This window comes from Acartia tonsa, chromosome 3 (assembly GCF_053477335.1).
Source record: "Acartia tonsa isolate MP-2025a chromosome 3, ASM5347733v1, whole genome shotgun sequence".
Taxonomy (NCBI): Eukaryota; Metazoa; Arthropoda; class Copepoda; order Calanoida; family Acartiidae; genus Acartia; species Acartia tonsa.
In genome coordinates, this window is record NC_137262.1 from 24,743,707 (window position 1) to 25,004,037 (window position 260,331).

At 32.3% G+C, this 260,331-nt stretch overlaps 14 protein-coding genes and 1 long non-coding RNA gene across 23 annotated transcripts; 5 read left to right on the plus strand and 10 right to left on the minus strand.

The window, feature by feature from the left end:
- Nucleotides 1–255: 255 nt before the first annotated feature.
- LOC145313713 (uncharacterized) lies at nucleotides 256–24,432 on the minus strand. Its single transcript, XM_080153262.1, has 26 exons — nucleotides 24,218–24,432; nucleotides 23,628–23,741; nucleotides 21,950–22,033; nucleotides 21,597–21,668; nucleotides 20,753–20,880; nucleotides 20,086–20,199; nucleotides 18,368–18,445; nucleotides 16,783–16,870; nucleotides 16,043–16,142; nucleotides 15,333–15,448; nucleotides 14,170–14,265; nucleotides 13,051–13,133; nucleotides 12,526–12,647; nucleotides 9,820–9,901; nucleotides 9,439–9,562; nucleotides 8,374–8,502; nucleotides 7,832–7,947; nucleotides 6,829–6,913; nucleotides 5,705–5,835; nucleotides 3,759–3,837; nucleotides 3,389–3,487; nucleotides 3,045–3,127; nucleotides 2,459–2,594; nucleotides 1,945–2,088; nucleotides 1,580–1,644; nucleotides 256–1,080 (listed from the first exon to the last, which is right to left on the minus strand). Exons 1-26 carry the CDS (start codon nucleotides 24,386–24,388, stop codon nucleotides 918–920), a joined length of 2,802 nt encoding a protein of 933 aa, XP_080009388.1. The 5' UTR covers nucleotides 24,389–24,432; the 3' UTR covers nucleotides 256–917.
- LOC145313715 (fidgetin-like protein 1) lies at nucleotides 24,402–37,069 on the minus strand. Of its 3 annotated transcripts, none has more exons than XM_080153268.1 (18): nucleotides 36,983–37,069; nucleotides 36,235–36,377; nucleotides 35,909–36,027; nucleotides 35,182–35,257; nucleotides 34,519–34,641; nucleotides 30,834–31,024; nucleotides 30,443–30,533; nucleotides 29,912–30,007; nucleotides 29,556–29,612; nucleotides 28,310–28,602; nucleotides 27,661–27,773; nucleotides 27,177–27,337; nucleotides 26,692–26,876; nucleotides 26,443–26,498; nucleotides 25,994–26,114; nucleotides 25,402–25,520; nucleotides 24,977–25,115; nucleotides 24,402–24,728 (listed from the first exon to the last, which is right to left on the minus strand). In XM_080153268.1, exons 1-18 carry the CDS (start codon nucleotides 37,057–37,059, stop codon nucleotides 24,609–24,611), a joined length of 2,280 nt encoding a protein of 759 aa, XP_080009394.1. In that variant the 5' UTR covers nucleotides 37,060–37,069; the 3' UTR covers nucleotides 24,402–24,608. The 3 variants fall into 3 exon arrangements, with proteins under 3 accessions (XP_080009394.1, XP_080009393.1, XP_080009392.1); XM_080153267.1 differs by having other exon boundaries at nucleotides 29,556–29,636; XM_080153266.1 differs by having other exon boundaries at nucleotides 29,556–29,639.
- Nucleotides 37,062–40,044, minus strand: LOC145313718 (peroxisome biogenesis factor 10-like). 2 transcript variants are annotated; one of them, XM_080153271.1, is made up of 8 exons: nucleotides 39,846–40,044; nucleotides 39,485–39,608; nucleotides 39,079–39,216; nucleotides 38,694–38,786; nucleotides 38,535–38,623; nucleotides 38,219–38,320; nucleotides 37,741–37,826; nucleotides 37,062–37,602 (listed from the first exon to the last, which is right to left on the minus strand). In XM_080153271.1, exons 1-8 carry the CDS (start codon nucleotides 39,917–39,919, stop codon nucleotides 37,466–37,468), a joined length of 843 nt encoding a protein of 280 aa, XP_080009397.1. In that variant the 5' UTR covers nucleotides 39,920–40,044; the 3' UTR covers nucleotides 37,062–37,465. The 2 variants fall into 2 exon arrangements, 1 of the variants encoding a protein (XP_080009397.1); XR_013877474.1 differs by having other exon boundaries at nucleotides 37,065–37,602; nucleotides 37,741–37,923; nucleotides 39,846–39,997.
- A 478-nt stretch (nucleotides 40,045–40,522) lies between these two features.
- On the minus strand, nucleotides 40,523–48,067 carry LOC145313719 (serine/arginine-rich splicing factor 1-like). Of its 2 annotated transcripts, XR_013877475.1 has the most exons (9): nucleotides 47,960–48,067; nucleotides 45,141–45,241; nucleotides 44,245–44,379; nucleotides 43,390–43,527; nucleotides 42,991–43,051; nucleotides 42,534–42,664; nucleotides 42,335–42,408; nucleotides 41,981–42,069; nucleotides 41,392–41,502 (listed from the first exon to the last, which is right to left on the minus strand). XR_013877475.1 is itself a non-coding variant. In XM_080153273.1 (8 exons), the coding sequence occupies exons 1-8, from the start codon at nucleotides 48,026–48,028 to the stop codon at nucleotides 42,062–42,064; spliced, it is 717 nt and encodes a 238-aa protein (XP_080009399.1). In that variant the 5' UTR covers nucleotides 48,029–48,067; the 3' UTR covers nucleotides 40,523–42,061. The 2 variants fall into 2 exon arrangements, 1 of the variants encoding a protein (XP_080009399.1); XM_080153273.1 differs by having other exon boundaries at nucleotides 40,523–42,069.
- On the minus strand, nucleotides 48,028–53,182 carry LOC145313716 (uncharacterized). The gene is made up of 8 exons (XM_080153269.1): nucleotides 52,974–53,182; nucleotides 52,114–52,246; nucleotides 51,540–51,942; nucleotides 50,722–51,017; nucleotides 50,250–50,348; nucleotides 49,707–49,763; nucleotides 49,286–49,344; nucleotides 48,028–48,967 (listed from the first exon to the last, which is right to left on the minus strand). Exons 1-8 carry the CDS (start codon nucleotides 53,102–53,104, stop codon nucleotides 48,895–48,897), a joined length of 1,251 nt encoding a protein of 416 aa, XP_080009395.1. The 5' UTR covers nucleotides 53,105–53,182; the 3' UTR covers nucleotides 48,028–48,894.
- LOC145313712 (nonsense-mediated mRNA decay factor SMG8) lies at nucleotides 53,143–68,342 on the minus strand. The gene is made up of 26 exons (XM_080153261.1): nucleotides 68,210–68,342; nucleotides 66,774–66,919; nucleotides 66,278–66,346; nucleotides 65,717–65,809; nucleotides 65,117–65,209; nucleotides 64,252–64,394; nucleotides 63,751–63,849; nucleotides 62,676–62,749; nucleotides 62,070–62,182; nucleotides 61,744–61,822; nucleotides 60,140–60,219; nucleotides 59,584–59,708; nucleotides 59,110–59,227; nucleotides 58,869–58,948; nucleotides 58,621–58,696; nucleotides 57,747–57,856; nucleotides 57,381–57,492; nucleotides 56,839–57,032; nucleotides 56,420–56,624; nucleotides 55,983–56,125; nucleotides 55,543–55,726; nucleotides 55,244–55,398; nucleotides 54,740–54,852; nucleotides 54,373–54,511; nucleotides 53,716–53,837; nucleotides 53,143–53,558 (listed from the first exon to the last, which is right to left on the minus strand). Exons 1-26 carry the CDS (start codon nucleotides 68,289–68,291, stop codon nucleotides 53,521–53,523), a joined length of 2,985 nt encoding a protein of 994 aa, XP_080009387.1. The 5' UTR covers nucleotides 68,292–68,342; the 3' UTR covers nucleotides 53,143–53,520.
- On the minus strand, nucleotides 68,297–105,460 carry THADA (Thyroid adenoma-associated protein homolog). The gene is made up of 37 exons (XM_080153260.1): nucleotides 105,324–105,460; nucleotides 104,758–104,861; nucleotides 104,438–104,534; nucleotides 103,952–104,021; nucleotides 103,408–103,558; nucleotides 100,555–100,654; nucleotides 100,143–100,239; nucleotides 99,797–99,960; nucleotides 92,586–92,672; nucleotides 91,762–91,919; nucleotides 91,196–91,343; nucleotides 89,903–90,278; nucleotides 89,273–89,396; nucleotides 89,062–89,144; nucleotides 88,606–88,964; nucleotides 88,153–88,497; nucleotides 87,915–88,045; nucleotides 87,406–87,608; nucleotides 86,917–87,061; nucleotides 86,452–86,571; nucleotides 86,015–86,133; nucleotides 85,566–85,634; nucleotides 85,259–85,328; nucleotides 83,048–83,143; nucleotides 82,834–82,906; nucleotides 82,400–82,564; nucleotides 81,954–82,098; nucleotides 81,510–81,661; nucleotides 81,055–81,362; nucleotides 80,703–80,804; nucleotides 78,632–78,758; nucleotides 78,190–78,359; nucleotides 77,428–77,716; nucleotides 77,213–77,278; nucleotides 76,764–76,942; nucleotides 76,138–76,344; nucleotides 68,297–68,664 (listed from the first exon to the last, which is right to left on the minus strand). The coding sequence occupies exons 1-37, from the start codon at nucleotides 105,421–105,423 to the stop codon at nucleotides 68,584–68,586; spliced, it is 5,580 nt and encodes a 1,859-aa protein (XP_080009386.1). The 5' UTR covers nucleotides 105,424–105,460; the 3' UTR covers nucleotides 68,297–68,583.
- Nucleotides 105,461–105,974: 514 nt separating this feature from the next.
- LOC145313714 (uncharacterized) lies at nucleotides 105,975–113,323 on the minus strand. 2 transcript variants are annotated; one of them, XM_080153265.1, is made up of 16 exons: nucleotides 113,260–113,323; nucleotides 112,735–112,846; nucleotides 111,894–112,198; nucleotides 111,273–111,465; nucleotides 110,942–111,114; nucleotides 110,433–110,549; nucleotides 109,858–110,021; nucleotides 109,635–109,708; nucleotides 109,359–109,425; nucleotides 108,944–109,056; nucleotides 108,421–108,581; nucleotides 107,944–108,035; nucleotides 107,588–107,910; nucleotides 107,136–107,300; nucleotides 106,422–106,491; nucleotides 105,975–106,210 (listed from the first exon to the last, which is right to left on the minus strand). In XM_080153265.1, exons 1-16 carry the CDS (start codon nucleotides 113,289–113,291, stop codon nucleotides 106,047–106,049), a joined length of 2,325 nt encoding a protein of 774 aa, XP_080009391.1. In that variant the 5' UTR covers nucleotides 113,292–113,323; the 3' UTR covers nucleotides 105,975–106,046. The 2 variants fall into 2 exon arrangements, with proteins under 2 accessions (XP_080009391.1, XP_080009389.1); XM_080153263.1 differs by having other exon boundaries at nucleotides 107,588–108,035.
- On the minus strand, nucleotides 113,310–126,908 carry LOC145313717 (phosphoribosyl pyrophosphate synthase-associated protein 1). Of its 3 annotated transcripts, XR_013877473.1 has the most exons (14): nucleotides 126,816–126,908; nucleotides 126,128–126,189; nucleotides 125,006–125,095; nucleotides 124,405–124,460; nucleotides 123,302–123,439; nucleotides 122,867–122,976; nucleotides 122,395–122,532; nucleotides 121,648–121,710; nucleotides 117,109–117,210; nucleotides 116,499–116,585; nucleotides 115,530–115,645; nucleotides 114,979–115,409; nucleotides 113,975–114,612; nucleotides 113,310–113,687 (listed from the first exon to the last, which is right to left on the minus strand). XR_013877473.1 is itself a non-coding variant. In XM_080153270.1 (12 exons), the coding sequence occupies exons 1-12, from the start codon at nucleotides 126,876–126,878 to the stop codon at nucleotides 115,349–115,351; spliced, it is 1,086 nt and encodes a 361-aa protein (XP_080009396.1). In that variant the 5' UTR covers nucleotides 126,879–126,908; the 3' UTR covers nucleotides 113,310–115,348. The 3 variants fall into 3 exon arrangements, 1 of the variants encoding a protein (XP_080009396.1); XR_013877472.1 differs by having other exon boundaries at nucleotides 113,310–114,612; XM_080153270.1 differs by having other exon boundaries at nucleotides 113,310–115,409.
- Nucleotides 126,909–131,786: 4,878 nt separating this feature from the next.
- LOC145313721 (tubulin beta-4A chain) lies at nucleotides 131,787–136,627 on the plus strand. Its single transcript, XM_080153275.1, has 7 exons — nucleotides 131,787–132,105; nucleotides 132,620–132,714; nucleotides 133,127–133,591; nucleotides 133,750–133,865; nucleotides 134,974–135,511; nucleotides 135,724–135,825; nucleotides 136,213–136,627. Exons 2-7 carry the CDS (start codon nucleotides 132,658–132,660, stop codon nucleotides 136,279–136,281), a joined length of 1,347 nt encoding a protein of 448 aa, XP_080009401.1. The 5' UTR covers nucleotides 131,787–132,105; nucleotides 132,620–132,657; the 3' UTR covers nucleotides 136,282–136,627.
- Nucleotides 136,628–138,443: 1,816 nt separating this feature from the next.
- On the plus strand, nucleotides 138,444–156,455 carry Usp15-31 (Ubiquitin specific protease 15/31). Its single transcript, XM_080153274.1, has 17 exons — nucleotides 138,444–138,683; nucleotides 139,316–139,991; nucleotides 140,552–140,669; nucleotides 142,598–142,758; nucleotides 143,189–143,289; nucleotides 143,546–143,649; nucleotides 143,827–143,914; nucleotides 144,245–144,449; nucleotides 145,486–145,595; nucleotides 151,137–151,400; nucleotides 152,512–152,580; nucleotides 153,146–153,249; nucleotides 153,602–153,989; nucleotides 154,225–154,339; nucleotides 154,495–154,598; nucleotides 155,046–155,230; nucleotides 155,475–156,455. Exons 1-17 carry the CDS (start codon nucleotides 138,627–138,629, stop codon nucleotides 155,794–155,796), a joined length of 3,171 nt encoding a protein of 1,056 aa, XP_080009400.1. The 5' UTR covers nucleotides 138,444–138,626; the 3' UTR covers nucleotides 155,797–156,455.
- Nucleotides 156,456–167,224: 10,769 nt separating this feature from the next.
- LOC145313722 (dipeptidyl peptidase 3-like) lies at nucleotides 167,225–182,072 on the plus strand. Of its 2 annotated transcripts, XR_013877476.1 has the most exons (21): nucleotides 167,225–167,361; nucleotides 167,736–167,830; nucleotides 168,138–168,247; nucleotides 168,670–168,787; nucleotides 169,105–169,161; nucleotides 169,542–169,654; nucleotides 169,980–170,101; nucleotides 173,552–173,665; nucleotides 173,775–173,957; nucleotides 174,740–174,838; nucleotides 175,192–175,302; nucleotides 176,132–176,289; nucleotides 176,632–176,732; nucleotides 176,965–177,105; nucleotides 177,237–177,303; nucleotides 177,864–177,968; nucleotides 178,141–178,258; nucleotides 178,682–178,765; nucleotides 179,038–179,123; nucleotides 179,793–180,487; nucleotides 181,608–182,072. XR_013877476.1 is itself a non-coding variant. In XM_080153276.1 (20 exons), exons 1-20 carry the CDS (start codon nucleotides 167,254–167,256, stop codon nucleotides 179,860–179,862), a joined length of 2,160 nt encoding a protein of 719 aa, XP_080009402.1. In that variant the 5' UTR covers nucleotides 167,225–167,253; the 3' UTR covers nucleotides 179,863–180,590. The 2 variants fall into 2 exon arrangements, 1 of the variants encoding a protein (XP_080009402.1); XM_080153276.1 differs by lacking the exon at nucleotides 181,608–182,072 and having other exon boundaries at nucleotides 179,793–180,590.
- A 2,737-nt stretch (nucleotides 182,073–184,809) lies between these two features.
- Nucleotides 184,810–186,114, plus strand: LOC145313723 (uncharacterized). Its single transcript, XR_013877477.1, has 3 exons — nucleotides 184,810–184,924; nucleotides 185,624–185,667; nucleotides 185,954–186,114. It is a non-coding gene; the product is annotated as an uncharacterized LOC145313723 (long non-coding RNA).
- Nucleotides 186,115–188,073: 1,959 nt separating this feature from the next.
- LOC145313724 (uncharacterized) lies at nucleotides 188,074–191,771 on the plus strand. Its single transcript, XM_080153277.1, has 9 exons — nucleotides 188,074–188,121; nucleotides 188,196–188,246; nucleotides 188,577–188,654; nucleotides 189,099–189,223; nucleotides 189,481–189,549; nucleotides 189,711–189,774; nucleotides 190,623–190,794; nucleotides 191,073–191,141; nucleotides 191,599–191,771. Exons 3-9 carry the CDS (start codon nucleotides 188,591–188,593, stop codon nucleotides 191,753–191,755), a joined length of 720 nt encoding a protein of 239 aa, XP_080009403.1. The 5' UTR covers nucleotides 188,074–188,121; nucleotides 188,196–188,246; nucleotides 188,577–188,590; the 3' UTR covers nucleotides 191,756–191,771.
- A 3,095-nt stretch (nucleotides 191,772–194,866) lies between these two features.
- LOC145313726 (protein-lysine N-methyltransferase SMYD4-like) lies at nucleotides 194,867–235,176 on the minus strand. Its single transcript, XM_080153278.1, has 25 exons — nucleotides 235,004–235,176; nucleotides 234,239–234,335; nucleotides 232,716–232,779; nucleotides 232,400–232,471; nucleotides 231,852–231,967; nucleotides 222,666–222,750; nucleotides 222,201–222,300; nucleotides 221,677–221,751; nucleotides 221,303–221,386; nucleotides 220,810–220,939; nucleotides 220,357–220,426; nucleotides 218,311–218,381; nucleotides 217,973–218,053; nucleotides 212,646–212,704; nucleotides 211,025–211,061; nucleotides 207,448–207,515; nucleotides 206,110–206,243; nucleotides 204,159–204,206; nucleotides 202,201–202,352; nucleotides 200,872–200,924; nucleotides 200,384–200,434; nucleotides 199,748–199,854; nucleotides 199,346–199,391; nucleotides 196,259–196,353; nucleotides 194,867–195,657 (listed from the first exon to the last, which is right to left on the minus strand). The coding sequence occupies exons 1-25, from the start codon at nucleotides 235,142–235,144 to the stop codon at nucleotides 195,576–195,578; spliced, it is 2,118 nt and encodes a 705-aa protein (XP_080009404.1). The 5' UTR covers nucleotides 235,145–235,176; the 3' UTR covers nucleotides 194,867–195,575.
- Nucleotides 235,177–260,331: the final 25,155 nt, after the last annotated feature.

A 260,331-nucleotide genomic window follows, 5' to 3' on the forward strand; every position in this document is an offset into this window, starting at 1 on the left:
TATAACTATTTTGGGGGAGGGTACCACCACCCTCCCAAGAGAAATCACAATTTTTAAAAAATATTTGAGAGTCTTGATTCCTTGAACGCAACATATGTAGATAGGTATCGTATTATTTAAAAAAAAACATTTAAAGTGCCACTAGAGGCCTCTAGGGGCGTAGCCGCTAGTAACAGATATAGAAGTATTGTGGTTCGCAGAATGATACACCCAAGTTATCAAATAGCTATGCTGCTAAAAAATACTGGTATCTAAATGTGTGTAAAAAATTTATTTATTTCCATAACTACAGTTTTTATACAATACAATACAACTGTTATGGAATAAATAATGTACTAGGAGGGTGGAAGGGACATTTTTAACACTCATTGTCTATTTTATGCATGTGATTAAATGACACAGCAAGGGGACAGAACCCGTTGGTAGAAGAAGGCACGTGTTCTATTTAGTTTTGGTAAACCGCGAAACCTTTACAACACAAGATTCGTTTGTATCTCTTTATTCCAAGTTTCATTTATTTACATTGTAAAAAGATGATAGCCCGGCCCCCCCTCTCCACCTCCGTTTAAAATGACTTACAAATGGTTAGAATAAATAATCAAAATTTTTGAAATCACAGCCATTAAATATTCATATTTATAAAACAGTAAATATAAGAAACTAGTTTTTAAATATACAAAAATATTAGTAAAAATTTTAAACTGATCAGTGAATTCCAAAAATCTTCCCCACCCGAATAATTTAAATTTTTCATAAAATGTGTTAAGAGTCTCTGGGAGGAGCTTTAACCCTAAAAGGCATTAGTTCTATAGCACTCACCTATTCATACATAACCTAACCTAATAATCAAAAAATAAATAAGTTAGATCAATAGAAATTTTGCAGTCCACTTTCTGTTTGAAGAAAATAAACAAATATTAATTGCTGCTTACAGCCTTAACAGATTCTTGCAGGTAAAGAACCCTGGCATCACTGTCAGCCAAGAACATGCTGTTCCACGAAAAAGGGTTGATGTTCAGGACCTGCCAGCCTTGCAGGGACAGCTGCAGGTTGTTTAGCTCCTGTTTACCTCGAAGTCTCCTTAAAAATAAAGAGAATCAAAAAAAGTCCCCGTAGAGCACACAACCACCCCCCATACTTTTTTTTATCAATCACAGATCTATATTCTTCCTAATTTTAGACTAAGAAGATCTTTATGGACAAGATGATGACCCTAATAATGCATCTACTGATGACAATAAGTCGTAAGAGCTTAGATTTATCAAGACTAAAGCCAGCTGTCATTATTAATGTTACTGCAATGTTGTCAGCTTAATGTTTTATTGATGATGACTGGATCTAATTGGATGATCAAGTCTGCTATACCGTAAAGGTGAGCAACTTTTTTATGCATGAACAACAACCTACAGATCCGAAACAATAAATATTTGTATTTCATGTAATTGATTTCTTTTTGAAAACTGGTATATAGACTAAATAAAGAGTTTTACATCTAATTTTTGTCCATTGAACAAAGCCAAATGAATAATGACGACTGCCAGAAGTATTAAATAAGTAAAGGAATTAACAATTTACTTACTTTGTGTCTCTGAAATAGTTGAATTCATCATATGTTTGAACAGCAACTCGTCTCACAATATTTTTCTTAAATAAAATATTTTTAACAAGGTCATACATGAATTTTAAAAATTGAAAAAAATATTTCTAAGAGGAGAACGCCTCGGATTCTAAGGCTAAAATTAGTTTTTCTTTCAACCCCTCTTTGAAGGCAAAGATCACCCCCCCCCCCCCCATTCGGTCCAAAAATTAGACAGTTGCCAACCCTAATTTATTTATACATTTTTTTTTTTGGGGGGGGGGGGAGTTAAACAGTAAAAGTAAACGCCCCCTTGGACGTCCTTGATTCCCATTTAAACTTGTACTCTAGGGAAAGGGTAGGTGTACCTGATCGTGTTCATTATGTAGGTCAACCAGCCGGCCATCAGCGTCAAGTCCTAGCTCCATGTGCACAGGATTGAAATATTTAGAGTAGGAATCCAGGCGGACATAGCGCCAGCTTCCTACAGCATTACACAATTCATTGTACACCTAAAATATAACATAATAAATAATGGAAAGTAGTCCAGTATAGAGAGATAGGTAGAGATCATAACTTAAACTTCCTTAGTTTAGGTCATATGTCCTTTAAGTAGTTTTTTACCCCATGAGGTCTTTTGTCTTTTACTCTTTTGTCCTATTAGGTCTTTTAATTCTAGATCTAATATATTTTAGTCCTTTGTTTACCTCCAAAATCGCTTGGTAAAAATTAATATCATGATGGAACTTATTGTTGTTGTTGATCATTTAACTCTATTGACATCTCCAAAAATATATACAATATAACTGCTGGAAGATGCTTAACATCACTTGCTCTCATTCATGAATAGTCCACTTTTGTACTATGTAATTTTGTTATTACCTCTTTCTTAAGTGAATGATCCTTAGTGGAAGCAATTGTCTTGATATGTTGTTGGCAGAATGAATTGTGGAACCAGGGAACTTTGTACTCCGGATACTGAAGCACAGCACATCTGTTCAACTCCATCAACATTTCTCTATAATACAACAACAATTATGTCCATACGTCGTGCAGTAAAAAATAAAAGTAATCATCGTATTATTGTAAAATTGTCTCTTAATTTGTAGGGATAACAGATATGAGGTATAACCAACAAGCGAAATAAATCTAAAATATTATTTGGGGGTCAAATGGAGAGGTCGTCAATTTTACGATGTGTTGCCCCCCCCCCCCCCCCCAACGACAGCTGAAATAAAATATAGATTTCGTGAGTTTTTCGTTGTTAATATTTTTTGTAGGGATAAAAGCAAAAGAAGGTGAAAACGGTTAATCCACGAAAGAATGGACAAAAAGGGAATAGGATAAGAAACTAGTCAGAGTACTTTTAAAATCTATAGTATGTACTTTTACCTAGATGGTGACAGAATGACCTACGGAAATTCTTTAAATATAGTTCACATTTTTTTAAAAATTAGAATTTACGTACCTGACATTCCAAGTATATGAGCTGTTTGTATTGTTTTGAATATCATTGTCCAACTTGTTCATAAATTCACTCGAAAATATTTCCTACAAATAAAATGAATATTAGTTGAAATTGTTTTGAGAGCGTAAAACTTGATATTCTTTGTAGGTGGGAGGGGTGGTAATAACCTTCTAAAATTTTTATGATTGGAAAGGGGTAAAAACTTAGGGGGGAATATCACCCCTTTAGCCCCTACCCACCTCCATTGGATGTGAAAGGTAAAAATGGTGGATCTTATTGAAGAGAAGCCAAAAGTCGGATTAAAATTTATTTTTTAGAGCATAAACCAATTTCAAAAGTTATACCTTGGATAGAAATTCAGGTAGTGCCTGATTAGCGGCCAGATTGTAGCATAATTCCAGGGTAGCTTGACCTCCCAGCATGTCCATCTCGCGACATAAATTCTAACAAAATTAAATAATATATAATATAATAATTAAGAATAAATCCATATGGCAAGGATAGTTTTATCAATAAATCTAACATCATAGTTTTCCAATTTGTAATTAGAGACATGTAAACACACTATATAGATCTTTTTTATTTGTTTTAGAGTGTAAGGCATAACCTACACATTTTTGCTGGCACAAGGCTGACAAAAAAGTTTTAAATAAATCAGACAATTATAGATTAGCTTTGACAAAAAAAATGCTGTGTAAAAATATAAAAAAAAACCTGGGAAATGATTTCAACAAGTTTTGGATTCATTGGTTTATTTCTGAAGTAACAGAGTGCAGCAAATACATTCAAATTCCTACAAAATATTAAAGCTGACAATAAAATTAAGACTGGATTAATTTAATGATATTCTTTTCCCATATTATTCTAATTTCAGTATTACTAGTTGCTTCGGTACTTACATAGGAGATCAGGAAAATAGCCTAAAGTCGCCACAAGACATTTATAGATCTTTAATTGAAAGTACAACCATAGAATAAGGAGGAATAGAAATGAAAACCCTAAATATTTCTGGGAAATTTGAAGGAATCTTTGACTTGCGCAGTAAAGACAATAATGATAAAGTACAAATCACAATGACTAGTTGGACAAAACTAGAAAAGTTTAATTTGTATCAACATCTAATATAAGAAACATAAGAGCGCAACCTAGTTTTATAATATAAATACTGAGACCAATATTTTTTTGTAAAGAAGGTGTATCAACTATTTTTTTTATAGCTAGCCGGTTCTTTTAGTAAGTAGTAGATGTAAAATTTTTCATAGAATTCAGATATGCAATCGGTTTTTTTGTAGACCTCTTATTTTTTAAGTAATTTAAGTTTTAAAAAAAAAAATTAAGTCGATTTTAAGGTACTAAAATGCAACAAAAAAAAGAAAGAAAATGGTCATTATGAACAAAAATAGTAAGATCTTTAATTTGACACCTTACTTTTTCAATTCTGTCAGGTAATTATTGAAAAAATCGATTTTTTTAAACCCACGAGAATAAAAACTTTGAACTTAATTTTATTATTTCACAAATAAAAAAATATGGGTTCATATATACCATTAGAATCAGAAAAATATTACGAATCCATTGTAAGCAAAATTGAAAAAAAAAGTTTACAATATAGTATATAAACTACAATAAAAGGAATTATATGAAAATATCATATTATGTTGTACAGGCAACGTCTTAATTCTTCAATTGAGTATAAAAATGGGAAGGGGGTAAAGAGGGGGTAAAGAGGGGGTAAAAAAGGGAAAACAATAGTGTTGTCTGAACAAAAAAAATAATTGGCCATTTCTGTAATTTTTTAATTTTTTAATTTTTTTCAATTTTGCTTACAATGGATTCGTAATATTTTTCTGATTCTAATGGTATATATGAACCCATGTTTTTTATGTCTGTTTGAGAAAATATTTAGGTCTAAAGTTTTTATTATACCGAGGTTAAAAAAATAGATTTTTTCAATAATTACTCAACAGAATTTTAAAAGTAAGGTGTCAAATTAAAGATCTTACTATTTTTGTTCTTACTGACCATTTTCTTCTTTTATTTTGTTGCGTTTTAGTACCTTAAAACCGACTTAATTATTTTTTTAAAAAACTTAAATTACTTAAAAAATAAGAGGTCTACAAAAAAACCGATTGCATATTTGAATTCTATGAAAAATTTTACATCTACTACTTACTAAAAGAACCGGCTAGCTATAAAAAAAAAAGTTGATACAACTTCTTTTCTTACATAATTATTTTTTTAAGGCTTAATATGCACATTAAATTCATTTTTAATCCATTGTGAATAGGGAAGAGGAAGCTGGATTCTTGGCTACATGGCTTTTAGTAAATCATTGGAAAAGAAATTTATTTTGAATATTTTTTCTGAATAATTACTGAAATCATGTTATTTACTAACAGCCTTGTAGCCGTTTTGGTCTTTCAAAAGTTCCAATTTTACTTCAGGCTAGCCAGGCAGAATCTTCTACCTGGATTCTATTCTATACTTTATCTTCTTTGAGTACAACACATCCAGACCAGCAATTTATGATATCTTTAGCTTCAAACAAAAAAACTAACTATTTTAAATAAAAGGGCTATTTGCTTCACCCCTAGTCTTGAAGTCACTACCACCAAATGATTGAATGTAAGTAATTTTAATAAAGAAGTAGCATGGTTTACCTGACACTTGCGTCTTTTATTTGATCAAGATTGTCGACATAAAATTGCTCCAATATGTCGACAACTTGGGGAAATTCTACAAAAGGAGAAACTAATCTCAAGTTTCCAGCCAAAAAAGTTGCACTGTTTACCTAAAAATTTACAACAACAAAAATTAATAAAGCAATAAATGAAACAATTAACAATCTCATGATCTACATTTTTGAACTAATGCTTTTAGTGGATATGAAAAAAAACAATTAATTATAAACAATGGTTATTTATCTTATCGTATTATAGGCAGTTTTCCAACTAAACTGAATTTAATCCTATATAATTTTTATTATTATTTGTGGAAAATTCCCTGTAATATGATAAATGGTTTTTCAATATTGCTAATTAATTTATTTTACGAAATGACAGCGAAGAGCAAACATGATGGTAATAAGCAGTGTCATATGGAACAAAATTAAAACATATGTTGTGTTGACTCGTTGAGTCCACCTTTTATATACAATACTTATCTTTAAAGGAACCCTACATGAAATACACGCTGAAATACTGCCACAAGAAGACCCAATACCCCAAATTTGAAGCTTTCAGTTTCAATAACATAAAGGCTTTAAAGAACGTGTCCTAACTTTTGTATTTTTTTAAATAGCTAGTCGATGCTTTTAGTAAGTAGTAGATGATCCATAGAATTTAGATACCTATGCAATCGTGTTTTTTTTTGTAGACTTTTTATTTTTGAAGTAATTTAGGTTTTAAAATAAAATTAAGTTGGTTTTAAGGTACGAAAACGCAAAAACAAAAAAAGAAGAAAATTGAACAACAATAGTAAGATCTTAAATTTGACACCTCACTTTTTGAATTATTTTGAGTAATTATTGAAAAAATCTTTAATTGAACCCCGGTGAATCAAAACTTTTAACTTTGGAAGCTCGTCACGAATGGGTTAAAAAAAACACAAAAGTTAGGACACGTTCTTTGAGGCATTGGGTCTACTTATTGCAGTCTTTCAGCAGTTAGATCGGTGTATTTCTTGCAGGGTTCCCTTAAGAAAATAATTTTACTGATTGACTTGCGAACTGGCGGACGTCCGGACATACTCCAGTATTAGAGCAGCTACTCTTATAACTTCTTACATTTAGTTTATCCTTCATTTTGCATATTTTGTCATTGATAAGATCATAATGACTCTCCTCGTAAAACACATTTCTTTCAAATAACCTAGATATGTCAAACAAGATTAGATAAATTTTTTTCGATTTAAAAGACTTTAGCACAAGACGTGTGATGAGTTTATGCAAAAATAAGTTTATTTTGACGACATGTAAACTTATAGAAGTGAAGGGATATATAAATAAATGAGAAAATAACTACCTACTTTTTGTTAATGGAAAATATTTTTTTTGGTTTTTAAAATGAAATGTATATTATGTATTATGAGTTGTGTCTAACGGTCAACAAGTTTATTTACTTGAAACCATTTTAGCTTTTTCCAAGTTCAATGTTAATCCTTTCAAACATGAAAAGTTAAATTCATCAGACACAATAGATTCCCATATATGGTCACATCCTGATTTTTCAGTATCAAAATAAGTGCAGAGTAAGTAAACCAGAGAGAGTCGACAATGGACTGTTTATTACACTAGTCCTTAAAGTTTTATAATAACGTTTTCTTATTCGTTGACTTAACAACTTTGGGGACTTGGGCAGGGGCGTCCAAGATTTTTATTTTGGGGGGGGTAAAAATTTTTTAGGGGGGGGGGGGGGTAATTCGTGTTTGGGGGGGGTAAAATGGCACGCGAAGCGCGCCGCAATTTATTTTTACCCCCCCCAAAATTTTTACCCCGGGGGTAAAATTTGCTTGGGGGGGGGGTAATTACCCCCCCTGAAATCTGTTGGCAGGGGTAAATTTAGTTTACCCCCCCCCCAAAATTTACCACCGGGGTAAAATTTTTGGGGGGGGTAATTTAAATTTTATTAAATATATAGTATTAAAAATGGTTGGAACATTAAGCTGTGTGTTCAAACGTTTCATCCACAAATTTTAATCTACTGAAGGGGTAATTTTGTGTATAAAAATTTATCGGCCATTGTCTTATCCCTTTAGACCCCTGAATTAAAATACTAGCTGGGGCTTACCTGATAAATCTAATGACATCAATTATATTAATTCTTTGGCAAGGATCCATAAGATATGCCTGGCTTGCTCGACTCACTCCCACAAATATTTCATTTAACATATCATAATCACCATCCTAACAAAAATAATAATGAATGTATCTGCAAAATTTAAAGATAGAGCTGACTTTTTATACAAGAGAGATCTTTATGTACAAGTAGTAGCTTCGCCCCTAGCCTCTATGGATGAGAAAAAATAGGTTTCTTTTTTTCGGAGCAGGGGGCAAGTTTTTAAAACGGGGGTGGGGGGGAATTGGTGTACCACACCCCTAAGAAGATATCTAAAATCCTTTACATGACAAAGAGGTATATGAAAAGCAGAGGACCGTTGTCAAAGATAGAAAAATCTTTAGCTTAGAAAAAAAAACATGGAAGAAATGGATTGACTGACTTTGTTCTACTTTATATAGTGGATTGTAGCAATTTATCTCAAAAATATATTGCCTATAATTTGCATAATCATATGGTCTTATTTTGCTGGGATAGAATATACTAATTTCTACCTGGTGCTTCCTATTGAGAACAGGCTTGTAAGATCTGTTTTTCAGTCTAGTTCTTAATCCTATGTGTATTTGCGCAAACGCAAAACTGTTAAACTGTCCCAGATTTTTGAAAAGTTTTTCAAGATGCTCCTGCAAAAAGAATATACCTACATAAGTTTTAAAAAGTGTAAAAGGGGGCTAAATCAACCCACCTGAAAAATTTAAAAGTATCAACCCCCCTTTACCATAAAACAGCTAAGAGATGGGTCAAGATAAAAAGTCACAACTCCCTTAAATCTAAGCCTTGCTAATTTTGATTTAAGAGGGGTGTCAAAATCATAAGGGTGCTGTCAAAATTTTAAGGTGTGGTTTGCTAACCCCCCTGGCAAACCATTGTTCACGATATTGCAGAAGTCTAACCCTAAAAAGGAATGTAATACCTAGATATTACTTTACACTTTTTATTTCGCAGTTAAAATCTAATTTCGTGCTTTTGGGACAAAAATATTACTTTAGATATTGGTGTTTAAAATGCACTATGAGAACATTATAGGGTTATGAAAATGTGATATTTTTTTTCTTTAAATGACAGTGAAGGAGGTATTTGTATTATTCGATCCACCCAATTTTATGTAATAGATCCCAAGCATTGTATAAAATCATAGGTATTAATCAGCGATGCGGAGCCGTTTGATTTTGGTGCGGCTCCGGCTCTGCAGAGCCGCCTGAGAATTTACGGCTCTGGCTCCATCCTAAAATCAAGAAAAACTCAACATATTTTTTTTTCGGCCAGGTCTATTTTTGACTTTTGAAGGTTTTAAAAGTTCAATTTTAGATAAAAATGGACTTTGAAAACTTAAAAGGGGCATTTGCACACGGCACAACAGTTACCAAATTATAATCAATAAAAAATCTCTTTTTTTAGCTAACCCGGAGCCGTGTTTTAATGAAAATAACGGCTCCAAGCTCCTCGGCTCTGCAACGCTGGTTTTAATTTAAGATGAAATGGGGAGAAGAAATAATAAAAGTGAATTAAATTAAATCCTTTAGTCCAATTAAACAGCTTTAGAATGCGCTAAATCTTACCTCTTTAATTTTTGCATCAAAAGAAAGAAGAATAGACATGTGATTAGCTATATCACTAGGAGAGTAACAGGATTGCAGGGTCTTGTCCAGGTATTCAACTATATCTTTCTCCAGATTTCGATTCCTAAATATTTAATAATAAGATGAAAATAGACCTTTATATTCATAACATAATTAAATTGTACATGAAAGCTTCTATATTCGTGATTCACTGTTGTTTAGAAATTTGAATATTTTTTTACCGAAAATGTTTTGTATTCAAGACATTTTTTCAGAGTATAACATACACAACATAATGCCCAGTCGCCCTAGAAATCACTCTTTTATTTAGCAATTCATTTTGATTATTTTAAAAACTTTCAGTAACTTATTAGTACTAACCTATAGCCATTACTTTTGGACTTTTTTGAAATGATTTGATACTTCTGGGCTAAATTGCAAACTTCTCTTGTGTCACCTTTTACTAAAATAATATTTGAATTTAAACAAAGATCCTTAAACATGAACTATAATATTTCAAACATCACAAAAACAGCTAGTTAAAAATAGATAGAAATTAGATTATAAAACACTACCTGCTCTAACTTAATTTCATTTAGAAACAAACAACTTATTAGTGTTTTTTTATATTAATTTTAAAGTGTTGCTCAATTAACCCAATTTACCCTGAAATATATTAACGAGTAATATCTTATTTTCTTTATTGGCTTGTGGAGATTAATATAAAAAAATGTCTTTGATTTCGACAAATTATGACTTAAAAACCTGTTTTCCAATGCACTTGATTTATGTAATATCAATGGATTAGGGCCAAATCAAAGAGTTCAATGAATGATTTGTTTAGGCCTTTTTAATGCTGGTTTTAATGGTCCGTGGTTAGGGTTGTAGGTCAGACATCTAATGTTTAATCGTATAACTTATGTCAGGGCGTAGAGCTCCTATCAAAGTATTCCTTTATATCCTAGATATGGATGGCCATCCGATGAATTTTTAGGCCGTCAAAAAAGCGGATTAATCCGCGGATTGCGGATTCTAACAATATTCTTAAAGGCCTTTTTCAAATAAAAAAAAAATCTAGCCCCTACAGCGAATATTTTCTAACCCTTACTTAACCCAACCTAACCTAAAATACAGTGTGGCCACAACCAAAAAAATACTGATACTGAAGAAAAAAAAGGAAATACTGAAATTACTGAATCCTAAAATAAGAAAAAATACTGAAATACTGAACAAAAAAAATACAAATACTGAATAAGTATTTTTTTATATGATTCCTCATTTCAAAATTTCATATATCATAGCTTTATTATTAGGGGGATATCTTAAAGATCTTTTAATTTTGCCTCTTAGATTTTCTTAAATTAAGCAGAAAATGACTGATAAATATTTTAAATGATTACAAAACTTAAATACTTTTTAGTTGAGTTAAGAGCATAGACGTCCAACCTTTTTTTTTTGGGGGGGGGGGGGAAATTACCCCCCATGAAATCTGTTGACAGGGGTAAATTTTGTTTACCCCCCCCAAAATTTACCCCCGGGGTAAAATTTTTTTGGGGGGGGAATTTCAATTTTAATAAATATTTAGTATCAAAAATGCGCGCGAAGCGCGCAAAATTTTTTTTTGTTAGAGATTTTTATTTCGGGGGGGTTAATACTAGGGCGGGTTCATATCGGAATTAGACAAAGAGGGGATATCTATGCAACAGATAAAATTAACATTTAAAACATTTCTGACCGAAAAAGAATTTTAAAAAATTGAGTTATAGAACGCGACCACTAAAAAATATATTTGATTACTTATTAATATCCAAAGACGACATTCAAATTTTTTTTTGAATCAGAACTATGGCTTCATGGTGCTCCCTGGAAAGGCCTTGAGGAGCTGAATCAGGAACTTTTGTCCGTTTCAAAATATCTCGTTCCTAGCCTTAGAAATCACTAAAAAACCACATTTTTAAAAAGTTTATTGGGAATTGTACAATTTGTAGAGGTTTTTTAGATTTTCTCAGGCTAGGAACGAGATTTTTTGAAACGGTCAAAAGTTCCTGATTCTACTCCTCAATGCCTTTCCCGGGAGCACCATGAAGCCATAGTTCTGATTCAATAAATTTTTGACTCCCATTTACAAATAGCTATACAATTGAATGTCTGGTCGTCAGCGGTTTTAAGACTTAGGATAAATTTTAAATCATCCAGAGGTGTATTATACTCATACAAATCATTTGCAGATCCCCGCTTTGGACTCAGAAAAAAAATGTCCAAAATCAACCCACCCTAGTTAATACCCTAGTTATTACCCCCAGGGTAGGGGTAAATTTTGAATGGGGGGGGGGGGTAATGTATATTACCATAAAAAAAGCAAAATTAATGTAGGGTAATTTAAAGGAAAGTAAAGTGAGGCGCGAAGCGCCGAAAAAAATCTGACATCAACTACTTGAAAAAACATCTTATTTATGCAAAAATTTTTCAAATTTAAGAAATAATGAAAATACTGAATCATGAAAATTTCCAAAAACTGAAAAATACTGAATAAAATTTTCAAATACTGAATATTCAGTATTTACTGAAAATACTGAACCCCCAATTTTCAAATACTGAAGAATACTGAATATTTTCAGTATACTGAAAAATGTGGCCACGCTGAAAATAAGAATAAAAATTGAAAATGTGAAAATAAACTGCAAAAAACTTTGGATATTTCTCACCATTTTACTTTACCTGCCACATTATTGAAAAAAAAATTAAGAACTACAAAAGTAATAAAACTTAACTATCCGAATCCACGATTTAAATTGCAGGTTGCGGTTACGGATTCTGGGTCCAAAATTGGTCGTATTTCGTATTGCGGATTGCCATCCCTAACCCTATGGTTGTGTCGCATCTCTCTACATGATGTATATAGCCAACTAGGGTTGGGCCGGATATCCGGTAAATTGCCGGATATCGAACGTTGGCCAGATATCCAGCCGAAACCGGATATCCGGCATTACAAATCAGCCGGATATCCGGTATCCGGCCAAAAAAGTATCCGGCCCAACCCTATAGCCAACACAACATAAGTAAAAAGTAACTTGATAATATTAGTACCTGATTCAAAGCATTTGCTCAAGAATTCATCTAGCATGTCGTGATCATAAATATGGGCAGAAATAAAGATATCAATTATTTCTCGAATATTACTTGTCATATTCTTCGTACCAATAAATTTTCTAAAAGAAAAAAAGGTCAGTTTTCATGAAAATTGGTGCATATTGAAACTTTTAAAAAGTTTACTATCCTTTTAAGTACAGGCCCCATAGTGCACCGCGGAAAGCTGTTTATAATACTATGCGAGATATAAATATTCTGAAACCTACAATCTAGAATGGTAATGATTGTTAGTCTGTATGTGGTACAGCTGAACCAATATGGTTCTTCTTAACAATGTAGCTCCTCATGGGAAGGTTCATGTTCAATTGGGGGAGGGTACCACTACCACTAACCCCTAAGATGAAATTGGCCCCAGAAAAAAAGATTAAGCCCTCCAAACAGAAACTATTTGTTTAATTTTTCATTTAATAAAAATAATATAAATAGAAAGTACAATTTAATAGAAAATGATCTAATCAGTACCTAAGTTGTTCCTTGACAGTTTTCTGTGGCAGAGCCATGTATTTGATTGATAAAAGAATGTCCAGTTGTTCTACATACGATAATCCTACAGTAACGCCAGTTTTAATTACCTGCAAGAGGGAGGGGGCGGAGGAACCACAAAACGTTATAAGACTGAAAAGGAAGATGAAAAAGTCGATTTTTTATATATAAAGTGGGTTTCTTCGTATTTTCACAGTAGATTTTATCCTATTTCTAGCCCCTGCGGGGGGGCTCTAACCCTGCAGGGCCAATTGCTTAACCCTGCGGGGCAATCACCTAAACTAAAAAACTTTCAAAAGGTACTGTGAAAATACAACGAAACGCCCCTTAAAAGGCATTGTCACGAAAGGGATTATAACCGATTTTTTTTATTGAAAGTCTATTCTTATTAAAACTTATTTTGCTGAGAGAAATCATTATTTGAACCCAAGAAAAAAATACTGTAAATCAACCCCACCATAGAAATTTTTGACATTATGCTAGAATATTAGGGTCATAGAAAGAAATCGAAGTAGCGGGTTTAGTCGTATTTCTAAAGTAGCTTTTCTCCCATGTCTAGTTCCTGCGGGGGGCTCTTACCCTGTGTGGCCAATTTCCTAACCCTGCGGGGCAGTCATTAACATTTACCCAGGGTTTCGGATCCGGATCCGCAAGGATCCGTATATTTTCGAGTCCAAGGATCCGGATCCGGATCCTTGGACTCAAAAAAATTCGGAAAAAATCTACCTAAATTTATATAAAATGAGAGCCAATCTTTAAGGTTTAGGGTCAGACTTGAAAATTAAAAGTATTTTTGACATCGAATTAAAGAATAAATATTTTTGAAAAGTTTGGTGATTTTATTTTTATTGTCAAGGATCCGGAACCGGATCCGGATCCGCACTGACCAAAGTTGGAGGATCTGGATCCGCAAAAAATCAATGCGGATCCAAAACCCTGCATTTACCTAACCTAACCTTAAATAACCTATCAAAAGCTACTGTGTAAATACGACGAAACATGCTACTTCGTTTTCCTTCCATGATCCGAATATTATTTTTATATTCCTTTTCGCGGATGTTCTTTTAAGGTAAATTTGAATTAATTGAATGAGGCGTTTCCTTTGTCTGGGTTGTCTCTTGCCATGTGATCACGGAGCCTTTCATAACAATCTTCATAAAGCTGCAGGTTAGTACAAAAATTTTGCCTCATCAACTAAAATAAACAATCATGATTTCAATCATGATACACTGAGAACCAAAAAATATTCAAATCTAAATTTTCAGAATAGCAGCTTCATTATTCATTTGGGATTATTTTACAATAAATATGAAATGTAGATGCATATTTTGGTTACAAGTTTCCACTGTTAATTTTTTGTTAATCAGCACCAATGAAGCACAAGATCTCAAAAACAGCATTTGGGAAAATACTGGTGAACCCAAAAGATATGCTGCAAATCAAAAACAAATTAATGGAAAAATGATTTTTTTGCACTTTTCTCTTCTTTTAAAGATTATTTCTGTTAATTAACAATTTTTTAAGGATTATGCATTAAGGGAGGGGGGGGGGGGGTGGAATTTTGTACACTTATATATATATATTATACATTTGGTCATAATTAAGAACAGTTTGACTTAATAAACGTATTTGACTAATCGGTAACACACAACTTTATAGAAAATACGCAAAAAAAATAACCACTTGTGTATCGCATTATTGTAATATTCCATATGCGGACATAGGTTTCCAAATTATTCTGTCAATAAATAGATCACATGAAAAAATTGTAATTTCTACTTCTTGGTCTGAAAAAGGGAGATAAAAATTTCAAGTTTTACCATGTGATCAAACCTTGGCGGACAATCTTTAATATTTATTCCAGCATGATCCGATAATAGTTATTTCTCGCATCGTATTAAAAACAGCTTTCCGCGGCTAAAAAAAACTGGTTTTAATCTTATGATTGTACATTTTCATATTCGTAGAAAGCTGGATATAATACGATGCTAGACATAGTTTTTACGTATGGATGAGAACCGGTTCTTATCAACCGGATTCGAATGAATACGATAAATAACTATTCTAATGCTTTTAGCAAAAAAAATGTAAATGGGATTAAAATCGATTGAGATTTGCCAAATTTAAAAATGTATGACCAACTGCCATCAGACAAACTTTTCAGGGCCACACAGATAACGAGAAAGTACTACATTTTTTTTTAATTGGTTAAAAGAGTTAAAGTCTTATCTTCTAATAAATGCATAGAAAAAAAAACTTACCGCGACTAGATAAAAAAGGCCAGATGGCCTTAACACATGAGTTTTTCCAAGATGTATGTTTATGAGAAGAGACAAATAATCTGGGTTGCTGTGATGCCAGTCATGTTTATAAAGGCCTGAAAGTAAAATTTCATTAAATAGATACCTAGATGTGCAATATTTAGCCTGATTTAATATGTTGATAATTAGCACAAATTGGACAAAGTGCAAAATATACAACCCGGAATAATGATTGTGGACTCTTTAGCATGTGATAAAGAACTTGGAGAATAGAGACCCAATATTTTCTGATGGAACTTTCGGCCATTGTAAGTATAATAAGAATAGTTTCATGAAACTCCTTTCGAAATGAAAAAAAAAAACGTTACTGTTTTTTTTTAAAGATATACGATTAACATATACCAATTAAATCACCTCAATATTAATAAAAACTAACAAAAAAAGAACCATTCTTCTAGCCATATTATAACTAATGTTAGAGTTTATTTTGTTAACTTACTTATATGGACAGACAGACATACAAATGACAGAATGCGGATGTTAGACTGATTAGGATCGGTAATATTCAAAGCCATAGAAAGCATTGATTTTTTTTCTAAATTGGTGTAACAAAGGCATTTAAAACCTAATAGATCTTCTGATTAAATGGAACATTTTTCCTCCCTACTTTCCAAACTAGTAAACATGTCCCTCAGAAACAGTAACAGTACCTAAAGCTAAAAGTCTCTTGAGGTGGTAAATACTTTCTGTGGTTGTATACATCCCAGCTTCAACCATACTTTTAAACTTATCGCTAAACTTTGTCATCAACTAAAATATAAAATAATCAATTATGTCAAATATGAAAATTGAAATATATATTATTAAAATCAATGTTTCCACTATTATAGTAAAACGCTATAGGTTAAATAACAGTATTTCCTTATCACAACGACTTGTGCCGACTCTCAATTGGGTCTTTGAAAATAAATCAATGGTGACGGGAATATTAAAACAGCCAAGTGGTAGAAAACAATTTGCTAGCAGACGAAAAAGGTAATTGACAGAGAGGGGGGGATAGTTATCTGTATTCTGTATATACATCTGATTTTCCACTACTATCAAATCCAAGGGCAAAAAATCCCATACACGTGAGTAGTTATGGGCAATGGTTTCATTTCAGGACAATCTAATTTTCAACTTTGCATTATGATCATATTACTTTTTAAAGTTTCCATGGTCACTACAAAAGCAAAATAGGAACAAATTATAGTCAACAAGCAAAAACTAAAATAATACTTGGGGGGGGGGGGGGGCAGATGGAAAGGTCGTCAGTTCTACTATGTGTTGCCCCTAACGACAGCTGAAAATCACGGATAGGTTTGTGCTTTTTTCGTTGTTAGTGTAAGCTTACAACACATGCCTGCCTAATATATGTTTATCAATACAAAAATAATACAAATCTGATTACCTTATCAGAAACAAGGATGTTAACATTTGTAAGTGTTATAGCAATTTTGGACAGATCCTCAGGCGTTGAACACATATCCAAAAGTTCCCTTTACAATTAACATATTTGTAAATAATGGTGTGTGTATTTCTTGCAAATCAAGGGGGAGGGGGAGTTTTGACACTTTTGCGTAAACTGGAGTATAGGCTTTGTTTTAGGAGTGAGAAGAGAGGTTATTTGGCAAAAAGTTTTGTGATGTAGTATCCTTATATTTAAAACATTTTGGATTTTGCCTCCAGGTTTAGGTGTTGCAGGCCTCCAGGTGGTCTCTTATTTTAGTTTTACCTTTCCAGATACCACCTGAAGGCCTGCAGCACCTAGACCTACAGGCGCGGCCAAATCCAAAACCTTTTTAATATACGTATACTACATCCCAAAATGAAATTTTTGCCAAATAACCTATCCTCTAACTCTTTAACAAAACAATGCTATACTCCCTGTTTACGCAAAAGTGTCAGAACCCCCCCTCCCCCTTACTATTACAAAGTACAGACATATTGTTTTCTTTTGGCTAATGGGAAAGGCTTGAAGTTAAGAAACTATAAAATAGAATACATTTTTAACAGTCTGATGTACATACACAATTTAAGGAAGCATTGAGGCTTTTTAACGTTGTTCTGTCTGATTATAGGCTATTGCAATAGTCAATATACTCCTTCATTCGATAACTCTTTAAATAATGAGCCTTAATCTAGGAGAACGCAATCTTAATCAGGGATAGGACAATGGACAATAAATAAATAATTAAATATACATCGCCAGGGTTTGCCCCACTGTAGATTAATTTAATTAGACCCAGTATAAATTAAAATTAATGGTTGAAATGTTTTAAACTACAAGCTTTGAACTAAGGGGGGGGGGGGTTTAATGCAACCATCTCGTAATCAATGTATAAATGGCACTTAGAATTCGAATTTCAATCTGAAATTTTGCATGAGGAACCCTTGGTAGGTCTATTTTCCCTAAATCGAATAAAAAGTTAGAAAAAGTAACGGCTGGCAGCTTAGCCGTTAAGCCGGTTTTTGGCTATTTTCAGGGCATATTCATCATTAATTACGGAGGAATCAACTTTTTGAATGATTGTTTTAAATCATTCGGTCTAAAAATGATACTCTTGGTATTTATAACTTCTACCAGCCTTTTTTAGTCGATTCTAGTGTTAAACAGCTGGTACTAGAAATTTCTAAAAAGTTTATTGGTGTTTTTATCGAAAATTTTGCCCTAAAAATAGCCCCAAAACAGCTAAACGTCTGAGCCGGCAGCCGATAGCCGTTACTTTTCCAACTTTTTAATCGATTTAGGGAAAATAGACCTACCAAGGGTTCCTCATGCAAAATTTCAGATCGAAATTCGAATTCTAAGTGCCATTTATACATTGATTACGAGATGGTTGCATTAAACCCCCCCCCCCCTTAATTTAAATTTAGCAAAAGTACCCAAAGTTTCTGCGCCAACGAATTAGATAAAATGGTTATAAAACTTTGGGTTTTTAACAGCCCAATGCCCAATCCCTCCCTAACTTAAATTGAGATTAATAGGTACTTACTCTATTCTTGGAACTATGGGTAGTAGTCCATACTTCCATGCATTTGATGGGGTTTCATTATCAACTGTATTTCTGGGCCTACAATAGGTTCATAATATTTCTAATCAAATTTACAACAAAAATAAATGTCACTGTCGCAGTAAAATAGAGAAATTCTTGTGATACATTTAGTAAATGTAATGTTAAAACAAGAACGTCTGTACATCCAGTGCAAAATTTAGTTTTCTACATCGTAAATAATCCCCCCTCCCCTTAATTTTAGATGACTCTCATATTAGAGGGGGAAGGGGTATAATAACCAGGGTTGTCATTTTGGGCGGGCGCTTTTGGGCAGGCGGTTTTGGGCCGCCCAGTATAAGGTCCTTTTGGGCAGTTTTGGGCACCCTCCTTTTAGGGGGAGAGAAAAAGGGGAGGGGGTTAAAAAAAGAAGGGGGGGGGGCGGGCCTATTTTTTAAGTGATATATATACTATAATACAAAGTATAACGATGTCAGTTTGTCTGTCTGTTTGTAGCGAAGGATCTCGCTAACCGCTGAACCGATCGGGTTCTCCTTTACAGGGTAGCTTCTCATAGGTACCGAAAAGGTTTATAACTATTTTCTTGGGGGGTTGGACACCCCAAACCCTCCCAAAAAATGAAAAATACCCCCCCCCAAAAAAAAAATTTCTTTTTAAAACTGAAATTAAAATAGTGGGGTCGACTACACCCCCCCCCCAAAAAAAAATTCCCCCCCATAATAATTTTTTTGTTTTTAATTTTTCTTTTTAATCTACAATACGAAAAATTGGTTTGATTAAACCTCTTGGGCAAAGCCCCTAGAGGCTAGGGGCGAAGCCGCAAGTTTATACAGGATGTGTGTCTGTTTGTTTGTGTGTCTATGTGTTTGTACCGAAGGATCTCGCTAACCGCTGAACCGATCGGGTTCTCCTTAACAGGGTAGCTTCTCATAGTTTCTGGGAAGGTTTATAACTATTTTGGAGGAGGGTATCACCACGCTCCTAAGAGAAATCGCCCCTAGAAAAAAATTACACTCCCCCAAAACTATTTTTTAAACTAAAAATAAAAATGAGGGAAGGAAACCCACCCCGCCCCCCCCCCCAAAAAAAAAAAATTTATTCCCCCCCCCCCAAAATTTTTTTTATACTTTTTCTTTTCAAATCTAATATACCTAATAATTGGATTATCAAATTTGACTCTCCCCTCCTAAAGTGCCCCTAGAGGCCTCTAGGGCCGTAGCCGCTAGTTAACTATATAAATTAGTACCTAAGCTTTTTTGTATCTAGAGAAGGATTTCGCTAACTGCTGAAACGATATGGTTCTCCTTTCCAGTGGAGCTTTTATAGGTCCTGAGATGGTTTTAGGCTATTTTGTATTCTTTTTATATGATTTTTACGACATTTGCCCAAAAAGGGTGCCCAAAACCACTTTTGGGCGCCCAAAACCCGCCCAAAACCCTTTTGGGCAATTGGGCTGCCCAATATCAAAAAAAGTGCCCAATTCGACAACCCTGATAATAACAGTATGTCTCCATCCCAAGGACCTTGTGCCGACTCTCAATTGGGTCTTTGAAATTAAATCATTAGTATCGGGAATATTAACACAGCTGAGTAGCAGAAAACAATTTGCAAGCAGACGAAAAAGGCCCTTGGAAAAGGGGGGCAGGTATATACATCTATACTATAGATCTGTTACTCTCATAGTTTTAAAAAAAGATTACCTTAACGCATTGGAGAGATATGAAATACTTGTAAAATCCATTTTGTCTGCATTGTGTTTCAGTTTTAGATAAAGCTTCACTTGTACGTCATCTGATAATGGAACTCCAAATTTCCTGGAAAATATTATACATTGCATACGGGCATAACACACAAAGATGAAATCTAAGAACCATATAATTAAAGGCCATAGACGCCCGAGGGGAGTTTAACCCCCTGAAACTTTGCAAATGCAATCCGTTTATCACCCTTTTAGATTTCTGATATCTCCAGAGAGAGAGAGGGAACAAGCCACTGTTTATTACACTAGTCTTCAAAGTTTTATAATAAAGTATTCTTATTTGTTGGCCAAACAACTTTGGGGACCTTTATTGGATTTTGATTGGTTGGTTTATTAAGTTGAGTGTCCAAACGTTTAACAACTTATTTTAATCTACAGAGGGGGGAATTTTGTGTATTAACATTGAGGATGTACATCAATTTATAGTCTATTGTCTTATCCCTTTAGATCCCTGGATATCTCTCCTGTTAATTCAGCTTCCATGCTCATGACAACTCTTCATTTTTTATGTATTTATGTGCATCATAATAAATTGATTACGTTGAAGTAGACCTAAATATCCCTAATCAAGTTTGACGTAATGAAGTACAGAGACCAAACAAACTTACCTAAGCATGAGAAGGCTGAAAGAGGCTTCTTCTAGAGTCATGTTGTCAATTGCTAGCTGAATATTTTCCACAAGGATAGGAAACTTGTCATGGTTCAGTAAATTTTTATTGTATTCCAATATTATTTCCTAAATACAAATAAGCATTTATAAAATGGTTTCAACTTCAGTATGACTGTTTTGATGCTAACATAAATGAGTTGATTAGCCATCCCATATTTCATTAAATAAAACGTTCCATTTAAAAATCAGCTCGATATCTTTAAAAATAAGCTCATAACTTAAAATTTTAGTGTTTGGGGGTGGGGGTCTTCTGCCCCACTAGCCCCTAGAGGGAAAGTCCCAAAATTAAATTTTCAAAATTTTACAAGTAGATCCAATCATATAAGAAAGCTTACAAAAAGAATTAGGTTGATAACTATAAAAACAGGCTCAAACGGCCAGGGCCAAAATTTGATACTGAATTTTCATTTCCTATAACTGTACAAACTCCCCCCCCCCCCCCTGTATCTTCCCAAAAACAGAATTTAAGCGAAATGGGATAACCTAATTAAATAAATCTTAGACAAAATTGTAAAAAAAATATTACAAAATTGTAAAAATCTACCAACCGTATTTGTAAAATCCACGAAATTCTAAACAACCTTTTTCTTAAGTAAACATCCTGAGGCTATTTTGTCCTGAGGCTATTTTGACCAAGATCCAATTAAATCACTTGTTGGTTACCTTTACCTTATTTCTGAATGTTTATTAGCAAAGAGAAACAGCGATGTAAGTCAAATTTCTACTGACAAAAAAACATACGAGATGAAGAGTAGTATTGCTTATAAAAAAAATAAACTTACCATGTTTTGAGAATGAAAATCAGTGGGCACATTAACAGAAATTTTCTGAATGGTATGAAATGTGGCCAGACTCTGAAATTAAAATGATCAATCTGTAAAACAAATTAAAACAATGCAGTGTCTGTCCGTCCATATATATCTTAAGATCTCAGAAACCGCTGAACTGATTGGGCTCTACTCTTCAGTGAAATATAGCTACTGGTCCTGTGATAGTTTTAAGCTATTTTCTTGTTGGTGGGACACCCAATCCTTCCCCTCCAAAAAAAAATCAATCGGATAATTCTATTATGTCCAAATATGGGAAATGTCTGCGCTATACAAAAATAAGTGTAAAAATACCTAGTAAAACAAACCTGAGCTAAATGTTGTGGTCTTGACTGTGGAACTTTGTCCAAAATATCAAATACTTCGTCAACAGTATTTGCCTCGGATATTTCCTAAAGTTAAATACAAATGAAACATTAGGGTAGCGTGGGGTATTTCCGGTAATTCAACTTTTTTTTTTTTTGGGGGGGGGGGGTACAGGTACAGTGTACACCCCCTTAAACTAATGAATATTAACATATATGTATATATAAATGCAAAATTTAGGTCATAGGCTTTCTAACGGTACAAGTCGCACACCGATAGGACAATTTTTGACTATTTTTTCCCAATTTGAAAAAATGTCGAATCGCAAAACAACTTTTTTTTCTTGCAAATTTTTTTTTTTAAATCATACTTTTTATTATATGATTATGTATTTTTAAGCTTTATACATATATTAGAGGCAATTGCCGATTTGCAGATCTTGGAAATTTTTGAAAAAAAAGTGATTATTTCCTAAAAAAATAATTTCAAAAATCCTGCCAGTTTTTGCAGCAGTTCTCAATACATTTTTTCTTGTGTTAAATTGGCTAGGATTGACCTAAAAGGGTGGTTAGTTAATGAGTCTAAAGATGCAGAATTACATGCCTGACAATAAACTCTAAATGATATAAGGTCTAACTCTAATATTTCAACACATTTTATGCAACAGGAATTTAGAAAAATACAAAGTCTTGAATATGTACTTTAAATCTTGGAGATAGAACCCATATCCTGTATTTTGTTTTTAAGGTTCTGCGAGATAAAAAATAATGAAGTGTTTCATCACTTCTGCAAGTAAACCCGTAAATAACAGATTTATAAGTCATAATAGTCAAGATGTCAGAAAATATAACATGGCTAAAATTTGCAATTTCTACCCTCTTCGTCCACAAAGGGGAGAGAAATTTTAAGTGATCACACATTGCAAGAATATTTGGAATACCCATTTCAGAAACATGAATATTAAGAAAATATGATATATAAGAATTAGTGATGAGAATCCGGATCCGGAATCCGGATCCGGAATCCGGATCCGGAATCCGCCCAATTTTCGGCCAATTTTGGAATCCGTATCCGGAATCCGTTTTTTATAGCGGATTCCGGATTCTAAATTGGTAGGCTAAAATTACCGTCTTGAGTTTTTTCTTACAACTCCCTCTTTTTGAAGGCAAAGATCACCCCCCCCCCCCCAACACACCACCTCCCCCCCCCCCATTTCTTCCCACATAAACCACTAAGTTGTTATACCAGCTGATAACACAGAGCTCTCATTGTCAGGCCAGCGATCACGTGATGAGCAATTCAATTTCTACATAACAAATTTTAATAATTACTAATGAGATGTAAATGTTTTAGTTATGCTGGAAGTCAACACTTTAAACAAATCAAGGCTTCAACCAAGTAACATAGTGATAAATTAACGAAAAAAGCTATCCCTCTGTGACGGACGGCCTTTTAAAATACTGCTAGAATCCGGAATCCGAATCCGGAATCCGCCAAAAATAAGAATCCGGAATCCGCAAGAATCCGTCACTTTTTTTGACGGATTCCTTAAGAATCCGGAATCCGAATCCGGCCCAAAAATTCGACGGATTCCCATCCCTAATAAGAATACTAAAGACCAACAGAACGCCATATTTGCAGAGTAGCTTTGTAACGGCAAAATAGCCTATTTATTGTCACCTGAATGATTGTATCTGTTGTATCTGGATACAGATAAGTTCTCAGGGATAATTCTTCGCTTTCAGAATCAAAAATTTCTTCAATATAAACCTCAGCAGCAGTGTTGTCTTTTACCTGAAAAAAAGGATGATAATATCCATAAAACTCACTGTTAGAGGGAAAATAAGGGGATCATGGAAAGAAGACAAAGTTGCGGGTTTCGTCGTATTTTCACAGTAACTTTAGATGGGTTATTTTATGTTAGATTAGGTTAAGAAAATGTTTATGATTGCCCTGCAGGGTTAGAGCAACCCGCAGGGGTTAAAAATAGGAGAAAACCTAATGTGAAAATATGACGAAATCCGCAACTTCGTTTTCTTACCATGATCCAAATAAGGCATGTAAAAGCAAAGTAAGAAGGTTGAGAATCGTTAGGCTGAAAACACAGAAAATTAAATGGGACATGTCATGTATTCAGAAAGACTTTGAAAATAAGAGGAGGATAGTTCAATTTAAGTAGTGACAGACTGGAACAGACATATGCTAAGAGATGCTGTACTACCTTCTTTAAAAAAATATAAAACATGTATGTAAGAATACTGGTCACATACCTTGCTGAAACCTCTAACAGACGTAACATTGAACATATTTGGTTTGGCAGAAACAGAGGAGGACAAAGACAAATCTCTGCTAGCCAATATTCTAGCCGCTGACATGTGGACATAGTTTTGGCGCGAAAATTTTGGAATCAACCGGAACAGGTTTGCACTGGACGACGACATTTTACTTAGTTCATTCTGAAATTCAATGCATATATCACTATTTCAATTTTAAAAATTGATTTTTACATATTAATAATGATGTTAATAATACTTAAATATAAAAGCGTAAACGGTTTTTTATCACAGAAATTTTGGTTTGTCAAATATTACAAGAACATATATTTTACACATATATGTTAATTTTTAGATAAAGAAATATTATAGCAAAGTTAAAAAGCCATTATTTTCCTGCACCAAATTTTTCATTCCAATCTTCATACATCTGAAGGTCTTTGTCTGAAACGGATGCCTTGACTTGTCTCAGGGCATCCAGCAGATCCTGCTTGTTGATTGGCCGTACCTGGAATTAGGGTCTAGATGTTGAAAGTTCTGGAAACATAATTAAGTGAAAATTAAATAATCTCTTTTAAATTACATGGTGGTTTATGATTGGCTGAATAGTTAGAGGAAAGTTTTCTCTATGAATATGTTACTATTGGTTACCTTAAATAACTTGATCATAAATAAAAACGGAAAATCATCTTAGCCTGTTTTCAACTAGTAAAACAAATGTTTTATTCTGTTCCAGACGCATTTCTATTTCTATACCTGTTCAACATCCATATTCTCAATGAGGCTGAGGTCCATGGACCTGATAGGACCCATAGCAGCTTCCCTGCAAAGGTTGGCCATATCTGCGCCGGAATACCCATCAGATTTGCTCACTATTTCCGTGACGTCTTCTTTGCTAAATAAAGATAAAAACTACAAATTTATATCATCAAAATAATCTTAGTGTACTTTATAAAATATTAGCCGCTGCTAGAGGCCTCTAGCATATTGTTTTTGGAAGGGGAAGGGGTATTTTTCCAGGGCGATTTCAAAGGAACAAATTTTTGGAGACCATTGTTTGTTTAGATTCTGAGTGCCATGCAAATAACGAGAAAGCAATATTTTTTTTTTAATTGGCGGGAGAAGTGTAAACTAAACACCTTTCGTCAAAAAAAGGTATTGTAAAAAATTGTCTATGTGACCTGAGATCATTCTTTTCTTTGCCAAGTAGATTTTGTATAATCTGAAGTCTAGCCTCTGCCTCTGGCAGGGGAATTAGAAGCCTCTTTACTAATCTTCTCCTAGCTGCTTCATCCAATTCCTAAAAAATATCTACTATAAATGACAAAGTCTAAACAATTCGTCAATCGTACTAAATTGAATTATGTGTAACATAAAAAGACTGATTGAATATTATTGTACATCTAGGTTTATAACTCTATTATTATTTGTTCTTTAATACTGGAGCCACCCAACAATAGTAAAATATCCAAAGGTATAGTTGCATGAAGTGCATTTCAGAAAACTGATTTCAAGAAAATTTACGAATAAACCATTAAACATATATAATTTTTTATTACAAGAAATAACTAAAAATAAGACATGATATTTTTAAAACTACATGGTAGAAAATTGAAACTCTTTCAAATAAATGCCCTACAAATGTAATTTAAACCGTTGGACAGGAAAAAATATGCAGCTCACTATATTCAAGATTAAATTCATTTCATGCAACTACTTCTTTACAAGTAATGTACAATTAGCAATTACAAAACACATGTACAAAGTGTCTACCTGTGGCCTATTTGTAGCTCCAACAATGAGAATTCTCTCCGCGCCATCAGTTCCGGCTCCATCCAGCTGCACCAGAAATTCTGTTTTCATCCGTCTGCTCGATTCATGCTCACTTTCAGATCTACATAGTAAAAAATATTTTTTTCTTCAAATTGAAGCTTTAATAGTGTCCGTCCGACCAACACGCATACCTGTGATCGTTTGTTTAGGCATGTAAATTTATTCCTATAATTTTAAAACCTAGCATGAGGACTCCTGTAACATAACGGTACAATTTTGAAAGCCTAGCAACTATATAATAAAGTAAGCCTGGGATCCATTTCAACTTAAATCTTTTTTTTTTTTTTTTTTTAAGTGGTAGGTAAAACTAGAACGAATTGACAAAATATCTTAAGTGAAGCATCTCTAGGTATATATTTTACCTACTTTCAATTATCAATTAATTTTACCTTGCACTCAAAAGTGAATCTATCTCGTCAATGAATATAACCGAAGGTTGATGGACCTAAAAACAATTAAGTATTATTCGGATCTAATATTTTCCTATGTATTTCACGATTTTAAAACCAATAAAAAAATTGTAGATAACTTGTCCACACTTACAAATGCATTCAGGATACATTTTTGTTGGCAGGTGCCTTAATTTTGCATTTTCATATCAACACGGAAATATACCAGACTCAATTAGAATGATTTACCTTAGCTACAGCAAACAAGGCCCTGACCATCTTTTCTCCCTCGCCTACCCACTTGCTGGTCAGACTGCTGGCGGAGATGGAGAAGAAGGTGGACTTGCTCTGGCATGCGATACACTTGCCAATCAGTGTCTTGCCTGTGCCTGGCGGTCCAAACAACAGCAGGCCCTTTGGTGGACCTCGTAGGCCTAACAAGTTGATTTATTAAGTAATTTCTTAACAACATTTCATTTCAATTCAATTAAATATTCTAATCATTAAATTAGGATGGGGAGGGGATGGGAAAGAGTGACAGATAGAGAGACAAAAAGAGAGTTAGAAAGTCAGAGAGATAGATAGAGAGATAGGGGGTGTTATATAAGGAAGAGTAGAGATGGAGAACTTTCATTAGAGGGGTAGAGAGATATAAAATATTCAAGAGAGAGAAGACACAGAATCAGAAAGTCACTCAAAGAAAAGTCACCTTACCCAAAATTAAAACTGTTTACCTGTAAAGATATCAGGCCGCAGCATGGGTAGGACAACAATCTCCTTGACACATTTCTTCTGGAAGTGAAGGCCAGCTATGTCATTCCAGTCCACTGGGGCTCCGTTGTCCATTATCTCGTTCATTATCAATTCTATCATCTTCTGATCAATATTCTTGTACCTTAACATTTAAGAGATTTTTTACATACTGATATATATTATTTATAATTTAGGGGGAGGGGGGCTGTATTATTTACTAGACTGTTATCAGAGATAGATTTGTAATTAATTCATGCGTGTCTCTTGTTTTTAATCCTATTAGCTAGCGGCTACTTCCCTAGAGGCCACTTAAGGCTATAAACCTTCTCACGATCTATGAGAAGCTACACTAAAAGGAGAATAATTCAATTGCGGTTCAGTGGTTAGATAGATCCTTCGGTACACAGACAAAGACAGCCTGTTACTTATATATGAAGATAAAAATAATACAAATGTTCTATATACCTGGGATCAAGAAGTTCAGGATTTTCCTCGCTATTTGACTGCTGCTGAAAGCTGTTAGGATTTGCTGCGGCTGCCATAACTCTGTTCATATTCACCTGCTCTGGCTGCTCCTCCTAATAAATTTAAATACATTTCCAGTATCGCTTCGGAACCGATTAATATCCTGTGGATTAGAACCGGTTCTCACCAATACGAAAAAAACTATATCTAGCATCGTATTATATCCAGTTTTCTACAAATATAAAGCTAGTTTTAATCTCATAATTGTACATTTTATTACCGCAAAAAGCTGTTTATGATACGATGCGATAAATAACTTTTGTGTATTTTTAATAAGGAAAGAAGGGGGAAGTAATTGGCACCTGAACCACTTTTTGAAACTCAACCTAGAACGACACTCAGCCCAAATCGGATTTGAAATTTTCCAGGTAAAAAAATTACAGACATTTTTTAATTTGACCATTGTAATATCTCCAATTAGCCTAAAAAATTAGTGAATAAGTAGGTACCTATAAGATGGAATAAAACAAGCAAAAAAGGTAGTCTAAACAATTTAAAATGGAATTCTTATGCGCTCTATTCACTTATATCTGGAATTGAATTAAATGCTCTGTGTTGTTCCTTAATGAGAAAGAATGTGTATGTTTACCTGTTTGACAGGAGGTTTGAATCCAGAAGCAGGGCCTGGCCTAGTACCCAAGCACTTCTTAACTCCACCGTAAGATGCAAAATTAATCTCGTTACTACCTCCCCCTCCTTGATAGTTTCTGGACAATCCTCCTCCAACCGCCCTAGGCCCTCCACTCCCCCCACCACGCTTGTTTCTGTTTTGTTGATCTATGAATAGTTGTTCGTGCGCTGTTTTGAACGTGTTCAGATGGCTGGGTTTCGATCCACCATTGTTGCCTCCTCTCTGATTTGTGGAAACATTACTATTGGAACCTTGAAATTAACAAGAAAATGTATTTAATTAACCCCTATTAATAAACGTATAAATAGAATTTAGTATCGAACAAAATTATAAAAACTGCTAGGAAGAGAGACTGAAATATAGGTACCTGTTTATTTACCTTCTAAAATTTGAAATAAGATGATCAAATTTAAATCTATTAATTTGTATAGACATAAAAGGGGGAAGGCGGTTAGTTACAAAAGTATCTGATCCGACTCCCCCATTTTTATAGTACTAGCTGCTACGCCCCTAGTCTCTATGGGCTAGAAAAATAGCTTAAAACCTTATCATGACTTAAATCTGAAAATTAAATGGAGTTGTTTTTGTTGTAGCCATGATTCTCTGAAGTTAGGACTCAGATGCACACGGAGACTGGAAGTGAGAATCCTTTGGCAAATCTTAGATTGGTAAGCTTCGCGCACATCTGATTGTATTCTATGTTACATTACAAGCTGACCCGCAATTCTCGTGGAAGCTACTCAATTATTACATCACCCTGGCCTAGTGTGTTGGCAGGTGTTCCATATTAGGCCACCCTAATTAATGGCACTCTCATACGAGGAGCATGGATGAGGGAAAGCATGGTTAGAGCTGCTTGATTTGTAGAATCCTAACTTCCTACAAATCTCCCCCCTTACAACCCTAGGGCATCTTAGGGAAGGTTGCGTGATCATAATCTGACAAATTGCGAATGTATTTGTCAACCAAGTGCAAAGTCTATGTGGGGACTTGAACTCAGTTCCTTCCAACCATAGCGTAGTGCGTTAACCACTACACTATGGGACACCCCATCGTCACAGGAGTTATGTAAAGCTTACCTAAAAAGGAGAACTCAATCGGTTCAGTAATAATTCAGATCTTAAGATTCAGACTGAAAGCCTTTACTACTTTATAAATTAAGATGGAAGGTGTCTCGCATTTACGCAGTACTAACAAAGTTTACCTGACTGCTGGTTCCAAGTGGAGGAAGGTTTATTTTGTGCACCACCACCACGACCAACTGTGAAAACAGGTTTATTTACACCTGCTATAATCAAGGAAAACTTACTTGTAAGTTTTAATATTATGCCAACATTTTATTCTTTGCTAAATAAAAGTGGTAATTTCAATAAAAACCTGTTTTGTATTAAAACTTTGAAATTATATGAACAAATCAATCAATCTTTGGGACCAAATATCAGCATCTGAAATAGACGTAACCTTGATTTTTTCGGATTAATCTAATATTTTTAAATGCCTTGGATTTTAATCCATGTTTTGTTTAATTTCAAACTCAAAGTTGTAAATATTCCATGAGACCTGAAGGTTCATTTATATTTTGACTCACTGAACCTCTTATCTTGCTGAGAAAACTTGAAGTATTAGGAGGGTTTGCGACAAAACCACCGCCTCTTCCTGAAATGTAAAAAAATACTATACCCCTGTAGTCATCTATGTGGAGGGGGAGGGGGGGGGGGGAAGAAAAGAAAAAAATGTTTTGGGAGAAAAGAAAAAAATGATTTTTTTTGGGGTCACTTTTTTCTTAGGGGCGATTTCTCATGGGAGATATACTTTTCAAGGACCAATGATAAGATACACTGTAAAGGCGAAACATATCAGTTACGCGGTTAGTGAGATCCTTTGGTACAAACAGATATATTCTGTGGGCAAGTGGTAAGGTAGCTAGCTTCCAGTTTTAAGGGTAGGGTGAAAATTGAAATCACATTGATTATTGTTGAGGCAAAATTTCCTTCACATCCTATGGTTATTGGTTGTACCTTATCCTATCAGACCACTATACCTTGTAAACATAAAACTGTCCACGACTCCACATGAGAAAATATTTTTTACCTGTATTACTGTTTGTGAAGGATGACTTGGCACCTCTGCCTGCTGGTTGGCCTCTGGAGCTGTTGGCTGTAAAATCATTCTGGTTAGGCAACTAAACAAAAATAGGTAAGAACACTAATTCTGTATACATGGCCTACATGCACATCTTTATCTGGCATATCAAAACACAAACATATCAAAAATAAGGTACAGGGTTGCCCAGTAGGGCATCGCAGATATAGGCAAAGTAAGTGTAAGGCATGAATAGAAAATACGCTTCCGCCCACATCTTAATTTTTTTCAAAATGAAAGAAGGGGGATTTTTGTTCTCTCTTGGCACTCTGGGGTAAAGCACCAAAAATATTTAATTTCTGTAAAATTAAATTCATTTAGGCCTATAAATAACGTTTACCTGTTTGTTGAAAAGTGGCTTAGAGCTATTATTAACAGCAGCAGAACCATTCTTCATGTCACTAAAATCTTCATCATCCTCAATAATGATATCTTCAGCACACAAATCAAATTCAGGACTCTCTTGGTCAGATGGAACATTAATAACCTTATTCTGGACACTTAGTGATGATGTCCATTTTGAGGCGGACCCTAATAAAATAAAAGAGAAATATCATCATTGCCTTTTAGTTCTCGGCAGAACGTAGGCCATGCACAATGGTTCTCCAATCTTCCTTTTTTTGGGCACGTTTTGAGGCATTGCTGAAAGATGGAATTTTCTTTTCTTTCAGTTCACTTAAGAGTTCCCTCCTCCAGGTTGTTTTTGGTCTACCTGGTTTCCTCTTTCCTACGTGGGGGTTCCAAGTCAAGGCTTGATTGGTTATATCATCATGCCCTTTCCTTAGAGTGTGCCCCAGCCATCTCCATTTTCTCTGTTTTATTGTCAGTTTAATGTCTGACATATCACTGCGCTCTAGAAGCTCAGCATTTGTGATCTTATTTGGCCAAAAGATCTTGTGGATTCTCCTTAGACATTTATTGACATATGTCTGTAGCTTGGAGACCACTGCTGTGTTTAGGAACCAAGTTTCAGCCCCATACAGCAAAACAGAGAGAACATTTGACTTGAACAGTCTTAACTTGGTCTTTATGGAGATGTTGTTGGAATTCCAAATTTTGTTCAGGCTGGCAAAGGCTGTCCTAGATTTGTTAATTCTAGCTTTAACATCTGTTAAAGTGCCTCCAGCTTCATCAATTTTACTTCCAAGATACTCAAAACAATCTACATCCTCAAGAATTTGGTCTCCAATAGTAATTGGTTCTTGGGAATTTGCATTTAATCTGAGTATTTTGGTTTTAGAAACATTTATTTCTAGTCCAACTTTCTTGGAAGTTTCAGCTATCCTGTTAGTCCTTCTTTGCATTTGACTTCTATTGCTTGTTAACAAAGCAATATCATCAGCAAAGTCCAGATCTCCTAAATATTTGGGATTGCCAAATAGCTCCCAACGAATGCCATCATTACTTTCACAGTTCTTCATGATCCAGTCAATGGCAAGGAGGAAAAGGAAGGGAGAAAGAAGGCATCCTTGTCTGACGCCTGTTACAATCTCAAAAAAGGTTGATAGTTTACCTTTATACATTACATTTCCACCTCCTTTATGATAGATAGCTTTAATGATATTGATTATCTTTTCTGGAATGCCATAGTGTCGGCAGATTTTCCAGAGAGATCTTCTGTCTAAAGAATCAAATGCTTTTTTGTAGTCAATGAAGTTTACAAAAAGCTCAGAGTTCCATTCCTTGGATTGCTCTATGATGATTCTTAGAGAGGTTATCTGATCAATAGTGGAACGGTTTGGTCTAAATCCAGCCTGATTAGGTCTTAGCTTTTCATTAACCTTCTTCTTTATTCTATTAAGAAGAATCTTACTTAGGATACGGCCAGGTACTGAAAGGAGCATTATCCCTCTGTAGTTTCCACATTGGGTCAAGTCTCCTTTTTTGGCTAGTATTGAGATATGTCCATTCTTCCAGTCCTCTGGGCATAACTCATCATTCCATATCTTTGTGATCAGAGGTAGGAATGCCTCAGCAGATGTATCTAGGTCTGCTTTTATGACCTCAGCTGGGATGTTATCAGGTCCAGCGGCCTTGTTATTTTTCAAACTTTTAATGGCCTCCTTGATTTCCAATAGATTTGGCGCTCGACAGTCAATGTCAAGTGCATCTGAGGGTGGAATCTCAGTTTCTTCCTCTGGAACTGGAAGATTCAGCAGTTCAGTGAAGTGCTCTGCCCATCTATTTAGAATATCTTCATCAGTTTTAAGGAGTGAACCATCCTTGTCCCTGATGTGTGATCCTGATTTGTGTACTTTACCTGCAATGCTCTTAGTAATCTCATAGACATCTTTCATTCTATTTTGATTAAAAGCATTTTCTGCTTGCATAGCAAGGTTTTCCAAGTGTTCTTTTTTGTCAATTCTGACACTTCTTTGGATTTCCCTGCTGAGCATCTTATACAGGTCTTTATCTTCTGGAGAGTTTCTGGAGAGTGTCTTTTGTCTTACCTCTCTTCTTTGATCCATGAGATCAATGGATCTTTGAGTGATCCACGGCTTTTGGTAAGCCTTTTTAAAACCTAATTTTTCTTGGCTAGTATCATTATAAACTTTTTTAATACCTTGCCAAATATCTTCAACTCCATCATCCTCTTGAAGAGTCAACAACTCAAATCTGTTCTTTAGAGTGAGCTTAAACTCTTGTAGCTTTTCAGAGTTTTGAAGGGTTGTTAAATTATACTTTTTCCTGGGGTTAGGCTTTGTGTCCTGTTTTTTAAATCTAAGCCGAACTTTAGAAGATAGAAGATAATGGTCTGAATTAACATCAGGTCCTCTTTCAACCCTGACATCAAGGAGAGAACCTTTAAAACGTCTAGATATACAGATGTGATCTATCTGATTAAAGGTTCTTTGATCTGGTGATCTCCAGGTGGCAGTATGAATCTTCTTGTGTTTAAAGATGGTTCCACCAATGACAAGTTTGTTTTCAGTACAAAAACTTACAAGTCTATCACCATTGTCATTATCCTTGCCATTACTTAAGCCTAGGCCATATCTGCCCATGACTTCTTCTAGATTCTCATTATTACTCCCCACTTGAGCATTGAAATCACCTAGGAGCATGGTCAGGTCCTTTTCTTTATGACCATTCTTAAATACAGAGTCAAGCTGGTCATAAAATTCGTTTTTGACCTCTGTATCTGCTTGTTCTGTAGGAGCATATGCTACTATTATTCTCAGATTGATGTTTTTATCTGAGGATTTGAAGAAAGCCTCCATGATTCTTGGACCATGGGGTTGCCAACTGATCATGGCCTGCTCTGCTTGCTTGGTCAGCATAAGAGCCACCCCTTGGTTATGTCCTAGATCCTCATTCATATGGCCTGAGTAAAGTATTTTCAAGCCAGAATGATGTTTAAACTCTCCATTATTTGTCCACCTTGATTCGGTGATAGCCAGGATATCAACCTTGGCTTTAAGCATTTCTCGGCAAATGTTTTCTGTCTGGCCTGACTGAAACATTGTCCGAACATTCCAGGTGCAAATTTTTGCTGGTCTGCGGGAATTCAGAATCATCCGCCTGACTGGTCCTTTAGCGGTTTCCCAGCCAAACATCATATTGTTGTTTCCAACCTCTACTTCGTTCCCGAGCCAAAAGTTAAATTGGTCTTTACTTTGTGCAGATTGAACGTGAGCAGGTTTTTTCTAGGGAAGGATTGTTAGCCCCACCCAAACCCCCTGAACTGGGGGAAGTGACCAGAATTCAGTCTGGCATCTACCCTAGGACCTTTCCAGCACAGTAGGACTCTTCTGGTGTAGCTCCTAGGATCATTGATGCACGGTGCAGGATGGACGGCGTGCACGTAACTGGTCTCCCATCCCAAAAGAGAAATATAACTTTCTTGTTTTCATAGAAAAAAAAAATGTCTATAATACGATGAAAAAAAAAAAAAAAAAAAAAAAAAAAAAAAATTCAATACTTTTGTTTTTAAATGCAAATAATAGTAGGAAATATGAGTAAAATCCCAATTCCAGTGTCAAAATTATAGAATTATAATGGATTAGGATCATTATAATAAGAACCTGTTTTCTTAGTTTCTGCACTATTTGTGAATTTCTTTGTATTGGTAGCAACACCCTTGGTTGGTCTTGTCATTGTAGACGTTGTTAGACTTGCGAAGGAAGGCGGTGGCTTAGGCTGAGAACCTTAATTTTTATTTTTATTTTCTTAGGTATACCTGATAACCTGATAATTAGGTTACCAGATTCTTAGGTATAAGATTCATCCTTAAATAAATTGTAACAGTATGTCTGTATGTATGAAGGTCTCGCTACGCACTGAACTCATAAGATTCTCCTTTACAGTAAAGGTTCTTAAGTCTGAGGAAGGTTTGAAACTATTTTGGGGGAGGTTCTTAATCTTCAAATCTCCCACGAGAAATTCTCCCTGGAAAATAAATCCTCCCCAATTTTTTTTTGACTAAAATTGTAAGTTGAGTGTCGAATTACCGCACCCATCCCCTTAATTAAAAGATGTTTGGATTTTTCTCTGCAGATTAATTCATGTAACTTTGGCAATTTGGATCATATGTTTGTGTTTAAATGAACAAGAGGATATTGGTTGAACTTGGTTTATATGAAATATGAAAAAGAGAATACCTACCTAGGTAGGTTAAAAATTATGGAACAATGAATCTTTAGGTAATACAATCCTAACGATTTTATAAATTCTAGGTAGGTACTTACCTGATTTAGATTGAAGTATAGATTTAAGGACCATATCCTTTTGGACTGGAATATTCCGCTTCTTCTTGTACAATTCCTAAAATTAAATAAAGATAGGAAAGAGTCTTAATCATGTAACTACAATATAAAATAATAATGTAAGTAAGTCCGAAATCTAATATCAACGTTGGTTATGTACAGACAAACACAGAGTGATTACCTAGGGGTTATGGAGAATGAGCAAAATGTACAAAGATAACAGACTTGTTAAATGCTGAACATTTTAAGATGGACATCTGCCATAATCCCATTATCTACTCAACAAGTCCTCAGATCCAATCCAGCACTAAATATGGCTAATCTAGAAGGGGCGTCGTAGCTGAGTGATAGTGCACTCAATTACGGCGGTAAGAGTTCGAGTTAAAATCCCAGTGTAATACATTCACGCAACTTGCCCTTGGTTGTGTAAGAAGGAAGACTGTTGAGTAGTTTGGATAAGTCACGCGCATAATATTAGTACATCCCTTTAAACAACGTCAATCTTTACGGTGACTTAATTTTGTACACTTGCCATACTCGGCGAGAGTGAGAAATAAAAAGTAGTTTCCATGAGACAACAATATACTTGAACGTGAAGCTCGAGCTGGTCCTGGTAGCTATACAAAAGTGTCTTCTCTTACTCCATGACTAATTAGGTCTAAACACTAAGAAACTATGGGAAAACAAGTATGGCTAATAGATGAATAACCTTAAACATAAGATGATCAGGTGTTATAGAGGATGTCCACTGTGCAGATTTATTCTTGTACTGAGCATCTGGGTGGATACAAAAATCCGCGTAATTGTTGGCTCCATCTTCAGAATCAACTAAAAGATAAACAACTCATGTATTATCGTCCCTTTAATTAGTAACAGGAATAACTGTCAGACAAACAAACATTGACAAATAAAGAGTAACAATACATTTAAAATTAATTTTTTTAAAGCCTAAAAAATATCTTAGTACGATTTTTTTTGCTTATCTTTAAAATATTTATTAATTTGTCCATCATTGACTTATCACTGATTCCTTACCTAAATTCGCATTCTCTTTGATAATCTTCTGAATCTGAACGTAGCCTAATTGTGCATTCCATTTGTTCTCCTTCATATTTTTGGTAAGCTGGGTGATCAATTGACGGTTGCACTGGATTTCATCCCGTACTTTCTTCTCTTTCCTATATCATTTTTTTTGTTAAACTGAAAGAATTAACTGTTAATAAAAGAAAAAACTGTGTTACATACTTGCGAGTGTGTATGGAATTGTAAAATAGTGCAATTTTCTATTGAAATACTACCGGCAGCGCCACTTACTTTTTTGAGCTCTGTATTTAAATGATAAGTTAAGAAAAAACTAGTTATAAAGTTAGAAATCTTTCTCAATCCAATATAAAAGGAAAAAGTCTACTTTAACATTTCCATAAGGGAAGAAAATAGCTTAAAACCATAACTAGGCATAAATATAAAAATCAAATAGTCTTAAACCATTCCGTAACCAATATGATGCTTTCCAATCGGTTCAGTAGTTTTGGAAATCTTATCAGTCAATATCAGTCATAAAATCATAAATATAAAAAAAAAGTAAACAAAAGTTAATTTTTCATTCTTGTTAAAGTTTTCTCTAATCAAAATAAAAGAGTAAAGAAAATAATTAAAACCCGCCAACCGTCCTCTCTTATATTTCCTAGCTGCTTAAGACAGAAAATCTACAAATCAAATTGCGGAGAATGTATGCTTTATCTCACAAAAACACAAGAACCTACAGTTATAAATCAAATCTTACCTACACTTATCTCTTTTTCTTAATGTTATTTTGTACATCTCCTCTGCAAGATTCTCTTTGTTACTAGAAGATGCCATTTTACATCTGGAAGTACAACAATACCTAGTGATCTACTTTTACAAACAATTATACATATTTATAGTTATTTAAAATAATTATAATTTAACTTTTAAAAATATCATATTTTTCTATAAAATTGAAAGGGCTAATCTTACAATTTAGTACCTATATATATATATATATAAAATGCACAATAAAATGTCTTTTGAAACAGTACAAAAATCACAGTGAGTTCACATAAATAGATAGCACCAATATCATATTAATAAAAGCATCAAATTTGAGCATACTAGTTACAATAATAATTTTATAAATTATTTTTGTTTTATTAAATACATTTTTTTTAAATCTTTGGCTCACTTACAGTTGAAGTGAATTCGCCATAAGAAATTGAGTTTTTGACTTTTTTTTTATTACAATAAATTACAAATTCTGTAAAGGAATTATTTTGTTTGGAATAATTCTAGTTCTACAAAGCGGACAATCTCCAGAAATTGTGGCAGTTTCTAACAGGCAGGTCCAACAGCCAAGATGACCGCAAAATGTAGCGGCTGCGCATCCTTGATAAAATAATTTTAGACCATTAGTAACCACCAACAAATTGCTGACTATATAGTAAATAATAAATTAATTTTATAGTAAGAGGACAAAAAGATTTTTGAATTCGATAGGACTAGTGCTTCAGGACTAAATTTTACCTCTAGTTCCCACGGTTTCTAGGCAGACAGCACAAGTATAACTTGAATTTAATCCACTCTTTTCAACAGACAATGTTGGGTTATCACTAAAGTATTGATTTGATTTAGCATTGAGTTCAGTGGTAAGTTGCTTAAAGATCTGTGGTAAGAAGGTTCTAGTCTATCCACAGGACGTACAAAAATCTGAATAGAATTCCTTGTATGTCTAACTGATAGGTTACATTCATTAAAGCGGATGGAAGTAAGACATCTACCATTCTCAAACAATGATTAGGTAATAAAGAGAAAGGTCCGGTTAGCATTGGTAGGATATTTACTAGTTTAAATAAGTTCTTGGCCTTGTCAACCCTTAGTTTAATCTCATCCTTGTACAACTTATATACGCTAATCAATGCATCACAAACATGACTCATGAGTTTCCTGAAGAGATGTTTTCTCAGTCAAAAATGTTCAAAATAAACAATTAAAAACTATATACCTCTCATTCAGCTGTTGACTAGTTTTTCTGGCTAGATAAAATCTGTATAAATGAATAGCTAGGTTCACAACCAGGTTTATGCTTGCAATGTATCCAAGAACTCTGAAAAATATGAGATTGTGATTGCAAAAAAATTAAGAATAACATAAATAATAAGGGGCGGAGCCTATCTACACCTAATAAACATATATGTAAGTATTAAAATCCTTAATGTATAAGTTAATGTTTCAGTTTACACTGCCAATATGACAAGAATACTAGAAAACTAAAGATTTTTTCGCCCAGAGAACACTATGTAAATGTTGAACATATATACCTAAATGCTTTTCTGTTGGCTGGATCAATGTTGGATGTTTTGACATACTGAATTCCAGTAAGTCTTTTGGTTATTTCAAAATATAATCCCTGAAAAATAATCTTAATTGGGGTATTAAATAAATAAATTAAGATAAAATAACAATAAACTACGATGAACCTGGAAATAGAATATGCAGGTGTGGAGGTTCTCCAGAAGGGTGACAGCTTGTTTCAAAGTTTCTACTTGGCCGCTCGTTTCTGGCTTTGCAGTCTAAATTCAAATATTTTTCAGTTTAGTTGATGGGTTTAAATCAACAATGTTTGAAGCAATTAGGAGTAGTAGGGTTTCATTAAGATCTCACGAAACACTAAACCGATTGAGAAGCTTAAAATGGGTTCAGATTTATGTTAATTTTAGATTTATTTTTAATTCTTAAAATTTAGGTCTTACGTTGTTTTTTTATCGATTTATTCGTACCCACCCTTCCTTATCCTTTAAATACAAAGCCCATTGATGCTAAAGGCGTAGCTAGTAAAAAAATGAATAAATAATAAAAGGATACCTGGAGCTTTTCAAGCCAAAATTTGAAAATATTTGGACCGAATGACTTGAGTAAGATTGTGAAAAATCTAGACAATTTAGATGGAAGTTGAATATTGTTTGTACATTGTATCACGCCAGTATACTCTTCACCTAGCGTCTAAAAAGTTTTTAAAAAAATAAATTCAACAGAAAAACCATTTAAATAATTAAGGTTTCAGGGGTGTCTGTATAATTGTATTTTCCAACCTAGTGTGGAATTTCTTTATTTACTAGGTAAAAATATGGAATATTTTCTTATTTTGAATACACCCATGCAAGGCAAGGGTTTGTTGTCTGCTTGATACAATATATAGATAACTACAATATTTAATTTAATGTTTATACTTATGTAAAATACAAATTTAAAAAAAAACGCTAAATCTAACCTGAAAATCCGATAGTGTAGTGAGCGAATAATAGGTAAACTTGACGATAGAATCAACCCATCTTTCTTTAGCTAACCAGGCGGGGGCTCCAAAGAAGTCTTTGCCAAGATAGGTAACTGAACTTCTAAAACAACATTTTTAATCCTTAAGCGATATTAATGACTGTAATTTTCTAGGTATTATTTTTTCATTATTATTTGTTAATTTGAACCAGTCGCAACTCATTTCCTATAAAAAAAAAGTTAGGTCCTTCTACCAAAGGTTTGGTTGTCATCTTACACATAAAACCCCCAGAGGTAATTTGGGTAAATCTAATATTAAGAAGCCAAAAAACAAGATTAGATTTTAGGCTAGTTAAGACCTTAATCTATCAGAATATTCCTCGTCTTTCTGTGAAGCTCTTAAAATTTCTCCAATAGGTTTCCGTCGGTTCATTATTATGAAAAGCTGAAATCAGAACAATATCAAAACAGAATAGGTATATGACTTATATAGGAATTGAATTTAAAAACATCACAACTTTTGATTATCTAATTTTAGTAATGTTTATGTAATCAGCTGATTGTGTAATAGTGCGCAACAATTTGTGTATGCCGCGCTTAAATTTAAATATGCGATGGTCGTCTTTCTTATCTTTAATTGCATCATATAAGGTTTTAATTCATGCTAGCCAAAAATATAAGGATTTTAAAGAAAAGTATGACAACATTTGTGTTAAGTAACATAGCAAATAAACACGGACAAGAGAATTTGAAGAGCAGATGTCCAGTCAGCAATAAAAAAAGATTTCATAAAACTGATAATCAGGAACCTTTTCCTTACCATTTAATATATTTGTAGCATGTCATACAAAACAACGGTCCAAGTAAATTATAGTATACTTATTAGAGTATGGAATCTTCACACAAAAAAATACAGCCGCTTAATTTGCCTGACAGAAGCGAAAACCTAGCGGGCTGATGGTTATTTTTAAGTATTGAGAAGTGCCGCGCTGCTTCAATGATACTGGAAAATTGAGAAAAATAAGTTCATAGAACAAAATATCAGTACATTTATTTATAATTGAAATATCTTAAATTTTAATACATTTTATAATAAAATACACTGATTATTATAAACTTTCATTAATAGCAAACAATAATTTACAATAAAAACATTAATGCCATAAAAGTATCAATTAATTAATTGTTTGAACAGCCAATATTTTGTATTTAAGTTTGAAAAGTTTATCTGATTGCATTTTAATTTCCATGACAAGTACATTTTTAAGTATTGTAGAAAAAAGTAAAAATGTTTGAAAAATAGTTTAGCTTTTCTTTTTTAAAATCTAAAATTCAAATTCTTTTGAGTATTATGTATTAAGTAATGTAGCCGTAATCTATCAATAACTTCAAAAATTCAAAAAGTACCATAAAAAGATTTGTAAAAAATGTCTTACCTTTCGACGTTTCCGTTCAAAACAGCTTTCTAGAGGCCAAAAAATGTTTTTTTTTTAACTTTAAATATTTTACGACACTGATGGAAGAATAGTTTACAAAATTCAGAACATGATCCTTTTTAATTGTTTTACATTTTATAATGTTAAAACATACTAATGATACCTACATAACAAAATTGGAATTCTTTTAGACTATTTGAGAGAGGTATTAACATTTTTGTAAAATAATTGCTTTAAATACTGACATATTAAATTTTGTCACTTTTAAATTAAAAGTACTAATAACAAAAGTACTGATTAAAACTCAAATACAAATCACAAAATAAAAATAATAAATGCCCATAAAATTAAAAAAACACACAAATTAAAAGCACAATAAAAAGATAAAAATGAGAACAAGATAAAAATCTTCCCTTTTTCGAGAAAATGTTTTGTTTACCCAGGATTCTTAAAACGAAACTTGACAAAAAAAACTAAAAATTATAGGTATCATAATACAGTTTTACAAGAAAATAAGTTTATTATACAGTAATTGAATGAGCTGAAATGAATATGAATATATGAAGATGATTGATTTTTGCTTAAGTTTTGAGTTTGAATAAAAAACGTTGTAATATCAAGATTAAAGTCATAGGAAAGGCAAAATATTGGTCAGATTCAGCAAATTAATTCCATTTGAAATTGATGAAAATTTAGTAATTTTTGTGAGGTAATTTTGGCGTACAGCTTGTTTAGTGTTGTAACTAAAGGGAAGTGGATAAGAAGGATGGAAAAGAATTTTGACTTAGGATTGTTTTTCAGAATTCAGTCTCTTAACCCTGATATTAGTGAAAGGACAAATTTTATAAGCCATTGAATTCCGATTTTGAATACAATGTTATATTATCTTCTGTGGTGATAACATGGCGCATTAACATGCAGAAAGAAACATTAATTTCAGTGTATAAAAAAAGAAATTGGATTTGAGTACTTTAGAAAACTATTTTAGACATATTTTGCGCATTTTCCTATTATTTAATTCTTATATCACAAATCATTATTAATGAAAATGACCAGACCTCGCTAACCAACAAGCTCTATACAAAGCTCCACTGTCTATGTACAATTCTGTTTCAGTTTAGGTTCATTTTTCTTGTCAGTTACTCATCTAAACAAAATTATTTTGAATCAACTTATTAGCAAAATATGATATTAAGATTTTTGAAAGAGAAGCTTTTCTACAATAAGGTTGTAAGCTTTACAGAAACCTCTCCTCGTTGTTAGAATTGTCGTATCGATTTCAAATTTCAAATGGTGATTCCTGTACAAATTGGAAAGTCCATATGTCCATCTTTAGAATTATTGTATCTCATCCCTGGAAACGAGAACACATAAGTTCAACAGAGTAGCATCTCTACAATTCTAATTTGTACCTTTACTTCTACTTCTAGTTCTGCTCCTTGATCTACTTCTTGATCTTGAACGGGAACTGCTCGAGGTAGATGATCTACAAAAATAATTTTTAGGTGAAAACCAAACATACTACATTACAATGTCCTTTCCTTCCAAAATATATTACTGTATATTTAGAACTTTACAACGTTTTAATTATACAAGAAATTTAAAAATTACCTATTTCTTTTGACTGGAGAGTAAGTGGGTGAGCTTCGTCTACGAGATCTTGATCTTGTCCGTGATCTAGACCGCCGCCTAGGAGAACTACCGCCGTAGTCTTCTTTAACTTTTATGTAACTGGTCTCACCCTAAAAATGATACACTATAATTACTAATTTTAAAGTAGCATAATGATTTATTATTATTACTTGGAACTTACACCAGATTATGATGTCCTCCAATAAAGTGAAACTTGTAGTTGGCTAAAACAACGCCTCCTCCCCATTCAACGATTTACCCCATCCCCTCCAACTGGATGAATGAAGTGACCAATAAGTGATGTTACTTATTGTACAGATTCTTCCAAGTTATGAAGTAGCTGCGCTACTAACAATTTTAATTAAAATTGTCCGTGTAAATAAGGGTCTTTAAAAGTTAGACGTAAAATTATTTCAGCGAAAAGAAATATTGTTACCTCGTGTGATTTGAATTTAGTTTCATCTAGCTTTTTTAGTGCATACTTCATGTCTTCATACCTAAAAAGATTTTTTCAACTAAAAACAATAATTTAGTATATTTACCTAGTCTTCTATTATTTTTGGGGCAATTTCACTACAACTGAATGTGGACCCCAATTTCATTTTTAAAACTTGTGTAAGATTAGGTAAGGTTTATTAACTTGTAAGATTATACCAAAACAAATTTCCCACCTTTAAGGTTATCTAGGACCTTACCAGTTTTGAAATGATTTCAATGGCCGTTCGACATATAGTCTTCTGAATATTAGTGAATATGACAAAATATTCTTGTAAAATATAGGAGGCAAAATAGTTTCTTAACTTGAAATGTTTTTTTTTTGGATATAAAATCCTACCTAGTATATTCAACAGCCCCGGAGCCATCTTTGAAAACATCAGAAAAGCAAACATCCCCCGCATCTCTCATGTGGTCCTTCAGGTCTTGCCAACTACCACTTGGTGGCAACCCAGTTATTAATACACGGTATTTGGATCTAAATATATCAATTTTATTGAATTGACAGGAATTGTAAATTTCATTTCAACCGAAAAAGGAAAACAAGAAATGTTTTGAAATAACGTTTGATAATATTTTGTACTTGTTTTAGGGTTGGTTGAGTTTTGTTTATAATGGGTGAGGGGTGGGAGGGCGTTCTTTTTTAACTTGTCTCCTAAAGGGAATTAACAAATAATTATGTAAGATTTAATTAAATAAACAAAATAATAACCTATTCAATTGTCTCACAAAGACTTAAAACAAATAAAAAGATTTCTTCAATAGTGAAGCTTTATTAACAAGTTAATGGTTTCAGACAGTGAACGAAAATAGGCCAAATACAAGAGCCATAAATTCTGACCATGGAGTGAAAGCTTTCAAATTCCAGTAAAAAGAACAGAACTATCCAGAAATGTATTCAGTGTTAGAGCAGCTAAATTCTGGAATGATCTTCCTGTTCATGTGAAAAAGGCCGTGACTTTATCTACATTCAAGAAAAGACTTGATAGTCATATTCAGACTATGGCCTAGATATTCAGACCTCTTACTATGACCCTACTTGGGTTCTTAAGAGTAAAATAACAATAAACAATAAACAGAAGTATTCAATCTTAAACACTCAGACATACCTTTACTTATCTTTATTTTCATGTTTTTTGGCGGCCTTATTTAAATTTTTAGGAGGGAGGGAGGGGAATGGGAAGAGGTGACTAACCTGCGCGCGGGGGGACCTCTGCCGGCACTTCTGCCCCCTCTAAAGCTGGATCCACCTCCCTTGGGAAACTCTACCCTGAGTCTGTAGCCGTCATAATCATACCCATCCCTCGACCTCACTGCGTCTTCTGCATCTCTAAATAAAAGACAATTAAAAACAAGTATCACAAAAGAATACTTGTAGAGTGTAATAACTTAATAAGCAGAATATTAATTTTTAAGTCTAAACAAAGTACTATCTAAAAAATCAAAATAATGACAAAATACTTCAATACAGTATACTGTTTATAGAGGACATAGTTTAAGGACTTGATTATGGATGTGCTTCGGTTATAATGTTGTGCCTTACTGTTCTAAGCATTAATATTCCAAAAATCAGATGAATAGGATAAATATAATATACATAAAAATGTTGTCAAAAGTTTTTAATGGACATAAGGACTTTCTATTAACGATTTCTAGATCTTACCTATCTGTTAAAGGAATCCTCTCATTCAAAGTTTAAAATCGATTGGACAATTTTAACATGCGAAAATTAACAACTAGAGCTAATCTTTATGGACTGACGTACAGATCATAATTACAGAAAAGCTTTTCTTTAAAAAAATGATGATGAAGTAGAACAAAAGGGTAAGCGTACTTTCCAGGAATCTCATAATAATTCTGTTAATAGAAACATTATTGACAGCTATAAATTCATGTATAGCTTTCTATAAACAGGTATAGGTAAGGAGTTCAATTAAAATGAATTTTAATTATTATAATTTAAAATCCACTTATTAACATTACAGTGCAGTTAACGTTCAATTTTTTTCCCCCTATTATCAAATACACGTATTAAAAAGTTTAACACAAACACTATTTAATAAAATGCCTAAATATTGATCACTACATTACCTTTTATCTTCAAATTCTACAAAAGCAAATGGTGGCCCCTTCTTATTTTTGAGATCTATGAATGAGATGTTCCCGTATCTGTGAAATAAATCTTCTATGTCCTGCAAATAATATTTATGTCATTTTTAGTGGCTAAACCTTATGGAATTTTCGTCTGCCAGAATTCTTAAGAACACGGCTATTTAAGATAGAAATCTGAATGTCTAGTAATGGCGACTTCTCTGATTAGTAACTATATTAGTTAGCACTTATCTATCTCAATATGGGGTGAAACGTGAATAGTTATTGATCACGTCTTATTTTACACAATTTCCAACGGAAAATAAAAAAAATCTTTAATACAATATATGATTTTTCAGTGTAGTTCAGAACCTGTCTTAATCCATCAAAAAATTATATGATCAGGAGCGCAACTAGAAATGTATTTATCACATTTAATGTGAGAATGTTGCTATTATAATATTCAAAATAAATGCTGTAATATGCTTTAAAATATTTAAACACTAGTCTCTCATTGGACACAAAATGACGTCCAATAAGAAAAAGGAATAAAAATATTGGAAAGAAAATTATTTTATTTCAAAATTAATTCTTGGCATTTTGGAATAAAAAATATATGGGAAAGAAAATTATTTATTTAAAATTTATTTCTGGTCTTGAAATAATATTCATTATTTTATTTTAATTCGAGTGTCAACCAATAAGAAATAGGCATGCTGTTTTAAAAGTTTGGAATAAAAATTATTATTTTTTGTCAATTCCTTTTTTCAGAGTATAAAATGAGAATAAATTTTCCAACATCATTATTGATTTCTAATTTAACATTTCATACAGTGGGTAATATTTATTTCAACATTTTTTGTCATTCAAAATCAAGTGTCACAAAAATAATAATATTTAACATAAAAAAGAAATTTTTAAAATAATTTTGTTTTCTTTATTTGTTGAAGATTTAAGCCCAAGCTTTTTCTGAGGGGGGAGACCCCCCTCAACCCCCCCTCTCCTGAGGGGGGAAACCCCCCTCAACCCCCCCCCCTGACGCTCTCTTCTTTAAATCTTTCATTATTTCTGTAATTTATTCTAACTATCTTATAAATTTCAAAACATGAGATAAAAAGGAAATAATTTGCTGTACATTATTAAAAAATTTTAAAATTGTAAAAAAAATTCCAACATGATTTTTAATTTTAAATACAAGAATATTTTTTCCTATATGATATGTTAAATTTAAATACAGGAATAATTTTGTACTGTGGAATTGAAGAAATAAATGCTGTACATTAGAGTGGCTTGATTTTCAATGATTTTCTAATTTTAAATGTGCTACATACACTTTCTGTCTGAACATCATATAAGAGACCAAAAAATGAAAAGAAAATATATTGAATAATGGAGAGGCTCGCTGATGCATGTAAACTTTTAGAAAGACACTTGTGGGGAGAATTTTTTTTTTTTTTTTGGGGGGGGGGGCAATTATTTTTCTTTCAAAGTATAGCTTTATGCACCTTCCCAATTTTGTCTTGAAGAGTAGAATAAGAATAAAAAATCTGTTTTTAAAACTATTGATCCTAGCAAGAAAAATCCATAAATAAATTTAAAAACCAAGAGATTTTACATTTAATTTAAGATTTTTCATGCTTGGATGAATATTTTTTAAACCAATTTGATATTCTTATATTAATCAACAAGACAAATTCAAAAAGATGCATAAAGCAATACTTTGAAAGAAAAAAAGTTGCACCTCCAGAATTAACTTCTAAAATTTTTAATGCATGGAAACACCTTCCCCCCATTTCCCCTCAAGGACAAAATCAATTTTTTATATTTAGGTTTCTTATATGACGTTTAAACTGTAGATGTTGATTACAAATTCAATGTCCAAAATTGATCCACTCTACTGTACATTGTTATAATTTAATATTTGATGTGGGTATAAACATTAGACATAGATGGTCAATCTGACCCCATTTTTTTCTTAAAAAGAAACCTTTGTTCACTTTTTGTTGTATATGAAATACAGCCCTATAGGCAATATCATTTGCAACTAAATTTTGCAATGATATAATTTTTAGAAAGATAACTTTATTATAAGAAATTAAATTATTTATAACTAACTTATTATATGTTGTGTCATACGCTTCACATTATATGATGAAAGAAATATTTTCTTCAAATATTTCACCCAATGAAAGCTTTAACCTAAGATATTCAACAATTTATAGCTGATACATAATGTAAACAAAATTCCCTTGTGCTGTCTCTAGGTTATCTCTATTGTGTAAATGAACGTACAAAAGAGGAGGAGAGAGAGAAGGAAATAGACAGAAAAGTGAGGGAGGGGGGAGGGGGAAGAAATATAGAGAAATATAGACAGAGATATTTATTGTTCACCCTTAGATGATGTAAATTTTTTGATAGACTTTTTTGAATTTAAGAAAAAGATAGAGAATGAGACAAAACCAAGTATCATATTTTATTAATATTGCTTATACAAGAAAGGTCATTCAAAATTATTTCACCAATATTAAGGTCAAGTGACAAAAATTTAAATTTCCACCTACTTCGCCCCCAGAGGGGGCAATAGTAGAAGGAAAATTCAAATTTTGATCACATGACCAAAATTGTTGAAATAATTTTAATATCCTTTCTAGCATTCACAATATTACGAAAATATGATAAATAACTATTATTTCGACCGCAAATAGAATTTAATTTCTTTGCTCCCATACGAGATAGACTTTCGAAATTTCTACTAAACGTTCTCCTGATCAATAAGCATCTACTAAATAACCCACTGTCTGTCTGTCCTAAATTTGTACCTTATTTCTTATATCTGGAGGTAGATTGCCAACATATACTCTTCTGTCATTTCCATCTTCTCGAGACATTTTTTATCTGAATAATTTTTTTTGTCAATAAATATATTTTAAAACTGTCTTTATAGGAAGCCTGCAAGTAATACACAACTGTAACTGCAAAAAGACTTTCACAAGTAGACCCAATACCCAAAATTTGAAGCCTTCAGCTTCAATAATAAAAACGTTGTACGCAAATTTTGGGTATTGGGTATACTTGTAGCAGTCTTTCAGCATTTAGAACGTTTTTTTTCTTGCAGGCTTCCTTTAATACAATACTTTGTGTACCATCAATTCCAAAAAAGCAATTTCATTTACGCAAAAAAAATAACAAAAACAAAAGTGGGGTTAATAATGATGATAGGTAATATAAGGTATAAGGAGAAAATGCAGTTTGTGCTGTAGCGATAAATTACGGACTACGGTTAATATGATTTGATGTGATATATTTAGCGGAAGTGATGGAACACTACAACATGTCCGAGTATAAAAGTTTTATTTATAGCAGAATCCAGGGTTAAGTAACTGAAAGATATATACTTTTTTTAAATTGTAGGTTTATTAATAAGGTATTGAAGAAAACTTTCTAACTGTCAAAATCATCATTATTGAACAGAATTTATTTTCTGAAACCAAATCCTTAACATCCATGTTATAAATACTGTTTTTGTCTTTTATTACACAACACAATTGGTTATAAACGTTTCATAAAATTTAATTTGAATGTATTTCAAGATTTAGGTAACTATATACAGTCTTAGTGTAAGGCTTTTTAAAATTCTAATTATTTTTCAAGAGATCAAAAAAGATTTTATCTTTTATTAATGATATGAATTATGTTGTCAATCTTATTGCAATATAATTTTCAGCCATTTAATGTATTACAAAAACAAAACACTTCAGAAGGATTTTAATTTCTTTTTATAGCTTCCATCTTCTATTCGCATTGCTGTATCGTTGAACTTCAATTTCCTAAGAAATATTTTAGATTACACATATAATTGTCATTATCATTAGGTATTATTTTTTATCTTTTTAATCTTCGTTAAGTAGGTACCTACTAAATCAATAAAAACTAATACACATTTAAATTTTCTTTTCAAATTATTTTGAAAGATTTATAATCAACAGAGCAGTTATTTTACAAACATTTTCGGACAAACAGAATGATAAAAATAAAAATCACTTATTTACAGAGTAGCGGCGCTGTTAACAATATATATGAAAATTGAAAACTATGTGTTCAATTATTTTTTTTTGATAAATGCATTAAAAATCAGAAAAAAATACCTTAGTAAAGCTATCAAACCACCAACTGTTGCTTCCCCTGGTTTCCGTTCCATCCATTCCTTATCAATATTTCTGTATAGAAACAACCAGTTGCTTCGACCCTATTCTCTAGAGGCAAGAGGTGAGATGAAGTAGAAAAGTATCCTAAAACCACCCTTAGACATTAAAAGCTTCCATAAAAAGTATATTTCATTTGGACTATAAATTTGAGAGATCCTAAGCGTGAGAAAAACAATCTTACTACGTCATTTTATAGGAAAGAATATGAAGTTTGTTTTGTACAAATCATTCCAGAAAGTCAAAATAACTATTTTAAAGTAAATTTTCAACCCAATAATTCACAAGATTTGATGTAAATTGCAAATAGATTATTTTATCAAATGAAAAATCTCTTCCCATTATAAATCTTAAAATATCTTACCCTTATAAATTCTGAAATATGTTCATCAAAATCTCTTCCCTCATTTCTGATTCTAGCCTAAAATGCAATATCTTTATTAATCATGTAATCTACAAATAAATTACTCATTAGAATAATGTAATTCTACCAATCAACTGTGTATTTGAATAAATATGACATAAACTTTGTTGATACCTATATGATAAGAATTTTTTAGATTTTAAAAAATAACACAGAATGTTTAGTTTCAGAAATATAGAAAAATACTTGCCTATCTTTGTAAGTTTAAAAGACATAGATGCTTCAGGTAAAATATTTAAATGTATCAAAAACAGTGAGGATTAATATCCAAATCACGGTTGAAATAATTCACTAATATTTTGACAAAATATCATATATGAGTTTAAAATCCATATTTATCAGGATATCTTTATTTTGGTTCATCAACAATCACTATCTGTCTTAGATCAACCAATCAACCAATGAAATAACCCATTTACACTTTACATAAATAAAAATACATGGATTTTGAAAAGACGTAAAAAAATAATGGAAAATGTGTACCTGTACAACAGGTACTCTTGCGGAGAGACCAGTTTGGTGAGCCAAGTTCTGCCATTTTTTCATTAATAAACTGTTCCCAGATATATACTCTATCATTTCCTATTAATAATATTTTTAAAAGAGGATGAAAGGAAACCGCCGAACAAAAACTAATCCTTATAATAAAGTAACAGTAACCAATACGGTTCTCCTTTACAGGGTAGCGCATCATAGGTCCTGGTAAGGTTTATAACTACTTTCGGGGTGAGGGTACCACTACTCTCTTAAGAGAAATCACCAAAAAGCCATAAAATTAATTTTTGGTAAACAGGTGATAAACAAAGATTATTAAAAAATATTTAACGTGCCCATAGAGAACCCTATGTGCGTACCCGCTACTATAAAAAAGTACATGTTCAGATGAAAATAAAAATTGAGGTTTCATTTTAAACTTGAGAACTTGGTACTGATAAATATCTAAATTAAAACTGACCTCACTGATTTCATCAGAATCCTGATAACCCCGTTTTGTTCCTCTGGCGCCACCATGTTTGCCAGCCGCAAGGTGATGGTCATGTAACCCATCCAATGGCTGGCAACCATTCTGTGGCTGAATATCTGATAGGTTGCTGCTGGCGGAAAAAATGGACAGGTCGCTGGAATGTAGTGGACTAGAGCCAGGTATACTTCTGCTGGAAGCAGTTCCAGGTACGCTAAGGGTTGATGGTGTTCTGGAGGCTGCTGGCAGGTGGTGATGTGGACTGTTGGTGTCAGGTCGGGGAGGCGTACCTGATTGTAAAATTAAATAAACTCAAAAACTCGTATACAATTCAAAAGTAATCCTTATATAAAATTAACAGGATGCCTGTCTGTCTGTTTGTACCAAAGGATCTCGCTAACAGCTGTACCGATATGGTTTTCCTTTTTGGGAAATTTTATAACTATTTTGGGGGATAATACCACCATCCTCCTAAGAGAAATCACCCACCTAAAATCATGACCCTTCCACATAAAAATAAAAAAAATAGGGGGGGGGGGGGGTCGACTACCTCCCCCCTCACATCAAGTGCCCTGCCTTCCGGGGTGTAGCTGCTAGTAATATAATAAATCAACAATCCTTTTCAGTCTGTATATTATTTTGACCGTCATTAACGGGTTTTCAACAATCTTAGTAAAAACTTAGTGCAATTGCAACATAAAATAATCTTGAAATATGTAGGTAAAATTCCAAAAATAAGTAGGAATTGGGTTTCCAACGAATGCTACCTATCGTATTTACTAGGTATAAAACTGAAATTAAAATTTTTCTACCTGAAGACTGACTGGAATGCGATGGTGTAAAACATGGTGGATGATGACTCGAACCCGATACCTCAGACAGGTTCAGATTATTTGATCCAACACTAGCTCCATTAATTGAGCCTCCCGTTGGATTGGAAAAGAACTGGTGTTTAGTGGTTGGTTTCGGACTAGATTCATGGTTTGGAATGTTGGCAGATAATGCATTTTGATCATCATTAGATTTTATATGATTACCATTTGTTATAATTCCACTATTATGAGCATTTGTCTGATTTTCAAGGCTTGAAGATGGTTTACACAACAGCTCTTGTTGCAAATTATTTTCTAGGGAACTTTCAATATTTCTTCTTTTAGCATTGTTGTTTATAAATAGTTGAAACTTTTGCCTTTCTTCTTGTGTAAGAGTACAATTCTACAAAACAAATACACTTGAAATTTAAATATCATGCCTCAAATTTCAAAATAATTTCAATGTTAAGGTACCTACAGTCTTTGACTCAAAAAATGTTTCCAATGAAATATCTCTTTTTATAAAAGATGTATTACATTTTATTCTGATCATGTGTGTTAAACTAAAACTCACCTTGATTTGTAATGCCAACCAATCAAAGTCCATATCCAGATAGTCTATAAACCTCAGGTACACCGCCTCACTCTTGTGCGTGGCAAGCAGGGTGGCCAAATCCTCAACTTGCTTCTTGTTCCCCTCTTTCTCACTAAAATAATTTTAAATTGCTATATGAGTAAACAAGGGTTCATGAGCTCTGTATTGGAAGGAGTAAGGAAAGCCGAAAAAACGAGTTAATTCTAAAAAGTGAATAGCTTCACGGGATCTATGTGAACTTGTGAAGCTTTCCTTTAGTAATATGGAGAACTCAATTGGTTCAGTAGTTAGCGAAATCTTAAGCTATTGACAAAAAAATTACTCATTTATATACAGGGGTGTATATTCTGCACAAGATTTATTTTTTTTCCCCTGCTACAAAATTTTTTATTTTTTTTCCCCCCTAGATTTTTCTTAAAAAGTAGGGGGGGAAATAGAAAAATATTTAAAGAACTCTATATTTTATTTATTTTATCCCTCCTACCACACATTTTTTTAGTTTTTTTTAACAAAGGAGGGGGGCGAAATGGAAAAAATGTTTTCAGTTTTCTTAATTTTTAAATTTTTTTTCCCTCCAACCACTTATTTTTTATTTCCCCTCCCCCCCCCCCCTGAGCCGGGGATCCCATGCAGAATATACACCCCTGTTTATATAATAGAATTCGGGTTTTAATCAGTTTTAGAGTATCTTTGTGTGTTACTAAATCATCTTTAATAATGATTTTTTAAGTTTTTGTAATTTTGCAGTTAATAAATTGGAGTGCATTAATAAATGCAATAATCCGTAAGTTAGGACAGAGAGAGTTCCCCCAGTTATGAAGAGTAATTGCGCAATACACCTGAGTATTGAGTATTCATCAGCTGATAAAATGGCACGCTCAATCAAAGATGGCGCCACCATGCTGAAGCTAATATCAGATGCAAGCTCTTCTTTGCATTTTAGCAAACAAAGACGCCAGTCTTCAGCCATTTTTGTGTTAGTAATTTCTTACGTTAGAATCATTATACTTCTGAAAGAAAAGTTAACTAAAATAAACCAAAACAAGGCTAAAACACAGCCTTGTAGTCTTACATAATAAGATCTTTCAGTGTTGAAAAAAGGACACACAAGCCAAACCAAACCTTACCTACCCTAGCCCGTGCTGCCAGGGTTAGTTTGGTAGACACACACAGCACAACTGAGATTTAGCCTTCTTTGCTGTTTTGACAGACGCATTTATAACTAAAGATTTTGGCGCATATTGTTAACTTCGGATTATTGCGTGTTGGTTAAAAGGCGTCGCAATTATTTGGCGGAATTTGAATCTCTACTTTGCGTTGTGGTGTGTGCGATTTTGTTGTCTGTTGGGTGTTTGGATCCATTCAGATAGATTGGTGGTGGGCCGTTCATGTAATCTGGTAGTCCTCATCTATGCTGATACAACCTAGGCATTTCAAATAAAATCATACATTTTAAATTCAACAAGTATAAAAAAAGTTAGATGAATTATTTTTTTATAGACACACATTGTAAAGGTTGTAGTTTCGTTATCTGAAAACATTTTCCGAAGCAACTAGGTAAAAAAATTAATGTTTTCTAACCTTTAAGGAGGTAACCACATGGATTTTCTTTAGTGGGCGGGGTTGTTGGGGGCAAATGGGCTCCACCCTCTCCCCAATATACAGAGGGCAGTCTTAATACCCAATAGCTGTTGATGGTTAGTCTAAATGAAAATATATTTATAATTTTACTAATGATCTTGAATTACATTTACAGCGTAAGAAATTTTAAGATGGCTTTAATAGTTTTACCAAAAAATAAGCACCTTTTTAAGTACAATTAAAAAACAATATTGTCAATTAAAGAAAATTAACGAAAAAGAAAAAAAGGGCTCCTTTATGTAAAGAAATAAGAATAAAATGACTTCAATTAATTTCAAACGGTCTTAGCATCAATGATATTGAAATAGTAATCTAAACTATTAAGTAGATCGATGTCTTTCTGTCCGTCTCGGTAACCGCTGAAACGATTGGGCTCTACTCTACAAGGAATATAGCTATTTTTTTTGATAAGAGAAATTTTTGATAATATCTCTGTAGCTTTAAGAACGATTCTGAATAAGAGAGGGAACTTCCATTACCTGTTAGGGTGAAGCTTTTGGTGAAAATAAAAATATTAATCACTTGGAAAAACTTTCATAGCGGAAATTTTCCAATCATTTAAATGCATTTGTCTTGAAAGCATTATGATTATCCTACCTTACAGGTGCATCCCATCCAGTGACAAAAACCGGCCCACCAGCAACAGGCTGCACCTGTGGCAGCAGGGTCACATGCACAGGTGCCTTGGGTGTCACCAGGTGCAATCTCATCAGCTGGGCAATGGGTGGACTCTTGCTCCTATCAAACAGATACTTTGTTTTCATCTACAATACAGGCCTGCCATAGTATTCAACGAAATGTATTGAAAAAAAGTAATTTTGTTATATGGCATATCTGCAAATATCGAGGTTAAACAAATAAATGGTTAAAAAATAAAACAACCAAATTTTATTTAAATCCTCATCAAAGATCAATATCTTTAAAGAAGATAATTCACAGAATAAAATTTTGACAAAGTATCTGTTCCTGCAAGGACAAGTCGTATACAAAGGCATGTCACTGTTGACTAGCTCCGCTGCGGCACCTCGCATCGTGTTGGAGCTCTTCATGGGCTGCCCAGGTGCTGATACCATGAACCTAAATTTTAAGGTAATGATTATTAATTACACACGTTTTTCTATTAAAGATTGCATTGACAACGCTAAACTAAACTTACAGACAGTGAAACTTTTATAAAAGTCAGGAAAAAAAGAATGGTAAAACTTAAGAATGAATATGTGTATTGTGTATAGCTGTTTAAACCACTAAACATAAGAACATACATTGAAAGATAATAATGTAATTTGAAAGAGAGAGAGAGAGTTAATGTACGTTTGCTCAATTATGTGAAAAGATCACCTTTTATATTTTATGCAATTATTTTGCTAATAATTTTTATTGTCAAATAAAAATATAGAATTATTACAACTCTTGAACTGTTTTTTTTCTATACATAATATTTCATTTGATGTTGGAATAAATCTCCTACCTGTGACCCCTAGGGCACTCATACTCGAATCCAACAAACACTTTGACACTAATCTTCTCTTTAGTGTTCTCGGCTCCAGGAGGGAGAATAGTTGCTCTGCGAGCTATATACTCCAGAATATTAGGCCAGTTCATAGCCAGCTCAGTCTCTGTAACCTAGAAAATTATTTCTTTTTATGAAACTGAAATCTTAACATATGCTCTGTATGTGCCAAAACATGTCAATCTTCAAAAAGAAATAGCACAAAAAAATTTTCTGTTCTTCCCCCTCAACACAAGGAATTAACTGTAAACTTTTACCTTTGTTAAGGGAATTTCCCAGGGTAGGAGAAACTTTGAGCTTGACATGAAGCCGGGCATAGCTCCCATGCCCTGTGAGTGCGAATACAGGGAGCTGGACCCCATCAGGACCAAACTCCAGGAGGCAAACTCGGGCTTCAGTCCCACAGGGGAGCCCAAGGTCTTCATGTGGGGTAGGAAGTGACTGTCAGTATCATTAGGTTGATTTGAGATATTTAAAAGTAATGAAAGAAAAGTAGCCACGAACAAGATGGAAACCGAGATTTTTATAACTATACAAGAAAGGTAATAAATAAAATATGATAAATCAGAAAATTAAATTTTAATTGACCGTCATTTTTTGTAAAAATTAATATTAATGACACTTTGATATAATCAAAGTATTTGAAAGGGTGGTAAAATGAACCAAAAATACTATGAAATTCAACCACTTAACATTCCTATTGGATCTAGTAAAGAGACTCTCAACTTTGGATGGTGAATGGTTGGATACATTGCCACCATCTACAACACTACTGTTGTTGACAAGAACAGCTGATTGTGTTGAGGCTGTGCTGCTATCCAGGTGCATATTCTCCAGTACCTAGAATAGGATAAGGATTTTATGTTATATGAAAATATGAAAATTATCCCTTCCGTAGATTAAAATTATTAGTTGAAAAGATTGGACAATACTTGTAAGGGACCAACCAACCACAATACCAAAGTTTTTAAAAGAACGAATAAGAAAACATGGTTATAAAACTTTGGGTATCAGTATGATTTTTTCTTTCCTGGGTTACTTGATCAAGCATCAAATGCAAGAAGATTATGCGAGCTGGTGTTTCAATGAAAAGCTGTGTAGATAGGATAAAAAATATAAAAAATTCTAACAAACCTCTAGTATAATCTCATCATCATCTTGGATAGTTGGTGTACTTGTTGTCCTAGCAGGTGCTCCCGACCTTTCTGGACTTTCGCCAGCTTTGTCGCTTTGAATATCTTCTTCCTTGTTTTCTTGTTCAATAGCTGTTCCTAACTCATCCTTACCAAGTGAAAGGTCTTCTTCAGGCGAGGTCTTGGGAGATGATAGAGATTCTGATCTGTAATAGATATTTTGTGTATTTTAGACTAAACTAAAGCATTTGATGAGCAAAAAAGACTTCCCTTTAGTTACAGCACAAAAACAAGTATTACGCCAACATTACGCCACTAAAATAATCTGATTTTCGGCAATTTCAAATGAAATTCATTTGCTAAATCAAGGCCCCTGGTTGCGTAAAAGTAAATCTTACTGAAATAAATATTTTTAATTACCTTGAATCAACATCAGCAGAACTTTCCTTGACCATTTCACTAACATCAACTTTATTTTCAAGATCTTCAGTGATATCAATCTCCACGCTTTTCTGTTCCTCAGATTGGCTGGGTTGAAGGCTGTCATTAATATCAATATCAACACTTACAGCAGATGTTTCTTTGCCTGATGTTTCTCCAGTCTCATCAACTCTCTAAAATTGTATCTTTATATAAAAGTAACAGGACCTGTCTGTAAAAAGAATCTGGGTAACCGCTGAACCGATATGGTCCTCCTTTACAAAGTAGCTTTTAACAGGTTCTGGAAACCGCTGAACCGATATGGTCCCCCTTTACAATGTAGCTTTTAACAGGTTCTGGAAAGGTTTCGGGGGGGGGGGGGGGGGAGGGGACTTTTTCTTTTCTTTTAACTGGAATCAAATTGTTTACGGATGTACATTTCAAAAACATTTGATCTTCCATCCTTGACCGTCCCTAAAATATTTCAACATAATTCAGCATTAGTACTAATCTTACAACCGGAAAAAAGTTAATTAAATCACCTTCAATGGATTAAAAACAGGAAACTGGATATGATTCAGATCTTTACAACAGTCCTCTTCAAGTTCTGCGTAGAATCCATAGTTTGCCTCATACAGGGTAAACGGATCTTCCCTGAAAAGCAGATATCAATTCAGGTGTTACTTTGGAATTGTTGTCATTACCAATAAAATGTAAAAAGTACTTGGTTCTACGGAATCTTTATCTTAAAATTAATAGTGTTACACTTCCTATGTAATAATCAGTCATTAAATCATCAATAGGAATATTTAATCAATCAATAAAAAAGCCTATAAATTGAAAAATAATTAATCGTTCGAAATTTGTAGTTTATTATATTAGATAATCAATCAATCACATAACCGTACCTGTTAGCCTGTCTCCTTCCACAATTGCACGCGGCAATGTACTGAACTCCACTGGAGTGAGTTATACTAGCCAGGGTCTTCTTGATCACTTTGTCCCCAACCTTTTCCTCCTTAATAATTGTTTTTGATTGAAAATTATTTACATTAGAGTGAGCTTTAATAATCACACCCTTTTCTCTATTGTGGACTCTACCTCCCCTGTTTTCTCTTCTCCCAATATTATTTAAAAAATTTACTTTTATTGGATCTACTGCAGTTCACGGTAAAATATTGCTGGTAACGAATACTGCCAAAAATTTATGAATTTTAAAGGCTGCTAGCTGCCAAACGGCTGAACGTACAGATCACACCCGCACACTGTTTTAAGTGGCATAAGAAGGCCTACAAATAATCTGGAATAGCCATAAACCAATAATGCATAATTATCTCGCAGTGCAGAGAAATGCGCGAAAAAGGCCTATTTTACGCGTTTTTTCTTCAGTGAAGCTTTCCCTGTGCATCATTGGATCTTGGCTATTCCAGATTATTTGTAGGCCTTCTTATACCGCTTAAAATGGTGTGCGGGTATGATCTGTACGTTCAGCCGTTTGGCAGATGGCAGCCTTTAAAATTCAGAGATTTTTGGCAATATTCGTTACCAGCAATATTTTACCGTGAACTGCAGTAGATCCCTTTTATTACATATTGGAAAACTGTTTTTTAAGATGGGCGTATTTGGCATTGGCGTTTTCTGAGATGGCCCTGGATTAAGGTTATTTTCCCCACCTACCCTGCCATCACTTAGAGGCTAAGAGAAAGGTGACTAATAAACAATCGTTCTCCTAGAAACATTTGTAATATATCTCAGTATAAATGTAGGATTTAAGTAATATACCTGGACGACTTCTTGGTTGGGTAGAACATGTTTCTTGTGCATGCAAAGATTTCCAGTTAATGACAGCTGTTCACACCTAAAGAAAAAGATAGAACTTGATCCTATAATTATCTTCATAAATATGCAATTACACAATCTGTATCTTTTATAAAATGCAAAAACAAATTTGACTTTAAAAGCTTTAGCTACCACAGAGCATCTTAAGAGTATTTTGGAGAAACTTTAACAGAAAATGCCTAATAGATTACCTGACTCTGCCTGACCGCCAGATTGCCTGACACTCAGCTGCCAGTTTTTCTGCATACTTCTCACTTGCTGGACCTCTTGCCTACAATGCAAAGTTGTTTTAATTATAAGATGCTTATTTCCTATGTCAGTCCATTAAACTTTTTACATAAACAGAAACACAAAATTTGTTGGCCTTTTAGTGTTTTTAAATTGGTTTAAATAGCTGAAAATAAGCCATTACCACAACAAAAAATGTTTCACCTGGATGCTAAAAACTGACATTGCTTGTAGAAGTTTAGCATTGTGATATTCAGTGTTATAATACGGAGGTAATCCTTCTTCATAAACTGATATTGCTTGGGGTAAAATCTTCTTACATCTAAAAAATAAACAATGCTGACTACAAAAAAATACTTTTTAATTGACAAACAGCTGCGACCCTAGAAGCTAGGGGCTTTGTATTCAAAATGGTAGGGAAGGACAGAAAAATAACCTAAAACTATCCTTGGATTAAAATCTAAAAATAAAATAGCCTAAAACCACCCTAGGACCTTTGTTAAGCTTTCCTAAATGGAGAATTAAATCGGCTAATAGAAATTTTCAGTACATTTAAAAGAAACATTAGGTATACAAAACAGTAGATTTGTAGAGCAGATTTGCAAATAAAAATTCTAATAATGGAACAAAGTATAGTAGAAATGTGCATAAAAATGCTGTGAATTTGTAAAATTTTACCTTAGTTCTGAGAAGATTGTTTCCACCTCCATGTCATCCCTGAGGTCGTTCATGGCACTGGAGTTGTCTGTTCCAGTCGCAGAGGTCAGGGTGGTCGTGAAGTAAGTGTAGAGTAGGTTCGACACCTGCAATTAACAATTTTTTGTAGTCAATCATATTATCACATACGGGCGAGACTTTTGTTCATGTTCAACACCTTGAATACATAATTAGGCCTAAGGGAGTTCAGTAACTCCTGTATACAAACCTAACTGAGTCAAATTAAAGGTTCTCTTATTTATATCTTTAAATTTTTATAAGGGATCTTAAGGGCCTATAAGAGAATAAACGATACAGTGATATACAGCCCAAATTATGAAAAACAATATTATACTACATTTACTGTAGATTATATGTTGAAAATTTTGGGACACTACAAACATGTTAGGAACCAACCAATAAAAATTCGAAAAAAATTCCTAAAGTTTTGAGCAAACGTGATTATAAAAACCCGGGCACTAGTGTAATTTATCCTCTCCCTCTCTCGTTTTTATAATAATAATACTTGACATATTACCTGAATCCAAGAACTCAAAGTCGGAATTTCCCAGAGTGTGGGTCCAGAAGGTCCATACTTGTTTACATTATCATAGAAACCTGAAGTTTTAAAGGGACTGTGAACGTAAATTTTTCTCATCTTAATATCAAATCTTAACATTATCTCATTCATAATATCTCACAGATAGAGCAAAACGCGCTTTTGTTTGCTTAAAAAACGGCTTTTTCCGACGATTTTTATAAGGTACGGGGAAAGGAAGAAATTTTCCGTATTATATAAAATGTGCATTTAAATTGCTTTTTTCTCCCATTATAGCTAAAATTAAACTTTTTCACATAGTTCTAGATTTTTCCTAACAGTTAAGCTGACTTTTTACGTAATCCTTGCTTTAATCCAATGTATAGTTACTTAGAAATTGATAAAATAAGCAATATTTTTTTATTGAAAACCAAATACAATAACAAAGCCAGAAACAGGTTTTTTATTAGTATCCAATTAACTTTAAATGGCCCATCTCTCGCCCACCTTTAATTACAAATTTGTAAATAATAAAGACGCAATATTTCTTTATTAACAGTCTGATAAAAGTGTAAGCTAATTCTCCAAAGTGGGTTATTTATTGTTCAACACAATAAAAAAGGATATTATTATTTTATATAACCTATGAGATTCAACCCTTTGTAGACAGTGAGGTATTTTTTTGTCAATAATACGAATTTAAAATATGTCTTTATTACCTAATTACTACGTTATAAAAAAAACGAATTGGCAATTTTATAGCATAATATAAATCCTTAACAGTAAGTAAATTGTTTCAACTATATATGACAAGTTAAATATCCCTACAAACATTATAAGAAACAAAAACGTTCAGATTTTTCCTGTTTTTTCCTTTTTCCCTCTCAAAATACCATAAAATCAAGGCATTATTTCTGGATATTTTTGTGAATAGGACATTTTTGGTTGATCAGTGTAGTGAAATGTGCTTAGTAAATGTTAAGATTTGATAATCAGATGAGAAATTTTTACGTTCACACTCCCTTTAAGACACATTACAATCTTTCCCGATTTTGTATTACTTTTGCGGAACATGATTCCAGTTACGTCATATTTTTCTTTCCCGAAAAAGGGAAGGGGGGAAGAAAAGCTCTTCAAAAGAGATTGGGAAAACCCCCTTTTCTCCCATCTCTTTTTTTCTTCCCCCCCTTCCCTTTTTCGGGAAAGAAAAATATGACGTAACTGGAATCATGTTCCGCAAAAGTAATACAAAATCGGGAAAGATTGTAATGTGTCAAGTTTTAACCATCAACAGTGATAAAATATCAGCTCAATGTAAGATGCACAAAAAATGAGGCAACTAACCGTTGAACCGAAATGGTTCTTCTTTACAACGTAGCTTTTCAAAGGTCCGGGGAAGGTTTATAAGGGGCTTATCCGCTAGTAAATAATAAGTTATTAAGTCAAGAAACCTTAATAAAAATAAAAAATCCTATTTGAAAATATGTTTAATGTTTAAGCTTTCAGAACAAGCTTTTATAGTGAATTGGTGAATTAAGTTATTGTCCTTTTTATGCAACTTTTATTCATTTTTATAATGCGAGAAAAATCTTTACAAGATTTACCTTTCTCAAATGCATGGTTAACATGCTGTAGTAAAAATCTTGTAAAACATCTTTGAGGCCTACTTGATTCTTCCTCAAGCTATAGAGAATTAAATGATTAAAAAGAAACAATCAAAAGGTAATTTTTGAGGCTTTGTGTTATTCTATAAAACAAATGATTAGGTATATTTTTACATTACATTCTTATTTTTCTTATAGCAAAAAGAAGGAATTTATCTAATTATTTATGTATAGCATTCATAGAGTAATGAAGAATACATATTATTTCTTGACTAAATAATAAAACAAGAAAAAGTTTTAATTTTAACTAAATTAAAGTAACTGACCTGATTATAAAAAGGCCCAGAGAACTTATATGGCGCATTTACCTCGCCATTTAAAACATTGTACAGTGTGTTTAAAATACTGGTACTCGGGTCCATCTTTGTCCCATGTTCGCCTACAAGAGTTTTAAACTCAAGAAGGTTATTTTTTGCTTTCTTTTTTTAATAGTTGAAAAAATTACAATTAAAGTCATTTTGTGTATGTTTGTTTATCATTTCATAATAGTAACTTTATGAATCGTGGCGAAGGAAGATACTTTAAGATTTTTGGTACCATTATGGATTCAGGAAATAAAAAAAAAACCTTTAATTGTATTTTTTCATAGAAAATTAAAAAATTTGAAAATTAGACATATCATAAGATTTTATCCTATTATATAAAGGAGTAAGGTTTTTTGTCTTAAGGTAGAGATCTCGGAAAATACTGGTGCTAATGGGTTTTAATTTTATGGGGAGCTTTGTAAATGTCTTGAGGTAGTTTAGACTATTTTCCTTACCTCCCCGCCCTCTCCTAGAGACTAGGGGCGAAACAACTAGTTTTTCATAAAAGATTTTAAGATTAGATACTACCCTATAATAAGCCATAAAAAATAAGGTAAATGATCAAACCTGTATCAACATAAACAAATTCATGGTTAGCTGGAAGGGCAAACAAAGAGTTGGATGCAAGATTCGTAATAATCCTAAAATAGACATTGTTGGTTTTGCTGTAGGCAGAGTTTCGGATCCGCATTGATTGTATGCGGATCCGGATCCTACCGGATCCGGTTCCGGATCCTTGACAATAAAAATAAAATCACCAAAGGGGGGGGGGGGCGAAAGTGACACATTTTGAAACCCAAACTAAAAGTCAACAAAGGAACTCAACTAAAAAAAGAGTTACAGGTCTAAGATTTTGCATGGCAGTTGCTTTATAGGGGTACAATATGGAACTGTGAAGAAACGGCGGCGCAACCGCCGAAAACCGCCGTTTCCCGCCGAAATTTTTTTGCCTTTTCTCGGCGGTTTTCGGCGGTTGCACCGCCGTTTCTTCACAGTTCCATATTGTACCCCTATAAAGCAACTGCCATGCAAAATGTCAGACCTGTAACTCTTTTTTTAGTTGAGTTCCTTTGACTTTCAGTTTTGGTTTCAAAAAGTGTCACTTTCGCCCCTCCCCTTTTTCAAAAAATTTTTATTCTTTAATTTGAAGTCAAAAATACTTTAAATTTTCAAGTCTGAACCTAAACCTTAAAGATTGGCTCTCATCAAGAGAATGTCTGAGATTTTATATAAATTTAGGTAGATTTTTCCATTTTTTTCCGCATTTTTTTGAGTCCAAGGATCCGGATCCGCATTTTTTTGCGGATCCGGATCCTTGGACTCAAAAATATGCGGATCCTTGCAGATCCGGATCCGAAACTCTGGCTGTAGGGATTCATAAGTATGCATCATACAGTACACTGGGATGAGATACGTAGAGAATGCAATGTAGTGAATAAAATTTAGATTCCACTTGAAAGGGTGATAGTTTCAATCCCCCAAATTGTTATAAACCTTCTCTGGGCCTATTATAGGATTTACTGTAAAGGAAAAACCATATCAGTCCAGCGGTTAGCGAGATCTAAAGCTACAGTCAGACACACAGACAACCTGTTAATTTCATATAAGCATATTTTTTTCAGATATTAAAAAGTGTAGGTACCTTGCTTTTCTTAAAATCCTGTATATTTGATCTTCTAGGGCGTAGCAGAGCCGTTTAATCGGGGGATCCTTATGAGACTTTGCATCTTTCCTTTCGTCCCTAAAATATTAAATAACTTTAAGTATGCAATGTAAATTTTTTGTCCCTAGAGTCGTACTAGCGAATACGCTCCTACGTGATTGGGGCTCTGTTTTCAACGGGGCACGAAAAAAGCTAAAAGAATAACTATCTAAAAACTTCAATCTAAAAATAAAATATCCTAAAACCATCCCAAAAATAAAGTACCAAATCGGTTCAGTAGTTGTCGAGATCTTAAGCTTTAGACTAATAACTTTTTACCATTCATGTATTTCTCAAAAGGCATAAAAATAAGCTTAGTTATATACAGTCCGAAATTTATTTTCTCTTAATTCTTGAGCTGATTGTTGATGCAATGTTTTTGTTTGTTATTGCAGCGCTACTTGTAAACAAATTTTTTTTGTTCATTGGAAAGAAAACTACCTTAGCCCTCTAGTATTCCTCAAGCTGATTGGTGAGCTTAGAAATAGAAAGAGAAGCCTCGGGGAGCAAGGTCGTGCCTGCGCCACCCACTCCTTGGATAATCCAGGTATACTCATCATCAACTCGGATACACTTCCTTGTACCTGAAATTAGTTTTTCAATCATATTTTTAACAATATAGTAGAGAAATATAAATTGTATTCAACAAAAGAATATGGAAAGGGATGATTTTAAAAGTTCATTTGACTGGAATGGAGAAATTTAGTGATTCTTAGTGATAAAAATATCAGTTAGCTATAATTAAACAAGGATGACAAATTGACAATATCCATAAAAGCGAAGCACTGATACGGTAGGACAAACGGACATTAACATTTGTATAGTGTCAGAACTGAATAATCAGAATATAAATGTATAAGAGTCAAACCAAAATTGTAAGTAAATTTGTTGAAAAACTGCTGGATACAGGATAATGTTTATGGACATACTTATATTTTTAGGACTTTATTATAGAGTTGCTTCGCTTATAACATTATACTTTGTTGTCCCAGGAATTAATATACCAAAAATCAGATCAATCGGATGATTAGATCACATGAAAATTTATTGTTAAAAAAGTAAAAAAGTCGACATGTTTAAAATGGAAGTACGGACATTCTGGTAATGATTATTGAGTTGAAATTAAGAAATTTTACCATACCGTATTGTGTTACACTAAAAAAAGGAAGGGGGGGGGGGGGGGAGTGTTAAAATGTGAAATTTTAAGTTTTGAGGGGTGAAATTTTTTTATTTTCAAAACTTCAGAGGGGAATAAAATGAGGGGCTTTCAAAGTTGGACGTCTACTTCATATTGAAGAAAATATACCTTATTTCTTAAATTGTCTAGTGACTTGAACATGTTGACATAGGACAAGTCTACACTATGCCCGGGCTGTACACATACCAGGATATGAGATATCTATAACAAATAGGCAAATTAAGTATACGTTAATGATTTTGAATTAGTTTAATAAAAACCTTAAGATCAAATTTAAATATGTAATATATAATAAAATAAAGACATATGACAAAAAGCTATAATTTAATAATGTAAGCTAAGTGTGCCATAGTAGTCACAAAAGTTACCTACAAAAAAACATTAGGTAGATCTAAAAAAAACTGGGATTTTAAACAATATAAGTAAAGTAATATGAAAAATATACTTTTTAGTTTAAACTTTTGCCTATAATTAGGTTTTGCTATAGCATTTATAAGCTTCCCATCAAAAAAATTCAGGGAAGGTGCATTTCTTTGGAGAGGTGTCTTCTCCAGGAAAAAAGCTTAAATCCACAACAGGACCAGCAAGTATTTTTCCTGATAAGTACAACCTAATCAGTCCGGCAAATAATAATATTAAGCTTCAGACGGACAGACAAGCGGACAGCCATCTTTTTACTTTGTATCATAAATTAAACGTATTTTGTACCTGGAATAGAAAAAGCAAAGCCTTGGCGTGCTCATATCTCTTACTGGACCAAAAATACAGGAATCCTTTGTTTAATACTGCTTCTTCTGACGCCTGGACAAATATTCTATTATAAACATACAATAAAACAAGCTCAATATATCGCTTAAACACAAGATAATGTTCAGCAATAATGCCCCCCCACCTGCATTTTAAATAAATTGAAAATAAGTTTGAGTGGAGGGGTTTGTTTTTCCATGTATATTTATTACTTCAAAAAGTTAAGTTAAATTTGGTACCGGGTAGCCAAGCAGATTTAAGACCACCCCATAAGAAGAAAATACTTCCCCACTTCCCTTCTAATTTTCAATTTATTGATAAATTAAGGTGGGTTTAAGTGCTCAAAAGGCAGCTTCAAGTCTTTTTCTTAAAAGCATAACAAATAGTTTTTAAAAACTGTTGACAAAAGGTGCTGTGGATTAATATTATAGTTCCTAAATAAAAAAGTAACATAAAACTGTCAAAATAAAGGTCGGTCATCACCTATCTTTTTTTATACCATATAGTTATGTAATACGTTACCTTGCATTTTAAAGCCATTGTGTATGTATCAAAACAACTTCTTAAATTCAAGTAAATAATATCTCTATTCTAAACATAATAAAAACCTATATAAATAATCTTTAAAAACCTAAAACATTAAATTGACAATAATAATGTAATGATGAAATATGATATCCTCTTCCCGCTTACACCTCTAAAGGTTTTTAGGAACATTTGAGGAAAGGAAAGGAAAGGGGGGGGGGGAGACTTTCAATTTTAGTTTTGAAGTTGAAATAAGAGATACATCATTTTACTTTTATGTAAGGATAAGTGATAATAGAAAAGATAGCATAAAAGGACAAAAAATAATTTGACTAAGAGTCTAGCAGTGTAGTGTAAGGTCTATAACGGTAGTGTGATAGAATGAGTCTAGATAATTGTATTTCAGAAAGACAAAAGAATGTATGGACTTTAGTTGTTGAGCTGCTAATAACTTACATTAGAAGAATAAAAACAAGTAATTTATAATATTTACCTCATCAACTGACATATCAATAGCATTGGCATGTTCACTATTATCATCATCTCCGCTAATAAAATCAGTCTTTCCCATGGCTTCACTAATAATCCTTCTCTTCTCCCCGCCATACGTATATGGACTCTTCCCAAAAAAGGAAACCACTGAAATGAAAATAATGATTAATCTAATGATAAACTTTTTGAATAGTATATTTTGCTAGTTAAATATAATCATTATTATAAGAAAATTATTTTAACTTTATGACATGAACTTTAATGTCGTCATTCGCAAAAAAAAAAATAAAGTAAAAAATAGCATGTTTAAACTGTTTTTAACCTATTTTTAAAACATATATTAAAAATATACTATGACACCAGTAGAATTAAACTGCAGAGCCTAAATTTGAATTAAGTCCCCAATAAACTTTTTTGAGGGGATTTAAAAATTAATTTTACTGTTGCTGTGGTCTTTTTTGATCAGAGCAAAAGGTCTTTTTTTATTTTGGTAAAATTCGTAGCTTTTAGTGTGTTTTGCTTCATATATATAGTATTCTGGTATAGAGTAAAATTAGGCCATTTGATTTCATCTAAATTAATTCATTAAAAACTTAATTCTTTACAATATATCAATGAATTAACTTTATCGTGCTTGTTTTCCATCACTTATTTAAAACTCAAAAAATTGGCTGTAAAGGGTTAAATGGTGAAAGATGACAACAAACGTTTACACAATACAACAAATTTTTTTTGTCACATATACAAATATGATAAAATATAAGATTATTCAAACTTATTTTTTTAAATATTTTTATAAAGCATGTATCTTTTATGTGTATAGTTTTCATTCTTTTCATTTTAATTAAATAAAAATTATTTAACTACATTGGAAATAAGTCACTTTGTGAAAACACTCTTTTTTGAATTGTAAAAAACTGAAATGAAACAAGACTTGTAATTGGTTCAGACTTCAGAATAATATGTTTTATTTTAATGTTAAATTTCTTCTATATAAATTATTGTTTTAGAAAAAAATTATTTGCATCGAACAGAGTAGAGTTCTTATTATTGTATTGATATAATCTGAATCACATCAAATTGTTCTGTAAGAAACAATTAAACCCCAAACTAAAAAATGCTTTTGCTTCCATCAAAATGATCACAGCAACATATAAAATTGATTTTTAAATCCCCCAAAAAAAGTTTATTGGGGACTTAATTCAAATTTGGGCTCTGCAGTCTGATTCTACTGGTGTCATAGTATATTTTTGATATATGATAAAAAAAATAGGTTAAAAACAGTTTAAATTGATCTTTATTTTAATCTGACTGAAAAGTTAAAGCAAAATAGTTAAGTAAATAACATCATTACTTTCCTATTTAAATTTTCTTCAGTAAAATAAATATGAAATATATTTTTTTTGATTTAAACAAAGCATTTGACTAAATACGAACCTATAAATTGTCTGTCTTTGAGCCTGTCATCCAGGTTGTCTAGGTCTACGGTTAGGGGAAACCTGCAGGGTTTCCATGGCATTGCTCTTCTGAAAAAAATATGCAAAAAATAACAAAATTATAAAAGCTAGTTAAAAATCTAAAATGCCAAGTAAAGAGTGCATCCTAAAAAGGTTGTTCGGAAGATCATTTTGTCTTCTATTTACCTAAGCAGGGTTTAGTCTGACTATATTTAAGTGAAAATAAAGTGATCAAGATTCTTATTTGTAGCTCTAATAAGAAGTAATTTGGCATATTAGGCGGATCATCTAAGAAGACAATTGTGTAAAGAATGTTGGCTTTAACTAACATCAAATAACAAAAAAATCTGAAACTCAAATTTCTTGAAAAGGTTTGAGTGTGGCCGATATTTGTTGAAATATTCTATTCAGATTTGTATCTTCACCACTAAATGTCTGAAATAAAATTTTTAGTAAATCATTTAGGAAAACCTAGTAATCCTTATAATAAAATAACTGGATCTCTAAGTGTGTGTCTGTGTGTACTAGCCCTGGGAAGGTTTATAACTATTTTGTGGGAGGGTACCACCAACCTCCCAAGAGAAATCGAAAAAAATATAACTATCCCTACGTCATGATGTAAATATCACAAATATAATCAAAGCTTATATTGATGTTATTTAGGATGAAGAAGACTTACAAGATGATGATTGATTTGATGATAACAAGATTGATGATACCAAGAATGATGATGATGATGATAATAATAATGATGATGAATATATGATGCAAGAAGATCTCAATGACAAATTAGCATGATCAGAAATAAACATGAAGATCTTTACAATAAATGTCTCATCAATAATAAGCTCCAAGTCATCATCAATAAATACAATTTCTAATTCAATATTCATTTCAAACTATCAGCATAAGTATTTTAATATTTATTGATAAACAGTCTTCTTCATAATGATTTTATTGGACTTTTATAAGTGATTTTAATGGACTTTTATATAATCATTTTATAAACATTTATCTAAAGTTTTATCAAAATCCTCAAGCAATTGTATCAATAAAAATAAACATACATTCTTGGCCTCATGTATGTAAGCAATGAATAAGTCTTCCAATTATTAGAAATATTTATTTGTCGCCTGGAGTGCTCCCATGAATATGTGATTGACTAAAGTGATATGTATTGCCATGTGTTCAATCTGATTGTGAACTTTATTATCAAGATTATTGTCATATGTCTCTTGTTCAACAATCATTCACACTATTCACGGGAACACTCAAGGCTCACTAACGCATCTCTTTTAGAGTCGGAGCTTGCGGTTTACATCACTGCTTGACTCAACAAAGATGAACTGAGATCAGAGGCTCAACAGGTGAGCTACCTTACGTGGTGGCAGCGACGGTCCTACAACCCAGCACATCCGTAGCCAATAACCTCAGCCACAGACAAATAAGTGAAAAAAGTAAAAATGCCTGGTGGTATTAAGATAAGCAAACCAGAAAGACTTCCAAAAGATAACATCAGTGAAGCAGATCTTTATGCCTGGTGGAACGAGCTTATGAACTACCTCAATCAACATGAAAACTTTAAGCTTTATAAAGAAAAAGGCATGTATTCCACCTGGACAGCAGCCGAAACAGATGAGGACAGAATTGTAAACCTTCACAAAGATGACACTAAAGGTGATATTGATGTTAGACAAAGGGATCTTAACAATTTCATAACCATCATTGCTGGATGCTGTGCAAGAGACCACTATATGATGATCATCAAGCAATCAACAAGTCTCAAATGGATATGGGAAGAACTCACAGTCATTTACCACCACCAACACAAAGGAAAGGAGTTTCTGACCATAGCAGACCTATCATATGATCCATCAGAACAATCACCACTGTCATTCTACAACAGCTACAGAGCTAAAATACTTGAAAATCTCAAACCTGCAGGTACCACTGTCAAATGGAAAAGTAATTTAGTCATGACAAAAGCTGAAACTATCTCTCCAACATTTGAGGACCACATATTGCTGACTACACTCCTAATCATAGACAAAAGATTACCTGGGAAAGTCAAGGAAATCTACGGACCAAGATTGGAACAAGGTATCTTTCTAATGGATTTAAAAGTTGATATACTGTCTAATGTAACAAAAATCCTAGATGATATTGAGGAAGATTCCAATAATGCAGCAATAAAAGTTAAAAATCAAGAATACCAAGTATCATACATGGGACCTAGAGGAAGAGGAAGACAAAGAGGACGCTACAACTCTAACTACTCCTCACAAAGATCCTCCAACCAGCAAAACAAATTTTGCAGATTGTGTCATTTGAACCGCAAGCAGAGAAATGTTGTCCTATCCCATGAAATAGGAGATCTTGATTGTCCCTCTATGTCAGAAAGAGATAAGGAAGGTATTAGATCAAAATATTCTGTCAATGCAGCTGTACACACTGAAGAAGATGAAGAAGATCTACTGGAGAAAATGGCCACTCTTCATGGATATGGTGATCAGGTAACTGTTAATAACATAATTAATGATGATCCTTTTGAAAAACATCATGATGCTCCCAATTTAATTAATGATGAAGTTAAAGAACATTTCCATCCGACTTCTCAATCAAATATACATGTTATTAAGCCTGTGCCATCTCAAATTCTCACAGTATACCAAAATGATATTCCAATTCATCTTGACCTGGATTCTGGCTGCTGGATTAGCACTGTAAAATTAGACTTTGCCAGAAAAATGAAATGGAACATCCATCCAAATGGTCAGCTTGCTAAAATAGCAGATGGTAAAACTGTGTTGAAATCAAGAAGTGAAATCCATGAAGTATTTATTAGGAATGCATGGACAGTAAATTTTTCAGCCATAGTCATGGAAGAGTTACATACTGATGCTATAGCTGGAAACAACTTTTTCAAAGACAATAATGTTAGGCAAGACATATCTGCTCGGACCATAACCATACAAAATAAATATGTAGTTCCAGAGACAAACAGGAACACAGACTTGCCAACCAATCCAATTAACACTATTGTCACCATACCAAAAGCTACAATGATTTTGCCTGAACAATCCATCAATCTCAACATCAATGCTGGAAACAACAAAACTGTCTTTGTTCAGCCTGTTGATAGTATGAAGTGTAGAATACAACCACAGATCAGCAAAATCAAACATGGTAAAGTCAGTATTACTAATAACACCAATGAACCTGTCAAACTGTCAAAAATGAAAATTCTCATCAAGGAAGTTAAAGATGTTGACACAAACAATACTGACAATACATACAAAGCTATGTCCATGCACACTAATACAACAATAACAGATAACATCAGCAACATATCTATCAATGAAGAAGGTATGTCAAATGATCAAATTTCCAGATTAAAGTCAATCCTCTCAGAAAACAAATCTGTATTTGATCAAAATCTTAGGCAAGGATACAATCAAAGATCAGGACCTCATTACTGCAAATTAAAATTTGCTAATGAAGAAAGACCCAGTTCCAGAAAAGTCAGTTGTGTTCAATACAACAATCACATGAATGTCCTGCTACAGAAAGTATGTGATGAACTTACTGATCAGAATGTCCTTGGAGTTCCTCAACATGATAACATTGAAGTTCAACATGTTATGCCTGCATTTTTAAGAAAAAAGCAAAAGGCCAAAGACAAGCCAAACAATGAGCTAACAACAAGTGATGTACGTTTGGTTGTCAACACATGTGAACTATCCAAATATATGAAATCCTTGCCTGCCAAAATCAGTAAGCCCCAAGATGTATATAATGCTCTTGCTAAATGGAAGTATGTCATAAAAACAGACCTTTATCAAGGATTCTTTCAGAATCATCTACACAAGGATGGTCAGAAATGGTGTGGTATTCTAACACCATATGGAGGTTTGAGATTCTTTAAAAGAGGCATACAAGGTCTTATAAATCAGACAGAAGAACTTGATGAACTGCTTGCCAACCTCTTCAATGACATGCTTACCAAAGGCAAACTGGTTAAACAAGCTGATGACCTTTTCACAGGGGGCAATACAATAGATGAAGCCATAGATAACTTAGAGGAAATGTTAAAAATTTGCAACTACAATAACTTAAAACTATCTTCATCTAAAACAATTATCTTGCCAAAAACAGTGGATATCATGAGTTGGGTATGGTCTCAAGGTGGTACTCTTGCACCTTCACCTCATAGGAAACAAGCTCTTTTAGAGGTCAAAGCTGAAGACCTTGTTACAGTCAAAGATGTCAGATCATGGATTGGTCTGTACAAGACCTTCTTATATCACACACCCAACTTGGCAAGAATAATGGATCCATTTGATAAAATCACTAGTGACAAGGATTCTAAAGACACCATTACCTGGACAAATGAGCTGAAAATGGCATTTCAAACAGCCAAAGATAATATAGCCAACATAAAAGAAGTCTACCTGCCTCATCCAGATGACCAACTTCTTATCATTACTGATGGTGCAAGAACTCCTCCTGGTGTTGGTTTTGTCCTACAAGCAAAGGACAAAAAAGGTAATCTTAAAACAGTTAGGCACTACTCTGTTAAGCTAAAACCACACCATATCAAATGGACACCCTGTGAAATTGAATCTGTTGCATTTGGAACGGCCATAGAAGCTTTCTATGATATAATCAAAGAATCTACCAAGCCTGTCATCATTTGCCCTGATAGTAAACCTGTTTGTGATGCAACAAACCTGCTAAAAAAAGGTAAATTTAGCTTATCCCCAAGGATTCAGACATTCTTGAATAATATGGGTAAGATATCATGTGAAGTGCAACACATATCTGGAAAATCTGGACAGAACCAGATTGCTGACTTTCAGTCCAGGAACACTGCACCTTGTAAAGCTGAAATATGCCAATTATGCAATTATGTTAATCACCAAGGTGAAACCATCATTGACAACAAACTAGCTTCAATTCAAACTGACATACCCTATGCTGACAGGGAAGCTTGGAAAAATGTTCAAATGCAAGACAAAGCAGTTACACTGGCAAAAAATGCAATCACAACAGGTCAATTGATCTCTAAAAAACCTGGAAAAATCAACTCTGATGCAAGAAAAATTCTGTCAAATGCTTCTGTAGCTGTAGATGGTCTTCTAGTAGTCACAAGAACAATACCATATTCAACAGCCAAAGAAGAAAGGATTGTGATTCCATCAAGCTATTTACCAACACTAGTTAATCAAATTCACAATCAAAGTAGCCACCCCTCAAAACATCAAATTAAACAAATATTTGACAAATACTTTTATGGAGTTGGTGTTGCTAATGTGATTGATGACAGATATGCTCAATGTCAAATATGCTGTGCTATGAAAAAGTTGCCAAACTCTAACAAGCATCAATCAACAACTAATGCATCTATACCAGGTACACACTATGGCTGTGACATCTTGAAAAGAGCCAAACAAAATATAATAGTAATAAGAGATCAATTCTCATCCTACACAACAGCTGACTTTATAAATGATGAAACAAGTGAAAATCTTGAAAAGTCTATTATACAGCTAGTTACTCCTATCAGACACACTGGTCAAATCATAATCAGGACAGATCAAGCCCCTGGATTCCAGAAAGCCACCAAGTCTAGAAATCTAGCTAATCTAGATATCATTATAGAATTAGGCAGCAGTCTCAACAAAAACTCTAATGCTGTCATAGATAAAGGAATTCAAGAACTAGAAAGAGAAATAACTGCAATTTCTCCAGGTGAAACTCCAATTGATCAGACAAAACTAGCTCAAGCTTTAATGAATCTAAACAGTAGACTAAGAAGGAATGGTACTTTGTCAGCTAGAAGTATTCTTTTTAGCAGAGATGATAAAAGAATGACTAACATTCTCTTGGATGATTCTAAATTAGCTGAAGATCAACTTTTGACAAGAGAAATGAACAATCTTAAACACAATGAAAAAGTCAAAAGCAATAATGACAAAGTTGATGTAGGAGATCATATTATGCTTAACAATAATCCAAAAAAGCATAATATAAGAGACATGTTTGAAGTTATTTCTAAAGAAAATGAAAAAATAACAGTAAAAAAAGTGGGAGGCAGCAGAAAAATTACAACTAGAAATAAACTTTATGAATTACCAAAAAATCATGTCTTTAAAGTGAAACATGAATATCAACCTAAAACAACTCCTGTAGCAAAACAAACATATAGAACATTTGACCCAATCAGAAAAACCCTTGAAACATCTGATGAAGATACTGACAATGATGATCTTGAAAATGAAAATGATGAATCCAACAACATCAATGAGGATGAAAATCATGATAAGGATGATAGTGATGATATTCATGTTGATAATGCTAGTGATAACATGGGTAATGATGACAGTGAAGAAGAGTGGCATGAAGCTGAAGATGATGATAGAGGAGAAAAGAGTAAAAAGAGGCCTTATGTAAGAGAAAAATGGGTGCTAAATTCAAATGATTATACTGTTCTAGAAGATCTCAGAAAAAGTAATGCAGCTAAAAAGATTCAAAGATGGTTCAGAAAGAATTCATACAAAACAAATAAAAGAACACTCAGAAAACACAGGGTAAAAAAAACTCCAGAAATACTTAGAAATCAAGACTGTGTTAATGAATTTGAAGCAGCACTATCAACTGACTTTGAAAGGAGCCAAGCAAATGATAGTCAAGATACTCTAGAACCTGAATGGGATCCACAACCACAATGCACTCAACTTTATGATGAACTCAATGAAGCATTCTTGGCAGCTGATCTGGATTTGAAATTCAGAAAAAATAGCACTGATATGATGGCAGTATATGAGTTCAGTCATGTTTTACCTCTTACATCAGAACTAAAAGAAAAATCTAAGTCAATCAGGCAACCATTCAAACATTTAAAAAATTAGTGAAAAAAAAGGGGGGGCACTCCATCAAATAGGCGTCAAAATTAAAAAAAGAAAAAGGGGAGCGTCATGATGTAAATATCACAAATATAATCAAAGCTTATATTGATGTTATTTAGGATGAAGAAGACTTACAAGATGATGATTGATTTGATGATAACAAGATTGATGATACCAAGAATGATGATGATGATGATAATAATAATGATGATGAATATATGATGCAAGAAGATCTCAATGACAAATTAGCATGATCAGAAATAAACATGAAGATCTTTACAATAAATGTCTCATCAATAATAAGCTCCAAGTCATCATCAATAAATACAATTTCTAATTCAATATTCATTTCAAACTATCAGCATAAGTATTTTAATATTTATTGATAAACAGTCTTCTTCATAATGATTTTATTGGACTTTTATAAGTGATTTTAATGGACTTTTATATAATCATTTTATAAACATTTATCTAAAGTTTTATCAAAATCCTCAAGCAATTGTATCAATAAAAATAAACATACATTCTTGGCCTCATGTATGTAAGCAATGAATAAGTCTTCCAATTATTAGAAATATTTATTTGTCGCCTGGAGTGCTCCCATGAATATGTGATTGACTAAAGTGATATGTATTGCCATGTGTTCAATCTGATTGTGAACTTTATTATCAAGATTATTGTCATATGTCTCTTGTTCAACAATCATTCACACTATTCACGGGAACACTCAAGGCTCACTAACGCATCTCTTTTAGAGTCGGAGCTTGCGGTTTACATCACTGCTTGACTCAACAAAGATGAACTGAGATCAGAGGCTCAACAGGTGAGCTACCTTACGCTATATAGCGGATTGAAATGAACATTTTACGTGTTTCTAGAGGACTCAAGGGGCGTATCCGCTAGTACTGCTAATAAACTGGTATTGAATATTTCAAAGGTATAATCTTTCCATCTTTTAGAGAGTAGTTTTTTATTGAAAATTTTTCATTTCTTATTTTACCTTGACATAAGCTGCTAGCTGTTCTAGAGAATAAACCACAACACTTCCTGGTAGACAAGGCAACAGCTTAGCAATCAGCTGTGATGGCAGCTGCTCAGCAGCTGTTCTTTCCAACAGCTTAGGTGACAATGACCGCATAAATGCTTCAGCCAAAGGAAGGAATATTTTGCATGTTGTTTCTAGTTCTCTATATGTATTCATCTCACCCTAAAAAAAAAGGATTTTTATATTAAAAATCATTTAGAAACGTTGCTACTACAAAAAAGGAACAGTCGTAGTTAACATTGGTAGAATGTCAATGAAAAAATGATAATATTAGTCTTCCTTAATCTTTGGAGTCTTTGATTTTTTTCTGTGTAGTCCAACTCCACAGTCTTCACCTACGCAGTTTATCTCTGTTAAAATTTACAGTCTCAATGAATTTTCTTTTTATGATCATGTGGTACCCTCCTCCAGAAAAGTTACAGATTTGACCAAGACCTGAGAAGATACACTGTAAAGGAGAACCGGATCGGTTTAGCGGCTAGCTTTTACTTTATTATAAGGATTTGAATTGTTATGCTACTTCAATACTTCTAGCTTTAAATATTTTAATTTCGATATAAAAATTGTAAAAAGAGGCTGACCTTATCAAAAGCTTTATCATTTTCCGTATCAAGACTGTCCTGTTCTGCTTCTCCACAAGCAAGACTAATCACGTGACCAAGAACAATAAAAATGGCGGCAGCAGGCCATACCATGGCCAAGGACTGGAGGCAATTTGCTATTAGGGTGCTTGCTAACCGGTCACCAGCCAGTTTGTTTCCTAAATATATTGATAATAATATATTGTTCTCCTTTAGTAACCGCTATATTTTTAGCTCAAAGTGGAGCCTTTACTATGCAAGATCATCAATTATTTCGTGATATTTAAAAGCATTAAAAAGTAGCATTAAATACATGAGAATGAGTGAAAAGATTAACTATGCACAAAATGACGTATTACAAGAGAAGCTAGTTTATTTATCTGTCATTTTGTTTAAAAAGGGAAAAACATATTTCTAGAGTAACCAATTTAATACAATTTTAAAACTACCTGACAATTTAAAGAATATCTGCGAACATATCTCTCTAATTTCATCCTCATCATCATAAACTAAATCTACAAAACCGAAAAACTTTTAGTCATATTTTTTGTTGTAAAAACCAAACGGTGTTGTATTTTCAATAAATAGTTGTAAAAATACTATTTATTTAGTTATAATAAGTGTTAAGTGCCAATTATTTAAATATTACAAAAAAGTTACCTACCTAACAAGGATGACCAAATTATTACAAGCGCACTATTACCATCTACTTTATTCAGGGCAACATTCTTTAAAAGGGCCAGGTTATTCAGCAATGTTTGAGCAACAGCCATGCGCAGTGTATCCGGTTGTTCAGTGGCGCTGAACCTTTTCAGTGTATCCGCAAGTTCCGTGTAGACAGGTGAAAATTCTGGAGAACTGGTACTTGGTTTTGATTCAAGGTTACATGATGAACATAAAATTTTGGCGCTCAAAAGCAGGGCTGAACTTAAGACTCCTTCATTCTGTTTCACCTTAAACACAATGTTGTTTAAAAAATAATTTTTAGTAAACTTATAAAGTATTAACTATAAAGTTGTTTTGGCAATTTTTTTATACTATTTTATTTAAAATACGGCGTTTATTAGAAGCATTTAATTCAAGGTTACATGATGAACATAAAATTTTGGCGCTCAAAAGCAGGGCTGAACTTAAGACTCCTTCATTCTGTTTCACCTTAAACACAATGTTGTTTAAAAAATAATTTTTAGTAAACTTATAAAGTATTAACTATAAAGTTGTTTTGGCAATTTTTTTATACTATTTTATTTAAAATACGGCGTTTATTAGAAGCATTTAATATGAACTTAAAGATAATTGTTTAGAAATTCCAATGAAAATGATTTGATTAGGTATATAAAATATCTGCGTCTTTTACTAGTTATAAAAATCTTAGAAATAGTGATTTAAAATATATGTATATGTAATAAAATCAAAAGAAGCCTACCTGTACTAAAGATAAAACATAAGCTGCATCTTCTAATTTAAAAGCACTCTGATCCAATCCAAGACAGATTTTAAGCAGATGACTTAAACAGAATTCGTTCTGTTCACAAAGAATCAAATTAAAGACATCCTCTTTTGTTATTAGTTCTTTCTTCTCATTGTTGCAAGTTTCTAACATAAAATTAAAAGAGCAAATTAAAAATGTTGGTATAAACTTTCAACGGACGTACTGACCTTTTGATTCATACTTAACTTGTGGTGGAGTTAGAGTACCTTAGTTATATGAAATGATGGAAAACTCAATAAAAATAAATTAGAAAATTTTTATAAGGATGACACAATTCTTTTAAAAAATGAAAAATATTTCTTTTCGCTTTTGAACTGTCTAAATAAATGTCCTTGTAAATATACTGAGGAACCAAATAAATAAAAAAGAAACACACCTTGTCTATTTATATAAAGCTGGAGAGCCTTTAGTCTAACCTCCAGTTCTGGATGGAGGCAAAGCTTCAGCAGGATTCCACTGTCTTCTGTTACTATGGCAATCTTTGTTAACACTTCACAACTTTTCTATATTAATAAAAATCATATTATTTCAATTAGGGTAGTGCGGGGTTATTCCGGTCAATTTTTTGCTTCAACTTAAAAAAAAACATACTTCCCAAAAACTTTTACCGGTTTTTGAGAGTGCAAATGAAAGATATGGCAATAACGAAGAAGCCTGTCTTGGTCCCGTTAAGATCTAGCGACTAGAAGTCGGTCAAAAATCGGTTTTAAGGGCGGCGGTTGGCCTATACCGGTGGGGCTATTTCGGTCAGTTGACTTTGGGGGGGGTGGAACACCCCCTTAAAATATTTTTTTTTAACATTTTAAACTATGAGTAGAAAGCTGAGGTCATTAGCTTTCTAACGGTACTAGTCGCATGCAGATCAGAAAATTTTTTGACCACATTTTGCCCATTTAAAAAAAGTCGGTAAAATCGCAAAAAAAAACATCGATTTTTTTCATGCAAACTTTTTAAAAAAATCATACTTTTTATTATATGATTAGGTTTTTTTAAGCTTTATACATAAATTAGAGTCAATTTCTGATTCGCAGGTCTTGGAATTTCTTGAAAAAAGTGATTTTTTCCCGAAAAATTTTTAATTTCAAAAATCCTGCCAGTTTTGACAGCAGTTTTGATACAATTTTTCTTGTCTCAAATTGGCTAGGATTGACCTACAAGGGTGGTTAAGGTGTCTAAAGATGCAAAATTACATGCCTGACAATTAACTCGAAATGATATGGGGTCTAACTCTAATATTTCAACACATTTTATGCAACAGGAATTTTGAAAATGCAAAATTTTGAATATGGACTCTAAATCTTGGAGATAGAACCCATATCCTGGGGAGTTTTTGTTAGGACATGCAAAGAGCTTTCTATAGACACCTTAAACACCTTTCTAGCCTAATCCTAGCCGATTTGACATAAAAAATCCAAACCGCGCAAAAATCGCGAACACCCACTTATATGAAAAAGATGCAAGGGTTTCATATGGAGTTTTAAATCTTCTAGCGGTCTTTCTAATAGACATACCCCTTCTTACATGAGCCAATGCAGCTGATACATCTTCAGGCAAATATTTAAGGCGTTCCTTTGGGTGATATACTCTTCCCATTACTATAAAAATGTGTCTGAAAAATTTTAAATGTCTTAACAAATTGAAAAGCTTAGGCAACAAAACATTACATAATACAAGCAGTAAAATGACTAATAATGTACATCTAACAACAGGCAAGGCAATGATTAAAGCTTAGGTCATGCATTTAGGTTGTTCATGCTTCCAGATCACCTGAAAAAAAAATTAGGGTATTATAAATTTATAAATACAGTAATAAAAAAAAGTAAAAAAAGTGACCGGAATAGACCCTTTTTTTGAGACGAAAAAAAAATTATGAAAAAATCAAGTTAGAACAACGCCTCCAATTGCAAACGATAAATGAATGCCATATCTTTCATTTTACAAAAACCCGGGGGTCAATAGGACTTACCATTTTTTCACAATTTTAGATTGAACATGGCCTATTTTGAAATTTTTTGCAACTTTTTGAGGGCAAAAAAATCATAGAAGGAGTGATCTGATAAAAATTTGCTGAAGTAAGAAATGAAAGTATAGGCAATGAACTACAACTTTGCTTTTCTGAAGATCTCTCGCAAACGTTTAGAACACCGTTAAAAAACGGTTTTAAAAAAGTTGGTCGAGTGACCGGAATTAGACCCCCCTACCGCATTAACCCCGCACTACCCTACCTTCTTTTAACACAAATATTTAATGTTTTTTTTTTAATGAAAATGTATCATTTTTACTTTTTAAATTAAAACCAGCAAAAAATCATAAAGATAAGTTTTAGTAGTAATATACTAGTGAAATAATATAGGTAAGTAAATTAGTTTTCTTCTTATTTATCTTATTTTTTGTTGCAGTCCTGATTGTATCAGTGAATTAAAAAAAATTATATTTTAAATTATAACCTGCATTAAAAGAGGTCCCCAGATATCATAAGATAATCTTGAGCTAACTTTATTATCAAACAATATTTCTGTTAGAACATTTTCTAACTCTTCATTGGATTCCTAAACAAATATTTAATTTATTCTATTTTAAAGACAATTGTTCCTTTAAAAATTAAATAAAGAATCATAGGTTTAATTCATTTTTGTCTTCCTTTGTTTTTTTTTCATTATTTAGATAACCTTTGGCAACTTAAACTTAAAACGTAGGTAGTTTTATTTTTTTTAAACATGCCGTACATAATACATATTTACAGAAATAGTGAGAGAGGGTAAGCTATAGGATATACATCTTGGAAATTAATAGTTTTACCTTTAAAGATTGTTCTTCTATCAAAAGTATATCAAGATATTGAGCAGATATGAGAGGACAGGAGTACTTTTCTAATAATTTTGGAATTAGACTTTTTGTATCATTTTCTTTTATTACTAAGTTCTTTGTTTCTTCCACAATGTCACTGATTTCATCTTCTTCTAAACTCTTTGTAGCATTTTTGTTTTTAGAATCTAAACTTTGTTTACTTCTCTTTAATTGATATAATTGAAGTAAGAGTCCATGGATATGATTAGAAGATAGTTTTTCCTCATCCAAACGTTTTAATATTTTCTCAACATATGAACCTAAAAATCACAAGTAGTACCATTTGAGTCTAGAATGACATCTAGGTTATAAAACGTTTTAAATGCAAGCACAGCTAAACAAACATTAAGAAATATTATTCATTTCCTAATTATCTGTTTTTTTAAATTCTTTTTGAGAAATCTTACCAATATTATTGCTATCTATCAATGCCACCAAGGCCTTTGCTGCAAGCTTTCTGATGGCCATAACAGGACTCTCTCCACATCTTTCAACCAGAGGAATAAAGGCTGATAACTTGTAGGGGTTGTCTAAAGACTCGGAAGGTGCAGGGAATAGTCTAAAAGAAGTTATTACACTTATACATTTACATTAACCAATACTATTGCTCCATAATATTGCTAAATTTCATTCCATAAAATAATTTTAAAATAGCTTGTTTTGGTGAGTTGGTTAATACACTTTGAATTCTATACGAAGGATTTTGTAAACATTAGATTAAAACTATATATACTTGTAAATACAATAGGATTCCAACTGCAAAAATACATTTTCATCTATACTCAAAATCAATAACAGATACAAAATACACTAATCAATGATCATATTTGCACTACATAGAATAATTGTACCTTGATAATAGAAGTAAAAGTGGGTAAAGCATGGGGAACAACTGTAAAGTTCCAGCCTCCTGCTGGCCTCCAGGTAAGACACATTCTTCTAGGCTCTTCAACAGAAAACAATGGAGGTCAGGGTACCGCAGGAAGAACACTTTACCTGAACAAACAATTTAAACTTTAATGCTTGTTGTCTTTCACGTCTCGGATATCACTAGCTGCTAAACCGAAATGGTTCTCCGTTAATGTAAGCCTCTCATAATTTCATGAAAAGTTTATAACTTTCAAGACGATAGTACCTTCAAGAAAATTCCCCTATAGAAAACCCACACACCAAAAGTGGAGGGTCAACTTCCCCCCCCCCCCCCCACCCACCCTTTCATCAAGTGCCTCTAGGGGGCGGACCCGCTATTATCTCTACATGTGACAACACACTAGTCAACACAACAAAAATAAAGAACCTGTAAGACAATTCTTAACCGAAAGTTCATCTGCATCCTTTTCTCTCTTGACACCAAAAATGCGGGTAATTAGTGCGCTAAACAACAAAGTTGCGGCATTACGCTCCGCCCAGTTGGATGCTTTGAAACCAGTTATACTTGCTTGCACTCCACGTTCAACATAACCTAAGATTAAGATTTGATATCAAATACAAAAGAATATCTCTATTCACAAATTCTATTTATTCGGGGAGGGAGGGGATATTGAGTTGTTTATAATACTAGTCGCAAAAATTTTTCAATAATCTTTTCTTATTCTTTGGGGACTTATATTTAATTCTAATGGTTTGGTTCATTAAGTTGAGTGTCCTAACATTATGTGTATTATAATTTGGGATGTATATCAATTTATCAATTTAGATCCCTGCGTTTAAAACAGATTTGATAAAACTAACCTGTAACACAATCACCAAGCCTAGTATCCCTGAAAAGGGCTCTCAAAATATTCATAGCATGTACCCTCATTTCCTAAGTTAAAAAATAATTCTTAATTTTCTACGTTTATTTTTTTTAATGTTACTAGAAATACCTAATGAATTTAGACCTTGTTGAAAAGTTATGTTTTAATTAAACAGTTAACAAAAAGAAAGGTATTAAAACTATTTTTACCTGGTCAGCTTTGCTGTTCATAGCCAGGCCGATCAACTCATCCATTGCTGATTTGAACACGGCATTGTTCGGGTCTGGATCAGTGCTCACTATTGCCTAATTTTTTTTTATCATTCAACAATAAAAAGTATTTTTTTGTTCAGGGAGTGTGTAAATACTACTTTTCAGTTTAAAGAGAAAAAAATAATACCAATTATATAATGATTAAAATGATAATAGCCAAAAGTACATATTTCTAGAATAGTTTTCAGAATAAACTTGATATTCAACTTTATAAAGTAGTAAGATTTTTTGTCTTAATATCTACATAATAATAAGCATTCAATAACTACTGAACTGAGTTCTCCTTTTAGGGAAGGTTCACTTAGGTCCCATGATAGCTCTAGTATGTTTCACTTTTAGATTTGATTCGTGGGATGGTTTTCGGCTATTTTTCTATCCGTTCCTGTGAAGAATACAAATCCTCTTGATACTTGGTAGTCTGACAAGTAGGGTAGTGCGGGGTTATTCCGGTAAATTTTTTGCTTCAACTTAAAAAAAACATACTTCCCAAAAACTTTTACCGGTTTTTAAGAGTGCAAATGAAAGATATGGCAATAACGAAGAAGCCTGTCTTGGTCCCGTTAAGATCTCGCAACTAGAAGTCGGTCAAAAATCGGTTTTAAGGGCGGCGGTTGGCCTATACCGGAATAACCCCACCGGTGGGGCTATTTCGGTCAGTTGACTTTGGGGGGGTGGAACACCCCCTTAAAATATTTTTTTTAACATTTTAAACTATGAGTGGAAAGCTGAGGTCATTAGCTTTCTAACGGTACTAGTCGCATGCAGATCAGAAAATTTTTTGACCACATTTTGCCCATTTTAAAAAAGTCGGTAAAATCGCAAAAATAAACATCGATTTTTTTCATGCAAACTTTAAAAAAAAAATCATACTTTTTATTATATGATTAGATTTTTTAAAGCTTTATACATAAATTAGAGGCAATTTCTGATTCGCAGGTCTTGGAATTTCTTGAAAAAAGTGATTTTTTCCAAAAAAAATTTTAATTTTAAAAATCCTGCCAGTTTTGACAGCAGTTTTTGATACATTTTTTCTTGTCTCAAATTGGCTAGGATTGACCTACAAGGGTGGTTAAGGTGTCTAAAGATGCAGAATTACATGCCTGGCAATTAACTCCAAATGATATGGGGTCTAACTCTAATATTTCAACACAATTTATGCAACAGGAATTTTGAAATTACAAAATCTTGAATATGTACTTTAAATCTTGGAGAAAGAACCCATATCCTGGGGAGTTTTTGTTAGGACATGCAAAGAGCTTTCTATAGACACCTTAAACACCTTTCTAGCTTAATCCTAGCTGATTTGACATAAAAAATCCAAACCGCGCAAAAATCGCGAACACCCTCTTATACGAAAAAGATGCAAGGGTTTCATATGGAATTTTAAATCTTCTAGCGGTCTTTCTAATAGACATACCCCTTCTTACATGAGCCAATGCAGCTGATACATCTTCAGGCAAATATTTAAGGCGTTCCTTTGGGTGATATACTCTTCCCATTACTATAAAAATGTGTCTGAAAAATTTTTAATGTCTTTACAAATTGAAAAGCTTAGGCAACAAAACATGACATAATACAAGCAGTAAAATGACTAGTAATGTACATCACACAATAGGCAAGGCAATGATTTAAGCTTAGGTCATGCATTTAGGTTGTTTATGCTCTCAGATCACCTAAATAAAACATTAGGGTATTATACAGTTATAAATACAGTAATAAAAAAAAGTAAAAAAAGTGACCGGAATAGACCCTTTTTTTGAGACGAAAAAAAAATTATGAAAAAATCAAGTTAGAACAACGCCTCCAATTGCAAACGATAAATGAATGCCATATCTTTCATTTTACAAAAACCCGGGGGTCAATAGGACTTACCAGTTTTTCACAATTTTAGATTGAACATGGCCTATTTTGAAATTTTTTTTTTGCAAATTTTTTGCAACTTCATAGAAGGAGTGATCTGACAAAAATTTGATGAAGTAAGAAATGAAAGTATAGGCAATAAACTACAACTTTGCTTTCCTGAAGATCTCTCGCAAACGTTTAGAACACCGTTAAAAAACGGTTTTAAAAAAGTTGGTCGAGTGACCGGAATTAGACCCCCCTACCGCATTAACCCCGCACTACCCTATAAGATGAAAATATATCTACCTGAACGATGAAAGGAACACCGGCGCTGCGTCTAGTCGCACACAGACCACTCTTACTGGAACTTGATCTTCTATTACAAAAGAATATGTCTATTGGGGTTTCAAATATTGAAAGGTAGATATCTTAAGCAATGGTCAATAGGTTATAGGAAATTGTTTCAAATAATGAAAGGTAGATATTTTAAGCAATTGTCAATAGGTTATAGGAAATTGTTCAATCCATCAAAAAAGCTGAAAATCTATTTTATTCGTGCAGTAAACTAAAACAACTTATGTAAAGCTAGTCAATAGTGATATTGAAAACTTACTTTTTGTTGTTTGTAATACTCGAAAGCAATTGAAGAAGCAACTGACTTGGATGGGAATGTAACTTCGGTCTAAAATTAGAAATATAAGTGCTTAACAGCTACTTAGAAAATTTAATTTAAATACCTTAATGATAAGATTTAACAAAAGAATATTAACACACAAAAACTTATTTTGCATGTTACCCTAAAAATCTCACAAAGTTTTTCATTTGGGATATTAATTTACCCTTACTCTAGTTACATATAATTTTTAATTTGTGTATTTTAGACTAAAGAGTGTTTGATTCCAATTTATCCTTTTAGTACTATCTTAACTAATACCTAATTACTATTTTCTTTTTTTAATACCCATAACTCATAACATAAAAGAAGTTTCACTAAAAACGAGAGCCATATCGGTCCAGTGGTTAATAAGATCTTTCAGTACAAACACACAGAGATTATTTTACCTTGAAGACGTCCACAAACAAGAACACAATTGTGTAAATGCTACGTAAGCTTGTTCAAATGCACCTCGGTGCTTGGTCTGTGATAACAAGTCCATCAAAAATGATGCAATCTCAAGAATCTGAAAATAAACCATTGTTATACTGAGTAAATCAATAGGTAATAGGTAATAGTCATTTATCGCATTGTATTATAGACAGCTTCAGTGGATTTTAAAAAGTAAAAAGATTCAAACCAATTTTGTTAGCCCCAAGGGGTCGAATGCCCTAGCTAACAAAAACTAGTAATAATTTTATATTTTTATTTTAATATTCATGGGAAATTGTCTGTGATTAGATGCTATTCATGATTTTTTATGAATTTTATGATAAGAAAGTGATACCAAATGTTTATGATTATCAACAGAACACTTGTAGGATATTTTGTTGTTTATATTGACCTGTTCAGATGTGAGAAGAGAATTGAGTTTAGGCTGACAAAGATCCCCAAGAAGCAGGGACACCTCTTTAACTGACCTCCAGGCACACAGCAACAACATTTGGGAGGATACTTCCTTAGCCTTATAAATATATTAAAAAAAGTTATTCTGGAAAAAAAGGTCATTTTTTCGCGTACTTTCAGTATGGTTGTGTGTTAGCGCTAGGTCAAATGCGCTTATTAAGTCAAACTGTTCTTAATTATGACCAAATGTATATATATGAAATGGTTATAATTAAGAATAGTTTTCAAAGGAGTAACCATGAAGGCCACTGTTCCAAATTATGTTACATTGAGACATCCTACATCAAAAAGCAAAGAAATGAAAGGCAAAGGACTAATAATAACGATTTTTTTATGTAAGCAATGCAAATAATCTAATTAAAAATATGAAATTTTGTTAAAATCATCGAAACCAATCTTATACCTTGACTACTCCATTCTCCGACATATCAGCTTCACAACAATCTACACCAGAATAGTCTTCATCAATATCTTCCACTTGATGACTGTCAGCTGCAGAGTCAATAGTTTCATCCGCATCTCTCTCCTTAGGGGATTCTAAATCTTTTCTGAAATGAAGGTCTTAATAAAAAGTTTTGCTAATTTAAATTGTAAATGTATCCTTATAATAAAGTAACAGGATGTTTTTGTGTAACGAAAGATCTTGCTAACCGCTAGACCGATATGGTTCTCCTTTACTGTATAGCTTCTCAGAGGTAATAGGCAGGTTTATAACTATTTTTGAGAAGGGTACCACCACCCTCCCAAGAAAGAAAAATTAACCCCCCCCCCCCCCCCCCGAAAGAATGTCATTTTCTTTTTAAAACGACTATTGAGAGTGTGAGATGGTCCCTTGAGGCGTAGCTGGTTTATGATATAAGGAAAAAAAGAAGAAATTCTAAAATAAACATACTTGACATCACCAACAGAAAGATTAACAAGATCCTCAAGAATATCTTCAGCAATTTCGTCAGGAAATACTTCTTTAGCTACATATTTATCTAGGATCTTGCATTCAATGCCAGGCGTGTCTTGCAGCTTGTAAGGTCTTCTAATCTGTTTGCTGGTAAGAGATTGGTCTACTACCTTTTGTAGCTTCTTTACTGCTTCTGTATCCTGATTATCAAAATTCTAATAATCTTTTATCATATGAATATTTTTGGCTATAAAGACACTTGGAAATTATAACTGAAAGGTTAGGTCAAGTTTGGGTAATAGGAGCTTAGCAGAGTACTAGTGCCCTGCAGACTTGCAGTTCCTACTTGATAGGTATACTAATTAAAAGTAAGGGGTCTTTTTCTAGAGTTTACTCTACGGTTTCAAGGATCAAACTTCAAAGTTTATTTTTCTTCTATTGTTTGCTGAATGCCAAATAAAATATAATCTTAATGAGTTTAACAAAATAAAAAATGTAAATCTTACATTATCCATAGGAAGGTGTCCTTCAGGAGAATCACTGGCGACCACAGGAGCCACAACCTTCCATACTTGGTATCCAAGGTCGATAAGATCTTTTGTCAGGTCGGTCCAAGTGGCTGTCATCTCTGTATTATCTGATAACATGCATGCATTTTAAATATTGAAAACTACATGCAGGAATTAGGATTTTTTTTAAGTTATAATTTCTATATTATATTTTTAAAATGAATATTTCATGTACCTGTTAAACCCTTCTCTTTAAGAGCAAGTTCAGCATAAATACATCTTATCACGTGTATTGCCCCGTACATTGGGTCAAATGCAGCTGCGTACAAAAGGTCGTCTTTAGCTACAGACAGCTGCTTTGATAACAAATTTCGCACATAAACTACAGCATACAGCTCAACCTTCTTATGGTCTGCATGTTTTAGTCCTAGCTCATCTGCAAATGCCCAAGCAGTTGCAGGAGCTGTTAAAATCAGCTTGAACAGATAGCCTGCAGTCAAGCAGCTGCTAGGTTTGTTACTTCTAATTAGCTGGGTTGCTTCTTGTAATATCTCCTTTACTTTGTTTGGATTTGTAAGACCTAAATATATGAAATTAGATCTGATGTTTACTGTTTATGTTGTGATATCAATTATGATAAAAGATAAAAAAAAGTTTATCAATATCAAATATTATTTAAAAAAATAACCTAAAAGATGTGGTGGAAGACTTTTCAAAAGCATAAGTGACTTAGCTTTATTATTCTCATAGGAATCGTAAAGTTGAGTGTACAGAGATTTCGCGGCATTTTTACTCAAACTTCCCGCCAAATCTAACCAAGATGGCGGCGTATCAAGTTTGAAAATTTCATGCAACAAGGTCAAAATTTCAAGGACAGTTCCGCGTCTTGCAAAATTAGATCCCGGGAACATGTTATCACAGCATATGACGATAATTGTGTTGATAAAACAATTATATTGTTTGACACATGTGTTTAAAATTTGGGCGTCTTTTTCAAACTTAGGCATTGTCAGCTTTTTCAACAATGTCAGCGCACCGTCATAGATTCTGTATTAATAAACCATCAAAAATAAAAAATATATGGACTATTAATAAAATATATTAGGGAGAAAAAGAGCTTGTTATAAAATTTTGGTGGTTATGCCTTGTAAAAATTTTCTTGATGTGAGCTTGGAACTCGTGTCTGCTTGCTGGCTGTGTCATTGACAGGTTATCTTCAATAAGGTCCTAAAAGATATCCATATATCTTACCATAACATGCAAGAACATTTTCATGTAAAACCAATAACTTTACTATTTACATTTAAAATAAACAGATGTGTCTTGAGTATCAAAGATTCGAAAAAACTCCTTACCTGAATTAAATCAAGTTCAGGCTGAGAAAATACTTCAACAGAACTGTGAGATTCTGCCAACAAAGATAAAGTCTGCAATCTTTCATCTATATCTGTACTGCGATTACTTTTCTCCAGAAGATCCCTGACAATAGTTATTTTTCGCATCATATTGTAGACAGCTTTCCGCGGATAGTAATGAGAAAATTATTATCATAATTAACAGTTTTGTTATCCCTGAGGGACCGAAGGCCCGAGCTAACAAAACTGGAATAAATATTATGATTTGTATTTCATTATTTGTAGAAAATAATCTGTAATACGATACAATACATGAATTTTCAGTATGGCTAAAAACCGGTTCCAATCAAAAGGTTTTAAAACCATACTGTACAGTAACTTGAAAAAACTTTCATAGTGTTTACTATAATTTTCTAACCCACATGGATGAGAAACTGGGATTGTTTTTTGGTTGATCTCCTAATATTAGACTGATACTATATTAGAACCGCATCTCCATAACTTGATCTTACTCATTATTACCTAACCCGACTTGCATATCCTTGGCAGAAATTCTTTGGCTGCGTACTTATTTATTATTGTATGTTTAGAAACAATATTATTATTTTATAAAAAAAAATATTTCCATACCTGTGTTTCTCAAATTTCCATGGTATCCCCAGTTCTCTTCCAAGTTTAAGACAGAACAGTCCTGGCTTACCCTGCAACTGTGGCTCAGCCTCAAATATCATCTCCACCAAATTTGGCGCCAATTTACCGCACTTTCCCAACAGACTGCGTGACAGCTGACTGCTGCCTAAGCTCTGTGACGTCATCATCAGCTGTTTAACCAGCGGATGTACTGTGTCTTTATACCAAGGTTTTAGATCATCTTTGTTTTTCTTGAAGTCAATCTTGATTATATTTTCGTATAAATCTGACAAAGGACCGACAAGTGCATATTCTTCCGACATGGCAAGGATTACATGTCGAAAGTTTGGCTGCACTTCTAGAATTTGATCCAAACCTAAAATATTGTGAAAAACTACTTTCTTTTCCTATTGTTACTTTTGATTAAAATTATAATTAATACTGTTACAATTAAACTATCAAGCAGTATTTTATGTTTTCCAACAATAAGTTTAGGTCTAAACTAAATAAATATTAATTGAGTGTGTAATGTGTTCATTGCAAGGATTCTTCTAAAAATAAGGGGGGGGGAAGTTTGTACACTTAAAGGAAATAAAAATTCAGTACCAAAGTTTGGGAGGGTCGTATGGGCTTGTTTTTAAAGTTATCAACCTAATTCTTTTTGTAGGCTCTCTTATATGACTTGATATACACGGAAAACTTTGAAAATTGAATTTTGGGACTTTCCCTCTAGGGGCTAGTGGTGCAAAAGACCCCCCAAAACACTAAAATTTTAAGTTATGAGCTTATTTTTAAAGATATCGAGCTGATTTTTTAAATGGAAGCTTTTATTGCATAAATGAGTTGATTAGCCATCCCATATTTCATTTTTGCACCTTACCTCTAGGGGCATGTAAGCTCAAAACTTATAAATTTTGTACTTGGGGGGGTTGTTTTACTCCAAAAGCCCCTAGAAGTAAAGTGCAAAAATGAAATATGGGGTGGCTAATCAACTCATCTATGTAATAAAAGGTTCCATTTAAAAAATTAGCTCGATATCTTTAAAAATAAGCTCATAACTTAAAATTTTAGTGTTTCGGGGGGTCTTTTGCCCCACTAGCCCCTAGAGGGAAAGTCCCAAAATTCAATTTTCAAAGTTTTCCGTGTATATCAAGTCATATAAGAGAGCCTACAAAAAGAATTAGGTTGATAACTTTAAAAACAAGCCCATACGACCTTCCCAAACTTTGGTACTGAATTTTTATTTCCTATAAGTGTACAAACTTCCCCCCCCCTTCTATACAACTAACATACCTCCACATTTGATAAGAGTAGATAGTGCTGGAAACCTGGCCTTCTTGTGAAGGGGTAGTGCAAGGGTCTGTTTTAGGTATTTGCTTATCAATTCTTCACCAGAGCTGCCAAGACTTTGCAATACTTGGATCATACTTGTCAAGTAATCCTAAAAAGGTTTATCATATTTAAAAATCTAGGAATTTTATTTCTCCTGGTTTAGCCTTTACTTAAATAAGACAACTAACCGTTTGGTACCTAGTATAAACTTATTCTGAAAGTTTAAGGGTTCTTAAGACAATAGAAGTTGGGTTGATGTAAATGTTCTATGATGATAAACTAAATTCCGTAGAAGTTTTTGGGCTACCAAATAAGTTAGCATGGTTAAAAAACTTAGGGCACCAGTGCAAATTACAGTCAAATATCCCCTCCCTCTATGGAAAAAAGTAGTTTTCGCTATTTTAACTTTAAATCTACATATCTACTTAAAAACCTCTTTTTACTGTCTTTAAGTGGACGCATTGCAATCGATTTGTTTGAAAAACTATCAATGAAAATCTAAAGTGTGATAATAGAGAAACATTTACCTTAGTATTATGCTTGACAGAATCTATCTGGTGTTCAAAATGATTCCAGGTATAGTCCAGAGCTTGCTCCAGCAGGCTACAAAACTCAACCAGATCCTGCTTGCACATGTCAACAAGCTTACCAGACCAGGTCATTAGCCCTCGGCTGCATCCAAGTACTAAAATTATTTTTCTCCATCATCATGACAATGTACCTATGCAATACCGACTTTTTAAAATGAACCAATATGTCCGCTCTTAGCTTTTCCATAATTAAAAATATATTAGTAAAAAATAAAAAGGATTGTTAGATAAGGAACGGAGGGGTGGCTGTTATTTTCCTAAGGAAATATTTCTTAGTTAATGAAAGAGTTATTCAAATCGCCTCCCATCAAAAATCTAAAACCTACCAAGACCAATAAAAATCTTTCCGTAATATTGTAACAGGGGTGTATAATATATTCTGCACAAGATTTTTTTTTTTTCCCGGCGACAATTTTTTAAATTCCCCCCCCCCCCCCCTAGTTTTTTCTCAACAAGTAGGGGGGAAAATGGAAAAATACTTAAAGAACTCTATATTTTATTTATTTTTTCCCTCCTACCACACATTTTTTTTCACCAAGGAGGGGGGGAAAAGGAAAAAATGTTTTAAGTTTTCTTAATTTTTACATTTTTTTCCCCTCCAACCACTTATTTTATATTCCCCCCCCCCCCCTGAACCGGGGACCCCATGTAGAATATACACCCCTGTATTGTAATCCTACTAAGTTATGAGCTAGATCATACTGGACACACATAGGGTAACTTAAGTATATATTATTTAAACTGAATATCAATTTCCTTACCTATTCCAGTGTCATGATTAGATTGAGAGAGATTTAGATACATCTTTAGCAACAAATACATAAAGGTTTCTCCTGTTTCACTCTTTTCTAAATAAAATGATCTTTTTACTAATTCAAGTTAACTAGTGAAATCTTACTAGGTATGAAAGGCAGATAGAACGCGTTCAGGCTCTAAGAAGAGTGGGATATCAGATTTATAAATTCTCTGTTGATTGATTTTAATCAAATTACAGAAGAAATAACTTTAATTACGCGGTTCGTAGGTTAAACAATAATATAATGTAATTTGTAATTTTTATGGTTGAATAGGTATAAAAATGACAATTAACATTATTAAAGAACAAAAAAAATAGCAACCTTTAAAATGCTCTTGATACCAATTTACTGAAAAATGACGCATTAAAGAACTTAATAAGTATAATTAAGAATATAAATTTCAAATCTAGATATTCTCAAAACAACACGAATTAAAATTGAATTTTCGAATACAGGCTAATATAGGTAAAATACGTGGATTCTTGATTGTATACTACCAGTTTTTGTTGGCTAGTTTTATACCTGAGATAAAATCAACCTTATTCGACGTTCACTCAAAGCCCAAAAATAATGGACTTAAAAGTGTATTAAACTGTATATAAGACACACCCCTTCTTAACCGAACTTTAGATTAAAAAAATTTTCCAACCATTCGGACAATTGGGCGTTCAAATAGGACCTAGTGGTAGTTAGAATCAGTTGAGAACAAAATCCCAGCCGTTCCTTCTTGCCAGATATCGCCATTTTAAGATTTTAAGTAAAATTACACTAAATATCCAAATACAAACTTAAGTCTTCTTTCATTTTTTTAGTATAATTTTAGTGAGACAGCCCAAAAACAGAGTATCTTTGCTCCTGTGGCCAAACTGACTGCCTGGAGTCCCTAACAGAGAGTGCCTTTATGTGTTAACACAAGTAGGGATTCGAACCCATTCCCAAAACTAACCAAAGTGGAATAGCTGTGTATTACAGCATGAGGTCAGTATTTTCACCACTGACAGATGGAAGGCAAGGCCTATCCTAACCAGAAACCCGATCATTCACCCACAGGCCCCAGTGGAGCACCTTGGAGGTCTCCACCACATGTTTTCTGGGGTGTTGCTCACCTGCATCCATGGATTGGGCAGGTTGAGACCTAATGGTGCCCTCAGACTCCCAGTAACCCTGCCATTTAGGCCAAGCTTAGAATAATGTCACACACCTGGTCCCGTGAAATGGGCTGTGAGATGTTCCCCTGCCAATCACAGATCAGCACAGCCGCCATGGAAGGATAGCTGCAGGTGGTGGGCCGCTTACCTTCACTCAAGATGCAAGTTAGCCCTATTCTGATCTTGATCCTCCAGGAGTTCATCTTGAACTATGCCCTGAGCCTGGGAGGGTTCTTTCTGAGGGACACCATAACTGTTTGACAAACCCGAGCTGATGGTATGGATCAATAGGGAGAGTAGCCATGGTTGCCCCTTCTCACATTAAGCAAGTGGTCCCAGCCCTGCCAAGCCTGGGGAAGACCCAGGGCCCCTCCCACAACCATGCAGCGACTGAAGGCAAGAAGCGCTCTAGTTGTACAATCAACTGTCTGGCCAGGGCAGCTTTCATGAAGCCACTGCCAGCCACAGCCCTTGTCCCCATCAAATTTCATGAGGTCATTTTAGAGCTGACCAAGATGATCCCCTGTCAATCACAGATCAGCACAGCCACCATGGAAGGATAGCTGCAGGTGGTGGGCAGCATACCTTCAATCAAGATGCAAGTAAGCACTACCCTGATCTTGGTCTTGATGGAGATCATGGTGGTGTGCATATTGAACTATGCCCTGAACCTGGGAGGGTTCTTTCTAAGGGAGGTGGGGACACAGTTACTGTTTGAAACTATCCATGGTGGAATAGCTGTATATTACATTATTGGGCTCAGGCAATGCATGCCCCTCTGGATACCCTCTTAAATATGCTCCTTGTTAAAGTTTTACCGGCAGTTCCCATAGTCAGGCCCCTGCACTGGAAGTTAGGCCTGGTCTTGACCACCATCACTCTCCTGGGGGGCCGTTTGATGCAGTCGCACCTCCTGGAGGCACATTGAACACCATGGGGGTGTAAACTAAGAATAGCCCCTGTCCAGTTTCTCCTTCTGGGGGGCCCTGGCCCCTATCTTGATGGGAATGGCCAAGAACTTCACGCTAGTCGCCACCCATATCCTGGTCATCAGTCAGCTCTGAACAGGTGCTCCTTGAAAGCTGCCCTGGCCAGACAGTTGATTTTACAGCTAGAGGTCTTCTTGTCTTCAGCAGCTGGTTGTGGGAGGGGCCCTGGGCCTTCCCCAGGCTTGGCAGGGCTGGGACCACTTGCTTAATGTGAGAAGGGGCGACCATGGCTACTCTCCCTATTGATCCATACCATCAGCTCAGGTTTGTCAAACAGTTATGGTGTCCCCAACTCCCTCAGAAAGAACCCTCCCAGGCTCAGGGCATAGTTCAAGATGAACTCCTGGAGGATCTAGATCAGAATAGGACTAACTTGCATCTTGAGTGAAGGTATGCGGCCCACCACCTGCAGCTATCCTTCCATGGCGGCTGTGCTGATCTGTGATTGGCAGGGGTACATCTCACAGCCCATTTCACGGGACCAGGTGTGTGACATTATTCTAAGCTTGGGCCAAATGGCAGGGTTACTGGGAGTCTGAGGGCACCATTAGGTCTCAACCTGCCCGATTCATGGATGCAGGTGAGCAACACCCCAGAAAACATGTGGTGCAGACCTCCAAGGTGCTCCACTGGGGCCTGTGGGTGAATGATCGGGTTTCTGGTTAGGATAGGCCTTGCCTTCCATCTGTCAGTGGTGAAAATACTGACCTCATGCTGTAATACACAGCTATTCCACTTTGGTTAGTTTTGGGAATGGGTTCAAATCCCTACTTGTGTTAACACATAAAGGCACTCTCTGTTAGGAGTTCCAGGCAGTCAGTTTGGCCACAGGAGCAAAGATACTTTGTTTTTGGGCTGTCTAACTAAAATTATACTAAAAAAATGAAAGAAGACTTAAGTTTGTATTTGGATATTTAGTGTAATTTTACTTAAAATCTTAAAATGGCGATATCTGGCAAGAAGGAACGGCTGGGATTTTGTTCTCAACTGATTCTAACTACCACTAGGTCCTATTTGAACGCCCAATTGTCCGAATGGTTGGAAAATTTTTTTAATCTAAAGTTCGGTTAAGGAGGGGTGTGAAGACATTTGCGAATATATTGATACCATTATTTTGCCTCTTAGATAGAAAAAAGTATGTTTTTTTAATATTTTTATCTTGCTACAAATCAAATTTCAAATTTAAGTCACCAAAAATGCTAAACTAATTTTTGCTCTAGAAGAATCAATTTTTGGAGTTAGAAAGTGCTTAATACCTCATTTTAATCGCCTGGCATTGCTTTATAATATACAGGTAATGACTTGTTTTTTTATGGAACAGCTGACTAATAAATCGAGGTTTTGTGATAAACCCACTTTTGTTGTTGCTCCATAAATGATATTTTTTTCCCCAATTTTTTTGGCTGTAAAGAAGCTTTATATATTCATATAACATCCACCGAAATTTGACTTTTGATATTTTATTTATAACATCACCAGAGGGAATTGAATTTTGGAAAAAAATATCAATTTATATTTTACACTGCTATGCATTGTTCTTGTTCTTGTTTCTAAAAAAAAATTATATTATAAAAAAGAGAATTATTTAACGCTTCTATAGGTATGTTTATCATTTTTTTAGGCTAAATATAACTATAATTAGACCATTTTAAAGTTAGACATCATAACATATTAACACAATTATTGAATCGGTCTGTATTATTAAGCTGGCAACTCTTAAAACAGCTGCATTTCATTATCCTATTATATAAAGTAGTATCTTTTTTGTCTTCAGCTTAAGATTTTGACAATTACAGTACCTATTGAGTTCTGTGTTTTATGGATGCTTCTTATAGGACCCTGGATAGTTTTGGAATTTTGAAAAAAATATCAATTTATATTTTACACTGCTATGCATTGTTCTCATTCTTGTTTCTAAAAAATATTTTTATAATTAAAAAGAGAATTATTTAATGCTTCTATAGGTATGTAAATCATTTTTTCTAGTCTAAATATAACTATAATTTCAGCATTTTTTAAACATCAATTTATTCAAGTTATTGTAATTTTTAAATAAAATATCAATATCAAGAACTATTGGAACAATTTTTACCATGCAAATCAAGGTGTTATAAAGTGTAGGATCCCTCACAATATCTATTTGTCTGTCTATAATGCATTACACATGTAATGCTAATAGAGAGGATGCTATAAGAGTGCTCTTATAATGTGAACTTCTCATAATTGAATCAGCTTCCTGAAACCAGAGACCATAAAGTTGGCCTAGTCACTACAGGGGGGAGTGCAGGAGTATCTAGGGGGAGGTGCTTTTAAAAGGGTAATTTTTTTAGAGATGGGGGTAATCACCCCCCTTAATATATTATGGGGGGTATAAACCCAGCCTTTTAAATTATTTTTAATAGGAGTAAAGAAAATCCTTATAACTTACAAATCTAGGAATCAAACTAGCACCCCAACCAATAATTGGTTCCATGCCAAATGTAGGAGTGGAAAAACATTGGAGGGACAAATGCATGAGTCCCAAACGTGGATGAGTGGACAAACGCAGGATTTTTGGGACAAACGTCGGAGTGGACAAACACAGGAGTCCCAAACTTTTTTGTCAATTTTGAATTTTTTTTATACAAACACAGCCCCCCCTACCTTCGTCCTGTTACTTTTCTTAGTTAGGTTAGGTTAGGATATAGGCTAGGGGGCTGAGCGCTGCAGCCATAGTCATTATTTTGTAGACAGGGGTATAAAAAATTTCAAAATTGTAATATTATTAAAATAGTAGACACTCCTAGGTTTTATTTAAGCAATGTCCACTCCAATGTTTTCCACTCCGATGTTTATCCACCTTGATGTTTGTCCACTCTGACGTTTGTCCCATTCTTACGTTTGTCCACTCCGATGTTTAGGACTCCTGCATTTGTCCACTCCGACATTTGGGACTCTTATGTTTGAGGTAGAACCCCAATAAGTAAATCTCAATAAAACTTCATAAAATTATGCAAAATATCAAAGTATTCAATCCCTGAATTTCAACCATCTATCTTGAATAGGAGTAGAGAAAATCATGAAAACTTGAAATGTAGAAATCGATATAGCCCACCCCAGTTTTTTGGCAAATCCTAATGAAACTTGATGAAAATATGGAGTATTGATAGAGAGAGAGAATATTCAATCCATAAAATTTCAGCCTTCTATCTTTTATAGAAGCCGAGAAAATCTCGTTTTCCCCTTTCTGTCTCAGACAGACAGACATACCAATGGACAGACATACAGATGAATTATAGAGTAGCTTCACTACTAAAAAACTAAATAGGATAATTGTTGTACACAAATTGATTTCAGTATGTTTTAAATGAGCTTACATAATCAAGGATGTCCAAGCTTTTTGATTTGGGGGGGGAAGGGGTGGGGAAATTGAAATATCTAAATTTGGGCATCCCCATGTTTATTTTGTAAGGGAAATCTTTATGTAATAGAGGCAAGGACGTCAAAGCTTTTTATATTTTTTTTTGGGGGGGGGGGGGAGAGGGGAAGATTAAAAATTAAAAATTTAAAAATTATGGGGTTGCCCCAAATTAATTAATAACCCTTAACCCCCTAACCCCCCCCCCCCCCCCGGGACATCCCTTTACATAAAGTAATGATTATAAAGTTGCTAAGTACCTTACTGCTACAAAAATCATCTTCCAACATTTAAGATTAATTCTAACACGCCTGAATTAACAATAAGAGCTAACCATGGCGTGGATATACACATCCTAATTGTAAAAATGTTTTGCTTTTTAAAATTGTAAATCAATTATTCAGGAATCGTTTTACTTTGTTTGTTTACTAGCAGCTGCGCTCCAAGCATCTAGGAGCTCTGTAATTAAAGGAGTAAGGAAATTAGTAAAATAGCCTTATACTTTACCGAAATCTTAAGCTACAGACAAAAAAGCTTTAAATAATATGTATTAATTTGTAAAACTGCAAATGATAAAATATGACCTATTTTTTTCTCTTTAAAAATTCTCTTTTAACACCTCCCCCTTTTTATATAAAGATGCTAATTCCCCCCCAACCCCAAGAGGATATAAGCAGTAAAAAAACCCGCAGGGGGCACAATTTTCTAACACTTCTTTCTTATTTAGTCTTTTAAAATGATTCAAAATGCATTGACATATATATGTATATTTTTTTTAACTCTTATTTTATACATCTTAATTGGAACTGATGATCTATTTTTATAGAGAAACATATGTATTCCATCAATAAAAAAGTTAAAAAATTAAGTGTGTTTATACATATAATAATTATTATATATAATAGGATAATGAAATGCAGCTGTTTTAAGAGTTGCCAGCTTAATAATACAGACCCATTCAATAATTGTGTTAATATGTTATGATGTCTAACTTTAAAATGGTCTTATTATAGTTATATTTAGCCTAGAAAAATGATAAACATACCTATAGAAGCGTTAAATAATTCTCTTTTTTATAATATAATTTTTTTTTAGAAACAAGAACAAGAACAATGCATAGCAGTGTAAAATATAAATTGATATTTTTTTCCAAAATTCAATTCCCTCTGGTGATGTTATAAATAAAATATCAAAAGTCAAATTTAGGTGGATGTTATATGAATATATAAAGCTTCTTTACAGCCAAAAAAATTGGGGAAAAAAATATCATTTATGGAGCAACAACAAAAGTGGGTTTATCACAAAACCTCGATTTATTAGTCAGCTGTTCCATAAAAAACTAAGTCATTACCTGTATATTATAAAGCAATGCCAGGCGATTAAAATGAGGTATTAAGCACTTTCTAACTCCAAAAATTGATTCTTCTAGAGCAAAAATTAGTTTAGCATTTTTGGTGACTTAAATTTGAAATTTGATTTGTAGCAAGATAAAAATATTAAAAAAACATACTTTTTTCTATCTAAGAGGCAAATTAATGGTATCAATATATTCGCAAATGTCTTATATACAGTTTAATACACTTATAAGTTCATTATTTTTGGGCTTTGAGTGAACGTCGAATAAGGTTGATTTTATCTCACCTGCTAATTGCTGAAGAGAAAAGCATGACAATACTCCATGTGCCAGACAAAGTTTCGCGCCATTTTTCCCGCTTTTTTCTTCTGAAGCATTCGTAGATTCCAAGAGTGTGAATATCTTTTCTGTTTCCTGGATTATGCTTCCAATGTAAACTATACCAGCATTACTGTTTGTATACATCCATTAAAATTCATTATTTCAATTCAAAGAATTGTAGATAATCATTAATTAAAATTTTTGCATGTTATCAACCATAAAGTTGTATAAGTTGGGTAGGTACACAATTCTTATTTTGTTGAGGGAAAATCTATTAATATATATAAATAATATCATTTAATGGATTTATTCCTGCGCAAATCAAGTGGTAAGGAGCCGTGGTAAATAATCTGGAACATAAATGTCTGCAGCTCTGATTTTAACTCTTTATCAATTGCTTCAAATCTTCCTAAAATAAAAATATCTTTTGAAATAAATTCTTTTTTATAGAATATGTAAAAGAAAGAATTTTTAATTTAATTTTAATGTGATTTGAATCCCAGCATTCCAAAAAAAGCAAAGACTTGTTACCTCTACCTATTTTGTTAATCTGAATGTTACCTAAGGACATAATTATGTAAGAAGTTAGATTATTCATCTTATTCCTTGGATATCAACCTTTGCAAGGTTATATTTCATCTCTCGTTATAAGAACTCTATTAAATTGGAGCCGAAAAAAAAGCAATAAGTATGAAAATTAAAGATGTGAAGAGAAAAAGCCTACCTTTAGTTACAGCCACCAAGCCTCTGATAATTTCCAACGCCTGGTCAGTCAGGGCAGCTTTATCTACTGGGGTAACATCCTCTTCACATACTCCTTCTATCTAAATATCATTTCCATTAACAATCAGTGGCGTGCGAAGCACTTTGTCTAGGGGGGGGCATTTTGAAGATTTTTTAAAATTTTGCCCCCCCCTAAAGCAAAGTGCCCCGGGGGGGCACTTTGCTTTAGGGGGGGGCATTTTGATTATATATACTAATTTTAAATAAGGGCGTTTTAAGGGGTGGGATTATTTGATTATGGGCCTTCTAGTCCTTATCCCTTCCCCCATCCCTATTTCCCATTTATATCCCCCATCTCTTCCCCCCCAATCTCTTCCCCCCCCCCCCCATCTCTTCTCCCCCATCCCTTCTCCCCACCCTGCAATGACCGAAGGGAAGGGAGCTAGAAAGCATCTTCGAGAAAAGAGTACAGAAGATAATTTAACCTTCCCCCCCCCCCTCCCCACCACAAAACTTTTTTTTATAGGTGTAAGGGGATGTAATAAAATTTCAGCAGAAAGGATGAATAACCCCATTAAAAAAATTTGGGGGGGGGGGGGAGATAAAAACACTCATTTTGGAAATAATTTACCAAAAATTAACCTAATATGTAAAACTGATTTTAAATATTTCTTTATTGTATGACAACAAGGATGACAACATCTTTAAGTAGCAAAGCACAAAAAATCATTAATAAGAATACAGACAAGTAGATTTAAAGAGCATCTGTTGAAAAAAATATATATTTTAGATAGAAACAGTCACAAATCCTTTTTCCTGTATGTTGTGTGATGACAGTCAAAGTAAATTACATACTGGATGCTCGAAACAGCGAGAAATTTTATTTTTTAAAATCTTATAATCCACAAAAAAATTTATCATACCATAAAAACCAAAGATATAAAGAACTATGTAAAAAATAAAAAAAATACTTGTCCTTTCATCTACAGATATATAAATAAAAGGTTAAGTTAGGTCAGGGGTTAGGCAATTGGCCCCGCAGGAGCTATAAATAGGTGAAAAGCTACTGTGAAAATACGACGAAATGCACTATAAGAGGCTATGTCACAAAAGGGACTATACCCAAAATTTAAAAGATACAAAAATAGCCAAAAACGTCCTGAAAAGCAGTCCGACCTCCATGAATTTTTAATAGTTAATTATACTCCATAATGATGGGAATGTTAACATTAAGTTTTAGCCTTCTATCTTTAATTGCAGTTGAAAAAATAACATTTACCCCTTAGACTTACGTACTGACAGCCATATTGAATTATAGGGAAGCTAAAAAGTTATATCAACATATCCTACCCTCTTTAAATGGCACTTTAAAACTCTGTTAATTTTTGATTAAGTGGTGTTTCCAATGATTTATAAGGGCGATGCGTGAAGCGCACCTAAAAATATTTACTCCCTCTTTGAACTAAAATCAATTAAAGACAACAAGAGTGGCATATTTTATCAAGTTAGGAATATAGAGTGTAGTTAGTTTTAAGGGTTTTTAATGAAAATTGCCATAAAAAAACATGTCTTTTTGTAAGGGTATGAACACAAAAAAAATGAGAAACTTATCCTGAAAATAATATGACATCATAAATAGTTATTCATTTAGACAGACATACAGTGTTGAGAAAAAGGCTTAGATAAATTTCAACGCTGTTTCTTTTTTATATAAAATAACTTTTTGATTAAATATTTGTTGTTTACACCAGTTTTTATAGAAATAAAAACAAAATATACAATGTGATAAAAAGCAGAAACCATTAGAAAGGGCGCGAAGCGCAAATTTTTTTCTTCAAATATGCAGGGAGGGAGGGGTTTTTGGGCTATTTATTACTTATTTATTTATTTATTATTTATTAGTCCCCAATATTTCATATAAAATTTTCTTATTCGTTGGCTTAACAACTTTGGGGACTTTAATGGAATTTTGATTGGTTGGTTAATTTAGTCGAGTTTCCATACATTTCATCCACTAATTGTAATCTATATAAGGGGTAATTTTGTGTATCATCATTGGGGATGTACAAAATTTCTTTGGTAAAAAGTTTATATTATACAAAATAAAATACTTCCTATTACCTGGTTTGTTATGTTCAGTGAAAAAAGATTATAACCTAATTTCTACACTAATTAAAAAATTTGGTAAGGTTAAACGAATAGTAACTGTCTGTTTGGCATGAAGCGCCAAATTTTTTTTGTTGAGTATTTCTTGATCTTTTTTTTGGAAACTGGGATAGTTTTGCTTTTTGTAGGGTAGGGGGCAAAAAGGGGCATTTTTGTTGACCAGGGGGGGGCAAAATGGGGCATTTTTCAACATTTAGGGGGGGCAGGGGGGGCGGTGGCTAGGGGGGGGCAGGGGGGGGCGTTTTGATCGCTAGGGGGGGGCGATTGCCCCAAATGCCCCCTTCGGTTCGCACGCCACTGTTAACAATGATGTTTGTCCAGGGTTTAGATATAACATCTTGTAAATATTTGTAATAATAAACTTCCATTGCAACAATTAAAACATGCTTTAGTACCTGTAAAATAAACTGAAATTTTGAATAAATCATATAACTAGTGCAAAATGTAGAATTTTTTCTCAAATCATGATTCATATTGACAGTGGAAATATATAAACACACAGATAAGTAATGATTATTCATCGACATAAATTAAGAAATCTTATGGACAAACTTTTACCTATCATATAAAAGGGAAAAAACTTAGTTTTAAAAGAGGTAATGTATGTAAACTTCTAGTTAACTCGTATCAAATAAGATACTAACTGATAAAAATGTTTTACTATAGATAAAATGAATAATATAGGTACCTTTTCTTGTAAAGTATTCTGAATGAAGGGTACAACAGCCCCTATTTGTTGAATGATAGCCAACTCTCCTGACTTAAAGTTATCCATACACTTGTAAATATTCTTGATTAAACTGTTCACTTCTTCTCCCTCACTTTCCTCACAATCATTCCTGTTAAATATTTTAAATAAGTTAAGGATGCATGTTCAAAGAAATTAACGAATATGCTTGATGAAAGAGATCGAGTTATGTAAATGTAAAAAAGTAAGAAACATCAAAGGTGTAAAATATCTTATTTTAGACATAACAAAATATTTTTTTATATAACTTAAGCATTTGACAAACCAAATAGAGATGATAAAATTGTGACATATTCGTGATATAAAAATATATTCTTATTAATCTATTGAATTTCGCTAGAAATAAAACAAGGATTTATCTTAAAAATGTAGTGGGCATTTTATAAGATAGGCATTTTACGAGAAGTTTTTTTTTGAGATGACCCCTATTCTTATAAATATTTAAGATAATTATTAACAATAAAAAATAAGTTTTAGCACTTACTTTAATCTTCTTGAAATTTGCTCAATAATTAACTCATTATATTTTTCATCTTTTACTTGATTTAAACAACCTAGAATTATTACAATTTTAGTTTCAGATGAAGACATGAAAAAAATTATATTATTATATATTTTGAAGGAGCCCTCTTATATTACTATTAGTAGGCTATTCAAAAAAGATTCTTTATTCTTATACAAGGGCATTATTGACTAATCTACCATTCTATGTAAACTCTTAAATACAGTGGTTTTAATCAAATCAAAATTATTGCATAAGTCGACCACTTTTCCTTGACAGAATTTAATCTTAAGTAGGTAATTCATTTTCCCTAAGGGTTTGTTTGTTAAATAAAGATTACTTTTAATTTAGTAAATAAAACATACTGCATATAAAGAATGTAAAATGCTACAATTCATCTAGAATGAAAGAAATCTAGGTATAAATTTTACCACTTTTACATAATATTTGAAAAAAATATGTATATACCTGTAATTGCTCTTCTAACTGGACTATTAGGAACACAATTGAACCACCATTGAACAACAATTATACAAATTATCTGTATATTTTCATCTAGGTTTTCCTACAATAAAAAATGATAATTTTAATATAAAAGTAAAGATTCCTAGGTAGGTAGGTATTTAAAATCTCTAAGTTATTATATAATGTTTTCGCCTCTGTATTTAAAACATAATTAAAATCTTTAAGTTGCAGAACTGCTATTGATTGTATTGTTATTTCTTAAAACCTACAGACGTAACGATAAACCTGAAATATGGTAGCTGCGCTAGAAAAAAAATACTAACTTGAAATAAGGTTTTAATGTTTGAAATTTGTTTGTTTAAAGATTCAGCTGTCAGTATTGGAAGAAACAGATGGAGGCTTTCATTGCTTATCTGCTCAATATCACCTTAAATATATTCCATATATAAAGTAACAGTTGTATCTATTGATTTTTTTAAAAACTAATATTCCCGCTTTCCATTAAGTGCCGACAAAGGCTTGGAGCATAGCAGATAGTTATAAAAATATTAGGCATGATTTTACAATTGTTGGATACCTACCTATCTTTTAAAACTTTTGACCAAACTATCACAATAAAGAATATTTTATGAGAGCCTTGAGAATAAATGTAAGATTTATTAAGATTGGGTAAGTTTCTTTTAAAATGTCAAATTAGTAGTAAAACAAACGAAACACAATCAGAGACGGAAGTTTGAAGATAGTTTATCTTTAATTAATTCACATTCCACAAACCTTTCATCCGCACAATACATAATATTAGTAACCAAAGTAAAATTTTTATACCTACTAATTTTTAATATGCAACAAGAAAAACAACTTATTCTCCATTTACTAATCCCCAACCTACCTTGATCTGGAGCCAATTTTTCAGGTGCCCTATCCCCTCCCCCGGCCCCACCCTTGTCTTTTGTCTTAGTGGTGGCCCTTCTCAAGTTCATTGTTGCCATTTTAGTGAATTTTTTATATTTTAGTTTAACATTTTCAAATCTAAAAATATACATAGTTATATTGTTTTATATTTAGATTTTTCTTTATTAAATAAGGTACATTAAGTAGATTTAAACATTAATAAAATACATTCATAATTAAATAATACTTTACTTACAGCAATTTAATAAGTCAATAATTATAGAATAATATAATAGCATGATAAAAGCTAATATATAATAAGCGTATTGGTTACTTTTTTTTCGGGTTTTGTATAGTTAGAACACATTCTATTTTATACCTATAGTAAAAAGTTTCATTAGCGTAGTAATTGATTTATATTTGACAAACTTAGTTTATATACAGTTTAAGCAGTCTACTCTACTCATATATTAAACAGCAACACTCGCACGTTTTAGAAAATACTCTCAAATCTTTGTTTTTCTTCCTTGGCCCATTTAAACTTTTTCTGTTTTTCCCATATTTAAATGACAGGTTTTAGTTGTTGAAATTCAACTCCATGACTTAAATTTAAATGCCTTTTTTTGTTCATGTTCATTGTTCAACTAAACTTTGTTAGGCACTATCAGTATTAAATGTGATTTTTCTTAATTAAAACATTGTAATTGTATAAGACAAGAGTTTAAAAGTTCAATTTCTTGATAATGTCATCAGCTTGTTGATGAAAGATCTCAGTAGTGTTATTCTCTTCCTCGCTCTGTTCATCATCATCATCAGCATAGAGCAGAGCATATTCTTCCTTTACTCTGGCGGATAAGGATTTCAACGCCATTGGAGTTGGTACACCTTAACACAATATTAATATTTTTAGCAACAAAAGAAACAAACAGCATTCAAACAACAAGATTGATTCTATTCCACCAAACTACAGGTTTTGATTTAGGATTAAACAAAAATGCCCTCCGTAAATAAGACCTATAACATCTTACATAAAAAATGGAAAAAAAGAAAATTTTAACGGAATGCCCGCATATCATTATCCAGCTTATTTGTATACCTTTATTTATGGTTGATTGTTGATTTTGTTCTGTTACTTGATGTGTTTTGGTTCCACCATTACCAGGAGTCTAAAAAATATTAATATTGATGATCTTATTTCGTTGAATCTCTATACCAAATCTTGCTTAATGAAATACTGTGCATGTAAATGTATTGCATTTGTATTAATTCTCCCTATTGTAGGTTATGCCTGCCAGGAAGCTTTATATGTGCATCAGTCGAGTTTTATAATGTAATATGTTTTTATGCAATAAAATATACCTATTAATTATCAATTTTAAAATGATCATGTAATAAATAAATATTATGCTTCCAGATAATGGGGTTTTATAATCTTTGTCTTATTGTAGATTAATAGAATGTGCGTCTGTCTGTATGGTGCTATATGATTAGAATAGGTACGTTATCCGACTTTAATATTGTCAAACGCTCTGATAATAAACCCTTTAATTGCACGAACTTTGTCAGGAAGTCCTAATTGTGAATATTAATAAGTTGATCATATTTATATTTACGACCAAGGCATTCCCCCTTTCTCATATTCCCGACAACGAGCGGATGCACTGACAAATGATAATAGTAACAATGTATACATAATTATATTTATGACGAATTTGACGATATTTTTTCAAGTTGGCCAAATACTGATATCAAGCCCATCAATACAAATTTCTGTATCTAAGTAATCAAATACTTTTTTGTGGGTAATTACCTGAAGAAAAGCAAATGAAGATTTGAGGGATACAAATGACTGATTATTGAAAGATCTTCTCGCATGTTTGGCCTGTTCATCAATTGTTGGTTTCACAATAGCTGGTGTAAGCGTTAAAGGAGGACTTATGCTTTTTTCAATTCCTGTACTTCTTTTAAAAGTTACCTAGCAATAAGAAATGAATATAACTAAAGCTATTAAAAAAACAGACCACTATATACTAGACATGTTCGACTGTCAATCATATATCTTCTGTTTTTACAGACACAGTTTCACTCTCATTTGGCCTTATTCATTTCATTTTTTCTGTGTTACAAATGTATAACAGTTTACTGTGATATGTATGTATCTTAAATATAAATAATGTTTGCTTGTTGTTAATGCATACAACTTCTATTTTGTTTACAATGATACTGATTCTTGCATTTTGTTAAATAAATTCTTAAACAAACCTCAAAATCTGGAGTTAGATATTTAGCCCTGTTTTCTCCGCTGTTAAACCTTACTTTCTTCATCTCTGTATTTAGAACAGCCGGATTCTCCTGCTGAATGGCAGTTTCAGGAGTCCCAGCCAACCGACTAAATCCCTCTAGGCTAGGGGACTGAAGCATTGAAAACTTGCCCTTGTCAAAAGTATCCTCTAATGTATCATCGAGATCATTATTTCTGTCATCTCCCAAACTTGCAGCTGATATCTTATGTTCAACATTTCCGGGAGATATTGAGTTTGCTCTAATAACTTCAGGAGTGTTACTCTTTGTATCTTCCACAACTGTACTCTTAGTATTTTTACTTGATTCTGGATTTATACTCTTCGCATCATTGACAATCACTGTTCTTGTTTTATTAACACTCATTGGACTGACACCCCAAATGTTTTTAAAAGCTTGCTTTCTCTCTCTAAAAAAAAGAATTATTTTTCTTATCATAAAGTAATTTTACATTATACTTACAAAGATAACATACCTAGTAGGTTTTATTTACACGATTTATCTACTTAAATCGAATTTCCAAATCTCTGGCTTTCAATTTTCTAGTTCACTTGTTTGTTAAAAGCTTTTTTTTAGAATTATAATCTACAGGGAGGGAGGGGACATTGGACTGTAAATTACACTGGTACCTTAGGTTTTATAAAAAAGGATAACTTATTCATTGGCTCAAAAACTTTGACATTTTAAATGTTCGATTCCAAACTACAAAAGGGGTAATTTTGATCATCATTATTGGGAATAAAGATTAAATCATTGTCAATTGTATTATCCCTTTTATATATCTGAAAATGTACCTAATCTTATTAAAAAGTTCTAGCTGCGCTCTCTCTAACTCTTCTTGTTCCCTTCGCATATCCTCCATTTCTTGGAGAGCCTTCTGTAACAAGTCAACAGACACCAGGCTGGAGACCTGCTCTCCATCCTTTATCTGCTCCTCACTTACACTTCTGTGTACCTGAGTTAGGATACTTGTTAGTTATACTTCATATTTTCTTAACACTATCAAAGTTTTAGTTCTTTGGTGCCCAGACACTTCAAGACAAAGGACAAAGTTGGTTTAAAACAATTTAGAATTTTCTAATTTAGCGATAAAAGCAAAATAACGGTGGAATATTATATAGCGGTTTTTGGCGGAAGCGGGGTTTCTTAACCGTTTCTTCACCTTTTCTTCACAGCTCCTATTGTACCCCACCAGAGCAATGGGAAAAATCCTATCTCTCAGCGATGGCTCACAACGTACCGTTCCCAAAAACCATTGCAGTGCCATTTTACGTGACATAAGCTCTATGACAATGACAAAGATGATGAATTAGTTACCTGAGCCAACTGGTCTTCATCAACAGCAAGATTTGTCATGCTCTTACTCTTGGTAGTCGGAGTGGCTAGCTTAGCATTTGTTGGCATGTTGTTAAATTCTTCAAGAAGGTCACCTGAAAGATATTTATATTTTCAGAAATATCCGCAAGATCGTTCAACATGGTTTTGGTAACATAAGAAAAAATAACCTTGCCTTACAGTTTTCTGTCAGACAAAACTAATAGTTATAAACTCCAAAATTGTAACCCTATTTTGGTACCTACAAAAATTTATGTATTAAGAACTTGATTTAAATAAATAAAAAGAATAAGGTCGGTAGGTAGGTAAAAATTTGTTTGAAAGTTGAGGAAAACAAGTTTTTTTTTTAAATGGGAAAGTTTGTTTTATGTATAATATATATTGAATATGTACCTACCTTTGATAAAATCAGATTTTGGTGTGAATTCTTTTTTTTTATCCATTTCTATTTCCTGTTTTTCTTCCTAAAGAAAATTGGATTTATATTTCTTAAGAATCATTGAAAGAATTTGGAAGGAATATGTAATGCAAAACATATTTAGGGAAAGAAAACTAACTTTAGCCTCATTTTGTTCCGTTTGATTGAAAAGGTTTGCAGTATAACTTATTTATTCCTTCTCATTAAGCTTGAGATACGAAAATAGCTATAAAATATAAATTTAAAATTTCTAACCTTTGTAAATGTTGGCGTGAGTGTAAGCCTGACTTTAAACCTTTCTTTGTCAAAAACAGGAGAAGGCGTAGAATCTATATCAAAGAAACATTCTATGACTTTCATTCGGAGAAAAGAAGTATTAATTAGAAATACGTCTGCTAAAAATCAATACTTAATCTATAATTTTTTCATAAATTTTTAATTTATACAATTTTATTACTTAGTAAATCAAAGAATGTCCCTTGAATTGAATTAGAATCCTCATGAACTAAAGAAGAATTCTGATCACTTTCATCTTCCTCCATAGGATCATCAATATCAATTTGCTCATTCTTTTGGTCTATTGCTCTATTGGTGGATTTTTTCTCATTTTGGGTTTCTTGGGCCACATGGCTCATTGGTTTTCTAGTTGGGTAGGTAGAAATATTATGTATCATGTTAGTAAAAATATACTTGGGATATTTGATCCTCCCTTCCCTCCATTTCTGAAGGTTAGGGGTGAAGCAACCATGGAAATTTTAGTACTTAGATCTTACACCTGATTTCCATGTTCTCTAGTAAAGTAAAACAAGCAGTGGGCTCCCCCTTCCACCCCCTTTATTCGATCCCCGTACCTCTAACTGCGTGATCAAACTTACCAATAAATTAATTCCATGTTAGCAAGCTAGATTTAAGACAATTTTTCTCATGTCATAATCTTCCACGTATATTCTACGAATCAACATCCATTAAAGCAACTAGTTTTAACAAAGCATTTAAAGAAATTTTCAAAAATATAAAGTTAAGTCATAACAACATGTTTACATAGTAAATTTCCTGGGAGTTTTAAGCCTAAGCTCCATGGCCTCAAAGCTGCCTGTGTCATCCTCTCTAAGAAGATCCTTGTCCTTTTCATGCATTAACTTCTCTAACTCCAGGAAAGTGGCTGAGTCTCTGAAAATATTAAGATTTTTTTTTTAAACATGAACTTTTTTCGGCATCTTTCAAGTTTAACTTACAAAAATAAACTTAAACACTGTAAAATCAACGCCTCCTTGACGGTAAGCGGGCATGCTACCATATTTACAATAGGTAGGTACTATAAGCTAATTGATATCACTTAAATATGTAGATTTGGTCTTACAACGCACGAAAAATCTGAGAAAAGGTCCACCATGTTTCAGATATTTTATTTCGTTGAATTATTTTTTCAACTAACACCCTGTAATTTTTTCCTACAACTATTTCTTGTTAACCAACCAAACCTTTTATACAAAATAAACCATTCCCAGTGATTTTTCGATTTTGTCGTTGAATTAAAGTTCTAATAAAGAATAATAAGGTACCTAGGAAGATGGCTGATCCAAGCCAGGCTGTCTCTTGGCAGAAACTTTATGCTGTCCCTATCCAGCCTGCGCAAGGGCTCCAGGGGAAAATCTGTAGCAGGTTTGCTTGCAGCGGATGTTTGAATTTTATTTTCTGCATGAGGAGTGAAGGGCTTCTTAAACACATCTTTGCTCTAAACATTTTAATTCTACATAATAAGATTTTCAAAATTAACAAATACTTCAAAATTAGTAAATCTAATATAGTATTGCAAAAAAACCAATGAAATCTAGCTTTTAAAAAATAAATGAAAATGTAGGAGAAAATGGGATACTTAAAACTTTACTTTACCTTAGCAAAGTCAAGTCCTTTTCTGGCTGTTGGATTAGCTGCTGCTGGCTGCTTTTGTGGCAGCTGAGATCTTCGTCGTACAGGCTTTTTTTCAGAGATACTCTGGCGGTGTGGAGCAACAAACATTTCAACTACTCTCTTCTTTTTCTCGGACATTGCTGGATTTGATTTGTGGGGATCACTATTTTCTTTCCTAAACATTATTTAGTCTCTTCATAACAAGAAATCTGATCCTTAAATCTAATACAAGGTTTAAAGTGTTTTAAATCAAGAATATAGGGGCAGTTAAATGCAATGTATTTCCATTTTTTGTCACTTTTTAATGTGTATTTTTTTACTCTAAACAGCATGATAAAAATCTTTTTCATAATTGCTTAGTGAAATCATGATATATGATTTTATGTAATGCATGCAAACAATCTTTTAATCTGAATTGCATTGGTAACTTTGGCAAGAGCATTCACAAGTTGCACAATTAGGTGGATTACTCAAAAAAAAAGAGTTGACTTGTCTTTTGATTATTCTCACTATTACAATTTATAGATTATCATATTCTCAAAAACAAAGTAACTTGAGGTATCCTTTATAGTTGAAACATATCATAGATTTTTTAAATTTTACCTCGAACTAGGGGCAAAAGGATCAGTTTTTTTACCACTTCCACCAAATCTGATTGGCTTAAACTTGTCATCTTTTGTTCCACTGGATGAATGCCCATCATTTCTTTCTCCCAGGGGCCGTTGACTTCCAGCATTGTAATGTTTAGTTGAAGTAGGAGCTCCTACCTTACGGCGGAAAAATACATGCCCACCTTTACCCTGATAAAATTCAAACTTTTCATCAGATGCCTGACCGTCCAGTACCTTGGCAGGTGTCAACTTGCCGGATGAGGCCAAGGCCTCCATTGTCATGGCTTGTCTCTGTGCCTGGCCATAGAAAAATAATAAGTGGTTGAAAAAAATCAACTTTTTCTTAGAAAAATAAACAGTTTAATGTTATTCCTTAGTATCTTAGTAGATACATACTAGTAAATATACTAGTATTGTTTTTGTCAGGATATCTTTTTTTATCTCATAGATTTTTCACTTTTACACTTTCAAATCTAGTTTTATTCCACGCCCGGTCTTAGCATAAACCATTTGGTATATTCCCTGAAAGCACGATCTTCATTGTACAAAGGGCATAATTCCTGACGAAACTCTTTGAGGCTAACCAGTAACCATCAATCAAACGGACAGTAAGATCTTAAGGACAGACAGACATTGCTCTACTTCGATATTATACCTAGTTAAAATAAATTGTAAATTAGCTTATTCAATTATAAAAACCAATTCACTTACTTACACCGTCATATTCAATGATTCATTCAATCCAAACTAATATCAGTGATTTATTTTTCAGTGTTTTAGAAACTTATAAAAGTAGGGGGGGGCGGGGGATGCTCATTTTATCTCTATGGTGCCTGAGAGATTCCAACATTGCTAAGGATGCTCTGCAAAGCGTCCGCATCTTCTGAGAATTGAAATCCATCTCCAAGGTCCTGAGCTAGCTCTTCGTTAAGCGGTAATCGGCTCCTTGAAAAATATTTGTTTATACGGATTTCAAAATAATTTTTCTAATTATAAAATGTATCTTAGTATTTGGTAAAATCTTATTAAATTTTCAGCAAAAAAAAATTATTAACTACATTTTAATATAATAAATCTTATATTCAGAAAAAAAATAAAAACTAGGTAGGTATTAGGTACCTACTCAACTAACCACGTAAAACCTACCTTACTGTAAAATCCCTTTTAGTAGGTAATGAGAGGGGATATTTTAATTTATATTTTTCTAATGGTTTTTAAAGTATAAACACAATGACTATTAATAAGCCCATTATATATCTGAGATTTTTTTTCTAAATTCTTAGTGTTACTTAATTTAATGACATGTGTTTTGTAAGTACACAATAACAGAAAGAATCTTTTTATAAAACTTAACTTACCTTCGAGCATTTATTCTGTCATAAAACTCCATTTTATATTATTTATAACATCTGAAAATTGCTTACATCAAAAGTACGAATGTGTTGAAACTATTTCTTATAACAAACCATTCTTGATATATTTCATTTTTTCACGCAGCTTCAATGTTAATAAAACATCTTTTAAATTGAATCCAACATCAGTTTTTCACAAAAACAGGTATTCAATGCATTTCTTTACAGACATAAATAATAAAACTCCTTTACATACAGTTATTCAAATTTTTTTTCTATGATTGTACACATTTCATAGATAAATTGATTAATAAATCGTGGCCTTTTTGTAAAGGATATGCATGTTGTCTTTATTTTTTATTTCCAGTGTTAAAATTTCCTTATAAATGCAATTGCTCCAATATGGCAATGATTTTAGTTTTATGTATATTTCAGTTCAGATAAGAGTTTTTTAACTTTAAAAATCGCATTAAAAATGTTAGGTAATACATTCATCAATGTAGAATTGGTAAATATATTCCCTAAGATCAAATAGTGAACCAAAAAACCCTCAAAATTGTCCCTAGTCTTCGAGGAATCTAATCTTGTCGGATCTAGCCTTTCGGGGTTATTGCTTACTTTACTTCACCCTTACTTTTTTGTTCAAAATGTTTGATTATTTTTCACCACCAATTTAGGTAAATTACCAAAAAATGTTCTTTTTAAATTAAAGAATTTTTATCTGAACATTTATAACAGTGTGTTCAATATAAAATTTTAATTCTTGTATTAAAAATTTCTTTGAAGTGCAGTCTTTTTGTTTTAATATTCCACATATTCCATCAGATCAAAATATTTCAGTAAAAATATCTTAGGCAAAATAACAGATCCATTCAAAATTTTATAGCTTTTAAATTTTTTTGTTGTAAGATCATAAAAGAAATAAATCATTTTTTTTAATACCTACGAAATAAATAGGTATTCTGTTTAAATAAATTGATGATAATAAAATCGACAATGAAAATTAAAAATGAAACAAATTTAATTAGCTAAATAATAAAATTTTTTAATTCAAAAAAAAGTTTAATGTAAACTAAGCTCGAAAAAGATCAATAAAAACTAAAAAAAAAGCTCAGATACAATAAATAAGAATCACAAAAAATGAATAACCACCAGAAATTAAGTACTAGAATTCAATATTTAAACTGGCTTAAGACTACAATAATAATAATTCATACAGAAATAATAATAAAGACAGATCTTTTAAAAACATGATAATAAAATCATGACACTCGATGAAATAATATGACACAAAAGAGCAAATTCAATCATACAAAGATAAGTAGTGCAAGTAAATATTATTTTAATGTCATATTCTACCTAAAAATAAAAATTCCATTGGTTAAGAATTTTTTCCTTCAATCTTATAACGGGAAACAATGCTTAAATCATTCAGGATTCTGATATCAGAATTTAGTAATTGATAAAAAGTGAAAAGAATAAGATCCATTAATTTGAAATCACCTAATTTTTCCCAAATATTAAAGGAATGAAAAAATATTGGCACTTTATCTTTAGTATCAATGATTACAAAATTCACAAACATTAATTTTGAAAAAATTACATAAAAAATGATTGCTAAAAATTGTCTGTCACACAAGTGTATTTAAAAATTCCTCGTCTTATATAAATAAAAAAACAGCCCAATAAGAGTGTAAACTTCAATTTTGCGTTACTTCTTTTTACAATCATTAATTATAAAACAATGCATATTATATATGGTAATATAATACTAGCAAGTAGCAGTTTATATAGCCCAAAACATCCATTTTGTTTGAAAGCTTATAATTATTGTTAAATGTTGTAACATTCAATACATACATATTTTTTATAGATAATATAAATATATAGTATACTATGGGTAAATGACACATTTGACATTCAAATTTTGTTTTATTCAATCGATCCTTGACAAACCGACCAATGGCTGTTCTTTATCATGTCATGATGAACGCTATTGGAGACTCAAGAGGGCCGAAGTCTAAACAGCTGTAAACTCTTAGAAAACAGCTGATGTTGTGACGCAATAGGATATGGTTGGGCGGTGACGGCATGATTAATCCTCACCAGTGACATGGCGGAACAGATGTGCCATAGATTCTTTGTTGTGTATTCTCCTGAAATAAATTAAAAAAGTTTTAAGATTTTTTAGAATTTTTAGTATCTGCAAAATAATTTTTTTCTCTATCTATTTTGAAGATTTATTTATTATTCTGCAATTGATCCAAACAACGAACCTGATGGCTTCAGCAATGAGTATAGAGATGTCAACAGTCTGTATCTTCTTGGTGATCAACTTCTGGTTGTCCAGGGGGATAGTGTTGGTCACTATCACCTCATCTATGTCAGAATCCTGAAACAAGAATGGGGAATTTAGTGATAAATTGTCCAAGGGACAAAATAATCAAAGTCAGAAAGTGACTTTGCACAAACGATACCAAGTAATCATAACTCCTTCCAAGTTTTTTTGTGGTCTATATATTAAAGTATAACACCAGAGAGAGAAAGGGTTAAATAGCTGTATCTCCACATCGCAACCGCCTTGTTCAACCTATCTATTGGGTCATTGAAAATCAACCAATGGTGTCGCTTATATTAACACAATAAAGTAGCAGAAAATAATTTAGAAGCAGACGAAAGAGGTCTTTGAAAAAGGAAGGGGGGATCTTTTAACAAATGCTTTCAAATGAATGTGATGATCTTTCACCAATATCGCACCAGATATCGCAGAAGTTAGTAACACTTTAACGTCTCTAGTATGATACGATAGGTTCAGACTCAACCCCAACACTTATCCTGGTAGCAAGCAGATACGCTAAAATTTACAACTAATGCTACTTAAAAATGTTCAATTACTACCAGTTCAACCTGTTAGATAGAACTCAACTGTTTAACCTGAAGTGGAGCATCATTAGATAGAACTCACCTGTTCAACCTGAAGTGGAGCATCATTAGATAGGACTCACCTGTTCAACCTGAAGTGGAGCATCATTAGATAGAACTCACCTGTTCAACCTGAAGTGGAGCATCATTAGATAGGACTCACCTGTTCAACCTGAAGTGGAGCATTATTAGATAGGACTCAACTGTTCAACTTAAAGTGGAGCATCATTAGATAGAACTCACCTGTTCAACCTGAAGTGGAGCATCATTAGATAGGACTCACCTGTTCAACTTGAAGTGGAGCATCATTAGATAGGACTCACCTGTTCAACTTGAAGTGGAGCATCATTAGATAGAACTCCATGAGTAGCCATTACATACACCTTCACTGCACCATTCTCTTTCAATATCTAATCAAAATCTTATTTAAAAGTGAAGCTTTTTTATGCCTAAGGATTTGCCTGTCCATTCGTAACGGATAGCTCTTATAGTTTTTTAGACATTTTAGGTTCATTTAAAACATGTTATTTTTTTTCCTTTTTATATGACAAAACAATCCTTTTCATCTGACATAATGATTCTTATGTCTCTCCATAATTGAGTCTTTATTTTAAGCTAAATAAGTTCTGATACTACAGTTTTATCCTACCGTCTAATTTTAAAGCTTCGCTTTACGGATATTGTCATCCTGGTTCTTTCAATTATCCAATAATAAAACCAATGGCACTTCTAATCATAATAGGATTAATGCTATTAGAGAAACAAGAATGACGTCATCAAAACAGCTGATTTATCATGAAAACAATATTTTACCCTTTTATAATGAGCAATCTGTAAGCAGCCTTAACATAAACTCTTTCTCCAAATAATGGTAATGAACAAAGAGCGATGCACGACAAACTACACTTGTTATGAAATAGTTATAATATGTACCTTAGCCGCACTGCTAAGAGGCTTGACATCATCAATGATGTCGTCAATGAGTATGGCAACTTTTCCAGCTACGTCACCAACAACGTACATTGGAGGCTTCTCCTAAAATATTTCTTTTTTTAAATATCAACAAGCAAGGACACGTTCATAATTCACAACATTCATAGGTAAAAGTATGTTTAAATAGAATTTCCCATGTTATTAAAATCCTAACCTACTTATTCCCACTACTTATGTGTGTACTACCCTGTCCCGTTTTAGAAAAATTTTGTTAAAATTTTTGCCCCCAGCCATAATATGGTTGATTTATGCAAAATAATGACCCATGCAAAATATTTTTTCTGTAATGCAAAAATTGCGATGGTACAAGCACTGCAAAATTTTCAAAATTTGCAAAAAGACCTGTTTTTAAAGCTCTTGTACCATCTCAATTTTAAAGATTTTTAAAAAATTTCAATTCTAGTGTGTCAAAATAAACCTGAAATTTACCAAAAAAAATGGGGGCAGTCACAATTCTAACATATGAAGTACAAAGGTGTAGCAAGTAATCTTTCAAAGTAAAAATTGCCAGATTTCATACACAAATAATAGGGTTAGGCCGGATTGGATGGATACAGATATCCGGCTGATCTATAATTCTGGATATCAAGTATTTAGGTTTATATTGACACACTAGAATTGAAATTTCATAAAAATCTTTAAAATTGAGATGAAACAAAAGCTTTAAAAACGGTCTTTTTGCAGATTTTAAAAAGTTTGTACCATCTCAATTTTAAAGATTTTTACGAAATTTCAATTCTAGTGTGTCAATATAACCCTAAATACTTGATATCCAGAATTATGAATCAGCCGGATATCTGTATCTATCGATTCCAGCCCAACCCCATTATTTATGTATGAAATCTGGCAATTTTTACTTTGAAAAATTTAGTGATGCGAATCCGAATCCGGAATCCGGAATCCGCCCAATTTTCGGCCAATTTTGGAATCCGAATCCGGATTCCGGATTCTAAATTGGTAGGCTAAAATTACCGTCTTGAGTTTTTTCTTACAACTCCCTCTTTTTGAAAGCAAAGATCACCCCCCCCCCCCCCCTAGATATACCACACTTTTCTGGGATCTTGCCAGATCAAGTATCAACTGTGGGGAATACCAAAGGATGACTCCATGCAAAATTTGAGCCGGCTCCGGCCAAAACCGGCCGGGATTTTTATAAAAAACCGTTTTTTTCCGGTTTTTAGGGGGTATCTGTAAATCAAGCCCTCTCCTGGGTACCCCCAAATGATGATTTTTGATTTAAGGTCTGATCTGAATTCCTCAACACTGGATATGACCCCTAGAGTTGAAAAAACGGTTAAAATCCGGTCTTTTGACCGGTTTCCGGCCATTTCCGGCCCAAAAAAAAAATTTTAAAAATCAAAATTTCATCTAAAATTAAAAAATATATGCTTTAAATTCCATTTTTCATTAATAATTTTTCAAAAAACAAAAAGCTTAGGTAATGAAGATAATTTTAACAACTTAAAATGTGAAAAAAGGTTGAAAATTGACAAACTTATGTCAATTTGAAAAAAGTTGGTAAATCCTAAAAATTTGACGGATTTATACATACATTTCAGAATTTAGGTTGACTTTGGTCTTTAACACACGCAATATCAAACAAAATTACAATGAGAGGGTCTAAATGTTTTCCTTAATCCAAATTCTACATTCCCTGGCGGTTCCAGGGATATATCAGTAAGGCTTGTCGGCTGGCCAGAAAGCTTTTAACAGGCGGCTGACTAAAGGCCGGAGTTGATGGTTTTTAATAATATTTAAGTCAATTTTCAATGATAAGATAACGAGTTCAATATACAGTGTGTTTTTTTTATGAGAACTTTTTTGAAAGCAATTTTACCCCACTTATAGTTATCAGAATTTAATGATTAATGGCTTATTTTCTTCGTTTTTTAAGGGAAATTATGAAACAACAAAAAAAATTACAGTTTTTGTTGAAAAAGTACAGTAAAGTTGAAAATTAAAAACTTAGGTGTCAACATATAAAAATGGTTTTAGCGCATTTTTCTTAAAAAAATGGATTTTCTGTAGTCGACTTTGGGGGGCCAGTACTTCCTCCCTGGTTGAGATATGACCTTCAAACTTTGATATGTTCTAGTACATGTCCCTAATAGTATCTGTATACATTTTTAGCTCTATATCTCAACTTTGAAGTGTTTAGCAGCCATTCTTGCAAAAGGTTGATTATTTGAGCATAAGAAAAATGCGCTAAAACCATTTTTAGATGTTGACACCTAAGTTTTGAATTTTAGATTTTGCTGTACTTTTTCAACAAAAACTGTAATTGTTTTTGTTGTTTCATAATTTCCCTTAAAAAACAAAGAAAATAAGCCATTAATCATTAAATTCTGATAACTATAAGTGGGGTAAAATTGCTTTCAAAAAAGTTCTCATAAAAAAAACACACTGTATATATATAACAATTTGGAATTTGTTAATTACAATATCACATTTAGTTTTTTTCATAAATTAATTATAATTTAATATACAATTTAATATACAATTTAATAGTTTTTTGTAGCGAAGCTACTCCACAATTTAAAATGTGTGTCTGTCCGTATGTCCATATGTCAGGGGATGAACCTCTAATTAAGATATATGTCTGAGTTTTTCTGTGTACATTCCTCTCAGCATCTAATCTAATTCCGTCTGTCTGTTGGTTAGGCTCAAAATAGTTTCATTAATTTTTTGTTTGTAATATCTTAGTCCACATCTGCTCTATAATCCACTTTGTCCATTTGCCCACTTTGATCAATGTACTATTTATGTATGTTGTAATCCTTGTTGTTTGTTATTACAAAAATTTATTTATTGCCAAAATTTTAAGTTTATCCTTTTTGCTAATCCATACCTTGTAGAATTCATATTTAAAGTGGTTAATAAGTGGCGCACATATTGAGTAAATCCTTATTGCATTGTTTATTTGAGTTAATCCTTATTGTATTAAAATACACTGTTCAATTTACATTAGAAGCAGATAGTAAGTTGCACATCTATTGAGTTAGTCCTTATTGAATTTCTAATACATTGTTCAATTAGTATTTGGAGCAGTTAATAAGTTGTGCACATATTGAGTTAATCCTTATTGTATTACCATACACTGTTTAATTTGCATTTAAAGCAGATAATAAGTTGAACATATATTGAGTTAGTCCTTATTGAAAAAACTATTAAATTGTATATTAATTTATGAAAAAAACTAAATGTGATATTGTAATTAACAAATTCCAAATTGATATATATATATATTGAACTCGTTATCTTATCATTGAAAATTGACTCAAATATTATTAAAAACCATCAACTCCGGCCTTTAGTCGGCCGCCTGTTAAAAGCTTTCTGGCCAGCCGACAAGCCTTACTGATATATCCCTGGAACCGCCAGGGAATGTAGAATTTTTATAAAAATCCCGGCCGGTTTTGGCCGGAGCCGGCTCAAATTTTGCATGGAGTCATCCTTTGGTATTCCCCACAGTTGATACTTGATCTGGCAAGATCCCAGAAAAGTGTGGTATATCTACCCCAACCCCCCCCCCCCCCAACACACCACCTTCCCCCCCCCCCCCATTTCTTCCCACATAAACAACGTTGATATACCAGCTAATAGCACAGAGTTCTCATTGTCACGCCAGCGATCACGTGATGAACTATTCAATTCCAAGACCTCAGATTGGACAGCCAACGATCACGTGATGAAGTGTAATCCACTCAACATCAACAAACCCTCTAATTGGCTGTACAGTGATCACGTGACATAAAAATATACACACTCTCATTGTCAGGCCAGCGATCGAGTGATGAGCTATTCAATTCCAAGACCTCAGATTGGACAGCCAATGATCACGTGATGAAGTGTAATCCACTCAACATCAACTAAACCCTCTAATTGGCTGTACAGTGATCACATGACATAAAAATATACTCACTCCCGTTAGAAAATACCAAGCACATTTTCATGCTTCATTTGTTTTTTAAAAAGCCTTTTAAAATACTGCTAGAATCCGGAATCCGAATCCGGAATCCGTCAAAAATAAGAATCCGGAATCCGCAAGAATCCGTCACTTTTTTTGACGGATTCCGAAGGAATCCGGAAACCGAATCCGGCCCAAAAATTCGACGGATTCGCATCCCTAGAAAAATTACTTGCTACACCTTCTTCCATTATATGTTAGAATTGAGACTGCCCCCATTTTTTTTGGTAAATTTCAGGTTTATATAGACACACTAGAATTGAAATTTTGTAAAAATCTTTAAAATTGAGATGGTACAAGAGCTTTAAAAACAGGTCTTTTTTGCAAATTTTAAAAACTTTGCAGTGCTTGTACCATCGCAATTTTTGCATTACAGAAAAAATATTTTGCATGGGTCAATATTTTGCATAAATCAACTATATTATGACTGAGGCAAAAATTTTAACAAAATTTTTCAAATCCGGGACAGGCTAGTGTGTACATATTTGTCCTTTTCAATCTTATTATTTCACCTTAGGATGCATTGGTGGAAGTGAATTCCCAACAGTGTAAATTCTGTTCTGATCCACAAAATCCTGAACAAAAGAAACCAATTAAAATAATCATTAAAATCTAACCAATAATAATTTTTCGTTTTTCATAAAGAAGCTGAAAAAAATTAATCAATAAGCAGGAGAAAAATATGAAGATTGGTTGTACTAACCTTCCCTAAATTATAGTATAAATTTGCCTTTTGTTTTGAGAATCTCTCCTTTCAGCAGAGCCAGACACATAATACCTGTTCTATTACATAAATTATATGTTAGAACTTATTTCAATACTTTTTTTGTGGAAAATATTCTCTTATATAAAATATAAGGCAGAGTATGAAAATTGTCTTTATAGTTCAAAATTATGTGTATCTTTTAATTACAAAGAATGAATTTAAGTTTAATTGACAGTATTTTTCCTTTCTGTTGTTTTCTAATACTATTGTATGAATTTCAATTATTTAATGAGATCTTTATGGTATTCTCCCTTTAACCGACTTGTGGACCGAAGAAATAGATCCAACTTATTTTCAACAGTAAAAACAATGTATCTAATCCTCTTTGTGGCTCTTTTTTGCCCTTACTTAACCCAACCTAAAAAAAATACGTGTGGCGTTTTCCTCTCTCGGACCAATGTAATTCTCATCAGAAAGAAGATATTTAAGCCATGTAGATTTGATAATTCTTTGTTTCCATTTCCCTTCTTCTACTTTATTTCATTCCCCTTACCTGTTCTTCATTGGGTGGTGGGCTAGCCCTGCCATCATCATCATTCCTCTCGTCCTCCTTGCACTCTCCGTGCAGCACAGCAATACAAACACCCAGGCGGTCAGCCAGTGACGTAGCACGTCTTGCTATCGGTGGGTTCTAAAACAATATTTTTCAAATTAAACTAAAATTTTAAAATCTTTCGATTTTCAAATCATATTGATTTAAGAATGTATGTAATACTGTGCTTTATTTGGAAAAAAAATTCTTATAGGTAAATTTATGTGTTCTAAGAATTTCAAACAGGTTTAGAACACTAGAATAAGGCAAGGCATTAGCTTAAATGAGGTACAATGTGGAACTGTGAAGAAACGGCGCTTTGAAGTCTAAAACGAATAACTAAATTTTAACAAAAATAGTAGGACAAAATAATAACATACTGACGTTCGACAATGCAATTATAGAGAAGCAAGGCTGGATCATAATTCATTACCTTTGCGACAATAACAGTATTAAGATAGTTGGGGATACTTTCAACAATGTACTTGAGGAAGAATGGAGAGGTTCGTAGGTTGTCCATGCGACAAGAAAAGAATCCCAAAGATTCCTAAGAGTCAATTATTTCACAAAAGTTATACTTAATAATTATATTTAGAGAGAGAGAGAGGGGACAATGGGCTGTTTATTACACTAGTCCGCAAAGTTTTATAAAAACATTTTCGTAATAGTTGGCTTAACAACTTTGGGGACTTCAGTGAATTTAGATTGGTTGGTTTATTTAGTTGATTGTTCAAACGTTTCAACCACTAATTTTAATCAATAAGGTGTAATTTTGTGTTATCATTGGGGATGTACAGTACATCAATTTATGAAAAAGAAAACCATGAAGTTGCTCTTAAGCCTAAGTTTTGAAAGATTAGTTTGTGAAATTCCTTGGAGTGTAGATCAACAGTTATTATATGGCTGAAGCCCGCCTTGACGCACATCTCGGCTATCAACTTCAAGGAAATGTTGCCACGCCTCTTCATCTTGGTTTGCTGACTGTAGGGCAGACAGGGCAGAACACCTACAAATATGTCAGAAAATATAGTAATATCATTTAATTTAAAAGTCCTTTCGTTGTTGGGGAGAAGATGGGTTCGAATCTCGGCTCAACACGCATCATAACTAAAAAAAATAAGTTCCTACTGTTGCTATGTCAGAAGCGCGCCATTAATATTTAGAATAGGATTGCCTTGGCCCAAAACAGGAGGTGCAACTTATAACCATGCAAAGTTAGGACTTCCATACAAAGGTCGTGCAGTAATAGAGCTGTTTGTCTGTTGGGTGTTACATATTTTACTTCCAAGGAAGTTTGGAAAGATTGGCTACCCTTAGATATCCTAGGTTGTTGGGCATAACTGAATCATTATTCAAATTATCAGAGATAGTTTTTAAAGTTTTAATTATTTAAATATTTAAAAATAGTTGTAGATATTATAACGGAAATGCAAATATTATTAGCATATTAAATACTTGTTTGCAATCTTACTGTATAAAAATCGATAATTGCAACTTGCAATCAGAGAAAACAAATAATGTCAATATGTAGCGCAGCAACATTTTACATTAGGCTACCATTTTTTAGCCTTACCTTGATTTAATTACAGAATCAAATTAATAAAGTTATTTTTTAATTTTGTACCTTAAATGAAAGTTAAAAAAAAAAACAGTCTGGACAGAAGAACGGACATAAAACTTAGTATAGAGTTGCTGTATTTCAAACAATTAACCTTCTTATTGTACCTACACAATTACATATAAAATATAACACTAGAACAAAAATAACTTTTAACTATTTCAAATAAACAGCTTTTAGTTATCCATAAATCTTATTGAAAACTTAAACTTGTTTAATTTTAAAAGAAGCTACGTCTTGGTCAAATAAACCAGTTTAAAATCAAATAGAAAAATAAACTTTAATTGACAAATCAAAAAAATTGAAAAATTTCAAAAAAATATTTCAAAGAGGAGAACACCCTTAGAACTTACCAATAATGTTCTTGCAGTTACTGGTCTTGCAAGCATATGCCATTATCAACAGTTCCCTAAAAATGTTTTTGTATATAAAGGAATGTGTGATTTTTGTATAGATCTCGTATTCAAGTAGGTATCTTTTTTGGAAACATGTGTTCAGAAAACTTTTCGACACCCTCCCCCCCACTTTTTAGCTTCAGAAAGAAAAAGAAAGGGTGAGGGGGTTTATAATTTTTTTTAGGGGAAGGGGGGGATTTTTTCTAGGGGCAATTTTTCTTTGGAGGAAGGGGGTACTGATATACTTTTATATAAGGATTAGCCAGATCAGACGTACGTGCGTAATATATTATACAGATTAACATTAATATATAGATTAACAATGCTAATTTCAATCTTCTAAAAAGGTATAATATTATTGCTTGGATTTTACACTAGACTTTTACGTTTCCTCATTAAGGGAAATACGCAGCGTGCTAACCCCTTCACCCCCACCCCCTCCCCTACCACTGGATGAACAAACTGACCCATAAATGAGATCCATATTAGCAAGCTAAATTGACGATAATTCTTCCCCTGTCATAATATCCACTTTTATTATACATTCATTGTTACTTACATGACAACGTCGTTGACATTTTCTGCGGCAGTCTGTAGCAAATACACATCTTTTCCACGCACAGATTCTCTTATATCTACCATGGTTTCCCTGCAAAATATGAAACAAGGATGATTACTTTTATGGAAAATTGTCTATAATGCGATGCTATAAATACATCTGTATAGAATGGCGGAGAACCAGTTCTAATCCAGTTAATATTAATCGGTTTCGAAGCCATACTGTAATAGTTATTTAACGCATCGTATTATAAACAGCTTTCCATGGATATAAAAAAGGTACATTTATAAGATTAAAACCAATTTTTTAGACCAAAGATACCAAAGGCACGGGCTAAAACAAACTAGTTTTTAATCTTATGATTGTACATTCTTATTTTGAAGAAAACTGGATATAATACGATGCTATAAATAATTTTTTCGTATGGCGGAGAACCGGTTCTAATCTAGCGGAAATTAATCGGTTTCAAAGCCTTACAGAAAGAGATTTTTCTAATAACATAGTATGATAGTACCTTACCTACATAATCTTCAAAGAAGTCACAATTCAAATATAAATTTTATGGAAAATTCTTTTGTGTAAATGTTTAGCCTCGCCCTCAAATAAGCATATTTAAAATGTAAGGATGGACATTATGGTAGGTCTTGAATGTAAACCCCCATGCAAAATTTGAAATATGTCACAAGATAATTCAGTGTTGCGAAGCCGGAGCCGGGAGCAGCCATATTTTGCAGGAGCCGGAGCCGTAATTTTCGTTAAAAAACGGCTCCGGCTCCGGACTAGATAAACAAAGAGATTTTTTATAAATTATAATTTGGTAAATCTGTTTTGTCATGTGCAAATGCCCCTTTTAAGTTTTTCAAGTCCATTTTTATCAAAAATTGTACTTTTAAAACCTTCAAAAGTCAAAAATAGACGTGGGAAAAAAATATGTCGAGTTTTTCTTGATTTTAGGTCGGAGCCAGAGCCGGAATCATCACAGACGGCTCCGCGGGGCCGGAGCCGCACCAAAATCAAACGGCTCCGCAACGCTGACAAGATTGTTCATAATTTTTTTTAATTAACCTTAATTTTCAATATGTAATCTTAAAGATTTCTAAAAAAAACTTTGTATGTAAATACCTGTTAGAATTATGAGTAACATTGCAAGCTCCCAACTCAATGCCCAAATGGTTGGCAACATCCTAAAAATAACAATCCAATAAATCTATTTTGATGGGATAATATGACGTTTAAATAGTAGTTAGACTTAAACAAAGCGTTTGATACAATATATTTACATCAACATTAAACTTTGAGTGACAGACTGTTTTGAACGATTTGACGGACATGAGATTAAGTAGCTATAGAATAACTATGCTTCTATATTAAGTAGCTTAATAAATAACCTTAGTATTTTTATTAAAAAGGTAGTTGCACGAAATGCATTTGAACTTAAATTTAGTTAACCGCATATTTTTTCCTGGTCAATGGTTTCAACTACATCCATAGGGCATATATTTGAAAGAATTTTAACTTTCTATCATGTAATTTTAAAAATATCAAGATTTGAAAATCGTATTCTTATGATACATCTGCAATTCATATAGCTAACCTATTTTCACAAAAACAACATAATTGTTTGTTATTCATTGTAATGTAAAATTATAATGTTTGATGGTATAATTGTAACTTATACTTAAAATCGTTTTCTATAATGCCCTTCATGCAACTATTCTTTTCATATAATATGAGATGAATATAAAACTAATTTTTTAGGCAAAGCCATTCTACAATCTACAAGTACTTAATCCATTTCGATGGTTTTTACCTTGGCAAGACCAGGATGTGAGTTGCCTGCCAGCAGGACCATGCCAGTCTTTCCTCGATCCATTTCTACAAATTCTGAAATTTAGCAAAAAAATTTCTTAGAAATAAATCATAAATTTCTTAGGTATATCACGGTTTTATATTATTCCTTTAAAAAATCAACTTTTATACAATAAAACTAAGTTCTTAATTAAGAAGTGTTTTTCTTCATGTTTTTGTTTACACTTTGCTGTAGTTGTTATCAATAGAACATAACAACAAAAATAGAGTCCATTATAGGTATTTAACTAAAGACAAACTAAGAATTTTTAAATTATTTGAATGCTTAGTTAAATAAACTTGGTTTATACATTTAACGTCATTCTTATATTCAAAGAGAATAAGTATCTTTTCCTCGAAAACGTTACTAATAAAACTGTACTTATCTGATGTAAGAAAAACCAATAGTTTGGTTAATGAACGTATTTCATCTACTATACCTAACTAACTTAAACTGGTAAAAACTTACAATACATTTTTATTTCATGGAAAAATCTACATATTGATTTTGATTGTAAGTCTATTATTATAAAAAAAATATCTTTATATAATAACAAACAGCTAAAATAATGTATCTTTAATGATGAAAGAGTTTAAAAAATCCTCGAAACAGGTTGTCTAGATTGTGTTGACAGTAAGGTACTGATACTGCACTCTTGTCTATAATGTCAGGGGAAAAGAAATAATCATTAATAGTTTAGTGTATTAATTCAAGGGTTATAGAAAGACTCTTTTTTGCTATGGTCCCCTAGCACTTAAAGGATGACGGAGATGCCAAGAAATAATAGCCTAAACCCACTCAAGAAATATATAAATCTTCTCTGTAAAGTCAAACAAATTTGGACCAGCAATTTCCAAAATCAATCTATTATGATAACAAACCTTACTAGTTTACATCATTAATGTTATTCTTTTCGTACAAGTTATTATTCTAATGCATTTACGTATCCCTCTATAAACTGCTATATTCATCAAATTATCGATCAAACTTTGCAAATTTTGAGTGGACGCAGCACAGAGTGCAGTTTATCAGCATCGAAACTTTTTAAGTATATTTTCTTTAAAATTAATCATTGCATTATCAATATTTTGCACACGCTGATTGGATAAAATATAAAACGTGTGTATATCCCTAAAACTTTTAGATAAACGGATAGTTTGACATTAAAAAAAAAATTATAATCAAATAACTAAAAAATAGGAAGTAAAGGAAATTCTCATTAATCTTAACACCAAAAGAATTGAAAGTTTCAATAGATAAAAATTACTTATCCCTTTATCCCTGAAAACTAATACCATTTTCTTTTCCCGAACTTCGCAACACAAACCAAAGAATCGGTCAAAATACAAAGTTTCCCTCATTTTGTTTCTGCTGAAAACAACATAAACGGAGGCCTTTTTTCTGCATTGACGCATTACTAGAAATCAAGGTTATATTTGGTAAACAAAGGGGTTAAATTTGAGCCTTTAAAGGGAGGGGGTTATTGTTAATATCTCATAATCTAAGTAACTAGGAAACTTTTAGCTTTATATGATGTTTCTTATAAAGTCCTTTAAAATGAATATATATATATATATATTTTTTTTTTTTTTGGGGGGGGGGTTATAGGGGCAATTCTTTGGGGATGGTGTGGATACCCTTTCCTAAAATGGCTATAAACCTTTCCTTGTCCTATGAAAAGCATTACATAGGTAGAGCGGTAGACAAGATCTTCAGCAACAGACACAAACACATACACTATGTTCCTTTTATAAAAGGTTTGAAAGGTTTCTTTAGTCTTCGTTACATTATTTAAAAAGATATAAATAAAAAGATTTTTATTTTATTTCTTGATTGATAATGTTTTTACAAAAGCTTAGACGTACAAACAGACGTAAAAACAGGTAAAAGATAGCTGCTCATACAAATTACATTTATCCGACGTTTTGCTATGTTTTTTTTTATAGTTTTTTAATTATATAGTTATTAAAGAGAAAGGATAAACCACAAACAGCTTATTGTTTTCATTGTGGTTTGTACTTGTTGATTAAGTTCAAACAAGAACAAAATTAATCAAAACATTTGTTTTCATATTTTGAAAACAATTAGTTTCTATCTTTTTTGGGGGGTTGGTTGGGGTTATCTAATTTTTGTTAGACTAGCTATTTGAATAATATTGAGAAACACCATAAGAAGAAAGAATAAGAAACACACATCCTATTGATTTTTACATCTATAAATAATTCTTTGAATGGAAAAGTACATAAAAATAACTATTTAATGACTATTCTTTCTATATAGGTACTATACTTTAATGAGGGAGCAATGGATATAAACAAAACTTTATAAAATATACATAGTTAATTTAACATTAAAATATATGAAAGGAATGTTTTTATACTTGTTCAGTATTGCGCATTGAATACATCAATTTGATTTGATTGATAAGATTTTAAATTAAGTTTACCAGACATGATTTACATCATATATGTTTACATAAATAATTTTACAGCGAAGCTATTGTACAATAAAAATCTCTTATTCCATGGATATCAATAATAGTTAGAATCGTCCAAGCGATTTATGCCTTATATAGGCATTTATGCATCGAGAAAGTAAAATCTTTGGAGCCTAGTAAGTAGTAATAACTCTTCTGTAATTACCAGTTTTACGTACGGGATGATTCCTAGAACAACAGGGCAAAGGGTCATAAGCGAAATTTATCTATACAAGGCCTCAATGATTCGCATTCTACAATTCAGGTAATTATCTTTCAGATCAAAAAGCAGACTTATATTAAGGCTACTTTAATTGTATTGGTACTTTCTTTATTTAATTTTCATATATCCTTTTGTTAAATTCGCTTTAATGCATGGAAACATATAATTTATAATGATAAACTTTTTTTATAAACGTGTAAAGTGCATGTTTACGTCACAATCAGGGGTAAATGATCAGGAAAAAAGGGACAAGTTCTCTTATTTAAAGCAAGGATGATATCATCCAAAGGCGAGGTTTTAAATAAATTAGGATATTATTTTAGGAAATACTAACATTTTGGGCCATGATTTTATAATGCTTCGCTTCTTATATATTGTACCTTGTTGTTCGAGTAATCATTATTCCAAATATCAAATTAATAGGATATTTATATCATGTAAAAAGTTGATGCCACAAAGTAAAAAAAAAGAATGTTCTGATAGAACGTACGTTCTTTCTATTAACAACTATAAAGTTGCTATGCTTTCTAAATCTTGCCTAATTATTACAGGAATGAGCATGCAAAGTTTGAAATCGATAGGACAAATCTTAAAAGAGTCTAAATTAACTGTAGTAGCTATCCGTCACGGACGGACCGATCCTAACTATAGAAAAGCTTCGCTTATTAAGTTAGAAAATTGCCTACAAGATAAATAAAAGCAAATCAACGAACTTTAATTCAAGGATGCACATTCAATTAACTGAAAAAAATAGAAAATAAAACCAATTTATCAATTAATATAATAATCCATTTGATAATTTGATAAAAGAGTAATAGATCACATTAGACATAGTATGAGCTTGAGCTATTAAGATCACTAATATTTATAATACGGGTCTACGTACGTGACAATAATGTTTGCATCGACAATATATTTAACAAAATTCTTCTAATATTAGCTTCTAGTACGTAATAAGTATCGATCATTAGAGCTTTTAAAAACTCTAGCTAATATTTAAGTTAATCTCTAGCGTTAACAACGTAATTTTAATTGAAATTCATAAAAAAAAAATTCAGAATTAAAACAATATCTATCCACAATTAAATAGCGCGCGATGTAGCGCGCTCATAAACTATGGATGGACAAAGCATAAAATTATGATTAATGGATGGTCTAACGAGTCAACAGAAGTATAAAGTAAAGGAAAGATTAGCGCCGCTACTTAAAACGTCAGAGATCGATTAAGAATCTATAATACTGCTCAAGTTTATTACTAGTTCAATCCTGTTTATTACTAATCCATATTCTTTGAAGAACATTTTAAGCATTTATTTAGGTAAAAAATGACATTCCTTTCATAAAATCATCAAAACTTATTTTGTTGTTTAGTAAAAAATCATGTATAAATAGGAAATCATTTACAAAAACAGAAAACCACGACAAAAATCGTACTTTAAACACGAAAACAACAACTTTTCTGACCATAGCGCAAATACCGCGTATAATTTTATAAAAACTTTTAAGTAATATTTTTGGTGTAAGTTTTACTTTAAAAAAAAGCATTTTTTGGTAAACTTTTAATGTACCATTAGGTAAAATTTGGTACAAAAACATTATATTTTCAAAAAAATAATTGCATTAAAGTGTGACATACTCAAAAATTAAATTATATTATTAAGATCGGTCTTTATTTTTTTTAGTTTAAAGTTTTGAGCCTCTCTGTCGTTCCATAGACTTGACAACTATATAGAATAGCAAAATATTATTAGTGATAAACTAAAATATTTTAACATCCTACTGATTTAAAAATTATATCAAGAGCTTTTATTGTCTTTATTGTTAAGTTTTATATTAAATTTTGATTCAAATTTAATATTGGTATCCATTAAATTAAATGGTAATCTAAATTTTAATTTTTTCTATGAAAGCTGTTAGTAATGCATGGATTTTTACAGTATTTGTTTAAATATACCACGTCAAAAAAAAACAATAATTTTATGTTCATATTTGAAAAGCACTTTATTTTGTGGTCTTTTTCTTTAGAAATTCGTTGATAATGATTAAATCCTTTAAAGCACTTAAACGTTCAACAATTTGAATAGTTTATATGAGTCTAATCATTGTATTTTCATAAAATAAAAAGCCATCTTTTTTCCTCAAAGCTGATTCCTCTCCAATTTTATAATAAATCTAGCTTGACTAACATTTCAGGACAGATCTGGCGTTGTAATTTCTATCGGAAAATACTTTACAAAACTGTTTCTTCACGTTAACGATCACTTTTCTCTAATTGGCGGATTTCCTTCACTTTCAAATTTCACTCCTCTTCCCATTGGTGACGATTAACTATCGAGGGAAATTTTTATTGGTTTAATTTAATTTATTCGTTGTTGCTATTGGTTGATGACTCATCTTTACCTTCACTCTTATTGGATTAAATAAAATTTGCGGATTTTCCATTTGAATTTGAACATTTTGTGCGCTGTGATTGGTCCAGGATAAACCCGCCTTAATTTTCATTATTCTTTGAATTCGGTTGATTTCGTTAGTCAGGTTGAAGCTGTCGCAAGGTGAGACACATTTCATCGTTTTTCTTCTTTATATTATAAGTATCCTAATTGTATTAATTAATCTAGGAAAGTTTTTGATATAATATTTCCATTCTAAAGATTATTATGTCTGTTGTTTAGTTATGTTTCGCTTTAAAGAATTGTTTTAATTTATTTTACTGTTATTGCATTTACACTTTCACTTTATATCTAGATAACTTTACTTTATGTCTGATCTTTTTATAATACTATTACTGAAATGATTATCATTCTTTTGAGTGTTCTCCTAGCCCTTTCACTTAAACTGTTACCATAGTATACTTAGTTAAATGATGTTTGGTCCAGTCCAGTGCAGTGGTTAGGATGCAGCAGGAATGCAACTGCTTATTATTACCCCTATTATTTCAGTATGAAATTATGTGTAAAGAAGTCCATGCCATATTATACTAAAGTACTAAAATTTTAATATTAGTTTGTACATATTCTTTATAATTTATATTTAAATTTGTTTCCCTACTAATATATATGTTTTTAGACCTTACATCTACTAAAAGAATACACTAACTTCACAACATGAGGGAGATTGTTCACTTACAAGCTGGCCAGTGCGGTAACCAGATTGGAGCTAAGGTTAGTTACACAATTATATTATAATTTGTCTGGATGTCAACAGATCTTTAATTTGTAAATGTATATTAATTTTAGCCCTTTTAGGATTGTTCGTGTTTTCTAATTCATTTTAGTGTTTTTATGTTATCAATTATCTGTGTAAATTTAATGTTTTTCCTAATGAAATTAAGTAAAATTAAGATATCTGAGGATGAAAGTTCTTTGTTATTGTTTACATTGCAAAATTTACACTAACTAATGAATAAAGTACACCCATTTTTATGGTGTATTTAACTTAAGGTAACCGTGTAATTCTCCTTCTAGTGTCTCCTCCCTTAATCTTTTCATGCATCCCTTAAATTCCCTAAGAAAGAAAATTAGCACAACCTGGTTTTTGAGAAAGAAATTATATATTTAAAAATATTTTTTTTAGTTTTGGGAGATTATCTCAGACGAGCACGGAATTGACCCCACCGGCTCTTACGTTGGCACCAGCGACCTGCAGCTGGAGCGTATCAACGTTTACTACAACGAGGCCAGCGGTGGCAAGTATGTGCCCCGTGCCGTCCTAGTCGACTTGGAGCCTGGAACCATGGACAGTGTTAGGTCCGGCCCTTACGGTCAGATCTTCCGTCCCGACAACTTTGTTTTTGGACAGAGTGGTGCTGGTAACAATTGGGCCAAGGGACATTACACAGAGGGTGCTGAGCTCGTTGACTCAGTGTTGGACGTAGTTAGGAAAGAGGCTGAATCCACAGATTGCCTGCAGGGCTTCCAGTTGACACATTCTCTTGGTGGCGGTACCGGGTCTGGTATGGGTACCCTTCTTATTTCAAAAATCCGTGAAGAGTTCCCCGATAGAATTATGAACACATACTCTGTTGTACCTTCACCTAAAGTAAGTATTTTTTAGGTTTTTTTTTATAAATATTAGATCTATTTATTTTTACTTAAAGAAATGATTAATGGTTGACAAATTATCCTCTCAGTTTCTGCATTAATTCTGTTTTTGTGCAGCCTAGATTATTTTAAATAAAAAATATTTTTTTTATTTAGGTATCTGACACCGTAGTAGAACCTTACAACGCCACACTTTCAGTCCACCAACTTGTAGAAAACACAGATGAAACTTATTGTATTGATAACGAAGCCTTGTATGATATTTGTTTCAGGTATGTCTTTTAGTTAAGTTGCGTAGCTGTAATTGTACTTTGGGTCCGTCTGTTAATTTATTACTTCTGTACAGTATCCTTACTTATATTCAATGTTTCGGAGCCGGGAGCAGCAACATTTTTGGTGGAGCCGGAGCCGTATTTTTCGTTAAAAACGGCTCCGGCTCCAGATTAGCTATAAATGATTTTTTAAAGTAATATTATAATTTGGCAACGGTCTATTTCCATATAATAAACTGAAAAACTATTGTTACTTAACAAATAGACACACATCCTTCTACTTTTATATAGCTTTAATCAAATAAAAGCAAAATATTTTATATTATTTATTTTATCAAATTCAATAATAAACAAAAATTGATATATTAATATTAAGGTAGGAGCCGGAGCCGCATCAAAATTAAACGGCTTATATTAGGCACATATTTCTGCGCTTGTTATATATCAGTGAATGTCTGTTAACTTATTTAAATCCTAATGTGTGACTTAGTTAAATCCAGAAAAATTAAGACTGCTAATCTATGGCTCTATAATTTTGCAGCATTTAGTAGGCTTCTGTTAAGTTTCTCTTCACATGCTTGGATTTCTCGTATTGAACTTTAATTTCTTTAAAGATTATGATATTTAATTATTGGAATTATTAACATGTCTTAGATTTTTCCTCAAAAGATTAAAATTTTTTTTTTTTTTTGTCTATCCTGATATCCCTTGAACTCGCCTGATGCATATTTACAAGTCTCCTTTTGGCCTAGCATAATAGCATTTTCCTTTTACTTTGTGGTGTTAAGACGAGTCGTGACATTCACAATGGTTTCGTACATGCAAAAATAAAAAATCTCCAAACCTCTGTTAAACTTAACTCATTCAATGTTACTATTTTTGATATTTCTTAATTATTTTTGCACAATATTTTCAAGGCTATTCCAATGTGTCGCTCAGGCGACGTCGTAAAGATTATATCTGACTACAGTTTGAGATAAATGCATGCTAATCTGAGAAGTTCTTTAATACAAGGGTTCCGGGTATTATATTCTTGGCTTTTTATGTTGAATCGCGACCATAATTTGTAATTTGTTTATTTTTTTTCTGTTTAAGTTTTTTTTTCTAGAACCCTGAAGCTTACCACTCCTACCTACGGTGACCTGAACCATCTAGTTTCCCTTACCATGTCCGGTGTTACCACCTGCTTGCGTTTCCCCGGTCAGCTGAATGCTGATCTCAGAAAATTGGCCGTCAACATGGTCCCCTTCCCTCGTCTCCACTTTTTCATGCCCGGTTTCGCCCCCTTGACCGCCCGCGGCAGCCAGCAATACCGTGCCCTCTCCGTACCTGAACTTACACAGCAGATGTTCGATGCCAAGAACATGATGGCTGCCTGTGATCCTCGTCATGGTAGGTACCTGACCGTTGCCGCCGTCTTCCGTGGCCGCATGTCTATGAAGGAGGTTGACGAACAGATGTTGAACATCCAGAACAAGAACAGCTCTTACTTTGTTGAGTGGATCCCCAACAATGTCAAGACTGCTGTTTGTGACATTCCTCCCCGTGGCTTGAAGATGGCCGCCACCTTCATTGGTAACTCCACTGCCATCCAGGAGTTGTTCAAGAGAATCTCTGAGCAGTTCACTGCTATGTTCAGAAGAAAGGTATGTTAAGTTTTTCCTTAAAATTCAGATTTTTTTCCTTTAAAACAAATATGTATAATAAAGTACTTCAGTTATGCCTTGTAGAAAGTTTTATAATTGCAATTGGTATTGCCTCTTAAACTGACACCTTAAACATTATTTGGACACTTAAAATTTAGTCTTATTAACTAGCATTAAGAGTCTTGCTCTAAAACTGATTCTTCTGATTGTAGGCTTTCTTGCATTGGTACACTGGTGAGGGTATGGACGAAATGGAGTTCACTGAGGCAGAGTCCAACATGAATGATCTGATCAGCGAGTACCAGCAATACCAGGTACATTTTAGCTTATACTAAATCTACATTCGAAAAAATTCACGAAACTTTATTTTCAGCTGTCGTTGGGGGCAACACTTAGTACAATAAACTACCGCTTTATCTGCCCTCCAAATAATATTTTATATTTTTTTGGCATGCTTGCTATTCCTTATTCCTGGATACATTTGCCTTCTCTGTAATATTAACCTGACTAGTTTCTAATTGGAAAATTATTCCTTGTATAAAATTAACAGGACGTCTGTTTGCGCATGTCTGTCAGTTTATAACTAAGAATCTCGCTGAACCGATATGGTTCTCCTTTAAAATATAAAATCTCAATATATAAAACCAACAAAATATACTTTAAATCTTTTCTCTTTATCTCATGGCCTTATTTTTTTTTAGGACGCTACTTGCGACGACGAGGAATTTGGAGCCGAAGAAGAGGGCGAGGAAGATGTTGAATACAATTAAATTGTAGAGCAGCTATGCTACTAAACAATCCGTCCTTTCTTACCATCAATACAAAGTAACCTGAAATTAAGATTTACTGAGATAGATTTCGTTACTGTTTTATCTATTTAATCTCTTGAAAAATCTTAATTTTCTGTGATTTAAACCTACAAAGAACTATATCAGCCTTCAGCGGTGCCAAAAATTCAACAACCTGACGAAATTATATGAAACATATCCAATATTCAGAAATGTGATTTTTCCATTTAATTATATTTTTATAGTCTTTCTAAAATTAATATCTGGTTATGTATTTTTAAAATTTTTACTGGAAACTTTTAGAAAATAAACTTTATTTAATATAAAATTGTGTTATTAATATTTGAGCTACTCTACAATTCTTTCGTCGGTAGCATTATGGTGGTAGTTTTTTTTCTTCAATGTAGTTTGATAGGCTGGTAGGGGTGATTTCTCATGGGAGGAGTATCTCCTTAAATTGTCTTAAACTTTCCCATGTCCCAAGAGAAGCTACCACTTAAAGGAGAACCACCTTGCTAAGCGATATCCTTCGGTACAGATATCCTGTTACTTAATTTATCTTCAGCTTTGCTCTTTGTCACCAATATATTGATCGTAAGATTTATCAAATATTGTTGCGGTTTATGATAAGAATTAGTCCAAGGAAATTTGCCCTTGAAATATTTGTAATGCTTGTCCTTGAAGCAGTAACTGACTTTGCATAAGCAAAGAACAGCGTTTCTTCAATATCAAAGTATGTTGAATGAGTAGCAAAATTCATTTTGCGCGAAAAGAAATGTCCTTATTTTCCCAATTGCTGAAAAAACTGTTTGTATTCGTGTAATTTGCAATTATGACGTCATTAAGTATGAGATGTTACTACTTGGAATACGACTTTAGCAGCTGTCAAACTCTGCAGTGATAAATATATTTCTCTATATTGGTTTATATTTAGATTGTTATCTTTAGTTAGGCCCATATTTATGGCCATCAGATAAAGGAATGATTATTGATTATTTGATTTTGTGTGTATTTTGATCAATTCCTACTTTTGAATGAGTAAGCTACCCGTGCTTTAAATTTAAACCCTCCATCGACGGAGGGTTGGGTCAGTCTCGCTCCTAAATTGAGATGATGCTAATATTTGTCTAAGGCATGTAAAAAAAAAGTATCGCTTTGAGTTACAATTAAGTTGAAATTCTAATTTATTGTATATTTACCCCTGCTATAAAAGTTCGTAATATCACCGCAAGAGTCCGCCATTAGCGCAACAATTGGTTATTTAGGCGTGAACCTAATACAATAATACAAGGCTAATTATTATTTCATGTTTTTGTTTTGTTATTGTTATCATTGCAATATTTCTGCAAATATATTTTTCGATCAGTTTTGCGTAAAATTTTGTTTTTAAATTTTCAAAAGTGATGATATTAATAGCCATTTTGTTGTAAAAAGATGTCAAATATTGTGATGCAAGTTTACGTACTTCTAATTTTATTTTTTTATATATTTTATTGTGATTCATACTTCATAATATGGAAACTTCTATTTTTAATATTCACGAAGGTTTAAAAATACTAGAAGATTGACAATTTAAAGAACTAATTTTTACAGTTTAAATCCTAAAACGTTGGAAAATAATATTTTCTACACTAATTTTTCACATAATAAAACGTTGTTTAACGTCTTTGATAACGTTATAGAAACGTTATTTTCACACTTTTCATAAGACATTTTAATGAATTGTTAAATACTAAACTGATAAATAAATCATTAATTTATGCTTTATTATTCACAACGTTAATAAAAACTTTAATTAAATTAAATTTTCGGTTCGTACGTATGAGTGTCACAACTTTATCATATTTTCGTAATTTGTCTTATCCCTTATGATCCCTGCTTGTGCTTGTGGAATATAGTTTTAAATGCCCCGTTTTTGTAATTAAGTTACATATTTGTTTACATTTTCTTAAATTTTTTGATTTATATCATTAAGAAGGGTTGTAGATCCATGAACGATTAATTTACCTTCCTCAAAACTCATTTACAATCCTTTTAATTATCCTTTTAAAATGTAAGTGCTACTTAAAGAAAGAATTTTACACTTTTGTAATAGGTAATTTATCATTAATATCTATAATATATATGACCTATGTATTTATTTCAGAATAATATATATAAGCACTTCTATGAAGATCCATAATGTAGATGTCAAAATGACCTAGGACTCAAACCAAGCACCTACGGGTTCAGTGAAACTTGAGTGATTTTGACATAGTTTTTCAATTGAGAAAAATATCAAAAAGGTGTATCATTATTTATGCCAGGCGTGCACAGGATAATTGTTGATGCCAGAAAAAGAAATGACGAGAGAGCTTAACAAAGAAATCATCTTTGAACGCAAGGTAGATACTATAGAACATATATTCGGCGTTATCCTCTTAGAAATTTTTTTTTAAATTTTTTTCAATTTTGTACCTTCCCCCCCCCCACCCCCCCAAGGACTACCGACGAACAACTATTTTAGGTTAGGTTAGGTTTTAGGCTAGGGGGCCGAGCGCTGCGGCTAGGCAGGCTAGGGAGCCGAGCGCTGCGGCCAGAGTTCATAGTTCGCTCTCGGGGGTGGGGGGGGGGGGGGGTACTCAAATTTTCAATATTGAAAAAAAAAATTCTAAGAGGATAATACCGGAAAATTATGCCTATCATAGTTTTATAGAAACAAGTATGTCATTGTCCACCTATACAAATATAAGTAGTAGGCTTATTTCCAAATGATTTTTGTTATCCAAGACTATTTTTTCATCAGAAATAAGAAGTTTGAAAACCCAATAAGTGTATGTTTGTTTATATTCTTTATTTTGCGTATCGTTTAAGTTTTTATAATATTTTCATGCAATTTAATATTTTGTGTAGGTATTAGTAAAAGAATATCTAGAAATTGTATTTTTTTTAGTTAATGCCTAATTCAAACTATAAGAATTTTCAAAAACGTAATAAAATATTAACCTAGGTACATAATAAAAATTCTTATTTTAAGGTTGAGAACTCCGTGGCGGAGGGAGCATTGGCGGTGTCGTCAAAGGACGGCGGGGGCGGCACTAAACTGTCTTTAACCACCGCAGACAGCACAGAGCGCATATCAAAAGCGGATGAAACGGGACCGTTGTTAGATCAAAATAAACATAACAGCGAAGCTAATCACGTAAACGAATCTTCTGCAAAGATTCCGTTAAAACGTGCCTCGTTTAACATCACCCGCCAGTCGTTCCGCCTGAAGCGTAAAGAGCTAAAGAAACATTTAACAGTTATGGCGACGGCAAAGTTTGGCGAGAAAGAGAAAACGCCGACTAGTACTGTTGTCGCCTCATCTAACATATCAACAAATGTGCCTCTAGATGAAAACCAAATTGTGATTTCAACCAGCGCCGCCAGTGAAAAATCGGCGACATTACCGGCCTCGCACGGTGCCGACAGTCAGTTAATCAATGGCGTCAATACACGGCCTATGTCACGGACGGACAGTGTTAGAAATTTTTTCAACAAAGTGGTAAATCAAATTGCCGTGTCGTCGTCGAAAGTCCAGGTGAAAATTGGACGTGGCGGCAGTGGGGCTTCCGAGGCGGAGAGTAAAGCGGATGCCGCACAACGGCGGAGGGCGGAAGAATGGCGGCTTTACTTTGAGGAGACACAGGGCAGAGTTCCTGGTGTAATAGGTAGGTTTCATTGGAGTTTTTTAGGGGTTATAATGAGTTACATGACTTACAGTTAGATATTTTTTGTGTGATCGTACTTTCAATTTCTTATTAAGAATAGTCTTATTTATTCTTATTCAAACTACGTACTTTGTATATAATTGCATATTTTCAATATTTATATGCTTTTTTTTGTTTTTTTTAATGCAATTTATTAACATGTAATACATTGATAAAGCTAAGCAAATCCAGTTATCAAGATAATTTAAAGATTTTTATTTTTAATTAAATATGAACAAAACTTCTACAAAGTTCTAGTACGCGTTGCAACATCGTAAGCAACCACCCCCCCCCCCCAAAAAAAAAAAATATAAAATATTTAAAACTAAGAAACATAATTGGTCGTTTTGGTTGAATTAGGTATATTCTTCTGATTTGAGTAAAGTATTAATAAAAAATTCTCGGTCTATTTCATCCCTATAAATGAGAACACATGTAGTGTAAACACAAATTGATTTTTCCAAAGGCAATTAATAAGATTAATCTAGATAATTTTGACACATTATGTTCTGTTTATTTAGGAATCAGAAATCATGGGAACACGTGTTTTATAAATTCAATCCTGCAGTGCCTAAGCTTTACAGACATTCTGGCAGAATACTTTGTCCTAGACCAGTATAAATCTGATTTAAAAAGAAGGTAAGAAATAATGGATAAGGAACATGTGGATATTGTGACAGAGCCCCAGGGGAAAGGGGGGGGGGGGGGTTAATGCAACCATCTCGTAATCAATTATAAATTTCACTTAGAATTCGAATTTCAATCTGAAATTTTGCATGAGGAACCCTTGGTAGGTCTATTTTCCCTAAATCGAATAAAAGTTAGAAAAAGTAACGGCTGGCAGCTCAGCCGTTAAGCCGGTTTTTTGGCTATTTTCAGGGCATATCCATCATTAATTACGGAGGAATCAACTTTTTGAATGTTAGTTTTAAGTTATTCGGTCTAAAAATGATATTCTTGGTATTTTATAGCTTCTACCAGCCTTTTTTAGTCGATTCTAGAGCTGTTAAACAGCTGGTACTCGAAATTTTTAAAAAGTTTATTGGTGTTTTTATCGATAATTCTACCCTACAAAAAGCCCCAAAACAGCTAAACGTCTGAGCCGGCAGCCGATAGCTGTTACTTTTCCAACTTTTTAATCGATTTAGGGAAAATAGACCTACCAAGGGTTCCTCATGCAAAATTTCAGATCGTAATTCGAATTCTAAGTGCCATTTATACATTAATTACGAGATGGTTGCATTACCCCCCCCCCCCCCCCCTTATGTCGTCAATTTAGGTTGCTAATATAATCCTCATATATTGGCAAATACGTTCCTCTATGTTCAGGGAAAAAGATGGGTAAAGTCACGATTGAGGAGAATATCGTTATATTAGCCAGCTGAGAGAAACATTTTATCAGAGTATGCGAAAATCTCTTACAATATCCACGTATTCTATGGGTATACTTTATTATTTTTCCAATTAGATATGATTTATTTGTTTAAAAGTTATATATGGGACAAAACAGCAGTTATTCTTTTAAAATCAATTTGAACTTTTACTTTTGTTTACAAATTAATGTGTGAATATCTACTCGATAAAAAGTAGCATAAAACAAAACTAATATGTCCACAAGTAGCGGAGTAAGACAAAATGATAAAATATTAAAGAAACATTAAACTGGGAAATATTCAATATCCAGAACAAAATTATTCTTTTGAAATAATAAATGATTCACATGACAAATAATAAAAAAAATCAAGTAATTTGGAAGAAGTTAAGGTCGTTCAGACATTTCTTATGTAAGATGTAGCTGCGCTTCCTAAATTTATCAAAGGGCCGCGTCTCATTATAATCCTTATTAAACATTAAGCATTCTTATCTTATTGTTTAATAATTTTAAAATTGATAAGAAAATTATTAGATTATCAATGAATTTCAGGGATCACAAGGGATAAGACAATGGAGATAAGTTGATTCACACCCACAATAAAGATAAACAAAATTAAAGTTATTTGTTTAATATTTGGAAATTATTAGTTTGAACCAACCAATTAAATTATTAAGTAAAACTTTGGGTATCATTATTTGCACTCCAATGTTCCATTCCTTCCTAATAAATTGAGAAAGCGGGAAATTATTACCTAAATATTTTGAAAACATAATTGGAAATTCATAAACCACATATCGTAGGCAAATCTTAGGATAAGATAGTACGAGTTTAACTATAAAAGAGTACAATATTAGACAAACTGAAGACTTTAAAAATGGTTCCTACTACTGCTATGTCAGGTGCGTGCGTGGCATAAATAGTTAGAGTAGGGGGAATGCCTTTGCCTAAAACATTCGTAACTCCTTTCTACCATGCGCAGTTAGGACTTCTCATACAAAGATCGAGCAATCAAAGGGTTGGTTGTCTTTTGGTCGAATGGACGCTTTACATTGCAATAATAAGACGCGGATTATGTTTCAAGGTGCGTGGAGAGGTCTAGAACCCGAAGCGACACCGAGTCCCCTTAGAAATCATCATCAAAAATACGACAAGTTTTGTAATTTCCACATACATTTTAATTTGTGTATTTTAGACGAAGGTTGGCTTTCACAAAGAGTCCGGCAACCATGGGCAAGGGCGAGATCACGGAACAGTTGGCAACCCTGCTGAAATCCCTCTGGAGCTTGCAGTATGATCCAGAGATTTCAGACAAGTTTAAAAGTCTGGTGGATAAATATGGTAGTCAGTACAAAGGTAAAAATTAAACAACTGTTTTTTTTACATTAATAATCTAGGTACCACTCTTATGTAAATATAGTTTTTGTTGCAAGATACCTCTGACAACGGTTTTACAAATATTCGACTTATTTAGAATTTTATTTGGCTTAGGGCATTAAATTGTAATTGTTAGGTAGGCATGTCGAATTGCTTTTATGGGCTTAATAGCCAATTTGTTAATAAGGGTTTAGACTTATTTTAAGTCCCTCAATTCATCTATTGTACAGCTATATAGAGGGTTTACTTTGTATCATCATCTGCTTTTTAGTGTTTGTTGCTAAGACTAATTTTCATATGTTTTATGCGATTAGCTTTTACAATACAAAGACGTATGATTTCACATTAGAAATATTGTTTATTTTAAAATTTTTAGAATCGATGGTTTTTACATATTTTAATTTTTTAGGTGGAAACCAACACGACGCACAAGAGTTTTTATTGTGGTTGCTTGACAAAGTCCACGAAGAACTAAATACTGCCACAGCTAAAAAGTATAAACGGTTAAAGGTAAGTGTGCGGATTTTTAGTGTTAAAACACAAATAATAAAATGGCAATTGCAATAATCGCTATCAAAGAAGTTTATGTTTATCTCAAAGTCAAACCTTAATTTACTAAATTACCATTCAAATTATGGCTACTTTTTTCATTCCCTTTGCCTATCCTACATCCATTTAATCATGATTTTTTTAGCATAAAGGTATCACTTAAGAAAGCTTCATGTGCAGAGATTATTTTGTAATCTCAATTATTATTTTTGTTTAGAACCTGCCTGGTAGATCCGACGATGTGCTGGCAGCAGAAGCTTTGGCCAACTACATGCGCTGTAACAACAGTTTTGTTGTTGATATCTTTCAAGCACAATTTAGGTAAACATTTTCCCCTATGGCTTCGAAACCGATTAACATCCGCTGGATTATGCCCGTTTCTAAGCTATTGAAAAATCATGTACCTATAGCATCGTATTACTACTGCTTTGACTGACAGACAGACATACAGAAAGACATCTCATTTTTTTACTTAAATGAATTTTTTCTTTCTTTCAGATCTAGTCTCATTTGCCCTTCCTGTGATCGGGAATCGAACACGTTCGATCCCTTCCTATGCGTATCATTGCCTATTCCGCAAATACAAGTAAGTTTCCCTTTGCTTTAGTACAAGTTTTATTGGAGCAGCTTCTCTATAACTAAGGTGTTTTATATATCGTGGATGCATAAAAGTAAGTTTTGAAGGACGGAAGCCAAAATATATTCTACATATTTTATGACTTAATAGTAATTGTGTTAAAATAATTTTCTTAACATCAGTGTATTTATTCTATGTATTGTATAATTAGGGCTAGTCATTTTGTATGTTCTTATTGCACTTGATACTCTATGCAATGAGATGCTGCACTACAAATCTTTAGAATTGTCCTTGTTAAAGTGTGAGCTTATCATAAAATGTTTTAAACTTTTATTTTAGGTACGCCCTGTGATAATCACCGTAGTGTACCTGGACCAATCTCCGCGCCAGGTCAGGATAGGCCTCACCCTCCCAGTCGATGCGGACGTCAGGGACCTGCGGGAGTCGTTGGCCCGCGACACAGGGATCGCCACCGAGCAAATACTGATCGCGGAAATCGATGGGGTCACGTTCAAGCGCACTTTCAATGACGGACAAAGTATAGGTAATATATTTTTGAAAACTCCATAAACATTTCTTGATACTTATTTTAACATTGAGCAATAACATTTATTCAACAATTCATTTCATTTACAGTTTCGAAGAAAAATATTCTTCAGTTATAATATCCATATCCAACAATTGTAGATTTGTTTAATAATTACCTAAGAATTTTATAAACTAATAGTTAGTTGTTATAAATAACTTTGTCACGTGTGATATTTAATATCATTATCATGTTAACAAATTTAAATTAATGAATTATTTGTACTTAAACTTTTTGTTTTTTTATAAATATAATTACCTAAGGGATGATTCAGTAATATACTGTATAGAATGAATAAAAGTAATAATTTACCCTCTGGAAATATTTCATTCAGAAATATTTATTTCTTATTGTAGACAGATACAAGTAGATTCTCCTCTGTACTTCGTAGAAACTAAGACTAATATCTTTCTCTAGACCTGATCCAAGTAGATTCTCCTCTGTACCAGGGTGGGGAAAAACTCAGGGTTTTTTTTTAAAAAGCCCAGCCCAACCTTACCCAAAAACCCTTAAAAACCCAGGGTTTTAAGGGTTTTTATGGGGGTTTTATTGGGTTTTAAAAAAAAAACCTGGGTGGGTTTTTTTGGGTGGTTTTTTTGTATGCCCACCCTGCTCTGTACTGCGTAGAAACTAAGATTAATCTCTTTTCCTAGACCTGATCCAAGTAGATTCTCCTCTGTACTGCGTAGAAATTAAGATAAATATCATATGTTTTTTATTCTAGACCTGATCCAAGTAGATTCTTCTCTGTACTGCGTAGAAATTAAGATAAATATCATATGTTTCTTATTCTAGACCTGATCCAAGTAGATTCTTCTCTGTACTGCGTAGAAATTAAGATAAATATCATATGTTTCTTATTCTAGACCTGATCCAAGTAGATTCTCCTCTGTACTTCGTAGAAACTAAGATTAATATCTTTTTCTAGACCTGATCCAAGTAGATTCTCCTCTGTACTGCGTAGAAACTAAGATTAATCTCTTTCTTATTCTAGACCTGATCCAAGTAGATTCACCGCTGTACTGCGTAGAAACTCCAAAGATTAATGAAGATTTTGAGGAAGATGGCGCTTTTATCATCCTTTCTTGGATCAACGTTTATAAGGTTTGTTTCATATTTGTATACTTTTTAATTTACTGTGTCCGTGTGTCTGACCATCATATTATGGAGGATATTTGATTTTCACATCTGCCAGCAGAGTTTGACGAAGATTTACACCTTGTGTATTTTTAACAAAAAAATATGTCAATATATTTTTAGAACATCTATAGATTTAAATCATTTAACCTGTATTTTAAAAATGTCTCCGAATAGTTTTATTATTATCATCCAAAAATGTGCAGATTTTATTGTTATCAAAAATAAGATATTGATTAAGTCTACTTTTATGTTAGAAGAATACGTAAGATGATATCATATTGCATAGTCTAGTGTGTCCCTTCAATGTTACATATTATTAGTAAATGTAAATCTCTAGATTAATAGGCATATGTTTTATAGAAAGCATCTAATCTAAAAGGGCATTAACGTCTATTTACAGAATCTTAAGCCGTAAACCGCTACTGTTCCAGATTTTTTTCTATGGAAAATTATACCTAATAAAATTCAAATCATAAGTGCTGTTTTCGACAAAAAATACAAAATAGATGGCTATTTTAAAACCATAAACATTTCGTTCTTTTGTCGAATAACTTTTAATCTTACTCTTTTTTTCTTTCCCCCTGCTTACGTTAATCCCACTATCTACATGACACCACCTCCTCTCATCCTACACATCTACAAGGCGTTTCTTCATTTCTGCAAATTATCACATCTAAATACAAGTGTTAATAAAGAAATATTAGAGGATTTATAATAATGTGATTTATTCAAAGTGGAAGGGTAAATTTTTTATGTCAAAATGTTATTGTGATTGTTAATTAGTCTGATAATATACATTGGTTCAACATTGAAAACACACTCATTTATTATTAACGTTTTATAATCTGAGATTATTTATACATATATTGTGCATCCTTCCTAAATTTTCTTTGCATTATTTGATTAATAATAATATAATATTTAGATAAAAACTAGACCTTTAATACACTTATAGAGTTATATTAATATAGAGAGAAAAAATATTACTTTTTGATAAAGCTTAATATACACAAAATATCTTACTTGACTAAACAAATCTACAAACGAAGCCATTTCTGAGATATTATAAAAAAAACAAATTATCCGGATCCTTGGACTCAAAAAAATGCGGGAAAAATCTACCTGTTGTTGTTGTATTGGCTGCTTATAGTCCATATTCGTGTCCAGGTTGTCATCAGTAGGTGGGGGAGGGGAGGCTTATGGAGGGGGCTCTGGAGGGGGGCGTTGAAGAGGAGGGAGGCTGGTGAAACTGGGGTGTGATGATAGGAAGGCAGCTACGAGGGTGGGATTTTGCCAGAGGTCAATGGGATTTAGGTTGGTGGGGTTATTAGGGCAGGAAAAGAGGTGTTGGACTGTTTCAGGGGTAGGATTGTTGGGGCAGGATGGGCAGTTGGGTGAAAGAGAAGCGTTAATGGAATGCAGGTAACTTTGGAGCTTAGGACAATAATTGGATCTTAATTGGGAGAGGATGGTTCTGTAGTGCCTAGGAAGTTGGATCTCAGAGGGGTTGATGTTGGGAGGGGCATGATTAAGGACAGGATTAGGGGGGTAGGAGTTGATGGCTTGGGTAACTGCAGAGGTGTGGAGTCGGGAGATGGTGGATTTGTAATTTGCAGGGAGGAGAGTGTTGTCAGGGGTGAGAAAAGGTTGGAGATTCGGGAGGAACATGGATTGGAGGGTGGATTTCTTGGATCTAGGACCAGGAGGGGTTGTGACATTGGGGAAGGATGGGTGGGAAGGACGGAGGGAGGAGGCCAGGTACTGGGAGCATAAAAGGGAGAGGTGGTTCCATACTGGTAGGATTTTAGTTTCTTGGTGGAGGTGGCTAATGGGGGATTTTTTGGTGGAACCAGTACAGATGCGGAGGGCTTGGTTTTGGAGGACTTGGAGTTTGTCAATGTTGTTTTTGGAGGTGTTAGGAAACCAGACAGGACAGGCATAGGTGGTGATGGGGCGGAGGAGGGTGTTGTAAGTGGTGAGGAGGGTCTCCTTCTGGTGGCCCTATTTGGTGCCAGCCAGACATTTAAGGATTCTGAGGCGGGAGGAAATTTTAGAGGAAATGGTGGAGACATGGGAACTAAAGTTGAAAAAGGTGTCAAAGGTAACTCCAAGGATCTTAGGGGTTTTCTCAAGGGGGGGGATGGAGCCGTTAATTTGGACTTGAGGATGGAGGTTGGATTGGTGCTTACGGTCAGGAGTGAAAAGGGTGACAGTGGATTTGTTGGGGGCGATGGAGAGGCCATTGGTGGAGGCCCAGTCAGCGATTGAGGAGAGGTGGGAGTTGATGGATTCAACTGACTGGTGGATGTCAGGAGAGGAGTGGAAGGAGTTGAGGTCGTCGGCATAGGAGGAGGTGGTGGCAGGGGGGATGTGGGGGGCATCTGCTATGTAGAAGTTGAAAAGGACGGGGGAAATAACAGAGCCTTGGGGGACACCAGTGTGGACAATTCTGGGGGAGGAGTTGGTATTTTGGTAGGAGCAGAAGGCCATTCTGCCACGCAGGTAGCAGGACAGCCATCTGATGATGTTTGGATGGAGGTTTGAAGAGGAGATTTTTTGGAGAAGGAGATGGATTGGGATGCAGTCGAAGGCTTTGGAAAGGTCAATGGAGGCTACGGTTGTGCGGCTGGGGGGGAGGTTTTGGTTGAAACCGTTAGCAATGGAGGTGGAAAGATTAAGGAGTGAGGATGTGGTGGAGTGGAGGGGTTTGAAGCCATGTTGAGAGGGGTGGGTGGAGAGGGATTGTTTAAGGTATGGGAGAAGGAGGCGTTCAAGGACTTTAGCTGCAGGACAGAGGAGGGAGATTGGGCGGTAGGAGGTGGAAAGGTCAGGGGGTTTACCAGGTTTGAGGAGGGCAATAATTTTGGAGAGCTTCCAAATGGCAGGGATATTAGCAGCGGAAATGGAGAGGTTGAAGAGTTTGGTAAGGTAGGAGATGCCATTTGGACCAAGGTGTTTGAGGTGGAGGATGTTGAGGTGATCAGGGCCAAGTGCAGATGAATTTGAGGAATTTTTAATAGCTTCAAGGACAAGGGCAGGTGTGAAAGGTTGGAAATCTCTATTGAGGCGGTGGCGGTGTCTAATTTTGCGGATAATTTTTCTGGAGAAAGGGTTGGAGGTGTGGCGGGAGACAGAGGTGAATTGTTTGGTGAAGGATTCAGCAATGTGGGCGTGGGAGGTGTGAACTTTGTTGTTGAAGGAAATGGGTTGGTTGGAAGGAGGGGAATTGTTTTTGCCAGAAAGGGATTTGAGGAGGGACCAGAATTTGGAAGGGTTGGTTCTATGGTCGGATTTGGAAAGGGTTTCTTGCCATTTTTTGTTGAAGTGTTGGTTTACTATTGAGGAAATTTGTTCATTGAGGATTTGGATTTGAGGATCATGGGGGTTAATTTCTCTTAAGGAGTCTCTTTGCTGGATAAGGGGCTTAGCAGACTGGGGGAGGAAGGGATTGGAGTTTTTGATGAAGCCAGCGGGGACTGTGTGTTTGGAGGCAGTTTGGAGGATTTGGCGGAAAGTGGCTTCACCTTGGGAGCAGGAGGAGGGTTCAGGAAGATCTTCAAAGAGGGTTTCAGTTTCAAGGGTGAAGGTGTCCCAATCTGCTTTACGGAAGTTGTGGAAAGTTTTGACAGGGCGGGGGTTTCTGTTGATTTCAGGAAGGGAGAGGAGGATGGGGAGGTGATCAGAACGGAGGGTGGTGAGGGTGTGCCAGGAAAAGTCAAGGGCAAGGTGGGCAGAGCAAAGGGAAAGGTCGGGGGAGGTGGGTTGGCCATTGGGGGGGAGGCGGGTGGGGGAGTCCTCGTTGAGGAGGCAGAGGCTGCTCTCATTGAGAGCTTCCAGCAGAGCCTCCCCACGATTCATGGCAGATTGGTCAAGGGTGATGGAGTTCCAGGCAGGGTTGTGGGCATTGAAATCACCGACTAGGATAAGGTCATTTGGGTTGTCAAAGAGGAGGTTAAAGTCAGGGGTGTATTGGGGGGGACAGGAAGAATGTGGAGGAAGGTAAAGGTTGATGATTTGTGTAGGAGAGCCATTGCGGGAAATTTGGATACCATCAATCTCTAGGGGGCCATTGGAAAGGTGATTGAGGTCAAGGTGGGTGAAGGGGATGTCATCGGCAATAAGGAAGGCTATTCCTCCACCAGGTCGGTCTTGACGGTCCTTCCTGAGAAAGTTATAGCCAGGGAGGGGTTTGGGATTGGATTTGCTGGAGAGTTTGGTTTCTTGGAGGCAGGTGATGGGGATGTTATGGGTAGAAATAAGGTTGTGGAGTTCATCTTGGGTGGTAAGGAGGCCATTACAATTGAATTGAAGAACAAAAGGTTTACCAGGAGGTTTTCGGGGGGCAGGGGTGGGTGGAGGAGGGGGCGGGGGTGAAGGAGGAGCTGCAGGGGAAGGAGGGGTAGACGGGGAGCTAGGTGATGGGAGGGGTGTAGGGGGAGATAAGTTAGGAGAGGGAGGGGGTGAGGTTGGGGGGGAGCAGGAAGGGCAGAACCAGAAAGGAGAGTAGTGGGTGGCAGATGGGAGGAGGGAGCATTTAGGGTGGATCCATTGGAGGCAGGAGTTACATTGGAAGGAGCCAGTGGATTTTGTAACACCTAAGGAACAGACTGTACATGGGAATTTAGGACCGCGGGGTTTGGATGGGGGTGTTGGTGGTTGGGGGGAGATAGGTGAAAAGGGAGTTGTTGAGGCAGAAATGCAGGGTGGGCAGGACCAGTTGGAATTGTAATCGGATTTGGATGGAAGGAGGGAACATTTAGGATGAACCCAAAGTTGGCAGGAGTTGCAGAGGAAGGCACCAGTGGAGCGGGTAATATTGCGGGAGCAGGTAGAACAGGGGTATTTGGGGCCAGGATTCGGGTGGATGTCGCCAGAGAGGATGAGGGGAGGGGGGGGAGGGATGTTGGAGGGTTGGAGTTGAAAGGCCTCCAAGGCCTCCAGAGCTGACAGGGGCTGACTTAAAAGCCTATTAGGCCAGCCCCTTGGTGGAAACCCGGACAGGGTGAATGGTCAAGCAGGTGTGTTTGATGCAGGTTTGCCCAGGGACTTCTTCTCCATCTCCCCGGATAGGACCACTCCGGAAAAGCTTGCATCCTCGGTCCCAAAAAAAAAAAAATCTACCTAAATTTATATAAAATCTCAGACATTCTCTTGATGAGAGCCAATCTTTAAGGTTTAGGTTCAGACTTGAAAATTAAAAGTATTTTTGACTTCGAATTAAAGAATAAATTTTTTTTGAAAAAATTGGTGATTTTATTTTTATTGTCAAGGATCCGGAACCGGATCCGGTAGGATCCGGATCCGGATCCGCACTGACCAAATATTGAGGATCCGGATCCGCATACAATCAATGCGGATCCGAAACCCTGCATATAGGGGGAAAAGCACAACAGAATAAGCATTTAATATTATCTTAAACTCAAAATTTTCTTCGTACTTAAGATATATAACAAGGAAGATAGATTTTCTCTACTGAACTTTTTATAAATTTTCTTTATTTTTCAGGAGGGAAGTATAGAGAAGCGGTTCGGTAGTCCATACACGATGCAAATCTCCCGCGAGTCCACTTACACCGACCTCCAGAAGCTACTCATGAAGGAGATGTCACCCATACTGCACGACGACATCCTCATATCAGCCCAGAAGGTGCCGCTGTTCAAAATGCGCGTGCTTGACGGCTTCGGAGATGTGGAGCGTGTGTACCTGGATCCGCTGGCTGAGCTTCCACTGTACATGGACTGTGTTGAGACTGCACTCAATTTGTCACAGGTAAGGTATTGACCGAGGGGGAAGCTCCCTAAAAATAACAATAGAACAGTACAAATATAAAAAAGTAATTTGAATGGTAAAGCGGCTACTAGGAGAAGTAAAACTTAGCAATTTTTATATCGTAGATATTAATATTTTAGATTATATTGAATATTCTAGACTATCACAAACGGTGGATTTTTAAGTTTTTAAGATGTTGGTATAGTAGGTATATATTGTACTGACTATTTTGTATGCAATATCAAAAGGGACATCCCCAATTATGGGCAGATTTGCGTTTTGCTAATCGTAGCATGTCTAAAATTTAAGGCGTGTGAGTTTCTTTACAACTAGGACAATTATGTGCGAGTGCATTTAGTAGCGCAGCATTTAAAGTTATAAATTAAACTTTACATGAAAATGGTACATAAAATACTTTTACACCGTAAAGAAATAAATATCAAGAAAAATTTTGTATACCGATAAGCAATAAACTCAATTAAGTGTTTATAACCTACTTATGTACGGGCATAAGTGAGATATAGAGTAGCTACGCTACTAATACAATCCTTGGGATGATTCATACAAAAAGTGTCAGTAGTGTTTCCCACAAGAAATTTAAATGCATAACGTAAACAACAACAAAAACATCTGTTGAAATAAAAAATAATATTAGTAAAATTAGTCACTGGGTTTTAACTTAGAATTGCGTTTAAATAATCTAAGTAATGGGTATTTTTTTGTCAATTCAAACTAACAAGGATAACATCATCAAGAGCAACTTTTAATAGGGCCAATAAACTTTTACACGGATAGAGTTACAGAGCATTTAGTTTGAAAAAAAATAGAATATTAACTCAGTCTTATTAAATGCTAAAATATAACATTGGGCCTAACTTTTCTAGGAAGCATCATTTCAAAAGAAATTTTATAAATGTCAAAATAACTTTAAAAACATTTAAATAATACCTAATGCACGTTCAGACTTTCTTTTAAATAAAAAGAGTCAATATTTTTTTTTCAGGATGATTAATGTTTAAATAGATGGGGTGATTCTTACATACTTCAGTTTACGATTGATAAACAAATTTTGCTGCTCTAAATTCCTAACTAAAATTTGTTTTGTTTCTAGGTTAAAGATTCTGGAGGTCCTGTCCATGTGAAACTGGTCCTGGAATGGGATATGCCTGCTAAAACTCAGGTATAGAAAATATCTTTATTGAAACTAGTTACTTGAAATAGGGCCTTGGAAAAGTTCTATTTAAACATTTAAAGTCTCCCTTTTGATTTCCATTTCAAATTTTATTTTTGTAGATTGAATATTGATTTTGCCTATTACTGCAATTCTAACTCTTACTAAGAATCATAAAACATCGGATATCGGGAACGAAACTCGGCCTAAACTGCGCCATAACCATTGTACATTTGACATCAGATTCGTGATATAAATGATAAGAGTAGGGAAAATACATTGGCCCATAAATAGTGGCTACTTATTACTATGCAGTGCACACTGCACAGATAAGTTTTGTAAGTCAAAAGGGTTTTCTTATGCTGTAAATAACCTTTTTACCTATTGAAGAAATCACGTATCAAAAAAAATATAAAATATAAATTATAATTTAAAAAAGAATAGGTAGGTACTTTCTTATTCAGGAAGGTGTTATAAATATGGTAGATTTGATATAACATAATGTCTAGGTGTAAAAGTGTTCATAATTGGCATTCCAAAGCAAGTATTCTTAATAAAAAGTATTTGTTTGCAGGTGATACTTGACGATGAGGACAGAGTTGAGGAGCATTGTAGTGTCCAGCAGGTCAGACAGGCTCCAGAATCTGGCTCCTCTGTCACTCTTCAGAACTGTTTCAGGTAATAAATTGTCTTAAGCAGGGGTGTTTTTCTGCACTGGATTCCCTGCTAAGGTGAGGTGCGAATAAAAAGATTTCTAAAAACATTTATTTCCCCATAAAAAAATGTGCAGAATATACAGACACCCCACTCTAAAGTTTCTTTAATACTTACCAACTTGTTCCAAAACTACGTGTATACTAAAAACGTTTAAATAGTAGGTAGGTATACATTTTAAAAATGGAAAAAAATATTTATAAGAGAATAGTACCGAGCTTTGCACTGTTTTTTGATAAAAGTTAAATTTTCGATCTTCTTAAAAAGTTTTCATAAGCAAATTTATTTTCCAAAGTATAATAAATCTATTTTTTAGTTTGTATACAAGCGAGGAAAGACTGGGCGAGGACGACGCCTATTTCTGTCCACAATGCAATAAAAAACGCCAAGTCGTGAAGAAACTCGGCGTTTGGTCCGTTCCTGACGTTATGGTCGTTCATCTCAAACGGTTCCGCCAGTCGACAAAGTCCACTAACAAACTGGAAACCTTAGTTGAATTTCCGCTAGAAAATTTTGACATGGGCCCAAACATGGCGCGACAACCGGCGGTTACAGCGGCCCCCACGGGGGCAGCGGCTGTGGCTTCTACGTCGGATGCCGTTACGGCGGTTACAACGGCGGGAAGTGATGGAACAACCACGACAATATCAACGGCTAATGATGGCCCACCGTCTGTTACAACTAACGGAGCAACAACTGCCAAGGTATAGAAAAAACGGTTCTTTTGTATGAAAAAGGGGGGTGTGCAATTGCATTCTAGTAGCTTTAAGCGGTGGGGGGTGGGGGGGAGGAGGACAGTCTTTAAACCAATAAAGCTCTAGTAAGACTGAAGCTGGTATTACTATCTACCCAATTCTCTGGTTTTTTTTATTGTCCCATCAATACATATTATTCTTATAAAAGTAAAAACTTAAATCTAATTTTATTATATGATTGTAGGTATTAAGTGCCTTTTCCCCATGGAAGCATCCTAAACGGTACCGCGGGTACGACAGAGATGATACTATTTACGAGCTGTACTCGGTTTGCAACCATCATGGGTCTGATATGCTAGGTAATTTATTTTATTTTGTGGATTTTTTAACGTAAACATTTATTATGCCTCCTAAAGAAATAAAAATTTTATGATTTAGGTATGGATTCGTTGTAGATTTTTATGTTTCTTATGCCATAAAATGCGCAAAAAAACTAATGTTGTTTATATTGTAGGTGGTCACTACACAGCTGTTTGTAAGAATCCAACAGATGGACAATGGTATAGTTTTGATGATGTACACACCAAACAGATTACTGAGGCTGAAGTAGTTACAAAGGTAATTCTATAATAATAATAAAATCTTTTCAATTGAAGGAACAGTAGTCTAATTTTATTTCTTACTACATAAGTGGGTAGTTGGATACTGATAGTGGACTTGTTTACAGTTATAGTTGGTGTAGAATATGGTTCTAGTCACAAGGATGACTTCAGCATGAATATCCCCCTATGCATTTCTATTCGGTTCAGACTATTAGGGTGAATAAAAGTTCGACTCCTCCAATGCTTTAGTTAGATAATAACGAGTATGCTCTCCGGTTTTGAAGTCTTGCATCTGATGGTAAATTATATATTTAATATCAAGACGTAAAGTTCCAATTAAAGAAATTCTTAAGCATCCTATGATTGAATATATGAATTCACTAGTCGATTCAAAAACATTTTTGAATCGTATATTTATTAGCACTATACCAAAGTTTTGAAAACAATAATTTCTACTTTTCAGGACGCATACATCCTGTTCTATCAGAAGCGAAGTTTAAACAGTGCAGGGGGTAGCAGTGCAAGCAGCAGTTCTAGCAGCTCCAGCAGCTCATCAAGCAGTTCAACAGACCATTGGGCTTACAGAATGCCGGATTTTGTGTACAAGACAAAGAATGAGACACGCTGTGCTCCCACAAGCAAACCAAGGTTGGTCTTTTTTAATCAAAAGCATTTTAGATCATATGGTCTATAGGATGCCTCAGATTAATTAACCTTTATGTACCTAATGCAGCTATCTTAAGAAACAGAAGAGTTTCTACCTACGTTTTTTAATAAGTATTGATTGTATTGTGTCTTTGATTGTTGAAGAACTTTAAATCATTCATTAAGTTTAAAAGAACCTAAGTTTCTTTGTTTTGATTTCAAATTCATGTACATTACTTTTCTTTAGAACACAACCAAATAGCGCAACCCTGAAGGACAAACTAAAGTCTGCCACACTTACGCCTTCAACAACAACCGCCACGACAGCGGTTACTTCTACAGCGGCCGCTGCCACAAAAGCCGCCACAAATTTTGCCCGCAATACTGCTAAATACGCCACACTACCAGCGCGACGAAGCAAAGAACTGTCGGCAGCGATTGTAGCGGAGCAGGAAGCGGATAACATATCAGATGGCGGTGAGGCGTCTATTGCAACGTGCGGTGGTTCCCTCGGTGGGAATGATGTTCAAAATTGCGGTGACTTGTCGGACGGAGATGGACAAAGCTAGGGATGGCTTAACTTTTCTGTTTGGAGTTCTTTTTTAATTCAGCTGTTTAAGTGCGCAAATAAAGCAGAACAAGAGGCTATAACTGTTTAGGGGATATCATGTAAGGCAATTGAAATTGGTGTTAACTATCTTACTTTCTTAATTTTTGTAACATACAACACAACAAATTGGAAAGAAAAATGTGTACTTAATTAAAATTAAAATTAGCTTCCAATTATATTTTATCCTTTAGCGGTACTTGTAAATATGCTGATTGCTATTTCATTATTTCTGTTCTTATGCAGCTTTGTGATAATTTGAACATATTTTAAAAATCGCGCTATTTAATTTATATTGTGATTTTTTTAAAACCAAAAAGTTAAATTTTAGATTCTGTCTTCCTTACTTTACTTTCCAATTTGTTGTGAAAGTTAATCTTGAATATTTTCGATCATTTTGTTTTTATAAAAATGATTATACCTACCTATGGCCTATGTATAGAATTAATAATGGGGTCAGGTCAGAAATAACATGAAAGGTGATTATTCTGCAATTTAGAGAATATTTACCCTCCATCTTATTTTAGACTTAATCCAAATGATAATTTACAGTGTATATATGACTTAGGATTTTAATCAAGCAATTAAAATTAAATTAAAAATAAATGCATTGAAAGAAAATTTTAAATTAGGTAACCTTACTGTAAAAATGGTAACGTTACATGAAATATATAATATTTAAATCCTAACCCAATGGAATACTTTTATGTTTTTACATTTATATAATATTATACAATAAACAGTTTATTTCAAAGACTTAAACTAAACAAATTAAAAATCCTAGTCATGAAGATTATGTATAAACAAGGAATTTATAAATTAAGGCTTTTATTTTGTAGTTTAACTTGTAAATTGTATATTTTATTTAAAATTCAAGGGATAATTTAGATTTGGCTAGAAAAAAATTAGATTTTTGCTGTCTTTTCACAAAATTTAATTGTGATGATTAAAAAAAAGTGGCATAAACTGTTTAAACCTCAATTTTATTCCCATTTAGTCCTGTTTAAAAAGTAATTCTTAGTTGAAGACTTTTGGAAATGTACCATTTTTCTTAATATATAAGCAACCCGACAATGAATATCTACTATCACGTCATATCCCGCCAAATTGTACCTTAATATACTAGGAACGGTGATAGGTAGGTAATCTTAAAATAATGATAGAAAATTATGGCTAACGTTTTACAAAGTATTATCCAAAATATTTAATTTTTGATAAAACTTGTCATTGTTTTTTGCTGATATTTTAACATTGTTTTTTAGATTACCTACCATTGCCCCTGATGTAATTTTAAACAAGACATTAAATGATCTATTTATGTCCGAATTAAGTTGTCCCATTTCTTTTTTCTAACAAGGACAATTATGTCCAAAAGTAGCGCAGCATTTGAATTTAAAAATAGCTTCGATGATAAAAAGAAAAGATAACTTTTATTTGGTAAAATGTAAGCTAATTTCTTCGGACGAACAAACGTTCTCTTTATGTAAAGAAGCTGCGCTACTAAAAAATTCGGGTAAAACTGGGACAACAATTTGAAATTTTGCTTTTGTAAAGACTTTGCTTATTATTGTGTTGTTTGTTTAATTTAGTTATATTTATTATGCATTATTAATAATTTTATATGCTAATATTTTCATAGCTTTAGATTAACAAGTAATAATATCAAAGTTTTAGTAATTGCTATTATATCAATCTAAGATTTTTCTAATACTAAATAATTAAAAATTGGTTGATTTTTTAACCTAATTCCCATTTAATCTCACTTTAACTTGTACTTTTATACTGCAGCCTTTTATATTCTTTATAAGCTGTCCAATATATTAATAATTAACCTTACTTTTAACTAGAATAGTTTATAAAAAAGACATGGATACAAATTCTGAATTTCTTTTGGTACATTTTAAACAACAATAAAAATTAAAATCATATTTGTCAACAAAAATCGTAAAACGCTAAGTAACCTTATATTTTTTAAAATTTTTATCCTTGTCTTAAATACTATAACACCTACATTTGTTTCAATATTCATGTGCAATTATGTAATAATTATACAACTGATTTCTGAAAATAATTTTAATACCTACATTTTGTCAAAGAAATAATTAAGTTTTGTTTTAGCTTGTAATATCTAAAATGCTCTTACAAAAATAATTTTCATTAAAAACATTCTATTCGTAATATCTTTATTAAAACTTCAATTGCATCAAAATTTCTGTTGCTTTTTGGACATTGCTTGGTTAATGTTATATTTGTCTTTATTTATGTAATTATGGTTATATTTTGCTGATTTTTAAGTCAATTAGAAATGTTTATATATTGATTTATCTAAATTATGATTAACAATAATAAGAATATGATAATAAGTTATACACAAATATAAAATAGTCTTGAATAGCTTTGTTTTGTTCCTTTGCTTTGCAGAAAGCAAATAAATTTTTAAAATAATGTATTGTTTAATTTTTTTGTAGTCGATTCTTAAATGTTTTAAGAATTTGCTTAGATGACCCATTTATTGTTTTGAATTATTGTTTCAGATTTTCAAATATGAAAATGTTATAATGAAAAGGAGTATGTGATTAGTATTTCATTTGCCATTTTTTATTATCTTTCAATGTTAGTACAGTAGCCATTCTATTATTGGGCATATTATTCCATCGACTTGTTTAAACTTTAAATAAAACACTTAAAAGTTCTGAAACGATTAGAGTTTCTTTTTTCCTAAACGTAATATCCTTGTGAATCTTGGCAAAGGACTAATACTATAATATAAAGTAAAAAGATTTATGTCTGTAGTATAAGATTTCTATAACTAATGAACCAATTGGGTTTTCCATTTTAAGGAAGTTTCACATAGGTCCTGGGATGGTTTTAGGTTATTTTTCTTCCCTTACCCTCAAGATGCTAGAGGCGCATCCGCTTGTATAAGTAAAATACACTATTTAAAATGAATTAGCTTCGCAATTTTTATAGAGTGGACACATTTCTCCTTGTTTTCCAATGTTTTCTAAGCTACATTTGAATTTTTGTGTTATTAGAACGTCTTTTTTTTGCATAAAAAACAGCAGCTGATATTCTTTTTATAATAAAAAATATGTCGAGTCATTTAAGATTGAAAACAGTTACATTTCTTGTTTTAGTAGATTTTGTTTATACGTTGAGGTTTGTGAAAGAGACAGGGGTGTATATTCTGCACAAGATTAATTTTTTTCCCCTGTTCCAAATTTTTTTTTTCCCCTCCTAGTTTTTTCCAGCAAGGAAGGGGATAAAATAGAAAAATATTTTCAAAACTCTTTATATTATTCATACTATCCCCCCTCCCACACATTCCTTTAGTTTTTTTCACCAAATAGGAGGGAAAAATGGAAAAAATGCTTTCATTTATCTTAATTTTTACATTTTTCCCCCCAACCACATATTCTTTATTTTTCTTAGCAGGGTCAAATTTGCAGAATATACACCCATGGAAAGAGATAAGAGCTTGATCTTTAAATCATTTTAGATCGGGGCGCGCCAAAATTTCAGCCAATCACAGCGCTGCATAGACATTTCCAGGGAGGCAGGGGACATATGACAGAAATTTTAATTAGACTTGATTGGATTGTAAGAACCTTCAGTGTCATATCTTTTCCATCAATATTTTTAATCTATGTACAGAATGTATTTTTTTATAAAGATCATTTTGGGGTGAAAACTAACTTATCTTTTATTGTCGTATCCCGTAGGATTCCTGAGCTTGATCTTTAAATCACCAATAAAATGATTTAAAGATCAAGCTCTGTTAATTTCATGTATCCGTGAAATATATTTATGATATAATTGAAAATCATTGTGAAATTAAGCTTTAGTTTAGAAGAGAACAACTAATAAGAAATTAGTTAATTTTGTGTTTGTTTCTTTTCAAATTGACATTTTTAGGGTAAGGAAATTTATTTGTTACGTTAATAAAAGCACAGTTTCTCTACAACTCACTTTGTCGGTCTGCAAATTCATAGCGCTATGTGAATTTCTTGCCTATTTTTTAAAGACAAACAGATAATTTTTTGTGTGATGATTCCTCTAACCGCTGCAATTGGAATATGATATAAAACTGACTGACCAATAAGCCCCTACCTTCTCTAAAAGGCTTTTTGTTCCATCGTTCTAATAGGACATCAACCTTCCAAAATGAAATTTAAATTCCTTAGCTGTTTTTACAAATAGATGGTTGAAGTTTGCTGTTAAGTATCTAATAACTGCTTTATTATCAACATTTACTAAATATTAATAGTTTACTTTTTTCGTATGTCTGTCATATAGCTCTAATCGTTAATTTAGGCATTAATTTTGAAAACAATTTTTATGTGATATCTTTATGGTCATGCGTAGATTTTGCATTTGTGTAGATTTTCTGAATAGTAGTATTTCTGAAAAGGTCTAATCATAATCTATTCATAACAGTTCTAATAATATGCTATGCAAACCGATCATAATTTTAAAGAAATTTTATTGTATTAAATACAACTTTTTTCTCATTTTAAGAGTAAATGTATTTTTAAAGGTAAAAACAGATATTTTAAAAATAATTTAAGATTTTTTAAAATTTTATTTTTGCAAATATTTATTTTTTTATATTTTTTTAAAAACGTGATAGTATCTTGGAGTACTATAAACAATTATAGGTCATTAAATGATAACATAATCAACCTTTACATTACAAGAAAACTTTGTTTGTAAAGATTTAAATTATTTTAGTGGAAACAATTTATTTTTGATTTACTTATCCCTGTATCCCTGAGTAAGGATGAAATTACAAGAAACAGGTGCAGACTGCAGTTTTCAATAATTTATACCATCAGGTTAAAAATTAAAGTCATACCTTTCATGCAAACTCAGCACTTTTAATTATAGTGCTTTAGAATTAGTTTTTTTAGTAGAGTGTTTTTTAATTAGGTTTAAAAAAAGATTTAAAAAATAAAAACAATTTGGGATATTTTCCCTCACATGGACCAAAAATGTTTCTGGTACTTTCAATAGGGCATTAACCCTGCAGGACCCTATGCGTTATTTTGTGTTCACATTTAATGTTATTAACTTTTAAAACTTGTTTGTTAGTTATCCTTGACAGAAAAATTTTGGACAATAAAACACTTCCTGTATGAAAATTAGAGTTGGGGAGTTATTGTAATTAGGAAAAGCAGATGAATTTCAAATAAACATATATATTACCATAATTTTACAGCATAAACAAGCTAAAGATAATTTTCTTCTAATACCTTTTTAAAAATTTATTATTTTATGAAAATCAAATCGAATTATAATTCAATTAAAGTTTTAGCTAAGATTTTCTAAATCTACGGATCGACTTTTCTATGAAAATATCTAAAAAAAAAGCAGTGGCGTGCACAGTGCTTCACCAGGAGTTGGTGCACCCGTTAGCGATTGAAAAAAGTGGATGACAGGCCTTCCCAATATTAGTTTTAAGGGGGGTGTTGACACCCTTCTACACAATCCTAACACATGCCACTGATATCGCGTATTTTCCACATTTTTACGACAAATTAAAATAAAATTTATGTTCAGATCCTTAACTTTACGAGGGGGAGGAGTAATGTAATTGACAAGGAGGAGAATACCAATACAAGATATTATGTTAAGTTGGCAGCGCAGCTACATTATAAAATGATCTTCAAACAACATAACATTTAAAAGTAAAATAGGAGAAAATTTGATTTTAAAACTTTTACAACCAAAACAAAAATTTCTGCCTCTTGAGCCATATTTTAGTACATAAATTATCTTGAAAATTGTGTATTATTTATGGGATTTAACATCTCATCACACAAATTATTATTCACGTCCATGAATCAGGAATGTCCTTGTTAATTTGTCTCATTTTACTCTGAACGTCTATTGACATTTTTAAAAGCGAAGCTTTTCTATAATTAGGGTCGGTCCGTCCTTAACGGATAGCTTTTTTGTTAATTTAAACATGTTATAATTTTTTAACAGATATCAAACTTTGTATGGTTATTTCTATAACAATTAGGTATGATTTAGGAAACGTAGCATTTCTATAATCGTTAACAGAAAGTCAGTACGTCCATTTTAACATACTATTTTTTTTAAAAATTTTGACAGGAAATTTTACTATATGATATAATTATCCTGACCATCTGATTTTTACCCATTACAACAAGGTACAATGATATAAGAAATGCATCTCTATAATCAAGTCCTAAGAATGTAAACATGGCCTTACACATTATCCTGTATTTAAGCATTTTTTGCCAAAAATATACTTACAATTTTATTTAGACTCATACATTTATATTAAATTTATTTAGTTTTGATACTCTACAAGTGTTAATGTTTGTTTGTCCTATTATTTCAGAGCTTTACTTTTATTGATGTTGTAATCTTTGTTAGAATATAAACTTGAGATGATTAAACAAGTTGAGTTTCTAATTAAACAAGGATAACAACATTCATAAAAGCATAGCTCAATAAATCAAAAGGATACACACACATAAACACATGTAGAGTAATAGGACATTAAATGTCAAGTTCGGACAAAAATTAATTAATTAAAGGGTACTTATTATGGATATACCAATTTTTTAAGACTTGCTTGTAAATATGCTTCGCATAGAACACTAAAAAAACGACGGGAGGGGACATTGTGCTGTTTTTAAACTAGTCTCCAATATAATAATGCTTTATTCAGTTTTGGATACTTCTATTGAATTTGATTGGTTGGTGCATTAAATAAAATGTCCGAATGTTTCAACCACGTACTAATTGTGATCTACAGGAGGGGTAATTTTGTGTTTAATTATTGCATTTTTATAAAAATTTATATTTCATTGTCTTATCCCTTTAGATAACTGACAAAAAAGTAGGAGTTACATTATAAAAGGCGGGACAAAACAACCCATACAGATTATATTTTTTAAGGCGAAGCTACTTTAAAAATAAGATTTTAAATTACAGTAATCAATGATATGTATTAATACCCTTATAAATAAATGTTATCCTGTGCAAACATGGACGATAGATTGACGTACATTCCAGATGATGATTAAACAAGGATGACAACATCCATTAAAGCGAAGCTCTAATATGGTAAGACAAACGAACATTAAAACAAGTAGAGTGTCATGATGATTTAATATAGGATCATCAGGAAAAGTTTGAAATTGATTGGACAATTCACACATGTTTAAATTAATTAAAGGGCTAACTAATTAAAGGCCGTTTTTTTTGACATACTTTTCAAAAAGCGAATCTTTTCTATAATTAGTGTCGGTCCGTTCGTAACGGATAGCTTTTTTCGTTAATCTATTGAAATCAAGGATAATTGTGTTCAAGTTTGTAAAATCCATTCATTGAATACTAAAAAGGTCCTGTTTTTAAAAGCAGAGCTTTTCTATAATTAGGGTCGGTCCGTCCGTTCGTAACGGATAGCGTTTTTCGTTAATTTAGGCATGTTAGAATTTTCCTATCGATTTCAAACTTTGCATGGTGATTCCTGTAGTAGTTAGGTACGATTTAGAAAGCGTAGCAACTCTGTAATCATTACAAGAACGTCCGTACGTCCATTATAAACATATTGATTTTTTTACTTTTTTACCAAAAAAATTTTATGTGATGTAATTATCGGATTGATCTGAATTTTGGTATATTGATTCCTTGGAACAGCAAAGTACATTATTATAAGCGAAGCAACTCTACAATCAAGTCATAAAAATGTAAGTATGTACATAGACATTATTTTGTATCAAGCAGTTTTTCAACAAATTTACTTACAATTTTGCTTCGACTCTTAAACATTTATATTCTGATTATTCAGTTCTGACATCATACAAGTGATGATGTCTGTTTGTCCTACTGTTTCAGTGCTTCGCTTTTATGGATGTTGCCATCCCTGTTTTTAAAGTCTTGTTAGTAAATATGCTTCGCTTATAACATTACAAAAACAAAGTGGGGGGATATTGTGCTGTTTTTAAACAAGTCCCAAAAGTTTTACAAAAACAACCCAGGAAAACCAATCTTTTCTGTCCAAACACCCAGGGTATCAGGTTAAGTAACACCCATCAGACAACTTAACTAACTCTTTGATTACACGAACTTTGTCTCAGAAGTCCTAACAGTGCATGGTATAAGTTGCTCCTGTTTTGAGCCAAGGCATTCCCCCTTACTCTTTCTATTTATGTCACGCACCTGACATAGTACAAGTAGGAACAAATTTTGATGTCTTTAGTTATGATGCAGTGTTAAACCTATCACCTCCCGACGACGAGCGGATGCGCTTTATTTTGAGCAACGGTCGTGAGTTAAATTGAAAACTACTAGCAAAGAAAAAACTTTCCTATTTACCGACGGAATGATCGACGATCAAATTATTGAGTAGCTTCACTCAAAGAGAGAGAGTGGGGGGGGGGACTATGGGCTATTTATTACACTAGTCTAAAAACCAAAAGTTTTATAATAATGTTTTCTTATTCGTTGGCTTAACATCTTTGGGAACTTTTAATAACTTTTGGTAACTTTGTTAAGTTGAGTGTCCAAACGTTTCAACCACTAATTATAACCTACAAGAGGGTTAATTTTTGGGTATTTATATTAGGGATGTACATTAATTTATTGGCCATTGTCTTATTCCTTTAAATCCCTGAGCTTTCTTAGACAGGTGAGAATTGTTTCTTATGGTGTTTTATTCTTACAACAAAAATAAATTTTCTTAGAATTAAATGAAACAAAGTATATAGTTCTATGAGAACTTGTGAGCAGTTATAGAAAAATAAAAAAAATAGAAAGACAGCACAAAATGATTAGGTATATGCATTGAAATTTAGCAATAAGACCTATAACATATCGGTAAGAAACTACTAAATTTGTAAAACAATAATACATGAATATTTGCTGTAGTGTTTATTTGTCGCTGTGTATGAAATCCATATCAAGTTACTACTATTATTGGACATTTAGTGTGAATTCGAAACAGTCCAGAAAAACGTTACTGGATATTATAGACTTAGAGTTGACTAGTTTAGCCCAAGTCTTTTATTTAATACTTATATTTGCGATTACTTTTATTTAATGAAATCTTCCAATTTTTAACATTTACAAAACGGCCTGCTGTATTGCATCAAGATCCATGACAGATCTATATAGGAAATAAATGTCTATAAAAGAGCTCAAGTTTTCCAAAGGTCAGATGTTAACAACTCATACTGGTTCAATAATCAATAATAAACTCTCAATGACCAGAATGATAAGACCCATTATTTTACTCTATGAAGAATAAATTAAATTTTTTATTTCATGTTGCTATTCAAATTATATTGAAGTATTAAATTTCTATTCATAAAATAGAAAATTTAAGTTTATAATATAGTAAATCAAGGAAAACTAAGTTTTAATGTAATATGATACTAGCGACGCGCCCGAATGTGTTCAGATATTAAACTAAAATTTAACATTTAGCTAAATAGTTTAACCCTTTCAGGACGATAATTTTAAACAAAAAACATTGGGATCCTAAAATATTTTAAAGAAAGAGAGACAAAATTATAAATACGGTTTTAAATAAAAATAATGAAATTAAAATTAAGACGGAAGAAAAGGGAAGTGAGAGAGAGGGACATTAAATCTTTAAAAAATGATGAATAAACGAAACTATAAAAGTCGTAGTAATCTTTATGAGTAACTTGATTTGTAGTACGGTTCGGAGAGAGAGAGAGATTGAGGGATAGGTCAATGGAAGAAATAAGATTAATAGTCGGGGATAGGTCAATGGAAGAAATAAGATTAATAGTCGGGGATAGGTCAATGGAAGAAATAAGGTCAATAGTCGGGGATAGGTCAATAGAAGAAAAATGATTAATAGTCGGGGATAGGTCAATGGAAGAAAAAAAGGTTAATAGTCGGGGATAGGTCAATGGAAGAAAAAAGGTTAATAGTCGGGGATAGGTCAATGGAAGAAAAATTATTAATAGTCGGGGATAGGTCAATGGAAGAAAAAAAGGTTAATAGTCGGGGATAGGTCAATGGAAGAAAAAAGGTTAATAGTCGGGGATAGGTCAATGGAAGAAAAATGATTAATAGTCGGGGATAGGTCAATGGAAGAAAAAAAGGTTAATAGTCGGAGATAGGTCAATGGAAGATAAAAAGGTTAATAGTTGGGGATAGGTCAATGGAAGAAAAAAGGTTAATAGTTGGGTATAGGTCAATGGAAGAAAAAAAGGTTAATATTCAGGGATAGCTCAATGGAAGAAAAAAAGGTTAATAGTCGGGGATAGGTCAATGGAAGAAAAAAGGTTAATAGTCGGGGATAGCTCAATGGAAGAAAAAAAAGGTTAATAGTCGGGGATAGGTCAATGGAAGAATAGGGTTAATATTCAGAAGTGAGATAACGTAGAATATAATTTTTTAGGTGGTGCCTGCACCACCGATTCACTAGTACTTATATAAGAAACAAAACATTGAAAATAATAACATTTCATTTTGGTATTCCCTAAGGGCATTGGAGGCCCTTCAATATTTTGACTAAAAGATTAGAAGCAATCTTTTCTAAGCAAGATTATTGAGTATTGTAAGATAATTTAATCTCTTTTTTACACAATTCTATTTATTATCATTTGCCAATAAAAAAATTGAAATTGTATAAACACCATGTAACATCATATATGACTTCCGTTCACCAATGTCGATTAGGAAGGGTGTTTACATGGGGCGTAGAAGGGGATTGGAGACCACCTTTTTTAGAATTCAGGATTGGTTTAACTTCCAGAATACAACCAAATTGAATCTTCAAAATTTTAAATAACATTGACAAGAAAGGTATTTTTTAAAGGTTTTACCGTTTTGACACTTAAATGAGAGAGTATATTCGATAAAAAAATATCCTAAATTAGAGAGAACACCGAAAAAAATAGTAAATTTTGCCAATTTTTTTTTCTATTTAGCTTAGATCTGAACTTCCTGATATCATTTTAGAATTTTTTTGTTAATAAGTGATCATATCAAATAGCCCCACTTTTTTTGGATTTTGAATATTCCCCTGCCCCCACGCAGTCTATACGTTTTTTCTACATTTACGTCCATTCAGAAAATCTATTTCAGAAAACCTATAGTCAATCATATTTATCAAGTATAGTGTTATAAGTGAAGCACCTCTATAATTAAGTCCTGAGAATATAAGTATGTTTTTTAAAGTTTATTTAAGCAGTTTTTTTTAACAAATTTACTTATAAATTTGTTTAGATTTATACATTTGTATTCTGATTATTCAGTTCTGACAATCTACAAGTGGTAATATTGGTTTGTCTCACCGTTTTCAAGCTTTGCTTTTATGGATCTTTGTTTTGTTGTTTACTAAGATTCATTGTATTAAAACACCCTTAGATGGGATTATGATTTTTATTAATTAAATTTCAGAATGGTGCACCAAAATGATTCAGGCGATGGCAGTGCATTTGTTCTGCCTAATGAGCAGCCGTTTGAGAGGCTGGAGGTAGAACAGGCTTTCAATGAACTTAGTACACAGGCAGCAAAAAACATGCATATATTATAGCCAAAACTTCTTATTTATTTTATTTTGAACCTGTAATATAAAAAATTATTAGATCGAACAATGTCAAACAATTCGGTAGCTGAAATATTAGGCTAGTGGCGTGGATTGAGTATGGGGAATGCTTTGGTTTTAAATAGGAATAATTTATTTCCATTCCCAGCTAAGGCTTCAATTATTAAACCAATACACATGACAAAATTCCAATAATGGACTAATTCACATGACCAAAATGGCTCTAGACCACAGACAACAGACTCATTAAAAGTTTGTAACCCAATAGCTTAACATTAAATCTCTCAAATTAAAAACTAACCTAAAGGAATATTATATATGCATTTAATACTAAGGAAGCTTTATACACTCATTATCTTGGGCAAGCCTCCTGGTATGGTGGTCTTATTATCCTGTTTCAGACCAGTCCAGAATCTCCAGATATTTTCAGGTATATTACTCTTTGTGTTTGGATGCCTCAAGTCGTGTCCAATCTAAAGAAGATAAGAGAACCATTAATGTGCGTGGCCTACGCTCTACAAAGAGGAGATATTTAGCAATGATGTTGATCATTCTTTATCTTAAATAATAGGTACAGGATGCATGCCTGTGTGAAGTTTAAGACCTCGGTAACCATTGGACCGATTTGGTTCTCTTCTATAACCCCCTTCTATTTTTTTTACATTTGTTGAGCGACTGTGGATATTCCCTAGCTAATTTGTTGTTAATGATTCACAATCATTAATTGTGATTTTTAGGTTGATTCATGCACTCAATTGTGGAGAACCCATAGCAAGCCTGAAGGACAAGTCCTTGGCTGTGGGTGTCACGGACACTGAGTTCAATGCCTACCTTGTTTACGCTTCAGGTAATTTTATGAAAAGAAAAAAAACTTTTTGAGATACTTTTAATTAACATGTTTAAAGAAGAAAACTTTTCTGTTCTATCTGAATAAAATATTATCATGTTCTTAACTTAATATCCAGTCAAAATAAAAATAAAGTTTCTGACACCTACACGCAGAAAATCAATATTATATATTTTGTCTTAAAAATTATAATATATGAATGGTGTAAAATTAGAGCTCATACAGATTATTGTCAGAAATAAATTTATTTTAAGTATTCTTTATTTACTTTTCATTGCGTCCATGAGTGTTAGGTATGGCTTTTTTTAGTTTTAATATTTTTTGGGTTATGCTTTTAAAGAAACTACATACCTTGCATATATTTCACTTTTTAAACCAGCATAAAACCGCAACTCAATTTGCTTAATATTTGTTTGATTAAGGCATTTACGGGAACTGGGGTAACTATCTTGGATTTGGAGATTCCAAGTTTGTTCCCAATCTATCAGAGAATGCATTTGAAAAGATTGTACTAGCCAGTCAAGCTGCCATGAACAATACAGGAATTCATTCGACTTAAAATGATAAATTGAATGGTACATTTTCAAGTACGCCTGTTTACTTATCCATTTTGATGTTATGGTATTTTCCATCCTTGGTGGGGTGGGGTTAGTTGGCGCGTTTATAGAATATAGATATATGCTTGTATTAAGAGTATTTGTATATATTTATTATTTTCTTTGTGAGTCAACCAAATAACCTGAAAAAATATCAATATAAAGCTTCCTTATGGTGTGCAAACCAATCATGCGAGACGGTTTTAATATCTTGCTGGACACACATCCAGATTTAGGAATTTATAGTTGAATGCTTTTATTAGGCTTAAAGGATGTTTGGACAAGAGTGAAAGGACCAATGTATTCTCTCTCTGACAAGTAAGATATGCTGTTTAAATTTTTTACCTGCATGAACGTTGAAGGCTTAAAAATTAAAAGATTCATAATTTCAAATTTATCAGATTTATTGGGTATTGTCGGTTTTGTGACATCTCCTCTTAGGGGGTGCTTCGTCGTATTTTCACAGTAGCTTTTCTCCTATTTCTAGTCCCTTTGGGACAATCATTAACATTTATCTAACCTAAAATAACCTATCAAATAAATAAAATAAAATACGACGTCACAAAACCGAAAATACCAGATTTATTTTGAAACAACATTTTATTTCTATGGAGAAACAGCTAGGGCTAGGAGATGAGGGAATAACCAAGTATTTCTCTTCCAACAGTATTATTCAATGTTTTAATACTTATTTCTAGGGAGAAACAACTAGGTCTAGGCGATGAGGGAATAACCAAGTATTTCTCTTCCAACTGTAATAGTCAAGACTCTGATATTGTCAACAGATTTCTGAAATACAAGAATATTGAAGGTAATTATGTTTTAAAACTTCAAGGCATCTTGTAGCCTAAATGTTTTAGCGCTATTATATTCTGCTGATTTGAAAATGTGGAGTTATTTGTTTCATTATATTATTGGTGAATGTGATTCATTTTTTTCCTTCTTCTTTCTTTTCTACCTGTATCTTATTTCTTTGGAGTGTCTTTTCCATTTTAATTTTCTCTTGTTAACAGAATCTGATCAATATGAATTTTTAATTTTGTGCTTTCTTGTCCTGTTAGGTATAGACTTGATTTATAGAACTATATTTCTCATATTTGTTCCAAAATCTTTTCTCGTAACCGTTCTTGTTTAAGGTTGGAATACTCGTGTGATGAAAACAATTGGTGAAACTGGAACAACTCAGTATGAGATTAGAAACGCAGCTGTGGATAAGTGCGTTCTGTCTGAAGAAACATTTGAAAATTGTAATTTTAAGGTAAGCTAAAAAAAAACACCAACACACAATTGTTTTATTTGAGAAGCTAAACTGTACTTCTTCCAAATGTCCGTCTTATCTTAGTTTATTTGTTGGTCTTAAAAGATTTTTTGTCAAAACCTACATTTCTGACAACTCAAGCAGTGAAGAAGATTTTAATATTACAGAAAATCAATCCTATAAAGTACAACTTTTGATGATTAGCCTTTTACTTTATTAGGCACCTTTAAGTAAAAAAAATAAGGGGGGGGGAAGTTTGTACACTTATAGGAAATGAAATTCAGTACCAAAGTTTGGGAGGGTACTGTGGGCTTGTTTTTAAAGTTATCAACCTAATTCTTTTTGTAGGCTCTCTTATATGACTGGATATACACGTATTTCTTTGAAAATTGAATTTCGGCACTTTCCTTCTAGGGGCTTGTGGAGCAATAGACCCCCCAAAACACTAAAAATATGAGTTCTGAACTTATTTTTAAAGATATCAACCTGATTTTTTTTATAATACTTTTTTTTAACATAACCGAATCAACGAACCATTACAGATTTCATTTTGGGACTTTCCTTCTAGGGGCTTGTGGAGCAATAGACCCCTCAAAACACTAAAAATACGAGTTCTGACCTTATTTTTAAAGATATCAACCTGATTTTTTTTTATAATACTTTTTTAACATAACCGAATCAACGAACCATTACAGATTTCATTTTGGGACTTTCCTTCTAGGGGCTTGTGGAGCAATAGACCCCCCAAAACACTAAAAATATGAGTTCTGACCTTATTTTTAAAGATATCAACCTGATTTTTTTTTAATAATACTTTTTTAACATAACCGAATCAACGAACCATTACAGATTTCATTTTGGGACTTTCCTTCTAGGGGCTTGTGGAGCAATAGACCCCCCAAAACACTAAAAATATGAGTTCTGACCTTATTTTAAAGGATATCAACCTGATTTTTTTTATAATACTTTTTTAACATAACCGAATCAACAAACCATTACAGATTTCATTTTGGGACTTTCCTTCTAGGGCTTGTGGAGCAAAAGACCCCCAAAAACACTAAAAATATGAGTTCTGACCTTATTTTTAAAGATAACAACCTGATTTTTTTATAATACTTTTTTAACATAACCGAATCAAAGAACCATTACAGATTTCATTTTTGGACTTTCCTTCTAGGGTGTAGTGGAGCAAAAGACCCCTAAAACACTAAAAATATGAGTTCTGACCTTATTTTTAAAGATATCAACCTGATTTTTTTAACACTTTTTTAACATAACCGAACTTGGTAACTTTTACAGATTTCATTTGGGACTTTCCTTCTAGAAGCTAGTGGGACAAAAGACATGCTGTATTTGTTGCAATTGAAAAACCAATCAATAACTAATAGTTTTCTTTTTTTACACTGAATACTTAATTTTTTTCAATTATGTAGATAGTTTTTGACTTTTTTGAATTTTTTAAAATTTGTTAGGATACATCATCATTTTTAGTCTTTGTACAGTATTTCTATACCAAGTATTATGAAACCTTAATCTAGTTGTCTTAATGTAATTTTTTTAAAGAATACTACATAATATTTGAATATGACTGTGAATTGATTCAAGCGCATTTTCATTGGACCCTAGAAGGAAATCAAAATCTGTAATGATTACATAGTTCATTTATGTAAAAAATTTCACATTAAAAAAATATTTTTAGTGTTTTGCTTCACTAGCTTCTAGAAGGAAAGTCCCAAAATTAAATCTGTAAAAGTTACCAAGTTCAGTGTTAAAAAAGTGATTTAAAAAAATCAGGTTGATATTTTTAAAAATAAGGTCAGAACTCATATGTTTAGTGTTTTGGGGGGTCTTTTGCTCCACTAGTCCCTAGAAGTAAAGTCCCAAAATGAAATCTGTAATGGTTCATTAAGTCAGATGTTAAAAAAGTTTTCTTTAAAAAATCAGGTTGACATCTTTAGAAATAAGCTCAGAACTCCTATTTTTAGTGTTTTTTTGGAGTCTTTTGCTCCACTAGCTCTAGAAGGAAAGTCCCAAAATGAAATCTGTATTGTTTCGTAGATTTGGTTATGTTAAAAAAGTATTATAAAAAAATTGGGTTAATATCTTTAAAAATAAGCTCAGAACTCATATTTTTAGTGTTTTTGGGATCTTTGCTCCACTAGCCCCTAGAAGGAAAGTCCCAAAATGAAATCCGTAATGGTTTCTTAGTTCGGTTATGTTAAAAAAGTATTATTTTTAAAAAAACAGTTTGATATATTTAAAAATAAGCTCAGAACTCATATTTTTAGTGTTGGGGTCTTTTGCTCCACAAGCCCCTAGAAAGAGAGTCCTAAAATGAAATCTGTAATAGTACGTAGATTTTGGGGGTCTTGCTCCACAAGCCCTAGAAGGAAAGTACCAAAATGAAATCCGTAATGGTTTCTTCAATTTTCTTTTAGTGTTCTTTTGGAGTCTTTTGCTCCACTAGCTCTAGAAGGAAAGTCCCAAAATGAAATCTGTAATGGTTCGTTGATTCGGTTATGTTAAAAAAGTATTATTGAAAAAAATCAGGTTGATATCTTTAAAAATAAGGTAAGAACTCATATTTTTAGTGTTTTGGGGGGTCTATTGCTCCACAAGCCCCTAGAAGGAAAGTCCCAAAATGAAATCTGTAATGGTTCGTTGATTCGGTTATGTTAAAAAAGTATTATAAAAAAAATCAGGTTGATATCTTTAAAAATAAGGTCAGAACTCATATTTTTAGTGTTTTGGGGGGTCTATTGCTCCACAAGCCCCTAGAAGGAAAGTCCCAAAATGAAATCCGTAATGGTTTCTTCAATCGGTTATGTTGAAAAAGTATTATTTTTAAAAAATCAGGTTGATATCTTTAAAAATAAGGTCAGAACTCATATTTTTAGTGTTTTTTGGGGTCTTTTGCTCCACAAGGCCCTAGAAGGAAAGTTCCAAAATGAAATCTGTAATGGTTCGTTGATTCGGTTATGTTAAAAAAGTATTATTAAAAAAAATCAGGTTGATATCTTTAAAAATAAGGTCAGAACTCATATTTGTAGTGTTTTGGGGGGTCTATTGCTCCACTAGGCCCTAGAAGGAAAGTCCCAAAATGAAATCTGTAATGGTTCGTTGATTCGGTTATGTTAAAAAAGTATTATAAAAAAAAATCAGGTTGATATCCTTAAAAATAAGTTCAGAACTCATATTTTTAGTGTTTTGGGGGGTCTATTGCTCCACAAGCCCCTAGAAGGAAAGTGCCGAAATTCAATTTTCAAAGAAATACGTGTATATCCAGTCATATAAGAGAGCCTACAAAAAGAATTAGGTTGATAACTTTAAAAACAAGCCCACAGTACCCTCCCAAACTTTGGTACTGAATTTCATTTCCTATAAGTGTACAAACTTCCCCCCCCCTTAACTTTTTAAGAACTCAAAATGTTTAAGCTAATCTTTTTTAAGGTAACAACTGGTGATTATGAAGCTCTGCTTGAAAAGGTCAATGAGAACCTTATCGAGGCAGCAAAACATGCTTCCAATGATCTTGAAAAGAAAATGATTGACGAGTATATCAAGGTAAGTAGATATACTTTCCTAAAGTCAAAATGCTGAAATGTTACATATAAAATTATGTTGGGTAAAAGACTTTCTTTGATCTAATTAGTAAAATGCTTAATACTTTTAGAGCTTCAAGATTGGGTCAGTGGACGCGCACAAGGACGGCTCTAGGTGCTGGATCAAGAACAAAGGACCCACAGTAGAGACCTACATCGGGTTCATCGAGAATTATAGAGACCCCACAGGGGTTAGGTCGGAGTTTGAAGGGTTTGTGGCGGTTGTCAACAAGAAATTGTCACAGATTTTTCAGGTAACAAAATTAGAAAATTGAAAAAGAGAGAGGTCATTTTCTAGTAAATCCCGTAAAGGTGTGTGTTATAAGGCCTAAAAATAGTAGTAGAACGATAAGGTGCTCTATATATTTGTATTCCCTATTGAATAGAACAATAGGGAAATTTTTTTTTTTTTTTGATAACCGTACCTGGAATATCTTTAAAAAATACGAAATTTCTATCAAACGCTTTGTTTGGCTCAAACTGACAAAAATTAAAAAAAATATAATTATAATAATAATGTTTTCTATAGGTACAAGGTAAAGGTTAAGAACAATCTATACCATTAAACAAAGGAGAAGCCAGTCTTTACAGGTTGATTTATTATAATTATATTTTTTTTATTTGTGTCAGTTTGAGCCAAACAAAGCATTTGATATAAATTTCAAGATATTCCAGGTACGGTTATCAAAAAAAAAAAAAAAATTTCTTCCCTATTGTTCTATTCAATAGGGAATACAAATATATAGAGCACCTTATCGTTCTACTACTATTTTTAGGCCTTATAACACACACCTTTACGGGATTTACTAGAAAATGACCTCCCTCTTTTAATGTAAAAATCAACAACTTGAATAATTTTATTTGTTTTGCTCCCATGCAACTGCAAAATAATTAAATTGAATAATATTTGAAATCATATTAATTTAAATTTCACCAAAAGTTTTTGTATTAGTATATGATATAATTTATTTGAAAAGTTGCTTACAAGATGTATCTAATTTGAAATCTGATTGGTAGAAAATAATGATTAATTTAGACTTTAGTTGATAATGCAGAAGAGTTGCTGCCAAAACTTCCCTGGACTAAGGACTTCGAGAAGGATAAATTCTTACGTCCTGATTACACTTATCTAGAGGTAATATTATGCTTTTAGGAGCGAAGCTACATTATTATTGGAGTCCGTCCGTCATCTAACTTGTACACAATTTTTAATAATGAATAGGTACTTTTTCACTGTATATAGACTGTTTAGATATTTTAATAAGGGTTTTATAATGAAGTATTGCATTCATTAAATATTAACAAGGCTTGGTAGTTGGACGTTTTAATGGCGGCAGTTTGTACACAAATAATGCAAATTGTTAAAACTTAGTTGGGTAACTGTGAAATTGGATAATCAAAAATTTGCGACTAAAGGCTTATGAGGATTTGAGGTATTAATCCTAACTGAAGTATCTTATCTTAATTAAAACCTGATCATTGTTTTAGGTTGTAGCCTGTGCAAGTTCTATGGTACCTTCAGGAATTAATATTCCCAACTATGATGATATCAGACAAGAGGAGGGATTCAAGAACGTTACACTCGGAAACGTTCTCAAGGTAAAGAAATCGAAACATTTCCACGATAAGTTTAAATGTTTAGGGATGAAACATGAAAAAATATACATTGTATGTATGAATTTAATTACCAACTCAAAAGTATTTAAATATGAAGTTTATGTTTCATGAACAAATATGTATTGTACAATCCTCAGATGCTAATAATAAACTACTAACGTATTTATGTTACTTTCATTAACCACTAGCTGCTTCGCCCCTAGCCACTAGGTATAATTACATCTACTATAATCTACCCAGCGGAACAAAATGCGAATTAATCGCAATATCCAGGGGGAAAAAATGCGACTGAATCGCAAATTTTCGCGAATTCACAAAATTCGTAAAAATTCGAGAAAAAAATGGGGGGGATTTTTTTTTTTTGGGGGGGGGTGTCCCAACCCCCAAGAAAATAGCCTAAAACCACCACAGGACCAGTAGGTATATTCCCTGAAGAGTAGAATCCGATCGGTTCAGTGGTTACCGAGATCTTAAGGGACTGACGGACAGACAGGCGGACAGACAGTAAGCTACTTTGTATTATAGATCATATGTAAATATATCCCTTTTTATCCTAAATTGGTTAATTGCATCCAACTAATGAGTTTAACAAACAATTAACAAATTTGGAAATTTGTTAGATAAAGATACACAAGAAGGCTTTGAAAAAAAAATCTTAAATCAAAATTATCCTTGAATTTCATGGTGAAATCATAACCTGAACCTAATCACCTTTTTGGCCCCTTACATATAAATCAGCAAGATGAATTTTAGGCAGCCTATTTTCCCCTCTCCTTTTCTCCCAACACTTTCAAGGTTTTTTCTTTGTTAGGCCAAGCATGGAGTGAGCAAATCCCGGACTAACTTTATGTCCGAGGCTGATGATCAGCTGTTCAAAGAGTACAAAGTGGCCGCTTACGAGGTTGTTGTTGGTCTACATGAACTGCTAGGCCACGGGTCGGGCAAACTTTTTATGGAAACTGAGGAAGGGTAAGTTACTCATAACTGCTCATCTGTTATTGTTTCTCTGTCCTTCTAGACACTTGTGGTCGATTTCATGGATTTTGTCGTCTTTGTATGCTAAAATTATAGCTAATAGTTTTTAAAAAATATTAGGCGCTTCACACCAGGGGTAGCCAGTCTAACCAACAATTCTACAAAAAAAATCACGAAACCTTATGGGGTATCTGGTGATATAGTTTGTTTTTGTGATGTAAGTGAAGAGTGAATATCATACCCTTGTTCCTGGCTTCACACAAGGTATTCTCTTGGGCACTGATTAATAACTCCCACCACTTCCCAAATACTGTTACCGAATATATTGTTTTTAAGGAAAAACTTCAGTGATGAGTTGATAAATCCTCTGACAGAAAAGCCTCTTGAAAGCTGGTACAAGCTGGGAGAAAACTACAATACAATTTTCACTACTATTGGTTTGTACTGATAATTTAATATTTTTGAATAGATTTTGACCATGTTAACATTCTTAAAGAAGACAATAAACAAAATTAACACTTTTGTATATTAATATTATGGGTTGAAAAGTTCGGACACTATAAGTTCGGAACCAGCAAATATATGATTTTTTAAAAAAAGTTTTCAAATGAATAACGTGGACATTAAACTTTGGGTACCAGCGTATTTTACAGTCTATTTAATATTCAGGATCAAGTTATGAAGAGTGTCGAGCTGAAAGTGTTGCACTCCACCTTTCCCTGGACTCTAGTTCAGTACAAATATTTGGCCATAGTGGGGAGGATATTGAACATATCAAATATATTTCTTGGCTACATATGGCCCATGGAGGTAATGTCAACTGTCCTTTCTTAAAAACAAAAGCAAATTAAAATTCTTAATTATCAAATAATAAAATTACAAAAGATAATCTATTATTATTTACTTAAACATGATATAACTAATTCCAAATTTTCATCCAGGTATTGTTGGGCTGGAGATGTTCAGTCCTGCCAGTGATCAATGGAAACAGGCGCACTCTAGGGCCAGGTGTACATTTTTATGCATTAGTATTAAGTAGAGTGATTAGGGATCTTAAGGGATAAGACAATGATGTACGTCCCCCATGATGAAACATGAAATTACCCCTTCTTTAGATTACAATTAATGGTTGAAACGTTTGGACACTCAACTTAATGATCCAACCAATAATAAATCTCTTATAGTCTCCAAAATTATGAAGCCAACGTAAAAGAAAATGCTTTTAAAAAACTTTAGGGACTAGTGTAAAAAACAGCCTATTGTCCCCCCCTCTCTCTCTCTGAGGGCGATATGTTGTTGTGTTGACTCTAGTACTCTATTATACAGGAATAATATAAGTTGACAAGAAATGTTTTGGTATGAACCATACCACATTTTAATATAAGGGGATTATTCAAACCCAACATAAGATATGCATAATATAATAATGATGGTAGGTATACTTTACACAAATTAAAACCAGAAGCTAAAACTATTTTTTTTAAACTCACATACCCAACATTGTATTTAAATAGAAACTTTTTAGCAAAGAATTGCTTTAAATAGCACCATAACATTTACTTCTACAGGTTTGTGATTCTACAAGTACTGCTGGAGGCTGGGGATGGATTTTGTAAAGTTGAACAGGTCACTGGGGACGATGGTAAACCTGATCTACTGCTTACAATGGATAGGTTGGTATTTTTGGATATTTTTTAATAGTCTTATATTTAACCCCTTGTTAAATAAAAAAAATACGGTCTAATTTAGATTTATAAATATAGAGAAATACATGGCAAATAAAAGTAAAATACCTTCTGTTCTAAATGGCTTAAAAAGTTAAAACTATTTTTACTGACTGATTAGGAGTAAGCTGGATACAGTGGGCGGACCTGCCATTGCCAAGTTCCTGGAGAAGCTGCAAGTGTACAAATCAACAGCTGACATCAAAAGTGCTCTGGCAATGTATGATGGATATAGTCAGGTATAAAAAATAATGTAGAGGTTGGGATACTTGATGATTCCCTGTCCGGTGCTTTTAATATTAATTATGTATGTCTTATGAGAATTTGAAATGATTTTCCAGTATTTCTTTGAAACTGATTATTATCAGTTGGATTAGAACCGGTTCTCAGCCATACGAAAAAATTATTTATAGCATCGTATTGTATCCAGTTTCCACCAATATAAAAATGCACCATCATAATATTAAAACCAGTTTTTAACCCGTGCCTTCGGCATCTCGGAGCTGAAAAACACTGGTTTTAAACTTATTATTGAATGTTTTTATGTCCGCGGAAAACTGTTTAATGTTTATAATACGATGCGATAAATAACTACTTTTGACATATTTTCAACTTAAAATCTTAAAATTAACACATATACTCATCCATTAATCCCTGTTTAGGTGACGGATAAAGGATCCCATCCCTGGCTAACCTGGAGAGATATTGTTGTGAACAGGAAGAAACACAGACCAATTCTTGTGCAGGTATCATCATTAAATTTCATTTATACATCAGCATTTTAGCCTTAAAGTAAGACTCAACATTGGGTAGCTTATCCGTCAGTCAAAAATAACCGTTCTTAATTTGTTTATTTTTGTTAATAACTGTTTACATTAACACTTTGCATTTTTCGTTTTCTGTAACTAGTGGCTTCGCCCCCTCAAAGTTATAAACGGTTCGGTCAAGCTGTTGACCAAATTTAAGGTTACTTCAGAATGTAGGGCAACAATTTTATGGGCATATCTTGTTCTTTTAGGGAAACACAAGGCTTGAAAATGAGAAGATCAAGTTGACCCAATATGATCCAAGCTCAGAAGGATTAATTAAAAGCTATACTGACAGGTATTCATTTACAGTAGTGGAGCTACTATATAACTATTGTTTGTCTATACCTCTGTCCAGAGTTGTGGATCCGGATCCGCAAGGATCCGCATTTTTTTGAGTCCAAGGATCCGGATCCTGGGGTATAAATTTATGGAAAAATCTACCTAAATTTATATAAAATAGTCACTTACAAATTTACAAATTTTACAAAGGAGGACATCATCTCAGACATTCTCGTGATGAGAGCCAACCTTTAAGGTTTAGGTTCAGACTTGAAAATTAAAAGTATTTTTGACTTCGAGATTAAAGAATAAATATTTTTTGAAAAATTTGGTAATTTTATTTTTATTGTCAAGGATCCGGATCCGCGCTGACCAAATTTAGAGGATCCGGATCCGCATACAATCAATGCGGATCCACAACACTGCCTCTGTCAATTGTAAATAGGCAGGCACCAATTTTACAACTATACATTCTTTTGTGTTATGTTAACTAAGAGTAAATAATAAACAAACATTTTTAAATTAAGTATTTTTAAAGCGTTTCCAATATTTGGCTAGGTTAAGTAGGATTTTTAAAAGCCACCAAGGGGTTTTGATACACTTTTTTAAGGTTCGAAATGAGTGTTTTACCCATTAATGTCAGATATACTTCATGTAACTGTCCAATTTTTTTATTTTATTTTAGATTCCCAAGCATTGCTGAGATCACTGAATTGTTTGAAAGTGTCACAAAATCTGAAGGAAACCATTGGTAGATTTTATTCACCAATCAAACCAAACATAATTTGTAAATCAATCAGGATTGGCAAGAAAAGTCCATGGCAGTTAAAACCACATGGTTTTTTGCCGGTTTAACCACCAACAAAAATTCATAGCAAAAGTCCACATTGAAAAAAATCATCTGTTTTTACCTTCAAAAAGGTCCTAAATTACTATTTTTTCTCAAGAAACTTCTTATTTTTTTGTTTTTACCTTCAAAAAGGTCCTAAATTACTATTTTCTCCTAAGAAACTTCTTATTTTTTTGTTTTTACCTTCAAAAAGGTCCTAAATTACAATTTTTCTTAAGAAACTTTTTTATTTTTTCTTAAAACGACTGTACTCAAAGTATAAAAAACATTAGAATTTACAACAAGAAAGGCTTATTTTTAGAAAGCAACATATTTACTTGATAAAAAAAATAGAAAGAAATCAAAATGTACATAAAAAAACAGTTGAATTTACAACAAATTTAACTTTTTTTTTTGTTGAAAATTCAGTTTTTTTCCACGATTTAACCGGTTAAAACTGGACTTTTCAATTATCTGTGGACTTTTCTAGAAATACCCGGATTTTGCCAACCCTGAAACCAATCATCTGATGATTATCATTTATTGCACTGGTGAATATTTTGTTTATTTTTTTTGTAATTGAATATTTATGTATTTTGATTCAATATTGATTGTGATATGTTTGATACTTAATGAAAGTTTGATTTTTTGGTATTAACATATTATTAACTAGCGGCTACGCCCCAAGAGGCCTCTAGTTAAGGTATTGGAGGGAATTCAACCCTCTCCCCCCACTTTCAATTTTAGTTTTAAAAAGAAAAAGTTTTGGCAGCCTTGTATGAAGCTAAGCCCTGTGAGTCATGAAGCAGCATCGCTTATCGGAATTTTGATTTTATGGTATTTTTTTCCTAGGGGCGATTTATCTTGGGATGGTGTTGGTACTCTCCAAAATAGTCACAAACCTTACCATGATCTATTTTAAGCTGCATTGTAAAGGAAATCTATATCGGTTCAGCAGTTATCGAGATCCTTCATATTGATTATTTTTTAACTAACCCCCTGTAAAATAAGGGATTTGTGTAATGAATATGCGCACAAAGTCGCTCTTATTTGCATGTTAACTTACGCTGCGTGGTCCTTAAACAAGTTCATAATTTGCTTTTTTTTTAATTATTCTTGTTTATATTCAACAATATGAAACGTTGGAAAGGATTAAAATTAGAATTAAAAAGTTTATTAAAATATACCTCTTTATTCAGACTTAATTCGAATTATTCGATACTTTTCCACAATGTACCTATCGAGCACTAACCCCCCCCCTCTTCCTTTCATTTTAAAATTAATTGACAATAAAATTGGATGGGGGGCTACCGAGTTCCAAATATAAATTGACCTAAAGTAGAAAACGCGTGAAATAATTTCGAGGAGGGGGGGGGGGGGGGAGTGTCGTTTCTTGACATGGTGCTTTGGGAGAAATTGGCAATTATTCTAATACTATGATAATTGTCTTATCTTAAATTAAAGTTGAGAGTAAATAAATAAGGGTGGGTTAGTATCAACAAAATAATTATAATTTTAAAATTAAAAGATTAATGATAATCACGTGACTTTGGAATAAGCAAACCTATTGTTATGTACTGAGAAATGTCCAAATATTTTTTTTTGCATCTATATGTAAATAAACAAAGTCTTTCTTTGCAAAAATAAATTTATTCATTTTGCTTTTTTTAGATATATCTGGAAGTGTAACAATTTTGAAAAGACATAGAAATATACCATTAAAACATTATTAAACACACTTTTTGAAAGCTTTATCTGTTTTAAGAGATAAAAAAACACCTGAAATAAATGTGATGTATTTTTAAACAGATAACCAGTACAGATAGTCCATACTTCCAATGTGTCAAACACAGTTTAACAGGCAGGCATAGTACAAAATTTTTGAAAAGCAGAGTAACTTGGTCTTCAAATAATCAGCCTCTGATTTTAATACCTGAAGAGAAAAACACACTTGCCCATTAGAAATTTGTTTTCCCATAGAGTATTACAGAGTACAATGGAGAAGATCCTTAATAACTCAGCTTTAAATTTACTAAAATATATTTGTGTTTTGTTAATAATGTACATGGACGAAAAAAATTCCTGATGATGAGGGCAGTTTTGCCCTCGAAACGTTGAATAAATTTAAAAGTTTGATGCCTTGAGTTTTTCATTCTGAGGATTTTACATGTTGGGTCCGTTAACCATTCGTCTTACTAAAATATATAAACCGTCTATCTCAAGTAACAGCCGAGTATTTCATGTACAGAGAAGCTTCGCAAATAAAAAGTTGCGTTAGATGAAACTGCAAAAATACTTCTTCTACACTGGAATAATGCACACTTTTTGATAAATTTTACCCACTCCAATCTGTAATAGCGCGTAAATATTAAATCACAACAACAAAGAAATTCATATAATTATACTAGCCTACAGCTCACGTTGTTCGCTGGTCTGTAATGCTCTTAAGAATATTAAATATCCTTACTGGAAAGGTAGAAGTCTGATGCAATTATTATGGTATAAAATCCGATCATTTAAGAATTTGTAGAGGGCCCGATCTTTCAGGGTTAAGACAGAAGACTTATTTTATGTTTACTGACCAATGCACGTCTACTCTAAGAATAATATTGTCTGTCGGTCTATTGGTAATGCTCTTAAATAATTTCCCAGCTTTTATCGAAGATATTTTTTTGTGTACTTACTATGTCTGTCTGTTGTGCACCCTTTTTGCTTTCATTTGCTTTGCCTTTTATTTTTTTTAAATTCAAGAGCTTCTATGGTTATGGATGTTGTCATCCTTATCTACCTGTTAAATTTTAGTAGCAAAGTCAATTATTATTAAGTTAAATAATTTTATTCCTCACTTAGTCTGTTATTCTGTCTATAGTGCTTCGAAATAAATAAAATTACTGTAAGGGAAATGTTTATTTCCCCTTCTGCTATTTAATATAGAAGGTTGAATTTTTTTTAGACCAATGTACTTCTGTCCGCCTATCCTTCGATCAATCAGTACTGCACATAAACATAATTTTATTTTCTGATATCAAAGACTAATTTGTGTGAAGATTTGTATGACCACTGCACTGATCATCGTTCGTCTGTCTGTCGCTTATACCGCGTTTTCTTCTTTTAACTTTTAACTTTTGTGTTTTTTACTTTTACTATTAGGAACTTTGCTACTTATGGATATTATCATCATTGTTGATGATTTTTAAACTTAGGGATCTTAGGAGATAATGTTCTTTATTTATTTTACATCCCAAATGATGATAAACAAAGGTAAGCCTTCTGTTGATTTAAGTTTGGACACTTCTAGTATGTATAGAACTGATGAAACACTGATTAAGTTTTTTTAGTCAACGTGGTTACTAAACTTTGGTTAACAGTGTAATTTACAGTCAAATGTTCCCTCCTTCCCTGAGGAAAAGAAATTTTGGTATTGAAACTATCCTTCTTCCTGTAAATTCATATGGTCCATTAGTCTTTAGGAGACATCATATTTTAATAGCTAAAATATTTGTTTTCTCAGCTGCTATCAAAATTAAATGGCTTAAATTTTTAATCAAGATTATAATGGAACATTTGCAAATTCCGCTGTTATTTAGTAGCGAAGCTTATTTATAATTCAAAATGTCCGTCCGTTCGTCTGATGGCTAGGATTAGGGGGAAATGTAATTTTCTCTCTTCAATTTTTCAATTCAATGCCTGAAAAATTGTGTAAATATTCCCTACATAGCTTGTCAGTGTGGACCTCATTTATTGGTCAGTTCGTTCATCCAGTAAGAGGGAAGGAAATGGGGTAGAAGGGTTGTATAATGTTAATGATCTATTTCTACAGTTGTTCTGTCCATCCGTACGTCCCTAAAAGAAAGTTCTGATTGTTAATTTAGGCATATTAGAATTGTTCTATTGAATTAAAACTTGACAATAAAATTCTTGAAACTGTCCTGCAATGAAGTCAAAGTAAATTTTTACCATTGCTTTACATAGTTTCCCCATCACCATGACGTTAGTATGTCCAAATAAAATAACTTGTATTTAAGGTATTAAATGACATATTTACTCAAATTTTTGCTGCAATATAAATATTTTCTCTTTTAAGTGCAGTTACTCTATATTTCTTAATGTTCTTTAGTATTTAGTAGTTCTTTACGGATTTTGTCACCCTTGTACATCTTTCTCTCTCTTCCCTCTCTTCCCCCCCCCCTCGTTATATTTCTCTCTCTACCCCCTCTCTCTCCTTATCTCTCTCTCCCCCCCCCCGTTCTCTTTCTCTCCCCCCTCTCTCTGTCTCGTTACTACGACTTTTTAATGTCTTACGTTAGAATATTTGTTTAACTGTATTCAGTAATTAGTTTATATTTTCACCCAATTTAAAAATACACGATTTAACGTTTTGCTTCCTTTTTTAAAATCATTTATTAAAGATTAAAATCCTAATATTTTTCATTTCAAATTTTCGTCCTGAAGGGGTTAAAACATTTAGTTCAATATCTGAACACATTTACGGGAGTGTCGCACGAATCAATTCATTTTAAAACTAAGTTTTCTAAGATATACTATTTTTAAAATTTAAGTTTTCTGCTTTAAGAATAGAAATCAAATACTTTAATGTTATTTGAATAGCAACATGAATAAAAAAAACTGAATTTATGATGCAAAAAGTAGAATAATGGGTATTAACGTTCTGGTCAGTGAGAGTTTAATAGGGATTATTGAAGCACTATGAGTTTTTAACACTATATGCTTGGAAGACTCGAGCTTGATTATAGACGTTTATTTCCTATATAGATCTGTCATGGATCTTGATGCATTAAAGCAGGCCGTTTTATACATGTTAAAAATTCGAAGATTTCATTAAATAAAATTTGTCTCAAATATAGGTATTAAATGAATTATAATGTCAATAGTAAAATTTAATCATTAGGAAGTGAAAGAATCAATTTATTTTCAAAATGTTCTTTTTTAGAATGTTTCGTGCATTTTGGATTGATCCACCCGTAAAAGTAAGAGACATTTAGTGACAAGGGTGTTTTTTTTGGGGGGGGATGGAGTTTTTGAACAGACAACCCCTTCGTTTTGTAGAAAATATACGTAAATGTACATTGTACAACTATTTGACAAAGTAAAAACTAAATTAATAACCTAAATTAAACAAGGATGACAACATCCATAAAACCGAAGCACTGAAACGATAGAACAACGGACATGAACACTTAAATAGTGTCAGAACTGAATAATCAAAATATAAATGTATAAGAGTCGAAGCAAAACTGTAAGTAAATTTGTTGAAAACTGCTTTATACAGGATAATGTTCATGGACATACTTACATATTTAGGACTTGATTATAGAGTTGCTTCGCTTACAACATTATACTTTGTTGTCCCAGGAATCAATTTATATACCAAAAATCTGATCAATCGGATGATTAGATCACATAAAAATTTGTTATTAAAAAAGTAAAAAAATCAACATGTTTAAAATGGACGTACGGACATTTTGGTAATGATTATAGAGTTGCTAAGCTTTCTAAATCGGACCTAACTACTACAGGAATCACCATGAAAAATTTCAAATCGATAGGACAATTCTAACATGCCTAAATTAACGAAAAAAGCTATCCGTTACGGACGAACCGACCCTAATTATAGAAAAGCTTCGCTTTTAAAAATGTTTTATTAGTGATTTAGAATAATATTTTAGTTTTTTAAATTTCTGAAGAATGCAACCCCACGATTAAAGAAAAGGTATATAATTAAATTTGCATACAGTTTTGTACAGTACAAAGTAGAAAAATGTTTGATTGCTTTTTTGCATACTTTAGTATTTAGTTAAAGTTTTACTACTATTTTTTAGTTTAACTCAATTAATACAGCTGTTTTTTGGAAGGCTACATTAGTATTTAGTAAGACAGTCCCCCAAAATTATCTAAAATTACGAAATATTTGTTCCGAATTTATCCAGTTGTTGGTCTGAGCTAATAAAAGGTATACCTTACATATGCAAAAAATTCTCTCAATATTTTAAACTCAGTTTTGGAGCTTCCTGGAGTTGGTGCCTAGCAGGCCTGGCATTTCTTATTCCAACTCTTATTTTCAAGTCACAAGCTGGTATACTACGTATGAATACAAAGGAACTTTATACAGTCAACATTTTATAGAATAGCAACGGTTCTACATTAATATCCTTATAATAAAGTAAAATAATCTCTGTGTGTGTACAGTGTAGCTTCTCATATGTCCTAGGAAGGTTTATAACTATTTTGGGGGAAGGTACCACCACCCTCCCAAGAAAAGTTGCCCATAGAAAAAAAAATGAAACTCCCAACCCCCCCTTTTTACTCTTTCTTTTTAAAACTAGAATTGAAAATTGGGGGTGGGGTCCTCTTTCCCCTCCCTCGAGGGCCCGTAGAGGCCTCTAGGGGCATATCCTCTAGTTAAGATATATTTTAAGACAGGACATAAATCTGATGATTTTGCAAATTACTTTATCTGTGACTACAACCTTTTGAGGTGTAGTTTTAGAGATACTTTAGCTGTAACAATTTGCCTTATTATCTTAGGAATTGTCATTAAAAATATCAAACTGATATAAGATCTCATTGCGAAGTAGCTTAAAACTGTATTAAAAGGACTTACTGAACTTCTTAAAATTTTCTGCATATAGTTGCTGTTTGATAAAATTGAAAACTGATGTAGAAATTGAATGAAGATTATCTAAATTTCACCATAAACATACTTTTCTATGTCAAGGAAATTAATACAAAAACTGCGGGTTTTTAATAATGTTCTTTATGTTTTTTTTATTTAATAGTAGGTTTTTAAATTGCTTTATCCTGTATTATTTAACCCTTTGCTAAAGTCTAAAGAAATAAATAAAAACTTGCGCTAATAGATGACAGCTGTCGTCGTGTTTGTGTTGACAGCTGTAATAATCAGCTGATTACATAATCATGATTAAAATTATGGTATATCTATTATTAGTAGCGAAGCTATTCTATAATTCGAAATGTCCGTCTGTCCGTCCGTCCGTCTGAGACAGAAAGGGGGAAACGTGATTTTCTCGGTTCCTATAAAAGATAGAGGATTAATTTTGTTAACAGTCTTCATATTTTCACCAAGTTTCATTAAGATCCGTCAGTTGGTTGGGGTGCTAGATCAATTACTACATTTTTAAGTTTTACTAAACTCCTATTCAATAGAGACGGCTGAAATTTGCAGGGATTGAATACTTTGATATTCTACATACTTTTATCAAGTTTTATCGAGATTTGCTTATTAGTTGAGGTGCTAGTTCGATTCCTAGATTTTTAGGTTTTCATGATTTTCTTTACTCCTATTTGAGATAGACGGCTGATATTTTTAGGGATTAAATAAGTTCACTATTTACATATCCCCACAAAGTTTCATTAAGATTTGCTGTGGTGCTAGATCGATTCCTAGATTTTCACGTTATAAATCTTACAAGGTTTCGTGATTTTTATAGTTTAATGTTTTTTTTATGAAACTGCAATAAAGTTAATTTTTTCTGGATATCAACCCATAACTTTTGAGCTTCGCTACTTATGGATGTTGTCATCCTTGTATTATTATTTACAACCTTGGTTTGACTACGACAGTAGACCTACGTAAACATTTAGAAACATCAAACAACCTATGGAGCTATTCGGCGTATGTGATTTCTTACGTTTTTTGTATTTATTTGTGCACAATACAGAATATGGTTATGTTGCTTCTCATACCCAATGCAGTTCTACAAAGTGATCTGGTTTACAGTATCGAAAGCTGGTCTCAATATTACAGGAAATATTTGAGCATAAATCAAAATAAAATTAGGTACAGGGCATTCACTACCTTAGTCAAAATTCCACATCTGAGTAATAGGGAGAAGCTTTTAGTGCATATAAAAATACTGGCCTACCATTGGTAATTAAAATCAATACTGCCTTTATGGTCATTTGTATAGTATGACGTCATTTTTTATAAGCTGCTTTCAATAATTGGCCCTTAAAATTAAGAAGAAGAAGAACAAATCCAGTTGAATAAGCATTATTATACATTCTTAACCCCCCCCCCCTCCTCAAAGAAAAATATATTTTTTCTATTAAAATATTATTATATTGAAGATGCTATTATGCTAAAATTAACACAGATATATTCACGAAAGCTTTCAATCAAGATTAGCTGAAATAGACGGAACAGGTTTTACAATCTACTTTTGAATTTTTTTCGAGTAATCTGAAAATGTTTATTTTTGTGAATTTTAACAATTTCAGATGATAAACAAAAAACATCCAGATCCAAAGTATTTGTACAGTATTCACAAGGTAAAAATACATATTACTTATATATATTTTTCATAATGTTGTGTCAACCTATAATATAAAGTAGTAAGCTTTTTTGTCTGGTTTATTTGCATGGTTTTAGGCTATTTTTTCTGTCCTTTCATATAACCTTATAATATAGAGCCCCTAGATGCTAGAAGCGCAGCCGCTAGAATTCCACATCTAAGAAAGGGGAAGCTAGAACTATAATAAATAAGATGATAAAAAAAAGTCATTTTTACAGTCGGACAGCTTAACGGACATAACATTTTTATAGAGTTGCTGGGTTGCTGAATAGTATGGCATGTATTTGATTTCTTAAACCAACCTTAGGTACGTCTGCTAGTATGTCAATATACAGTACAATTTTCTTGTGTTATCTAGAGGTTGTCTCTTTTCTTGATCACAAAGGTAAAACAATAAATATATTTTTACTTCTTACAGGGAGGGATAGGGGCTTTGGTCTGTAAATATCACTTGTCTATAAAGTTTTAGGAACAAGTCCTCTCAATTGCTATCTAACAGAATTTTCACATTTGTTGACTTAAAAACTTAGTAATGTCCGACTTCTCCTCTAATAATTTTGATCTACTCATGGTCTAGTTTTGATTATCACAAGTGGGGGCTGTACATAATGTACATCAATTTTATCGTCCATTGTGTTATCTCTAAAGATTCTTGTATTTTGTTGTAATATACATTTTGAATTTTAGAGCAAATCAACAATTAGAGCAAAACAATAATTAAACTATAATTGAACTTCATGAAAACACTCTTTATATTTATACCTATACTTTATTTAAACATTTATAGAGCTATTCTGTATCACTTCTTTTACTATAGCTTTTATTTTAGGTCATCATGCTGGAATAGTAACAAGTATAATGACAATTGTTATAACACAATCTGTGCCTAACTTTATTCTGTTCCTGTTGATTGACAGCTGCCAGAAACTACTGGAGTACCTGCAGGATTTACACAGGGAGTGTTTCCATTCATTCAATAAACTTTTAAAAGAGAAGCATTTCTTCAAATATGGCCGGTCCCTCCTTAAGAGATTTTAGAATTGGCCTATCGATTTTAAATTTGAAGAAACATCTAAAACATGCTGATTTTTAAGCTTTTTGACAACAATGTTTATATGATATAATAATCCTATTTATCTGATTTTGGAATAATGATTCCTAGAAAATAGAATAATTGTGTAATGTCTTGTAATTATATACTAAATACCTGTAGTGATAATATTGAAGATCCAGAAAGCTTGGAAGTATCCAATGCTTTAGAAAAGTATACTGGTTTAAAGGTTAGATTATATTTGTTTCATTGTTCCAATGAAAAATTATTGTTTATTTTTATTTCTCCAACAAAAAAAAATAATATATTAAGAATTCTTAATATTATAAAGAGAATTTAGCTAGCATCCAGGATTATTTTTATTTCTAAAATTTTTATCTGATTGTTAAGGCTGCTTGGAGTCCTATGCTATTTGCAGTTTTTATCTGTGAAAGTCTGATGATGATAGGATCAGGCAAGTAAAAAGTTTCAGGGCTCAGCAGCCATGCGTCCGTCACGTCAAAGCCAATACAGTTAAACCAATACAGAAGCTTAGAAAAATTTATCGAATAGACAAATTGTCATATTGGGTACAGTTTTGAATTTAAAATACGTCGATTTTCTTGAGGCTTGTAAAATAATATAATTGGTTATTTCAGATAACATAAAAAATACTTTGTTTTTACTTGCTATGCTATTTGAGAATTTCTCCTGGAAGAGGTTTGATAACTCTATACACCTTTACTTCCTAAAAAGAGAAAAAAGTTATAGGTGTCTTCTGGGTACGCTTGTCTTATCAGGGGTTGACCTACCATTTTATGATTATGTTTTAATAATGCCATCCAAATAATGGAATTTTATAAATATTATTTGGCATAACTAAATCATTTAATTCAAATATCCCCCAATGCAATGGGTTGATTAACTATTTAGTTTGGCTATTCATTGCAAAAAGAAATAGTTTATTTTGGGTTGGATATAAGCAAATCTTGATTGAGTTGTACAAGCCAACATTGTTGAAACTTTTCCAACAACACTTTTGATTTACATCAGTGCAGTGCAGAGGTGGATTCTTAAAAAACTTCTGCCTCACTAAAATTAGTGAAGCCCGCTAAAAATTAGAGGGGATACCTCATTATTTTAGTGAGGCAGTGTGCCAAAAAAGTTTTTTAAGAATTCACCTCAGGTCTAATTTTTTTTCCCTGTTGGGGGAGAAAATGGGGTACGTCAATTTATCGTCTGTTGACTCGTTCTTTCAAGATCCTGAAACAGAGTGACTTCTCAAAAATATTTCCATTTTAAGAATAATTCAGCTATTTATAGGATTTGGACTGACCCTGTTGCTCTACCCAAGCAGTACAACAACAACAGTGAATCAAATGGAGACCCTGTTTATGAGCACCTACATGATCTGCTCAGCATGCCTCCTGCTCTCCATCTGTATCATGGCGGAGAAAACTTTTAATATGGTTCAGGAATATGCTTTCACCTTGAGGTAAATGTTTTCATTGATTTAGAATCCAGGCACCTTAAGTGCGATAAATTGATGTAGAATACCTACATTCTTATGATTATTAACTAAAATATCAACCTGCATACTTATTAAAACTACTGGTTGAAAAGTTTCAACATTGCTAGTTTCAACCAATTATCAAGATTTGATATAAGCAAAGTAAATATCATTTTTTAAACAGTATTGTACGGACGTACTAACGTTTGTCATGCGCTCCGAAATATGGTTTATGTAACTCAATTATTTTATTTACTACTCAGGGAAAAATCTGTCGAGCTGCAATTTGATATTACTAGAAACGAGGATAATACTAGAGAGAGAAGCAAGAAGTAAGTATGAACTATATTACATGACGGCTTCAATACAAATTCTCATTTATTCTTTTTATTGCCGATTAAACCTTTCATGTCATTTTTAAAATTAATCCTTTTATAAAAGTAAGAGGATGTCTGTCTGCTCATGGTCATCCTTTACAGTGAAGCTTCTCATAGGCGCAGGAAAGGTTTATAACTATGTTGAGAAGTATTCTTTAACCATCCCAATAGAAATCGCCTATATAAACCCCTCCCCCCAAAAAAACAAAAGTGGTTTCGAAAGTGGATTGTCGACTTACTCCCTTCTTCCTTCCCTCAAGTGAAGGGACAGGGTAAACAGAAAAGTGTTGGAACAAGATTTTAGTTTTTCTTTGGCATCTAGTCGATATGCAGCAGATTCTGAGCCGTGAATTTTTTTATAAGTACAAATACAATCATATTTTTAACCTAATTTTTATTGTTTTATATTTAGATTATTATTGACAGCCATGAAACTAGAGACAGAAGGCTCATTCAGTGCTATGGGATTCTTCAGTGTGAACAGATCTACCATGACAGCTCTTACTGGAACCATTTTCACTTATCTAATAATCCTTATGCAATGGCAAAATCCAGACTCAATGAAATAAACCAATTTTACTCAAATTTTCTTAAAGCTTCTTTATAAAATCAAATGTATGTTTTTTTTGTAACATTAGTGGGGAAATGGATTTCCTCGTCTGTTATCTAGTTCTACAGATATCTACATTATATTTCAAGACATTAAATTTCTGTAGTACTTTAGTAGATGGATGAATTATTGGTATATATGATTAACTAGGTTCTATATAAGAATCATTGAAATTTCTTAGTTATGGATGTTGTCATTCTTGCTGAAATTAGAATCGATCACAAATGACAGGAGAACATGAATAATATAGTTTATATTATTATTAATACATACAATGCAAAATTACAATTTCCACAAGATAATCTCATCACACTTTAACGAGGGCAATTTCCATCTAACTGAAATTGAACCACAAAAAAATTGTGGCTAGCAACTAGTTTAAAAGGAAATAAATGAAAAAAGAGGATGTGCCAGGGGGACATTTGTGGGTTTTACATGACAGTTACACTGCATGATAGACTCGAAATAAAGTATTACCAAACTTTACCAATAAACTGTAAACAAATATGATAAATATACAGGCAAAATAACAAGTTAATGTTGAGATTCAATTCCTTCTCGTTCCTTCTTAAGCATAAAATGAATTTAAAAATTTTTAACATAAACTTTAATATCCTTTTCAGGATGTTGATTTTATATGTCGTCTTTATGACAGGTGAAGATGTTATGAATATATTTCTTAAATGATGTATATAAAAAAATATTGTACGGTAATATCAAATTAAATTAAAGATAATTTATTTTTTTTTGTTTTTTTGTACCAGAATCATCCCTGCAATGAAAGAAGAAAAAAATTTGTTTTGTTTTACATAGCAGACTAAATGTATTATGATAACATACAACGTCTCTTTGTGAGTTCATATTTATAATATTGATTTTTATAAATGAATTAATGAAAAAATATTTGTTTGAAATTTGACTAAATGTCATATTGTATAATTTACTTAACCCTTAACAGTCGGGCCCCCTGCCGCATCTTTGTCGGTCGGGGGTGAGGGGGTGGTGTTCAACGCCCCCTCCCCTATTATCTGAGCCACTATTAGAGCTGAGGTCTTAAAATTTCTGTGTATGTCCCCTGTTTGATAATAAATTTCCGACTATAAGTGAGTCAAAGTAAATTTTCGCTTTCTTCATCCTTTTATTTAACAACCTTTGTTTTTAGGTCCTTTTTTACTTAAATATTACTAACGGCTGCCTTTATTTTATTTTTTATTAATATTTTTATTAATTATTAATATTTTATATTAGAAATCTAAAAATATATCAGCAAATTATTTTTGCTAGGGGGTACTTTCATGAATAAAAATATATCACAAATTCAGTTTGTCAAAAATATTAATAAGAAGAATGTTCATAAAAAAATAATACTAAAATTTTTGTTCTGATCCCACAATAAAAGTTTCAAGTTAGTGTGAAACTGCATTTTGATACTCCGTGCATCATTTTACCCACAAACCTGTCGCATAACTCTTTTTTTAATTTGAATCCCAAAAAAGCTTGGGCGTCTTTGATTTTTATCCTTATATGTAACATGATGTCTATTTATCTATTTGTCTCAAAGGATCTCGCTAACTGCTAGACAGATATGGTTTTTCTTTACATTAAAGCTTTATATATGTCCTGGCCATGTTTATAACTATTTTGGGAAAGGGTACCTCCACATATAAAAATTGCTCCTAACAAAAAATAACCCTCTAAAATTTTTGAAAAACTATGATCTTAAGTGTAGTTGCGACTCTCCACCCACCCCCCACCCCCCCTCCCTCCCCTTCCTATCCCCAAGTGTCCCTAGAGGATTTAAGGGTACGTAGCCGCTAGTCCTTATATGGAAATAACGGGATGTATGTATATCTGTCTCTAGCAAAGGAACTCGATATCCGCTGAACAGATGTGGTCCTTGTTTTTTTTTGTAAAACTTAAATTAAAAAATAGAGGGGATTAAATTCTAGTGCCCATAATGATTGCTGGGGGCGTAGCGTTTTTAGCATGGCAAGCATCGTTTTAGAATTAAAAAGAAAATAAATGTTTCAGTTAATAACAACCCAACAAATGATGTCTATAGCAATTTGATCAGCTGATTGGTTTTAATACTAGATGTTTTTTTTAAGTAGCGCAGCTACTCTAAATCTAGGAAATAAATCTAATTTTGCTTAGAATTTACTTTTAGGTGTTTTAAACGTTGTAAATTGAAGATTTTATTTTGATAATTAACATTTTACAACAATACCCTCTATAAACTGTGAGGAAGTTTGATAAAATTACATTTATTTTGCAAGCTTTTTTGAAAATACTTCATTATTTTTATAATTCTGACAAAATAGAATTTCTGTTTAAGTAAATAACATGGCCACAAAAAGGTTTAAGCAGTTATTGAAATATTTTATTACCATTCTTGCTAATTAAATAGTCGTTAACTATGTTTAATTTGCATTTTTTTTAAAGACAAGAAAAATATCCTACTTAAATGCTACTTTTATGAAGTTATCTTAAACCTTTTCCAAAAGTTTGTTTTATAAAAATATTTTATTTTCCATTGATTATATTGATTATATAGGTTAAAAATATCAAAAGTATTTTTTAAAGGCTATAGATTAATTTTGATTAATTCCGATTTTTAATTTTTTTCAAATCTGAAAGAATATGCCTGTCTTTTTAAAGAATAGATTATATAAAAAAAACTAAATTAAACATATTCAGGCTATCAAAAAGTTAAAAATATTTTTTTTTTACTATTAAATCGATAATTTTTAAAATCATTAGATTTTAAGCTTATTTTGCATGGAAACACACTTTTTCAGTCATTTCTTCTCAACAATGGATCTTAAATGATTATTACTGAAAACTTTTATGAAAATGTTATTAACCAAAACTCCAAATAAAGGAAATAATTGCCGTTTGCAAAAATGTGTGCAAAAAGTTGCCAATATCTCGTTAGAAGGGACTTAATGGATTTTAATTTTTACTGCTTACGACTTAGTGGACTATAAACTATTAGAAAAGTATCACTTCAAGGTGGAATTTTAAGGGTCAACTTTTTTTCTTTTAAAATTCGCAGTGGTTAGAACAATTATACCCAAATATAACCTAATAACAGCAACTTAAATAAAAAAGAATGATATTTATTTGACTTTAGAGATATTACTTAAAATCCTTTATTTGTCACTAAAATAATGTGTTTTTTGCATGAAATCAATCAACATAAAAAATATGGATACATACTTAGCATAAATATGAAATAAATATAAAAATTAATGTGTAAAATGTAGCATAGCTACTAAAAAATAATGATAAAAACTTGATAATATAAATATTAAATATATAATACAACTAAATCTCTATACAATAGAAAATAGAAGTCAGCCAGAACCTGCTGAATTCGTGCACATTCCCTTTAAGCCAGTACCCAAAGTCTGAGACTCTTAAAAATTGAATATTCGATCCATTGTCCCCTCCCTTACTCCCTTATTTTTATTAGATGAAAACAATTTCAGCATAGTATTATACCTTGACTTGCAGATTGTAAATTATCTTATGTTTGAGGAAAAAGTTTTAGGCAAAAATTATTTTATTTTAGATAAAAACCCTACCTGGAGGTAAAATGTAAAGATCCAATAAACATAAATTTGGTTGTAGTTTACAGGGAAGGACAACTATGTATAGATAATTTGATGTACAACCATTTCAAATTTTTTTAAGTTTACCACCTACAAAGAGAAGATGAAAAGTTGATTGGTAATTTATTCAACATACAATGTCTTATCCCCGTGTCCCTGAGCAATTTATCTTTCATCCTCTTCTTTGGATTCTCTAGCTCTGCATTTATTTGGAGAAAGTTGGAACATGCAGTTTCTTATTCCCTTTCTAAAATACAAAAATATTAATATGGGATATTAATTCATGACCGCTTTTTTAGAATGAATAAAGAACAACTTTTTGGTATAGTCCTTTTCGTGACATCGCTTCATATGGAGGCGATATGAACGCCCCTTAAAAAGGGCTTTCACAACTCTCCATATGATAAGAGGCTATGCTATAGCTCCTTGAAGGGGATATAGAAAATCATGAAAATCATCGCCCCATATGAAGCGATGTCACGAAAGGGACTATACCTCAACTTTTTTTTTTTTTTTTTAAGCGTAGTCATGAATAAAAAAAAACCAAATGTAACAAGTTGTTTTCATAAAAAAATAATGTCTTTTATAAATGAAAAAAAAAGATTACTCCTTTTGTGTACAGACATATAATGCCTCTGGAGCATCTGATATATTCTTTGTAACTACAATCTATTACTGAAAGTCCCTCTAAAAATGGCGAAATGTCTATGCAAACAAACTCTTTGAAGACCATTGTTTTGCATGTCCAAAGGGCAACAAAAATGACGAGAAAGCAATTTTTTTAATTTGTGGAAGAAGTAAAGACTATACGACTTTTTAGAATTAAAATTAGTCAAATATATTTTTACCTTATATTTATAAAATCTTGATGTGGAGGATACACAAGTTGATCAACTAAATCAGACCAATACACAAAACTCTCATAAACCTTCTCCAGATTACCCTAAAATAATCAAAATTGAATAAATATACTAAAATAGCTTGAACTGATGGGTGTTATCCTGTAACAACCGTTGACATTCTATAGACAAGAATTTTCAATATTATGTCGACTATTTAAATCAAAGTTGTCATGACTGACGTAATAAAAATATACCTTTACTATTAAAAATCATAAATACTTGACAGATTAACATTTAATTTCATATTCAGATATATTTCGTAGCAAATCTACTGTAGTTAAAATTTATATTTATCGTATCGCATTATAGACAGTCTTCGCCTTTGCTGAAAATAAAGAATTATCAGAAGAAAATTTCTACCGAAGACTTATCTAATATTTGTTCTAACTAACTAGTATCTAAAGCTATCGTTTTTGTAAACCCAAATGTTTCTTTCAGATTTTCTACGTCACCACCCTAATTCTTATGAATCTGTCATTATTAAAAACTTTTTAACAGCCAAGTTTCTCTAAATTTAGAGTATCTCTGCATTAAGCCATGTTAGAATCTCAGCATTGATTTTAGACATAAAATTCCTATTATAATAAGGTATTATCTTTAAATAATTAACTGAGGGGTCCGTACGTCCATTTGTAGATTCACTTGGCATGAAAAACCCTATTAGAACCAATTTAATTCTAAGGCAATTAGGTACTATATGATATTAGCTACAATATTAAAAGCTCTGAAACTGTTCACAAACTTCAAAGAAATAAAAAAAATTACACCCTAAATATCTTTTACTTACTATTCATTCTCATATGAAATGCTGTTAGCTTGTTAGTTGTTATGGCTCCATTGCTTATGAACATAACACAAGAGAGAATGATTACCCAACTAAGTACACATTTTTATATAAAAATTATGATTAGCGGGTTAGGTAATATACAAACAAACTAATTAGAAATTCTTGGAAAAATTTCAATTTCTGGAAAGGTTCTAGGAAGGTTGTCTGCTGCAGTACTTTACACTCATCAATTACCCCTGTTAAACTCGATGCCTTGTAATGACATAAATTTTAAAAGACTTGAAGTCTAAAAATCCTGGTTTTTCTTGTCTGTAGAGAAGGATCTCGTTAACCGCTGAACCGATATGGTTCTCCTTTACTATGTATCTTTGCATAGGTGCTGGGAGGTTTATAACTATTTTGGGGGATGGTACACAACCCTCCCAAGTGAAATCTAAAAATTTATCTTTTATTTTGAAATAAAATTGAAGTGGGGGAGGAGTCAACTCCCCCTCCCCCCATCTCCAGTGCCCCTAGAGGCAGCTAGGGGCGTAGCCGCTAGTATATACAGCATGACCCTCGAAAAAGTATTTTTAAGCATCTGCAGCCCTTATTTCTCAATGAATTATTAAAAAATGCATATGTCCTTGTTCTCTATAGTATTCCACATAAGTAGATATAAAAATATTTTTTTTACCTCCATTAACACCGGAGATTTTTAGTGCTAAAGTTTTGAAATAGTGACTGAGGAAAAAGTAACTTTTAACATGATACGACTTTTTTAGCAAAATTAAGCTAGAAATCCTTTATTTTTTGTTACTAGCAGAAACTTTATACAAAAATGAAATAAAATATTTAGTTTTTGAGTAAAAAGCATTTTTTTACACATATTTTTTGAGTCTTTTTAGTTTAATGATATTTTGAAAAACTTACTTATTAGGCAAAATTGTTTAAGATTAAAAAACCAAATAAATCTCTATGAATATAGCAGGAATATTGTTTTTGTTTCACAATCCTAACTTTAATAACAAAAAAGTTATAAAGAAAATAAAAATAAAACATAATGATTTTTTAGCCTAAAAAGCTTAATTTACCCCTTATTAAATAATTGAGATGTCAGAAAAGTAGGCGGAGCAACTGTCATAATTAATCCTTTTCTATAAATAAGGGTTAATAAATAACCTAAAATTTGCATATAATCAATTCATTCAGTAGTATTTTTTGCCATTAAAAATTTATATTTTTTGGTGGAATAAAAAAGAAATCTTTAGTTAACTTGTTTTTCTTTGTGTCTCATTATTCAATTGCCAGAAAAACATAATATAACCATCCAAAAAATAAGAGAAACAAAAAAAAATTCTTTTTCTCAGTCACTTTTTCAAAACTTTAGCTCTAAAAATCTCCGGTGTGAATGGAGGTAAAAAAATATTTTTATATCTACTTACGTGGAATACTATGGAGAACAAGGACATATGCATTTTTTAATAATTCATTGAGAAATAAGGGCTGCAGATGCTTAAAAATACTTTTTCGAGGGTCATGCTGTATATATATATATACTCATGCAAGAAACAAGAAAGACAGTTGTGTAATATAATCTGCAATCTATGTCGATATAAAAGAAGATGATATTCACTAGTTCATTAAATCTAGTTAAATCTTGTTAGAAAAAAAGATATTTTTCACTTTATGTTAGTCTAAAATTATTAAATTGCATAATTAGAATTATAACAAGAATGTTTTTCTTGACTGTTAATTTTAGATCCATACAACATCAAGATTTGATTGTATTTCTTAAGAAAGCTTTTGTAATCATATGAGTTTTTAGCAAATTTTGATTGATACATTAATAACAAACTTTAAAATATATTTTATTGAATGGCAGTGGAATCAAATCCAATAGAAAACAAACCACTAGTAACAAGGACGTCCAAGAGGGGGGGGGGGGTTAAAGGGGTGATTAACCCCCCCCCCCCCCCCCCTTTAAATGAAATAGCTTGGACGCCCTTGACTAGTTTACTACATTTGACTACATTTTTATTGAAACATCATGACAAATTTTAATGGTTAATGCAGGGAGGGGACATTAAATAAAATTTCACTTGTTCCAAAAATCTTGTCCTTCTCGTTTACTTCAACCGTTTGGGGACTTTTCTCTTGATTGATTGTTACCAAACTAGCAGAGTCCAAACTTTTCCACCGATGATTAAAACAATTTAGACTTGAAGAGTAGTTATGCTACTAAAAATCTAAAATAATTCCATTACCTGCAAAACGTTTCCTTTGATCTCTTTTTTGATCATTTCAACATCTCTAAAATAAAATTGCATTTTAATTTCTCTTGGGAAGGTTCATACACTAATTTTTAATAGATTTATTCATATACTTAAATCATATATTCATCATTTTAGGAGGGCTCGGCAGTTGCCCTCATGACAGTCTTGTAGCCGCAATTCTTTTAGCCGCCCCAATATAGTTGAAAATAAAGGAGGTGGGAGTTTTTCTCCCCGTGCCATACCTACTATAGTAACAATAAAACAAACAAAAAAATATTCTGCCGCCCTTTCCCCTTTTTTAAATAAAAAGGGGGGGGGGAGTTTTAGTGCTCACAAGGGTACTTTGAGGAAATAAAAAATTGTAATAATGATAAAATTAGAATAGCCAAAAACCTGTTAAGTTTCTGTCTGTCCACCCTGGGAAATTTGAAAGCCGAGCCAGGAATCTTCTTGTAATCCTTGGGACACTTCATATACACAGGGTAATTGGATGTGCACGCCTTAAAAGCAAATACTTGTTTAAAGCAAAGCTAATCTATAAGCCCTGATGTCTGTAGGTCGTTTTATTTGTCTGTAGGTAATTCATTTTTCGTCACTTCCCTAGTACTGTTTTTATTCTTCCCAATCCCCTCTTATCCCCCCCCCCCCATTCCCGTTCCTTAATTTATCCATCATTTCTCATCACTGACCCTACAGCATATAAGCATTCATAAAAGTAGAAAAAAAATTAAAAGTAAATAAAATGGAAGTATTTCTAATATCTTAGCTTCTTACTATGGTTTTGATCATAATAACAATGAACGCTATAATTCAATGTTAAAAGCAGTGGCGTTGTTGTATTAGGGGGTGTAGACCCCTGTAAAGAGAATGTAGAGAGGTTTAGATATTGACCCCTAACGGGTTGTAGCCATCCCCCCCCCCCCCTTAGTTTTATCAGAGTGGTATGGATGCAACCCCTCTAGTGAAATGTATAAATAAAAAAATCGTATTTATAACAGTTTGATTGAAACAAAGCATTTGCTAGCATACCTTGCAAGTACATGTAAACCAATGAGATTTCTCTAGGAATGGTTTTCTCTCCTTTAATAAAAATTGAATATAACATTTGAACAAAAAGGATTTAATAAATCAATTTATTTATAAAAAATTTTGGTGCTTTATTTAACCTTGATTTAAATTTAGTTTATTTTAACTTTTTAATTCAATTAAAATTAGCTGAATTGCTGCATTTCTAGTTGTACATAAGTACGTATTTCGTTGGAAAAAATAGGACACAGGGATTGTCAAATGCAAATGAAAATTACGTTGTTACAAAATAGAAGTTTAGGACTATCGTTTATTGTTTGAAATTAAGATGGTGTTACTTAGATTTTTCAATATCAATGCATAAAAAAGCCCTTTTGTTAATTTCTATAAACAACATAAGAAAGGGGGTGGGTGGTATGATTATGTGACCCTCTTTGGTATTTTCTCGCTTCCCTAAAATAGAATTAAAACAGACAATTATAATAATTTACCTTAACTGGCATACTGGCGTAATTTGCTCCATAATTATCGTTGATTTCCTCGCCTAAAAAAAGTTTAAAATTATTTTGAAGCGAGGCTACTCAAAAGTCGTGATTAATAGTAAGTCTCTAATTCATTATGCCATTTCTTTTCCAGTCTGCCAACAACGGATAGATATGATAGTTAATTTAGCTACATAAGAATAGGCACAATATTAAGCAAAGCAATTTTATAACAATGTGTGATAATTCTAAGTATTTTTAATCAATTAACAAATTTCTAGCTAATGTTGGAAATCATTATTTTCAGCTACTATTTCTATATTAGTAACGAATAACTATACATAATACAGCAGCAGCTTTTTTGAGACTTTTCTATATTGGACGCACCGTTCCTTGTTGATTTTCAAAAAGTTTTATTTTTAGCATAAACTAAATTTTAGTATAAAAAGTTTAGAAAATTGTTAAATAATGAAAGCAACATAGTGTATAAATTACTTTTCTAAAAGCTTTTCTATAATCATGGTCGGTCCGTCCGTAACGGTTAGTTCTTTTAGTTAATTTAGACATGTCAAAATTTTCCTCTCGATTTCAAACTTTGTATGATGATTCCTATAAAAGTTATCCTTGTTACATTAAAATTACAAATTATATTTGTATAAAATTATAAAACTATAGCGTCAGAATATTTTGTTAAGCTGACTAAGAAGAAAGTTTTATTAATCCTCGAATAAGCGAGTTAGCCACGGACCCCCCCCCCCCCATGCCAAAAAAAAATTAAAATAAGTGTTTTTTAGCCCTTGCAGGACACTCCTACCTATTACTTGTTTTAACCTAATCTTCAAATGTATAGCCAACTGCTAAAGAAATCATCATAATAATATTCAGGACGATTCTAAAATACATAAATTAAAGATTAGAGCTATTCTTTTCTGTTAAACATACTGACCTACCCTGATTGTAGTAAAGTCTCGTTTTTGAATAAATTTCTTTATAAAATCACTAAACCTTTCTAAATTTCTGTTTGGATAAAAGAAATCTTTTAAAGAAAATAAACGTAAATAAAAACAAGAAAAAGTTTAAGTACACAGATTGGACACTCAATATAATATAATAGTTATCTATAGCATCGTATTATAGACAGCTATTCGCGGAAGGTAAAATGAAAAATTAAAAGTTAAATTACAGTTAACTTCGAGGGGCCAAGAAACCTAGTATTAATTTCATATTATTAAAAAAGTGACCATATTACGGCTCGATACTTGATTTTTTCAGTATGGCACAGAACAAGTTCTAATCCAGCGGATATAAATCGGTTTCGAAGGCAAACTATAATTTTACCTGGTTCAATAGCTCTGCTGGCGACGGCCAGTGCAACCCTTCCAAAGAATATGAGGACAATATTAGGATCACAGCTGTGGTTAACCAGGGCCATGGTCGGGTACACTCCTCCACCTATCCGCTCTGTCTCCACAGAATCACCAATATTACACCTAATAAAAAATAGGGATCATGGAAAGAAAACAAAGTAGCGGGCTTCGTCGTAATTTCACAGTAGCTTTTGATAGGTTATTTTAGGTAAATATTAATGATTGCCCCGCAGGGTTAGGAAATTGGCCCTACGATTTCTAGCCCCCCGCAGGGGCTAGAAGTAGGAGAATACCTATTGTGAAAATACGACGAAATCCACTACTTCGTTTTCTTTCCATAATCCAAAAATAGTATTAAATTAAGAAAATTATCTTTTTTTTAATTACGGATTCAAGAACCAGTTCAGAGCCATACTAAAGAATCAATCATCGCATCGTATTATAACATTTTTTTTAACAAGTAATATAATACTAATCATAAGATAAGTTCCAAACAAAACTGGAATTTACTACCCTTGGAAAGCTGTCTATAAATACGATGCGAAAAGTAACTCATCTTTTGCTTTTTGCAGTAGTAATCAAGAAAATATATAAATAGTTTTTTTCAAAAACCATATTTGAGAGATAAAAAAGCTTACTACACCGCAGTTATTAAAAATCCCCTAATTTGAACGTTTACACCTATAAAAAAATCTTAATTTTAATACTATGTTCCTTAGAATAAATGTACATTTCCCCTGGAAAAAAAACTACTACCTATAAATTGGATTTAAAAGTATAAAATTAGAGAATGCATTCAATCAAATTAATTCCACATTTTTTTTGCAGAATTTTTACACTGTAAAAAATCAAATAACTTAAAGTACGCATTATGGTCTTTTATCAAACATACTTTCATGTTAGGCAAGTTATAAGCCTGCCTTAAAGCTTTAATCTATAGATATACTGTAATGGCCAGACCTTATTCTAGGCTAGCTGTGCTCCGTCTCAATGTATATTTCTTGTGAAACATGTATACTATGTGCTAATGTTGATAATTTATTTATTGAGTAGAAATGTAATATAGGATTCCTTTTGAGAATAAAAATGAAAGAATTCCGCCAAGTTAGCCTGCTTAACCCTCCCTAATTATTGGGGTATGTAGAACTGCAGGAACAGCCTCCAACCCTAGTTGGGGGAAGGAGACTACCTATGTGCTTTGTAACCTATCTTTTTACCTGTATATTATCATGTTCGTTAGTATTTGGTTGACTATTGTTAAATAAACGTGTAAATACTGGAAACCTAGTGTGTTTTATACTTTAGGAGTAGAGAAGCTCTATAAGTAGCTATCTATAAAAGTACAAGGAACGCTACTCTAAAATTCGCACGCAGCACCGCTACGCTACAATACATCGTTTCTTACTTCAACTTTGTTTAATGTTTTATGCTTCTTGCAATCATCAGAACGAACAATCTATGTGTTTTTAGTTTTAGTCTGTTTAACAGAAAAATTATTGTAAAGTGCCAGAATTAGATTTTAAGAGTGTGCATTTAAATGCATTGCAAATAATCAAAGGCTAACCAAAAATGTCAAACTTTTTCATTGTGGTTAAATATTTGTTGTTTGTAACATCCTTCCTTTTTTTTAAAAAAAGTTAATTTTGCAAAAAAAACTTCAAATCACTTTTAACAGCTATTTCTTTAACTGCTATTACATAAAGAAGTCATATTTTTGGATTTTCTGTTAAAATATTTCCAACTACTGAATCGGTTATTAAATATTTTTAAGAGAAGCTTTACATAACTTTATCTCAAGTTCAAGGAAATTTATTAATAAAATAGAAAACCAATTAATTTATAACAGTCCCCAACGCAGGGTCCAGTACATAACAAAATTCCTTTTAATTAATATGACGTCGCTGATTTGCATGTCATAAAAATATTGACCTTGTTGAAGATTTCCATAATCTTGTTTCAGCATCCCAGCCAACTACCCTAAAATAGAATATGTATCTATAATACAAAGTAGTAAGGATTTTTTTATCACTCGTGCGACTTTTATGTCCTTTTATGGAAAGCTTTATAAATTTATTATGGTGGCTTGGAATATTTTCTGACTTCCATCTTTCCCTAGAGGCCTTGGGTGCATCATTAATACTAAGTAGATAGATGTCATTGTCCGTCAATCTCCGTAAACGCTGATCCGATAAAGTTGTTTATTTCAAAGACTATACCTTCAGGTCCTGCGGCAGTTTAAAGATATTTTAAGGGAGATAAGACTCCCCCCTAAATTTTTCATCCTTTTTAATTAAAAAAGCATTAGATTTTAAACTTGAACACGCAGCAAAAATATTTTTTATTCTTTTCCTCTTATACATATCTATTACATATGTTTAAAAGGTTTTCAACAAATTTAAGAGGAGGCGATTTTTTGTTTATCCAAGTTTAAGGCCAAATAATAAATTAATTGGTTTACCGCAAGTACAGACAGGACTAGATATTTATCATTGTATTTAATCCATCATAAAACAAGTTGCAGAAACAACAGGTACAATCCTTTATTCTGCTAGTACAACACTTTAGCTGGCATATCAATAAAGATCTTATTTGGCTGACCAACATAATTAGACTATTAATGGCACCTACCATTGTATTACAATTATATTAACAGGATGTTTATCTGTCATGTCTGAGCTGAGTGTTTGTCTGTAGCCTGAGATCTCGCTAATTGCTGGACCGATATGGTTTTCCTTTAAAGCTTCATAACTATTTTTAGGGAGGTTACCTCCACCCTACGAAGAAAAATCACCCTTGAAGCCCCAACCCAAGATATTCTAAAAATTTTCTTTTAAAAAGTAAATGGAAAGTGTAGGGTTGACTAACCCCCTTCTTCTAGGGGCATCAAAGAGCGTAGTAGCTAGTGATGATATATGTTAATAGTACCATTAATGTATACAGAAAATCCTGTTACTTTATAACGTCTATATCTTGTAATTTTAAGACAGTGAAAATATATTCAGCCTTCCCCCAAAAATAAAGTACAAAATTATGTCTTTATAGCTTTCAAATAAATAGTAGAAAATTGTTGTAAGATTAATTGTCTTTCCTTTACCTATGGCTGGTTTTAAACCAAATAACACACTTGTAGGTTTATAAGAAAATTACACATTGTCGAAAATACGAAGAAACATATTTTTACAATTCTTTTATTGACTACGGTCTAGAATAATCTGAAGAGTCAAGACTCATCAATGCAGAAGTATCTCGAAGTGCACGTAAATACGCGAAAAAAAGCTAAAAAAGTTTTCTCTAAGTTCTAATTAATTATAGGCCTTGTTAGGTGGATATTATATCAAATGTAGCCTATACTCCCAACTGTTTGGCCGTCAGCAGTCGTCAAACTTGCTGAATATCTTCCCTCGTATATCCGACTTGATTTAGACAAGTTAATAAATCAAGTAATCTCTCTATTCTCGGTTCTTCCTAGTTTTTCTCCCATTCCATAACAATCAAGGCTTTTTAGACGGAGCAACTACAAATATGCTTTCAGTAGCGCAGCTAATCTATAATTAGGATAAGTCCATACGTCTGACCATTAGACATAGTAGGTTAAGTAAACGTTAGTTAAAAAATTATTAATGAACTATTTTTTAACGAAATTAATAGTAGGGGGAATGCCTTGGCCCAAATCAAGTAGAAAACATAATCATGCACAGCACAGTTAGGACTTGCAGACAAAGTCGTGTATTCAAAGGGTTGGTTGTCTGCAAAATCTTGCCCTAAGTTGTATACATTTGTCCTCTGAGGTATATGTATGAGGTATGAATTAAATACATCCAATTCAACGTTTATAGATATTGGAGAAAGATAGGGACGTAGATAAGTAAATGTATCCTACCTATTTTCATAAATACTCTCAATGGTATGAGTATTAAACTGAATACACTCTATGAAATGTTTGAGAAGACGACCAATAAAAGCTTCTTCATCTGTTATGGTCAGACTTGCCTTTGTCTTGAAATATCCAGTCTCCTGAAAAAATCAACAAAAAATTCAAATGAAATGATATTAGACATAGGGAGTTGAAGATGACCGTTAAATTAGCACAAATCCAGAGACATCAAAGGGGTGAATTCCTTATAAAACATTTTGATGAAGACCTTATTTTAATCTTACAAATATTTACCAATAATTTCTCTAAACACCACCACCAAATTTATGGGGAAGAGAATGAAATTTTTCGGCGCATCTAAAGAACTATTTATCAATAAATTATTCTTTTAAGTACCTAAAATTGTCCATACAACCGTACCACAAAACTAAATATAAAACTTTAACGTCACTGCCTTCAACTCTTTTCAACAAACAAATACAAGCAGTTAGCATTAGAGACAAACGGAAAATTACTTTCTAAAAAGCTTTCCAAAAAAATTTAATAATAATATGGAAAATAATAGGAAAAAAAATATAGAATAGATTTGCTGTAACTTTACATCTCCGTAATCAAATTTGAATTTAAAATGTGTACATATAAAAACTATGGATTGGCTCCATGGTTTACAGGGTAGCTTCACTACAGTTTGGTTGCTAAGCAAACATTCTAAACTGCTGATAACGAAATAGGAACATGCACTCATGGTTAAAAGTGAAATATACAGAACATATACAGTTAAGAGTAGCTTCACTACAGTTTGGTTGATAAGCAAATATTCTGAACTGCAGACAACGAAATAGGAACATGCACACATGGTTAAAAGTGTAGTAATACAGAACAAATATAGTTAAGAGAAGCTTCACTATAGTTTGGTTGCTAAGCAAACATGCTGAACTGCAGACAACGTAATAGGAAACATACAAACATGGTTTACAGAGTAGTTTTGCTGTATCTTAAATGTTTAAAACAGGAGAAGAATACAGTTAAGAGTAGCTTCACTATAATTTGGTTGCTAAACAAACATTCTGACCTGCAGACAACATAATAGGAAACATACAAACATGGTTTACAGAGTAGTTTTGCTGTATCTTAAATGTTTTAAAAAGAAGAAGAATACAGTTAAGAGTAGCTTCACTATAATTTGGTTGCTAAGCAAATATTCTGAACTGCAGACAACGTAATAGTAAACATACAAACATGGTTTACAGAGTAGTTTTGCTGTATCTTAAATGTTTTAAAAAGAAGAAGAATACAGTTAAGAGTAGCTTCACTATAATTTGGTTGCTAAACAAACATTCTGACCTGCAGACAACGTAATAGGAAGCAAGCAAACACAGTTTTGGTAACAACATCAAAATTCTCTCGGAGATCTGAAATTTATTTAGATTATAAACTTTATTTTTACATGTCATGTTGCAGACATAGATAGATAGATAGATAGCAACAAGATATGTAGATAGATAGATAGATATAAATTTTATTTGTTTATGTCATCATGCAGAAATAGATAGAAAAATAGAATTGTAAATTAGATAGATAGATAAATATGATTGATATAGAGGAAAGAGATAAAAAGCGCTTTTACATAGTTTACATAGACACAAAGTTTTATAGAATGGCCTCGCTGTTGAAAAAAAGAATGTTGAAAAGCCAATTTTTTTATTATATATATAAAGTTAAAATTAAAGGTGACAGGTTTAAGCACGTCCAACTTTTAAAATTTTTTTTAACAATATCATAATAGAAGGTAAAATGGGCGGGGCGTGGACGGTATTAAAAAAAAATTTGGATATAAAATGCAATTTGTTTTAGAAAAAGATATTTGAAAAAAGGCGAGAAGTGAAATTTCTTTTAGAGGTTTTAGGTTCTTTTTGGATTAATACCACAAAGAGAAGAAAAATTGTAAAACTAAAATAGTAAATTATAATATTCTCAGATATCATATTATATGTCTTTAATTCTTGATGACCCAGTTTAAAAGTTTAGCTGGGAAGTATTCTAAGAATTTTAAGTCTCTGATAATCGAGTTATTGGTGCAAATATGCAGATCAGGTTTCCAACATCATAATTATAATTTTCAATGGAGCCAGTCTTTTAGAAATAACTGAAAACCATCAAATTATTTTTTTTATGGATTCAAATTATCAAAACATTTAAGAGCCTATAACTTTACTTATAATAATAGTGAAGGGGAGGGGGAGGGTGCAGAAAAAAACCCTAGAGGTATTTTTGTATTTTTTCGGTGGCAGTAATTTTTGAGGCCCTATATCAAAGGAGTAGAGGGTGTCGTAGTATTCCCCCCTCTAAATAGCTTAAAACCTTTCTAAGCTTATTTTCAAATATCCTTAAGTTTACTATATCCACTATTCCATTAAATGCACTTCTTTCCCTCTCTAGCTGAGTTTGAAATTTGTCTGAGGATGGGCCTCACCAAAGTTATACCCATAACCAGATCTTAATTAGATTAGTTCATACTCAGTAAAATCCCTTAAATCGTCTGTGGACCCCTTATTCACCCTCCCCCCCCCCCATTAATCCTACTAAATTAATTATAAACTAACGGCTATTCCCATGGCGTCTAGGGGCTCTGTATTTGAAGTGTCAGAGAGAGGCTAAATTATAGCTTGAAACCATACCAAGACTTATTTCTGGAAATAAAGTAGCCTAACACCATCAGAGGGCCTATGTGAAGCTGAACTAAAATAGAGAACCCAATCGATGCAGTAGTTTTTAGATCTGAAGCTTCAGACAAAAAACCTTACTACTATACTTTATATACAAGGACTAGCGGCTTCGCCCCTAGCCTCTAGGGGCTTTTCCCCAAGAGGTGATAAAAAAAATTAAGGCGAAATTCGTTAAAGTACCAAGGAAATCTTCTACAAAACCTAAAGGACCAAGGAAATCTTCTACAAAACCTAATGGACCCAGGAAATCTTCAGCAAATGCAAATAAAAAAAAATAAAAAATGGGGGGGGGGGATTTTTTTTGTTTTTGGGGGGGTTGGGGGTGTCCCACCCCCCCAAGACAATAGCTTAAAACCACCACAGGACCAATAGGTATACACCCTAAAGAGTAGAATCCAATCGGTTCAGTGGTTACCGAGATCTTAAGCTTCAGACGGACGGACGGACGGACGGACAGACAGACAGACATCAAGCTACTTTGTATTATAGATAGCTTTAGAGCCGACAGAGAAATCATAAATAAATATAATGACTATAAAAGGAAGGGGGAGATGGTCTTAGATAGCAAATGGGCAAAATAAAGATATTTTACCTTTTACTCTAACTTATATTTTAGTTGGGAGTAAAGTTTGATCTTACTATACATAAAGGTTATATATAAAAAATTTAAGTAGAAAATTGAAAAAAAACCTTTAAATTAAAAAAAATCGAGAATCCTTTAAAAAGGTTCATTTATGTATTCTCCTGCACTAAATAATCAATAGATTACAAAAAAAATTGAAAACTTTAAATATAGAGTTTTGCCTAGTCTACCTTAAGCAGAAATAGCTGTATGTACTATCATTTACAGTTATCTAACTTGTAACCGAAGCCTTTGTGTGTGGTGTGTCTCACAGGGATTTGAGGGATATGGCATTTGAACATAAAGGAATTCAAAGGGAAATAAAAAATTATAGGATTGAATCCCTTATTGTTAATCACCAACAAAATAAGGATCGTTGGCAATTTCTATCTAACATTAATCATACAAGATATTTTCTTTACACTTCAGAGCAGTAGTTGTTAAGAAAACAATTCAATTATTGTATTATTTTCTTTGTTGATGAAAATAACAGCTTATTAATTTGCTTAAACATACAAACAAAAAACTTTTTACTAAAAAGAATTTTGATAAAAATTTGAAGTAAAATAGTTTTTCTTCCTTTTAATCTATCTTTTAATATAGTATTTTAAATAATTTACGATTATTCTTTATCTCTTTTATCATTAATAATGACTACGCCCCTAGAGGCATCTAGGGGCACGTAAAATGTTTTCTTTTCAATCAATGTTAAGATCAGCTGGTGGTGGTAGCCTCCTACAAAATAGCAATTAATCTTCCAAGGACCTATGATAAGCTACACTATTAAGGAGAACCATAATGGTTCAGCGGTTAGCGAGATTCTTCGGTACAGACAAACAGGATCCTGTTAATTTATCTTAATGATTTAAATAATTTTTCTTGAGATGATCTATCCCTTGTTGCCTAATACCCTTGACTTGCAAAGCTGTACTAAAATGATGGGGGATTAATTTGTCCTTCACCATTATTGCATAATTCTTAAGATCATGTATCATATTGTACAATTCTCTTGTACAAAGTAATAAGATGTCTGTCTGTCTGTGTGTCTGTAGCTTAAGATCTCGTCGATCACTATATTTATTGCATAATTTAGAAAGATGATGTATCATATTGTGTACATTACTATTATAATATATTAGATACCACTTAACCGTTTGAGTTACCGATTTTATGGAAGCTTAAGATAGATCATAGGATGGTTTTAGTCTACTTTGTTTATAAATTAAAGTTTTTACATGGTTTTAGTATATTTTCCTTTGTTATACCACCCAACCCTGCCTCAAATGTAGATCCCCTGGATGCTAAAGGTGTATTCACTGGCATATGCAAATAGTAACTTAGAATATTAGCTCGATACAGTTTCAAACATTGTCTCGAACTCTGACTACACAGTTCCATAAGAAGAAAAGACGAAAAATATTACCATGAATTATTAGGACTTCCAGACAAAGGTCGTCTATAGGATTTGGAAAATAGATATTTTATAATGAGAAAAAGATTAAGATATCTTAAACTAAATAACATTGTTCAGATAGACAGACAGACACCAACACGAAAGACTAAAAATACTTACTTGAATGTGTACACAGATTGAACAAGGTAGCATAGTCCTAAAATAAAAATAATATTATTGTTTTCATGGATTTTTTGTATTCTTTAGACGATTTTTCATGGATCTTTAGAAGCGCAGCTATCATATTATACCTAGGGTCTGTCTGTATGTATCTAAGTCAGTTAAGTCTGTTATGATGATAATATCTTTCTTGTTTACAAAGTATATCACTCATCATGCACTCTTACCTATAAACCAGTTCGCCCACACACGCATAAAATCTGTAAATACCAGTGCAAACACGTACACAGAAACCCGTGCAGCAAGAGCGTATTTTTTTTGATATCGAAACTTTTATTTCAATATTTAAAATTGTACATAATTGTCTTGAGTTTTTGTCTTTGAAAATGCTTAACAAAAAAGCATAATAATATAAATGTGTATTAATGTTAATTCTAATTAAGAGAAGAAGAAAAAGCTATTATGCCAGAATGAAAAAAATTGCAAAAGTTTGAGAAAATATTCAAGGAGAACTTACTCAAAATTAAGAAAGGCAATTTAATCTTTAAAAGAGAAGATAACATTGGAGAGGCTGTGATTGCGATTTGGAGCATGTTAGAATTGGCCTAGTGATTTAAAACCTAATTTAAAACTTTATCCCATGCCTACCAGAAAAATTATGCAAGGGTTATCATTGTATTATGTAGAATTATGTGAATCTCTTTTGAATTGTTGTTTTAGTTTTTATTATTGACTCATTGATTTGGTCGTTAGCATTAATTTTCTAAACTTTTTGTTTTAACTTCTTGAAAATGATCATTTGGAGGATATTTGTGTAAAGATTTGTGCAGCTATGCCATTGGGAGCCAGCTATTACAAGGAGTTACTTACAATACATTTTATAAATAAAGGGATTTGAGGACAACACATGTGTATACCAAGTATTTAGTATAATGAATATCGGTGAGATAGTTACGATATTCAATAAGGATGTAAAGTTCGAGTCCCTCAGGCATACCTACATGTAATGAATTGTTTTTTTAATGACTAGAAACTTCTATTTAGAAAATTTATAAAGAAGGACACTATATAGGCACTTATTAATCAGTATGAGTTTTATTATGTTTATAGGTCCTATATTAATCGTTTATTATACATTTCTTACATAAAAAATTTTGCTAATAATAAAATTAGGATAAATTTTCTAGAATCCTGCAAGGTTAGGCTTAGACCTAATCCTATTTAGTTGTGCGAAATATTGATAATGGAAAATATAATGCATAACAAGGCCCTAGTTTTCATGCCTTTTAAAAATATTCCTTGGACTTGCAAGGATGTTTGCTTGCTTGCACCCTATAAACAGATAATTGAAACAAATGAAGATGGGTTGTTTATATTATATTATCTATGTATTGTATGTATTAAAAGTATATTTTCTCAAATGTAAAATAGTCTAAAGTTTTAATTTTAGACGTATGATCAAATGTAGTCAAGTTATATCGAGTAAAGCTTATACAAGATAAATATTACGACCTAACATGACTTTATATTTCTGTTTATTACTTTAATTTATGGACGTTTGACCACATATAGCCTAGTTATAGAGTAGCTGCGCTTTTAATAAAATGAAATACTCCTCTACCTGACTTTGATATTCCTCTTCATTACAACCAAACTTTGATCTGGGACTGAGAAACTTTTCTACACACAACCACAACAAACACACTCAAAGTCAGAACTAATAGACAGATAGCAAAGATTAATAATCCTAATAATTTATTATATCCCTGTGATAAATTTGTATCTTCAAATGAACATACTCATTGCTAACCCATAAGTTTGGAGATATATTCAAAATACTGTATAGAGGAGTATAGAGTCAAATGACTTTTGTAAATCACATTTAAAATTTTTGCAAAATGAATAATTATGCAATTAAATTCGTGAATTGATATTTCAGATAGGCAATGATTTTGTAAAAAATTAAATAAAATTAACACGACCTCCCTTTTAAAAGGAATTGAGTAATAAAATCATGTCTTTTTGACAAGATCATCAATTGTAATTTTCAATTCAATAAATTCTCTAATATGAATATTCTTATACTAGAATTGTTCCAAACTCTCTCCCCACTATTTTCAGGAATAGGAAAAGTTTCGTGATACAAATTTCATTTTTGAAATGTATGTAATTAGAAAATATTCTCTTCATTTAAATTTTTATTAAAGTATGATTGCGTCGATGCGTAGAGCACCCATGACTGTTATTTAGATAACTATTTTCTCATGAAAATGGTAATAAATTACAAACTAATTTTAAAAATTAGAATGTTACAAGGCACTCTTCAATATGAAGTATGAAATTCGCATGTTTTTTTTGATGAGTCAAGCTTTGTGACCTAAGCAGGTAGTGTATATTTTTATTAAAGTCACCAATTGATCGGCCAATTGGATTTAAAAAAATGTAGCCAATCCTTTTATTCCCAGTATATCTCTCTCTCTCCTCTGGAGTAAGGATAAAAGGAGATTTATTTCACATATTTGTGTGCAAAATAGTGCAATGGGGGGTGATAACAGGGGGGGGTGCTGGGGGTGCAGGGAAGTTGCAGGGAAGTTGCAGGGGATTAAACTGCGAATTATGCAGGTAAATTTTACACAGCAGTGTGCACACCCTGTTAAACCTAGGGGGTTAAATATCAAAGAAAAAAATCGATGTAAAACATTACTGCTTTCTCATATTAGGTAAGAAAACCTATGACAAGAAATTGTCAGTTTGATTACAGTGTCTAATTTGCATTCGTGCCGCCTTAGTCTCTATTGACCCTTTCCATGATTACAATTTCTCAGCTGTTCTCAGAGATAGAGATATATATTTATGGGTGCTTTAACACAAAGTGCCGGTGAAGCACTGATAACATCCCCTCCCTTATTTTTAAAAAGAATTGAAATAAGGGAGCTCTTTCTTTGTCTTACCCCTGCAGAAAGCCCTAACCCTGAGATGTCTTTATCTGTGGTGCCCTAATCCTGAAGGGCTACGAGTATCGAATATTACCTATCCTGACCTGACCTAGAGTAATAAACAAACCAACAAACATAAAACTACAACCCCAATCACTTATTTTCAATTTATTAAAAAATATGAGGGTGAGGGGGGTATTATAAGTATTCAACAAGGTACTATGTGGAACACAGTTATAGTGTCTGACTGATTATGACGTAACAAAAAAAAATTAGCCAATGAGAGCCCACTATAAATTTTACTATTGGTCAATAACGGCCTCTCATTGGCTATTTTTTTTTGTTACGTCATAATCAGTCAGACACTATTACTGTGTTCTACTATGTGTGAAATCAAATAATTGTGAATATTCTTCTAGCTGGTCTGATATTTGGTTGCCCATATTTTCTGTGTTACTTTAATTCGACAACTTGTTTAACAGGGAGATATAAGATGATAATTGAGAGAAATGAAAAGGAAAGGAAGAGAACAGAACAGAATAATGAATTATGTAACAGAGATACAGGGATAGAGAAATGAAAAGGAAAGGAAGAGAACAGAACAGAATAATGAATTATGTAACAGAGATACAGGGATAGAGAAATAAAAAGGAAAGGAAGAGAACAGAACAGAATAATGAATAATGTAACAGAGATACAGGGATAGAGAAATAAAAAGGAAAGGAAGAGAACAGAACAGAATAATGAATAATGTAACAGAGATACAGGGATAGGACAATGGTTCAAAATTAATATTTAAATGATAAAAATTCTCTTTGGGATATTATTTGGTATCTTATTGTTCTTTTTAAAACTTCTCAAAGTCAGTAACTAGTACCTAAACAAAGTAAAGTTCATTTTAGTTCATTTTTACAACCTTTCTTTAGACAACAAGAAAAACGATCTCTATAATCAATTCCAAAAAAAGTATGTCATGTAACAGTATCCTGTATTTTAGCAATTTGTTGCCATCCTTGTTTTATATATACAATATTTTCGTCCTTTTTTAGATAGATAATTTAAAGACATATATATGCTCAACAATTTAATATAGTCAAACATGAAATTTGTTTAAAAAGTAGCAAAGCAAAACATGTTAAACCATCGCTTATTTTTTAATATCTTCATCCTGTGTCTTTGAGTAATGAATAACTTAAAGAGTTTAGAAAATTATAGAATTGAAATGGTTGAACCAAGTTATTTCAACATACTAAATATTTGTTCACAAAATAAAAGTTAACATTACTATGCAATTTAGAAGTGTAGTTTAATCACAATTGTAAATGTTTGTCCGTCCGTTTGTTAGAAATTTCCAACATAATCTCCGCTGCTGTTCAAATGACCTTAACATTGATCCTATTACACAACTTGTCCTTATACTGTGTGTCAATCAGTGCAAATTGTGTTTTTATTTCTTTTCCTGTTCAAAGTTGCATCTTTACTTTTTGAGTTGCGCGTCTGCCCATAATGATATTATGATGGAGGGGACAATGCATTGTCAATTGTAAACAAAGTTTAAAAAATATGCTCTCTAATTCGCTAGCCTAAAACATTTTTGTACTTTAATTAAATAAGAGTAATTTTGTTGATCATCATTGGGGATGTACAATATCCACTATTTCATCCCTTAAGATCTAACCGTCTACTTTATAGGACTCGATGTCAACCTTATGTGCTTTGTCCTTTTCGACACATATTGTGGATATTGTTATCCTTGTTCAAAGTAAACAAGAAAAACTATTTTTGAAGTTTTGATTTTTTTGTTCACAAGTTTTTCTTGTTGCAGTAACTAACTAAATAAAGTTTACTTTCCCACTTTCCTCTCATCTCTCCCTTTTATGACGTCATACGGCTCATTTTTTCCGGACACTTTGTAGAGTCTCGACCAGGGGCTGTGCTTTTGAGGGTTTATGTTTGAGCAAAATAAAAAGCAATTGGTCTACCCGTTTAGAAGATAGAAAAATCATTTTTTAAAATAAAAATTTTATATTATTTTATTAATTCTGATGTAATATTAGTTAATAATTAATAATTTTAGAAACGGTCAAATTTGAAGGGGAATAAACCATAGATGTAGTACATGTTAACTCTTACTTCAACTTTAATTAATTTAACTTAGTACAAAGTAAAAAATGGACTTAATCCAGACAGGATGGGAGATAAGCAGGGTTAAGGGGGAACAAAGATAGAAATAATATTCAATTTTATATTAACGGGATTTAAATCAAACTAACTCTTCTTGCACAAATTTGATCAAAGACAGAATAAAATTTTTTTAGAATGTAAAGGGGAAAATAAAAATTATTTTATTCAGCCCCCTCCCCCCCCCCCCTGAGTGACTGTACTGAACATGAATTGATAAGTTTAAACAATTTAGATTAAACTAACATTGTCCTTACTTATACTTCATACTTTATGCTGTCTGTCTCATTTCATATTACCAGGGATATTTGAGGATAAGACAATGGTTTATGAATTTATATACATCTCAAATGATGATAAAAATTACCTTTTTCATACCCACAACCTGTACCATTAAAATTAATGGTTGAAAGTTTGGAACGAACCAAACAAAGTTAATTTATTGTACCCAAAGTTTTTACCCAATGAATATGGTAACCTTGTTATAAAACTTTTCATGTTTATTTTCCACCCTGTACTAAATATGATATATTCTGTATATGAGAAATTTATATTGTTAATTCATGTTTACTTTCCACCCTGTACTAAATATGATATATTCTGTATATGAGAAATTTATATTGTTAATTCATGTTTACTTTCCACCCTGCACTAAATATGATATATTCTGTATATGAGAAATCAATAATGTTAATTCATGTTTACTTTCCACCCTGTACTAAATATGATATATTCTGTATATGAGAAATTTATATTGTTAATTCATGTTTATTTTCCACCCTGTACTAAATATGATATATTCTGTATATGAGAAATCAATAATGTTCATTCATGTTTACTTTCCACCCTGTACTAAATATGATATATTCTGTACATTAGAAATTAATATTGTTAATTCATGTTTATTTTCCACCCTGTACTAAATACGATATATTCTGTTTATTAGAAATTAATATTGTTAATTCATGTTTACTTTTCACCCTGTACTAAATATGATATATTCTGTATATGAGAAATTTATATTGTTAATTCATGTTTACTTTCCACCCTGCACTAAATATGATATATTCTGTATATGAGAAATTGACTTTGTCAATTCAAGTTTACCTCACATCTAAAACTATTTTGAGGTATATGAATGAAGGAGTAGGAACAAAATGTAAGAGATTTGATGCTGGCAAACGAAATCTCTCAAACTGCATTTCAGACAAGCTGAAAAAAATTTTGTGCTATTATTTCACATAAAGAAAATTTCTGCCTGAATTTTTTTTTGAAATAATGAATTTTTTGTTTTTTTTGAAGGTTGACTGTAAAAGACTAAATGGAGGAGATTGATATGACTTTTTATATGAACTAGATCTCTAAAACTGCAGAGCCTGATTTAAATGTCTTGCTTTAAAAATTGGCAGGTTTAAAAATTGTAGTGCAAGGGTAAACCATAATATTAGAAAGGGAAACTTGAAAATTATTACAATGAGTTGTTCTAAAAATGACTAAACTCTAAAATAATGGACAAACCGCCTAAAATATAGACCAAATAGCTTCTATTCCTAGAGCCTTTATAACATATTTTGTCAAGTTTGTCTAATCTTATTTAAAGGTTAGAGATTTGGTGTACATTCACTTCCGCATAATATTGCACCTGCACAGTATTTCATAATTCCAAAAGGACATAATAGTAAACAAATAGATGAGCTATTTAATGATAAATAGTTAGTTTATGCTATTGTAATGATATGCGGCTATGATTATTTGCAAAAGTAATCCATTTTCGGAAGTGATTACACAACTCAAAACTTGTTTGAGATGTGTTTGTTGTGTTTAAAGTTTCCTTTGTTGTTTGTAAAATATTGAACAGGTCGCTGGCAGATGGCTCGGAATCCAAGCAACAACAGTGGCAGATTTTTTATACCTGAAAAAATCATCTAATTGTTCAAGTACTACTTCCGATACCGTTGAAGATACATATAGCGAAGAAATATCTTATATATTACAGAGGAACTGTATAATAATTTTTTGGTAGTTTGTGATAAATGCAAAAAAACAATTTTCTTAGAAATTTGAAATGCCTTTGATTTATCAAATGGAAGATCCAATGAAAGTTTCTCTTAAAAAAAACATCCCTTTAATTGTCAAGCTGTAGATTTAAAGATCCATAAAAAATTATACCTGTTTGTTGGAAAACATGGGTTAGTTTACATTCATATTTGTGGAAGGTTGATAGTCCCTCTTTTTGACACCTAAAACAAGACAAACATCATCTATATGTAAAAACCCTGCGGAGGGACTTCACTCTACAATGGATAAAATTCCCTTTGTTACCTAATCACGCGAGGTTAAACACAGCCTCCTATTATTCAAAGTTTAAAGTTTAATTGAAAGGACCTTTTTATCTATTGAATCTTTAGGAATGAAAAAAAGGTATGGCTTTTATCTAACTTTTATCAAGAAGCGTGGGGTAGGGTGTTGTAATTTGATATTGAAATTTGGATGGCCTGCCTTCTCCTTTCTTCACCCTTTAATAGTTTAACACACACCTAGTGATTCGCTCTGTCCGCCACTGATTTTTATCCCGTATAAAAGATTAAAATTACACTAATTGATTGTCAAGAAAAAAAAAAGATAGTAAAAACTCTAAAAATATAACAGAAAGTTAGTGCTGCCACCATTATTTTGTATTAAGTATACTCCGCTATCATGGGTATTGCCAGTCTTGTTTATAATTTGCAAAGGAAGGGGGGGTGGGGGGGAGAATTAACCATTGGCTACTTTGAGGATTTTGCAACAAAAAACTTTGTATGTAATATACTCTCTCTTTATTTCCTTTGTCTGCACATTTTCAAGTTTTGACCTTAATTTCACATTGAAAGTTAGTTTTCAAGGCAAAAGTATGTGTTCAGTTCTATATGTGTTATACATACCTACTAGCTACTGCTCTATATATTCCGCATATTTATCAAATGCAGTAATTGATATTAGTCCCATTAATCAGAGAAGCTTATGATAATATTGTAAAAATTTAGTTTAGGTCAAAAAAAGGCTTTATAGTAGGATCAAAATATCAGAAATTACCCATTTTTAAATGTTGGAGGGGGTTAAATAAAAGTGTCATAACTTCCCTACACTCTCAAAATAAAAAAAAATATAGAGGACTGCCTTCCCCCTTTTCATCCATTCAGAGCTCAAACCCCCTGCAAGTCACTATGCCTATGCACGCTCCTGTACAAATGACAAGATATTTAATATCATATCAAATTGGCAAAATGTTGATATGAATCATGAAAGTTAAATGATTCTAATAATCTTTAACTTCTTTATTATTGGCTATTCTGATTTTTGCTGTTTTATTTAAATAATTTTGTGTGAAAGTGATGACACACCATAGAAGATAGTTCTGTGCATAAAATAGAAATAGCAGAATAAAGAGGAATAGAATGATAAAACTTTTATTCTTATAACTTGATGTCTATTTTTGTAGTAGTACTAGCAGTAACTTTCATAAAAATAGTGGCTGGAAATTTAATTAGCTTAAAACTTGCCCTGGATCACAATTATGTTTTTAAGAGACCGATTGGTTTAGTTGATTACGTGATCCTACAAGACAAACATACATACATACTTCCAGTAACTAAGACTACCACTTGAGTTATATTATTATGCCTTTTTCCCTAAGAAAAACTGAAATTAGTTATCTCTATTGTGAATATATATGTTGGAATATTATTTGTGAAGTCTGTAAGATCAAAGAGTCTTGGCACCAAAGAGGAATTCGGAACATTTAGGTTAAAAAAATAGTATTTGTGAAGATTGACCTAATATAATTGGGGCTTGAAATTATAAACTAAATTTTGTATGATTTGCTTGTTATATTCAGAATTTTCGAATATTTTATATATCTAAAATAACTGTTATTAAGAAAAAACAAGAGATTTATTATTTATTGGTTTCAGCGTTAAATATTCTAAAATAACTTTTTGACCATTTTTCATTGATTTAGAATTTTTAAATAATTTAGACAAACGAGATGTATTTCTACAATATTTTCATACCCAAAATCAGTTATATGTTTTTTTTCTAAAAAATCACCAAAAGTTAAAATCTTTTTCTGTAGATATCATATGTTAGATAAGTTTTGCAAATTCTAAATACCTTTTTTTCGTGATCTTACTGTAACTGCATATATATATGCCTATGAAAATTTTGTTTAAAGTATACCTGAGGCTACAAAAGTTAGCATCACTGCATGTAGGACAGGGAAGGGGAGCTGTCGTGTATCTCAAACATACTAAATATTAAGTTTGGGGTATAAAGATATCAAAATATAAAAAATACTTTTTAAGTTTTCCATGCAAACTATCTTTTTTGTAAATTGTAATTACTAATAGAGAGTTTAACAAACCATTAGAAACCAATGCAATGTACTAAATTTGTAAATATTCAATAGCTTTCAAAGAAACCAGGAAAATACATTTTTTTTCTGGACTTGAAAAAGGCATTTGATTGTGTCTAATACAATGTATGTCAATAAAGGGGTAAAATTAATGTACTACATGTCTGATTTAAAAAGTGATACTAATTAACATTTCTTAATTTTTTTAGGATGAAAAGATTAATAATCAAAGGATAAGAATTCTTTAATTTTATAAACAAAACAAAAATTTAAAATACCTATACAAATATTTTCAAAGTGTTCATCACAGACTGTGGATACAATTGGCCGTTCCATGAACACAATATCCCCGGCCTGGATTCTATTGGTTGCAACCACATGTCTCCCAGTTTTATCATTGAATTTCACCTGAATAAAATATCATTAGGATAAACCAATGCTTACCCTCAAGCACTAAAACTCCTCCCCTCCCCACCGTGATTTTTAAAATAATTTGATAATAAGAGGAAGAGGGTTAATTTTTCAGTAATGCCTAACCCCTGCTTGAACTATTCCTGCAGTGCCATAACTAGTATTTTTAGTAATAGTAATTAACAAACAAATGAAAAGCGATATCCCCCCCCCCCCCCCAATTAATTTAAAAATATTGGAATTCGGAATTTGTGCTTAACAAAGCACTTTGAGGGAAAGCACATGTAAATCAAAACAGGAATGAAAAGGTTGATAGTAGCTCAAAATATTGAGGAAAATAAATAAACTAAGGTGTATTACCTTGACACTAGAGGAGGCTGCTGGCATTTGCTTGTGTGTATCAGCCACCCAAAACTTGGAAGGTATGGATTCAAATTCTGACTCCTTAAAATAGTTTGTATATTATAAATTATCACTTATTTTTTTAAAGGAACCTACTCGAAAAATAACTGTATGTGTTTGACTGGCTTACCAACAGCAAGTAACGTTTGTTTTCAAACAAATCTTTACTGGTAATTAAACTGTAACTGGGCTTTATTTTTCGTTTTAAGCTAAACTTTTCATAGTTTCCACTTATCTATCTGTGTATTATTGATTATGTATCTTTAACATTACAATATAGGATTGCATAAAATATCATTAAACCTTTTTAAGCTATGGCAGCTGTCACTAACCTCTAAAGTCGCTTCTTTTTCAAGTTCTATATTTCCATCTTCCTCCACTTCCTTCGCCAAATTTATAAAGGCTTCCTGCAAATATTACAACGATTAAAGGAAGAATAATGTAATAACCAAGACACCTAACTGTCCCCTGTTTTTGGGGACCTTTTCGTCTGCAAGCAAATTGCTTTCTGCTCTTTTGTAGAGAATTGGCCGTGTTAATATTTACAATGCTATTCAAAGACCCAATTGAAATTCGGCACATGGTCCACGGGGTGGAGACATGCAGTTATTTAAACCCTTTCCCATCTTTTGTTTTACTCTAATAAAGGATGCGAAAAATATTTTAAATTTTTATTTGACTTTACTTGCCATTTTTAAGGCTTCCACCTGCCTTGCAAAATTAGACTTTTTTCGTCCCAAAAGATTTTATTGTGTGAGTAGGGTTGAGATGCTGTTGAATAAAGAATACCTTTTCTGCGCTCCACTCAATATCCCTTAAGTCAAAATTATATACCACTCAATAATTCTATATATACCTGTAGATTGACCGTCAGATCGCTTCTGATATCCTTTTTCAATCCACTCCATTCTATGGCCTCCACGGCAAGATCAAATGCTCGCTGAGCTCGACCAATTCTAAAAAAGTGAAAATAATAATTATTTTACCAACTGAGCTACTATTAAAGTAACTATATGCTATATACCCATAAGGGCTTCCTAAATTTCGGAGAGGAGATCTCGATATTTTATTTTAAGGGGAAAAGAGGGAAGACCTTTTGAGGATGAAAAGTTTATTTTTCTAGAGGTTGGGGAAATCGTACCCCAAAAAATTAAGATCTTCAGTACAAACTCAAAGACAGACACTCATCCTGTTACCTATCATACTTATTATTCTTATATATGGATATTTTACACTGAAAAGTAGCGTAGCATTGCCAGCGTTTGTTTGAAGTCTCTCCAATGTGAATTAAACTATTATTAGAAACATAAATATTTTTTACCTATTTAATTCCAGTTCGCATTTACACATTCTAATGTAGAGCTTGTATTGACAATTCTTGGGATACCCGGCACTTATAGCAACCTCTGAAATATCAAAATTACAGATGTTCACTAATATCTCTAAAAACTATGAAAGGATTGTACTTTTTTGTTACTAGCGGCTACGCCCCCCTAGAGGCCTCATGGGGCACTTGAGGTGGGGGTTGAGAAAAGGGTCCCTTCCCCCATTTTCAAATTAAAGTTTTAAAAAGAAAAGGTAGAAAAAATTTTATTTTTTGGGGGAAGGAGGGTAATTTTTATTGGGAGGGTGGAGATACCCTCCCCCAAAATATTTAAAAACCATTCCTGAATCATCAAGAAGCTAGCTTTACTGTATAGGAGAATCATATCGTTTCAGTGGTTAGCGAGATCTTTCGCTACAGACAAAAAAAGCTTACTACTTATATAATAGGATAATTCATGAGCAGGCTATATTCCTATAGGGAGGAATAAAAACTATAAAACCCTCTACCGCACGCCCTTCTCCCAAACTTGATATGTTATGTGATTTATAGAGAAACTGCAATAGGCTAATCTATCTTCTTTGGAAAAATATTATGTAAAAAATGTTGTAATTTTACACTTTTTATATACAATCTATTGTTTACATTATATAAGCTTTTAAGTGTTTTTAATATTTTCACAATATTCTTCATTCAAAATATGTTTTATAATTTTACTAGGGATAGATCAATGAATGGTAAATTATCCCTCTTCCTTTTATAAATAGAATTGGGGGGGAAAATTGAAAACCTCTTGAATTGAAAACTGAATAATGTTAGAACGAGTTTTTAATCCTAATAATGAATTACAGAAAAGTAAGTTATAGAATAGCTTTGTAATTAATAACTTATTAAATATAGTCAGTCTTGCTACAAAAATATTTTTTAGAAAGGTTTCGTAATTTTATATTTTAAAATAATCAAATAATAAAACTTTTTCACGACTATGACATTGTCTGTTTGTACATCAATGGTTTCTTTGTGCTTCGATACTTATAGATGTTGTCATCCTTGTTAATATACTTTTCCTTGTTGTTTAATCTACACCAATGCTTTTATAATGAATAAATTATTTAATTACTCGTCGTATGCATTTGGAATGAAAACTTTTATATTAAATATGTTTATCTTTATCAGCGCAGCTACTCTGCAATTTGAATATCCCGTATGTCACTGCATTAAATGTCACTAAGTCAGAAGTAAATTATCTATACAGTTTTCATGTACATTTCTTTATGTTCATCTGTCCAACCATATGCGCAATTAAGCAGTGACCGGTGCTTAGTTTTCATGTACATTCCTTTACATTCATCTGTACAACCATATGCGCAATTAAGCGGTAACCGGTGCTTAGTTTTTCATTTGAAATCCATACTAAAACCAAAGAGGGTGGAGGCATTGAACATTTAATTAAACTAGTACCTAAAGCTTTATAATCATGTTTTATTATTCGTTGTATTAAGAACTTTGAATATCTTTTATTAAATTTTGATTAGCTGGTACATAAGTTGAATGTCCAAACGTTTCAACCAATAGTTTTAATCTTCATTTTTGGAGATTTACATAAACATCGTCTATTGCTTATCCCTTAAGATCCCTGACTAAAACCAATAAGTATGTAGGTAATCTACATTTTTAGATTAATAGTCTTTAAAGTAGATATTTTTTTTGTTTCGAAAGCTATGGACAGTTTTCCCCTTGTTTTTATTTGTTTGGGTTTTAACTTTTTTCAACATAGAATTCCTTTATGAGTCCAGAACAAAAACAACATTTTATATAATAAAACTTTTCGTTAATTTATATCAACTAAGAAATGAGCCCCTAGCCTCTAGGAGGGTAATGATGGTTTACTGGAAACCATTAAAAGACACAACATAAAATTAGAAAAGGAAATAGGTTTCGTTTTAATTTTGATTAAAACCATGTATTAATCCTATATCAATCGGTTATGTTTGAAAAGGTTAATTTTATAATTTTAAAGAGGACAAATTTAAAATATTTGAATGTATCCTTCTACCTTCAAAGCCACACTTGATCTTTATGAAAGTGCATCTTCACATACCTTGTAATCCAGGGAGTAAGGGATGGTAGCCTAGGATTTTATGTACCAGAGTGGATAATATCAGAAAATTGAGGCACATATCCAGTAAATCAATTAGACCTAAGATCTCTTTTTTATTTGACATTTGGAATAAACTAATTATGATAAAAATATTTCAGGGACTAAAAGGATGTGTATCTTTATTAAATTACACCTTTACATGCCTTGCGAAAAAGGGATCAAAGGGCTTCACACTTTATTATACTTGATTTAAGTATAACCTCTTCTGTGGTATGTAAGAAACGGAGTAAAATAAATTGGTCTGTCAGTCTGAAGATTATTTTGAGGGGGTTGGGGGAGTTTTCCTAGCATTTATCCTTTGATTCATTCATAATTCTACTGAAAAGATTTAAATTTCATGGTTGAAATATGTTAGATGTAATACGAGATTGGCGATTGAAATTTCTTTAGGAGATTCTACTGACTGATAAGCTCCACTCTAAAGCTTAACACGCCCATGCATAATTATTTTTTTCTTCGTATACGAATTTTATTTGTTTTTATATCTGTAATTATTTACTTTTTATTCTTTTTAAAGTTTTTATCCTTGTTTTATTCTAACATAGCATTTAATTTTGTCTGTAATCGTCATATGATAACTTCAGGTGGATGTCTATCTAGTCTAACCCTCTTTCTAAACAGATAATCCATCTTTTCAGAATTTTTTTGGCACACAACTGGGTTTAGTTTTGAGGATTATCCGCGGCTGACGCACAGCTGCAGGGCCTGCTTAAACAAACAAAACAAGGGATGTACGATTTTAAGTAGGTCAAACTTTAATGTTTAGCTTGAACATCCCTTCTCCGTGAGTAATATGCATGCACCACCAAAGGTGCAGTCATAAAAATTCATCAAATAAAATTGAAACTTATTGGAAAGATTTACAACATATTGTCAATACATTATTATCCTATTATATAAAGTAGTAAGCGTTTTCGTCTGTCCCGAAGGATCTCGCTAACTGCCAAAGCGATATTGTTCTTCTTTACAGTGAAGCTTCTTATAGGTCCTGGGAAGGTTTTAAACTATTTTTGGAAAGGGTGTCCTCACCCCCCTCCCCACAAAATTTATTTCACTCTTTTAAAACTCAAATTTAAAATGGGATGAGATCAACTTTTCCCTCTCCTACCTTAAGTGCCCCTAGAGGCTTCTAGAGGGCCTAGCCGCTAGTTTCAATATATTACAACATACAATTTATTATATCAAATTTGTACTTTGTATTGACTCTTACGTAGTGAAGCAGCAATTGAGAAACAGCATATTTTTTTGTGGATTCTTGATTATCTTGTTACAGAAGAACCTACTATTAAACCTATCAAAGAACCAAAAGTAAGCTTCCCCAAAAAGCACAAACATTCCAGTGGTTACTTATCTACTGAGAGCTTATGCTATAGACAAAAAAACCTTAATCCTTTATAGTAAGTGAGGAATTAAACTTTTTAAGAAAAATATCCAACAAAAAGAACAAATGGATGGAAAGATTAAAATCTACTTAGTTATTTTTTAAAGATTTAATTCTTTGCATTTTTGCAAATAAATGGCAAGTATAATCCATTTTACATGAAATGTTCTCTTAAAAATGACCCTACTTTTAATTCCTAAAAGAATGATTGTAGTAAGTTTTATGATCATCTAATTATTATGTTTGAATATTATGTATTTTAATTATGTTGATCTAGCTCTTAGCTCTTAAAATAAGAAAAAAGAAAAAAATTTTAATCCTTCTTATTTTGTTTTATATATATTTCAATATTTTCTAATTTGAGGGCTGGGTGTGGGCTTTTTGGGGAAGCATGGATAATGTTGAATAACTTGATTGCAGGTTGCGACAACACTATTTATCCTACAGATATTCTCGAGGACTTTTTTACTTTAAAATAATGTTTAATCCTTCATTATTATATTTATATTACTAGCGGCTACGCCCCCTAGAGGCCTCTAGGGGCACTTGAGAAGGAGAGAGTCGAATTTAATAACCCAATTTCTTATTTTAGATTTTAAAAGAAAAAGTAAAAAAAAAATTTTTTTGAGGGAGGATTTTTCATTTTTTAGGGGAGTTGTGGGTGTCCCACCCTCCAATAAAAGAGTTATAAACCTTCCCAGGACCTATGAGAAGCTACTCTGTTAAGGAGAACCCGATCGGTTCAGCGGTTAGCGAGATCCTTTGGTACAGACACACAGATACACAGACAAACAAACATCCTGTTACTTTAGTATAAGGATTTATCTTAAGACAAACTTAAATATATGACAATAACAAGATTAAAATTAATTCTCTACAATATTCTTCAATCCTATCCTAAAGAGGCTTTTCCCAATGAGGAGATCACTCCATATTCAATTCTAGTTTTGTAATCTAGCGAATTTAGAGAATGGTTTCGGGGGGAGGGTTGCCATAATAGCCCAAAATCATGGTGATACCACTAACTGTTGAGTATATTCCTCTTAACTCAGTATACTAATATCTTAAGCTTTAGATAGATAGACAGGTGGCCAGACTGACAAACAGATAGATGGATAGTAAGACGTAATTCAACTTTCCATTACTGAGAAACTTGTACTGTATAATACTAGAAGACCAGCTGTACTTTGAGGAGAAAATTTAAAATTCATAACTTTGATTAAAAATTAAATAGTTTTCAAGAAGGACAGGAGAAAAGACTTATACTTTACAAAAAAAATTTAGATTTGGAGCATATCTATAAGTGTCCTTTTTTCAATATGTGACAAATTTTTCAGATCAGACACAAAATTAAGGAACTTCTTTTGTATGTAGAGTAAATCTGTATCATATAAATTTTTTTGTTTGAAAATTGTTATCCCTGTTAAGTGCTAATCTATTCAGAAATTTTGTAAAAATGTTGAAAGAAAGGGAAGAACTGTTACATAATCTAAAATTGAGTTTCTAATATAATATTATGCTACTCTCTCTGTCTCTGTAGTCCCTTAATTAAATCAAGACACTTTGTTATGACACCAAAAGAGACAAACTAGACCCTCCAATGTAAAATTTCAAACAAAAATTCAAAAACTTCATTAAGGGGTATTTTTTTTTTTTTTGGGGGGGGGGGGTTGGAACAATTTTGCTTTTATACATAAATGATTGTATAAAAAAATCTAAATTATACTTTTTAAAATAAAAAACATCTTGATATTAGCTAAGCATATGTTTAGACGTATCTCAGAAAATCAAAAAAAAAATTACAGGATTTTTTGTATAAAACCATTTTTTTCCATTGAACAAACTTCTGCTTTTATAGCAAGGGCTGTGTGATAAATCTTTGTGGGTTCATAAATTTCAAAATAAAATATCGCCAAGAGGAAATATCAAAATATTTCAACTTTTGTTTTGTCTTCTTAAGAAAACCTATTTATTTGTTTTCAGTCTCTTGAAAGAATGTCTTGGTCACATTAGGGGCTGGTGTGCTGTGTGAAACTAGGTAAAAACTTTGCTAAAAATTCACTCAAGATAATGATATCTCTTTCCTCTCTATTCTTCAAAATTTTAGTTAGAATAGAAACAATTTTTTGATAATAAATAAAATGGCATTGTGCGAGATTGGTATTTATAAATCTATGTTATCTAAATGTCGTCTTTTTATAGAAGCACAAATGCTCCGTATCTAATTGTGAGACAGCATATAGTGTCCAATAAAAATTTACGTCATACAATACAAATGAGCAATGATAGGCCAGTAATAGTATACATTGTAATTTATCAATGGTAAATTGTATACTGGCCTATCATTGGTAATTTTTATTGTATGACGTCATTTTTTATTGGAAACTATAAGCTGTTTTCCAATTGTTCTTATTGATTGATAGAAATAAATTCTTTCAAACTATTTAAGAATCCATCTTTGTGGAATATCATTTTTAACTTTTGTCAACACATTTACTCAGTAAAAAGTTTGATGAAATTATTCTTACTTTATTCCTTATGCCAAGAATAGCATACAAGTTGATAAATTGATTGTATAAAACATATTGTGTAAGTTTTAAGTAGCAATGCTACTCTATGATTCACTTTGAAGATAGATAGCTTTAATTTTTAGTGAAGATTCCTATGACATATGCAGATCTAATCTATAAATTGTTTTATCAATCTTTCTGTCGGCTATTCTTTAAAAAACATAAACCTTATTATTTGTGACTTTGTAATTTTTGCATTTCATCTCTCTTTTCTTTGTTAGGATAAATAAAAAACTCGCTTAGTCCGTTTGTCCATTCCATGATTTTTTTGTGTTTTGCTACTTATTGATTTAATCATCCTTGTTATCAAGGTAAACTGTAATGGAAACAGTGCCATTTAATATTTTTCTCTCTGGAATGACAAAATTACTTTTGAATGTCTCTACATCTAGTATGTCAATGATAAGCAAAAAGACAATATTCTACATGTTATGAACTGTTGATTGTTACAAATCTATCATTACATATTTATAGCAAACTTATTTTCAAATGATTAACATTTATCTAAAACTGCCATTAACTTCCAAGGTTCTTTAATAAATAATTTGTTTGCTTTCTCTCTTCTGGGGCAGCTCATTGGTTGAATACTTTACTACAAGATTTTGTATTTTAAATACATGAGCTATTCAAACACAATTTTTGCATACAACAAACTTCACATTACTGTATTTCATACAATATTCTGAATTGTGCCTCTATAGTTGCTATGTCTATTAAGCTATAGTTCCAAAATAATAATATTTAAGTAAAGTATTTCTAAGTGAATTTATGATGAAGTAATATTAGATAATGCATCCTTACAAACTTTCAAGAACAAACATCAAACATTTTATAACTTGTATAACAAAACAAAATTGTGCAAAAATTTCATAGAAATGAAAATGTACATAGATATTCAAAATTTAGATAAAGCAATGCTTTACAGGAACAAGTATTTTACTATAAGTACCGCTACAATAACAAGCTAACAACATTTAGATGAAAAAAATTATCAATTCTGGGCAGGTATTTCCAATAAATTACTTTTTGTTACATTTTATAAACATGTCTTTTATTCTTTTACGTAAACCATTCTAATAGTTCATGATTTTTGCTAAAAGTGTGTTTGCCTTTTGGCATTCGTGTTAACTTTGAATTTCTTTTTGTTTTAAGTTTAAATGTGATTGGATGATGCACTATTTCTCAACAAATGAAGATGTTATATGCTTTAACATTTTTCTTGACATTCAAGAAATTTTATTATAAAATGCCGTTCAGATTGATTACCACGTTTAAAACGTTATAAAATTTTACTCATATATTTATATTGGTTTTTCTCTGTCCTAATAGGCTTGGTATTTTCCCTAAAAGTGACTAACAACCGTAGAACTTATCTTTGGAATAAATAGAAATTATTTTGGTTTGCTTGGTTGGGGGGAATCCTTATCACTGAAGTGGGCCTATACAATATTTGTAAATCTACCAAGTGGAAATAAAACCCCAATTATTATAATGACTAAAGCAAAACATAGTCAAACACGCTTGACAAATCTTAAAACTCATCAAAAAAATTGGGATGATGTATTTTATATGGTTCACTTGAATAACATCTCATAATCTAATTTTGAATTATCAAATTAGGTATCTTTTTTCCAATTATTTTTCAGAGAAGCTATACTTTCATCCATGATACGAAGGCAGTTTGTTTATAAAAGTTTAAAGTAGTTATGAGGTTGACAAGAATTGTTCTTTTTTCACACAGAATATTTCATTTTTAGGGATTTATTCTTTTGGTTTCAAAGCTACTCTTCAACTATTGTATGTATGTATTTTCATAGGTCTGATAAAATTAACTATTAGACAGGTTTTGAAAATTTATAAGCTATAATTATCAATTGTTATTGTTGAATTATGTATATATATTTTATGTTAAACTGTTTTTAACCTATTTTTGAATGGGGGGTCAAATATATACTAGGACACCTATGGAATCAGACTGCAGAGCCCAAATTTGAATTAAGTCCCCAGTAAACTTTTATTGGGGGATTTAAAAATTAATTTTTAGTGTTGCTGTAATCATTTTGACCGAAGCAAAAGCTTTTTTTTACTTCGGGTAATATTGTGGCTTACAGAACATTTTTATATAATTCACTTTATATTGATACAATAAAAAAACATTACTCTGTTCATTGGAAATAATTTTTTTTCCCAAAACAATTAATTTCATTGAAAAATCTAACATTTACAATAAAACAAATAATTCTGAAATCTAACCAATAAGCAGTCTTGTTTTATATAATTCTTTACAATTCAAAAAAAGAGTGTTTTCACAAAGTGACTTATTTCCAATGTAGTTAAATATTTTTTATTTAATTAAAATGAAAAGAATGACAACCGTACATATAAAAGATACATACTTTTTAAAATTATTTTAAAAGATAAATTTGAATAATCTTATTTTATAACACATTTGTATATGTGACAAAAATAAATTTGTTGTATTGCATAAACATTTGTTGTCATTTAACCCTTTACAGCCATTTTTTATGTTTTTAAAATAAGTAAGAGAACACAAACATGTTAATGTTAATTCGTTGATATATTATAAAGAATTAACTTTTTAGTGAATTTTTATAGTAAAATCATAAGGCCTAATTTTACTCTATACCAGAATACAATATTTATGAAGCAAAACACTCTAAAAGCTACGAATTTTACCCAAATAAAAAAAGACCTTTTGCTCGGATCAAAATGATCACGGCAACAGTAAAAATTAATATTTAAATCCCCCCAAAAAAGTTTATTGGGGACTTAATTCAAATTTAGGCTCTGCAGTCTCATTCTACTGGTGTCATAGTATATTTTTTATATACGTTTTAAAAATAGGTTAAAAACAGTTTAAATAACAACTGAAGGTTGAGATAACAGCATTAAACGTTAAAAGTCTTAAATATTTAAATACATTAACTCATGCAATAAGGCACAAAAAGATTTTAAATTGATCCAATTGTTTCTTAGCATTATAGAGATAAATGGTATCTAATTTATATCGGTTTAAATTTCGGTCACATGACTCAACACAAAAATTTTACCTATATCATCAATTGCATGAAGGTATTGTTTGGTTTGATAGAAAGCAGCTGATCTATTGGCTGCTGCTGATGCCAGTGCTTCACCCTCCAGCAGTACAGGATTACACGGCGCATACCTGGAATATTAAATTAACTAAAACATCTTACAAAAACAGAGTTTCAATAAGCAAAGAAAAATATCTTGTAATCAATTTATTATACAAATAAAGCCTACAGATAGTTCATTCAGTTAGGAAAATAGAAAAACCTTAAAAATACAGATTGTGATGTAGAAATTTGCATGTATACTATACATTTGCTCCTTAAAGTTAATTAAAAATAAAAAGAAAACAGTTATAGAGAAGATTTACTCAATTTAAGAATTACGTAAGGAGGGAGGGGACATTGTACTGTAAATTAAATAGGTATCTAAAGTATCTTATTAGTTGGCTTAAAAACCTCAGGTACTTTTTATTAAATCCTAATTGGTTAGACCAAACCATTCAACCAATTAAAAATTGAGTATGTAAATCAAATTATCATTAACCCTTAAATTCCCTGCGAGTTACCTCATAGCTTCAGTGTAGAGTAGAATCGCCATTTCATATCTTCCTTCATTGTAAGCTCTGTTTCCATCTTCCCTAAACAAACATATGTCATATCCTATATCTTATTATAAAAGTAACAGGATGTCTATGTGTCTCTATGTGTGACTGTAGCAGAGGATTGCGCTAATTGCTGCATTGATATGTTTCTCCTAAATACCTACCTATCTACAGGTCAAAGGTTGAGTCTTTATACAGCGAGGGAAGCTTCACAGTGCTACTGGGCTGATTTTCTTCCCCCTCCTCTAATAATTTCTATAGATTAAGGAGAAAGGTGAACCTGTTTGTTCTGCTGAGCTCCTCATCTTTTCTTGGCCATGCTCCTTCCTCATGAACAAGCTCCCCTAATAAATTAAAACAGGTTTTTAGCAAGACTCAAACATAAACATCAAAATTTAAAACTTTAAAACATAAAAATCCACGAAACCTTTAAACCAAAATTTCTAGGAATTACATCAAATTGTATGGTTTTAACAACAAGTACGGTTACATCCACACGTTAGAAGATTTTAAGACAAATTAAAATAGTAAATGACTATGTAATGATTAAAAGTATTATTAAAATGCACCATAAAAGTTTTTCTTGTGTGTTGTATAGTATATCCACTCTTCATAGCATATTAAAATCATCAATTAAACTTTCTTATTCTTAAAAAGTCAAATAATTAAAAAATAAGTTTTGAAATAAACTGAAATTTGGGAAAGGGTGTTTTTTCCCTATATGCATAGCCCCAGCGGGGACTTATTCCAGCAAAGCCATAACCCTGCATGGCTATCATGAACCCAATAAATCCTAACCTTAGGTAACAATTACCACCTGAAAAAAAACTAAACCCACTTATTTTCCTTTTACTTCAAAATGAGTGTAAAGGGAATAGAAATAGGAGAGAAGAACTATAGTGTGAACCCCTTTTTCGTAAATCTGACAAAGTAACTCCTCTAGCTGACAAAAAACTTTAAAATTTTTCGAGTATATAATTTCAAGAAAGCTAACTTTATATTAAGGAATTCAACAATTCATAGCTAACTTATTAAAGGATTTGTAATATGCTTTACACTATACTAGAAAATAAATTTTAACACGATATAATTTACGTGAGAAAAGCTTTATCTTAAGAAATGCGACTATTTACAGCTGACTCTTTATATGAACAAAATGAAAAAAAATATGCCCTTTCCCTTTCCCATATGTGTACAGTGTATACACAGTACAACGCTAGGTCCTGTTGAAAACGTAACGAACGTACTGTTGTATTGCTATTTGTTGTTATTTTATTTTTATATAATTTATTTCGAGGTAAACATAAAACAAACTATGAATTTATGTATTTTAAATGTTTATAATAGATAGGAATTACGAATTAAAGATGATAAATCATGTACATTTGAAGTCCGAGATATTATTTTTTGTTTTATTAGAAACTCAAGAAAAAAATATGATTTTATTAACTTAAATTCATAAAGGGATTTTTATTATTTTACAATGATTGCAATAGATGAAGCATATTTATTATTAATGCACAGATAAAACATAGATGTGAAACAACAATATGAAGGCAGTACTTCATGTGATGGACTTGATTCGAGTAAAAGTTGAAAGAACAGCTCTAATTAACTCTAATAAAAAATCTAGAAAACTTCAGTTTAATTCAACCAATGAGATTTCATGTATGCTCCGATGCGATTCATTTATTGGCTCAATCAGACATTCCCTCTCTTTCTTAGTACCTTTATTATAAAGGGTGAACGAAGGGTATTTGGGCTCGACTATGCACTTTTAGAGAAACCGCCAAAATTGAGTACCTATTTGCATGCTACTTTCTTTTGAACAAATAATCTTGATTCTTTCTTCAACATCTTTAGTCTGTTCCATTTCTTCCTTGCATTGCTTAGCCAGTTCCTAGAAAGGTATAACTAATAACTATAATTAGTTGTCTGTTTGTCTGTCCATTCGTCCGCCAGGCTGTCTTGGACGCTACTGGGGTTTTTACTGTACCATTGAGCATCTGTATATAATTTCCCTTTTTAATGCTTCAAAAACATAATTTTTTATGAAGGTTTTCCGATTTTCTATGTTTTGCACAAACTTTTTAACAACTGACAATGTACTGTATAACTCACTTCGTCCGTTTATCCATTTTAAGTACTTCGCTACTTATAGATGTTGTCCTCCTTGTTTTGTTTACATCAAAGTAGAAAGAGGATTGGCACTACTACATCCCCTAAGATGAGGAGCTAAGAGGCTAGAAACGCTGCAACAGATTTCCTCAAGTTGCCTATTCGAGCACAGAACGTCCCCACCCTTATTTGAAATAAGTTGGTATGTTTTTTGTTTGTTTAATGCCTTAGGTGGAGTAAGGCTACGTTTTGGGTTTTTGGCATTGCAGGAATTAGCCCTACAGGGCACAGAGTTAGTGTCCTCCTCAGTGGTTTTACATAGGAAAAACTCCTCACCCTCTTTTTACAATTATTTTTAAATATGGGGTCTCTTTAGACACTTTGAGGGGCGTAATTCAGGCAACCCCTCCCCCCCCAAACATTCTTCTTTTTATAGCTAGATAAACCCACCTGAATAAATGACCTTAAACTAAAAGGTTCCTTTTCCTCGTTGTCCTCCAGGATTTTTTTGAGCAATTTCTCGTTTTCTGCATTGTCATTAACCTCTTCTTTCTGTATTTCTTCAGGTTGCCCTTGCGGTTCTGAACTCATTTTTATCTAATTCTGTAACACGAGGACATTTTCTTCCATAAGGTGCACAACAATCATACATCCTATTATATAAAGTAGTAAGCGTTTTTTCTTAGGGGGGGGGGGGAGTGGGACACACCTAACCTTCCCAAAAATGAAAAATACCCCCTCCTCAAAAAAAATAATTTTTTAAAAAATTTTCTTTAAAATCTAAAACACGAAAAATTAGTTTGATAAAACATCTTAGGGCAAAGCCCCTAGAGGCTAGGGGCGAAGCCGCTAGTAGAATATAATTGGTTAATAATCAGTGATTACAAGGGATAAGACACTCGATAATAAATTTGGAAACAATCATAAATAACAAAATTCCAATTAAAGTTTAAATCTTTCAACCAAAATGATTATTTATTGTGTTAACCAATCAAGGTTTAGTTAAATACCCACATTTTTAAAGCCAACAAATAAAAACTATTGGTTCTAGTGTAACTAACAGTCAAAAGTCCCATTTCTCCCTCTAATGTTACACAATACGGCATTTTAGTTGACCCAAAAGTTTTCTATAATTCCTTATGACGTATAGATAGACAGACCCTAGTTATAAAATAGCATCTCCAATAAATGTGTTGATGATTTAATATACAACAGCTTATACCAACAACGAAATTTCATTAGGAAAAAAATCACGAAACCTATATAGATTTTCAGTTGTCGTTGGAGGGCAACACTTAATTGAAACGACAACCTTTTTATCTGCCCCCCAAATATTATTCTAGGGTCATTTCGCTTTATTTATTCCTGAATATACACACATTAGCTTTTATAATTTTAATGATATGATCACTTTGAAAAAGGGATTTTCTAACCCTTAGCACATATACAATCAATGCATGTTTTACTGTTTCACAAGTTATTTATAACTTACGATCACTTAGAAATCATTTAGTCTAATTTCAATAATTTCTTAACTTTGCTTGTTTACATTCTTGTTAATGTTTCAACATGTTTTTTTTTTATACATAATAGTTATTTTAGAGATTTTTAGTCACTTACAATGTTAATATACTGAGAAAAGTCATGTGTCGATTGCAACATGTGTGCGTGCGTCTGTGTGTGTGTGTGTGTGCTTGAGCTTGGCCGGTGAACTCATCCTGTAAATAAATATAAAAGGAAAGGCCGGGATGTGTTTCCAGAATGTCACAAAATTTGCTGTTTTAATTACAAACTGAATTTCACTATGACTTCTTTGTTTATTGTCTGATTTGAATTTTTAGTATAAAATACACCTCTGGTTTATGGAATGCCTCATAATCGTAGATAACACATTAGTTAAAGTTTATAAATGATGCGATTTATATATTATTTATCCTTTAAAATATTTCTAAATAATTAACCGATTGATTTCTTCATATTGGTAAAGCTTCGCTTGCTGATTTTATGCTATTTCAAAATAAAAACTTGGGTGGTTTTAGCCTATATTTCTGCCCTTTTGAGTAAAGAGGCTTATTGCGTAACGGCTAGTAAAACTTCTTAAAACTTTAAAAGTACGTTTTATGTGTAGGGTCGAATAAACACTCAAAAAGGGGAAAGGGAAAGGAAAGTGAGATTTATGTAATAATATTCAACTACGCTCCTATTAGAGGGGGGAACGTAAATTAATTTCTGATTACTAAAGTGAGATGTATTATATAATTTTCAACTATCCTCCTATTAGAGTGGGGATCATGAATCAATTTCTGTTTTCTAAAGTGAGATGTGTTATATAATTTTCAACTATCCTCCTATAAGAGTGGGGATCATAAAGCAATTTTTGTTTTCTAACGTGTGGTTTATATAATAATATTCAACTATATTAGTTCAGGATAAGGAAATACAAATTATTTACGCTTGATTGAGACTTATATGAAATGATATTCGTCTAAGATTTAAATAAAATGAGGATTTTTTTATATGAATTCCTGTTTTCGTAATTAAGATATATGTAGATACTTTGATTTTTGATCTTTAAATATAAAGATAAAATTAACATCGTGTATTTTTTTAAAAGTTTTATTTAGTACCATGCCTTTGTTATAAGAAAATTAGAAAATAAATACGTATAAAAGAAAACGACCATATAGATGTAGAAGACAATTAAAGTTTTATTAATCAACAACGCTTTCATCTCTTTTCTTTCTTATTTCTGTATATTTATAAGTAAATTAAAATCTTTACACACTTTCTGCTATATGGGCTTTCCCATTTCTTATTCATAGGGATTTCGTCTCCCCCACAGAAAACTAAAGAGGAATGTTTAGGTATTTTTCATTCATCCATAGAATATTATGTTCTTTATAAATCTAGCCCCTATTTGTTGGCTAATTCAAACTGAATAAAATTTTGAGGAGTTTAAAATTACTTGGGCTAATATAGAACCCAAAAGTTTAAATAGCAATAGTTTTTCAATTCATCAAGTTTCAATTTTGCTTTTATGAATGTTGTCATCCTTCTTTATATTCAACAGGAACAGTAGGTATATTCCTTAAAGAGTAGAATCAAATCGGATCAACATTTACCGAGAAATTAGGCTTCAGACAGACATGCGGACAGACATCTTTCTCAGCGTTGGAAAGGGCAATGGGCGATAAAAAACCCTTCCCCTAAATATTATAATTTCTAATGGCTTATTTTTTAGGATAGAAGGATTTAAATAACATTCCCCTAAATTTTCTACAACTGTTTTAAACTACCAAAGACAGCATCTTGTCTACTATATCCCTATTTTCTGAGCAGATTTATATTGGATAACAATGCGTAGTATATTTGAAAGCTAAAAATGTAGTTTACATAACAGCTAAAATAAAGAAGATAAAAACAAGACAAATAAATTAAACAAAATATCTACTTAAAAACCAACTGAAATCATTAAAGTGTTGATTAAGATGTATTTCTAGCTGTATTTTGTCACAACGCTCTCATTTTTGCCAGGGAAACGGAATTCGACATATTCTCTATTTATTTGTTTAAAATGTGTTGAACTAATCGCACACCAATCAGAGTTATATAATGCTACCTCGCGGAGTATAGTCGTATTTTTCAGTTCACAAGCTACAAACCTCTTCGCCTCTAGCTTCAGCATATAGAGGCATCTTTCAGAAAGTTTTGAAATAGATTTAACCTCATTCATCTCAGTAGAGGGGAATTTCAATTTGGAGATTGGGAAGGGTAAATAGTGCTAAATCTACATTTGGGGCGGGGTAGGATCCCTAATAATTTTTTTAGATTGCGATAAATTTTTGTAGTTTATTATATGAAACGTCTGAAATTACTCTGATGTGGAAAAAACAAAAGTTTTTAAAATTTTAAACACTTGATTATTTGCATTTTTATTTATATTTGAAATTTTAACTTCTACCAGCTTGTATATAAAATATCTATTGTGCAGTGATAAGGTTATAATAATAGAATTTTGACCCTAGATGGGTTGTCAAAACAATAATCCGTCTAACTTAAAAATCAATTTCTAGCAATCTTTTTACTTATAGGCAAAGCTCGGGATCCCTCACCCTCACACTGTTGTCTGTCTATCTATTACATCTTACTTTGTAATTTGTTTTCATTGCGAGATCCATCAGTTTGTGCACCTATGTTTACTGTATTTACTATTCATCGAAATTTTGATTAAAAAATTAAGAATAAATACAACCTTTAAAAGGATAACATTGATAGAGTCCGTTATTAAATTTTGATATAAATGACATTATACAGTTAAGTTTAACATCCTGTTGATTAGAGGAAGCAGAGTTTATTATTAAACATCTTCACATTGGTAATTAGTAAAATATCACTTCCACATAATGTCTTGTATCTTGGTACTTTCCCTCAAATTGCCTGTTGAACATTGCCCCCCCCCCTTATAAATTGAAAATAATGGGCTGTGGTTTTTCCCATGTTTAACCTTTTTATAGAATGACAGAGGATTTTAAAGATTTTATAAAAACGGCTTTGGATGAATGAAAACTATCTTTGAAAAATTACAGCACTTAAAAAAAAATAAAGTTTGGATTGTCCAATATATTAAGAATGCCGCTTATGTTGCAGCTTGTTGAAACAACTGCGGATTATGTTTTCTGCTTTACTATTTAGCTGAAAATAATTATAACCATTTATAATTACAGCCACGGCTTTTTAACAATAATTTGTTCTAGGTAGAACAATATCTAATTATCCAAGTAAAAAGACACTATTTTATTTATACTTATTGGATTATATTTTTTACTAGTTGCTTCGGTCCTATTCTCTTGAGGAGAAAAGGGAGAAGAGGTCAGAAAATGGCTTAAAACCAATCTGAGAAATATTTATACAGCTTATCCGAAAAGTGCAACCTATTGGGACCAGCTGTTTTCGAGATCTTAGCGTCAGACAAAGCCTTAATACTTTATATAAAGATAGATGCTACAATTTTTTGTCTTAAAATAGCTCTTCAGGAATTTTAAAATTTTGTTAAGATTAAGGAATAAGAATATGGGAAGTAAATTGTGGTACACCCTTAATATGTACATTAATATTATTATAGTGGAAAAGCTTGGACCAACCAATCAATATTTTAGAATAGGCTCAAAATTTTTGAAAACCAATTTGAATGAGAGAACGTGTTTATGTCACTTTGGATACCAGTATGATTTACAGTCCAATATCCCTTACGTTAAAAAAAATGAGTAGTACATACAAATAATTTTTTTGGATATCTTACTTGATTAAAAAATATAAGACCATTCTTAACATTTTCTGTAAACATGCCCAAATGTGTAAGACATTTTCCATTTTTCTCATAATACTTTTGATAATATTATTCATTCTTTTTCTTTAAACCTGCTCAATTATCAAGATTAGATTTAAATTATGATAAACTCAACGAATGTCCCTTATTAAAAAAGGTTCTCTCCTTCCGTGTATTGTGATCAGATCTCAGTTGCAATTATTTTACATCACTTTAATTTATCTCAATAAGCAATCCTTCTCTACAAGCATTTGATTTAGTCTGTCTTCTATAGTTTTTGTCTCGTATAGCACATTTCGAGTGACGGAAATGTTATCTAAAAGAAAAACCTCTTTCATTTCTTTAAAAATCATGAATTTTAAATCATAAAAGCCACAACTACAAACCTCTGAGTTTTAGTGTTTAAAATTTTCAGCGCTGACACTTATAAAAAAAGGTTTATAAATACCACTTTATTTTACAGAAATGACTCTTAATATTTCATATCGTTTTATTATTCAAAACATCTTTGTTACTATAAAAAAAACATTCTTGTTATATTTTAAAAAATATGTTTCTTGTTATAATTTAAAAGAAATAATACGGTAGATTACAGGGGAGATTATTATGCATTTATAATTGTAAAATATTAGATGTAGAACAATTGATAATTATTATTATTTTCTTTTAGAAGATTAGTTAATTTGAAGGTATATATCTTCAACTAATGAATGTGTAACTATTTTCAGTAATTCTTAGGGATAAGACAATGAACGTAAACTTATCTACACCCAATAAAATAATCCTATAGATTGATTTTGGACACTATTCTTTATTTATACCGATAAAAGTCCAATATTTTCCTTTTTGAAAATTTCCAATCGATTTACTGAGTTTTTGTTAATGATTGAAGTCTGAAATATCTTTTGTAAGTTCCAAATACTTGGGCTGTGCAAGTTATTTTTACAATCTAAAACTTCTTACAGATGTTTCTTCTTATTTTAGAAAATAAACTAGAACACTTAGTTAAACATGATTTAAGGAAAAAAGGCATTTTTTCCCTTTTAACCATTTGGTGGTATAGTCAAGTGTAATTTAATTGCCAGCTTCAAAGGAAGTTGTTATTCTTAATATCCCAGTAATATGGTGTCTCCTAACTTCCGCGCATTGTTAATTCCACGAATTGTTTTCATGTTCACAAAAGATGTAATAGAAAACAAAAACGATGATAGGAAGTTTGTGCAATTTAGGATTCTTATAGATTATAATATATATTTTGCGGTTATGAGTGCACACCTGCTAATATACAATTAACCATACCAAGTTATACTTGTAGAAACTTGCAGGGATGTGAGGATATTAATTATTGAAATATTACCATCGTGGGCAAAATCTTTTAAAAATTTCATAAGCTAGCCTAGTAGTTATGGTTTCCTAAGTCCATCATTTTCATTTATATTCATCCAATTCTAGGAAACTCTAGTTCCTTGGCTCGTCTAGAAAATTTATAGAATTTCACCAAATATTATTTAGTTGATGTTATCTACATTATTTAATAACGTTACACAGTAGAGATTTGTTGTTTCTTGTAGTGATTCTTATTGTTGACCATAATGTCGATGTATAATGTACATATAACAGTATGCCAAGAATTTGTCAGCCTTGGTCACTTGTTATAAAATCAAAACTACAAAAAAATTTATTTTAACAGTATTCTTTTAGTTTGTATAGAGAAATTAATCTACCAAACCATGAATTTTAAAAATGCAATCCTTGTAACTTGAAATACAAGGAGATGAATAATTTATCTTGTATTAACATATCCATGTAATCCTGATATATGTGAAAGTGCTAACTAACTGTTTATGTTCCATATTGAGAAGTGCCATCTATTCCGCAAAACAAAAAAAATCCAAGGATAACAGAATAAAAGATGAATTGAAATAAATCTCAAATGAAGATCAAAGATATTACCTTCTGTAGATTGAGATTACTGGTTGAAAATTTTGAAACCAACTAATTAAACTAATTAAAATTCATTAAAAGAACCCAAAGTTTTAGAGCCAAATAAAAAGATAAGGTGTTTTTAAAACTCTGGGTACCAGCGAAATTTACAATCTAATGTTTCCTTCCTTCTTGCCAAAATCAGAAGTGCCAGAAACCATACAAAAAATTGTTTATAAAAGTTAAAGGGTAAAATATGAATTTAGGTATTTTAACATTTCCCATTCATTATATTTTTCACAATTATCAACTAATATTTTTCTGATTTTGCGGTAATATAAAATCACGCAGTTGGTATTATGGCGGAAATAATAACACATTACATATTGGCTATTAAGGCTAAAGTGAAGAAATTATTTTAGAAACCTTTTAAATAGCTGGAGTTAACAAACAATGCCACAAATATTATTCATATAAAAATTAATTTTTAGACATAACATAAAGACTCAAAGAGGCTTTCTTTTTCTCTGCCTGTCTGTTGTACCAAAAGATTTCACTTTATATGAAACTTCTTATAGTTTCTTGGATGGTCCGTTTCTCTATATATTTTATGGAAGTGTGACTCCATCCATCCAGTGAAATCGCCCTTGGAAAAACAAATTTTAATATGATTGAGTGATATACCCGTCACCTTTTAGGGTGCCCCTTAAGGCCTCTAAGAGTACAGCCGCTTGTTTGTCAGAGTTAGCTGCACTATTTAGAGGCGCGCCGATCTCCCAAGCTTTCTTGGTTAGGACAAGTATGGTTCAGTAACTCATAGACTTTGTAATTTCTATAATAAGTCCAGGTTTGTATAATATTTGATATTTCTTCGCTGCTTTTGGATATGATTTTAATTTAATAATAATGTATTTTTTTTTTAAATCTTAATGCCAGGTTTGATGCATTTGCTTTATCATTTAGTGGTGCTGCAATATCAAGCAATATGTAGGTAAGTAAGTCTCCCCCCCCCTCCCCCCCAAGGAAAAAAAAGCCCATTAGGATAAAACATTGCCTTCAAGTTCAACACAATTGAAGGGAGATGGAGAAAGATTCGGCAATTTTCAACTTTTTGCTGTTAAAATAACAACATGAGACTAGCAAAAATTACATTATTAGGATATTTTGTTGTTGTTAAACACTTACAGGGCGAAAAAAGAAATATATTAATAATAAAATGATTCAAATCTTTTAAAATCTTTGAAAAGCAGTCTCTGTTCGTTCACAATACAAGATGTAATTTATTAAAGAAAAGATGTTTGTACAAAATTATTAAATTCATTTGTCTCGAATAAAAGCCTTTGATTTTTAATATAATTTCTTTTAATTAAATTGCCTTACTCCTTTTTATTAAATTTTCAATGGCATTATGTCTTTCCTTCCCGGAAAAATTCAAAATGAAAATAAAATAAAATGTAACTTTAGTGTGAAATGTATAGACACTATTTCAAAGAAGAAGTTGGTAATGATTTTTGGCTGACAGGCTAGTTTCACTAAATCATTTTAGTAGCGAAGCTACTCTGTAGTTTATTCACTTGGTCTGTACGTCTGTTTGTTCCTCTGCCTGACTGATCAAATGTCAGTCTATCACTAGGGGGAACTGTTATTTGAACGGCTGTCATCAAAAATAGAGGGCTTCTTTTCTTTTAAGTTTTCTATGGCCTATGATAACCTTCGCTATTTCTTACTTTGGCCGTAAATCCTATAGTGTTTTGGAGAACATTTTATAGAGTAATATTTTTTTTATCTCAGTTACCATCAAAGATAGATAACCTATATTTTCATGATAAAGAAATCTCAAATTGTACGTTGGTCTGTATGTATCTAACTGCTGTGATGGAATGTAACTTTTAGGAGAATAAAAAAGATAGATTTACAAAATTACGTGAATTCATTACCAAACAAGGATGACAACATCCATAAAAGCGAAGCACAGAAACGGTAAGACAAACGGACATTAATACTTGTATAGTGTCAGAACTGAATAATCAGAATATAAATGTATAAGAGTCAACGCAAAATTGTAAGTAAATTTGTTGAAAAACAGCTTGATTCAGGATAATGTTTATGGACATACTTACAATTTTAGGACTTGATTATAGAGTTGCTTTGCTTATTACATTATACTTTGTTGTCCCAGGAATCAATACACCAAAAACCAGATCAATCGGATGATCAGATCACATAAAAATTTGTTGTTAAAAAGTAAAATAATCAAAATGTTTAAAATGGACGTACGGACATTTTGGTGATGATTATAGAGTTGCTACACTTTCTAAATCGTACCTAACTATTAAAGGAATCACCATGCAAAATTTGAAATCGATAGGACAATTCTAACATGCCTAAATTAACGAAAAAAGCTATTTAAAAAAGTAAAAAAAATCAACATGTTTAAAATGGACGTACGGACATTTTGGTAATGATTATAGAGTTGCTACGCTTTCTAAATCGTACCTAACTACTAAAGGAATCACCATGCAAAATTTGAAATCGATAGGACAATTCTAACATGCCTAAATTAACGGAAAAAGCTATCCGTTACGGACGTACGGACGGACGTACGGACGGACCGACCCTAATTATAGAAAAGCTTCGCTTTTAAAAAGCATCTATCTGTTTGTTTGATCTTATTGCTTTTAAACTGATTTTAAATTTTTAAGCTTCGCTACATATGGATGTTGTGATTGTTGTTAGAGTAACCTCCTTAATTATACACCTATGTAAGGTAGGTAAGTGCAAAACAATTATTTATTTTTTTTGTTTAGAAATCTTAATATAATGTATTTCTTCATCTCTTTAATGGAGATTTCTCTTTATTTAATACCATAGGTTACGCCCCTAGTATGTAGAGGAGGTAGTACATTAAAATAGCATAAAACCAAATTTAGAAAAAAATATCCTAAAAGAAAAAGGGACCTTTGTAATGCATCTTTATGTATTTAGTACATCCAAAATTTAAAAAAATTATGATATATTAAGCAAAAGCATGCGCGGGAACTGCATATTCAAGACTTTAAATGAACTTTTGTTTTTAATAATGCGCTGACCTTCAAAACGTTTGTCTGCCTGTTTTCATTAAAACATTTTCATTAAAAAATCTTATTTTTACAAAGGCTGCAAAGAAGAGTCGCACAATCGTATAAAATAGCCTAAAACCATTCCAAGACTTGTACAACGTTCTACTGCAAAGAAAGTTTTTATCTGTTTAACCATTTTAGTAATCATGTTCTTTCAACAGCAATCTCTTTGTCATAAAGCTGATATACTCTATAAATTAAAAACTTAGTTCTGATGTCCTTTTTTGATACAAAAGTGTATTGCAAAGGAATACACATCAAATGATATAAATTGATTTTAATCACTGAAAATATCTATGTCAATGTATATGTCCCTGACCAAATGGTCACTACACGGCAATGGATGTACAAAATACGTGGATATAATGACAGGGTTAATATTGTCTTTAATTTAGGTTGCTATTTTCCCTGTCATTTTTTGGTCAGTTTGTATATCCAGTAGGAGGGGAGGGGATGCGGTAAAGGGATAATAATAGTATAATATGGGTGCAATGTCCCTTCCCTCCATGGATATATATGTAGATGAGAGAATGTAGGTAAAAAAATAAATTACTTCCCTAGTTAAAACAAAATACCTCCATAATACCGGAAGAAAAATTCTAATGAGAAAATAATATTCAAATTAATCCAAAAAGATAATATTTACAAACCCAATGAGTTGAGTTTTACATTTGAGGGTGGTTGAGATTTATAATTTTAAACTTACATTCAAATATACAAGAGCCAGGGCTTCAATAAAACTCTAATGAGAGGGATGGATAAATATCTAAAAATCATGTTTTAGCCCATACAGGAATAATAAACATATTACATAGCATTTTTAGATATTATAAATCACATCATTAATAAACTTTAACTAATGTGTTATCTACGATTATGAGGCATTCCATAAACCAGAGGTGTATTAAATGGGGCCTTCAGTGTTCAAAATAATTTAAGTATTTACATATTTTAAAAATTATTTTAAAGATTGAAATGATGTAATTGAAAAAAAAAAAAAAAAAAATTGTTTTTTAATCTTAATCTAAGCTCTCTCACAAGCAGCATCATATAAAATGGCTCAAATTTTCTGCTAAATAATATTTAAAAAAATAAAGAAAATCCGAATTGTAGGTGTAAAATAATCAAAACCATGGCTATGCAAAGATTAAATAAGATTGTTAGGAAAGCATTCGTTGCAGACAGCCTTATTACATACTGTTTCAACTTGAATCATTAAATAAGCTGTAAGGTTTTTAATAAACATTTTACGTGGTTGATAAGAATTAAGAAGGTCATTAAAGCAATTTTTATTCCAAAGGTTAGGTAAACAATAGTATGGGAGATTCTCAATGCTTTTGTTTCTAATAATAGGGATATAAAAATGATCACCATCCAATCTCCTGTTGTTTCTTATGTTATTATAAACCTCGTTTTTTCTTTTCCATGTCTCCTGGAAAGAGAGTGGAAGCTTGTCATTTATATAATCATACATGAAAAGAAGTTTGGAATAATCTACTAATTGGGGGAGAGGCATAATATTTAATTTATTAAACTTTCCTGCTGTATGTGAGTTATATTTAGTACCAGTGATTAATCTTATTGCTTTTTTCTGTAATTTAATCAATGGCTCAAGGTAAGATTTAGGACAGGATGACCAAATTGGTAAACAATACAATAAATGAGAATGAATGAATGAATGATAAAGAGTGGTTAATGATTTTTTGCAAAGAAAGTTTTTAGCTCTATTTATCATATACAAAGAACTAGAAACTTTTTTTCTAATAAAATCTATATGATACTTGAAACTGAGATTAGAATCAATAAATACACCTAGGAATTTTATTGCAGGTATTTTACTTCTGCTATTAACAACACCAATCTTATCTATCAGCTCAGGATTGTTTTCATTATCATTATTAGAATCAATGAATACATTGATATCTTCCCAGTCTATTGTGTCTTCTCTTTTGTTGAAAATCATGATTTTTGTTTTCTCTGCATTTAAAGATAATTTATTTGCCCTAAACCAATTGTTGATTTTTTTAAGTTCATTATTTAGTTTAATAATAATATCATTTAGGTTATCTCCCGACACAACAAAACTAGTGTCATCTGCAAAAAGCAATGTAAATAAATCAGTAGCACTGGGAAGATCATTTATATAAATTAAAAACAAAATTGGACCAAGTATCGATCCTTGTGGCACTCCTTTTGTTATCTCCAAGTATTCTGATGATTCATCCCCAATGACTACAAATTGTCTTCTTTGATTTAAGTAATTTTTAAACCAATCCAGTTCTTTATTTTTTACTCCTATTTTTGAACCCGGTATTAGTGTCTTAGAAATTATCTTAGTGACGTAAAAAAAATAGGATGTGTCGATACTACTAGGATTTTTAAGAATTGTTAATAAAGGCCTGAAATCAAGATTTTTTGTGCTTTTAAAAAATATTAAAAATATTTCTAAAAATTCTACATTATTTTTGCTCACTTTTAAAAAACAAAATCAACTTTTTTTTATTTTTTTTTTATAAAATTATCTTTCAAAATTGAAATAAGATCTATCAGCTGATATTGTACTTCTTACATAACTCAAGAGTTGACTTACAATGTGTAAATATTTTATAGATTATTTAGCAAAATAATAAAAAACCTATATGTAATTTCGTGATTAATAATTGGCTTAATCTTACATTAAACATTGAATGATTTTAAATAATTTTCAAATATTTGCTTTTATAATTATACTTATTGTATAAACACCCTCATAAGTTAGCGCAAAATGCTATATATTTTATCACATATGAGCTATTTTTTAAGCCAGCTTTTTAGTCAAATTTCAATCAAAAGATATTAGGTTAAAACTATATATAAACGAGAGTAAAGAAATAAGATATTGCTATCAACAACAACAAAAAAGGGTTTTGTCTAGTTTTTGGTAAAAATAATGCATATTTATCATTTTAAATTAAAGCTATCTTTTCAAGATTACATCTATAAATTTGTCTGTATTTTCTAACTTATACCTGTTACCATGAAAAATCAATTGATTTTCCATAATAATTTTATTTCTATATTAAATTTAGAGACAGCTAATTTTTCTTTAAATATAATGAGATGTTTATCAGAAATTTTTAATTAAGCATAATAATGTATATATAAAAAAGACAATTACGAATAAAAACAAAACAATCAATTATTAGATTATTTATATCAATAAATTTAACGGAATTTGAACGTAATTGTTAAAAAAGCTAGCTTAAACAGTTTTGCCATTAAAAAATAACCTTCTTTATGAATGGTACATTCTAACAAGGGTAATGATATCCAGTAGAGCAACATATTTAACAAATATGTCTTTAAATAATCAGTCTATTTAACAAATATCTTTTTAAAATGCATAAGTTATATTACCTCTCACAAGATTGTTTAGTCCTTTGACACTGTACATAATTATTATTTGATTGATCTATCCTTAATTTTTATTCATATTCAATTTTATTGTTTGTATATAAATATTTAATACCTGTATTATAATACGGTTATTATTTTTTTTTGCTATGTTTTTATAAAATAAATATCTAAGCAAATGTTACCAATTCTTATAATTATCTGGAATTGAAAAGAATTACTTTCATTTGGTTGCTAAAAAGAGGAGAAAAAGAAATGTATTGAGTCAGATAGTAGCCTTAACCTGTACAGCTTTACATTTATTTCATAGATAAATTGAAATTGAAATTAGATAAAATTATTAATTGATTTTAGATTATTAAACAAGACATGTTAGAATTATCCTATCAATTTCAAACTCTTCATGATGATTCCTATGACAGTTAGGTATAATTTATAAGCAACTCTATCATTGTTAACAGAAAGTCAGTACGTCCATTTAAAACATGCTTTGTGTGTTTTTTTGGCTGCTATTGAAGAAAGACAACTGAAATTTTTAGTGAAAATGTCTTTTAAGGGGTGTTTTAATGTATTTTTTTTACAGTAGCTTTTGATGGATTATTTTAGGTTAGGTTAGGTGATTGCCCTGCAGGGTTAGGAAAATGGCCCCGCATGGATAGAGCCCCCCCCCCCGCAGTGGCTAGAAATAGGATAAAATCTACTGTGAAAATACCAAGAAACGTCCCTTAAGAGGCATTGTCATGAAAGGGACTATACCCAAGATATATGTGCATCTACTTAACGACTTCCAAAATTTGAGGGTGCCCTCAAGTAATCACCCCTTCCCCCCCCCTGCATCTACTCTATACATTATTTTGTCTGTCTGACTGTCGGTCATGCTTAAAAAACCTTATTGTTGGAGAAATGTTATTTTCACGACTGCTTTTTTAGATAGCCAGCTGTAAGTTTTAGTCAAGATACCTTATATTTATACAGATCTGCTCCATATAATTGTCTGTCTGTCTGACAGATATACTTAAAAGGACAATTTAGTTTTAAAAGAAAAAAATTTAAAAAATGTTGGTGGTTTTTTTTCTAAGCGCTTGAGGGTGCAGGTACCCTATCCTAAAATAGTTATAAACCTTCCCATGACCTATGACCTATGTCCCTGCAAAGGAGAAGCATATTAGTTAGGAAGATCCTTCCATATAAATAGACACACACACACGAACATTCTTTTACTTTGATATAAGGATTAGCATTTTGTTACTGTATCCTATTACTAGCGGCTACGCCTTAGAGGCCTCTTGGGGCACTTGAGGAGGAGAGAGTCCAATTTAATAAACCAATTTATTTTTTTAGATTTTAAAAGAAAAAGACAAACAAACAAACAAAGAGACAGACAAACAGACATCCTGTTACTTTATTATATCCTATTATATAAATTAGTAAGCTAAGCTTTTTTTGACTGTAGCAACGGATCTTGTTAACCGCTGAACCTAAAGGGTTCTTCTTTACAGTGAAGCTTATTATAGGTATAGAGAAGTTTATAACTATTTAGGAAGAGGGCTCTCCACTCTCAAAAAAAAATAACACTTAGAAAAAAAGTACCATCTCCGCAATTTTACTTCTTTGTTTTAAAACTTAAATTGAAAATTGGAAGAATGAACTTTCCCCCTTACCACCCTAAAAGCTTCTAGTGATGTTACTGCTAGTGATAATATATTATAGTTTTTATCAACATAATATGCGGATTTTAAGAAAAATTTAATCAAATATGCGGACTTTTTTCAACCTTTTTTTGACAACATTTATTAGACATATTAGAATTATACTATTGATTTCAAATTTTGCACGGAAGTATGTCCTTTTACTGTATGCTATATTTACGCAATTTTGCAACAAATTTATGTGCAATTTCATTTAGACTTCAAAATTAATATTCTGCTTATTAAGTTCTGACACTCTAGCTATTGTGCGTTTGTTCTACCTTCTGATTTTTGTGCTTCGTTTTTATGGATGTTGTCATCCTTGTCTAGAAAATACAAATTTATTAATCTATGGTAGAAAGTACAGAGAGTATAAATTATTTCCTACATTTTCTTTATCAATTATCAATTATCAATCACCTCTATTATCCATCTCTTTTTTAGGGGTTACCTTTCCCACCCTCCCTCTAATCCCTCGTTTTTAGTTACGTCACTAAGATAATTTCTAAGACACTAATACCGGGTTCCTATTTTTTCTAACTTTTTTAATAAAATGTCATGGCTAATTGTATCAAAACCTTTGGAGATATCGCAGAAGACTCCAATTGAAACCTTATTATTATTTTTAGCTAAAGCAAGTTCATTTATAAGGTGCATTATGGGATGTAAAGTAGACTTTTTGGCCTGGAAACCATATTGGTGTTTGAACAGAATCTCATTTTCAAGTAGAAAGTCATTCAATTTATTTGCAACTATTTTTTCTAAGATTTTAGAGAATATTGGCAAAAGACTTATTGGTCTATAGTTAGTTGGTAAAGACTTATCACCAGCATCAGATGGTTTTAATTTACAGATTGGCAGAACCTTAGCAATTTTTAATTGAACCGGAATGACTCCTGTAAAGAAAGATCTATTTATAATATGGCATAAAGGAACAGCTATAAAGTTAATAATTTTCTTCAAAATTGAATTTGAAATACCAAACATATCAGTTGAGTTCTTAGATTCCATGCCTTTTACAACATCAATAACATCTTTAGGATATATCTGACCCAAGGTAAACAAAGAATTTGATTCATTTAGCAATTCACAAGGATCAGAGAATGAGGGATTAATATTCTCTTCAATTTTATTTGCTATAGTTGTGAAATGTTTGTTAAATTGAGTAGCAATATCTTTATGGCTAGAGAAGGTTAGTCCCTCATATCTAATTTCATTAATGACTGATGATTTGTCATGTGTTTTTCTTAAAGCCTCCCTTAAAATTTGCCATTGTTTTTTTAGGTCAGATTTATTCTCAAGAATGATGTCTTTATAATACATTTTTTTCGCCAGCTTTATTAAAGAGTTATAGATATCCCTGTATTGCTTATATCTAGTTGTATTCAAAACTGTTTTGCTTTTAGAATATTTAGCTGCAAGTTTTAATTTTTTTACCCTGCTCTTAAGCAACCCACTTGTCATGAAAGGTTCTTTTTTGTGTATTTTTTTATTAAACCTAACCTTTTTAAGGGGGAATACATTATTAAAGGTCTCAGTATAATAATTCATAAAATTATCAAAGCTAGTTTGAGTGTTATTTATGCTTATTACATCTTCCCAGGATTGAGAGTTAAGTATTTCAGAAAATTGATCAAATTTTTCTTGGTTAAATTCTCTAAATGTTACATATTTAGGGTTGTTCTTAGGTTTAAAAGATTCAGAAAAAATAAAGCAAGGATAATGGTCTGAGATTGGATTTAAAATGACACCAGATGAATATCTGTTTGATATATTATTTATAAATATATTGTCGATACAAGATGCATTAGTATGTCCAAATCTAGTTGGTTTTGATATCAAAGGTAAATAACCATTTGCAAAGTTGCACTCTAAAAAATCATTTGTCTTATTATGGTCTTGAAATTTCAAAATATCAATATTAAAATCTGCTAGAATATACGAATTTTTGTTGAGAAGAGATAAGTTGGCTTGAAGGTTACCATATGTATCAATAAATTTTTCTAGTTGTTGTTCAGGCGTTAAATTAGAATTAATGTTGTTTGGTGGGCGATAGATATTTGTAACTAAAGCTTTTTTATTAGTATTAATTTCAATTTCAATAGTTATACTTTCAAATAAGTTTTCTTCAAAAATACACAAATCCTCAATTATTTTTCCCTTTAATGATTTTTTACAGTAAATCCCTACCCCCCCTCCTTTTTTCCCTCCTCTCCTAGTTTTGAAGTAGAAGTCATAATTATCTAAATGAAAGAAATCTGGGTTTGAAATTTCAAAAATTTCCTGTAAACACAAAACATCTATGTTTATATTAAAATTGTTTAAGTTAGATATAAATTCTAACAAGCCCTCAAATTTTGAGTTCAGCGATTGAATGTTCCAAGTAATTAAAGACAAATTATCATTATTTCTGTATTTTTCGCAAAATTCAAGTTCCTCAAAATATCTAGAGTCAAAATTAATTTCATAAAATGGATTATCGAAATTTATATTACTGGAATCAATGTTTGACAATTTCCTAACAAAGTCATAGTTCAAATCATTTTCCACCATATCCGGACTTAGCAAATTATCATGATCCATTAAATATAAGATAATGATTGTGAGAGAAAAAATATAAGACTATAGTCATAATTCTTATTAGAAGTAAAAACAAAGAGAAAAAACTAAAAATCTAAAAAAAATCTACAAAAAAAACTGTAGCAATAAACGAGAGTGTAGAATGTAAAAAAAAGACCCAAGCATTGTTTATATGAGGCTGGGAGTAAATACAAAAAAGTAAAATATTCTAAAAGAAAAAAAGTTATTAAAGTATTATACTTTACTGATATATAATGATGGTAGTGATTGTTTTAATAAAAAAAAAAATTTTTTACTAAGTAAATGTATTGAAAGGAAGATCTTTTATTTTTAAATTAAAACATTAGAAAACACCTATTTAAGGATTAGGGTTAAAAATGCAGGAAAAATTTAGCAATAGTCTGTAATATATAAACTAGAGGGATAGAATATAACTATGGTATCAAATTGTATAGTATAAACTAGAGGGATAGAATCTAGGTATGGTATGTAAAGTATAAACTAGAGGGATAGAATCTAGCTATGGTATGTACAGTATAAACTAGAGGGATAGAATCTAGCTATGGTATGTAAAGTATAAACTAGAGGGATAGAATCTAGCTATGGTATGTAAAGTATAAACTAGAGGGATAGAATCTAGGTATGGTATGTACAGTATAAACTAGAGTGATAGAATCTAGGTATGGTATGTAAAGTATAAACTAGAGGGATAGAATCTAGCTATGGTATGTAAAGTATAAACTAGAGGGATAGAATCTAGCTATGGTATGTACAGTATAAACTAGAGGGATAGAATCTAGGTATGGTATGTACAGTATAAACTAGAGGGATAGAATCTAGGTATGGTATGTAAAGTATAAACTAGAGGGATAGAATCTAGGTATGGTATGTAAAGTATAAACTAGAGGGATAGAATCTAGGTATGGTATGTAAAGTATAAACTAGAGGGATAGAATCTAGGTATGGTATGTAAAGTATAAACTAGAGGGATAGGATCTAGGTATGGTATGTAAAGTATAAACTAGAGGGATAGAATCTAGGTATGGTATGTAAAGTATAAACTAGAGGGATAGAATCTAGGTATGGTATGTAAAGTATAAACTAGAGGGATAGAATCTAGGTATGGTATGTAAAGTATAAACTAGAGGGATAGAATCTAGGTATGGTATGTAAAGTATAAACTAGAGGGATAGAATCTAGGTATGGTATGTAAAGTATAAACTAGAGGGATAGAATCTAGGTATGGTATGTAAAGTATAAACTAGAGGGATAGAATCTAGCTATGGTATGTAAAGTATAAACTAGAGGGATAGAATCTAGGTATGGTATGTAAAGTATAAACTAGAGGGATAGAATCTAGGTATGGTATGTAAAGTATAAACTAGAGGGATAGAATCTAGGTATGGTATGTAAAGTATAAACTAGAGGGATAGAATCTAGGTATGGTATGTACAGTATAAACTAGAGGAATAGAATCTAGCTATGGTATGTACAGTATAAACTAGAGGGATAGAATCTAGCTATGGTATGTAAAGTATAAACTAGAGGGATAGAATCTAGGTATGGTATGTAAAGTATAAACTAAAGGGATATAATCTAGATATGGTATGTATAGTATAAACTAGAGGGATAGAATCTAGGTATGGTTTGTAAAGTATAAACTAGAGGGATAGAATCTAGGTATGGTATGTACAGTATAAAGCGTGGTAAGTATTGTAGGGGCAGATGTTAAGTAATCTTTTTTCTTTACTTAAGACTAGGGTTGTAGTGGTCATTCGATACTACCGGAAATTTTTTTTATTGAACTTTAAATTTAAATTGTTCTCAAAGTTTTATAGAAAGAGAATACAACACTTTTGTAACTTTATTAAATTTTGATTGAGCTGTAAAAACCTTTTGTGTTCAAAATATTATTCCACCAATAATTCTAAAGCCCAACAAATATCCTAAGGTACAAAGTTTTTTTTTGTCTAAAACCTAAGATTTAAATTACTACTGAACCTATTGAGTTCTCATTTTCAAGGAAGCTTAATATACGTCCCATTATGGTTCTAGGTTTTTTTATGACTAAAATCTAAGGATGGTTTTAAACTATTCTATACCTCTTACAACTTACTTTCTTTATAAAGCAATGGAATATCCCTTTAATATTAATGCCCAGTTCACAAACAACTTTTAGAGGTCGACCGATCTCTGTAGGTCAACCTTAACAAGTACAACTAACAAATGCCTTTATAAAATCGGTCAACCTAAAGCTTCTTTAGGTCGACCTAAAATTTCCAGAGGTTGACCTTTGTTTTTTGTGAACTAGGCTTAAGAGAAATAATGCATTAATTTTTGTTCTAAGGGTGTATGGTAGCAGGATCCCAAGACTGGAAGCCAGGAGGAAACAGTAGACGCGGGAGGCCAATGGGACATTGAGGATGCAAACCAGTACTTGGAGTACATAGATTAGACTCCCCAGTACAGAGAAGAATGTCCAAAGATCTAAAGGGATAAGACAATGGCCGATAAATTAAAGTACATCCACAATGTTAGTACACAAAATTACTCCTTCTAAAGATTACAATTAGTTGTTGAAACGTTTGGACCACCAACAATTCAAAATCAAAATAAAATAAGAGCTATAGAAGAAAAGAATGTATTATTTTTTTATTTCGCCACAGCCCATGTTAAAAAGTAACCATTGTGAGACCAGTTTCTTACTTACAAATAAATAAGTTTCAATTTCACCAACTCTCTCACACATACACACACACCTAAGATTCTAACGTACACACACACACACATGCAAACATGTACACACACAAACAGATACAGATATGTATATCCTTACAATTAGGGGGTTCCCTTTAAAAAAAAAAAAATTAAATATCTATAGGAAATATAAAATTAACAACTTTTGAGAGTAGATTTTCCTTAAAGGGTATGTTTCACACTCATAAAAAATATAGCTCCAAACCTTCATAGTACCCATAGAGTAGGCTTAAAGCTTTAATGGAAAGTGAAATCAAGGTATAATTTAAGGGTAAATACCAAAACAGAACCCAATGGACCAGTGATTAGCAAGACCTTTTACTTTAGATAGATAGACGGTCAGGAAAACATCAATTTTATATTTGTATCATTCGATGTTTTTTTTTTATAAAATCTTAAACTTATGATAAAAGAAACCCCCTATCACACACTCACACGTACTTCACACATGAAACGGAAAAATGAATCGCAAATTAAATTAATGTGACCGGAACAAATGTAAAACCGCTCTTAAAAGGACTCTCCACAGAAAAAACAGTTTTGGATTTTTGAAAATCTAACCTGAAACTATTATTCTCTGTTCAATTTTAGGCATTTTTTGTTTTTGTGGCATCGCGATCGAAGCCCTTTGAAAATTTTGTCCGCCGCCTATTTGTACTACCGCTATAACAATATATTCTACACTTTACCTCCACTCAATATATGTTCGCCGCTAAAGAACATTTTCTCATTCCAGAGATTTTAACTCGCCGATCCTTATTCATTCTCATACGCAATATTCTCTCCCCTCATTACAATTCATGCTACAAATGAAAAAATAAGACAACGTAGCTTGGAGAAGTAGAGAAAAGGCCTAAAACCTGTAAGAAGCTTCACTGCAAAGGGTAACCATATTTGTTCAATATTTGTTCAATCAATTGATTTCTAAGTCTAAACACAATTGTACATAAATTTGTTACAAAACTGCGTAAATTTAGGAAACAGTAGGGACATTCTTTCATTTATAGGATTTGATTATAGAGACACCTCGCTTATAATACTGTGCCTTGTTGTCATTAATCCAAAAACCAGATGAATAGGATAATCATACTATATAAAAAATGTCAAAATGTTAAAAATCAGCAGATTTTAAATGGACGTACATACTTTCTGATTATCGAGTTTCTATGCTTTCTAAATGATACCCAACTGTTAGAGGAATCACCAGGCAAAATCGATAGGACTATTCTAACATGTCTTTTTTAAAAATTAAATAATATCCAACAATGACAATAAAACAACAAGGATGACAACATCCATAAAAACGAAGCTCTGAAAGGGTAGGACAAACAAACATTAACACTTGTAGAGTGCCATAACTGAATAATCAGAATATAAATGTATAAAATTATAAACAAAATTTAAGTAAATTTGTTGAAAATCTACGCTAATACAGTATAATATTTAAGGACATACTTACATTTTTAGGAATTGAGTATAGAGATGCTTTGCTTATAACAATGTACTTTGTTGTCCTAGGAATCAGTATTCCAAAAATTAGATCAATCGAATGATTCTACCATATAAAAACTTGTTGTTAAAAAAGTTAAAATTCAACTTGTTTAAAATGGACGTACGGACAATCTAACGATTAAAGAGTTGCTACGTAACTATCTACTACTAACTATCGTACCTAACTACTACATGATTCACCATGCAAATCGATAGGACAATTCTAACATGCCGGACGGACGGACCGACCCTAATTATAGAAAAGCTTCGCTTAAAAAAAACATAGTAGGCTAATAGTCATAAAATAAACAGTTTATCGCTACTGCTATACGCAACCATCTTTATTAGACAAAAATAGTTATTTATCGCGTCGTATTATAGACAGCTTTCCGTGGATATTAAAAGGTCCGGCCTAACAATACGGGTATTATTTTTATGATATCTTAATTTGATATTCGTGGAAAATTGTCTGTAATACTTACATTTTTAGGACTTAAGTATAGAGATGCTTTGTTGTCCTAGAAATCAGTATTCGAAAAATCAGATCAATCGAATGATTTTATCATATAAAAACTTGTTGTTAAAAAGGTTAAATCAAATGGACGTACGGACTTTCTGGTAACGATTATAGAGTTGTTATGCTTTCTACTACAGGAATTACCATGCAGAGTTTGAAATTGATAGGACAACTAGCATGCCTAAGTTAACGAAAAGAGCTAACCGTTATGGACTGACGGACGGACTTACTGACGGACTGACCGACCCTAATTATAGAATTGCTTCGCTTTAAAAAAATATTTATTAGATTATTTCCAGACTTGTTGGCTAATACAAAATTTGTAAAAAGGGGGGGGGGGAATTAATGCAACCATCTCGTAATCAATATGTAAATGGCACTTAAAATTGAAATTTTGATCTGAAAATTTGCATGAGTAATCCTTGGTAGGTCTATTTTCCCTAAATTGAACAGAAAGTTGAAAAAGTAATGGCGAATGGCTGGCAGCTGGCAGCTCAGCCTTTTAGCTGTTTTTTTCTTATTTTCAGGATAAATTTATCATTAATTATGTAGGAATCAACTAGGGTAGCGTGGGGTTATTCTGGTCAATTTTTTATTTCTACCCAAAAAAAACATACTTCCAAAAAACTTTTTATTTTGATCGCTAATGAATGATATGGCAATGATGATGATGCCTGTCTTGGTTCTGTGGTATCCGCCTCGGTTAAATGGCAGACACCCGAGTTCAAATGACTACGGCAGTGCGAACAGACGTGGACACATATATTATAGAGAAGCTACGCTTCTCTAGCAATCACTAAATAATAAACAGAGTCTATTCAGATGTTACTTTATTCAGGGTCTAAGGTTTACTGAAGTTATATACAACAAATAATAAATACACAGATTGGAATACATAATCCTAAAGCAGAATCAATATAAATACATATACAATAATCAGATTGGGCAATAATGATCCCCCATCCCTGGAAAGGGTGGGGGAACCAAACAATACAGCTTAACCATAATAAGGCTGTCAAAATCTATCATTAATTTTAAAGCATAGGGAGGGGTCAGGCTGACCCCTTCCCCAGTACTCGGGGGAGGGCCCTCGGCCCTTCTCCGAACCAAGGTCAGGGTTGCCATAGAACATGGCTCACGGTTGCCGAATACCACAGTTCCATTAAGATCTCGCAACTAGAATTTGGTTAAAAATCAGTCTAAAGAACATCCTTTTTTTTCATCCAAACTTGTTTTTTTTAAATCATACTTTTTATCATATTACTATGTTTTTTTAAGCTATATTCATAAATTAGAGGTAATTTCTGATTCGCAGGTATTGGAATTTTTTGACAAAAGTGATTTTTTTCCCTAAAATCTTTAATTTTAAAAATCCTGCCAGTTTTTGTAGCAGTTCTCAATACATTTTTTCTTGTCTCAAATTGGCTAGGATTGACCTACAAGGGTGGTTAAGGTGTCTAAAGATGCAGAATTATTGTCTGACAATAAACTCAAAATGATATGGGGTCTCTAATATTACAACACATTTTATGCAACAGGAATTTTAAAAAATACCAAATCTTGAAGATGTATTTTAAATATTGGAGATAGAACCCATATCCTGTAGAGTTTTTTTTTAGGGCATGCAAAGAGCTTTCTATAGACACCTTAACCCATTAGTGACGAACCGGGTATTAAAACCCGGTTCCAGAAAATGTAAAAAAAAACGGTTTCCAGCTTCATAATTGCATCATTCTCAGTATTTTTTATATGATTTTTTTATCGTTTTTTTTACGCCCTATTATGACCTGGTTCGGCATGGCTATAAATACCCGACAGTTTTAAAACCCTGCTCGGTTTTGGTTTTATTACCCGGTTTTAACTTTTCAACCAATAAAAATAACAGTTTACATCATTAGTAAGGGTTTGAGCCACCCTAATAACCCTAGTAATCTCTATATGTGTCACCTAATAGTTTTATGTTCGTTTTCTGATATGTAACATCCAAATTTTATATGTTCTTTTTTTGTAGTGTGTGTCTTTTAAAACTTCGAGAAACAGGTTTTTTTAACCGAAAAGGGTGGTACCTATAGCCGAAACACTAAATTTGAAATAAATCGCTTTGTATATTACTTGTAGCTCTAAAGATTACATGAGGTTGTGTAGTTTTCAATTACGGATCGTATCAAAGTTCTAAAAAGTGTTCATCTCACTTTGGGCGTTCAAAAATTACATTTTTCAATTTTTGGTCGAAATAACCGGGTTTTTACTACAAAACCGGGTTTTAATGCCGGCGGAAACCGCCCAAAACGGGTCAAAATACCCGTTGTGCATTTATGGCCATGCCACACCGTTTTTTTTGCAACTTTCCTGTGCATGCCACTAGATCAAAACAAAAATATATGTTTTCCATTTTTACCATTATAAAGCTTCCCTGAGATTTTCAGCTCGATCGGCCCATAAAAGTGGCGCTCGGCACTAATGGGTTAAACACCTTTCTAGCTTAATCCTAGATGATTTGACATAAAAAGGGAATGATCTGTGTGTTTGTGGCTCAGCCACATGTATTACCACTTTTTTGTAGCTCATCCACAGGGGGTTCAGCGGATGTGCGGCCGGGGGCAATCTGACCGGCCGTTTGACTGAACGTATAAGATCTTAAGTCATATCGCAGCGATACACTATTATTTTGATAGTGTGAATAGGGCGCTCGCCCATGGGTTTGAATGTGGGGATCACTCTCTCATGAGTACTGCTTAAAAATAGAATTTAAATAAAATACCCATAAGTATTCTCAACATCAGTGTCAGTATATAATGCTTTGTCCTTTTACTCCCACAATTATAATACGAATTTATTGAATCCGTGGCGATTCATAAATACCCACGCATGGTATTACAGTGCTTTAACCTAAGAGTAAAGGTTGGTTTTTGATGTTAGATCAATATAAGATAAGTATAGTAAAGTATAAAAAGGAAAGAAAACAGTTTAATAAAGTTAATTGT

Bases quoted from the DNA above. Each gene is read 5' to 3' on its own strand.
- LOC145313713 (XM_080153262.1), bottom strand. From the start codon at position 24,388: ATGTCGTCGTCCAGTGCAAACCTGTTCCGGTTGATTCCAAAATTTTCG. The intron at 20,200-20,752 runs GTAAGTTTGTTT...AATATTTTCCAG, and splicing joins TTCAGCCTTCTCATGCTTAG to GAAATTTGGAGTTCCATTAT. The intron at 9,902-12,525 runs GTACTAATATTA...ATATTATTTTAG, and splicing joins GAGCAAATGCTTTGAATCAG to TAAAAGGTGACACAAGAGAA.
- LOC145313715 (XM_080153266.1), bottom strand. From the start codon at position 37,059: ATGGCATCTTCTAGTAACAAAGAGAATCTTGCAGAGGAGATGTACAAA. The intron at 26,877-27,176 runs GTAAACAGTTTT...TCAACTTGTTAG, and splicing joins GCGGCCTGATATCTTTACAG to GCCTACGAGGTCCACCAAAG. The intron at 26,499-26,691 runs GTAAATCATTCT...AATTGTTTTTAG, and splicing joins CCTTGTTTGCTGTAGCTAAG to GTCCATCAACCTTCGGTTAT.
- LOC145313718 (XM_080153271.1), bottom strand. From the start codon at position 39,919: ATGAACCGACGGAAACCTATTGGAGAAATTTTAAGAGCTTCACAGAAA. The intron at 39,609-39,845 runs GTCTTAACTAGC...ATGTTGTTTTAG, and splicing joins GAATATTCTGATAGATTAAG to AAGTTCAGTTACCTATCTTG. The intron at 38,624-38,693 runs GTTCATCGTAGT...ATTATTTTTCAG, and splicing joins CCTGCATATTCTATTTCCAG to GGATTATATTTTGAAATAAC.
- LOC145313719 (XM_080153273.1), bottom strand. From the start codon at position 48,028: ATGTCTCGAGAAGATGGAAATGACAGAAGAGTATATGTTGGCAATCTA. The intron at 43,052-43,389 runs GTAGGATTTTAT...AAATCTTTTTAG, and splicing joins GGGGCTGTTGAATATACTAG to GTATGAAGACATGAAGTATG. The intron at 42,665-42,990 runs GTAACAATATTT...TATCATTTTTAG, and splicing joins CTAAATTCAAATCACACGAG to GGTGAGACCAGTTACATAAA.
- LOC145313716 (XM_080153269.1), bottom strand. From the start codon at position 53,104: ATGGCTGAAGACTGGCGTCTTTGTTTGCTAAAATGCAAAGAAGAGCTT. The intron at 50,349-50,721 runs GTCAGTTTTAAT...TATTATTAATAG, and splicing joins ATTCTGATGAAATCAGTGAG to GAAATGATAGAGTATATATC. The intron at 49,345-49,706 runs GTAAGATATTTT...AATATTGATAAG, and splicing joins ATATTTCAGAATTTATAAGG to GAATGGATGGAACGGAAACC.
- LOC145313712 (XM_080153261.1), bottom strand. From the start codon at position 68,291: ATGCCATGGAAACCCTGCAGGTTTCCCCTAACCGTAGACCTAGACAAC. The intron at 59,228-59,583 runs GTAAAATTTTAC...TTTATTTTTTAG, and splicing joins ACAATCTTCTCAGAACTAAG to ATGTAAGAAGATTTTACCCC. The intron at 55,399-55,542 runs GTAAAAGTTTAC...ATAATTTTCTAG, and splicing joins GGGAAATTCCCTTAACAAAG to GTTACAGAGACTGAGCTGGC.
- THADA (XM_080153260.1), bottom strand. From the start codon at position 105,423: ATGGCAACAATGAACTTGAGAAGGGCCACCACTAAGACAAAAGACAAG. The intron at 92,673-99,796 runs GTGAGATAAAAT...CATTTTATTTAG, and splicing joins TTCTCTTCAGCAATTAGCAG to AAAAGAGTGAAACAGGAGAA. The intron at 77,279-77,427 runs GTAGGTAACTTT...TCGGTTTTGTAG, and splicing joins AATTTGGTCATCCTTGTTAG to ATTTAGTTTATGATGATGAG.
- LOC145313714 (XM_080153263.1), bottom strand. From the start codon at position 113,291: ATGGAGTTTTATGACAGAATAAATGCTCGAAG. The intron at 108,582-108,943 runs GTAACTAATTCA...ATCCTAACTCAG, and splicing joins ATGAAGACCAGTTGGCTCAG to GTACACAGAAGTGTAAGTGA. The intron at 106,211-106,421 runs GTATACAAATAA...TATTGTGTTAAG, and splicing joins ACAATCAACCATAAATAAAG to GTGTACCAACTCCAATGGCG.
- LOC145313717 (XM_080153270.1), bottom strand. From the start codon at position 126,878: ATGGATCGAGGAAAGACTGGCATGGTCCTGCTGGCAGGCAACTCACAT. The intron at 123,440-124,404 runs GTAAGTTCTAAG...ACATATTTGTAG, and splicing joins TAACTGCAAGAACATTATTG to GTGTTCTGCCCTGTCTGCCC. The intron at 121,711-122,394 runs GTAAGGGGAATG...TCTTTTGTTCAG, and splicing joins CACCACCCAATGAAGAACAG to GATTTTGTGGATCAGAACAG.
- LOC145313721 (XM_080153275.1), top strand. From the start codon at position 132,658: ATGAGGGAGATTGTTCACTTACAAGCTGGCCAGTGCGGTAACCAGATT. The intron at 132,715-133,126 runs GTTAGTTACACA...TATTTTTTTTAG, and splicing joins GTAACCAGATTGGAGCTAAG to TTTTGGGAGATTATCTCAGA. The intron at 135,826-136,212 runs GTACATTTTAGC...ATTTTTTTTTAG, and splicing joins GCGAGTACCAGCAATACCAG to GACGCTACTTGCGACGACGA.
- Usp15-31 (XM_080153274.1), top strand. From the start codon at position 138,627: ATGCCAGAAAAAGAAATGACGAGAGAGCTTAACAAAGAAATCATCTTT. The intron at 142,759-143,188 runs GTAAAAATTAAA...TTAATTTTTTAG, and splicing joins ATATGGTAGTCAGTACAAAG to GTGGAAACCAACACGACGCA. The intron at 152,581-153,145 runs GTATAGAAAATA...ATTTGTTTGCAG, and splicing joins ATATGCCTGCTAAAACTCAG to GTGATACTTGACGATGAGGA.
- LOC145313722 (XM_080153276.1), top strand. From the start codon at position 167,254: ATGGTGCACCAAAATGATTCAGGCGATGGCAGTGCATTTGTTCTGCCT. The intron at 177,304-177,863 runs GTGTACATTTTT...TTACTTCTACAG, and splicing joins CAGGCGCACTCTAGGGCCAG to GTTTGTGATTCTACAAGTAC. The intron at 177,969-178,140 runs GTTGGTATTTTT...CTGACTGATTAG, and splicing joins CTACTGCTTACAATGGATAG to GAGTAAGCTGGATACAGTGG.
- LOC145313724 (XM_080153277.1), top strand. From the start codon at position 188,591: ATGTCAATATACAGTACAATTTTCTTGTGTTATCTAGAGGTTGTCTCT. The intron at 190,795-191,072 runs GTAAATGTTTTC...TTTACTACTCAG, and splicing joins GAATATGCTTTCACCTTGAG to GGAAAAATCTGTCGAGCTGC. The intron at 191,142-191,598 runs GTAAGTATGAAC...TTTTATATTTAG, and splicing joins ACTAGAGAGAGAAGCAAGAA to ATTATTATTGACAGCCATGA.
- LOC145313726 (XM_080153278.1), bottom strand. From the start codon at position 235,144: ATGAGTTCAGAACCGCAAGGGCAACCTGAAGAAATACAGAAAGAAGAG. The intron at 222,301-222,665 runs GTAAAAAATATT...TCACTTTTTTAG, and splicing joins TGCGAACTGGAATTAAATAG to AATTGGTCGAGCTCAGCGAG. The intron at 199,855-200,383 runs GTATGCTAGCAA...TTTGCTTTTAAG, and splicing joins GGTTTACATGTACTTGCAAG to GCGTGCACATCCAATTACCC.